Source organism: Giraffa tippelskirchi, chromosome 12 (genome assembly GCF_054371585.1).
Source record: "Giraffa tippelskirchi isolate mGirTip1 chromosome 12, T2T-mGirTip1v1.2.pri, whole genome shotgun sequence".
NCBI lineage: Eukaryota > Metazoa > Chordata > Mammalia > Artiodactyla > Giraffidae > Giraffa > Giraffa tippelskirchi.
In genome coordinates this window covers 9,733,963-10,022,320 of record NC_137286.1, presented here as the reverse complement: position 1 = coordinate 10,022,320, position 288,358 = coordinate 9,733,963, and the positions used below count along the sequence as shown (strand labels likewise).

The window sequence follows — 288,358 nt, the reverse complement described above, 5'->3', positions numbered from 1 at the left end:
TTCAAATCCACTCTCCTTTCTGGGTAGAAAGTACCTTCGTCTTTTGAAGAAGCATTTGCATATGACAGATCAGCCTCAGATCAGGTCTGAAAAGAAAACGCAGAAGGAAAGGATAACGAAACGACTCTGTCCAGAGAAAGGGGCTGGGGGTTTTGTCCCTGAGAAGCAGAGGAGAGAAAGAAGAGGGCTTTTATAAACAAGAATGATAGTATTCAGGGGACTTCCCTAGTGGTCCAATGCCTAAGACTTTGCATCCCTGGGGAACCAGATCGTACATGCTACAACTAAGAGTTTACATGTTGCAACTAAAGATCCTACATGCCACAACTAAGACCTAGTGCAATCAAATAAATAGTCTTTTTTTAAGAATAATAGGATTTAATTTTAAGCCCCTTAGTATATAAGCAACTCTGACTTGATAAAATCTGACACATACTCAAAGGACCTAGGACTTTGGGTGTATGTGTCTATGTGTCTGTCTGTGTGTGTCTATTTGTGTGAGTGTAAACCAAGGAAAGGCACAGAGGCTCACAAGGGAGCCGGGCACACATTCAGAAGAGGGGCAATCTCTAAACTGGGTCAATTCAGTCAAGGCAGCAGCTCTGAGCTTGAAGGCAACATGGGAGCATAACCCCGAGACCCCCAGAAACCTTGACTCCACACAGAACATGGAGGGAACCCTCGAGCCCAACCTTGTGGTTCTTTGGAGGCACGGAGCCCCAGCTGATGTGGCCATCTGGGGGACCTGACAAGGGTTCCCTGAAGAAGATGGCTCCCTGGTGGCTCTTGCAGCTGGTTCCCTGTTCAGCAGGCTTTCTGCAGTGAAAAGAAAAAGACATGTGTCTCTCCACATGTGTGAAGAAGTCCTCTTCTCCCCAAGAAGCAGGACTCAGGACTATAAGCATCCTCGGGAAGAAAGCACAGAGTCTAGAGGGTGAAAGAGCCCTCTAGAAAGTGAAAGTCACCAGGGAGAAACCAGGTTCCCAACAGCTTTGCACAGCCTGCTTCTGGAGTCTTCTCTCCTCTCTTTTGCCTTTGGTGGTCAAGCCGTCCTGGAGCCCCATCTCTCCCATCCTCTGGACAGAGGGGGCCTGGACAGGCAGCCATTGAGTGGGACCAGGATCTCAACTTGAGGCTCCTAACAGCCCTGGAAATCCTAGGCTTCTGTCTACAGCGAGGACAGCCGCTCCATGGTCGAAAGCCTGGGTCTGGCCTCCCCGAGAAGTGCTGATGCAATCGCGGTGGCTGTGAACATTCTTGGAACATTCTCTGTCAGAGTCCTCAATTATGGCTGCTGGGGCTTCGTCTGAAGCTGTTCCAGGAGATGGCCTGCCTCAGTAATTGTCCCTGCTTTATCTCAAGATGCAGATCTGGAGGCTGATCTCCCAGACTTATGAAGTTACAACCAACGCAATGCTTTTTCCATTTGCATAAAGCAAATCTGAAACATATACGTACATACATTTTGTCTTGAACCTGTGAACTTATACAGATCCCAGCAACTCCAGGAGGACTAAACTCCTGACCATTTTTTAAATCCAGTTTGTGCATCCCAGATCACCTGGGGTGGAGGCAGACCTGTTTCAGCGTTCTGGCAATTTCATGGGAATGTCTTTCACGGATCATGGTGGGTTTCCCCTGCTCCAGCCACACACGTTGGTGGATGGTGGCCATCATGGGTGGACAGCCAAATTGTGCCCAAATTGTGCCATTACTATGCCTCAGAGTCCTATGAGCTGGTTTGTCATGTTCACAGTGCTCCCATCTCTGAGACCTCAGTATTTCATCTTCCTGCTGCACAAATTTGAGTCAGAAACATGAACACATGGTGCCTGGAAACAGTGTCATGTAGCCCAGCACTTCCCAATCCTATGCCAAAATTGTCGTTCAGGGGAGGCTTATTAGTGGGCTTCCAAACAAAATAAAAGGAAAGTATTTATTAAGTGCTGGGTTAAAATTTTTTAAGAGTTTGAATCCTTGTTCTGCAGGACTTCTCAGAGCCTTTACTATGCCAAGATGCCTTGTGCATTTCTAAGAAGGAGATGCAGTGCATAGCATTTCTCAAACTAAGGACCATAAAGCCCTTTTGTTTCAGGTGTGATGGGCATCTGTTGTTTTTGCTTGCCCAGCATCCTTTCCCTCTTTCAGCAACTGACCTTTGTTTCCATAGTGGTTTGAAGGGGCTGAATCTGAACCTCTGCCATTTCCCTCATCAAAAAAGCAAACAGGTCATTCAGGGCTGGCCCAAAAGAGTTCTTCTTGGAAAGTCCTGCTAGCCCTATTTGTGAAGAAGTCCTCTCTTGTTGGGGTTACAGACTTGATAGAATCAGCTACCAATGGGCCTTAAAGCCAAGAGGTACAACATGGTCAGGGTCTTTGGATCAAGCCATGCCTGAAGCCACCTCTTCCCCAGACTCAGGGCTGGGCTTTGCCCCAAGGAGCAGGAAAAGCCCTGGCTGGTACAGAGAATAACCTAAGGGACAGCAGTGATACACACTTCACTTCAGAGAATGTTTATGATGCTTCCAGCTACAAGGAACATTGGCCCCCCACTCAAAACGGCTTCACCAATAAAAAACATAGATTTTCTTATCCAAACAGAAGCCCCTGTAGGTGGCTCCTGGGTTGGTGAATTCAGATGCTTAATGTTGCATCAAGGAACTGATTCATTCAGTTTGCATTCAAGATAGGAGTCCCTTTAGAAGTACCCCTTATGCTGGTGCCTAACCTTTCCAAGCTTCAGTTTCTTTGTTTTTTTTCAGGCCAAAACCTCGAAGTTACCCCTGGTTTCCACGCCCTTTCCTTTCCCATCTGCATCCAACCCATCAGTAAGCCACTGGAAATACATGTCTAAACTGGCTTCTTCTCATGACTGTTGTCCAAACCACCCTCATCTCTGCCCTGGAATTTTTTTTTTAAACAGTTTTACTGAGATGTAATTTACATGCGGGGTTCCCTAGTGGCTCAGACAGTAAAGAATATGCTTACAATGCAGGAGATCCAGGCTCGATCCCTGGGTCAGGAAGATCCCCAGGAGAAGGGAATGGCTACTCACTGCAGTATTCTTGCCTGGAGAATCCCATGGACAGGATTTCTTCCCTTTAAAGTGGATCTTTCAGTGACTTTCAGTGCACAGGCATCACCACAGTCTAATTTTAGAACATTTTTATCATTCAAAAAAGAAACAGCCACTCCCCATTCTCCACCACCAGCTTCATGCAATGCATTAGTTGTTTTCTGTCCCTATAGAGTCGGCTATTCAGGACATTTCATATAAATGGAATTACACAATACAAGACCTTTTGTGACCGGCTTCTTTCACGGGTTTATCTATGTTGTAGCACGTCAGCACTTCATTCCTTTTTATTGCCGAATAGTATTTCACTACATGGACAGACCACGATTAGTTTATTTATTCACCAGTTGATGGGCATTTGGGTTGTTTCCGCTTTTTGACTTATGGAATAAAGCTGCTATGGACATTCATGTACAGGTTTTTGTTTGGATTTATGTTTTTGTTCTCTTGGGTATATAACTAGGAGTGGAACTGCTGTGTTGCCTAGCAACCCTGTTTAACCACTAGAGGAATAACAGATTGTTTTTCAAAGCAGCTGCACCATTACACAACCTTAGCAATGCATGAGTGTTTCATTCTAGTGGACATGAGGAAGTATCTTCACAATGGCTTTGATTCGTATTTCCCAGAGGATTAATGATGTTGAACATGTTCTCATGTGCTTACTGGCTATTTGCATATCTTCTTTGGAGACATGTCTGTGTAAATTCTTGGCCCACTTTTTAAATGAGTTCTTTTTTTATAATTGACTTATGAGAATTCCTTATATATTCTAGATACAAGACTTTTGCCAAATCTGATTTGGAAATATTGTCTCCCATTCTGTGGGTTGCCTTTTTATTTTCTTATTCTTTGAAGCACAAGTTACTTTAATTTTGATGAGGTTCAATTTATCTGGCTTTTTTCCTTAGGTTGCTTCTGACTTTGGTATCGTATCTAAGAAAGCTTTGCCTAATCCTAGGTCACAATGATTTATTCTTGTATTTTCTTCTCAAGTTTTATAGTTTTAGCTCTTGCATTTAAGTCTTCGCTCTATTTTCAGTTAACTTTTGTATGTGGTGTGAGGTAGGGGGCTGACTTCATGCTTTTTCATGTGGATTGCATATTGTCCCAGTACTGTTCATTGAAGACACTATTCTTTCCCTCATTGAATTGTTTTGGCATCCTTGTTGACAATCAATTGACTGTATATTGGAGAGTTCACTTCTGGACTCTCAATTCTATTCCATTGTTCAATATATCTACTCTTATGTCAATGCCATACTATCTCAACTACTGTAGCTTTGTAATAAGATTTGAAATTGAGAAGTATGAGTTTTCCAACTTTGTACCTCTTTTTCAAGATGGTTTTGGCTATTCTGGGTCCCTTAAATTTCAATATGGATTTTAGGATCAACTTGCCAATTTGTGAAAAAACACTGGCTGGAATTTTGATAGGATTTGTATGGAATAGATCAATTTATATAGTGTTGCTATCTTAAGTCTTCTGATCCATGAACACAGGGTGTTTTCCCATTTATTTGAGTCTTCTTAAATTTTTTAAACAATGTTTTATCACTTTCAGGGTGTGTATTTTACACTTTATGTTAGCTTCTCCCTAAGTATTTTCTTCTTTTTGATGCTATTATAAATGGAATAGTTTAATTAATTTCATTTTCATGTTATTCACTGCTACCTTGTAGAACTACAGTTGAATCTGTTTATTGATCTTTTATCCTGAAATGTGATTAAATTTGTCAAAGGGTCTTAATGAATTTTCAGAGATTTTCATATATGAGATCATGTCATTTGCAAATACAGATGATTTAATTCTTTCTTTCTAATTTGGATGACTTTTATTTAACTTTCTTGCTTAAATGCCCTGGCTGAATGGTTGATGGGCTTCCCAAGTGGCTCAGTGATAAAGAATCTACCTGCCAATGCAGGAGCTGCTGCTGCTGCTGCTAAGTCACTTTAGTCATGTCTGACTCTGTGCGACCCCATAGATGGCAGCCCACCAGGCGCCCCATCCCTGGGATCCTCCAGGCAAGAACACTGGAGTGGGTTGCCATTTCCTTCTCCAGGGCATGAAAGTGGAAAGTGAAAGTGGAGTCGCTCAGTCGTGTCCAGCTCTTAGGGACCCCATGGACTGCAGCCTACCAGGCTCCTCCGTCCATGGGATTTTCCAGGCAAGAGTACTGGAGTGGGGTGCCATCGCCTTCTCCAGCAATGCAGGAGACATGTGTTCATTCCCTGGTCTGGGATGATCCCCTGGAGAAGGAAATGGCAACCCACTCCACTAATCTTGTATGGGAAATCCCACAGACAGAGAAACCTGGCAGGCTACAGTCCATGGGGTCTCAAAAGAGTCGGACACAACTTAGCCACAGAACAACAATAAAAATGGCAAACAGAATTGGCAAGAGCAGATATTCTTGTCATATTCCTGATCTTAGGGATGAAATATTTAGTCTTTCACTTATGAAGTATGATATTAGTGATGGGATTTTCATAGATGTTCTTTGTCAGGTTAAGGAAGTCCCTTTCTACTCCTAGTTTGTTGGAAGTTTTTATCATGAAAGAGTATTGGGTTTTGCCCATGTGTTTTCTGTACTTATTGAGATATTCATGTAGGTTTTGTCCTTCATTCTATTGATAAGACAGATTTTGAATGTTGAACCAACCTTACATTCCTAGGATAAATCCCACAAGGTCATTGTATATAAAACTTTTTATATATTGCTAGATTTGGAGGAGGGAGGAGGGAGTGGATTGTACACCCATTGTCACAATCTAATAGATTTTCTGAAATAAATGTTTCTTTTTTGTATGCCTTAGAACAATTTGCAGAGACTTTCATGGTTGTGTTTTGTTCTGTTTTTAATTTTCATCGGTTACTATTATTTCACTAGGGAAAGGATTTGCAGAGCTCCTCACACCACCATTCAAGAAGCCATGCCCTCGCCCATGAGTTGTTGCAACTGTCTCATAACTGAGCTCCCCATTTGCACCCCGTCCTCCTACATCTATTTCTACAAGCAGCCAAAGAGACTCTCAGAAAGGATAAATTCCTTGTTTATCACTTTCCAAAGTCTTCCCATCAATTTGAGATTATCAATGACTTCCCAGTTCCAGAATGTTTCAACTACTGTCTATCCTTCCAACCTCACAACACATCATTTCTCTCCTCATTCTTGCCATACGAGCTTTCTTTCAGACCTCAGACTATGACAGTTTCCCACCTCGGGGCTTTGCACTTGCTATTCCTTCTGCCAGGAATACTCTTCCTTCCAATTGTCGTATCCTTGGCTGCTTCTTGGTATTCAGTCTCAGCTGAGATGTCATCTCCCCAGAGAAGTGATCATTCATTCTATCAAAATTGCTCTCCATCCACCCAAAGCTGCATGTCACTTCTCTCCATCATATTGTCTTGGTCCGTTTTCTCCATGGCGCCTCCCACTCCCCAAACTTGTCTCCCTCATATATCTGTTCACTTTCTCATCCCCAGGATTTCACCAGTAGAGAATCTGAAGCCTCGTCAGCCTGTTTCCTACATTTTCTTCAGTTCTTGGAACCATGCTGGATACACTGGAGGTGCTTGGCAACCTGGCAAACTTAGCACTGGATTTTATACTCCTTTTAGGTCATTTGACAAATGTGATAGTTAATTATATGCATCAATTTGGACAAGCTATGGTGCCCAATTGCTTAGTCAAACATCAGTCTTGATGTTGCTGTGAAGATATTTTTAAGATGTGGTTAATCCTTAAATAAGAAGATTTTGAGTAAGGAGTAACTTTTAAATCAGCAGACTTTGAGTATAGCAGACTACCCTCCATAATGTGGGTGGCCCTCATCCAATCAGTTGAAGATATTAAGTACAAAGACAGGTTTCCTGAGGAGGAAGAATTCTGCTTCTAGACTGCCTTTGGACTCAAGAATGGCAATATTAACACCTGCTAGAACTTCCAGCTTGCTGGCCTGACTTGCAAATTTTGGACTATCAACGACGAGCCAATTTCTTAAATCTCTCAAAAGAGAGATAGATACATATATATAATACACACACATACAATATATACATGCAATCACATATATTCTATTGCTCTGGAGGATCCAGACTAATATGAGAAGAGTCAGTCCTGCTTTAGGAGAGGGACTAAAATTCCTTGAAGGCAGGAACCATGACACACCACGTTCTTCATTTCTGTGTGTCTCCCCAGCGCCCAGCATGACACCAAGTGTACAAGAGCTCTTCCATGAGGCCTTGATGACTTGACTAATAAATCAACAAATATCTCTAGGTCTGCTTACATTGCAGACCTTTCACAGCTGCACAAGAAAGGGAGAAAGAAAATCTATCTGTGCCTCAGGTTCCCAATCTGTTTCCTTTAAAAACCAATGAAGTTTATATTATACGGGAGCCCCTTAAAAAGAGCAGGCTTTATCCCATTGAAATTGAATCTGTAAATGCAAAACATTAAAAAAAAATAATGAATTGGTATTTGATATTCCTATATTTCAATATTCCTTTGATATTCCAATATGAAATTTAAACTGCTGGGGTTTTATGCATTCTTTGTCTTTCCTTTGATTTGGCGCAACTTGTTGCTTTGAATATGTTTGCTTTAATCACTGGACCATGGAGCAGGAGGGATGTGTGTCTTGTTTGGGGAGGGGCTGGAGTGGGGGTTGGTGCAGCCATCTGGGCTCAGAAAATGACTGACTTCTGCAAATCACTGCATCTTCCTGCTGGAACGCGGCTCGTGGGGATTGCCAGGCCCACAGGGAGGGATGGACTTCCCTGGCGTTGATCCAAGGGGGACGCTTGAACCTCTACCCTACAGTTCAAAGGCAGAAAAGCAGAAAGAGCAGCTGCGGCAGGGTCCCTGGCAGGTGTCAGGACCGGGGACAGGATCCTGGAACATCTGATTGACGGCTGATCTGGAACACAAGTGTGTCAAGTGCCCGCTGTCAGGTTCTCTGCGGGGGAGTGGGGGGTGGGGTGGGAAGATGGGGGAATTAATCAGGCAAGCTTCAACTAAAGAGAAGACATGATTTTGATGGTTGCGGGATAGTGATGGTGACAGTGTTGATGATGTAAGGGATAATGATGTAGCTACAATGGCCCATAATTATGAACCCTTAACTACATGCCTGAGATGGTGCTAAGCTCTTAAGAAGGACTGTCTCATTTTACCTTCAAAATGGCTGTCTCTCTTTGCCTTCCCCAAAGCAGACCCTGAGACCAGGACTTGGGTGCAGTTGTTTATTTGGAGGTTGTCCCAGGAAGAGTAAAAAGGGGACAGAGGAACCAAGCAGGGTGGGAAGGGCATGCTAATGCATTAGTCACCTTCCAGGTACTGGGGCTCCACCTGTATGGGGATGCACCTCTGGGAAATTATGGGACCACCTCAGAATCGTCCCATCGGAGGAGGTGGAGGCTGGGGCATTCATCCTCAGACTCCTATCCCCATTGGCAAAGGGTTTCCCCCAGGGTGAGAACTCCCCTGCAATTCTGAGCTGCAGGGGTCAGCTGGGGACAACCCTCAAGGTGATCTGGAGCCAGAGAAGGCCCTCAAGCAGAGCAGCAGAGTGACTCTGCCTCTTGAGAAGGAGAACCATCCTCCAGCCGGATGCGGTCCACCACAGCTCAGGTGAACTTGGAAATGGGCCGAGAAGATCCAGGACTCAGCATCAAAGGATCTGTCACAGCACTTCCTGGAGAAGTATTTTATTAACCCCATTTGCCACAGATGAAACAGGTTTAGAAAAGCGACCAGCTCAGGTCCAAGTTTGTCTGGCTAGAAAAAGTACAGAAAGTGAAAGTGTGTTAGTCACTCAGTCGTGTCCAACTCTTTGCAACCCCATGGACTGTAGTCCTCCAGGCTCCTCTGTCCTTGCGATTCTCCAGGCAAGAATCCTGGAGTGGCTTGCCATTCCCTTCTCCAGGGGATCTTCCCCATCCAGGGATCAAACCTTTACTCACCACCTACTGTGTGTCCGATGTCGTCTGAAGCTGGCAAACAGATAGAATGAAGACAGTCCATGTCCCCAAGGGTCTCATGCTGGATGGAAGCAAGCCAGCCCCAGTCCTGAGTGACATGGGTCACCTGAAGGTAAGTACAGAAGGAACATGAAGGGGTCCTAACTCGCCCAGTGGGAGCAGGAAGTCCCCGGAAGAGGTGACATATGTGTTAGGGGTGGATTTTGCTGTATATAGTTTACTTATATGTGAAGCATTCTTGTTTATTAAGGAACAGTTGAACAAATTTAGAAAATATGGAGCCACCCTTCCCACCCTCAGTAACCCTACCCCCATTTTAGAAGGGGCGAAGATGGCTGGGGGCCTGCCACCCTGACAGCCTGGCTGCCCCTGCTCTAAGCACCGGATACTCTCAGAGGGACCCCAAGCAGCTTGACAGACTGGCATGAGGGAAGCTGGTCTGGAGTTGCCCCGAAGAGGGACAGACAAAGAAAGAGTAAGCATTCGGAGCTGGAAGTCCTGATCTCCAAGCCTGGCTCCATCGTCTAACCAACCACGTAACCTACCTTTCTTCCCATCAAGCCTGACTGCCCAGCAGATCCGGGGCTCTGCAGGAAACAGCCCTGTGGCCAGATGCCATCCCAAGTCCCCACTGTATCACTCGGGATGCTTCTGGGTGCAGAGGATAGACCTCAGCCCAGACTCACTTGGGCAAAAAGAGGGTTGATGGGTGCCTCTCAGGGAGTTCAAGGGTGGTTCCAGTCCTGGGCACAGGCTGCCTGGGAGCCTCATGGTGTCAGAGGAACACAGTACTCAGTCTGGACTCTGCCCCGCCTCCCCACGTGGGTTCACTCCACACAGCTCTGGATGCTCAGTCCACCAGTGCAGCCAAGTGACAGCTGCCTTCTGGAAGGTTCCAATCCAGGGTTCCTATTGGCCAAGCTGGGTCCTGTGCCAGAGGGAGGCTGGCCTCTGCTCTGCCTGGCCTGGCTTGCTGGTGGGCTCAGCCTCAGCTGAACCCTGTGCACTGAGAGCAGAGAGGGGCAGGTCCTAGAGAACGCGGGCAGCTGATGCCAGGAGGACGGAGGTGTGCAGGGCAGAGGAGAAGTGGGCTCACAGGCAAAGTGCCAGGTGCTGGCACCCTCACCCTCCCTTGGAGAGGAAAAGAGTAAGAGGTATCCTCATGGTGTGTGTGTGTGTGTGTGTGTGTGTGTGTGTGTGTGTGTGTGTGTGTTTGTGTCTGTGTGTGTCTGTGTCTGTGTCTGTGTTTGAAAGGACATGTGTGGGCTTAGTGTGGGGTGGGAGTGAGCACCTGGGTAGGGGGCTGCAGTCCAGTGATGATGGGTGTTTCAGGGCACGGGGGTGGGTGATGAGGGGGGGAACCGATCTGAGTGTGGCTGCAAGTGCCCGTGGTGGGAGGGGTCTGGCCAGCCAGGAGGACACAGGCAGGGGAGTCCTGCCACAGATGGACCCAGGAATGTGGAGCAACAAGTGGACACCCCAAGCCTCTCACATGCCCCCCATTAGACAATCAGGATGGGCCACGCCACCCAAGGCTGCATCTAGGGAAGACCTGCACCGTGGCCAGCCGAGGGGCTGAAAGACCCCACGCCACCCTGTGCCCTGGGTCCTTGTCTGCAGGACAGCGCAGCAGGGAGGGGTCTGGGCCATCACACATCCCATCCCAGAAGGGGGGCCCTGAGAGCAGATGGCACAGAGCTGGATCTCAGCGTCCCCCACCCAGGACCCCTGGTCCATCAGTACCGCCACTTTCCTAAGACCAGCCCCCTCGCTTTCTCCACTGAGGGTTTCAGCCTCTGCTGGAGAGATCATCTCTAGTCTAAACCTACCCCCAGACTGGAGACTCATCCTTTGCTTTTCTTTAAAGAGCGCCTACCATGCCCTCAAAGTGAAAGTCGCTCAGCCATGTCTGATTCTTTGAGATCACGTGGAACTCTCCAGGCAAGAATACTGGAGTGAGTCACCATCCCTTCATCCTGGGTATCTTCCTGACCCAGGGATCAAACCCGGGTCTCTTGCATTGCAGGCAGATTCTTAACCACTGAGCCAGCAGGGAAGCCTAGTGTGTGTGTGCATGTGCTCAGTCATGTCCAACTCTTTGTGACCCACAAGGCTCCTCTGTCCGTGGGATTTTCCTGGCAACAATACTGGAGTGTGTTGCCATTTCCTTTTCCAAGTGGGCTCAGCAGTAAAGAATCTACCTGCAAGAATCCCCCTGCAGGGGACCCAAGTTCGATCCCTGGGTCAGAAAGATCCCCTGGAGAAGGAAATGGCAACCCACTCCAGTATTCTTGACAGTAAAGTTCCATGGACAGAGGAGCCTAGTGGGCTACATTCTATGGGGTTGCAAAGAGTTGGACACGACTGAGCACGCCCCCACACACACCATGCTCTCAGGCTCCCCAAGTGTTTACAGGGCAGAAGAAAAGCCAAACAAACACTATGTAAAAGGAATGTGGCCTAGACTGGGGCAGGGGTCCCCAAGCCTTTGGCCTCCTAGATGGTTTGGGACAAGTAGTAGATACTGGTGGGGGAACATTCATGCTCCCAGGGAGGTGTCTGTGTGTGTGTGTGTGTGTGTGTGTGTGTGTGTCAGGATGTGCAACAGCAGGTGGGGAGTAGGGGGATGCCGGGCAGTGGTCTCAGGATCATTCCACACCCTCTGCCCCCCTGACCAAGGCTTGGCGTTGACCTTGGCCTTGATCATAGCCATGGCCTTGATCCTAAAGATAAGAGGAACACAGAGGGCAGAGGGGCAAACCTTGGGAGTCAGTCAATTTGTCCTCCTTGGCTCGACACCAGATAGGATTTGGAGCACATAAAAAGATGCATAAAATGTAATAGAAAGATGATGTGAAGAAATCAGCTAAAGGGAAACAGAGCAGGAAGAAGATGAAACCCAGAGTCAGATCAGGAAAGAACAACAGGGCTGAGATCCCGAGTGCTTGGGCCGCGGCGGCTGGCAAGCTGGACCCCACCTTCCAAACAGCCAAGCTCCCTCAGAAGTCCTGTCACCAGGAACCGCGATATTCAAGACAGATGGAAAGGGGGCTGCTCCAGGTCGTGGAGTGGAGCACTCAGGGGCTGGAGCTCCACCCTCTCCATTCCCACCACCCTCACGGCTGCTCTGAGCCACCCCCTCAAACCCCCAGGCTCCGGGTCCCACTATCTAGAAACCTCTGCACTAATTGGTTCTATCTCCTTCGCACTCACAGCAAACCCCCAGGGCTGGAGAAGCCCAAGGTCTGCCTGAGACTGAAGGAAGAGAGAAACGTCTACAGTGGGTGCTCACAGGACATGCTGCCACAGACCGATCACAGCATCCTGACAACACAGAACTGGCTTCTAGGGCTACGTCCCTGTCCTGTGAGATCTCTGCAGAGCCAGGCACCTCCCCGTCCCACGAGAGGGACCCTGTCCTCCACTCGTCAAACAGGAACACATACAGAGTGACAGCCCTGGACCCAGACCCATGCCTGGCACTGCCACCTCTCTGAGGGCTGTCCTTTGGAAAAGACAAGTGTGTTCAAACCACAGAACCGAGAGCGGGAGGGCCAGCCCACAGCCAGCCATGTTCACAATCAGAATCGCTCATACCGGGATGTCCAACACCGTTGACCAAGAGTAGCCCTGGGGACCAGAGACCACCAGGTCAGCGCCCTCCACCCACCCTGGAACCCAATGCACGTGAACTAAGAGGGTTTCTGCTCTAGCATCACTCGGCCTCCCCTTCCACTCTTCACACCCCGACACCCACGCAAGAGCTCATGTGCTTGCTGACCTGGGTGCTGACCTCTCTCTGAGGTCATCTGGACCGCCTGCACTGTTCACCAAAGCTCAGACATGACTGTCCACTCCCAGGGGCAGGGTGCAAGGGAGTTAGTTCCCGCAGACAGCTCGCCAGGCACTGGGCATCTCACTGTTAACACCCTCTCTGCGGTGCACACACACCATTGACGGGAATTCCTCTCCTTGAATGGTTTGCGTTGTCAGACGGTAAAATCTGATGCGTAGCAAATGACTCTGAGTTCACCAGTAATAACCCCCAGGAGACTACGCTGAGGAAGTTATCTGCTACCAAATAATAAAATATCTCCATCTACTCTCAGAAGCTTTGGAGGACAAAGAGAGACCGCCACCGCCGGGGGACTCTGAAAACCTTCAGACAGGATCTGTCTGGCTCGCCCATCTAATTCACAGTGACTTAATACATCACTGGGAAGGGGGGGGAGGGGCAGGAAGCCAAGCACAGCCAGATTTCCTCCATATAAAATACCATCACCTGAAAGATTTAACAACAGTTCAGCTACGGGAGTTGGGGGGTGGAGTGGTGTGTGAACATGCACACAGATGCAGGATGTACCTTGACTTCAAAAAATGCTGGAAAGTATGAGGGAGAAAAAAGATCACCCACTTCAAATGAAGGAAATATAGTAGATCGCTGCCCCTTAGGACCTGCAAAGTCTTTGTTTCCAACCCCTTTCCCTGGGGCATGCTTTTTAGAGCCCCGAAGGCCAGTGTGTAGTGTGAATCACACACTCTAAAAGGGAAAGAGAGAATGTTACGGTATCAATGCATCCAAATGTCCCAGGAGGTCCAGTCTGTCCCCCGAGTCCTCTGCACTGCCACTCCCATGCCTCACAGCCACCCAGCGCTGACCACCTATCCCCAGACAGGAAGACGCTCAAGGAAATTCAAGGAAAGGGAAGAAATTAATAAGACTTTATGGAGCACCTGCCTCACGTCAGGCCCTTGCTGGAAGCTGATGAGACCAGGCTAAATAAGACCCTACCTGTGTCCTCAATGAGGGGAGATGATTATCACTCACTGAGAGGCTGCTGCGTTAGCCACTGGGCCGGGTACCATGCACAGAGCATCCTACTTGGTCCTTGCAACAGCTCCTGCAGATAATGATTATACCCATTTAACTGCTGAGAAAATAAAGGCTGGGTGAAGCTGACTCACTTCAAGCCCAGGAAGCCAAGAGAAGATGGAGACAGATGCTGAACTGAGCCACTCTCCCCAGAGCTTGCCTGCTCTTTCTACCACCTCAAGTAGCCCTTTCCCATAACCCCAAACCCAGAGCCACATCGCTGAGCCCCCCTTGTTAGGCCCCAAGGTACCACCACACATGGATCGTATCTCTTCCACCTCCTGACTGTCAACCTCTCCAATCTGTCCACTCTTAATTTCCACTGCCAAAGGCATAGGCCAGACACCCATGGTCATGGTCGCAGAAGGCCAACATGACCTCCCAATGAGTCTCTTGGCTTCTGTTCTCACTGGTCTGGTATCCACACCCCAGCCAGCACCGTCTCTGTGAAACAGCCCATAGAACATGCCTCTTCTGTTTAAATGCTCTGCAGACTTCCTATTGCCCTGGAGATAGAATGTTCCACCTTCAAGGACCCACATGATCCAGCCCAACCTGACCTCCACCCCCTGGATCATGCTTCAGCGCTTCTGCCTTCCATCCATTCTTTCAAAATGTGCACTTTCTTCCAGCCTCTGAGCCCAGGCTCATGGTGTTCCTGGGCCTGGACTGCTATCCCCTCCATGAACTAACACTTCTTCATCTTGCTGGGAAAGGACTGAAACATCCACACTGAAGTTCTCTTCTCTCCTAGAACCTGGCTCTTTTCCTTAAAGCCCTCATCAGAAGATATAAGTATCTATTTTCCTGTTTATTTATTAAATATATCCCCTCCACTGAGCTCTGAATTGGTTCTATTGTTCACCATTGAGTTCTTCACATTGCACAGAGTCCATGCCAAATAAGTGTGCTGAGTGAATGTGCAAATTCGTGAAAAGGAAAAATAATGCCCATCTCTAAGGCACGTCCTCCATGGACTGCGACAAAGGAGTGGTGTCATTCCTTGTCACCGTGTCTGAAGCAGCCACCACCCACTGGGCAGACTCGACGGTCCTGATGGGATTCTGATGAAACAAACATGCTACATCCACCCCACGGACTACTCCTCCCTCGTAAAAAAGAACCAGCTTGGATGACTCTCAAGGGCGTTGTGCTGAGTGAAAAAAAGCCAGTCTCCAAAGGTTACATACCACATGGCTCCTCAAGTTGACCAAATCACAGAGCTGCAAAATGATAAGGGCAGGTCGAGGAGGGCATCAGGCATGAGGAAGATGGGTGTCATTCTCGCAGGGAAGCAGGAGAGAGTTCCTTGAGGTGCACCATCTCAATCCTGACCATGGTGATGGTTACACGAATCTACACATGGGATAAAATGTCATGGAAGATACACAAAGATACATGAAAATAAAGCCACATGAACATGTGTTAAAAAGGGAAATCAAAAAAAAAAAAAGGGAAATCCAAGCAAAGCCTGGAGTCCACCTCCCTGCATTGCACCAAATGATGTGCTGGCTTTGATAACACATGTGAGTTGTCATCATTGATAGAAGCTGGGAGAACGGGGGTGCACAGGACTTCTTGGGCCTATTTTTGAAACTTCTTATGAGTTTATAATTATTTTGAAATAAAGAGTGAGAAAAATTTAAATTCAAAAGATAGAATTTATGGACCACCCAAGGCTCAGACTCTCCATACCCACCTTTTCCCCTCCTTCCTTAGTACACTGGGTGACACCTTCCTTGGGGGGCTACCTCCCATCTGGGAACATGCAGACAGCCTGGAGATGTGGACCAGGCTCCCACAGAAGGAAAGGACTGGAACCCTGAAGCCTACCCCTCGACGTGGTCGTATAACACATGTAAGTCTAGCACCCCAGCCGGTGTCTCACTTTTGCATAATATTCTGAGGGAAGATCCCAAACTTTTCCAGTGATCTGAGATCCAGTATGAGAAAATGCTCCTCTGAGAAGCCCTACCTCTATGTCTTGGAAAGAGCTTTTGAGGAGATGGCCACATGCAAACCTCACATTGGAAACCTTCCTCGTAGACCTGTCCTGACAATCGAGGAATGAAAAATCTAACTGAACCGTTTTGTCCCAAAGCATCTATCAATTGTGTCAAAGGCCACAGGCAGAAAAGCCACTGGTTTTTGCTAAGGGTGAACTCTTGCCCGTGCTGGCTGTGTTGGACCATAAGATAGATGCCTATGGAGGCCTGCTTGGGTTTGTGACTCAGGGATGAGATGGAGAGTCTGGTTTGAGTTTGGTCCAGATTCTGGTGGGAGAAAGTGAAAGAGTACATTCCCGGCTTGTGGCCACACAGCAAGCAGGGGCTGTGTCTACACTAACACAGGGCCACGGGCACAGTGTTGCCTTAACCCTTAGCTAGACTGAGCACTGATGTCTCTATGTCGAATGCTGGCAAAGACCAGGGTTTTCTGGGTGAACCGGCTGCTGAGCTGGCTTGGAATAGAGTGGGCACTGAATGAGGTCTCAGTCATGTCCTACCTCCACTCTGCCCCTAATTCACCACGGGACTCTCTGTGAGCCCCTTCCCCTCCCTGGGCCTCAGTTTCCCCATCTTCTAAGTGCCCTGACTTTTCTGAGGCCCTCCTTAGAGCTAAACATTTACCGCCAAGGTTTTTCAACCTCAGCACTATGGACACTTTGAGCCAGAACATTCTTTGTTGGGGGAGAAGGGATTATGCTAAGCATAGGAAGATGTTTAGCAGCATCTCTGACTAGTACCCACTAGATCCCAGGAACACTGCCTCACCACTGCAACACCCCCCCACCCCACCCCCCCGCCATGGTGGAAGGATCCAAAATATCCTCAGATATTGTCAAAAGTCCCCTGGGGGTAAAATCGCCACGGGTGGAGAACCACTGCCCTGGACTCATAGACACTCAAATCAAGAAGGAGCAGGGAGGCCAGACCCTCACCTGATGGCAGAGGCCGTGCACCCCCTCCATCAGACCATCTTCCTTCCAACTCAGCTCCAACATCCTCTGCCCTGGGAGCTCTGAAGCAAGGTGCTTCCCTCCAGGACAACACTCTCCATTCAAAAGGGCTCTTTGAATTGAACTGCAGCATTCATCGCTATTTAGAACCATCCAGAACCAGTCTGCACTTTCCCTCCCTTGTGTTCCAGGCCACTGTCTATTTGAAGGGAACCATAATTTCCCTTCTCGTGTCCAATGCCGCACTCGGGGAGAGAGGGCAGGTACGTGCAGTGGGAGGACTGAAGTGGAGGGCAAGAAGAGGTGAACCACATCTGGTTCTGGGAAGAAAAACCCCTCCTACCCCCGACTCTAGAGCCTGACAACCAGCAACAGCAGCCAACAAAGGTCCGTCTAGTCAAAGCTATGATTTTCCAGTGGTCATGTATGGATGTGAGAGTTGGACTGTAAAGAAAGCTGAGCACCGAAGAATTGATGCTTTTGAACTGTGGTGTTGGAGAAGACTCTTGAGAGTCCCTTGGACTGCAAGGAGATCCAACCAATCCATCCTAAAGGAGATCAGTCCTGGGTGTTCATTTGAAGGACTGATGTTGAAGCTGAAACTCCAATACTTTGGCCACCTAATGCGAAGAGCTGACTCATTTGAAAAGACTCTGATTCTGGGAAAGATTGAGGGCAGGAGGAGAAGGGGGTGACAGAGGATGAGATGGTTGCATGGCATCACCGACTCAGTGGACATGAGTTTGGGTAAACTCCGGGAGTTGGTGATGGACAGGGAGGCCTGGCGTGCTGTGGTTCATGGGGTCACAAAGAGTTGGACACAACTGAGCTACTGAACTGAACTGATTGTGATGGATTTGCTAGGTTAACATATGACCCTTGCAGGTCACTAACAGCCTCCCTGGGTACAGCGTCCGTCACCTGCCCTGCCCTCCACATGGGCCCATGTGAAGCCCTAGAAATGAGAATAAACCAAAATCAGTGTATAAATAGGTACAGTTCTTTCAAGGCTCTCCTCTCTCCTCACAGACTTTTTACTGCATCTAAAATGCCCTGATTTGGGATAAGAAATAGTCACAAGCTACCCAGTATGGGTGGCTCGGGAAGTCCTCTGTGTTAGCAGGAACAAAGCCTTACTAGAGAGGTTCTTCCAGCCTGAACTCTGTCCTCTCACTCAGCTCCATCTTTCCCCTTGGCACTCACTGTTCCCTGGCAGGGAGAGCAGGTCACATTTCTGTATCTCATTACCCCTTCAATGTCAGCTCCATGAGGTGGGGTCTCTGTGTTATTCACAGCCATCTCCCCAGTAACACGAGTAGACATGTCATACACTCTTGCTATATGAATGCAGAGACACTGAGCGAGTCTTCATTGGGGGAATGGCCAGTGGAAGGTGGCCAAGTAAAGATGAAGGATGTAGCCTGAAGCTTAAAGAGAGAGCCCAGTGGCTGGCATAGTGTGGACTGGGGTGAATAGGGTGACATTTAGAACATTGGTCCTTGGGACTTGAGACACACAGAGGTGGAAGGAGAAGGCATAGAATGCTAGGGTTGGCAGCAAACTTAGAGGCTTCTTATGCACAGGGGACAATATGTTTGTCAACTACTATGGCAACACAAATCAGGACGTGAATTGGTGTATAAATACAACTTTGAAAAACATTTAATATATCTTAATAAATGTATGTGTATATAAAAGCAGATGATATTAATTATAGTAAGAATGGATCAAAAAAATCGTTCTAACAATTATTCAATTGATGGTTGATTCTTTTATTTTTTTATTGAAATATAGTTGATTTAAAATGTTGTATTAATTTCTGCTATACAGAAAAGTGATTCAGTTTTTTATACATATATATGTGTGTGTATATATATATATATATATATGTATATATATATATATAGTTGGCCAAAAAGTTCACTTGGGCTTTTCTATAACATCTTATTGAACTTTTTGGCCAACCCAATAGATTCCTTTTTAATATTATTTTCCATTATGACTTATCATAAAAATGGACAGTTGATTTTAACAATTGTTGGGCAATCCCTTGACCTGGCTGTTATAAACTAAATGACAGCCCCATCCAAGCCATGATTTGACATGTGGAATGCTCTCCTCTTAGTGAGCACAGGCTGTTCTCATGAAATATTCTGGACTGGGTGGTGTAAACAACAGACATTTATTTCACACAGCTCTGGAGGCTAGAAGTCCAAGATGTTGGCACATTTCATTCAGGCCTCTCTTCCTGGCTTGGATGCTCATGTCCATTGTATGCAGACAGGACCTCTCAGTGTATGAGCAGAGACAGAGCTCTGGTAACTCTTCTTAAAAGGGCACTAATCCCACCATGGGGGCTCCATCCTCATGAGCACATCTAAACCTGATCACCCCTGAGAGCCCCCACCTCTTAACACCATCACGTTTGGGGTTAGGGCTTCAATATACCAATTTGGGGGGACACATTCAGTTCATAACGCCCTCAAACTCTCCCAGTGGCCTGCCACGTTGAGACACTAGGACCTTGGTGTCCAGCAAATGGACACCCGTTTGTGTGACAAGACCTGGACATTTGGCCCCGTGTGACCCCACCATGTCCCTGACCTCATCCCATCCTTGCCCCCTCACCACACTCACCCCATCTCTGTCTGCATCTGCTGCTCCCCCTGCCTGGGGTCCTCTTCTCCCAAGTACATACATGCATCTTTACATGGAAAACTCATTATTGAGTTTTCACTCAAGATTAACTTCCCAGTTAAACTTTCTTTTCCAGTGAGTCAGCTCTTCGCATTAGGCGGACACAAGTTTGAGCAAACTCCAGGAGATAGTGAAGGACAGGGAAGCCTGGTGTGCTGCAGTCCTCGGGGTTGCAAGGAGTCAGACACAACTGAGCGACTGATTAACAACAACAGCAAACTTTCTTTGGCCACACGTCCTGACCCTTTAACATCCTCTGCCTTGTTTTCTCCCTGCACGTGTCCCCAGCTAGCCTTCCACACATGGTGAGTCAAGAAGGAATGAACAGAGGATGAAGTCATTCTTTGGGGAGCCAAGTGAGTGCCAGAAAGTGGCCCAGGGCCACCATGAGAAAACCACTCATCGAGGACTACTGGATCCTTCCTCACAAACATAGAACAGGATTTAAAAAGGAAAGAAGAGGGCAAAGGAAGGGAACTTTTCTGAAGGCCCAGCCTTCCATTATGTCCTTTTTATTCCTTGTGGAATATTACACAGCTATTAAAAAACATGTAATAATGCCATTTGCAGCAACATCGACGATCTAGATATTGAGTGAAGTAAGTCAGGCAGAGAAGAAGAAATATCCTATGACATCCCTTACATGCAGAATCTAAAAAGAAGTGATACAAATGAACTTATTTACAAAACAGAAACAGACTCACAGACTTAAAGAAAAAGTTTAGGGTAGACATGTACACACTGCTATATTTAAAATGCATAACCAGCAGAGTCCTATTACATAACACAGGGAACTCTGCTCAATGTTATGTGGCAGCCTGGATGGGAGGGCATTTTGGGGGAGAATGGATACATGTGTATGTATGACTGTGCACCGAAAACTGTCACAACATTGTTAATGGTCTATTCTCCAATATAAAATTAAAAGTTAAAAAAAAAAAAACCTACAAGACAGGTGTTTTCACTCCCACAGTCCGCAGGTGAAATCCAAGACTTGGAGAGTTAAAGCTCAAGGTCACAGACTCATTAACCACAGAGTCTGGACCAATCCCAGGTCAGCCCAGCTCTGAAGCCCGGGTCCTCCCTCTGCACAGTCTCGGCGTCTGCGCAGCAATGAACATGAAAACAGAAAGCAAACCTTCTTGCCCGCGAAGCCTTCTTCCACCCATGTCCAACCCGGGGATCCAAATAGTCTGGATCTCAGAGCCTTCAGAGAGAAGCCTGCGGCAAAGACCTGACCGTCTGGAGCCACGAGCCTGCCTCCTCCCATGGAAAGGAGCCCAGGGCCCGTGCCCTGCGCTGCGTTCCTGCCCGTCAAAGCTGTCGACTCCCATCAGGACCGGGCCCCTGACAAACAAAACCCAGGCCCTGCCTCGGGCTGGTTTCAGGTTTCTACAACACAGTAAATCGGCGTGTTTTTATTTCTCCATCTGTAAACATCTCTCCATCTAATACGGTAACTGCTGTTTATACAGAGCTATAAAAACAGAGGTCAGAGCACAATAAGATTATAGTCTTACTTCAATACATCCAATCCATAATAAAATAAAATGTTACAAACGATCCAGAGGACCCGTAGAGGAGTCCTTGAAGAATTAATGTCTGTTGTATGGAAGGGTTTGACTTGGGCATGATATTTTCCACAGCTGTCAGGACCTATTTAAAAGGCAATATCCTTTCGCTGGCATTTGATTTAGACTCTGTTTATACCATGTGGAGGATTGTTAATTCCGCAACATCTGACTCAGGGCTGTTTGATTACCCCGCGCCCACAGCCAAGGGGACGATGCCTGATGCGGTGTGAGGTCGGGCGGCAAGAGCAGGGCCCCACTCTCGCCAGGCCCCCGACGCTGATGAGGTGTGCCTGGGGGTGGGAGTGGGACCCCGCAGTGCGGAAAATGAGACAGTCTGCTTTCCAGGCTGAGTGACTGGCGGCGAGGGGAGCTTTGGCCTGAGATGGACAGGACGCAGCCCAGCCATGTGCCAGCCACAAGCTGGGGCCAGGTCACTTGTCACTTGCAGAGTCAGTTTCCCAGGTAGTAAGTGGGGAAACCAGCCTGCACCTTACAAGGCGTGGGCTCAGTCACTAGTCATGTCCGACTCTTTGAGGCCCCATGGATCTGCAGCCTGCCAGCTTCCTCTGTCCATGGCATTTTCCAGGCAAGAATACTGGAGTGGGTTGCCATTTCCTTCTCCAGCATGGTGTGATGGACTGAATTATGTCCCTCAAATTCATATACTGAAGCCCTAACCTCCAGCCCCTCCGAATGTGACTGTGTTTGAAGACAGGGCCTTGAGGAGGTGGTTAAGTTAAAATGAGGTTGCCCTGGTGGGACTTCATGCAGTCTGACTGGTGTCTTAACAGTAGAGGACACAGGGAATTCCCTGCTGGTCCAAGTAAGACTCCACGCTTCCACAGCAGGGGCCACATGTTCGATCCCTGGTCAAGGAACTAAGATCTCACTTGCTTCATGGCGTGGCAAAAAAAAAAAGAGAGAGAGAGAAAAGAGGACACAGACATGCATGGGGAAAGGGCAGGTGAAGACACAGGAAGAAGACAGCCATCCACATGCCAAGGAGAGAGGCCTCAGAGGAAACCAACCAGCTGCTCTAACAAGTTAGGACTTTAAAACAGCACACATTTATCCTCTTACAGTTCTGGAGGTCAGAAGTCCATGATGGGTCTTAGAGGGCTTGGACCCAGGAATAAGCAGGGCTGGCTTGTGCTGGAGGGCGGGGAAGGGGGGGCGGAAATCCACTGTCTGGTCTTTTCCAGTTTCCAGGGGCCGCCTGATTTCCTTGGCTTGCAGCCCCATCTTCTATCTTCAAGACCAGGAAAGGGCAAGTTCTAATCTCTCTCTCTCCCTGACTCTACTTCCTTAGGCTGTCATGTGGCTTTCCACAGACTCTGCTTCCATTTTTGCCCCCTTCGCAGTATCTCTCTCCCACTGAGCCGCCCGCACATCACACTTGTGATATGTAAATTGGATCCTAACAATCAGTACCTGGGGGTCAGGGGTCTGACTCCCAGACACTGAGATGGCCTCAGGGCAGACAGACAGCCCCTCAGGCTCCCGCTCCTCTGGCCTCCTCTCCTGCCAGTCACCCCTTGCTACCCCTCATGCTGGCTCACTCTGTTCCTACACCCCCGGAACCTTCTCACCAGTCACAGTTCCCTGACTTGATCTCCTTCCTGAGCCACGGATTCCAGGAAGCCTCCATTAGAGTCGATTTCAGGTGGCCCAGTCCAAGCTCTTACTCCTACTGTGACTTCCACTCTCAGGAAGGTGCCTTAGGATTTTTTTAGACAAAAAGAGCCAGTAAGATACACACGTGCATTATGTGTATATATACGTATGTGCTCCATTGCTTAGTCGTGTCCAGCTCTTTTGTGACCTCCTCAACTGTAGCCCGCCAGGTTCCTCTGTCCATGAGATTTTTCAGGCAAGAATACTGGAGTGGGTTGCCATTTCTTTCTCCAGGGTATCTTCCCTATCCAGGGATCGAACCCGCGTCTCTTGAATCTCCTGCATTGGTAGGTGAATTCTTTACCTGTATGGGCTTTTCTGGTGACATCCTGGTAAAGAATCCTCCTACCAAATTCAGGAGATGAGAGTTCAATCCCTAGGCTTAGAAGATCCCCTGGAAGAGGAAATGGCAACCCACTCCAGTATTCTTGCCTGAAAAATATCATGGACAGAGGAGCCTGGCAGGCTACAGTCCATGGGGTCACAAAAGAGTCAGACTCAACTTAGTAACTAACAACAAATACACACATAATTTCAGCTTGCACGATTATGGAGACTAGCAAGTCGAGCATCTGGAGGGTGGGCTGGCAAGTTGGAGAACCCGGGAGGATGACGATGCTGCAGCTCAAGTCCAGTGGCAGTCTTGTACAGAGTTCCCTCTTCCTGGGGGAAGTCAGTATTCAGTTCTAAGCAGGACTTTAACTGATTGGATGAGTCCCACCCACATTAGGAAGGACAACCTGTTTTACTCAAAGTTCAGCAATTTAAATGTTAATTTCGTCCCCGTACACCCTCACGGAAGCATCCAGAATAACATTTAGCCACATATCTAGACATATATAGCCAAGTTGACACGTAGAGTAACCATCACAGCAGGTAAAAACATCCCTGCAACAAGCAGCTGATCCTCACACAACGCAGCAGCTTGAGCTCATGGTCTGCCCACAGCATCACCGCTTACCAGCTGTGGGACCTTGGACAAGTCAGCTTGTGTGTCTGGGTCATGCCCTGCACTGATAATGGGTGCAAGAGTCCTGCACCTGGAGGCTGGGACATGGATTGCAGGTGAAGGTGTTAGTAAGGGCTTGGCAGGGTGGCCAGCACACGGGATGCCCAGGAAACACCAGCGCTCAGCAGAAGCAGCACAACGTTATTGGCTGCTGAGCCAAGGGCCTGCCCTCCACCCTCCACTCCCCTGTTCCTCATCTGCTGGTCCACTCTGCATCTGTCTCACCCCTGACCTTTGCTGAGTCATTAACTCAATCCCCAGCCCTCCTCCTTGGGGGCAGATCCATCACTGCTGATGACCTGGCCCATTTGCTTCATCAATCACTACCTTCTGCTTCAGCCAGGCCCTTTGCACCCCTCCCTGATATCTGATCGCATGGCCAGCAGCACCGCCCACCTTGGAGCTGACCCTATTTCCCCACCTCACACGTGAACCCAACGCATACACACATATGACGCAGACACAGAGGCATGCAAACACACGCATGTGCACATAACCCAACACACACACGTATACATGAATACCCCAGCACACTCACACACGCACACACACACACTCCAGGACTGGACTGCTCTCCTGATTTTTGAAAGAAAGTGCTTGGTGTATAAAATCCCCTTTTCTCTCCAGGCTGTCATGCGAGCCAGTCACCTCCAGACCTCTTAGAGGGCTGTCATCCTGGACTACGTAGTTTTAAATATTGTACAGTTTTGTTCAAAAATGTTTACAGAGGCCTCCTCTGTGTCCAGGCCAGTGCGGCATTCTGGGTGTACAGACACAACAGTGAGAGCGTGTGACATAATCTTCTTGGCATCATGATGTTACTTTCAGGGAGAATGTGGCCCGGGGGCAGATGGACGCTTGGCACAGAAATGGGACCCATGGCCAAGGTACTTTCCTCTACCACAGTGACTGAGAACCACACGTGTCTCAGGGGCTTGGCTGACCGCTCTGAAAGCTTCCACCAGAGGATGTCATGGTCCCACCTGTGAGCTGCCCCTTGGACAGGCCCCAAGGGCTGAGCCACCCCCATTGTTGCCAGAGCATCGGCTCCACAGCTGGTCTTTGACCACCCCACCCCTGGGGGTGCTTCTCAGCAGAGCCAGAGGTGGAAGCTCATCACTCAGAGGGCAGCAGGACCCTAACTCTGCATCATCTATGACCAAGCATCCCCGAGCAGTGAATCTGTACCAGGCCCAGGGACACTGGGATGGATCACAGTAGCCCTGTCCTCAGGGAGGAGGTTAGTCAACAAAACCCCTCGGGTTATAGAATGTGATTTTCAAAGCCTCTGTGGCTCTAACAGTCCTGAACACAGACAGTGTTCTGAGCTCTCTCTAGGCTGGCAGCAAGTTGTCATTTATGAAGCTTTTACAGATAACTTACCCGGTGGCTCAGATGGTAAAGCATCTGCCTACAAATGCAGGAGACCCAGGTTCGATCCCTGGGTCAGGAAGATCCCCTGGAGAAGGGCATGGCAACCCACTCCAATATTCTTGCCTGGAATAACCCATGGACGGAGGAGCCTGGTAGGCTATAGTCCATGGGATCCCAAAGAGTCAGACACGACTGAACAACTTCACTTTCACTTTCATCCTAGAAAACTGCTGGAAACCCTAGTGACACAAATATATTGATGGAAGAATCCAGGGTTTGTCCCAGGCATGAATTAGGGCCTCAGAAGTGCACCATGGTGAGTAGGAACACAGCCTCTGAGGTCAGAGAGACCTGGTGTCTAATCCTGGCTCTGCTCTTTGCAGGCTGTGTGACTTTAGAGAAGTCACTCAACCTCTCTGGGCCTCATTTTCTTCACCTGTGACATGAAACTGATGACAATCACACTGACCACACAAAGAGAGGTGAGGGCGAGCACTTACTGGCAAACTAACATAAATAATAAGTGCTTCCTACATGTTTGTTGTTATTGTTATTATTGAAATGTGGTCTCAGACACTTTTCACACACGAAGCCCTATCCACTGCAGCCAGCCAGGCAGAGGGCCGGGAAGCACACGGCAGCGTTTTGCCTGTAAAAACATTTTGGTGCAATTTTCTGACCCGCAAAAATATTTTTACAGTGAAAACGCACGTCTGGCGTGGACTGCTTAGTCTCACTGGCTTGTGTAGCTTCTCAAGAAAATAAACAAAAGTGAATTTGCCGACACCAGGGGATGGACTCAAGTCAAACAAACGTGGCCCTCACTGCCCCAGCATGGCCCCCGCCTGGCCCAGCGGAGCAGCAGCGTCTCAGACCAAATCACCTGACCCAAGAGGCCCCAGACACAGAGCCTCACAGACTGAGGGTGGCTGGGACCTGGGGGCAGAGCCTGTCTCTGGCTTCTCAGGGGAGGTGACAAAGGCCAGAGAAGGAAGGGGACCGCCCGAGATCACACAGCAAGACGGTGTATTTGTTCACTTGTTCGGAGATTTGATGTTACAGAAGACACACTGATTCTTTTCTGCTAATTAATTTATTTGTTTTGATTGAAGTATAGTTGATTTATAATGTTTCAAGTGTATAGCAAAGTGATTCAGATATATATGTGTGTGTGTATATATATATATATACTTTTTCAGATTCTTTTCCATTACAGTTTATAATGTAATAAATTGCATTTAGGTTGCTTCTATGCCCTGGCTATTGAGAATAGTGTTGCTACGAACATAGGCTTCCCTGGTAGCTCAGCTGGGGGATATTGAGTATAGTTTCCTGTGCTATACAGTAGGACCTTGTTATTCATCTATTTTATATATAAAGTAGTGAGTATCTGCTAATCCTGGCTTCCCAGGTGGCACAATGGTAAAGAATCGGCCTGCCAATGCAGGAGATACAAGAGATGCAGGTTTGATTCCTGGGTAGGGAAGATCCCCTGGAGGAGGAAATGGCAACACAGTCCAGGATCCTTGCCTGGAAAATTCCATGGACAGAGGAGCCTGGCGGGGCCATGAGGTCACAAAGAGTCAGACATGACTGAACACACACACACACACACACACACACACACACACACAAACACAGCTGCTAATCTCCTACTCCCAATTTATCCCTCCCCTTCCATTTCCCCTTTGGTTAACCATAAATTCGTTTTCTATATCTCTGAGTCTATTTCTGTTTTGCAAATAAGTTCATTTGTACTATTTTTTAGATTCCACATATAAGTGATATCATATGGCATTTGTCTCTGTCTTACTTACTTTACTTTGTATGATCATCTCTAGGTCCATCCATGTTGCTGCAAATGGCATGACTTCATTCTTTTTATGGCTAAGTAATATTCCATTGTGTATATATACCACATCCTCTTTATCCATTCATCTGTCGATGGGCATTTAGGTTGCTTCTATGCCCTGGCTATTGAGAATAGTATTGCTATGAACATAGGCTTCCCTGGTAGCTCAGCTGGTAAAGAATCTGCCTGCAATGTGGGAGATATGGGTTCAATCCCTGGGTTGGGAAGATCCCCTGGAGGAGGGCATGGCAACCCACTCCAGTATTCTTGCTGGAGAATCCCCACGGACAAAGGAACCTGGTGGGCTACAGTCCAGGGGATTGCAAAGAGCTGGACATGACTGAGCAGCTAAGCAACAGCATAGCACATGAACACAGAGGAGTATGTATCTTTTCGAATTAGTTTTTCACACACTGATTTTTTAAGGAGGCCATTCCCATCAGTGTAGGGAGGGGGATGCAGTTTGGGGAGATGGTCTGATGTGGCCAAGGTCATCATGTCCAGGGCTCGAGCTTCCTTCCTTTCCTCTGCTCCTGGGAAGCCTCTGCCCTGCCCTGGATAACTGCTTCCCAATCAGCCTACTTTGTCCAGAAAGTGGGAAGGTCAGGAATAAGCACAAGTCTTGACAGAAAACAGAGTTTATTAAATGTGTGACCACAGACATGCTACTAAACACCCCATATGCTCCACTTTTGCCCCTTGTAAGATGCCAGGCAAAGACAACAAGTAGTGACAGATCTGTGCAGTGGAGTATTATACAGCAAGGAAAAAGAATGAACCAACACACACACACACACACACACACAACTTGCTGAATCTCACAGAAGTCGTTGGAGTAAGAGGCCAGGCAGAAAAGATTCCTCCTTTAATGTAAAGTTCAAGAACAGACAAAACTCCTGAGATGATAGGAGCCAAAACAGTGGTTGCCTCTGGGGTGGGGCAGGGGCTGGGAGGGGACCCTCAGGGGGCCGGAAACACCCCGCATCTGAGTTTGAGTGCTGGTTACCTGGTGTCTACAGGTGTAACATGCATCCAGTTCAGCCCTGATGGTTCCTGCACTTTCACATGAGTAAATCAGGCCTCGACACAAATAGCTAGAATAAAATGATGGTGACGAAGCACCTCTTGCACGGAGGTCAGTGGCAAGGCTGACACACTGAAGGGGAGAAGGCAAACACTACTCCCCTTTTATTTACTGTCTTGATCACTATTTGGAAATTGCATGCTTTTCTCCCATGTAGATTCCTTCATGATCCAGTCATTCATTCATCCACTCAGCGACCCTTGGGCTCCACCAGGGAATTTGGTGCCAGCATGGTACAATAGGGCTGGCACTTCTTCCAAATCATTTCAGTGCCAGTGGAGAGAGGTTGCCAGAGGGGAGCCTGCTGTGCTGATGGTACCAGGCAGGGAATGCGGGAGGAAGGCACACCTGGCGCTCACCAGCCCCCAGCAGGTGCACACAGCACGACCCCAGAATCAGCACTGTGACAAGTGCCCAGGGGCAAAGCATGGGGTGCAGGGTGCAAAAGTCAGGAAGTCCTGGAGTTGTCTGGGGTGCAGGAAGGCCTGCAGAGGAAATGGCATCTCAAGGATGAGACAGCAACTGACCATAGGAAAAGGGGGGAGGGGAAGGTGCACCAGGCCAAGGACTCGAGTGGACAAAAGCCTTGTGTGGAGAAGGGCTGAGCTTGGAGCATCAGCAGGTGAGAGGAGGCTGATGCCTGCCAAGCAAGACATGGGAGGAGAGCAGCACAATGTGAGGCAGGGCCAGCTCGGGCCAGGAGCCCAGACCCTGTCAAGAATTTGGGTCTTTCTGTGAAAATGGGCCAAGAGGCTGGGGCTCTGAGGTTTAAGCAGGAGCCTGACGTGGGAAGAACTGGAGCTTTTCCGTCATTCTGCATGCTAGGTGGAGAGTGGCTCAGAGGCAGGTCTGCAGGGGACATGAGAACTTTAGGGCCTACAAGAGTCATCCAGGCAAGAAGGAGAGACTGACCATGAGTATGGACAGAGGACAGACCTCCTCCCTTCCTAGGAGGTACAGCTCAAGGCTCAGTGACCAGACAGGGTGGAGGCTCAAGAGAAGGAAGGCTTCTGGGTGATGGACAGGTTTCTACCTGAAGCAACTGAGTAGAAACAGTGGAAGAAGACAAGTTTGGGGTCCCCAAAGTCCAGAATGTTCTCACCTTTTCTCAACATCAGCCCTTGCATGTCCCAGTTTGGACCAGTCGTCCCAGTTGCCGTGGAAAAACCCAGCTGAGCCAGAGGTGCTGGAGAAGCAAGTCCAGCCTCCCTAGTACCCTCCCAGCCCCAGACCTGGAGCTTCTGCAACTCCGTGTGCCTGTGAGTCACCGGGCACCTTGGTCAAATGCAGGTTCTCATTCGGTAGATCTGGGCTGAGCCCAAGAACCTGCAGTCAAACAGGCCACTTCTGTTGGCCAGCAACCACGCCTAGCAGCAAGAAGTTTGCAGGCCCTGCCCGGCTGAGTGTCAGGCTTGCCGATCCTGCCTAGGAGGACCACGAGCACAGGAACCACCACCAAACAGTTTTCCTCTCGCCTGTCCCCACCCCCACCGAGACAGGCCTTCCCCTTCTCTCCCGCAACCCTATCCTCAGCTGTCCCCAGGAGTCCCAGCGGGTTGGCACTGACGGGCTCAGGACCACGTCCTCTTGGCCACCGGGTGGTACCTGCTGAGTTCCTGCTCACCCGCTCCGGGAGCCCGCGGCCACCATGGGAGCAGAGCTGGCCCTGAGACGGGAAGCCATGGGCCCCAAAGTGCGTCCAGGTAGACCCGGCTGAGTGGTACTAAGGTAGGCATGGATGGGAGTGAGCCACGAAGGGACTTGAGTGTCAGTTTCCTAGGGTGGCCATGACAACGAACCACACGCTGGGAGACTTCACACCGCCGAAATGTCTTCTCTCTCAGTTCTGGAGGCTAGAAGATTGACACTGAGGTGCGGGTCCTGCCATGCTGTCTCTGAAGGCTCTAGGGAGGAGTCTTTCCTCACCTCCCCCATCTCCTGGTGGCTCCTGGAAGCCCATAGTCATCCTCGGCTTGTGGACGTCGGCCCCAACTCCAACATTGGCTGTCATCAACACACAGTTTTCTCCTCTCTGAGTCTGTGCGTCTCGGCCCAGCCGTCTCATCAGGACATCAATCACGGGACTTAAGGCAGTGTGACCTTGTTCTAACTCAGCTACATCTGCAAAGATCCCATCTTCAATGCAGATGTGGAGAACAGACCTGTGGACACAGCGGGGGAAGGAGAGGATGAGACAAACTGCAAAAGCAGCACTGACGTACATACACCGTCGTGTGCAAAATTGATAGCTGGTGAGAAGTTGCTGGATAACACAGGGAGCCCAGCCTGGTGCTCTGTGACGATCTAGAAGGATGGAATGGGGGGGGGGGATATATATATATATATATATATACACACACATATATTATAATTATGACTGATTTACACTGTTGTACAGCAGAAACCAACACAACATTAAAGCAATTATCTTCCAATTTAAAAAAATTGAATATGCTTGGAAATGAAAAAAAAAAATCCTATCCCCAAATAATGTCACACTGAGGTCACAGTATCAATACCTGATAGAAGGACTTGCACGCCTTTTTGAAGGAACACCATTCAACCCACCTCAGTGGGGGGACCCAGAGAATGTGCGAGGCCAGGCAGCGGCCAGGGCCCTCCCAGTGCTGCCCAGCTCAGCGGCCCTACCAGCAAGCACATCCCCAACGTGTGAGCACCAGCCTGTTGTCCGCCTTCTCTGCAGCCCCTCAGGGCTGCCACACAGGGAAGTCCTGGCCTGTGAACTCTGCCCCACTGGCTGTAAACTGTCTGCAAGGCTTTAAATAAACAGCCACAGTCCCAAAGTCTGGTGGCTAGCCATTCATCGGGGCTTTGGCAGTTGTCAGCAAACTCCACCGCCCCAGACCCTGTAAACTAACCGACGGGCAGAGCCGCCCACAGAGGCCAGCGAGGGGGCACCCACAGCGGCTGCCCAAACCCGAGCACCTCCCACGGCCCTGCCGGAGCCAAACCAGCCATGGGGACACCACCAAGGAGGGCAGGGGCAGCGGGTTCTCCTCTGACTCAGCTGACAGTGGCAGGATGAGAACTCTGCACCTCCTTGCCCTGCTGGCCTCGGCTTCCTGGGCAACTCAGGGAGGTCTGGTTCCGCCCACGTGGGGTACCAGCAAAAGGCTCCATCCCTTGGGTGGCTGGCGCAGGAATGGGTACCTCCTTTCTCTGTGACAGAAGGGAGGGACCTCTGTTTGCCATGGGTAACACAAACTCCCCTTACCTTTGTATGCTTGGGCTGGTGGCAGGTCTCAGCCAGGGTCACTCACTGGTGGGCCCTGGGCAAAATTCAGCCCCCCATGTGGGATTAATTGGGACACTGAAGAGTGATTTTTAAGTGTCTTTAGATAGTGGCCAAAATTTTAAAGGGGGGAAATTTCATATGGAAATCTGGATTTTTGAGTTTTCCATAAAAGATCCCACCTGGCCAAGTGGAGCCAACATCACCTCCTGGAAAGTCGCTAGCATCCTTCCAGGGCTTCTGCTGCGGTTTCCTTCCAGCAAGTTGAAAAGATAGTGGGATGGATCTTGTGCCTCTATCAAGGGTTAGAAAGGCAATGTTTCTGCCTGGGCATACAATCCAGAAAAGAGGAAAGCTCTAAGTAGAAAATATACATGCCCCTCTGTGTTCATAGAAACACTAGTTCAAATAGCCAAGACATGGAAGCAACCTAAATGACCATCAACAGATGAATGGATAAAGAAGATGTGGTATATGTATCCAATGGACTCAGTCATAAAAAGGAATGAAACAATGCCATTTGCAGTGATATGGATGAACCTAGAGACTGTCATCCTAAGTGAAGTAAGTCAGGCAGAGACAGACAAATACCATGGGATATCACTTATCTGTGGAATCTAAAATATGATACAAATGAACTTATTTACAAAAGAGAAACAGACTCACAGACATAGAAAACAAACTTGCTGTTACTAAAGGGGAATGTGGGAGAAGGCTAAATTGGGGGTACGGGATTAGCAGATACAGACTACTATATATAAAATAGATAAACAACAAGGACCTAATGTACAGGGAACTATATTTAATATCTTGTAATAACATATAATGGCAAGGAATCCAAAAAAGAATATAGAGGCATACAAATATGTGTATACCCGAATCCCTTTGCTGTACACCTAAAACTAACACAATATTGTAAATCAACTATACTTCAATAAGAAAAAAAAAAAGGCAATGTTTCCAAGAGTGGTGGGATGGGAGGATGGGTCGAGAGGTTTTCTGGGCTTGCAGGACCCTTTCTCAGCAGCTGCGGGCACACCCTCCATCCATATAGAGACCTCCTGGATTACAGCTCACCAGCACTCTCCCTGACAACAAACTTTCAGATGATTCCACCAAGGGCTCGGGTCAAAGTGGCTGTTTGCCTCATGGGCTGCCGACTCTGTGAAAACCAGAATCCCAGCTCTGCTGTCAGGGACTGTGAGGCCTCTGGCAAGCATGTGAGCTAAGTCTCAGCACTGTCGTCTGTAAATAGTACCTACTGTAGGGAAATGGGAGATTGAAAGTGTTTGTCGCTCAGTCGTGTCCAACTCCTTGCGACACCATGGACTATAGCCCGCCAGGCTCCTCTGTCCATGGAGTTCTCCAGGCAGAATGCTGGAGTAGGTTGCCATGCCCTCCTCCAGGGGATCTTCCTGACCCAGGGATCAAACCCAGGTCTCCTGCATGGCAGGCAGATTCTTTACCATCTGAGCCACCAAGGAAGCCTTTAAATGGGAGATTAAGTGAAGACAATGCATGGAAAACTGGGAGCATGCTAATCAGCAGTTACTTTTATTGTTGTTACGGTGATTTGCTCAATGTTGCTGTTGGTAGAAATAGCTTTGGGGACACTGAGGAGATGCTGGTTCTTCATGAGTTGACACTGAGGGCCATTCAAGGAAAGAATCCAAGAGATGGACAGACAGATGTGTTTGGAAGTGGGAAGGCTACTGGGACTGAGGACGCAGACCTGGGGGAGCCCCTGCCACTGAGGGTAATCACACCCATGAGAGTAGAGACCAGAGCAGAGGAGCCCCCACATCCAAGGTCAAGCACAGGATGAGCCAGAGTAGATGACTAAGTAGGGTCACAGTGGCCGAGGGAAAACCTTGATCAAAAAGGACAAGGTGCTAGTTTCCGCTATACAGCAATATGAATCAGCTATATGTATACATATATCCCCTTCCTCTTGAGCCTCCCACCCAGTATCCAATTAAAATATAAATTTTAAAAAAAGATAGGACGAAGTGGCTGAGGGCAGAATGCTAGGGTCCCCGGAGCCTCCCTGGGGCTGCCACGTATTCTTGCTCTAAGATGACTCTTTTTTTTTTTGGAATGAAAAATTTTTCAAATTCTCTAGTGCTTCACAGTTTTCAAGAGCTTCACACACGGTTTCATATATTCAATGTGCTGTGCTGTGCTCACTCAGTCATGTCCAACTCTTCGTAACCTCATGGCCTGTAGCCAGCCAGCTCCTCCATCCATGAGATTCTCCAGGCAAGAATACTGGAGTGGGTCGCCATGCCCTCCTCCAGGGGATCTTCCCAACCCAGGGATCGAACCCAGGTCTCCTGCATCGCAGGTGGATTCTTAATAACACTTTTATCCCTTTACCTCTACTGTGCCCTCCTCCTTCCCTCTCCACTGGTAACCACTAGTTTGCTCTCTGCATCTGTGAGTCTGCTTTTTTGTTTTATTCACTAGTTTGTTATATTTTTTGGATTCCACATGCAACTGATCTCATGCAGTATTTGTCTTTGTAAGACGACTTTTTTGATTGAAAATGCGCATGAACATGTTGCATTTCCTTAGTGCTTTGTGGCTCGCAAAGTCCCGCCATAGTCCTGGGCCCATGTGACCCTTAAGGGGGGGCAGGCAAGACTGACCCCGAGGCTTCAAAAACTTCCGCAGTTGGTGGAGAAGTGAACTTGGAGGTGCTTCACAGCCTAATTTCTCCTGCCTTCATCCTGCTGGACACTTGGGCCCTTCCCTGGCTCCCTGTGGCTCTGTCTGGCCCTGAGGGCAGCTAATTGGTGCCCTGGGGTTAAGCGCTTTCCCAGAGCCTCTGTCTGCCCCGCCTCCCGCCACCTCTCACACCCCTAAACACCAAGCGGGTTGCTTGCACCAAGTGGGGATATTTGGTGCGTGAGAGCTGATTGGTTTTTGACAAATCCAGCTTGGCCTCTTTTTAGCACCTACTCATCCCCTAGGGGCGGGAAACCTGATATTTTAATGATTTGCTCCAGACCCTTTGCAGGGGTGGTGGGGCGGTGATGGTGGAGGCAGGCCTGGTAGATGTAATTAGCAGGTGAGGACTCACTGGGCTGGGAAATCGGGTTCTGTCGGCTGTGCTGCTAACCCAGGTCCTTTCCAGCCGGAGCAACTCTCCATCTCCCAGAAGGGCGGTACCCCCTTCCCCATCCAGAGATGGGAGAGATGTTCAGGAGTGGGGACTCTTTTGTGTCAGGACTGCACAAAAGTTTCCCCTCTGTTTCTCTTTGTTTGGCTCCCACTTGCCTGCTTTCCCTCAATCCTTTTCTTTCTTTCTTAAATGATTGTCCTACATTTGCTGATCCTTTCTTTGGATCACGGAATCTCAGAGGAAGAAAGAGGTAGAAGTTCAACCCCTCTGTTTTATAAATGGAGAAACCAAGTCCCAGTGAGGATAAAGGGCTTACCCAAGGTCATACAGAGACTGAATACGATCATTATCGTCACCACTACCATCATCATCACTACCATCATCCTCACCATTGTCATCAGCATCACCACCATCATCAACACTTCCACCACCAGCACCAGCATCATCATGATCAACATCATCACCACCATCTGACGTCATCATCATCACCTCTGCCGTTGCCACCACTATCAACATCATCTCATCATCCATATCACCACCATCATCAACATATCCAGTGCCACCAGCAGCATCATCATGATTCAACATCACCACCACCATCTTCATCATCACCTCCACCACCACCACTACCATTGTCATTATCAGTAGCACCAACACCACCATCATCAACACTTCCACCACCACCACTACCATCATCATGATCACAATCATCACCACCCCCACCACCACCACCATCATCAACATCATCTTATCGCAATTTCACCACCATCATCACCATCACTGTCATTTATTTGTTTATACTCAACATTATTTCAAAAACAATCTAGGGCACCTTAGCTACCACAATCTTGGGTCTACAAAATCCTTCCTCGGGGGTCCCCCTTCCCCCGTCTTATCCCCCTCTCTTTCTGCAGGTCTCACACCACCTCTTCCCTCCCCAGCCTCCCTTCCGCACACCAGGTGATGGCTTTTGTCATCCAGGGGCTTCTCTCCTATTCTCCTGCCCCTTTCCAGTTGTTCCTCATATAGGCACTTCTTTTCAAATCCCCGTCTGTCTCTACTTCCTTTTGTTTCAGAGATGCTGAAACAGAAGGGTCCTGGAAAAGAAACATACAGAACATGGAGGACGGGGGCTGGGAGTAGAAATGAAGAAAGTAGCATATGATGTAAAGTGAAAGGGGCCTGGGCAAGCTGCTGCTTCAGCTCTACAGCCAGGTAGGTGGGGATACAGGACGAAATACTTCTTCTCTGCACCTTGGGCTCCTCGTTTAGAGAACGGTCCAAGGGGAGAGAAGGAAGGATTATGCTGGAAGATCTGAAAGCCCCGTACAGTTCTCACATTGCACTATTCCAAGAGCACGAGAAGGAGGCAGGATGGAGAGGGGCCCCTAGTCCGGGTGTTCCTTGAAGAGGGCAGAGGAAACGGTCACACAGCCTCCCAGCCTCTAAAATCTGGGCTGCATCTCCACACCCCACTGGGGGATTAGGGTTTCAGCTGCCAGTTCTCCTGACAGGTCATTTTCCTCTTTCTGGATGCCTCTCACTGGAGCCTCCTTACACGGGCCCCGGGGGACTCATGCATGGATCCATCAGCGCCCTGGTCTGTGCAGGGACAGGACACCAGCAGGGCCACCCTCCAGGCTGTGCCCTCCTGGGCCAGCTTCTGAGTGCAGACATCTCCAGCCTGCCCTCTTCCTGCCCCCGCTCCTGCCACGTCCCCTTCCCCACCCTCCATCCTCCCTGCCTTGCTCTTTGCAGCCCGACACTTCAAAATGCAAGGTCCAACTTTAGCTGGATTTGGCCAGAAAATACGCATCCATCACAGCCGCGACTTTGGAAGGAGAATGAAACTCACAAACCCTCCTCCAGGAGCCTCCCAGCCGGGAGGAGGGTGGCTCCGCTCCCCTCCCCAGAGTGATGAGCGAAGGGACAGATGACTTCAAGCTGCCCAGGGGCCCCCTTGAGCCCAGGGCAGGGGGCCCAGCCAAGGTCTGAGTTATGCTGGGCAGATCAAGGCTGACAGGCCGGCCCAGCCGCCTTCCCCGAAGCTGCCTAATGAGGCGCTTCCAGTGAACGGCCACAAGGAGAGGAGGCCAAGGCCACGAGGACGTCAGGGGACCAGCTCAGTCCTGGAGCAGCTGACCTCGCCGTGCCTCGATCCGGCAATCCATCGCAGCTCAGCCTGGCAGCTCCGAACTGCTCCAGTGTTCATGGCTCCTAAGAGCTGTTTCCTGTCAGAAAAAGGAATGTCAGGTGGCCCCCCAAATAAAAGGGGGTGTAGTTAAGAGCACCTTGCGGTGACGGAAAGGGAGGCACAGTCCTCTTTCAGATACACATGGGATTTCAATAAAACAGGCACATTTATCACACATACGCTGTTTCAGGCTCCGTCCTGGGCCCTAGTGGTCCTATAATGAGGCAATCACGGTCACTTTCATGCAGGGAGGTCAGACAGCTGCTACGTGGCACAATTCGGGTTCGTACCCAGCCCTGCCTGAGTCCAAAACTATGCTTCTCCCTGTAATGTCATGTCACCCCCATCTCCGGCCACCTGCTCCAACCAACCCACGCATCCCAGCAACACGAGGACCAAGGTCGGGTGAGGCTAAGTGCCTTCAGCGGATCACTCAGCAAATGGATGGAGCCGAGTCCCTGCACAGCCCACGTGAAAGTGGAAGGGAGAGGAGGGGAAGGAGGAAGGCTGGAGCCAGGCAACAGTGGAGATGACCCTGCTGAGGGTGTGGGGCGGAGTGGGTGGGGTGGGCAGGGATGGAGCAGGAAGAAGGGAAAGGAGGGAGGAATTCTCTGAGGAGAGTTGGACGTGATCTAAGCTGTTTTTGTGCAATAATTCTGCCAGTTGCATGGGACAGGACTGGCAGGAGGGGAAGGCTGAAGATGGGGCTGAGACTTGGGAACCGTGAGGAAGGTCCAGGTGGGCTCCAGAAGAGGGCTGAGCCTGGAATGGTGGTGGAGGGATGGCGAGGGGAGGCATTTCTCAGGGAGAAGTGACGACAGGCGCAGGGGAAGGTGGCCTGGTGTTTCTGGAGGTGGAGAAAAGCAGGCCCATCAACCCAGCAAAGAAAAGCAGGGAAAAAATGGGTCATCCAGCCAAGGGCTGGGTTTGAAGAAAGCTGGATAGACCTCAGGAAAACCAATCCAGGGCTAAAAGTTAGGGCTGGAATGTGGCCTTAGGATCCACTCTGCGCATCCAACATTCATTCCTCCATTCAGGAAATATGTACTGAAAGCCTTCTGTTTCAGGCTCTGGACTAGACATAAAGGGAGACAAAGATGACTTTCAGTCGTTGTGCTGATGAGCTCAGACTCCCCACCACCAGGGATGACAGCTCAGAGTCCTCACTCCCTCCTTCCTCCGAGACAAGCCCCAGGATGCCCTCATCTCAACCTCCTGGCCTCAGTCCAGCTCCAGCACCCCATCCATGCCCCTCATATCCATTATGCCATCTCCATCCTCCCCATCTCCACCCACCCCCATCTCTATTCATGCTCCATCACCCCCACCTTCATCTAACATCCACCGTCCATCACCCCTTCTCCAGCCATCCCCGTCTCCAACACCCCATTTCTCACTACCCCCATCTCCTTCCATCCATCTCCCATCTCTAGACACCCTGGTCTCCATCCACCTCCATCTCCCTTATCCTCATCTCCATCCACCCCCCATCCCTACCCACCCCTATTTCCGGCCACCTCCATCTGCCCCACCACCCTCCATGCCATCTCCATCACCCTCTCCCCATCCATCCCCCATCTCCACCCATCCCCCATCTCCATCACCCTCATCTCTGTTCCACCTCTATCCCCACCCACCTCCATCTCTATCACTTCCATCCCTCAGGTCTGGGTATGGATTTGTCTTCGCTGGATTTCTATCTGGTTGCCTTTGTGCATCACCTCCCCACCTGGACTGGTGTGACAGAAGCCACCCCCACCACACACACACACACACACACACACACACACACACACACACACACACAGGGCCCATTGTGCAGTAGATGCTCAGCAACCAAATAAAATAATCTTGATTACTATGCTTCTTTGTTAGCTAATAAAGGTCCCCATTGACAAATAACCATTAAACTGTTTCAAGTTGTTTTTTTTTTTAAGCAACCTAACTTTCCACATTTGTGGCTGAAGATAACTCTTTGGGATCAGCTCTTCCATTTTGTTTTCACATTCATTCAATGACAGCGGCCCCCTGGGTACAGATACTCGCTGGGTACAGATGAGTCTGCACCCAAGTGGCTCACAGAGGGATCCAGGAATGCAAAGAGTAAGACTGATAATATGTGATAGATGTGTGTGGCAGGCATATCTAAGGAATGGTTCTACCAAGAGGAGGAATCCAGGAAGCCTTCCCGGTGGTGGGCCAGGAAGGGGCTTCCTTGAGAGCTGGATGGGGCCAGCCAAGTGGAGAGAGGTTTGTTCTGCAGAGCAGAAGCTGGGAGATTGAGGCCATAACCCTGGGTATGTATGGGGAGGCTGAAATGTATGGATTGGCTTGTTTGGGAGGTTTGGGGTATCTGCCAACCTGTTCCTAACGTAAGGACCAAGCTAGGCGATCAGTCTTATTGGATTCCGGAGCTTTCTAATCACATCATCATTCTAAATCAGTTCTTCTGGGCAACATTCCCAGCCCTTAAACTGTCTGGCACTGGTGCCCAATTGACTTCCGGAGTCTAAGCTTTGCCTGGAAAACCTGCTCCCTACCACTGCCCCAGAGTCCTGCCAGCGTACATCCCTCTTCCCAGAAACCTCCCGCCGCACTGATTTCACCTCCATCCACCTTCCCCAAAGTCCACCACGCCCTTCTAACTTTGGGACTCCTTTGGTACCTCCCTTGGGGTGTGAATTGTGTTCTGGCTGGTCAGTCGGATATTCAAATATTTCTGCACCCCTTTGTAGGAGGCAGCATGGCATAGTGGATGAGAGGGCAGGCTCTGGAGTCAGAGTACTCCAGCAGGAGGGCCAGAAAGGAGCCGGAAAGCTTCCTGGAGGAGGTGACCAAACTATGTCTTGAAGCGGGAATAGGAGTTTGCAAGATGAAGACAGAGGGAGGAGGAAAGGAAATTCATTCAGTAAGAGAAAGTAGCACCAGCAAAGGGTGGAGGCTGGAGAATTCTAGGCGTATTCGGATACTGGTAAGAGGGTGGGTGAGGTGAGGTATAAGATGCTTGACCGACCAGGACTTGGAGTTCCTAGAGGCTGGATCAGATGAACTGCCCCACTTAGTGTCCAAGAAGGCAGCTGCATCAGAGGCCACCCAGCAGATGCTGGCCATGCGATCACCCCAGTGACCAGATATCTTTAGCTGTCTCAACCCTCCAAAACACCAAGGCATCTCTTAAGGCATTTTCTAACTGATCTTACCAGGGAGGAGAGTTCTGGCTGGACCCTCCTTAGCCTCCTCCTCCCCTCCTTTCCCGGGGCTCCAAGTCTGGGATTCTATCAGCCTTCTTTTTTTTTTTTCATTCACTGATCATTATCCTCCACCCTTCCGACGCTTCAGACAGGCCGTCCATTTAATTTTGTAAAACTAAACAGCATGCTGAGTTCTTTCAGGACGCACTCGGAGTGTGATAGGTTCTGGGGAATGTTTTTCCTGAGCGGTGAAAAATTTAATTTTTTCCCCCAGCATCGAGATGTGTCAAACATAATTTATGCCTGGACATAATTCATCCCTAAAGATAAATATTGAAACCCAAGAGAGGAGAGACGGCTGCAGAATTTCCAGGGGCCGGGGGTAGGCGAGGGGGTCTCCCTTCCTGATCCCACCAGTGGAGGGGTGAAAAAAGTGTAAACCAAACGCAAGCAAGTAGCTAACTCCAGGTCTGGTCCCGGTCTCCTTGCACAACTGCTGCAGACTTTTTTTTTTTTACAGGCCTCTTTTGTGTCTGTTGAACTGTTGCTCTGTCTTGCATAAAATCTCTGGCCATAGAAGTCTTCAATTAAAGTCACCTGCTGGTCTTCGTCAGCTGAACTTGACGCTGTCAAATCAGGCAGAGCTCCTTAAGCCAATACAAGTCATTAAGGAGGAGGTGAATTAGAGATCCGACATGGCGGACAGGAGCCATCCATAATCAATTGATATCTTCCTCCGCTAGAGGCGGAGTCTCGAGGAGCCCCCTCCCCACTGGCCTCATCCGCAGGGGCCTCTACCCCTGGATCTAATTAGGCTGAGGTTCAGCAGGTCCGAGGCTGTGCTGAAAGGCCGTCAGTAGGCGAGCCCATTAATAACTCGCCGGTGCCCTGCCTATTGTAATTGTCAGGCTGCAATTTACAGTAATCCTCCGATGCAAAAGCCTACATCGCCGCAGCTGATTGGAAATTCATACAGCCATTTGAAAGAGAAAACACAAGATGCATGGGTTAAAAGGCCAAAGCATGCAAGTGTGTGTGTTGAGTGACAGACATTTTAGTACTAGCCTGGGACCATATTTTAAAAGGTCACTGAAAACTCTTGGCTTGGGCCCTCTGACAAACAATGTATGTTCCATATATTTATTTGCCATCTCTTTGTTTTTACAGCAAGCAGAATAAATGAGTTAAATGACGTTGTGCGGGCCTGCATATTGTCAGCACAGGTTATAAGTCATTATTAAACTCCATCAAATCAAACCAAACCCGGTCAAGGCAATGAGACTAAAAGTTATTTGCATTCCTTCTGTCATAAAAAATCATATCCCCTTACTCAAGACTTTCGTTTCTTTATTAAATGCAGCCACAAGAGTATTTCAGGTCTGGCAATATAAGCTCAGGGAAGCCTTCTCCGTATAACTCAGTGTAACTGCCTAGACCCGATTCCACTAAAAAGTCCCAGTTGAGCGTATCTGGGCACTCAATCAAGACATACATATTACTTTTAAATAAGATTAGCCTTTATATTTTGCTGCTTAAGTTAAAACTTTTCATGTCATTCTCTACTTTTATGTAAACTCCAACATAATTCTGTTTTAGCAAAATACTTCAAACAAATTAAAAACCTCAAGTCGAGCGTGTCCTTAACAAAAACTTTCTTAATGGCATTGCAGTGTGTTTGCTGACACTAAAACACTTTTAAATAAGATGGATTTTCCCTCCATTTTCCTGCGTTTGTAATTACGGCTGTGCAGAGCTGGGTTGCGATGGCAAAAGCAGCTATCTGGACGCCAAATATGATTCGACCAATAACTTAACCAGTGACTCGCAGCAATTGTGTAAAAATTCGTTTGTCCCTCTCTGTCTCCAATTGGGTTCTGCATTAGTTGTGAAATGGAAAGTGATGGACTGGGACTATTGGCAGAAGGAGTATCGGGAAGCCAGAGGGTAGGTGGGGGGAAGTGGAGGGCAAACGTGTCCCACTGAACGTCCCTCATTTAGCAGATCACAAAGGCTGTTGATCATGGTGTCTTTCTGATGAATGGCTGCGAGGAGATTAGGGAGTCAAAGTAAAGAACTGGATACTGCAACCATTCCTAATCCAGAAAAGAGGTCATGGTCATTATTACGGGAGTGTGAGGATTTAGAAAAGCAACTATGTTGAAAAGTGAACTACAAGCCTTTCAGTGCTCAGTCCAGGTCGATGACCAAATGAAAGGGAAATGAAGATGTGTCCACGCTGTCTTCATTTTTACATCCATTCAATGTATTCAGTGGTACCTGCAGCCCAAAGCAGGTAATACTCCTTACATCTTACTCTTCCACTAGGCACTTCCACTTGCCCACGGCATGTGGCAAACTGCCTGGGCACTGCCTACCTTACCCCCAGATTTCCTACACATTATCTCATTGAGGCCGCCAACGATCCTCCAAGACAGGTAGAATTACCATTCCCCTGTGACAGTGATCTAAAGGAAAGCTGTGGGGTCACACCTATGGGCTGGAAGTCAGAATTCTAAGATGCCCCCAGCGTTCCCACCCCTTGGTAGGAATCCCTTGTGCGACACCCTCGTCTTGAGTGTGAGCAAGACCAGGGAACACGATGGGACATCACCGTCGTGGTCAGGTTATGTTACATGGCAAATGTGCAAGGATTTTGCAGATGTAATTCAGGTCCCTAATCAGTTGACTCTGAGTCAGGTGTATTATCCTAGGTGGGTCACAGCCTTCCCTGAAAAGAAGGATCTAGGTGGGAGAGTTCTGCCGGCCTTGAAGATGTAAGCTGCCAGGACCTCGGGATCAGCAAAAAAATGAATGTTGCCAACAACTATGTGAGCCTGGGAGCATCCTGAGCCCAGATAACACCTCGATTGCAGCTTCATGAGACCTGAGCAGAGGACCCACCTAAGCTGGTGCCCAGACTTCTGACCCATGGAAACTGATAACGAATGCGTGTTGCCTTGATCCATCAAAGTCATGGTTATTTGCAGCAGTAGAAACCAATATGCCTGGCTAGTAATGAACTCAGGTTCTCCTGCCCACCAGCCTGGTAGACTTGCCCCAAGATTCACACTGTGGTCATATTTCAACCCCATATATGTACCCCTTCCTCATATTCACAGTCTACACATCAAATATAAGCTTATTTTTAAGTTGCTCTTATTCAACCATTTTCTCACCCTAAAATATACTCTGAAATATGCTAAAATCCACTTCTTGATTTGGCTACTGCTGTGAATATTATCAGGGCTTCCCCAGTGGTTCAGATGGTAAAGAATCTGCCTGCAGATTCTGCCTAGGAGACCTAGGTTTGATCCCTGGGTTGGGAAGATCCCCTAGAGAAGGAAATGACAACCCACTCCAGTATTCTTGCCTGGGGAATTCCATGAACAGAGAAGACTGGAGGGCTACAGTCTGGGGTTACAAAGAGAATATTATCTAAGAGCTTTCTTGCAATATATAAAAAAAAAAAAGACTACAATACCTTCTCTTTTTTTCATTTCAAAGGCCTGTGAACAGCAGCGTATTTGACACCAATATGAAATTTGCTTGTTAAGCCCATAAAAATTAGTACCTTATGAGAAAAATCATACCTTTAAAAACACCTGACTAAATATTTCATAAATGCAATGCTCACCAAATTCCTACTGTAGATTCACTGGATTTACAACCATCAAACTATATTAAACTTACAATATCAAGATTTATCACCTATTAAATGGAGTCTCGTTTTAGTAATATCTCGCATTTGATCCCAAAGGATCTCAAATACCTTCGACCCTTCACCAGGGCACTGCGCCGTAATTCATAACGAGGTAATCAAAATGCTCATTGTAAGGCTGCCGCCGTCACATTTGGGGATTAGCTCACCTATCAAGGAAACGTAGCCAGAGCTGGGAGAGAAGGCAGCTGCTTTACAGAGCACAGAAGTGGTACCAAGATGCAGGCCTTGGGGAAAAACCCTGCAGAGAACCACAGATGTAGAGTCAGAGGGTCCAAGCCGGCTTCTGGCTCATTGGTTTTCAAACATTAGTTTTGGCAGTAGGGCCCTTTCTTCCCACGCCCCGTTGTAAGAAAGCTCAGTAAACAGAACAGATACAATTGGAACGGCTCCACCTTCTGCAGGGCATAGGAGAGACCCTGTTTCTACTCCCATAGCCCCTCACCTTGGCTACACATTGTGATCGATCATCTGGGCAATACGTTTTTTAAATGCAGATGCTTGGGCCTCAGACATTCTGATTTCAGTGATGCTAACTCAGATTCACTGGTGTGGCTGAACAACTCCCCCCCACCGCCCCCCTGGGTGTGAGGAACTCAAGGAACCCGAGACTCTGTGAGATTTGCTTAAGGAAACATAGGTTTAGAGCTACAAGCCAGAAAAATATAGCCTGCTCTCAGAATGTTTGCAAGGATGTCATTATCTACATTGACATTGTAAATCTGGGTTAAAATGTATGAGTTAATTTTGAAGATTTATAGTGATCTCTTCCCTTATATAATTCCTCAAAAACATTCAGGGCTTTATGAAATGGCCATATAACATGACCCACGTCTCAGGAGCCTCCCTGGATCAATCATGCCGAAGAATTACATGGTCTGTTAAGGATCCTACGAATGTCAGTGGAACCATGGACCAGTAGACAGTGAGACATTCTGTGAGAAACTTCTACTCATCCCTCAAAACCCAGCTCAAGTGTCACCCCCTTCCATCAACGTTCCATTAATTCTCAAGCTTTCTTTCTCAGTGCCCTGGCCAGTCCTTTATCGGAGGCATAACTAGATAGAAATTGAGATTGATTATACACAATTGTCCCCACCATAATTTGAGCCCTGAATGTAGGGTCTGTGTTTTATTTTCAAGGATAGAAGCATTTCTGCTTATCTTTGTGTTGTGTGTGTTAGTCGTTCGGTCACGTCCAACTCTTTGCAACCCCAGGTACCGTAGCCCGCCAGGCTCCCCTGTCCTTTGGATTCTCCAGGCAAGAATACTGGAGTGGGTAGCCATTCCCTGCTCCAGGGGACCTTCCCAATCCAGGGCTCGAACCCAGGTCTCCTGTGCTGCAGGCATATTCTCTACCAGCTGAGTCACCAGGGAAGCCGCTCTGTGTATCTTTATCCATCTGTAAATCTTTACCTACCCTTGTTTGAAACACAGGGACAGTGCTTAGAACAGTGAGCACTCACTAAACATTACTGATCATTGTAATCTGTGGCCACACCACTCCACTTGCCGCTTGATTACATTACCTTGTTTAACTGTCTTCCAGGCAATTATTCTCCAAACTATCAGATTTCTTTAAGATCTATCTTCCCTCCCACTCCCATGACATTCCACCGGAATATAAGCTTCCGTGAATGTGAGACCTAAATGACTCCCAATCCCACTGACTCTAGGAGCCCAGACGGGGTTGACCATAGTGGATGGTGAAGTGACATTTGTGGATGAATGCACAGCTGATGAGTCGAGCGAAAGAACAAGATCATGACCCTGGCTTCTAAGAATTCATGGTCTTGACCAGCCATGACTCAGATCTCTATTACTTCTGCATTCACAAGTTCAAGTTCTGTGGCTTTGAGTATCATCAGCCGTTAGACCCTCTGCCGACTCCTTTAGCATACAGAGAAGAGGGAGAGGCTGTGGGAGGTTAATGACTTGGCCGAGGTGCAGGCTCCCAGGCAGAGGCTGACTAGCTTCTTGCAGCATCCTTGGTATAGGAGGGTTAAAGCTACATTGCCCTGGGGGCGTGTCTGGGACTCAGGAATTCCAGATGCCTCGAAACACTCAGACCACTAGCTTACAGGACCTCCTCTTTGTCAACAAACTTGGTTTTAGTGAGCTTTAGTTCTGGAAAGCCTCGATTTTCTATTTATAAACATAACCTCAAGTTGGAATTCTAGCTTGTTAAGAGAACTGATTCAGCCCTTTATTCCAAAATAGGTAAATACAAGTAAAAATAACTAACCACTAAACAAAAGCCAAAGTGGCCTCACGGCTCTTAAAAGAACGTAAGGCTCAAACACACTTTCCCATAAAAGCAACTTGTGTCCCACTGTGTCTGCCCACATTTAAGCCTGGGCTCGGGATGGGGGGGCGCCCAGAGAGCATGATGCCCATTTGGGGGAGAGAACGGCTGGCTGTCGCCTTGCTTGTCTTCACAAGCATGTGGATTGTGGCTGAACCCATTTAACAGGCCGGCCCACTGGGACCTTGCAGCCAAACCAGCACAAGGTCCAAAGCTGTGATTCTGTGGTGCTACCTGTCTTCTCAAGAACCACCTTCCTCACCTAGGTCACCTTCACATGGAATATTTAGTAGCTGCTTTAAGACGTATATTCTGGACTGAGGAGTATGGATACGCTGTCAGAGCCCATCTCATTCCCAAGATCCATGGCAACAACTGTAGAGATGCCTTAACAGGACAGGATGGAGTGTGAGGGGAACCAGGGCAAATGAGGGAAATGAGAAACTGCTCATACAAACACAGGGTTTTATTCCCAGAAAGTTAACTACCCTTTGGTTTGGCTGTGGCCTGTCTTCCCCACTGGGATGAGACTGCCTGTGAGAAGGCCTTCACGCCCTTGCTGCTCTGCCCCCAGCGCCTGGAAAGTGCCCTGAACAGATGGTGCCCCATGAATATTTCAGTGAACAGAAGACCCTCAGGCCTGCTGCAAATCTGGCTCTGAGCTGCCAGACAGTCAAGTCAATGGACATGATGTGTATGAGTAAACTCCAGGAGATGGTGAAAGACAGGGAGGCCAGGCGTGCCGCAGTCCATGGGGTCGCCAAGAGTCAGACACGACTGAGTGACTGAACAACAGCAACAAAGCAGAAAGGGAAAGAACAGTTGCAAAGCTGATCTTCAGGAAAAGCACAGGCTCTCAGGCATTTCTCAACTGGGTTTTCAGGTCTATGTGAACTGGCTGTGTCCGACTGGTCAGGAGACACACTCTCCACCCAACGCGATGACACGATGTTCAGGAGGACCAGGTCCTGTTCCCGAGCCAAGCCGTTGGACAAAGCAGGGATTCTCCCCGCTCTCCACTCTGCTATCCCCTCACCCCCAGCCCGTCCCGAGCCTGTCCATCATCTGTCTCCTGGAGAACCAGCACCTGCAGAGGGCACACAGCATGCAGCTGAGATCAGCACGGAGGCTCTCCACTGGCCTGGTGTACCCAGGACGCAGAGCATGTGGTGGTGGTCAGGACGCGGTCCTTTCAGTCCAGAGGCTCATGGACGGTGAGAGGCAGGGGGCAATGGGGAGAGCTGTGCTGTAAGAAGGGTAGGGGTCTGCTGTGGGGACCCAGGCTGGGGGTGGGGCTGAGTACGGGAAGTTATGTCCCAGGGGGCTGGGGGCTAGCTCTGTCTGCAAGGAAGAGCAGCAGTGGATGAGAAAAGAGGTGGAGGAGGGCCAGGATTGGTTTTAGGCAGAGTCAGCAGCACACAAAGGTCCGTCTAGTCAAAGCTATGGTTTTTCTAGTAGTCATGTACGGATGTAAGAGTTGGACCATAATAAGGCTGAGCACCGAAGAACTGATGCTTATGAACTGTGGTGTTGGAGAGGACTCTTGAGAGTCCCTTGGACAGCAAGGAGATCCAACCAGTCCATCCTAAAGGAAATCGGTCCTGAATATTCATTGGAAGGACTGATGCTGATAAGAAGAACTGACTCATTAGAAAAGACCGCGACGCTGGGAAAGATTGAAGGCAGAGGAAGGGGACAACAGAGAATGAGATGGTTGGATGGCATCCCCGACTCGATGGACATGAATTTGAGCAAACTCCGGGAGATGGTGAAGGACAGGAAAGCCTGGCGTGCTGCAGTCCATGGGGTCTGAGTCAGACACGACTCAGCAACTGAGCAACAACAGCAGCAAACAGAAAGGCCTCCTTGCGGATGGGATTATCAGGGAAGTCAAGGTCCATTGTGCTGAGATGGCTGAGGCGCAGACCTGAGGAGGAGGAGAATGTCCTGGAGTGTGTCCTGCTCTGAACTGTCAGTAAACAAGCTCTGGACCAGAAAACACATCTAATGGGACTTTACTTTGTGACTGCCAATGGCAAGTCACGTGTACCCAGGACCACAGGACTCACCTATGACTGGGAACCAAAGCGACCCAGTGATCAGAACTCTTAGGGTCCTTTCCAGTGCACCGGCCGCGGGGGCTGCTTGTCACCTTCATGTGCGACAGACCACAGGTGGGGCACCATCACAATGCCCTGGCACTCTGGGCACCATCACAAAGCTCACAGGCCCTTGGCAGGAGAAGTCTTCATGTGTGTTGCTCAGGATGCTGGCATCTAAGATTTACTGTGAAGGTTATCTGTGGTCTAATAAGTTTGGGAAACACAGCCCTCTCTAGGAGAGGCCCAAGGCACTTCAGCTTAATAAAGGACCTGAGAAGTCCTGCAAAGAACCCTGTTTAATTGTGTTTAACCCATACATCCCCAAACTTAATTATGGAACCTTTCTTTTTGTGTGTGCCATATCATCCCTGGAATCTACTTTAAGTCTTGAACTCAAGGGTAGAGTCAGGCACTGAGTGGAAAGCGGGGGTGGTTGAAAGGCAATGCTCAGAATAGCAAGAAAAAAAACAGGAACACCCAACATCAGTAAGCAACTCATCAAAAACTATTCTCTAGAATTGTTAGAAAAAAATTTCAATTCCCTGGTGGCTCAGCCAGTAAAGATTCCGCCTTCAGTGCGGGAGACCTGGGTTTGATCCCTGGGTTGGGAAGATCCCCTGGAGGCTGGCATGGCAACCCACTCCAGTATTCTTGCCTGGAGAATCCCCATGGACAGAGGAGCCTGGCGGGCTGCAGTCCGTGGGGTCGCACAGAGTCGGACAGGACTGAGCGAGTAAGCACACACCGCACTCAAGTACTGCTTCATCATCGGAAAGCTTCCCAGTGAGATCTGAGGTTATGCACACACCACCCACCACACCCGGTCCCCCAAACACGGCAAACTGGGAGGAGGTCACCAAGCTCAGGAAACATCCGGGTCACTCTGCAGGGCGCAAATGCCACCATGGGCCACACTTCTGTGGCGAGGCTGTGTGTGTGCGCACACAGAGAACACACACTTTGGACTGAAGTCCAGCTTCACTCACATTCTGGTTCTGTTACAAAGACGCCCTACAGCATAACGGGAGTGGCTTTACTGAGAGAAAAGCGCTTTCTTTTCAAAATACAGTGAATGCAAAAGCAGGAGGGAAAGAAAAGCAAGACATTAAAATAAACGCCTGCTACTTGTTGGACCAGGAAGAGTGTTACTTAAAACTAGGAACCAATGGCTTCTCTTACCAAGACTACTGACCCTGTGTGCAGACCCAAAATGGCCGCTGGGCATGTCCCCAGTTTTTCAGACTAAAGCGAGTTGGGTAACAGGGTAATGGTAGGTTTTAACCCTGGCTCTCTAACAAAGACCATGAATCTTCTTCTCAGGAGCTACTAGGGTTACATACAAAAACGAAGAAACAAATCCTGCAATTGGCGCCCATGTTGGTTATGAGTCATCAACCATGGTTATGGTTTTGTCCTCAAACGTAAAAACTCTGTGACATACACATACATTCACATATTTTCATCTTAAAGGAGCCACATAAATTGGAGAATTATTGAATGATGGTTTAACACTCTTTTCTAAGTAAACAGGTGTTCAAGGCCCAGGCCTCTTACTGTGACCTCAGGCAAGTTATTTCCCTTCTCTGTGCCTCGTTCTTCCCATCTGTAAAATGAGGGTAAAGTAACAGTGAACATCTGCTGTGGGCTTTAGGACGTGCGGGGCACCGTGCCCAGCATTTTACATGAACTCTCACTGAATCCAAATGTCTCTTCCTCATGGAAAAGGCTAGGATGCGAGGCTCAGAGTGGTTTAATAACTCGCCTGAAGTCACACAGTGCTGGAAACCAGACATTCTGACTCGCATTCTCCATGTGAATGTCTACGCCCTACTTCCCTCCAAAAGCGGCCGTTATCTGTTATCATGGTGAGGAGTAAACGGCATAAAATGTGTGCAACATTTAGTACAGATCAGGCACCTACTACATGTTCAATAAATCTTAGCTAGTATAGGTCCAAGAACCCTAATCCAAAATCCCAGAGGTCAATGTGCCTTGCAATTCAGAATTTTTCAGGAGAATTTTCAAGGGAGTACAAAGGCAAGCCACAGGATGAAAAGATGTATAATTTGTAAATTATATGCTTGATAGAGGTTTAATATCCAAAATACATAAAGAACTCCTTAAAACTCAACAACAGAAAACAACCTAATTCAAAAATGGGCAAAGGGCTGGAAGAGGCAGTTCTCCAAAGACACACACGTGGCCAATAAACACAGAGCTACAGTAAGATAGCACCTCACAGTCACCAGGACAACTATGATCCAAAATAGGGATAAGAGCCAGAGTCAGTGAGGATGTGAAGAAACTGGAATCCTTGTGTACGGGTGGTGAGCATGTAAAATGGTGCAGTCCTGTGGACAACAGTATGGCAGCTTCCCAGAAAATCACACAGAATTGTTGTGTGAGCTAGCAATTCCACTCCTGGATACACAGCTAGAGCACTGAAAGCAGGTGTTCAAAGAGGTACATGTACACCAGTGTTCACGGCAGCAATAATCACAATAGCCAAAAAGTGGAAGCAACCCAAATGCCCCGTGGCAGACGAATGGATCAACAAAATCTGCTCTAGACTCTTGTTGTTCAGTCGTGAAGTTGTGTCCAACTCTGCGACTTGAGGAACTTGTAGGCCACCAGGCTCCTCTGTCCATGGGATTTCCCAGGCAAGAATACTGGGGTAGGTCACCATTTGCTTCTCCAAGGGATCTTTCTGGTCCAGTGATCGAACCCACATCTCCTGAATTGGCAGGCAGATTCTTTACCCGAGCCACCTTGGAAGCCGTGTTCTACAAACATACAAAGAAATGGTACTCAGGCCTAAAAAGGAAGGAAATGCTGGCATACGTTACAACATGGCTGGCCCCTATTAAATAAGCCAGATACCGAAGGACAAATATTGCCTGATTCCACTTACATGTAAGTACCTAGACCAGTCAAACTCAGAGACAGAAAGTACTGATGTAATACAACGGGTCGATACTAAGACTGGGGTAAGGAAGGGACAGGAGTTAGTGTTTAATAGGGCCAGGGTTCAGGTTTGGGGTGAAGAAAAGTTCTGGAACCAGGTGGTGGTGATGGCTGCCTAACAATGTGAATGTACTCAATGAACAATATAGTCTAAACTTATGGTGGCTCTACGGTAACTGTTATGTGTAATTTGCCACAGAAAGAAAAAAAACCCAACAAGATCTACAAGTTGTTCCCACGTTGCCTTACACACAGGTCAGGAGCGCTCCTGGCTGCATGTCTGCCGTGAAGGCACCCCTTGCTCCTGGTGTCTCTGCAGGGGTCACAACTCTGTCCCCACCTCAGGGGGCTATGACCAGCATCTGCCGTTCCACCCAACACCTATATTATACGCTCATGGATCTGCAAAAAGAAAAAGTTCACTTCTTTCTGGGTCCTCTCCACGCACACCACTACCTGTCCGCTGACCTGCCTGGCCTGGCCGTGTCCCCTCTTCCAGCTACGGGAGGGGCCGGCCAGGGGGAGGGAGAGGGCTGTGGTCTCAGGCGTGGTCTGCACCACGCAGTGGATCCTGGGCAGTAACACCGACGTGGGCAAGCATACAACGCTGAACAGAAGTCCTCCGGAGGAAAACACACATATTGGAAGACAGCACGGAGATTCCTTAAAAAACTAGGAATAAAACTACCATATGACCCAGCAAGCCCACTACTAGGCAAAAACCCTGAGAAAACCAAAATTGAAAAAGACACATCTGCCCCAATGTGCACTACAGCACTATTTACAATAGCTAAGACACGGAAGCAACCTAGATGTCTATCAACAGACGAATGGATACAGAAGCTGTGGTACATATATACCATGGAATATTACTCAGCCATAAAAAGCAACACCTTTGAGTTGGTTCTAATAAGGTGGATGAACCTAGAGCCTATTACACAAAAAAACAAATATCACATATTAATGCATATTATTTGGAATATAGAAAGACAGTACTGATGAACCTATTTGCAGGCCAGCAGTGGAGATGCAGACATAGAGAACAGACTTACGGACACAGGGGCGGGGGGGGAGGAAGGAGAGGGTGGGATGGATGGAAGAGAGTAACATGGAACCATATACTTTACCATCTGTAAAATATAGATAGTCAATGGGAATTTGCCGTATGACTACTCAAACGGGGGCTCTGTGACAACCTAAAGGAGGTGGGATGGGTGGGAGGTAGGTTCAAGAAGGAGGGGACATATATATACCTATGGCTGATTCATGTTGATGTATGGCAGAAGCCAACACATTATTATAAAGCCATTACCCTTCAATTAAAAATAAATAAAATTTTCAAAAAACACGTACTTTTTCTCCTTCAGTTTAGAGAAGTCAGAGAGAGGGAAAAGGAAGAGATTAATTTAAACCCTTATAAAAGAAAATGGAATTTTTTTTTTCTCATTTTAAGAAACTTCTACTTGTCATCTTGATATTCCAGCCAAGTCATTCCTTTTAGTGTTTGGTTTACTGAGTTACGAAAAGGTTAGGCCAAAGCCTGAAATAACAGAATTCTTTCTTAACCGATAATATACTGAAGGTGTCTCCTAAAAATCTAGAAGCTTGAACATTCTGTCCATTTGACTTCAGAATAACTAAATTTACTTAAGGAATGTGTCAAACGTGTCATAAATAATTGAGGACCTGGAACCCATCAGTCAATGTGGCAGAATTGCAGAAAATCACACTGGTATTATTTAAGTCTGAAAAGAACAAGGCAAATGTTAGCCGATAACTCTACCAGCAGATGGGGTAGAACTCTACCAGCGCATGAAGTAGAACTTGGTAAACGACATTTTACCCTTTTAAAGGACACATTTTCAGGTGACCATGGAATCAAAACATTTTAAAGATAATTTCTGCTACAACTATCTAAGTGCTATCATCCACTCGAAATGAATCAAAACAAGAAAATAAAAAGTCAAAAGGACACAGAGTGAACAGACCATAACTTTATTGGAGATTTACTTGGCTACAATTATTACAAAAAAAAAACAAAAACAAAAAACGACTAAAGGTAATCGTGACCCTTAAGGTGCAGACTGCGAATTTCTGCAGCATGATTTCTGTATGAATGAATCACATCATGTTCCTTAAAAACAGCTGCAGCATGTGATGGTTAAGTATTTTATTGTCAATCAAATTACATGTGTTAGTCTTACTTGATTTTAGTCATTTTTCTTTCGTTTTATTTACAGCAGAAAAGCCAGAAATTTCACTTCCTGTTCACCTTTGCATTTTTGCTACGTAACCTGCTGCTGCAGTGAATTCTGAGTGCATCTAGAAAATTTAAATGGTGGGTGATGTCCAAATAAAAATGGACTAGAGGGAAAAAAACCCAAAAACACAATGATTAAAATATATTTACAAGTTAGTTTCAAAACATCATTTTCACCTCTAGTGGAAAATACAATAGTCTCAATGCAAATTCCCTAGGTATTGCTACTGGCAAATTCCAACAACTTTTAAAATCATTTCAATATTCTTGGTCTTAAACATATCTTAAAAACTTCTCATGTACAATATAAAATAAAGAAATTTATTTGGAAATAATTAAGTTCCTGAAAAGCAATCAGTGGTTGAAAAAATATACCTATTTAAATGTAATTAAAATAACCATATAGGTAATAAACAAGACATGAGTTTCAGTTCTGCAGCGAACACAAACTGGTTCAGGGCGCTAACAGAACTTCAGATGCAGATGAAATGAAGATATCAAGGTCTCAGTTTGGTGGCTTAAATGTTGTGTAAAAGGATTAGATACCCTAACAGAGCAAGATAGAAAGTTTTAAATCAACGGGGCCTGAAGACTGAACTGTGGTGGGTCTGCATCTCGATTAGTCTCTGCACTCTGCAGTCACCGGCCAATGTCAGGTAATGACTCAAAGAGCCAACTGCTGTGTGAATAATTGTACTTATGAACTGAACCAACAGAACCAGAGTAGCCTCCAGTCTCTTGCTACTTAGGCAGGGTAATTTGAATCTTTCTGAGGGTAAGCTATTATTAAGAGAGGAAAAATATTAGCATTTTAAAAGATAATTACAGGAGTGTTAGAGGTCGTTCTAAATTTAATCATTTCACATAACGTAAAAGAGAAAAGAAAAAGTTAACAAACATCTTCAAAACATAATTAAGAGTTAACAAATCTTTGTCATACTTTCACAAACAGTAAAAATGCCACAGACAAAAATGACCTATTTAAGTTGTGCAAGTATATGACACATTGCAGGCATTATAATTATCTTTTTTCAAATTCGGTATATCAAAACAGCAGCGAGGCCAAACCACATTTTTTCCTCTCAGTTAAGCATATTTTCCTTGAAATGAGGTAAAGCATGGTACCAAGTGCAATGCTTATCTGTGCTACATGAACAGAACAGAGGGGGGAAAAGCTATTACAAAACGCAGCATAGTCAGGACTGCTGAAAGTATTATTTAAAAAAAAAAAAATCAAAAAACATTTACAATGAAGGTTCATGCCAACTAACCTCCACACAATCATCGTAAGGAATTTCTGCAGTTGCTTCTCAAAACGTGCCTGCCCAGTCCTTCCCGCGTGTGCTGGCCGTACAATCACACCGCCCACCAGCGGGGCTTCCAGATCACACCGGGTCTCACATGGCAATCACAGGAACAAAAGGATGACAGACAAGGTGGTCAAGTGGGGTAACAGAGAGCAGTTTTTTTTTTTGTCCCTTAATTAATGGATGCGAAACATTTCAGTAAGCTAAACTGGGGGAAGTTTACAGCATTAAAAAATCAGCAGCACAAAAGCATTCATAACCATTTTGTATATCTACATCAGAGTTTTGATTTTTCAACTTAGGAACCAGGGGATCAGAGATTGCTTCAAAGTCTGAGTCACAAACTAAAATCAGCTACTGTCCTCCAACCAAAAGGAGAAAAAAATAATAATAATAAGCAATAGCTAAAGTCTGCTGTTGATAAAACATTTTGAATGGTAGCAGGAAATTTGAACCCCTGAGACTGTGTGACCTAATCTTACCCAAGTCTGAACTTTTTAGTATTAACAAAAAATACTCTTCTTAAGATTACAAAATATATTGAGGCATTTTTCTCCCAACGGGGATTGTAACTGTGAAACAATCTGATTTTGGTGCCAGGAGGCCAGAGGATGCCTCGACACTGGGATTAGTGCATTAGACACAATGCAAGGCCCTAAGCTCCTGGCAGCAGGTAGTTTATAATTATCAAGAGATTTGTGATACAGCTTTATCACGAATCACCCTCACAAGGAAAATTCATATCCAACCTTACTTGTTAAGTGTACACATTTACAGTTATGTAATTCAAGAAGCGCTTGGTTTTACATTGTCAGGAGATCTTACATGGAGGTGTCTTTAAAAAAACCAAATAGAAATCGAAGGTTCCAAATCAGAATTAAAATTTTAAAAAAACATGTCCACCCAAATAAACTTGCTCTAAAGCTCGTTTAGTAACTGAGATCTCAGTGGAACTTTAAGGTTGGAGACGACAAATCACGTGGGAGAAGCTGAATGCTCCCTTCACTCAGGTCTCCTTAGAAAGCAGAGCGGACAGGTTTCTGGGTGCACGCGTGCAGAGGTGTTTCTCTGGGGGTGGGTGGCGCAGATAAAGCGAGAAGTACAGTATTCGACTGCAATTCAAAATATCAATGCAGCATTATATGAGGCGTCACGTTCAGAATGATGTGCTGGAAATTACGAGACACCTCTGCTCAGCTTTCTTGAATTTCAAGCATAATTAAGGGGCAATTGCAGCAAAACTCTACTGGTACGTTGGTGGGAGTGCAAGACTGACCCACAGCTTTTAAAAAGGTAAATTAAGAGGTATTATAGTTACAGTGCAAAAAAAAAAAAAAAATTAAAATTTCAAGCATAATACATAAACATAGCACCAAATGGGGAGGGAAAAAAATGCATGCAAAAGAAAAGAACTGAGGTATTTAAGTGAAGAGTGCCTACAAGTCTAATTAAAGAAACTTAGGCAAATGCCTAAAAGTGTCTTTTTTCTTCCTTTTCCAAAGATGGAAACAATGAGCTAGTTTACCTAAATTAATGGCCTAAATCACAGACATATCAAAATTACGGCAGTTTATCGCAAACGTTAAACTTTCATGGCATTAACAGCACAGCTTTGGTAGGTGAAGTATGCATGCGACACTGTGGCAAGCACAGTAAGAAACGTGTGTGAGAAGACTAAGGGTAAGGTGCTCTGTTCTGCTTCTTTAGTAAGTGACCAATCCATTACAAGATCTGCAGCATATTTTAGGTGTGATATGTATAAAGTTTATTTTGTTAGAGCAACAGCCTACAGGCAAGGTTTATTTGCCACAATTTCCATCCGTGGAACTACCTAGCCGGAGGTTTCTAGTAAAAGTGGGTATTTAGCCAAAGATGATTCTTACGATGTATCTTTTAAAAAATCCATAGGTTACATATTCTGGTTTTGAAAATGTCTTCAGTACACCTGACAAAAATTCTCATATAATCCTGTCATTAGTTAGGTTACAGCTATACTAGTGAGTTGTTAAGTATCACGCTGTCTCAAGGTCTAATGCATAATAAACAGAATGAAGGGAATGTGAAACGGTATGTTCCAAAAAGATCAGAAGTGAAAGGATATCCACAAGGATTTTTACTTTTAAGGCAAGAACCTCTTTTATGCAAGACAACACGGCATGAGAAAACTAGAATGTGATCTGCCAACGTGCCGGCCAATGCTGACCAACAATCTGTCCCTTACTAGTGAGTGCAACAGCGACCGGGAAGCATCATCTTACGCGACACAACATGGAAAGGAGAGACAACACTGGCCCACTCCTCTCTCAAACCGCATCCCTCTACTCGGCTTATCGACGCCGCAGGGCGGGCTCTGCCACGCACGCTGATGGGTGCCCAGAGCTCTCAACAGAAGCCGGGGGAGCGGGGCGGGGGGTGGCTGTTCCAGGTTTAAGCTCCTTGGCCTCCTAACTCTAAGCAAAACCGACAGAAATTAAACTAAAATGAAACAAGACAAAAACTGTCAAGAATCACTTTGAACACTTGCGAAAATGTCATCGGTAAAGCACTCTCGTGATTTAAACAAAGCAGAAGTGAGGAAAGAAGACAAGAAAGATTGTGTTTGCGCAAAAAACTAAAACTACGGTTAGTTCCAAAATTTTTATACATAGGTTAAATGTTTTATTCCGTAATCTATCTTGTTATCAAACAAACTTGACGTTCTGCCTTCAACTCATTCCACTCACTATCAATTTTAAATCATCCTTTTCAACTTAAATATTTTCCACCTTAATTCTGCTCTTTTTGTTTTTTAATTTTATAAAGGGGTTTTCAGCTGTTGGAAACCTGAGGTTGATTAGCTTTGAGGCTTCGTAGGGCTCTTCTTGCTGCTGCAGACTTGGCGATCCTATAACTTCGGCCAACACCTTTGAACTTCCCCTTTCCGACCACTTCCACGGTGACCCTGACCTTGCCGTCGTAGGTTCTCTCAGCTGGGCTACAAAAAAAGCCAAGCAGCTCGGATCAGAAGTCAGAAGTATTTATTATTATTGTCAATCAGCACCGGGTATGTACTCTCAGGCTGAGAGTCCCCTGTACAGGCTGGCACCGCACAGAGGAAACGCGCGTTCTGACAGCCGCCCACTGCCAACAGATGGTGCTGCCACTTTCTTCTCACTTTCCAGGAACAAAAAGAGCCAGTCAATCGGCTGCAAATGGCAACCGCAGGACAGCACGTCCCAGTGTGAGTATTTCTTCAAAATTGTGAGCTTATGGCATCTCTGAGGACTTTCCCCCTTGTTTTTCAGTGAATTAACTCTCTTCCATGCACACTTTTGCTTACCTGAATTTGGCAGTTTCTGGTTCCATTTCAAGCAGTTCTCGCACAGGGGAACGGGGCACATTTGCAGAAAATTTTTCTGTAATCAAAATGAAAGAATAACGTGCTTAATACCCTTGTCTTTTTTTAAAGTTGCTTTTAATTGTGATTCTGCTTCTTTTGAAAGGGAGCCAACCGTACCGATCAGCGGCCGCATCATGGGATAGTACACCTGCCAGACCATCTCCAGCGACATCCCGCTGTCCATGTAAATGGCACCAGCAAGTGACTCAAAAATATCCCCCATGGCCTTCGGAACTTCAATATCCTCTTCTTTCTCTTCATCCTCCTCAGATCTCCTAAGCTATTATAGTGAGAAAAGAAACTCGTAAGCCAAAAGCCTCTTTGAAAGGCCGTCTCCAGAGATATTTTTCTTTTCTTGGATGTGACTCCTACTATCTCTTTAACAAGGGTAACAACATCAAATATTTACGACAGGCCAACCACACTGTAATGGGTCCTTTGTAAAAGCTGCTGCTGTGTCCGACTCTGAGAGCCCATGGCCTATAGCACGCCAGGCTCCTCTGTCCTCCACTATCTCCACGAGTTTCCTCAAATTCACATCCATTGCGTCCGCAACGCTATCCAACCATCTCACCCTCTGCTGCCCCTTCTCCTTTTGCCTTCAATTTTTCCCGGCATCAGGGTCTTTCCCAATGAGTCCCAACATTACCTTATCTTAAAAAAAAGTTTTTCACTTAAGGAAAAAAAGCCCTTCTCTATTTAGTATTCTGTATTCAACAAGGGGGAAAAAAATTACTTTTAAATAAAACCAAAGACAGCCCTAACACAAGCTGTAATAGTCAATAAATCTATGAAAAAAAATTTCAAATTCACTCACAATCACAGAACTGCACGCTGAAACAGCTCTACCCGCTGGCAGCTCAGCCTGGAGCCGGCAGGATCCTCATCCGTGCAGTGTGAGCAAGGGTGCACCCTGCTTTGGGGAGGGTAAACTGCCACTTTTTGACAGGGAAATTCTATTTGGAAGATATTTTCCTCCCAGCTCTCCTTTTATTAAACCACTTAATAAATGTTCACTATGACAGAGAACCTGACACACAGTAGGTATTCAAATTAATAGAATAAAAATTTACATATGTAGCAAATGCCTTTTAAAAGTTCCTAATTCTTTGATGTGGCAATTCCGTCTCCAGGAATTCATCTTAAGAGGGTAGCTGGATATTTAAGTATATTTATCACATACATGTTTATTAAAACCCTAACTAAAAATATGTTAAACATCCAGCCAAAAAGGAGCTTTTGAACACATTACACTTCAGCCATATATTCACTAGCATGTAGCCTACTGAAAGTCATAATCCCAATTAATAATGATTGGGGAAAGTCACCCACAGTATATTAAGTAAAAAGAACAGGGTATGCGTGATAGAATTTCATTTCATATGCTATATAAGTTTATGTCTATATACATTAGCAACAAAACATCACAAAATGATAATTTTGGTTATTTTATTTTATAAAATACAAATTACTTGTGAAAGAGAAATAAAAAGAAGGGGCAATAGTCATTTCTAAATGGATTGCTTAGCCACACAAAATTTTATACAATGGATTTATAATGCTGACTACTGGAAAAACAAGATAACTTATTGTTGTAGACAGGAATTTTAAAACTTAACCAGGTTTACAAGCATCTACTTGTGGCTCAGACAGTAAAGCGTCTGCCTGCAATGTGGGAGACCTGGGTTCAATCCCTGGGTTGGGCAGATCCCCTGGAGAAGGAAATGGCAACCCACTCCAGTACTCTTGCCTGGGAAATCCCATAGACAGAGGAGCCTGGTGGGCTACAGTCCACGGGGTCGCAAAGAGTCGAGCATGACTGAGCGACCTCCCTTTCTTTTTTTCACCAAGTCTCTTCTTTTACAAATGAGGAGACTGAGGCCCAGAAAGGTGAAGAGACTTTCTTAAGATCAAACAGTAAGTTAGAGAAGCCAGACCATGACATTCCCCATCACTTTTCCATAACTTCCACACATATGTTTATATAAACAAAGGGCAGGAAAAGAGTGAACAAAAACTAGCAAACGCCAGTATGTCCAACTGTCATCAAAAGGTAACTATCTTTTTTGACCAAGGATCTTAGTTCTCCAAGCAGGGACTCGAACCTGTGCCCCCTTCATTGGAAGCTCAGAGTCTTAACCACTGAATCACCAGGGAAGTCCAAAAGATAACTTTAGTTTTAGCTAATTTCACAACTTCTCCGCTCAAGTATTTCTACAGGAGGAGACTGGAAGCAATACTGAATGTATCTGAGATGGCTGTGACTTCTGGGCTCACTGCTGTGCCCCACCTCAGACCACGAATCTCGGAAGAGAGTACCAGGAGGAAGAGGGGAGGAAGGGGAGGGATGATAATAAAAGCTTTAACTAAGGTCAAAGCTTTTCTGGGGACTGGGGGATGGGCTGCACCTCTCTGGCATGCCTGAGTACCGGAAGCCCACGTGGGGGGCGGGTGCACCTCTCCTGACCCTCCTTCAGCACACCTGCCACCCGATTTACCGCCTGACCCTCTGCCCTGTGGCTCCACCTCCAAACCCAGGCTCCCCACGTCTCTCACAGGACGCCATGGAAGTACCCTCCTCCTTAACAAAGTCTGTGTAACTAACAACAGGGAGGTACACAGTCAAGAAAGAATAATTACAATGGCTACCAGAGTTATGAATGGATTCCATGAGTTCTCATAAGAAATCTATGGAAAGAACAAAGGAGTCGGAATGAGAAGAAAAAGGAGAGCGCTCTCCCGGGTACCCAGGTATGTGGATAGATGTTAGTGAAGAAGCAGAGGCCGGAAAGATCTCAGCAAAATCCTTTCCTACAAAACTTCAAAACAGTTCACACACATACACGAGAATTAGCTCCATCACCAAAAGGACCTTTGGCTGAACCTACAGTAGACGTCTCTCAAATTCCAGTGCTTAATATTTTATAAGTTTGCTTTTTAAATGAGATTTCCCCATTTCAAGTGAAGCAGGAAGTACACTGGTGATGCTTACCTGAGATACAGCAAATATTTCTGATCTATTTTAAACAGAGAGAAAGGACAGAATCCACCATGCCAAGCTCTCACTAAGGTTAAAGCTTTTTGGGGGACCGGGGGAGGGGCTGCACCTCTCTGGTGCGCCTGACTACCGGAAGCCCACACGGGGGGCGGGCGGGGGGCGCGGTAGACCTCTCCAGCATATCTGAATACCGGAAGCCCACATCAAGGACTGGGGATGAAGCTGCTGGAAGCCCCTGGCTCCTCCTCCTCACCAGAATGACCACAGTACCTGCGGCCAAGTTTAAAAGGGCTGCCTGAAGACTATGAGCCACATAGGTTTCCTGGAGAATGCAGAGTGTGCTGAGGACCACAACCCTGGCCTTCAGCTGGCTCTTTGGCTGGCTGTGTTGAGAAGCCTATAGTCGGAAGGCTTATTTTAAAGACCGAATTCGATGTATCTTGAAACAGCACTAACCTCAGAATCCATTCCTTGCATTTCATTCTTCTCGAGCTGAAACTGCACGAAATCATCGATGACGTGGAAGAGCTCAGGAGAAACGGCCTTAAAGTACTTGTGGTAGTCATACTTCACAGCCAACGATGCAAAGATGGTGTTGTTGACCAGAGCAGAGCGCAGGTCAGTCAGGACCCCTGGGGAGTGCTGCCGTGGGTCTTCATAAAGGTGCTTGGTTATGAGGTAGTCCAAAATTGCATCTCCCAGGAATTCTAAGCGCTGGTAACAATCTGAAAGAAGATTCCAAGGGAAGCCATGAGCGCCGGCAAAATCACCAACACGATTTCCAAATAATAACTCAGTTAAAGGATGGATTCCCCCAAGACTCAGTGAAAAGATTGTTACTGGCAGAGAGAGGGGTTTCATTTTCACATATATTCTTCAATGACAGACTTACTGAATGACATCCTACTGAAGCTTCTGGAAATTAAACTCTAATGGCAAATTAAGCACATTTCTGGTGTATAAATTGGGGTCATAAAACCCTTAAGTGGCCAAAAAGACTAACACTTGTTAAGAAAAAGGCATTTCCCAAGTGACACTATTTCACTGAACCCTTTTCCTGTGGCTGTCTGCTGACCAGGCAGGTGCTGGGGCATCATCCCTAAAGCCTCCATCACGATCGGCATCTAGCAACATCAGACCCTGCACACGTCCCCTCCCCACGCTCCGCTACCACCACTGGGCACTGTCCACTCACACTCTGGGAAGTGTGGGAGTGACACACACCTCACCAAGCCTGGGTTACATTTGTTACGTAAGATGACACTTAGTACAAGACCTTCTTCTCAACTTGAATGAAGAATGGTGAATCTGACACAAACCAAGAAGGGGAGCAGCGGGGGTGATAAGAGACCTTGAGCAAAAATGGTCAGTGTCAAAATGTGAGACCTTACCGACACTGACCAACACCTCTGTTCTCTCACACTGATTTAAGAGGAGCCGTTCAACTGTAGAAACCGAGGTGGGAACACATTAAGTGAGCGGCCCCCTCATGCCCAACAAGCTGAGAAGCAAGGGCCGGGACAGAATAGAATCCAGGGCTCCTTCCAGTGGAGTGCGGTAGAAAACCAGGCCTCATTTCTTCTCCACAAAGAAAAACAGGTTTTAGTTTCACCAGTGTTTCTAGTCCAGAGCCAGATAATTTTTCACTTTTGGTTTTACATTCTTCTGATCATCTTAACCTACATTGTTTTTCTTATACAAACGTTATACTCAGCTTTGGTTTTCTGAATTCAAGTGCTTATGACTCTGACATAGGAAAAAAAACTGACAGACTCTCGCCGTTTCACAACCTGAAGCTGGTTTTGGTTTTAGGCGCCTATTCTCCCTTCTAATCGAATGGACTGGGAGTCGATTAAATAAAGCAAAGAAAGAATCATGGAGCTTACTGCAAAGCAGAAGGTGACAGAGCAAGGGCGGTGAAACCTTCCTGTGATAAGCATTTCTTTTAATCTATTCCTCTTTAGACTTTAAAAGACCTTAAGAGAGGGGCCTTTTTGTTCAGCGAGAACAATAAAAAGACGTGGAGACACACCCAGGATATAGGAATAAATTATTTAAGAACCTGAAGCAGCAGTGACTGGACACCATAAAGGCAGTGGGGTAGGAGAAAATGGCAAAAACACATCACAATACTAAGGCTCAAATCTAACTATGCTGCACATAAAATGACAGATACACGAGTCGCTAAGACAGCTCTGCTCCCAACTATCAAAGTTTAGGGAACAGTGTATGCACCCAGAAAGATGAGGGAAAAAAGGACTGCTTTCATTTTCCTGCACTTCCTCCCCCCGCCGTGCATATTAAGCTCTACGGCTGTACACACACAGATTATTCTCTTTACATTATTTTACGGGTCGATCCAATTAACACCCGGTCTCCTTTTCAGAGCAGTGAGCTGTGGTCTGGGGCTCCTTACCCGTGATCGTATTGTAGTGGTAGGAGGCGTGTGTAAAAGCCTGTAGAAGGTAAGCCTTATTCTTGAATCTGTAGTTGATTTTCTTTTCGAAATTTTCAAAACCCGAGATCAGGTGACGCAGTGTCCTGTCTGCATCGGGGTGATCAAACATACACCTCGGGGGGATCTTCAAACACCCATACTCCAAGTCTTTCAACACAGAGCCTCGGGAGCCGGCTCCAGAGGCGGCCGCACGGCTCCCTGAAAGGTTCTTTTGTTGGCTGGTGAAATTCTCCCTGGTCGGGCACATGGCCTTTTCCCGATCAGTCCTTTTAATTACCGGGAGCACCTTCAGCCCCAGCGAACAGAGGAAAAGCTGAGCAGCCCTCTCGCCACAGCTGGTTAAGTAGCAGCCCAGCAGGGCCTCCACGCAGTCGGCTATGCTTTTGTCGGCGATGCACTGCTCGGTGTGCAGGTCGTAGGAGATGGACTGCTTCCCCGTGTCGACACCGCAGTTTTCTTCTGACGGATTCCAGAACCCCACCACGAAGTCATCCTCTTCGACAGCTTTGCTCGGGTCCAGATAGCACATCGCGTCCCACGAGCTGTAGTCGAAATCCTCAAAATCGGATGACAGTGGCAGGCTACCCAGGGAGGACTTTTTGGGCATTTTCCACTCGTATGCGGAATCGGTGGCGGAGAAAGGAGAAAGCGAGATTTTCCTGACGAAAGCCCCTGACCCCATCAGCATGCTGTCTATGAACCTGATGTGCTCCTGATCGTACTCCAGGAAGTCGTCCTCGTCATCGGCTTCCTCCTTGGGAGCCCTCCACATCAGGTCCTCCTCCTCCTCCTCCTCCTCCTCCTCCTCCAAGTCCTCGTCCAGCTTGCCATTAGCCAGCACGCAGCCTTTTGTCTGCAAGAGGGGGAATGGGGAAGCAGGGGAGACATAGCTGCTGTTTTTAAAAGGGTTTGAGACTCAATAAAAGCAAGGGTTATGGATAATTTCAAATGACAACCACAAATACTAAAAGGCAACTTTCAAATCATGCCCATTTGTTTTCAATTAACATAAAATAAGTTATTTAATCATATAAACAAAGTAAAACATGTTCTTTGAATCTTCATTTTCTAAGTTATAAAATGACCTTTATCTAGTATGAAGCTTCAAGTTAAGGATTTTATACATGGATATAAAGTTTAAAATTAAGGCTCACAAGGCAAAACTTCAGCTAAGAATTATAACTCTGGCAAGATACACAATGAAAGCTCTCATATGCCGATCACAGAGCTCTTCGATTTTGCTGACAAAGTTTAAAAAATTTTTTTAAAGATTTTCAAATTAACAAAATTAAATTCCAGGTGTAGAAAAAGCATAACTTCTGCAATTCAGTAAGAGTATAATATATAAACAGATAAAGTTATTTTCTTTATAACATTAAAAATGTACACTGGGGCTTCATGATGAAGTTTTTGTCCCTATTGCCACTTCAAATCAAAGCACATTCGCTACAAGGTAAAACTAAACTGCCTCGCTTGGAAACTAAAAGTGATCACTATGAACTAAGCTATGAATTTGAGAAATTATGCTTTTCCCTTCAGGGTAACAGATTATAGCATAACTGACAAAAATAGAAGACAATTTAGACTAACATGAAACACAACAATCCAATTTCTGTCAGAAGGTCTTTGCTAATTCCAGTTTCTCTGGCAAAAGCTTATTTGTGAGTGACAATCTTAATAATGGGCCAGGATTCAGTAACCATGGAACTTTTCGGCGATGCTAGAAAGACACCAAATTTCTGTTGTGCAGTGGGGAAAAAAAAAGAAAACAAACAAGACTTTACTTGGGGAGAAAGGCAGAAGGGTGTGCTTCAATTTCGACTTTGCAGAGTATTATGACAAAAAGGTTTTCAAGCTTTCTGTGGAGCATTTTTTTCAAGAGAGATACAAACAGTGCATTTGTCTGAAAAGAAATAAGTGCAATGAACCAAGCCATGTATCTACAACTATCTTTCTTTATATTTTTTGATTAAAAAGTTTATGATTTCTTTTCAAGAATAAGGAAGAACACCAAAAAAATAAAAATAAAAAAGCTATAATGGTGGACACCTCTAGGGACTATTACCTCATAAAAACCTTATACTTTCCCAGAGTAACATGAGATGTTTTTGACTATCTGGTCTGTAAGGAGTGGGCAGGGGGGGGGCAAATTCTGATTTAAAAAAAGACAGTAATATTTTCATTAAAAAAAATCCTTACATATCTTTAGTAAGATGCTACCATAACCAAAAATTGGCAAAGTGCAAAAAAGGCCGGGGTTTTATCAACAAATAAGCTGTGTGATCTTGTGCAAAGTTCTTTAACGTCTCTGGGTTTCGTTTTTTTTATCTGCAAAATAGTGGGATTCTACCTCACTAAATGGTTTCCAGGAGCACTTCAAGCTCTTTAAGAATAAGCAAAAAAACACTAGCAAGAAACTGTTTGCTCTCACAGTTCAAGTCCACTTTCCACCTAAGCTATTCCTACCTTTGGCATCTGTACACAAAGCTTGCATGTAAACCTACTGGCTGAGCAGCGAAGCAGGCAGAATAGGAGTGGATCAAGCACAAGCTTCCCAATATTATATAACAGTCTGTTTCAAGAAGCATAAATTATTAAATAAAAACATAAACAGTATTTTAATGCAATCTAAGAACCAAAGTACCAGGCCATTTGAAATGCTAAGGAAAATAAATAAGAATTTTATGTTGTATCTTTAAAAAAAATTTTTTTTTAAATTAAAAGGACATGCTAACATCACCTTTATGCTTAAAAAAAGTTTTTAAAGAACCAATGATACTATGAAACTATTTATAAGGCAGGATAAGTGTTTCTGGAATTTTTGTCATAGACATGCAAGATTTTCTCTGAAGTTCTCAAAATCATACACACTTTCCTCTAAGCTTCTACTTCTAAATTAATAACATATATAATTTTTCTAACCCAACTTGCATTAAAACACTCAATGCTCTGCCAGGTAAGCCCAATTTCTGTAAAAAGTCAAATACTGCACAAGTATAAAAAATATACTCAGTGAATAGGTAAAAAACCAAAACAGAGTCACCGAGCATGCTACCTGGAAAAGCTTAAAGGCAGATTATCCAGGACACACATGTCAGAAAGATGAGAGAAAAAAATACATACAGAAAACATAACTTGTGAAAGAAACGGTATTCTCATTGCTGATCTGAAGTAAAAATGAAGTAACAATTAACCAGTTTATCATTAACGCAAAATAAATGTCTGAAAAATGAAACTGCTGGCAAGATGGCCTCCCAGCCAACCGCACTGGACGGCCGGCTTCCACAGCTCCGGGCTCCCAGGCCCTGCGAGCTGCCCTCTGGTGGCCTTCCAGACGAGACAAAATGAAACAGCAGCAGCTAACGTTCGGAGACTTCTCTTAAGTTGTTGGCAAGATTTAAACTATTTCCAGGAAACTACAACCTTTACATATTTTTATTTTTTTAAGGTCACAAGAAGAGAAACAGTCCTGAGGAAGCCTTGAGCTGCAAAAGCAAGATTGTACTGAAATCATTTCACAGACAGATTGGAGATTACAGGCTACTGAAAAGTCATTTCACTGAACAGAGCTAAAGGTCTATGATAAATCATAATCTGCAATATTCAAGTGAAATGTCACCGAGTTAAGCCTTTTTTTTTTTTTTTGAACCACAACACCAGATACTCTTTTGCCTTTGGCAAGGAAACTGTTCTCTATCACAGTGACAACACTGTTCTAAATTCAATGAAAAGAAATTAATTTACTATATAGAATTTCTCCTCTGTTATAAACACACTGGGGAAAAGAAACAAAAACTTAATAGAACAAGACTCTGCCCCCTCACCAGAACATAACCCACCCCGCTACCAGAACATAACCCACCCAGCTACCAGAACATAACCCACCCCGTCACCAGAACATAACCCACCCGGCTACCAGACACTCACCATATCATCTTTTCCCCATTTCTCTGCGTTGCTTTTGTCTTGATTTACTACGTAACCAGGAGGAAGCCAATTCACAGGGGGGTCAAATATGGACACCACCATGCGGCTGGGCAGCCCTTTCTTTTTTCCAAGCCGATACAGATTGCAGTTGCTGACCTGTAGCAGAAAAAAATTTATGCGACACTTATCCATAAACAATCGCTGTGGAAACTCATGTAAGATAATTAACGTAATTTTTAGCTAAAGATTCTTCATATTCCATAACTAGTCATCAGTTATACAGACTGCACAATTTTTCTACCTATTCATGACAGGAAATATTAAATTCTCATGTAATCTGATGATATAAAATTCAAATTGCTGATTGGCGCTATCAAAATAGAAAATAATTGAAATCCACCAAGTCCAAAATGTACCAATATTCTCAGTGAAATAAAAGGCGGAAGTACCACAAACTGTAGCTATAAAATAAAAACCAGCACTGAACTGAACTAAAATAATTTTTTAAGTTCCTTGAACCTAAATTATAAATATATTTCGACTACAATGCTTTCCCAGATATTCTTTTGTTTTGGACATTTCAAGATATTTTAACTATTTTAAAACAGAGCAAAGGTAATAAAGAGAAATTCCATGTTTACTGACGTCAATAAACCAGCTTTACTGTCTTCCCCCGGGTCTGTCTTTTCTAAGGCCTTCAGCTCCTTCATAGTTTACTCAAATTGTTGTGTCTCTACCTAGTTTAAAACTAGGTCTAAAACTGTCAATCTCATTTTCCAAAGACTGGGTTCCTTTCTGTGGAAGTACTTCATGAGTTCCTTTCCCCCATGTAACTCAACACCCCTGAACAAGCACCCATGCTGGAGAGGCACTGGTTGGGATGTCAGACAGAGACGTGGTCCCTGCCTGCGGGACGGGGGGCAGAGCCCCCCAAGGCTCACTCCGGCCGAAGGGTTCTCCCACGCCGCCCTCATGGTGTAGGTAGACCCTGGTTTCCCTCCCCACGCTGTGGGACCACAGCATCGCAGGCGCCAACGAGAGGATAAAGCACGACGGGCGCTTGGATGGAAATTACAAAGTCAGCGGAAATGGTCCGCAGGATGGAGGAGAAGGAAGGAAGAGCTCCGTAAGGGCCCACGGGAAGCACGAGGTGGGGGGGCCACGTTCACATGGAACACAAGGCGGGCGGCGGAGCGGCAGCAGCAGGTGTGTGCAGGCCTGGGAAAGACAGCCGGGGAGGCCGCCGGGCCACGGCAGGCTGGGGCGGGCACGCCGAAGGGCCTTCAGCACCCCGCTGCGGAGTGACAAGGACCTCCGCAGCAAGTAAGGAGTCAGAGCTTTCTGAGCAGTGGGATGGAAGAACTTTCAAGACGGAAAATAATTTCTTTCCTACCTAAGAGAATGAGGTTACTTTCTACTCACTCTCAACCTGTGCAACCACCCCTGGGAAAGCTCGTTTGTTCTCAATTAGCACTCTTACAAAGATGATTCCCCCAGACTGCATCTAAGTCCTAAATTCTTAATTACCTGAACATTCTACCACCAAGTCCATGAAGTCCGAAAGCCCTACACTTCACATTGACTCTGACACTCCTGCCTTCCCCCGCACTGGCCCCATCACGGCCTCAGAGCCCGGCTGCTCTGGGGGTTACTCCCACAGCAAGCACCCTCTTTACTTAAGGAGGCTGCAGGGAAGAGTGTGGAAGGCTGTGGGCTCCAGCCTCAGCCATGCTCCTGGCCATCCCAGAGCAGCCAGGTGAACCGCACGAGCTGACAAAACTCTCTAAGCAAGAGTTTTCTCATCTGCAAGATGGGGCCGCGTCATCATCTACCTCTCAGGGGTCCGCTGAGAAGACTGGATGGAGAGCGCCTGTGGAGCGCTCAGTGCAGTGCCGAGCACAGAGAACAGCAGGGGGAGGTCGGTGCAATGGTCAAGAGCAAGGGCTCTAAAGCTGGACTGTCTAGGCCATGCCACGTACTTCCACACTTTTGACTGCTGTCATGGTTTATTCACCGAGTGCTGACACGCTCTGCCATCTGCTCCCTGTTTACACACTATAAACGCACGTCCTTCCATTAACACCTTCCCTGATCACATGTGACAGTTCTTCCTTCCAAGTGCTCAGCAGTTTCGTGTGTTATGTGCCAAGCAGGTACCTGGGGCCTTGTGATCCCTCTCTCATCATCATTTAAATATTTATCCTCATTACTTTTCTTCTCTGAATCTTAATTCCACACTACATTTAGTGTTACTCCTGCGTGGGGCTTCCCTGGTGGTTCAGCTGGTAAAGAATCTGCCTGCAGTGCAGGAGACCCAGGTTCGATCCCTGGGTCGGGAAGATCCCCTGGAGAAGGGAATGGCAACCCACTCCAGTATTCTTGCCTGGGAAACCGCATGGACAGAGGAGCCCAGCAGGCTACAGTCCATGGGCTCGCACAGAGTCGGACACGACTGAGCACCGAACACCTTCCTTTTCCCATGCACGTGCACCAGGAGCCCCCGCTGCCCTGTCGGGTGTGGCGGCCCCCGCGGCAGGACTCTGCTCATCCTCTGGATCCTGGATGCTGGAAGCCACCCTGAGTAATTCCTCTAACTGCACAAGGGTTAAAGGATGGCTCCTTACCTTTTTGCTTCTCATGTAGGAAAGGCGGCCCTCGTGCGCATCGGGGTAAGTACAGAAGAGATACGTGGTGATGGCGTGCTTCAGGAAGGAGTCGCCAAGCATCTCGAGCCGCTCCAGGTTAAATCCATCGCTAGCGTTCGAAAGGGTCAAAGCCTGAAGAATGAGCCCAGGGTTGGGGCCAAGCGTCCTCGAGGAGTACCCAGGAGAAGGGCTCTGCTCAGAAGCCGTCCTGTCCGGGGGCGCCTCCCCAGTCTCTGTAGTACCAGGCACGGCGGCCGTCACGGGACTTCCATCTGAGGTAGATGTGTTAGCATTTCCATCAAGGTATTTATTACTCAGTAGAGTACATTCATCGCTGGGCTTGGGCTGGTTCTCGTAATTGTATAAATTCTGAATGGGATATGAGGTAGTTGGTTGTACAGGTATTTCCTGCTTGTAGTAATTCAGATGGTTTCCTTGGCAAAAGTCTCTGTTAGCTAAATCGTAACTGCCATTGGCAAGACTTTTATTGTAAGAAAGACCATTAATTGCTGTAAGATCTGTTGAAACTTCAATTTGGAGCTTACCAGGTGACTCGCTGAACAACGTTCTGCAGTTCACAGACATTTGGTCATGATTTTCTAGAGGGGAGGTTCTATTAGCACCTTGATGTGCAGCATTTTCAGGGACGACAATTGTGCTGTGTTTACAGTAATTCTCATTTTCAGCTGAAGAGGAGTTAGCAATTGAGATGAAAGATTTGCTGTCGATAGATTTTTTCCACCCGAAGTCTAAGTTAGGGTATCTGCAAAGACATTTTTTTTTATAACTTTTCATCAGACCCTTCAAAGAGGCTAGGCTTAGAGTAAGCACAATCTGAGTAAAAGTTAAATAAAGATCAGTATAAATATATTCGTACCTTAGAAGAGAAATAAGGTTCCAAGGCAGACATCAGCACTACTGGGAATTCTTCACAACATAAACCACACAGTGGGACATGGTTCTCTGCCCTGGTTTATTCCCAGCCCCACAGCGATGTGTGGGGCTGAGTTCATGAAGCCTGGGGTCAGCCTAGCGGACCCAGGGCCACAGACTGCACGCGCTGGGATTCCAGGCCAGCCGGGTGACTAGCTGGGGAATTTTGAATAATTTACTCAATGTCTCTTTACCTTAGCTACCATCCCTGGAAGAGGAACCAATAATTCCTGCCTCATAGGACTGTCCTAAAGATGAAATCATCTAACATAAGCTATAGCGCTTAAACCAGTGTTTGACACTGTTTCCTCAGTTCCTGAACCAACTTGCTCCTGCCAACTGGATAAGAAAAATGAATTTGAGTGAGTAAACCAGTAACTTCCTTAGAATGCAGAGACTGACTAGTGAGAAGAAAACAACTGAAGACAACACACTGAGGCAACTGCTCTTTAACACGTATTCGATTTATACAAGAGGAAGAGCCTTACAATGTCAGCCCTGTGACAAACAACTCTTTTCATTTTTACTTGAACTGCCACCACTGGAAAGGGAACAACTGGTTTTGATCTTAGGCTCTCCTCTCCCTCTGAGCATCTGCAAACAATGACTCAATATACAGATGTTCACTTAGGAGTCAAATGATGCATCTATTTCAGGTATTAAAATAGATACCTACATTTTCTAATCTTTGAAAAAATTATTCTACATAAAATTAAAATGGGATTTCACGAGCTGTGTTCTTTCTGACCCACGGCACAGGCATACCTAAAATCCACAGGAAGTGATCTGACTCCCACACCAGCATCGCTGGCTGTCTGGGCTCTGAGCTCCTCTGCAGTCAGAAGGCAGTGAAGGCGGTAAAGTATGCTGGGGAGACAAACGGCTTTTCTCCACAGTGATGCTGGAATTGGATGTATAGCACAGAGTTCTGGAACCAGTATCTGCGAGTGAGCAAAACATGTGGAAAAATGTAAATTGTAGAGAAGTAAATATAAAGCAAGCACACAAGAGAATAAAAAATAAAACTTAAAAATCAATTTCACTGATGAATAAAGACAAAAATCGAAACACTAGCAAAATCTTATTTTTAGAAATGTTTTAAAAAATAACCCTTTAAGGAAAACAGGATTTATCCTAGGCTTTCATGATATAATTGCTACCAGTGGACCAAGTGTAAAAGCCAAACCTCTCACGCTTACCAAAAAGACATTCATCGTGTTGAGGTTTGACAGAAACAACGAAATTCTGTAAAGTAACTAATTAATTAGAAAAAAAGACATTCAAATCAAGTCAATATGCCACATTAATTAAAGCAAAACAAAACCTAAGGGTTGGGCAACTTCCAAAAAACTCACTAGTCACTCAATTCACTTGGTAACATAAAATTCAAGCATCTTTTAAAATACTAAGTTATGCTAGCGACAGTGAACTCGCTACCTGTTTATTCTGCAGGCTTTCCCACTTGGCTTTCCTCTTCTCAGCACTGCTTAGAGGAAGAGCTTTCCCCTTCTGATTCAAATGGCGAGGTGTCAAAAGATTAAGTCTAGAAAAATTTCAAAATAATCTTATCAAACAGACAAAAACAAGTTCACTCTGACAGCGGCTCTACGACTTTAGGGGAGCTCACTGGGAGAGCTCATTCAAGCTGCAGACCCTGGGCAGACTCTGGACAACTGTGTGTGCCAAGGACCTCCTGAGTTCAGGGTCTACATACCGGTGGGTCGCAGAGACCACGAACCTCCACATCTGCCTACTGACCTCAGGAAACTGGCACAGGTACAATCCAAGTGCCATCTCTGGAGTGCCTTACCGTGAAGACGTGTGGTCCACGTCCAGCAGTGGCTGGTTGAGATTGGTCAGGTCAAGGTTATACTTTGTTTTATAATACTCTGCAAACGTTTCATACTCAGGGGAAGGAAATTTACTCAGGGGGGTAAGATCAGTGTACACGTCAGCGACATAAAATCGATGAGGCTGATCAAAATTGCGGTATCTAAAAAAGAAAAACAGTTTCAGTGACTTTCTGGTTTAAATCAACCATTCTCAAAACACAAACTGTTTTTAATACACAAATGCAAATTACGATTTTAAAGTAAGAGTTCAAAAGGTTAAAAATATATAACAGCAATGACACTTCAATTCTAACTAATACATTTCAACTGAATTTAAGCCCAGAGGAAGTATATTTATATTAAGTGAAAACTTGACTCTCCATTCTCTATTTTACCATCATCCTTATTCTAAACATCTATACTTTGATAACACATGAAAGCCAAATGGCTCCTTTTGTTGTTCAGTCGCTAAGTCGTGTCTGACTCTTTGCAACCCCATGAGCTGCAGCACGCTAGGCTCCCCTGTTCATCACTACCTCCCAGAATTTGCTCTGAATCATGTCCTTTGAGTGGGTGATGCTATCTAACCACCTCATCCTCTGCCATTCCCTTCTCCTGTTGCCTTCAGTCTTTCCCAGCATCAGGCACTTTTCCAGAGTCTGCTCTTCACATCAAGTGGCCAAAATATTGGAGCTTAAATGGCTCCTTTAAATATCTCTAATTTCATCAATATAAACAGTATAGAAAACTTTCAATATCCAAGCAACAAAGTAAATAGTTTATATATTACTAACACTAAACATGAAAGACCCTTGCCCCACAAAATGTATGCTACTGCATCATTTCTGATATTGATAGGCTGCTGTTGCTGCTGCTGCTGCTAAGTCGCTTCAGTCGTGTCTGACTCTCTGCAACCCCAGAGACGGCAGCCCACCAGGCTCCCCTGTCCCTGGATTATCCAGGCAAGAATACTGCAGTGGGTTGCCATTTCCTTCTCCAATGCATAAAAGTGAAAAGTGAAAGTGAAGTCGCTCAGTCGTGTCCGAATCGTATGGACCCCATGGACTGCAGCCTACCAGGCTCCTCCGTCCATGGGATTCTCCAGGCAAGAGTGCTGGAGTGGGTTGCCACTGCCTTCTCCGAGGCTGGTGTTAACTAACATTTAAAACACAGTATTGAGGTACAAAGTAAAAAAAAAAACCAAAAAAAAAAACAAACCAGAATAAAATCCAAAGACAACTGCAGCCAGTATTTTAATTCTTCAAAAAGTGTGATATTTAATCTTAATGCTCAAAAACTCTATCCTCTAAATTTTTACCAAAAAGGTGGCGCTAGCGGTCAAGAACCTGCCTGCCAATGCAGGAGACATAAGAGACACGGGTTCGATCCCTGCGTCCGGAAGATTCCCTGGAGAAGGGCATGACAACCCACTCCAGTATTCTTGCCTGGAGAATCCCACTGACATAGGAGCCTGGAGGGCTATAGTCCGTAGGGTCACAGAGCGTCGGACACAACTAAAGTGACTTAGCACACATACAACAAAGCATTGTAATTAACTATTTTATTGCACTTAATAACACTATGCCTTTCAACGATTTTAATAAACTGTTACTTATAATCAAATTCTTTAAGACTTTGGGGCTTAAAAGGATGGAGGTTTTACAAAGAAAGCCTATCAATATCATTTAGATGATCTGACCTTCACAAAGTAAAATCCCTTCACCAACAGTATTTCAGGCTTCGTTTTTATGTAAGTAAACTGAGGAGCACAGGCCTGCCACTAAGAGATACCTAAATTTTCTACCGGCCCCATCGATGCCAGGGTCACAGCCCACCACATGGCCCATGTGAACAGTGGGAATCCTCAGAAGCAAAATGTCACCTCCACTTTGCTTTCCACTTAACACCTTACCTTGGAATGATAACTGCATCTTGGTAATCTTCTAATTTGAAAACAAAGGGAGTTTCTTTTGAATACTTTGTGCTGGGAATGCCTATGCGAGCTTCAGATTTCTCGATATCTTCCATGAATTTAAAGTCAATGTCCAAAGTGCTGGAGTCATTAACTTTGGGAAGAAAAAGATCTTTTAGCTTGTTAAAATATAATAATACAGGTAAGACCCTCCTTCAAGCTCTACCTTCATTCCATGTGCCTAATTCCAAGTTATCAAAGAGATTTCTGTACTATATTCAGTTAAGCTTATTGTTAAGCAACACTTTCATTTTTTAGCTACTATACAGACAACGCTTTAGAGTCTGGGTCCTTCTTACCAATATTAAGAGGTAGAACACAGTAGGCTGAGTCCGCGTCTGTGGGTTTAAATTCTAGTGCAGGTTTTTCAAGCCGAAGAATATGTGAGAATATATACTGGTGAAGTCTTGTGATCAACTCAAGCATTTGCAGAGATAACGTGAAACCGGACTTCTTCAACTCAATAGATATGGTAACCTCTCCAGAGCGTGTGTACACAGGGAAGTGTGGGATCTTTGGAGAAAGAAAAATAAAGCCCAAGGTTAGCCAAGACTTCAGTCCATTATAAATAGTTAACTTCAGAAGAGGAATGATGCTTTCTATCAGGGGAACAGAAGAGATACTTCCACTTTTAAAATAGTGACCATTTTGCGGTAACAAAAGACAGTTACTTTTAAAGTCACTTTTCCTTTTTTTAAAAAAAAAAAAAAAAAAAAGACAGCCCAACATAAAAGGTCACTATGAAACGTCCACCTGAGGTATGGGCTTGGCTGTCAGTATTCCAAAGCATCTTGTGGTGTCCTCAGGGGGGTAGAGCTTCCGCCTTCTGAAGTTGAGCTCATCAGGTAAAGGTGTCGTCAGGACCATTCCGATCACGTACAGGTAACAGGGCTGACCGGGCTTGGGGTAGCTCTCCCTCAAACATTCTGGAATCTTGGAGTGGAAAGAAAAATGTAAGCAACAAGCACATGTGTATTCACCTCTTTTCCAGATGTTGGCAAGAAAATAAAATTTTTTTCCTGGCTTTACTAAAAGCTGATGAGAGAAAACTAAGACCCAAGGCAGGAGACCTCCTCCTTTACTTAACCTCACTGGAGAGGTGGCACTATTGGGTGTGCAAAAGTGTACAAAACCATCAAACACCACAGGGTCTTTTAACACAATACTATTCATTTGATGTGGGCTTCCCTGGTGGCTCAATAATAAAGAATCCACTTACCAATGCAGGAGACATAGGTTCAATCCCTGGGTCAGAAAGATCCCCTGAAGAAGGAAATGGCTACCCACTCCAGTATTCTTGCCTGGGAAATCCCACAGACAGAGGAGCCTGGCGGGTTAAAGCCCATGGGTTGCAAAAGAACTGGAACACAACTTAACAACTAAACAGCAACATTTCATTTGCTCTATTTCTTTTGACTAGAGAACAAACTCTTTTCTTCCCTGGGTTTCTTAGTCTTTACTCACTGTTGACTATCAGAAAATAAAAGTAGCCAAGTTTTTAAAAATCCCACATAATCCTAAAACTCAAAGATAACCTTTAGTAACACTGTCACATACGATATCATCTTCTAGACTTTTCTGGAATAAATGTATACATTCCAGAATAAATGCACATAAATATATACACATACATATTTTCATGACAAATGGAACCACAAAACAAAGACTGTATCACCAATTTTTACCTCCGGTTATTACAATGAGAATATCTTTCAGGGTCAAAACAAGTCAGTATTATTTTAAATGGCTGTATGATTAAAGGAGTAAACTATGACTTAAACTAAGTTTCTAAACTTCCAATATTCATACAACCCCATCCAATAGTCTTACAGTTTCCAAGGCTCAATAATATAAATAATTACATCTATAGTTAAAAGGTGCAGAAATACTGGCTAAGAGATATAGTTACTAGAGTATCAGACAGTATAGAATGCACCTATTAATTACACAGGATGTAAAGCAGTACTATGCTTCTCAAAACACTTAATAGTGGTAACATCTGTCACATGAAACTAGCCCAAGAACCTCTAGGGTAATGCTAGGATAAGAAAACTGGATAAGAGAAAATAAGCAGTTCAGAAAGTCAGATAACTTAATTCCTGATTAAGTGACATGATCTTGAATCTTGAAAATGCTTAGCTGGGTGCAAACTTTTAAAAAAAGTATAAACTCCATAAAACTGCAAAAAAATAAAAAGAATCATATTTATGCTAAGATCAAAGTGCATAGCAGATTTCTGCTTTTGTTTGGGGGTTTAATAAGGTAAAAATATTGACTAATATTTTTTAAGTAAGTACTCCAGCCCCGTATGGTTACAGCTAGAAAGCCACAGATCCAGCTAGACACGACATGTTGGAAAAGCTGACCATGACTCGTCAGGCCACACCCTGACTCCTGACAAGTAACCGGGCTCACAGCCACCTCGCGCCCTCCCCCTGTGCGGGCGCATGTGCCTGTTTTATCACACGGCCTCGAGGTCTTCAGCCCAGTGTAAGGTGAAGCAAGGACCCGGCCACTAGAGTGAACGACACTAAGAAAGTCTCTTTAAACAGCGTTAACTCATTCTGGATAGAATGTGATAGATGAACACGAGAATCCTTTTGAGAAGAAAAACAAAAAGCGATGTGTGAAGTGAGAAGGAAGCGATGTGTGAAGTGAGAAGGAAGCGACGTGTGAAGTGAGAAGGAAGCGACGTGTGAAGTGAGAAAGAGCACGTGTCGTACACGTGAGAGCGCAGGGGCTGCTGTGAGAGGAGCCGCGAACGAGGGAGGGAAACAAGCTGAGATCCACAGGGTGGGCTGAACTACACGGGTTTGGGAAGCCAAGCAGCGGAACCTGGGCCTGGCATAGCAAGCAGCAGACAGTCAGAAAGGCTAGGTCTGTGTTCGGCTCTAACCAATACTAACTGCCTTGGGGTAGCACTGCCTTCGTTTCGTGGAGCCTGGTCTGCCTGGAACGCTGGTTTCTTCTTCATCGTGTAAATCCAGCTCTTCCTCGTATTTAACGGTCTCCTTCCCAACCGGCATCAGATGGTCATCCAGTTCGCCTAGGAAATGTAAAGGCAAGGAACCTGATTTTGTAATAACATGTTCAATCCCGATTTTGCCTAATTATAATCCGTGGATCATGCACAGCGGCTCTGCGTTACAAAACAACTGGACAAATGATGAAAACTAGAGCATCTGTGCTTTTAACAACAGAAAAGTAATCAGATATGATAACTGAAGGCAAAGTCTGTTGTGACATTCATATATTCAGTATGATGAGGATTATAAATTCTGTTTTAAGACTCAAAAATAAAAACATGTAAAAAGGAAAACAATATCAGATCATCCCTTTACGAATGCCACTGGAAAACAAGTCTACCCGTTTTTAAAAAAGCCTTCATCTGTACACAAATATAGACTAATTTGAGAAACCGATACATTAAAACACAAAACATAAATGTTCACGATTCAACAGTCAGAAGATCTTATTACATTTATGTATTTAAAAGGAGTTAGAAATGAGAGCAAATAAATCACAGCTACGCAGCTGTGAAAAACAGAGCTCCTCCATCTTACAGGGTCTTCAAGTTACATCACTCTTACATCTATCCTCCCTGAAGCCCACCAAGAGCAACGTGGTCACAGCCTGCAAAACCCTAGAGACCCATAAAGCCCTGGAGGTGCTTTTGTCTTACAGTGTTTTTAACTTTATTTTTATTTACATGTGCTTCTCACACCCTCTTACCAATTTTGTGCAGTTTTTCACAGCAAATGAGAGCCACGACTCTTTCAGCCAATCGAATGCAGCTCATTGGGGGACCCTGGAAGTAACAAAAAAAACATATCCACGGTATATGCATGGAGCTGGAGTATCGCTGGCACATAAAATACAGATGAAACCTCTGCCCCGGTATCTTTAAAGCTGAAATTTACCAAAGTTCTTCATTGTGAAAAACATCAGCCAGTTTTAAAAAATCCTATTGTCTATATTTGAAAAGCCATCTTTAAAAATCCTGCCCAGTAAAAGCTACACCAGTTATCATTAAGAGTTTACATGTGGGGAACACATGTAAACCCATGGCTGATTCATGTCAATGTATGGCAAAAACTATTACAATATTGTAAAGTAATTAGCCCCCAACTAAAATAAGTAAATTTATAAAATAAAAAATAAAATAAAATAAAATAATCTAATTAAATGAAAAAAAAAAAAAGAGTTTACAATCTTGATGAATTTAAATTTCAGTAAGAATTTAATATTTCAGCATTGAGACCAAGGATAGCAATTGTATAAAGGTATATTTTCCAATCAACAACAAAATAACTAGAACAGCCCAACAATATTTAATGAATTCTGTGTCACTGTAAGGATCTCAAACCACAACTGAATGATGCTGACAGAAATGCTTAGAGTAGTAAGATTTTAAAGCAATCTTCAGAGGTCGTCTAGTCTAATTCAGTCTATAAATTACATATATATAGTCTACTGAAGACTCAAACATGTAGTTGACTACAAAGAGATTTCTAAATGTACTTTTTAAAGTAGATTTAAAGTCAAATTTACCTATAACTCACACAGCCTTAGAGAAGCTGAAAACAAATTCGTTAACGACATTAACTTTAAGGCACAATCATTTCTTTTTCTAAACTTACAACAATGGAGGCTCGAAGAGGTGAGTTAATTGGCAGATAAAGAGTTGAATAAAATGTACCATCGGGCAACTCTCGGGTTCTACATTTAGGAGCCAGATGAGTAAACGGATCACTTGGTAACCTAGCACAGTATCTGTGAAAAAAAAAAAAATGGTGATGCTGAGTCTACACCTGAGAAACAGAAGGAAAAAAGCTGTATCGATAATCACATTCTACAGTTTGATTTTTTATGTTCCCCTTCCCCTCTACTGGATTGGTATTTATATGCAGAGTTTGCGCATCACTGCTTCAAACTTTCAATAAGATGGACTAGTACATTTATATACATATATATGTATAGAACCTGAATGGGTCTTCTCTGGGTGTTCTTTACAGTATTCTTGCAATATTTTAAAGCATCCTTGCAATATTTTAAAGTTTAAAACTGTTCCCAAATAAAAAGTTAAAAAGAAACGCTTACGTTTTCTGCTCCTATTATGCCTCTGCATGAAATCTATCCTGATACATAATCTAGCTATGCATCGGTTTTCCTTAGTTCTTAAAAATGTTATCACCAAATCAGGACAAAGTATTGATAAAACAGTATGTACTTAAAAAAAAAAGTTAATGTATCAAGTCTTCTGTTCCTGCTACAGGAAAATTCAGTGGCCGCCAACACTTGACACAAAACAAGTTTCAAGATTTAGAAAAGAACAGTGAGCGCTGCAAAATTAATTTCAATGCAATTAAAATATGTATGCATTCATTAGGTCAGCCTTGCCAATTAGAAGGGAAACATTTATTTCTGCACAATACTAGTTTTGCATTCTGACTAAAAAAACAATGAACAGTAAAAAACAACTTCTTTTTCTTTCTGTCATCGAGGCATCACAGGCCATAAATGGAGAGACTGGTTATTGCTTGCAGATGGTGAACACCACAATACTTACAGATTTAGACTGAAATCTCACTATTCTCACAGGTTTGCTACACACGTGGCCTGTGGCCGTACCTGTTGACGTGCCCGATGGCCGTGTTGATCGTGACGCGGGGACCGTCCTCAGGCCTCAGCACGTACGGTGGGAAAATATCATCGTCATCCACCACGGGCTCCGTGTCGGCCTCACCGCTATCAAGCGACTTGGAACATTTGTTTCGCAAGATCTGAACAGTTTCAGAACAGGATTTATGAGAACAAATGCCTTTCCTGCCACTAGCTGTCTGCCTCTGAACCTACGGAAAAGCTCTCTTGACATGAAACCTCTCTCTCCCCTAAACATCTACTTCAATACTCCGTAGTCACCTGCTGCAGACAACTTCTCCCAATGCATCCTTCCCAGCCCCAGTCATGTGGAGATGTTCCCGTACAGGGAACAAGACACTGAACTACACCTTCCTACCTGCACTCACGTGATCGCGTCTTTCATGAGTATCTGGGCTATGTCATCGCTCTCAAACCAATGCGCAACTCAGTCAACTAGGACGACACTGTCCATGTGAACAGTACATTTCCTAAGTGCCTTCTCCAATAACCTATACGACCATTTTCACTGCCATTTTCTTGTAAAATACTGCTGGCTCTGTGCAATTACTTTCAACCGTCTAATAATGTACCCACTGCACATCTCTGCTGAGACTATTCTCTGAAGATACAACTGTTTTTATTATTTCTGTATGCATTAAGAATAACTTACAGATAACATGCGAATCTTACCTTTTCAATAGCTTTATATGTTTTAAGGTCTTCTTCAAAACTCTTTATTTTATCTGTATCTGCTAACATTACATAATTAGAGATGGGTGCCCTCGCTCTCCCCTTAGACTGAACATAGGATCGATACTCTGTGGGCAGATCAAAACGAACCACCAAGTTGCATTTCGGTATGTCAACACCCTCTTCCACAATACTTGTTGCAATAAGCAGGTTGGTTTCATGTGCTCGAAATTTCCTAAGTACCTGAAAAAAATCCACCAAGAAAAGGAATTCTAAGAAACCTTCCAAAGAAAACAGCAGAGTAAACTTATGGGAGGACTGTCATTTGTGACAATACTCCGAGCACTCTTACTCCAGGCCAGGCTAAGAACAATGACAGTGTCACAGAAAACTCAAGATGCCATGAGCATGTGGGCAAAGGAACTCTGATTTAGAGACATTTTCAGCTGAACATGACTTGAAAAAATCAAAGTGCCTTTCTACTTTAGAGAAGCACCCATGGACCTTCCAGCTAAAGGCCCTGGTTTCTTTAATAACCACCAGAGTGATCAAACAAATTCACTTCTGAAATCCTGTTGATATTCTGAGCCTCCCTATGGGACCTATGCCTGTGAGCCTATGACAACATCCCTCCAAGGATGTCAAAACTCCGTCACTAAAATTCCTAAATCACTTGGAATTAAAAACTACAAGCAAAGCATCACTTATTTTCCGACATCTTGGGACATACTTAATTTAAGGGATCAAAAATAATTTTTTTAAGTGAAAAATTTTTTTCCTACTAGATTTAAGGTAACATCATTTCCCAATTCAGCGTAAGTTAAATAAGAAATTAAGCTGGGTTTTAGACTGATCTGTCAAGACTCTGGCTACGGAACTCCCCAAACTTGGAATATTATCAAAGAAAAATGACTTCAACATGAATTATTCTGCTACTTTTAACTTAAACAACAAATTTTACATAAAAAGTTTTTATGTGCAAGCCAGGAACATTATGTTAAGTTTTATCATCTTTACAGTGCTATTTCCTATATCAAATCTTGAATAAAAAGCATGAAAAAAAATTAAACCAAAAATCTTTAAAATATATTGTTGTTTTTACAATATTCAACCAAGGTAGGACTTTCAATAGCAAACAAAACATGTTCTAGGAAAAAAATGTCAGTTTGTTGCTTCAGAACTGTAACAAGTCAGCAAGAGTTATATTTACACGAGCTGTCTTCCTCTGTGAAACGTAGCTGTGTGTCCTCCGCCCCATAAAGGAAAATAAAATGGCTGATGGCAATTAAGACACAAAATTGATTTACCAGACAGGTATTCTAATTCTACACGTGAGAATCATCGTTTGGCTACCTCAAGGGAAACGGTGAGTCTCTATGTGAATGACTACGCTGTATCACCAAAAAAAAAATGCAGAGGAACTAGAAAGAGAGGGGGTTTCTATGGGCAGAGTTTATATATGTTCTGAAAACTGTTACTGTAAAATTATTTTCACTTAGCTTACCTCTTCCTGTTTTCTGAATTCCGCTTCCATCTGTTTATTCCGAGGCTGATTCTTTCCGATGCCATGTCCAGTTATAAAATTGCTGCTGATGTAAGCCAGCTCTGGATCTTGTTTGCCAGCTTCCTTTATCAATCTAAGAAAATTACACACATTTGGAAGTTAAGCACTGCTGAGAGAAAAAAATTTAAACTTTTTGTTTGTAAGGTCTCCCTTAAAATGGAAATACAGGTATTTTTTTGCCAACATACCTAACAAAATAGTCTTGGTATTTTCCCCCCTGAAACTAGCTTAAAAAGAAATCACGGTCGCTCTTCTCTGGGTCGATCTGTGCACCAAAACTTAGAACACCAAAGACAGGGTTGATTTACATGACACGGGTGAACGAAATGGTCACAGTCCCTCAAACTTTCTAATTTGGCAGTAATGACCTTCACAGAAATGTGGCCTGGGAAGCGACAGCGCTGGGCAGAGAGAAACACGGATTCTTCATGTGTTCTGGCCTTAGGCCAAGACTTAATAATGAAAAAGCCACACACCCTCTCTCTCTAAAACACGCTTCCCTAAGCGCACGTACAACTTGCCACAGTGGTCATGCCCTGTCTCCATAACCAAGCTTACTGAGAGTTAAGCACCAAACACCACAAGGGAAACTTCATTCTCCTCTCTCTCCGAGTAGGAAGAGTCCTAGCTGTGGGTGCAAAGAAAGATGTGTGTTATTTCTGTTCAGTTTACCCCAGTGCCCTGTACCCCTAGAAGGAGGGCTCCAGGGCAAGGAAAGCCTCCATCCACTGATAAGCATCTCCATTCCCAACACTTCGTGGCCCCGTGGATGGCCACTGACCACAGTTCTGCATGAAAGGCCACTGAGCTTCGGCCCTGCAAGGCTGAGAGAGCTCGCCTCCCTGCAAGGCTGAGATAACTCCCCTCCCATCTGGGCAGGAAAGAGAATAGGCTCTTGAGCTCGTCCCCCTTCCTGCCTGCTCCTCTCTATCAACCCAGAAAGCTTGTCCCCGAAAGCGGGGCCCTTGGCTACAAAATGAAAAAGAGCTACGGGACAGGCTCACGTTACATGGGTGCAGAAGGTTAACAGTTAGTGTTGCCATTACAGCTATTTTGGAAATATCCACATTGCAAAACTCAGCACACAGGATAAATGGTTCCACACCTGACCTAAGTGATCCCATATGGTTCCTCTGAAGTCATACAACATAGCACAAATTCCTAATAGAAAATTGCATTTTTAAGTCAAACCATTCTTTTTTTTTTTTAATAAGTACATGAAACAGACTAATATCAAAGCCCTGGAAGAAACCTTGAGTGGCCATCTAGAATATCTTCCTGCCTCCAAATCAGTAAAACACTGACATGCCTAGGTTAGTCTGAGAGTCTGCTCTACAGTTCAAGTACTTAAAATGTTCAAAATCAGAAAGTTCTTTAATATGTTCCAAGATTTGTTATTATGAACTTATGATGTCAGTAACAAAAAACAGTGTTACACGCAAACTGCATGGCCCAACATCTAAAACATGAAATCAATTATTGTAGAAATAATATGTACTTCCAAATTTTAGTTTATGTAAACAAGCATCAATTTGAACAAAACAGAGGTTTAAAAATGCATTTCCAGTTACTCCTAATTAGGCAGAGAATGTTTTTTAATTTGCCTAAAATAATAAATCTGGTAGACTTCAACTAGCTGAGAATTGGAAGCACTAAGGGTGCGTTTATTTCTCCTTAATGAGACTCTCTCATCAGCACTGCGGGGAACAGAGAAACAAGGAGCACGTTCATAAACAAAGGCCCTTGTGAGCAGTAATTAAACGCTATATACCTGTGCTCACAATGTTTTAAAAGAAAAATTTCTCTATCAGATAAATTTAAGGAATCCCTACAGATAGAGCTATGGGCTTCCAGAAAAACAAAACGAGGTCTACTGTTGTCAGGGCACTTGTATTAATAAGGACTACACACTGCCCAGAGATTTCACGGTACCACAGAACTGCTAGGATGGAATCTCGTTCCTTTTAATTTTATACTGAGTTTATGTCAGTTGTTCCACAAGCAAGCTGTCTGATAAAGAATGCCGTTCTCTAGTGCACAGAGCTTCTCAAACAATCTCTAGCAAGTGATTATGTTTTCCTGTTTCCAAATTCACCCGAAACAGTATTTTTGTAAAATTCCATGAAAATTAACTGCTAAGAAAACATAACTTAAAAAGTATTGAAATTCAATGGCCAATTGTATAATATTCAGCAGACATAAAAATTTAAGAGTTTATAAATACGATTATATTCAGCAGACATAATTTACTCTTAAAACTAAAGAGTTGGTGCTTACCCTCCATCTCTGTACCTTCCTCACCGTGGCTGGCACCGGCCCACACTGCGTGCACACAGCCTCCCCAAGTACAACGTCAGGTGGTAAGACTACCATTGTTGTATATGGTGTCTCTCACTGATGATTCAGTAAGAAAGGGAGGTATTATTACTATTTTATAGATGAAGATGTTGAGGCTTTAAAAAGTGAAGTAACTTGCACAGAATATACACCTAAAAAGTGGTGAAGATAAAAAGAACCAGGGCCCCTTGGAGAAATGACGATTCCGTGGCTGAAGCAAGAAAAACACAGGGTGAGCCTGGAACACCTTGGCATACCAGAAAGTCAGGCAGGGTTCAAAAATCAGAAGGATCGGGGCATGTCAAAAGGACATAGGCACTAACCTCAAACAGCCCCCAATGGCCCAGGGTGGAATAACTTACACAAAAAACTAACCCAGCATCAGATCATAACCAAGGCACAAAACAAACAAACACGAGTTCATAGTGATAAAAGAACATGAGTCAACAAATATAAACAGATAAACAGGATAAAAGAGACAAGTTTTCCTTACAGAAGAATTCCAGTAACACACAGAGAAGCCCCTCTCCAGGCATGAAGCTGAATTCCTCCCTCCACAGGATAAACTAGCTTTGGTGACTTGCTTCCAAAGAACAAAGAAATAAGAAAAATAATAACTTCACAGTGGAGGAAACAGGCAAGTGCAATCATAATCACGTGATGACGTTTAACATCACCCACGATGTTCTGTGTCGAGACCACGAACCCCCCTAACATAAAGCAACAAGAAGGGCTCCTCGTATCTGCAGCCTTCTTTCAAATGCTAAAACCCAGTCTAATCCTGAGAAACACATCAGACAAATGCAAACTGAGGGGCAGTCTACAAAATATCTGACCTGTCCTCCTCACGTCAAGGTCGTCAAAAACAAGGAAAGAACAAGACGCCGTAAGAGACCAAAGGAGACTAGGGAAATACAACAACTAAAGGAACTCGGGTGCACCTTGGATTAAAAAGAGGACATCAGTGGGGACCGGGGAAACCCAACAGAGTCTACAAGCTAGTTACCAGTAATACACCACTGGGAGTTTCTTGGTTGCAACAAACGTACCCTGATAAGGTAAGATGTTACTGACGTAAGACATGGTGGAAACCCAGAATGACTATGGAGAACTCAGTACATCCCTGCAATTTTTCTGTAAAGACAAAGCTACCGGCAAAAGAAAGGGGTGGAGGGAAGGGGACAGAGAGAAGACATCAACCCAGGCGTGTTCAATGCCAAAGTCACACAATCCTAATAAATCACACAGTGACAACAGCTCTAGACTTGGAGAGTGGAAGTCACTTTCTGCCACTTGATCCTTGAGTTGTTTTAGGAGGTCACAGACTGAGTGTTATCTTCCTCATCCATGATAGAGTAAAAACACCTACCTTCTTCCCTCATGGAGTGTTCTGAAATTTTAAAACTATATAAAGGTATCGGACATGGAACAACAGACTGGTTCCAAACTGGGAAGGAGTACATCAAGGCTGTATACGGTCACCCTGCTTATTTAACTTACATGCAGAGTACATCATGCGAAATGCTGGGCTGGATGAAGCACAAGTTGGAATCAAGATTGCTGGGAGAAATATCAATAACCTCAGATACACAGATGACACCACCCTTATGGCAGAAAGCAAAGAGGAACTAAAGAGCCTCTTGATGAAAGTGAAAGAGGAAAGTGAAAAAGCTGGCTTAAAATTCAACATTCAGAAAACTAAGTCATGGCATCCGGTCCCATCACGTCATGGCAAATAGATGGGGAAAAAAAGGCAACAGTGACAGACTTTATTTTCGTGGGCTCCAGAAACACTGCAGATGGTGACTGCAGCCATGAAATTAAAAGATGCTTGTTCCTTGGAAGAAAAGCTATGACCAACCTAGACATCATATTAAAAAGCAGAGACATTACTTTGCTGACATGGTCTGTATAGTCAAAGCTATGGTTTTTCCAGTAGGCATATATGGATGTGAGAGTTGGACCATAAAGAAAGCTGAGCGCTAAAGAACTGATGCTCTTGAACTGTGGTGTTGGAGAAGACTCTTGAGAGTCCCTTGGACTGCAAGGAGATCAAACTTGTCAGACCTAAAGGAAATCAGTCCTGAATATTCATTGGAAGGACTGATGCTGAAGCTAAAACTCCAATACTCTGGCCACCTGATGTGAAGAACTGACTCCCTGGAAAAGACCCTGATGCTGGGAAAGACTGAAGGCAGGAGGAGAAGGGAATGACAAGAGAATGAAATGGTTGGATGGCATCACTGAAATGGATGGACATGAGTTTGAGCAAGCTCCTGGAGTTGGTGATGGACAGGGAAGCCTCATGTGCTGCAGTCCATGTGGTCACAAAGAGTCAGACATGACTGAGCAACTGAACTGACTGACTGATATAAAGGTAAATTATAGATGATAAAGCCCTAAATATATAAGGCAAAAGAAAAACTATAAACCCAAGACTGTACACATACAACATTATATATAGAAGTAGCTATTTTTTATTTTTGATTAGGAGAGTAGAAAACTGCCCATGTATTACAATAGCTTCTACTCCCATGAAACTGCTTGCTGAAGAAAGGCTTTTCCTCCCATTAAATTGATGGAAGGAAAGAATCTGTATTTCAGGAAGTTTTTCTAAGCTTATTAAAAAGCTTACTGGAACAAGACCTCTATTGTGTATTTAATTAGCTGCCCATAAAGTACACCCTCAAACCACTCCTGCTTCACCATCCAACACTAAATTCCAGGCACATTTTATGAAAGTTGATCGCAATTAATCTGATCCTCAAAGTCAACAGGAAGTAACACTGATTTCTGATAAAACTTTTCAGGCTAACATTCCTTCAGTGGAGACTGGCACATCTCCATACTCACAAACACACGAAGAAAAGGGGAAAAGGAAGAAAACGAGCCCCCACTGATTTCCAAGCCCTAGAAAGTGTACTCAACTATTAACCCATCCTGTGTGGGGCAGGGAGTCCGCCTAGAACTCGGCTTAGAACTGTGCCAACATTAAACTTTTCTGACCCCCAAAATACCTTTCCCCCATTCTAAAAAATTACCCAAGTAGTCGCGCACTCCCCGGACTGTCTCCTGGCAGTCTTCCAACTGTAAAGCACTGGTTTTTAGAGTTCTGTGATACCCAAGGGCATGATGATTATACAAAGAAGTGGAAACGAGGAGGCAGAATATCAGCATTCTAGAATTGTCGCTGACACTGGCTGGCAATTTAACTCAGAGCAAATCACTTTTCCTACGGACGCTATCCTTTTTTTTTTTTTTTGCTTATAAGAGTAAGTGGGTTGGATTAGATAGTCAGTGAAGTTCCTTTCCAATCTTAAACTTCTGATTTCAATGTAATTCACTACCTAAAATTATTTTACTTCGCATCCATCATCAGGATTAGGCCCAATGACTATGAAAACTTCCAGACTGAAAATCACCAGATGACGACCCCAGAGTCCAATTTCTCGTTACTCAAATACATTCTCAAGTCAGAAGCAGTTTTGTTTTTTTTTTTCAAACCCCAGATTACCTCAGGAAACAAAGTTTAATTTCTCCTCAGAGATCAATACTTGCAGAAAAGGTTTTTTGAGATCAACTTTGGCTAATTAATAGATCTTATAGAAACAAGTAGTTTGAAGTACAAAATAAGGACTCGTTTTGGCCCTTACAAGCAATAGAGCATCCATCCACAAATCAAAAGAAATATACATTAAGTGACCATGTGACGCGAATTTGAGGTGCAGCTCCTTGGTTGGGTCTATATTCAGGAAAAATACACTTCTACTGAAGAAGGAGGTAGGGTGGAAATTTACAACCTAATTGGCATTCACTGCCACCTTTGCCAGTATTCTCTGAATTCCTCCCTAACATTTTTATTATCTTCTGATTCAGAAAATTTTAATATGTAGTCTATGAACCAATTCAAATTTCAAAGCCAGTTGTTATACACTTTTCACTGCAAATGTGCAAACTTGAATAGGCAATTGTTAAGGAAAAAAGCTAACACAGAAAAATTGGTCACACCAATATCCTGATAACATTTACCCTAAGATCACCTGAAGGAGAAAGCATGGTGTGAAACGCTCAAAACCACGCCTAACACATCACGTGTGTGTGCTCAGTCGCGTTCGACTCTTTGCGACCCTGTGGACTGTACCCCGCCAGGCTCCTCTGTCCATGGGATTTCCCAGGTAAGAATGCTGGGGTGGGTTGCCATTTCGTTCTCCATTAACACACCATAGTCACAGGTTAATAAATATCTGAACTAAATCTAACAACTGAATACCGAACAAGGAAGGCTTACTTCAATGTCAACGTAATTTTCTTGTACTTGCACTTGATTTCAGATGCATTAGAAAAGATTAGCATCCTTTAGAAACAAAACCTCAGTCAAGGGCTTGTATATATAAACACCCTGTCGATCCCAGGATAGCGTTACACATGAGTTCTGACCATGGTGCCAAGTGAAGGCATCCTCCCTAAGCCTTCTGCCCAGCTCTTAAAGCTACTACAACGTACCACTTCACAGAACAAAAAGCTGCCTGTTCTACTACTGGGGAAAAAATGTTAATCTCAGAGAGTTACCTGTTTAAGACCACAGCTGTGTATCTTCTTTCCACAAAAATAATTCCACACAAAATATTGGTAAATGGAGAAGGAAAATTTGTCTCTGGCTTTTCTTTCTCTTCAATCTCTTCGTCTTCCTCGTCATCCTCAGAGTCACTCCAGGACACGTAATTATCCTGGTTCCTATTATTATACCACTCCACGCTTTCAAACTGCTGTCGCTCGTACGGTTTGTATTTGCGCAAGATCTCGAGCAGCTTTATTACTTTAGGAGTGACAAATTTCAGGTCAAGGGAGGCAGGAGAGAAGTGCTCTTCACACAGGGCGTGGACCTTCCTTAGGAAAGTGTCCGTGAACAATAGAAACTTCCGGTGCAGCCCCTCCTGCTCATGCTTGATGTGCTTCTGCAGCTCTCTGACCATCATGCCAGCCACCTTATCGGCACACCAGGGCCCCAGAACCACCAACACCGCACGGCAGTCTGAGAGTATCTACAAAAAAGGGCGAGACTCAAATGCGAAACAATACTCTTGCAGTATCATCAGGTGGAGTCTAACTGGGATTTAAGTTGTCTTCAATCTACCCCTTCAAAATAAATTTACCCCACTAATATCAACACTGGGGTTCATTCCCCAAGGTTAGGGAGAGGTACCAGTAGTCTTTCCCAGCTCTACTTTTTCATACAGATGCCCAGAACCATCCTTCTGTTTTCCCGAGTGAAAATAATCAAATGACAGAAATTAAAAGATGCAACTGTATACGGTTAATAAAGCAACCTCAGAGCTGTGGTCAGAAGTACAACTGAGTCATTTACTTCCAGGTAAATATGCAAGGAACTACATAGCAGAATATATATGTGTGTGTGCATGTGCAGCAGAGTATGTCATTTTATTTTAGGTATCAAAGAAAAGCAAGACGATTTTCCTTGAACTGTATCTGTGCCCCAGAGTGCTGCAACTTACAACCCTAGCTCAGACTGGAATGTAAGTCCATAGTGAGGCTGTAACTGCCAGTTCTGCAGGCAAATAAAAGACCCACTGGGTTAAACATGGACTTAATGAGAAGACAGGTCCTGAACAGAGTCTGGGCATTGCTGCTCCAGAGAAAATTAGCAACAGAGAATTAAGGACTCCATTCAACACGGTAGTAACATTCACAGCTGGCTGGGACAATTGAAAAACTGTCCTGGGACAATGGTTCTCAAGTTTTAATGGCAACAGGATTCACTGAAGGGCTTCAAATCTCAGACAGCTGGCTCCCAGCCCAGAGCTTCGGCTTCAGCAGGTCAAGGGTGGGGCCTCTCTTATGCATGTTGAGACAGTTCCAAAGGGGAGCTGATGCTGCTCGTCCAGGGTCCACTCTTTGAGGACCACTGTTCTAAGGAATCGCTTCTCAAAGCTGCCCTACTTGGAGATGATGGGCTCATGTCCAGTTACATACAGAGAAAACAGCAGAAGAATTCTTTCAGCTCAGGGTTTGATCAGGAACTGACTCATCTGACTAAGAAAAAAAAAACTGGGACTCACTTCTTATATTAAAACAATCATGACACCTCCTTAAACCAGGGAGGTCTACACTTAGTAACAGAAATGTCTGTCAGGTAACAGTAAACTCAACCCAATATGATACACTCAATGAAAAATGTCCAAAGATACAAGAAGGTAAGGACTTAAACTAAAATGTATATAAAACAGCCTCATTAAAAGAAAATTCATTTCAACATTAAAAATGTATCCAAGCCTTTTATTATACTCTCTGTACTGACTTCGTATACGCTTACCTGTTTAGAAATTAAAGTAGAATCTCTTTCTTTTGAATGTACAGATATGTTACAGTCATTGATAAAATTAAGTGCTTCTTCTAACTCCATCAGCAGTCTTTCATAAAGCCCACTTCTGTCAGTAAATGGTCCACAGTCCACCACAATCTCACATGGCTGAGAAGTATATCTTTAACATCAGAAACAAAAGTCGTCAACACCACAATAAATTCACTACAGCACTACCACCCATTACATATCCAAACCCAAAAACAAACTCCCTCTTTTCAGCTCTGTAACTACCTGGAAGGACACCCAGGCTCACAACAAGCCTTCCTCAAGTTGTACCCACTTCTATCTGTACTATGTTTGCTGGCTAAGTTTCAATAAGCATCGGTCTAATAGTCAAAAGAATTATGTTGTTTCACTGTTAATCACAGGTTTTTCATTTTGACTTTTAGGTTTAGACTTTCATCCTTTGCCTCCTAAGGCAACCCCCAGAATGAGAAACAAAGCTAGTCAAAATAGTCAAGAAACTCACTAATGACTACTTCTCAGACCCTGAAATGGGGGAGGCAGGAGATCGTAAGCAAGTGTTATCATTAAATGTATCTATTTCCATGCTACTTGAAACGTTTAGCATTTGCAAATGTTAACTTTTTTGGCTTTTAAATAACCAAAAAATTTAAAATTTTAAAAAACCAAAAATTTTTTTTAATTTTTAAAAATTTTTTAAATTTATTTTTAACTAGAGGATAAATGCTTTACAATACTGTGTTGACCTCCGCCACACAATATGCCTCAGCCACAAGCACACACACGCCCCCTCCCTCCTGACCCCCAGGTTGTCACAGAGCGGCTAGAGCTCCCTGTGTTACTCAGCAACTGCCACTGTCTCCTCTACGTATGGGAATGTGTGTGTTTCAGCGCGGCTCTCTCAGTTCCCCCCCCTTCCCATGCCATGTCCACAAGTCTGTTCTCTACGTGTTCTCCGTCGGAGTCTCTATTTTTGCCCTGCAGATAGGTTCAGTAATCATTTTTCTAGACTCCATATATATGCGTTAATACATGGTATACGCTTTTCTCTTTCTGACTTACTTCACTCTGTATTATCAGGCTCTAGGTTCATCCACCTCACTAGAACTGACTCAAATGTGTTCCTTTTTAGGGCTGAGTCATATTATAACATGTCCTCATAAGGGAAGTTCCCCCACATTTCAATCAAATTCCTTGGATCTTTCATGCCTTTCATAATATGACAATGACACATAAAATCCTAAAAGCACATGTAATAATTAATTAAGGAAAAGAAATACATTAAAGACACATTTAAAAATGACAGTGTTCATTATTGCCAATTAGAATTTGTAAGAGTCAGATTCTGAGAGCTAAGTAATGCCAAACGCAATAGAATATCTATCACTTTTTTACCTAAACACCCTAAAGGCCATCAGATTTATATTTCACATCACATCTGGATCCTAACTTCCATGAATCTAAATGTTACCTTTTCTTCTCGTTCCACAAAGAGAACTCTTTCCAAATTCCTACCAAGTGACAGGTACATTGGAAGGTGTTTTCACGTCAATGTAACTGATCACCCAAGAGTCCCCTGAAACCACTGTTAATGCCATTTTATAGGCTCAGGGACAATCTCACTTGAAGTCACACATTAGTGGAGCCAGTCCTCAAAACCCAAGTGTGATTTAACTTCACAATCTGAGAAGTAAGTTTTCTCTAGTGTAACTGTTTCAGGAACCACCACTTGGTAATCTTTAACCTTGTTCAAGGCTGTACCTAACAAGGATACAAGGATAATTTAATATGAACTGTATGAGTTATTGCAATTTAAAAACCTAATCTATAAAGGCTCTTTTCTACCAACTTAGATCACAAAGGCTGTGTTATATGTTTTAGTGAAACTCAAAATAGCAACCTCCTCAAAAAGAGACAAACCTAGAAACACGTCAGAAATTCACACCCATTTTTAAAACCAGCGGGTGTTTCCCATTATTTTCAATCAGACTGTAAAATACTGAATTCTGTAAATAAATTAATGTTCTTTCAAACCACTATGTGGGATGTTTGCGTCAGAACAAAAAAATGCACACACTGACAGAAAAGGACACAGATTCCTCCCGAGTTCCCAGCCCTCATCAACACAGGCAGACAGGCTGGGCCACGTGTATGCAACATCCCCTCTTAACAGTGAGACACCGCCATCTGTTCAGCTTTCTGGAAACAAGGTTTAATTCCTGCATCTGAAGATGACTGTCCTGTAAGGACTTCTTAGGTCTTCCAAGGGAGTGTGGAACCGAAGGCTTAAAACCATCCTAGCAGGTTTCACTGAAGGTTAATCCTAAGTGCTCACCTGTCTAAGACCACCAAGTCAGTCGCAGTTTCAGCATTACTCTTAAGAATTTTCTCCAGTTTCTGAATCTTTTCTTCCAATTCCTCTGGATCACATTTCCCATTTAAAATGGAAGCAGTTAGTCCCAAAATACGAGGACATGATGGACAATTTTCACAAAGCTAATGTAACAAAAGATACTAACAGTAAGGAATTCATTTTGTAAGGCCCCAACCCAAGAGACAGCATCCTGATAAAACATGTCAAAAAGAGCTAACAAACACCAAAATGATCACTTATGGAATTTACTGTAGCTTACTTAAAAGATCAGTTTATCAAAAAGCAACATTTAAATATGCTATGATAGATTATGCAATTCACTTATGATAGATTACATAATTTATTGATTTTTATTGTTTAAACTTTTATTATAGATTTAGAAGTTATAAATGTTTTAATATTATAAATTACAGATTTAAATGAACATTAGTTTAATATTCATTCCTACACTGAAACCAAGTTCCCAAAAGTGGTAACTAATATTGCTTTTGGTATATAAAAACACTGCTTTTACTCAGTAATCTGACCTGCATTATTAACACTGATAAAATCAAAAAACTTACCTTCATAATTTCTCGGTAGGGGTGGTCTAGGATTGCAAGATGACACTCATCAAACACCAAAAGGTTAATGTCTGACAGTGATAAGTAACCATTTTTCAAAACATTCAAGGCGACATAGCAAGTCATAACGAGAACCTAAAATAAAACTGCTATCAGTATACAAATATGCCATTCACCTGCCTGGATATACTCCTGTGAAATCAGATTAGGGAACCACTGTATTTTAGGTGAGGATTAAGAAACTCACCGTTAAAAATTACAACAACAAAAAAGTTACAACAAAAATTCTCAATGTATGGAAGCTCATACTTAAGAAGTGAAAGTGAAGTCGCTTAGTCGTGTCCGACTCTTTGCGACCCCATGGGCTGTAGTCTACCAGGCTCCTCCATCCATGGGATTTTCCAGGCAAGAATACTGGAGTGGAATGCCATTTCCTTCTCCAGGAGATATTCCCAACCCAGGGATTGAACCCAGGTTTCCGGCGTTGTAGGCAATCAAGATGTAAAACAAGGAAAACATGGAAAGAGACAAGAAAAAAAATACTGATAATGGAGACCACATTTTTATGATAAACTACTCAATCTACTCTAGGTTTTCAGGTTCCTCACAATTTGACTGATGAGACCTGTCAGTTTTATCAGATCACAAAACAATTCACACAATTTTCTTCCTGTCAAACTGACAAGGTTTTCTGGAAGAAGACACGGACTCTTTAGTTTTTTTTAATGGCTTATCATTCTGTGGATTTTAAGTGCGTTATTAAGAGAGCTTAACCCAATATGTAAGACATACTAGCAGACCAGGGACTGCTTGAGGTCACTTAGGGAACATCTCTTAACCACTTCAGATTCACCAACATGTGAAAGGCCCTCAACACAAGCTGGCGACGTGGAAACGTCTAAGTTATAGGAAGTGAAACACGCTCAGTCGTGTCTGACTCTTTGTGACCCCATGGACTATGCAGTCCATGGCATTCTCTGGGCCAGAATACTGAAGTGGGTAACCTTTTCCTTCTCAAGGGGATCTTCCCAACCGAGGGATCGAACCCAGGTCTCCCGAATTGCAGGCAGATTCTTTACCAGCTGAGCCACAAGGGAAGCCAAGTTACAGGAAGTCTGTAATACTAAAATTACAGAAATAATACTAAGATCTCAAAATACTAAGATCTCAACCAAGAAATGTCAAGGCATTTAACTCAAGAGCAAACTTTCTGAAACCAAGTATCTGCAAGATGGAAATAGGTCATACAAATTTGCATTTTTCAAACAAGGAAATCATACTGTAAAGCTGTTTCTTTTCTATTCAGTAACAGCAACACAAAGGAACAGCTTATTTGGATTTAGGATGAGACTGTAGTAAGAAAATGCATGAGGGGTAGTTTCTAGGCTGACAAAGTACAGGAAAGTAGAGTCTTCAAACCTAATTCACGTAGCAAAGGCTTCAGGTCATCTTATAAATGAAGGACTTGTACAGATTTAAGTGAAATTTCTTTATGAGTCTTACCTGGTGTTTAGTAAACTCTTGGTTCCATTTCTCTTTTGTCCAAGATGCACTTACTTCCAGGTTTGAGTATTCCCCGACCTTGAGATCTGAGTGAGTTCTGACAGCTGACACTTGTTGAGCAACCTGGTTTGCTGATTACAAATACAATATTCCATGTAAACACAAGAACTCTTCCCTAAATGGCTCTCTGGATGACTACTGATTAAACAGCTAAGGGAAATCCTTATTATTATGTATTATATCTAACCACCAATTTTTTACATAGCCAACTTAAAATCATACTTTCACAGTTATCTCCAACATATACTTCTTATACTCACCCCCCCATCTCTCTGTCACTCACTTTACAAAGTCTTAGATCACCTTCCTTCTTTAAGGTGACTTTCCCCAATCTAAGAACATAATTTCTAGGCTAGAAAGGCAACTACTCCAGATCCACCCCTCCTGCTTTCTTCAGTAAAATCAGATTGTACCACCAAGAAATAACACAGACTGATATATATTTAAAGCATATGAGAACATCACATACGGAAACAATCTAAAAAAAAAAAAGAAAAAAGGAGAGGAGTAACATGGTTATATTAGTACTTGCGCTGTTTATGTTCACATTTTATACTTTTTATTTTAATATATAACCCCAAACACATAAAAACCTATACTTTAAACTCTTACTGAATATCTAACTTTCAAAAAGCCTCTGACTTTCTTTCTACAACTGGTATAGCAAAATCATAAATCAAAAAGTTACCTATAATCAAGCTCCTTACGAAACACTTTGTGAAACTAAAACATTAAAAACAGAGTAACTAACTACTGAGATCAGATTATATTCCAAAAGGAATCCTTCAAAAGAAATGCAGAGCCAGAATTAAATGCGGTTCCATCTAAGAGGAGAGCTAACGCTTAACATCTATGAAATAAGATGACTATCATTTCAGAGAAATACTATTTCAAGTTAAGAAATAAGACAGAATGATATTTCTGCTTCAACAAGCACATTATTCATCAACCTCTCTATACTTTCAAGACTTGATACCCCAAGAGCAAATCTGCTTAACCATAAGATCTCATCCAATTTCCTCCATACAATTTGATAAAATAGTGCTTTATTACCAGAGTTGACCAAGAACACCGTTCTTTTGCCATTTCTGTTGAAGTCTCCCCTGATCTGATAAGACAGCTCTTTAGTGAGTAGTACTGCAATAAACGTCTTCCCTGAGCCAGTGTTTAAACAGACTATGGTATTATGATCCAGAGCTGCTTCAAGCAGTTCAACCTAGAAATACAGTGAGGAAAAAAAGATTACATACTTCTTATCTAAGTACAGAATTTTAAAAACTGGATTTTGTTTCAATTCAGAAAATTTCACTGTTTTCTAAAATCTTCCTCCAATAAATTTGCCCTTTCAAAAAGCTTACCTTCTACATGTTTATATAATAATAATAATCAGAGGCATTAAAATGCCAGTTACACATAGCTGTGCTGTGTAACTGTGCTGAAATGGCATTTACAATTTCTTCAAAAATCATTTTCACAGGGACAGAAACTTTTCTAGAATGATATGAACTGAAACACTATAACTTAATGGAAAATAAGTGGTCATTTAAAACTCATTAGCAAAGTCAAAGAAGAAAATTAATGATTTTACTACTACTTATTATACTGATCTACTCTTATTTACCACATTAGACCAACTGTAATAAAATATATTGTTTCTTTAAAAAAAAAAAAAAGACTACAACCATAGTTCTGACAATCTCTGTTTCTTCAAACCAATCTAGATTCCTACCCAGATCATGAGGACAGACACACCCAAATATATAGTCAGGAACAGTGAAGTTTTCACAGGGTAAAAAAGATAAGAAATTTCATCAATAAAACTATCAAATCAATTACCCAGCAGATGTTAGAAAAGAAAATGACTATTAAGAACAAAAGTATTTGGAATGAGAAAATTAATCAGAAGAGGAAAGCTTAAAAAGGTAAAGGAGTTTTATAGAAGTTGTGTCAACTATATGCTAATTTATTCCATTTTAGTGAAAATGCTCCAGTATTAGTGTTCTCATTAGTACCTGATATTTTCTTGGCGTATAAATGTTATCATGAATTGCTTCTTGTTGCCATGGCAGTCCAAAGAAAGGACCCATTGGTGAGGAAGCAGGGGTCATGAGCTGCAGGCCTGCCATGCTGAGGGGTTGCAAAGCAGGGCTTTTCATTCATCCAGTGTTTCTTTCATTGCATTTTTGTTCTAGCACAGCTTACTACAAAAGGGAAAAAGAATACCATTACACAACCATGCAGGGTTAAAAACAAAAGAAAGCACAGAAACAAGAGAAACATCAGAATATCATTCCTATGGGCCTTTTCAAATTCTTCCTATAATTGCTTTAGCTTTTTCTTGATCTAAGAGGATCTGTTTTAAAAGTCAAGCATTCTACACTCGCCAACCCAGCAATTCTATACCCAGAAACCTGCCTGAAAGGATTAGGCAGATGCACAAAGATGTAAACACATGAATATTTATTGTCACATTATTACTTAAGAACAAGAAATAACCTTAAAATGAATTAATCGAAAATTACCTAAGTCAGTTATGGTCTAGTCTTAAAGTGGAAAACTTTAAATCCATTAAGATAATACAGATATTTACTGACATAGAACCATGTCCATAAAATACCTTTAAAAGAAAATTTGTATACTATGATGCTCTTTAAAATAAATGTGTTTATATACAAAACATATAAATATATATGTAAATATATTTCAAACATTTGTAAATTCTATGATGCTATTATTGATAAAATAATGAGAAGACTGTAAGAAAGGCACTTCACACTGCGTACACATAGGAAGGAGTCAAATGCCGCCAACATGTGGTCATTTTATCAAAGAAACATAAACATAGAAGAAGGTCATTTTTCTCAATTGACACCCTATCACAATTGCAAAGCTGATCAACTATTTACATAAGTATCTTTAAAATTATGCATATCCTAGATAAATTAAAACAAGGCAACACCATTTTGTGAAATAAGAGCTACTTCATGGTGTCTAAGCAGTCTTCTATATTTCACATATTCTTCCCCAAAATAAATTTGATTATGTAAAAGGATAAAACAGAAATTCAGGCTTTTTAAAATTCCTAACCTGCAGATAAAGGGTTAGGGTTTCAAATTTCTATGAGAAAGTCCATCGGCGCAGAACTGACTTGCCCTGTAGCAGGGCATTTCCCCCTGTACTGCTCTGCAGTGTTCACTGTTATTACTCTATGAAACTGGAAAGAAAGAATCGCTACTCTTTGTTCCCTGACAACAAAACCTTTGAATCTCCTGACCTGTTAAATTTATAACCATGGTATAATACAGTGACTTAAACTGTTATGTCTAATCCACCAAGAAGCCTCGAGAGTACAGTCTCATGTATGCACAGGCTTAACACCAAAATTTTGATTTCAGAACTTAATTCAGCTGACAAGAATTCAACATCCAGTTAATACAAGTAGCATCTCCAGTAAATGGCCGCAGGGCCTCAGGCTTCAGCAAGGCAGTGTGTCCATGGACCAGAGAGCATGACCATTCTCAGTATCCCTCCCGAGGAGGAAGGCAAGCAGAGTGTCCCAGAGGACACTATGAAAAACTATCAAGCCCTTCTTTTGTCGGGGTCAAACAGAACTACATTTTCCACGAGAAATAATGTGCTCATTCTCTACTGACCCAAAGTCCCAACAGCCATTCCTTCTTCCTCTTTTATACTCAGCATTCACTTCCCTCAATTCTGCAGGCCCACAGGATAAACAGGCTAAGGTTGATCATTCAAGCTGCTTACTCAACCCAGCTGCAGAGAACCTGCAGTGGAAGGCTATTTTCCTAACAGCGTGAGATCCAGCAGTCATGCTGAAGGCCCAAGGCTGAGACCTGCAGGCACCTCCCACACGGCTACCCATTCTTGGGGTATCTCCATACGGAGCTCCTTATCCGCAGGCTCTACTTCCACAGGTCAATCTATCCTTGGCTGGATGAATCCACGGATGCAGAGGGTCAACTCTACTATGCGAGGGACATGAGCATCCGGGGATGTGGGCATCAGAGGGTCCTGGAACCGAGCGCCGAGGGACAGCTGTCCTTCTCCTTCACCACTCTAGGCCGTTCACTGGTGGGATTATTTACATTAGGCCTGATGCTTCACTTTCCACCCAACCCACATGTTAACCCAAGACCAAACAAATAAATGGTGGCGGGATCAAGAAAAAAGCCCGAATCCTGGTGGCGGATGGAAATTTTCAAAGAAGAAGAGAAGGCAGCGATGTAAGTCCTCAAACACACTTCCTCCACCTCCAGGAGCCCTCCTTCTTACCACTGTCACCATTTCTTCTGATGTAGACAACATTAGTAGTAATGACAGAGCCAGAAAATAGTCTAAAACATAAATGAATGTTCTATTTTTAGAACAGTGTAAAAAAAAATCTATTTATAAATATTTAAAAATTTATTATAGACTATATAAAAGTAGTCTAAAAAATAAAATCTATTTTTAGAATAGGCTTAGAATAGTCTAAAAAATACAACGATACTCTATTTTTTTAAGGGCACATGATATTCTTCAAAATTACCAGTATCATAAAATACAAAGAAAAACTAAAAATGTTCCAAATTAAAGAAGACTGTAGCAACATGACATCTAAACGCAGTAACTGACCTCAGACTAGATCCTTTCCTGTTACAGAACAAAGGCTACAAGGGCCATTACAGAGCCCAGCGATAAGGCTGTAGACAATGTGCTGTGACACTCACTGAGATGATGACTGCACCGTGATTACGTAGGGGAGCATCCTTATTCTTGGTAAATACACAGTGACGTATTTAGGAGTAAAAGGGCCATAATGCACGCAACTTATTCTCAAATGGTTCAGAACCAGAAACTACACATAGAAATAGAGAGAATGGATGTGACTGATAAAGCAAATGGAGCAAAACGGGCAAAGCACATACTCTTTGTCCTAGTCTTATTCTTTTCTGTTAAGTTTGAAATTACTTCCAAACAAAGAGTTTTAAAAAGTAAATAGTTAAATATGACCCATGAGACCAGGACCTCCTTGAGTATAGGAGCTGTGTATCTCACACATACTTCTATCACCTACCAAACCAAATCACACCCCAGACACAACAAACAAACAATACAGGTTTGTAGAGTGAAGGCACTGCCTATGTGCATGACGAAAGCCTTCACACAGCATCTCCTTCCCTTTCATTCTTTATGTCACATTGCATATATTCTAAGAGACACATACGGACGTGGCTCCTTCTTTGGACTGGCACACATGTTCCATGAGAACAGGACATGTGTCTCATTCTCTGCAGCTCTTAAATTTCCATATGTGTGTCATATACAGACATTGAAATAAAAACGTGATGAACTCAATCAGCGATTCATGAATGTCTACACAATAACATACAGAACAGAAGCACAGACAGTTTAAAAGATATTTCTACAGTACTTGGTTTGGAAATGCACACCCACCCCACTCCTACTCACCCTGAAGGGCGGATACAGGAGAGAAAATCTGCAAGGAAATGGAGGAGAGGAATTGAACCCTCCCATTACATTCCCATTAGGTCACAATGTTTAAACTAATTTTCATTCACTTAGCACAATGACTGGCCCCAATAATATACTATCTATTTGGGAAAAGCAAATCCAACATTGAAAACTCAACAAGTAATCCAATATCGTGAAAACTCTTAAAAAAGCCTATAATTTTGCCAATTTTTACTTTCTTTGGCATGTTTAAAAAGATTTTTCTTTTCTCTCTCTCTCTTAACTTGGCCTTAATGAAAACCTCTGAATCCCTACTGGTGAGTACAAGTTCTAGAGTTTCATAGATTAAATGACTATAGTTAACTGCCTCAGTAGAGCCAACAGGATAATCTACATGACTATTTTCCAATCACAGATTTTAACAATTAACACTCATGAAAGTAGTGAGACTTTCATAGCTTTGGATGATTCGTTTAGAAACAACTTAGTAAGACACGAGAATAAACTCTCTTCCTTTTTCCACATAGGATAAAGCCCAGATTTACCGTCTTAATGTTTGAGATCTCTGTGTTGCTGTTGTCTGAACTGCATTTTGACATTGTGATAGCAGTTTATTGGAAAATCACAGCATACCCAAGCTTCTCCTCTAAAAATAAAGGCAAAAATAGCCAAGTTTAAGATTCTTGTACTTAAACTGAATATAAACACATCTACAAGAAAGTCCCATTGATAAGAAAAGTTGAATAAAAGGCCATTATTTTGTATTAAACTTTAAACAAAAGACACCTGGGTTATTTTAGGATACTAAGTCTTATTCTAAAACAAAGAACAAGAGAATGAGCTGTAACAACAGCATGCCTAATTTCCAGAGATCAGGGGCGGGGAGCGGGTGGGGCTATAGAAAAGTTCGAGGAAAGATCTTAAAATGAATACAAGGAAATCAAAGTACATAAAATTCTAAAGAAAGTGACTAGGAAAATGGAGAAAATAAATAAATAAATGTGTGTGTGCGCGTGCGCGCGTGTGCACGCACGGCTGTTCAGCCGTGTCTGACTCTCTGCGACCCCATGGACTGCAGCCCACAGGTGTCATTCCCTAAATTCATACACAAGAGAAGTAAAGAAGGTCACCGGAAGAGGCGCTTGTCTGAGTAATCCAAGTCCGCTGGTGCTAAGTCTTCACCACATGTATGAAGTCTTGTCAGCAATTTAAATTTCTCAAAGAAAAGTTAAAACATGATCTTAAAGAACAATTAATCTAACTATAAACTTTCATTAAATTCATTTACGAATAAAAGAATTCAGGAACACAGTCCAAGAATGTTAATACTGTGGAGAAATTTAAATTTAAGGGTGGTCCCAAATAATCCTAAAAGAGACTAGAAATCAAAAAGGAAGCATAAAGCATTGACATGAAAAGCTTAATTCAATTAACAAATGTTGATTTTCTTAGATTTGGTACCAGATTTAACTTATGCTCCTTAACTTCAACACCTCTATTACCACAGGCTCAGGAAAAAACGAATTGGCAGTGGTCTCTCTCACTTATTTGCATCTGCTCTAGTCTATAGCAGTTTAAAGGACATTCACATGGAGGTTAAACTTTCTCATTTCATACACAAATTGGTTTTGCTAATAAGTTAACAAAGCGGAATGGAGGAACCTTAACACTACTTTAGTTTTCACATATTTACCTCAAAATGCTGATTCTAAGTTCTTTCAGTTTCCAAGTCTGTATTAATTCATACCCTAGGTAACCTAAAAGCAATCAGAGAGAATATTTTAGAACATACAACTCATTTTTAAAAAACAACTTTAAGAAATTTCCTACTTGACAAGATTTTCATAATTAACTTATCTGAATAAGATCTCTGATAAAAACAGTTCTTGTATTTACTTATTGGGAGTCAAGAAAACAGTATAGGTATGAAGGAGTTGTCCTTTAAAATTAGCATTTATTATGTTCTATTACAATTGAAAAATTTTTAAAGCTGTTAGCACAATCCAATCAGATATATAAGGGAGAATTTCTGGAAATAAATTACATTTTCCCCCAGTAAAATCTTGACTTTAAAAATACTTAAAGACTATACTAAGTCAGTATCATGCTTTCATGAACTTATAACCCCCTCTTCTAAGGAGTCAGTTTATGTTTTCTAAAAGTACCTCATGCTTTGACTTTTAATTCCATTCTACATCGCCACCTAATATGACGCAAATGCCAATACACCAACTTGGCCTGATATGTCACACTAGACATCTTTCCAATTAATATTCACCTCTGTTCTAGAAACACCAAAATAACAAGCTGATAACCCTTGAAAATTCAATGCAACTCCACTATTACAAAATCACTGTTGAGTTATCCAAATTACTTCCCTAGACAATTCTATATAAAGATACATTAGAAAGTTAACATGCCAAGCACAATGATAACTTATTTTCTGTTTATACTACACAGCTAATAGGTCAAATTTTCTAATTTTAATTGATGATCATGATTTAAATTACAAAAAAAAAAGTGTTTGATAGGTCTCTTTAAGATAACTCTGCAAAAGACATGCCACAGACCATAGGCTCAGTCAAGTTCTAGTATAAACCAACAAACTTAATCTAATTAGCATCTAAATCCCATATATGGCTGTACCCTTTCAGACAAAGGCTGTAACAATGGCTTAAACCCTCCCAGTCTTAAATCAAAGGCATCTAGAACTTCCTGCTGCGTATTTTCAAAACCGATAACAGAAAACTTCCAACTCATTCATTTTATTATGTATCAGAGTCTGATACTACTAACTTTACAAATATCACCGTCCAGATTTCATCTCTACACTCATGAAGTCCAAAATGCGGAACTACCATGAAGTCCCAGAGTGAACAAAAGCAAACACACACACACAGTACCAATACTGTGGCATTAAGACACTGTCAAAAGTACTTCTGGAAGCTAACAGATAAAACTAAAAATGTCTTGACGAGCTTTTGGTCTCTAGTGAAACTATGCTATGGAGATCCAAGACATTAATTTTAACTTCAACCTAGCCTAAATGCTAAGAGCATCCCTGACTATGGATAAAATAACAGGTTTAGAATACAGGTTGCTGACATAAGCACAAATTAAAAATAAGTGGCTTAATTCCCCCAGTTGAAAACATAGGGGAAGGCATTCCTTCCCCCTCCCTCTTGCTGTACTTGAATCTTTCTAAAAGCTAAGTAAGCCTCTAGCCAGTCTCACTTCTCAGGAATGTTTCCTTAAGATATGTAATCACCAAGAAAGATATGCCCAATCTCCCACTTTCCCAGGATGGCCTAATTTGTCAACCGACTCCAAATTGCAAAACCTACCTCCAGTCGTAAAGATACAGATACGAGAGAATTGGAAATTTTATCTTTAAAACACGGATGTAAAGTGTTGTAACCACTTAGCTATACAAGAGAATAAGACTTCTATCTTTGCAATCTCTTTAGTGGATAGCCTAGATACACAACACATTCTGGTTTAATGCTTACTCGATAAAATTGTTTCCTCCCCTTCTACGTTTTTGCAGAGATTTTCTGGTTGGGAGGAGGTCGTTTTTAATTATATTTCCCCAGCATCAGCTTAAAAAAAAAAAAGTCCAACTCTCAAGCGGTATACATGATAAATAACAAAACCCCTTTCTTAAAATTTAAAACAGTAAAGAAATCCTAAACTATGCTGCCTAATGGCACTGAAAAGAACGGTTTTCAAAATGAAGAAAGAGCTGGAAGAAGTTGGCAAACACCTCCTCTTATCCCTAAAAAGGAAATCTGCACACAGGGAGGATCCAAAGTGTTTACAAACAACTCCCACCGACCTCCCTTTTTGAAATTAAAGTTAGAGGAGGAGAAAGAGAGTCAGCTGTTTTAAGCTAATTCATAAGTCAAGGCGATGAGCTCCCCTCTTAATATTCTGGGGCATACAGTCACTCCCTCCTCACAGAGGCCCTCTGATAGGCGGGGACACTGGGTAAGGCCTCTGGGGAGGTAGAAAGCAGTGTTTTTTCTTTACGTATCTTTACTAAAATCATCTGAATGCTAGCAGATGACTATCTGTTGCAGGAAGACCAAGGCCCATCCGACTCCACCACCTCTCTCCAAGGTTGTTTCCCTTCTATAAAATAGAACACTTGACTAGTATGAGGATTAAGTAATTAAATGCATATTAACCTTGGTAGAGAGAAAGTGCTTACCCAGAAATGCAGATGACACCACCCTTCTGGCAGAAAGCAAAGAGGAACTAAAGGGCCTCTTGATGAGAGTGAAAGAGGAGAGGGAAAAAGCTGACTTAAAACTCAACATTCGAAAAACGAAGATCATGGCATTTGGGCCCATCACTTCATGGCAAATAGATGGGGAAACACTGGAAACGGGTGACAGGCTTTATTTTCTTGGGCTCCAAATTCACTGCAGATGGTGATTGCAGACACAAAATTAAAAGACACCTGCTCCATGGAAGAAAAGCTATGACCAACCTAGACAGCATGTTAAAAAGCAGAGACATTACTTTATCGACAAAGGTCCATCTAGTCAAAGCTATGGTCTTTCCAATAGTCATGTATGGATGTGAGAGTTGGACTATAAAGAAAGCTGAGCGCTGAAGAATTGATGTTTTTGAACTGTGGTGTTGGGAGAAGACTCTTGAGAGTCCCTTGAACAGCAAGGAGATCCAACCAGTCAATCCTAAAGGAAATCAGTTCTGAATATTCACTGGAAGGACTGATGCTGAAGTTCCAATACTTTGGCCACCTGATGCAAAGAACTGACTCATTGGAAAAGACCCTGATGCTGGGAAAGATTGAAGGCAGGAGGAGAAGGGGAAGACAGAGGGTGAGATGGTTGGATGGCATCACCAACTTGATGCACATGAGTCTGAGCAAGCTCCTGGAGTTGGTGATGGACAGGGAGGCCTAGTGTGCTGCAGTCCATGGGGTCACAAAGAGTCAGACACGACTGAGCAACTGAACTGAACTGAAAGAAGCCACACTCCCATCTCTATCTATCACCACTGTTTTCGTAGAACTCTTAAGATTTTAAGGAACTCCTTTAAAGAACCCAAAATGTTTTATTAATCTTAAGATTCAGTATAAAAAAAGCATTCTCAAAGTTGAAGAACTATACAAGATTTTATGCAGTATTTTTAATCAGATGAACTTGAAAAACCACAAACTCCAACCTACTAGTCACTATGAATTTACAATAAAATGAAAATCAATTTAAATCGCAAAGCATGGTATATAATGTAAAATAAAATTAAACAGCTTTCTGCCCACTAGTTCTCTTTAAAAGCAAAAACCAAAAAATACCACATGTTCCTTCTGTTTGGCTCCCCAAACTTCACTGAAAACATTACTTAACTGTTTTTGAGGCAATGAAATGGTTCACATGTTTGGGCAAGTAATCATCCTCACCATTATCATTCAGTAGACAAGCTTGGAAAATATAAAATGCAAGAGAAAACAAAAAGATAGGAAATATCCAAAATACCCATGGCACATGAAGTAAAGATTTCAAGGATTTACCAACCATTATTTGCTGAATACAGATTATGAAACAACTAAGGTCAAATCAAAGACTGAGAGACCAAAGAGAAAAAGGATAATAATTTCAAGAACTTAAAACACTGTAATTCTTAGTCTTAGGTAAATACACAGCACAACAGGAATATTTCTATTTCACTTTTGTCATAACTGTCATTATTAATTAGAAATCCTTGCATATTTAATCTAGCCTACATTAACACAAACTACATTCAGATATGCTTCCTCGGCATTATCATTTATCACAGCAAAAAGTGCCCCTCCCACCCTCCCAAGAAACTAAATGTCTACCAACAAATGAAGGCGTGATCTGGTAAACCACAGATGGCTCGCTTTACATGGTGCAGTTCAACTGAGCTATTAAAATGATGACAGTTTGTAATAAACAAAAATGCTTATGTTATGGGATTCAATGAAAAAACACATTTTTATTTACAGGAAGATCTGGTTGTGTCCTCAAGCTGAAGGGAGGAATGGAGGAAAAGGAAATTCCATTCCCCCCAAAATTGAGGATGGGATTACTACCGTAAGCCATTTCTTCTTCCTTAAGGCTTTTCTGTATCTTAAAATTACCTACAATTTGGACACTTTATTACATTTAGAATTAAACAAAGTCTTAAACTAAGGATGAAGACAATAAACACATATGACTCTGTCAAGTGTTCAGGGTGGGGTGGGGGGGTGGTACTCCATTCTTAAGCCATTGAATGTGGTTTAAGATTTACCCCAGTTTCTATAACTGACACTACAAATTCACCAGCTTTCTTTTCCTGCACTACTCCATGAACCAAACAAATTTCTGCATTTCTCTAAAATCTGTAACATAAATATATTATGTTTACATTTCAATGTAATTATGCCTAAAATTAAATTTGTTCAAAATTGAAGTTGAATACAGGTCACATACCATTTTAACAAATTCCAGCCACCAAAATCTCCATATAGAAAGTAACTCTAGGCTGCCAGCCAGTGGCGCACTTACTTGGAATACTTCTTAAAAAGACAACATTCCAACACATCAAACCAGCAGATACCCACCTCTGCCCTTCAAGTCACTTATAATGACCTTTCCTCTGCAATTTTGTTTTCAGAGAGGTGAACATTTAATACATCACTAACTTTCAAGGTGAGTTTTTAGGTTAATATTTGGTTTGAAGTTTCTGTACCTCACTCAATAAAAAACAAGTGCTAGAATGTTATTCAATTTTTCCTTTTACACCACGTTAGAATGTCCAGGAGAAAAAAAGGGTCACAGTTCTCTCTGACAGGCTGCCTTAAGACACTACATAATGTGAAGATTTCACTACTAAAGAGAGGTCAGTTCTGAGACAAAAGGAGCCTAAGAAACTATTAAGTGTAACAAATGCTTGGTCAGCATTGAGTCAAAACATGTTAAAGTTCCAGGTGAGAGGCAAAGCCCACATCACAGCCATGTGCAACCACGCATGTGCTCTGCTTTTCCCATGACTCCACGACGGGTGTACCACAGTCTCCAAGGGTGAGTCTCTGTTTCTGGAGCCCCAACCCCTCCGCCCCACCCCCAAGGTGTCCCTAATAACCCCCATCATCCCACTCTCCTCTCTTCCAGCACAGTGGGGGCTCTCGACACCACCCAAATCAGGGCTTCATTACATCTGCTCCACATTAGATGTTATTGCCATTGCTCCTTCCCCCCAAAATTCTAAGACCTTTGAAAGGAAAGGTAATCTCACACTCAACTTACACAGAGGAAACCTGGCAATGTCCATAAAAATATTTTCATTCGTTAATTCTATGTTGAGAATGAACCTTATTGATCTAAACCTAAATTGACATGCATCTTTTTGTGGCCACATAGAAAATTCAGTTCAGACACTTCCCACTTTTAAAAGATTTTAAACAACTCAGATGATTCCAACAAGTTTAATACCCCTACCTCTGCCCCCTCCCTCAACAAAGAATAGCTCAGGGCTGACCTGAAACTATCAAAGCAAGAGATGCATCAATTTATACAATGATAATTTTGACATCATCCAACTATATCCATTCTCCCACCCTAGTCCTTTTCACGTAACTCCCAACCTATAAAATTCTCATGAATGTGTCCTTTTAGAATTTATTTTATTAGGTTTAAAATTCAGATAAAACTATTTAATGTCAACCAATAAATGCACGAAAAAAAATGACAGAAAAATCATCACTTTTAACCATCACATTAGTAACTAAGAATCACTGTTGCTGTGCAGTCACCATGTCATGTCCGACTCTTTGCGACCCCATGGACTGCAGCACACCAGACTCCTCTGTCCTCCACTATCTCCTGGAGTTTGCTCAAATTTATATCCATTGAGTGAGTGATGCTACCTAACCACCTCATCCTCTGCCACCCCCTTCTCCTTTTGCCTTCAATCTTTCTCAGTATTAGGGTCTTTTCCAATGAGTCGGCTCTTCATCTCAGGTGGCCAAGGTATTAGACATTCAGCTTCAACAAGTCCTTTCAATGAATATTCAGGATTGCTTTCCTTTGGGACTGACCAGTTTGATCTCCTTGCGGTCCAAGGAACTCTCAAGAGTCTTCTCCAGCACAATTTGAAATCATCAATTCTTTGGCACTCAGCCTTCCTTATGGTCCAACTCTCACATTCGTACAAAACTACTGCAAAAACCACTTCCTTCCACTTTTTCTCCTTCTATTTGCCATGAAGTGATGGGACCAGAGCCTCTTGATGAAAGTGAAAGAGGAGAGTGAAAATTTTGGCTTAAAACTCAACATTCGAAAAATGAAGATCATGGCATCTGGGCCATCACTTCATGGCAAATAGATGGGGAAGCAATGGAAACAGTGACAGACTCTATTTTCTTGGGCTCCAAAATCACTGCAGATGGTGACTGCAGCCATGAAATTAAAAGACGCTTGCTCCTTGGAAGAAAAGTTATGACCAACCTAGACAGCCAGCATATTAAAAAGCAGAGACATTACTTTGCCAACAAAGGTCCGTCTAGTCAAAGCTATGGTTTTCCCAGTAGTCATGTATGGATGTGAGAGTTGGACTATAAAGAAAGCTGAATGCTGAAGAATTGATACTTTTGAACTGTGGTGTTGGAGAAGACTCTTGAGAGTCCTGTGGACTGCAAGGAGATCCAACCAGTCAATCCTAAAGGAAATCAGTTCTGAATAGTCATTGGAAGGACTGATGCTGAAGCCGAAACTCCAATACTTTGGCCACCTGATGCAAAGAACTGACTCATTTGAAAAGACCCCAATGTTGGGAAAGATTAAAGGCTGGAGAAGAAGGGGAAGACAGAAGATGAGATGGTTGGATGGCATCACCGACTCAATGGACATGAATTTGAGTAAACTCCAGGAGTTGGTAATGGACAGGGAGGCCCGGTGTGCTGCAGTCCATGGGGTCGCAAAGAGTAGGACACGACTTGGCGACTGAACTGAACTGATGTGACCAGATGCACTTATCTAAGTTTTTTTTATTGTTGAGTTTCAAGCCTGCTTTTTCCGTCTCCTCCTTCACCCTCATCAAGAGGCTCTTTAATTCCTCTTCACTTTCTGCCATTACAGTGGTATCATCTGCATATCTGAGGTTATTTATATTTCCCCTGGCAATCTTGACTCCAGCTTGCGATTCATCCAACCTGGCATTTTGCATGATTAGTCTGCATATAAGTTAAATAAGCAGGGTGAAAATATATAGTCTTTTCATTAAGAATCATTAACGGATGCCAAATCTATTGGGTGAAAGTTTCAAAGTCTCTCTGTACATATTACCTACCAATTCAAATGAAAATTGTTATTTTTACACTGGAAAAGTGAAAGTATTAGTCACTCAGTCATGCCTGACTCTTTGTGACCCCACGCACTATAGCCCCCCAGGCTCCTCTGTCCATGGAATTCTCTGGGCAAGAATACTGGAGTGGGTAGCCATTCCGTTCTCCAGGGAATCTTCCTGGTGCAGGGATCAAATCCAGGTCTCTGGCATTGCAGGCAGATTCTTTACCATCTGAGCCACCAGGGAAGGTGGCTAGAAGACATGGTAAAAATGTGGGGTTTTTGTTCACTGCTGCTCGGATGCTTAAACCCAACAAATACCTCCCTAACTCAAGTGACAGAGTTAATATCACCAATATTGGGACAAACTGACAACATGTACCTCCGAATGTGATGAACTGAGAAAAGAAATATCATTTGTCAGAAGTGCAAAACCTGAATCTAATCCTGAGGAAACATGAAAACCTGAGGCTCATTTTATGTAACAGCTGGCTTGTGCTCTTCAAAAATGTCACTACCACAAAAAAACCGAGAAACTACTCCAGATTAAAAGAGAATAGAGACAGGACAACTGAACACAATGTCCGTTCCTGCACCGAGTCTTGTATCAGGGAAAGAAAACTGCTACGGTGGATGTTACTGGGAAGAAGGAGGATCAGAAGATGCCACCCCTAAATGTGCCAATCTGGCTCAAGGCAACAGAGACGGCAGACCAAGTGGGACTCTCTGTCTCCTGCATGCCCGCCTAAGATAACTACTGGGAAACGTAGGCAACAATGGGGGATTCTTTATATTACTCCTCAACTCACAAATTTGAAAACTATTTTAAAACATAAAAGTTAAAAACAAAACTCTGCCAAACACTGACCTGTTTGCCTACTAGCAGAACACAGGAAAACAGAACACATCCGATTTTATTTCAGAACAGTGTAAAAAGTAGTCTTCAGTCTTCCCCACTTTAAAAAAAAACAACTCTCACTGTACCTCCTGACCCTTAAATTATTTGTTCACTCACTCAACAAACATTTATTAAGCAAGACATCCCTAATGCAGACTTGTATTCTGTAGAACGTGAGAACCTGAGTTCAGTTTTGAAGCACGTGCGGGAAGGGCACTACTCGGGGAGAAGACCACACAGGACATCATGGGGACCAGGGGACAGCGTGCGCAGAAGCGCCTGAACAGAAACAGGCAAGTCGACGGGTGGGAACGACAAGCCGCGTGGTACAGTGTGCAGCCTGCAGGGGAACAGCAAGCCCGTGATACGTGTAAGATGAGCAGGAGCGAGACTGTAAAGAGCCTTATACGCAGCTCTAAAGGGTCAGAATCTCATCCCGTGAGCCTTTTTAGTCTCAGTACACACCAAGGGTTGTCACCGACTTAATCTCACCTGAGTCTCTATCAAGGCCCACTGACAAGAACATCTAAACACAAGGCAAGAGACTCCTCAGCTCGCCTCTTCCCTTTAAAGGGGACACTCCTTCTCCTGGCTACAATCACTGCCTTTACACACACTGGTTTGCCTGGAATCATCCCTGCTGGTGCACTGCAATCCCTTATCCCAGCAACCACCCACCCACTCACTCCAACCACGGAAGAATCACGATGTCGGTCACCCCATCTCCAGCACCAATTCACTATTTCCGACTGCCTGTAGCACATTTCCACTTGGAGATACGCACTTGGCTCTCTAAGGAGCCTTTCCAAAAATTCCATAAGTACAATTGATCTAAAAAGAAAGATGAAGATCTGCTACTGCTAAATACAATTAAAAAAAAAAAAAGACCACCACCAAACACACACACACACACACACACACACACACACACACACACACACACACACACACACCACACACACACACACACACACACACACACACACACACGATTTCCCTTACAGGAATTCCAGAGATGTTTCAAGAAAGAAAAGCAGCATCAGAATAAATGCAGTCTCCTAAGGGGCTTCCCTGGTGGCTCAGTGGTAAAGAGTCTGCCTGCCAATGAAGGAGACACAAGAGATGTGTGTTCAATCCCTGGGCTGGAATGATCCCCTGGAGAAGGGAATGGCAACCCACTCCAGTATTCTTGCCTGGGCAATATTAATACCATGGACAGAGAAGCCTGGCGGGCTACAGTCCGTGCGGTCACAGAATTGGACACGACTACGCGCGCACACACACACAAGGTAATAACTTTTATTTCACCCAACTATGTTACAATTAAACCCAACATAAATCATATTACAGGAAAAATCCAGATAAGAGAGGAAAGGAGGTAGGCTCCAAAGACAGGGCGGTGAATGAATCCGTCTGTTAGCTCTAAGACTGCAGGTAAATAACTCCTCTCTCGCTCAGCCCCGTTTCTACGACAGGACCGACACACATGGCAGCCCCTTGGCTCACTCCTTCTCCCCTGCACAATGCACAACACAAACACTTAATTATTAGCTAAGCCAACGATGCCAATTATAAAAACAAAAACAGGTAAGATGTTTGGTGTGTAAAAACGAACTGCACGTACTGGGAAAGGAGGTGAGAGATTGCAGGAGCCACACTGGAGGAGACTCTCCAAGCCCTCTGACCCTCCTTGGAGGTCAATTAAGAGCAAGCTACGGGGTTTACAAATCTTGGGACTACAGAAAATGGGAAGAAGAGCAAGAACCGAAACTACAACTGCTCTCATCTTTCAGAATTTTCGTTCTCTTCTTAAAAAAAAAAAACAGGCAGGTACCCACCCTGGACCAAAGGACAAAACTGGCAGCTACCATATCCACAAGCTCGTGTTTATAATCCTGTACCGTTTGAATAAAAGCAAAGCTGTGAGGACACCCAATATGGACCTGCTTACACGTGACTGCAAAGGTAAAAGTGTGGCATCTCCAAGGGACCCCCTCAGTACACTGTCTGAATGGCAAGCAGACGATGTGACTGACACACGGTATCCAACACAAAGAGCAGAAGACAGATCTGTCAGGTAGGGGAAACGTGATGAATCAAACAGGACTGCAAGACGGCTCAAAACCTTCAGTGGAGTCCTTCTGCACGTAGAATAAGATCTAAAACCCTTACTGTGGTGACCAGCCCCTCCTTCTCCCTCACTGGGGCGGGCTAGCTACCCCAGCTCCCGCTGGTTACAGGACCTCAGACCCTCCATCAAGCTCCTCCCAGCTCAGAGCCTTTGCACACACCATCCCCTGCTATCTGCTCCCCAATCTTCGGTCTGGTTTTCACCAAGTCAACAGCTTCAGTTAAAACACAGTTAAAAAACTTTTTCGTCACTCAGTATAGACAACACGGGTAACCATTTTGCTAGAGCATTTGCTGCTAAGGCAAGACAGATTTCATACATGCATATATGTGTTTAAATGTGTGCATGCTAAAGAGGCCTTAGGAAATGTAACACATATAATCCCTATATCCAGAACCAATCCGAGTTCCAGGCCCAAGCAGGATCTACTTGAATAAATGAAGAAAGGCCACCACAATGAGAAGCCCACGCACGGTAACTAGAGGGTAGTCCACGCAGCAATGAAGACCCAGCACAACCATAAATTAATTCAGTTCAGTTCAGTCGCTCAGTCATGTCCGACTCTTTGCAACCCCATGAACCGCAGCACGCCAGACCTCCCTGTCCATCACCTTTAAAAACAATATAATAGACAATACTATCACATGATTAAATGCTGTAGCTTGATGATGCAATAGAGAATGACTCACAGATTTAAACTCTTAAGTAAAAAAAAAAATACGAACACAAAACCTTACCATATAATTTCCATTACAGAAAGTTAAAATAAGGAAAAGTAATTAAGTCGGAATGATGCTTGCTCTTTTTTGGAAGAGGCTGGTGAGGGGAGAGGGAAGTGCCTGAGAGGGGGGTGTTAGAAAACCTTATAAAACACGGGTCATACGTGTTCCTTGATCTGGGCACTGGTTACAAGCACGTGCACTTTGTGTGTCCTTGTGATTTACGTGCTTTCCTGTGTATCAACTGAAAGTGATTTCACTTAAAGTTAATTTTAAAGGAGAAGTAAACAATCCTCAATACAATGTGTAAAAAATTCTTCATTTACCATGGTTAGTATAGTATCCAAAGCTCTCAGAGTAAAGAAGGAAAAGGAGAATATTTACTTTTATTAAGCATTTACAGTCTATCATCTGGTCTAATCCACAAAACAACACCAAGACAAGAATTAACTCCACCTTACAAGGATTTGAAATAACTTACCCAAGACTATTTGACTTATAAATAGAGGAGAGGTGGGATTCTACTTAGAATTTGGTTGTCTCCAAACTTTTATTTCCACAATATACAAAACACTATGGTCTCAAAGGAAGTGTCAATTTACACTGACTTACCAGTCAAAATATCTATGTGGATATGTTCCTTTTGATCTCTCCAGGGGGTTGAAAAAGAATGGACCCAATTTTAAGATTAACAGATGCCCAATGAATATTTCATTTTTAACTGAATCTGCACAAACACAGATAAGTAAATATTGTTTCAATTCTAAAGCTGTAGCAACTTAAATCAACCCTGCTGATGGATAGTTCTCCTGGCCTTTCTAGTCTAGGAACATAGGTACTCAATAAATACACACTAACAGACTATATCTCACCATTTTTTTCAGTATCTTTATCACATTTAGCTGAAGACTAAACATGATTTACTGCTTGATACAAACGCTACCTTATGACTTCTCCAGTAGAATAAGTAAGTGCTACTTTAAGAGAGATGATCAACATAAAGGAGGTTCAGACATAGTGAAATAATTAGATAAACTAATATTATAGAAACGGCAATATACTATGTAACTTTTTCACCACTCAGTATAGACAACACAGGTAAGTATTTTGCCAGATCATTTGATGCTAAGGCAAGACAGATTTCATACATGTATATATGTGTTTAAGTGTGTGCATGCTAAAGAGGCCTTAGGAAAATTATTTATTTCCCTACTCCTGGCAAAAATATGGACCAAACTCCTATGTAAAAAAACTTCCTGGAATTCTCCTAATGTTCAGCAACAAAAATGCTAGAGATTTATAAAGACTGATTATAAATAATAATAGTATTCTTCATCAGAATTCTGTCATATGTCAATGAAAACTATTTTTTAACAAATTATCCCCAAAAGAAAGCACTCGCTGACAATACTTCATTTCATATATTTTACTGAAGAAGAGTTTGAAACTGAAGTCCATATATTACATAAGCAATAAAGAATTACTCTTTTAAGTACTAATAGCATTTGGAGATTATAGCTTGCCTTAACTCCAGTAGAATGTACACACTGCATTTAAATGTCTAACTTAGGTTGCTCTATTATTTGTTCATATATTTTTTAATCAACAAAATTATGCATTTTCCTCCAAACACCAAAATTATGTTTGGTCTAATATAAACAAATAACCTGAGTTTATTATATGTGACAGGTACATATAAAGATTTTAAAATTAGGGCTTTCTTTCCTTTTTAATGTTCAGCTATGCAATATACAAGTCTGTGGACAAAGGCAGATAATCCCAGTACTGTGGTATAAACTATAAAAAGCTTTTAAAATTAAAATACAAGAATGCCTATCAAACACTTTTCCTCATTCGTAGTATCAGAGGCCTCTCAGTGGATTACTTGCTCTTCATCATAAGGATCAGATCAAAAGTTAAACAGCTCCGATCATATTCTCATTCATTAATAATCATTTACTAAGCTGTACTTTTCATACAGTTCACGGCAAGAATGCTGGCAGGAGGAGAAGGGGACAAAAGAGGGCGAGATGGTTGGATGGCACCACCAAATCATGGACATGAGTTTAAGCAAGCTCTGGGAGATGGTGCAGGACAGGGAAGCCTGGTGTGCTACAGTCTATGGCGTCGCAAAGAGTCGGACACGACTGAGCGACTGAACAAGAACAAAGCTGTACTAGATGCAGAGATAGAAGATGAAAAGATTCAATTGTTTCTGAAAGATTTTGCCATCCTAAGGCAATATCCGACCTGATCTACTTTCCAAGCTTTACTTCCCAGGGTTTTCACCTTAAGTTTCCTGCTCAGAACATCTTATGATTTCACCACTACTTTCTTATGGTCACTACATACAAGCTCCATGCTTAACAAATGCAGCCTCTCTTTTCCAGGTCTCACATTTAATCTAGATTCAGCTTGAAATGGAGAAGTCTCTGAATTACATGAGTGCTTCAAAGATTACCAACTACAAGACTCTGGAGGCTTACAAATGTTCTCAGTTTAAAAGTGTGAAAACCAAAACTAAGTATAGGAAGGCCAGGGTGACCTGCCCTTAAAGGCACATCTACTTATTTAGAAGTAAAGCCCAACTAGAACACAGGTTTCCTAACCACTCATTATTTTACACTGTTCATTCATTCCACAGATCATGCCTGCCTCAATTTTCTGGAATCCTGCTGCTCCTTGGTTAACCAATTACTTCTCTTTATTTGTGTAGATATAGTCTAAATTGGCATCCACGGATGGGGTTCTGCAGGGGTCCCTGTACCTCCTATAAATGTATGTAAAATTCTGAATATGCACATGTACATTTTTTCTGGGGATAAGATTCGTATCTTTTGTCAAATCAGGAATCTCCAAAGAATAAAAGGCACAGGGCTATATCAAGTACATATGACACATATATAAAAAGTTTATAAAAAAAAAAGTTTATGCTGCTTCAAAATATAGATTCAAGGATAATGCACTTATTGCTACATAATAGAGGAATGATGGTTATATAGGAAAGTTAGCAATATTTAAGGCTCTATTATGCTTGGTATCACTACTACAGGGACCCAACTAAGCTGAACCATCTGATCCACTACAAACAAGCCTCACATGGAATGAAGTGAACTGAAAGTCACTCAGTCATATCCGACTCTTTGTGACCCCATGAACTATACAGTCCATGGAATTCTCCAGGCCAGAATACTGGAGTGGGTAGCCTTTCCCTTCTCCAGGGGATCTTCCCAACCCAGGTCTCCCGCATTGCAGGCAGATTCTTTCCCAGCTGAGCCACAAGAGAAGCCCTCACATAGAATACTTATCTGTGAAATACTGCTCTCAAGCCCTTTTTCTTTTTCATCTTCCGTTATAAAACTAAACATACATCTCAATATTCAAAAATTTTGAGAGAAATCACAACATAATCAAATCACATTAAGAACAGAGTCAAATTTCCTTTAATGTACATATTTGAAGCAATATCAGCTAAATTTTATGAAATGCTGGTTGTGGGCTAGAACTGGGCTAAAGGTTTAAGAAACTCAATTTTTCCTTACAACCTCAAGAAGTAGGTACTACTATCAAGACCGGATTTCAGATGAGGGAGCTGACTCAGAAAGACCACCAGACACCCTGTGCTCCTCATGGATTAAACTGAAGGAAGCAGAATTTGAACCCCTGACACCAAAGACTTGCTCTTAAACATTCTTATGATGCTTCGATAAAATATTAATATATTTAATTTTGCAAAAGCAAAATAGCTGAAAATACAACTAACAGGAGCTACTCTCGAGTGACGGCCAAGCAGCGGGATGTGCATGAGGAAACACCACTTAAAGCTTAAACTTACCCTCTCAAAAAAGTCTGTGCTCCTACTGCCTTTCTTTTTCCCTTCAAATAGGATTACGGACCTAACTCCTTAATCAAAGAACCTTTCTACATCATGTCAAAGATCAGCTCTTAAACTGAGATCCTTCTCTCATTATCTGAGCTCTTTAAACACTTTATTTTAAAATTCTGGTTTGCTGACATGTTCTAATCCCCAAGAGAATTTCCAAATGTGTTTTCTAAATTCCGAGTTTATTGCACACAATGAGCTGTCACCTAAAAAAGAACCACCACGACAACTATCAGGGTCAGCCAGCTTCAGCAATAAGAAAGCCTACAACACCAGGGAAACTCCCGATTTAATAGCGATTTTCTTCTATGAAATTCTTAATTCTCTCTGTCCATAATACTTCCATACACCTAATCATGTGTCCTCACTAATTAGGAACCAGGCAGCACGATTTGTCCAAAATCAGAAGAGTAACGATCTTTGTAAAAGCCTTAATATATAAGCAATATTACTTTACATAGAACTGTTAGCTTCTAAGTCCTTTAAAAACTAGTATAGAGTAAACTAATTTACTTACTCAACAAATCTGAGCACCTTGCTTATGTCAGCACCGTTCTGTTCTACCCTTACTATCCTTACGATTCTGTTTGTTTGTAAGGATAGTACATTTAACAGAGCATGACATTTAATGTCACCATGAGCTTCAAAAATCAGAATACTAAGGCCCAAATTCAAGTCTTCCATGTCTTGAATCTAGTAAATCTTACTGACATCCTCAGATAAGTTTTCTTGGAGCATCTTCTTGGTCACCTACTTAAAATGGATAGCAGCCTTGCATACTGAAAAAGAACCGTCAATTCAGTGACGATTTTAGGGAAACTAGGAAACCAACTTGTACTCAAAATTTCTGTTAACAAGGACCTTCTTACATGACTGAAAATTTCATCAACTGGACCTCAAAAATAAGGCTTTTCTCTCTGTATTCATTCACAGAGTATATACCACCATACAGGCGATCCCACTTTTTAGACCGACACACATTCCCGAAGACTGGCAGAGAGAATCCTGAAAATCCTGACTGCCTATACGATCCAGAAAAGAGTACATTTGTGAATGAATTATTATTCAGCATCTGTCAAAAGCCTGAATGACACAACTGACATACGAGGGACATCGTCTGAAAGATAAATTATCTAAACTCTAGTGAATCAAATCACCAGAATGTCTATATCTACATTACTAAAGCTTTTCCATTATGCCTGAGGCCTTTATCCAGTTTCTCTAAAATGGCATGTGAGAAATATTTCTCCATCATTTGTAAAATGTAAAACATTTTCTCCATATATCGTTAACGTCATCTTACATAAGAATTCAAATACGTATTCATCATACAAGAAAAAGTTGTTTTCCTGCTTAACTGGTATACTTCCTTTCATTAATCAATATCAACTACAATTAGTCCTGCTTCCTCTTTTTCTTTGATTAATATTTAAAAAAAGAAAACCTTTAGTGACATGCAGACACTAATTATCCTTGTCCTGAGCTTCTCTTCTAATTCTCTCCAGCTCCCTCCACACTCTACCCCTCCTTCAACCTTCACCATTACTTTCACTGTCCTCTCAAACATCTATTGCAAGACCATCTCAAATCCTTTCTCAAAGTAGACAAATAATAAAGCATATACATCCACTGGGCTTTGAAAATGAGCTGAATGCTGGAATATCCAAAATGCAGAGCACAAGGACAAATCACTCAGCTCCAATTTACTATTTACACAAGTTAAACATGGACCTGGGCAGTACCTTCCTTTGCCATCCAACAGAGCAGAACATGGCTCCATGATGGACCAACTGAATGAATGCAGTTACCCGCCAAATGCCAGTAGGAACTGAGATCATAAAAATAAGTAAATCCTGGGTTTCAAGAAACTTAAAGTCTTCTATTAATAAATAGTTCCTATTTGTAGTATAGTATAACCATCTGAACAACCTGAGAAACCTCATATGGCAGTCAAGTTCTGAGTCAAATGTTCTGATGCTCAAGAAACAATCGGACCACTTCTGGGTGGATAACCAAAAGAAGCAGAAACTGGTGTTCAAACAGGTATTTGTTCACCTTTGTACAAATGTGTTTTGTTATTTTAGCTATTTGTTCATAGCAGCATCGCTCACAAGGCCAAAAGATACAAACAACCCAAGAGTCCATGGGAGGATTAATGGATAAGCAGACATATACATACATTTCCGTGAGCATGAGATTCAGAGAGACAGAAAAGAAAATGGTGGTTGCCTGGGCCTGGAAGGAGGGTGGAATGGGGAGTTAGTGTTTAATGGGTATTGAGTTTCAGTTGAGGAAGATGAAAAAGTTCTGGAGATGGATGGTGGTGATGGGAGCAAAACAATGTGAATGTACTTAATGCCACAGAACTGTACAATTAAAAATGGTTAAAATGGTATGTTCTGGTGTATTTTACCACAAAAAAAAAGGGAAAGAATCTTACTCAGGTAACCAAAGGCCCCCTGAACATTTAAGACAAGAATTTCATTCTTTTAACAAGTATTAATTAGGGACTTACCTGCAAGTTATACAGGTTGTTCCCCTAAAATTCACTTGGAACAGCAATGCAATGTCAGGAAAAGAGCCCACGTGCAAAGATTCAGAAATCAAGCCATGACTCAGTGCTAGCTCTATCACCTCTAGATTTACAACTCTGAGTCTTAGCTTCCCTGCATGTACGTACAATAGGACAATATTAAATCTGTCTCAGGGTCACAGTGAGGATTAAATAAGAACATAGATAAAAGAACCTGAAATATCTTGGCATATATTACCAGGAACTTCTTCTTAATAAATGTTTTCCTTTGCTCTTTAGCCATAAGTAATGACCACAGGATGCTAAGATCCTGTCCAAGAGAGAAGGTCAAAGAAATACCTACTTTCTCAAACGAAACAAGCATCTCATACATCAGACACTGGCAGGGTATAAATCTCTCAATGTCAAAAAGTCATCCTTCCTCAAAGGTAGCACTACACTAAAAGTACAACCCACTATATACTGCCACAAAATCACTATCAAATAATAATCATTTGAGCCACATCAAAATTAAATGTTTTCTAAAACCAAGTCAATAAAATTCAGAAATGGCAAAACCACCACACTTTACAACTCATTCAGTGCCACAGGTATAATATAGTAGACAGAACTTAACCTTTAATAATGAGATGACAGCATAAAAGCTAAAGCAAACCCTTATTACAATAACTGTAGGAAATGAAGGTCTTTTCTCCCCAAATTAAATGTGTACATCTTTTCTTAAAACAGCATTTTGATGCCCTGAAGAAATCCATGAAATGTTCACAGTGATCATATTAAAAGCAATCTTTGTTGTGTTTCTAATCTATAGTATTACAAAATACGTCCCACAATGAAAGTTTGAAAAATTATATGTAAGTATATACAGCATATATTACATGCAATATGCTTTGCCACAGAGAGTTACTAACAAGTTTTGCAAAATAAACTGATTATGCCCACCTAGCTCCCAAAGATATTAATACTAAAATTACTATTCACTAGCATCCTTATTCAGAATCTTATACCATCATCTATCCTCTAATAAATTATTGGAGCCCTTGGCTAAAATGGGTATTTTTATTTAGAAAATTTAATGTTTATACCAATATATTTTCAATGTAGTTAACCTTTATTAAGACACATTCTCTCTCTCTCTCTATATATATATATATATATTTTTTTTTTTTTCCTTTCCCCAGAGTTACTTAATTCCTAATCTGTGCCCTTTTCCATTCACTGAGTCTGCTGCACTTGAAAACCAAGCAACAGGAAGAGAACTGAACATCAGGATTGTGAAGATCCAGAAAAATCCAAGGGGCTTTCCTGGTGGCTCAGAAATAAATAATCTGCCTGCAATGCAGGAGACCCGGGTTCGATCCCTGGGTTGGGAAGATACCCTGGAGGAGGGCATGGCAACCCACTCCAGTACTCTTGCCTGGAGAATCCCATGGACAGAGAGAGAAGCCTGGCAGGCTACAATCCATAGGCTCGCATAAGAGTTGGACACGACTGAAGCGACTAAGCAGCAGCAGCAGAAAAATCCAAAGCACCAAAAAAGCAAAGACTTCAAATTAAAACTCTTTCACCAGCTGAATATTTGTAAACCCTGACAGTCACCCCAGTACTTAAGACTGAGCATCTAGGTAAGTAAGGTATCCCTGTAAGCATGACTTTCTCCACAAAAGCATGGACCGAACACTCTACAGTAAATACTCCCCCACTAATCTGTCTTAGCAAATCTTCAGGCCATTAAAGACACATTAAGTGGTCTGCTAGCTCTATACTGCGGGCAAAGCCCTGGAGGAACTCAGCTTTTCTGGAAAGTCTACTCGCCCCCCCACCCCCAAAAATCTGCAGTGCTAACTTAAAACATATACTGATTTGCCAAGGACTGAAAAACCCTTTGCGAAAGCCTCGCTTTGCAGGGGTCCAGGGGCGTGCTGGCACCAAAAAAAAAAAAAAAAATCGGAGAGGAGGGGCGAAAACATGGCCTCGGCCACCCGCCCCCTGGGGACCCAGAGAGCTGGTCACCTGCCAATAAACACGAACAATCCTCGCCCGGGCGCGCCCCCGAAGGCTCGCGCTTTCCTGCCAGCGCCGGAGGGCCCGGCCTGCCTTCCCTCCCGGCCCCCTCGAAGGTGTCCACCCAGGAGGCCACCGCCGGCCACCGCGCAGCCTCCCGGGGATGCTCCCGAGACGCGGCGGCGGCGGCGGACCCCGCGCCACCCTGGTGCGCGCAGCCGGACCTGTCAAAGCCCCGCTATCCGCGGGCCGGGGGTGCGTGGGGTGGGGGGGGCGAGCGGCGAGGACCCCCGCGCGCTCCACTCAGGGTGCGGAGGCGCCCGCGTGCCCACCCGGTGCCCAGGAGACCCCGCGCACAAAGTCCCCGGGAAGCGCCGAGTCAGGACGCGCGCCAGCGAGTCGGGGCTGCGCCGAGCCCGGCGGCGCGGGCGCCCGCCCCGCCCAGGACCCAGCGAGGAGGCCGCACCATCTGCCCCGCGCCGGGCTCCCCACCGGAGTCCGGAGCCCACGCGGGCCTCGGCGGCGCGCGGAGCCGCGCTCCGCTCCGCCCCCCGCCCGGCACACAAAAGCGGCTCCGCGGCGGGGGAAGCCCGCCTCACCTGCAGCACGGGGCGCCGCGGGCCTTCGAGAACCATCGGACCCCCGCTCCGGCGCGCGCGTCACAGCCCAGGCCTCCCGGTGCCGCCCGGCGCCGCCGCCGCCGCCGCCATGTCCTCCCGCTCGCCGTTGCCTCGTCCCCGCTGTCAGGTCACTCCATCCAACCTGGGGCCTGGAGCAGCCCGCGCCGCGCCGCGCCTCCGCCTCGACCCCTCCCGCCGGCGCCTGCGGAGACTGCGCAGCGCCCGGCTCGCTCGCGGCCCGCGCACGGCCCCGCGGCAACGGCGCACGGCGGCTTGGAGAATCTCCCCGGCGCCCGCGCCCCCGCGCTCCCCCGCTCGCCCCGCGCCGGCATGAGAGCGAGCCTGTGATTGGACAGCGCGCGGCGGTGAAAGGTTAATCCCGGCCCCCCAGCCACTCAGGAGCCGGGAGACAGTGGACGCGAGCGGCAGAGGCCCCTGGCTGTGTTTGCGGCCCAGAGGAGCCGGGGCTGGACGCGGACGCTCTGCGGGCCCGCGCAGGGGCCCGGCATCTTCGCCGCCCGCCTGGTGCCCGCGCGCCCGGCCTGCGGACGCTCGCTTGGCTCGGCGAGAATTCTGCTGGTGCTGGGAATTCGTCCGCCTTCATGGTTGCCCCTTCTGGCACCGACCGCCCCCTAAACGTGGCCCTTCGCCGCGGCCGTTAATTGTTCCCCAGAGAGCTCGGCGCTGTTTTTCACCGCGCCATCCCCTTTTTAAAGGACCGTCCCACTCGCCTGCATTTCCCCAGCGTTAGTGGTCCAGGGCCCTCCGCATTAGGGGAGACAACTAACCCCACCTCCTTCCCCCAACCCACCCCATCCCCAACCCGGAACTAGGATGACCAGAAAATGAGATGAGGGCAGCGGCCCCACTTATGTAAATAGTTTATTTGCATAGATCGGAACCTTGCACCTTATCTTGTAGCTGTGAATTAATATGGAGGTCCAGTAAGTGACTGGCTCAAAGAAAATTGCATTAGTTTACTCCAAAATATATGCATGTCTTCCAGATGGCTCACCTGATAGACTGGTTTACTCCAAACGAGATAGCATCACCTCAACCACGCTTCTGCTAAGAGCACATAGCACCTACTGCGTGCTAGACATGTCGAGGGCTGGGCTGATGCAAAGGGGGCTGTCGGGCATTTAAAATACGGCTTGGGTTAATTGGAGGTTCCCCTGGTGGCTCAGACGGTAAAGAATCTGCCTGCAATTTGGGAGACCTGGGTTGGGAAGATCCCCTGGAGGAGGGCATGGCGACCCACTCAGTATTCTTGCCTGGAGAATCCCCATGGAGAGAGAGGCCTGGCAGGCTACATACAGTCCATGAGGTCACAAGGATTTGAACACGGCTGAGCGACTAAGCACAGCACAGTCTTAACTGAGATAGGAGACCTGAAAATCAGATGGATGTGTTCCTTACCAAAAAAAAATGTGAAACCACACTTGTTTGTTATATCCATTACATGTTAAAGTGATAATGTTTTTGACATATGGGGGTAAATATTGGTTTCTTTTTTTTTTTTTTTAATTTGAATTCTAGGAGGTATTTAATGTCTTTTGTGGCTGGCATTATATTGCTGTTGGATGGGCTGTTGTAAGCTTTGATTTTCATGTGGATACTGTAAAGCAGATGCTGTGCTTGCCCTCCATTTTATAATAACAAAGGAAGGAAATTCATAACCTCTAGCAAGTAAGCTACTAATAAGTGAACAACTGAGATTTGAACCCTGGGGATCTGGCTTCAGGTCTGGTACTACAGTGCTCACATTTTGATCATATATATACTGTCAATTGGCAAGGTGTTTCACATAAACATAGAATGTTCATGGGCAAAATTAGAAAGTAGTCAGAACACTCTTGTCAGGTCTCCATAGAAATAACTTTTCTTGTATGTATCAAGCATTTATATTGCACTACAGGCAGAAGGCCTCCCCAGGTTTCTAAGTAAAGCCTTCTTGGAGATGATCCTTCGTAAGACTAACATCTCCGGGTGCGGATAGGAAATTTGTGGGCAGGTAAAATTTTCATTCTCTCCTGTTGTCCTCTCAGTCTGTCAAGACTAGCTGAGCTTCTCCTTCACCAGGTTTGTCTGATTATCATCAGTTGTTTGTTTTTTTTTAACTTTTAGAAAGAGTATTACATATATGGTTCATTCATTAGAAAGCGTAAAAAGGTATACAGTAAAAAGGCTCTCCCACACCCATCCCCATGCTTCAAACAGGTAAGCACTGTTTCTTGCGTATTCTCCCAGATGATTTTTTTATATAATAGAAGCCAAGACATTCCTCATTTACAAAAATGGTAGTGTGCCATACACATTAACTATTCTTTTTTCAAACAATATATCAAGAATATATGTCTATAGCAATAGATACAGAACCCCTTGCTATTTTTTTCAAATCCCCATAACATTTTATTGCAGGGATGTGCACATAATTTAACCAGTTCTCTATTGATGGACATTTAGACTTCTAGTCTTTTGTAATTGAACACGGATCCATTTTAAATTGATTGAGTATATGGGATAAGGTATGAATCAAAATACATTTTTTCCCAGATGGCTACGGAGTTTGCCATTTATCAGCCATTTGCTGAAGAGTTGACTTGTAGATTCTGTGTTTTGTTCCAGTGGTCTATCTATCCATGCTCCAATTGCTGGTTTGTTTTAAATCTGGGGACAAAAAATCTTACAAGGGATAGTGTTTCGCACTTTGTTTGGATCACTAGAAATCTCAGAGCTAATATTTCAGCCCATGGTAAGCAACGGTACAGTACCATGTGGTATGCATTTTCTGTGGGCTGATTTTTTATTTTCCCTTTGCCCTGATTATTTCCACAATTTGTTTCATATTCTGTAGAACAAGCCAGGATATAAATATACCTTTGTTTAAGATTCTCTTGTTTGCATGTAACAGAAACCAACCTGAAGTAGTTTACAAAAGGGAAGAATTTATCAGAAGGATCCAGGAACTTCTCACAAAAGCCCAGAGCAGGCATTCAGCTACATCTTAGCAAAAGACTAGAACCAGGAGTTGGAAAGCTTTCAGGGACCCAGGAGTTACTCTGGGCCTGGTTACTCTGTTTATTCTGTGGTTAACTTTCGGTGTCTCTGTCTCATCTGTGCATCTCACTCTTCTGACTGACCTCCTTGCTTTTCCACCTTCATAGGAGAATATAGACACCCCTATATTCATCTCAGAAGTCAGCTCAGAGTCGGGATCAGAGCCCAAACAAGGAAGGTGGGGGACTCGGTCCTGCAAAGTCAGGTGACTTATGTACGAGGGAACTTCCCAAAGGAATACTATGTAAAGGATGAGGGGAGCCAGATTTCTCACTTTTGGAGAAGGGGGTTAAGATACAGAAAGGGAACAGCAAGAAAGCTTGACAGGTTGGATCAGAATCAGAAGTACTTATGTGAATTCAAAGTTTTCAATATATAGACATAAGTTCAGTTCAGTTTAATTGCTCAGTCATGTCCAACACTTTGCGACCCCATGGACTGCAGCAAGACAGGCCTCCCTGTCCATCACCAACTCCCAGAGTTTGCTCAAACTCATGTCCATTGAGTCGGTGATGCCATCCAACCATCTCATCCTCTGTCGTCCCCTTCTCTTCCTGCCCTCAATCTTTCCCAGCATCAGGTTCTTTTCAAATGAATCACCTCTTCACATCAGGTGGCCAAAGTATTGGAGTTTCAGCTTTAACATCAGTTCTTCCAATGAATATTGAGGACTGATTTCCTTTAGGATGGACTGATTGAATCTCCTTGCAGTCCAAGGGCCTCTCAAGAGTCTTCTCCACCACCACAGTTCAAAAGCATCAATTCTTTGGCACTCAGCTTTCTTTATAGTCCAACTCTCACATCCATACAGTGGACCACTGGAAAAACTATAGCCTTGACTAGACGGACCTTTGTTGGCAAAGTAATGTCTCTTCTTTTTAATATGCTGTCTAGGTTGGTCATAACGTTCCTTCCAAGGAGTAAGCGTCTTAATTTCATGGCTGCAGTCACCATCTGCAGTGATTTTGGAGCCCCAAAAAATAAAATCAGCCACTGTTTCCACTGTTTCTCCATCTATCTGCCATGAAGTGATGGGACCGGATGCCACGATCTTAGTTTTCTGAATGTTGAGCTTTAAGCCAACTTTTTCACTCTCCTCTTCCACTTTCATCAAGAGGCTCTTTAGTTCTTCTTCACTTTCTGCCATAAGGGTAGTGTCATCTGAATATCTGAGGTTATTCATATTTCTCCCGGCAATTTTGATTCCAGCTTGTGCTTCCTCCAGCCCAGCATTTCTCATGATGTACTCTGCATATAAGTTAAATAAGCAGGATGACAATATACAACCTTGACGTACTCCTTTTCCTATTTGGAACCAGTCTGTTGTTCCATGTCCAGTTCTAACTGTTGCTTCCTGGCCTGCATACAGGTTTCTCAAGAGGCAGGTCAGGTGGTCTGGTATTCCCATCTCTTTCAGAATTTTCCACATTTTATTGTGATCCACACAGTCAAAGGCTTTGGCATAGTCAATAAAGCAGAAATAGATGTTTTTCTGGAACTCTCTTGCATTTTCGATGATCCATCAGATGTTGGCAATTTGATCTCTGGTTCCTCTGCCTTTTCTAAAATCAGCTTGAACATCTGGAAGTTCGTGGTTCATGTGTTGCTGAACCCTGGCTTGGAGAATTTTGAGCATTACTTTACTAGCGTGTGAGATGAATGCAATTGAGCAGTAGTTTGAACATTCTTTGGCATTTCCTTTCTTTGGGATTGGGAAGAAAACTGACCTTTTCCAGTCCTGTGGCCACTGCTGAGTTTTCCAGATTTCCTGGCATATTGAGTGCAGCACTTTCACAGCATTATCTTTTAGGATTTGAAATAGCTCAACTGGAATTCTGTCACCTCCACTAGCTATGTTCATAGTGATGCTTCCTATGGCCCGCTTGACTTCACATTCCAGGATGTCTGGCTCTAGGTGAGGGATCACGCCATCATGATTAATTGGGTCGTGAAGATCTTTTTTGTATAGTTCTTCTGTGTATTCTTGCCACCTCTTCTTAATATCTTCTGCTTCTGTTAGGTCTATACCATTTCTGTCCTTTATTGAGCCTATCTTTGCATGAAATGTTCCCTTGGTATCTCTAATTTTCTTGAAGAGATCTCTAGTCTTTCCCATTCTATTGTTTTCCGCTATTTCTTTGCATTGATCACTGAGGAAGGCTTTCTTATCTCTCCTTGCTATTCTCTGGAACTCTGCATTCAGATGGATATATCTTTCCTTTTCTTCTTTGCTTTTCTCTTCTCTTCTTTTCCCAGCTATTTGTAAGGCCTCCTCAGACAGCTATTTTGCTTTTTTTGCATTTCTTTTCCTTGGGGATGGTCTTGATCCCTGTCTCCTGTACAATGTCACAAATATAAATGTGAAAGCATCATATATAAATAAGCCTGGAACACCTTATTGTACTAGAAAGTATGAAAATGCTCAAGTAATGATGAAGACATTTCAAAAGGACACAGCAGTCACTTTTAAGGGCCTTCCACTAGCCAAACATGGGACAATTTCAGCATCAAAATTACTGATGATATTAAATGAGAGTCTATCCCACAGAATAAAATTGAATCCATGAGTCCACACTGATATTTTTTAAATGAATAAAATAGAGGGAAAAGGCAGCTCTTGCTGAAAGTAGGACACAACTGATAACTTTAGAATAAATAATAGAATTAGAAAATCACTATTTGGCAATTAAATATCAGTGTTTGCTAAATCTAGTGGGCAAAAGTTGAACAAAAAATGAGATTTTTTACATAACTTCAAAGTATCTCCCCATAAAATTCTTATTTTCATGCAGAAGAAAATCTAGCAGACGCCACCTTTCTCAGGTGTTCAAAGTGAACTGTCATGCGAGGAGCTGCAGACACACACCCCACAAGTGCCACATGGTGCATCTATAACATGGAGCTTATTTTGGGAAACTTACATGCAGACAAGTGGCAGAATGCATGGCATCCCCTGAACTTTCCTGATGACACAGCATAGGCCAGTCCTGTTGTGTGTGCACCGCGGTCAAGATTCCAGGCCACAGTTCCAGCAGAACAAGGCCTGTCTCATCCAGCAGCCAGATGAACAAATAGCCAGAAAGCTATGACAAACCTAGACAGCTTATGAAAAAGCAGAGATACCACTTTGCTGGCAAAAGTCCATCTGGTCAAACCTTTGGTTTTGCCAGTGTCATGTACAGATGTGGCAGTTGGACAGTAAAGAAGGAGCACCAAAGAATTGATGCTTTCAAATTGTGGTGCTGGAGAAGACTCTTGAGAATCGCTTGGACTGCAAGAAGATCAAACCAGTCAATCCTAAAGGAAATCAACCCTGAATGTTCATTGGAAAGACTATTGCTAAAGCTGAAGCTCCACTACTTTGGCCACCTGATGCAATGAGCCGACTCACTGGAAAAGACCCTGATACTGGGAAAGGTTGAAGGCAGGAGGAGAAGGAGATGACACAAGGTGAGATAGTTGGATGGCATCACCAACTCAATGGACATGAATTTGAACAAACTCCAGGAGATGGTGAACAGAGGAGCTTGGCATGCTGCAGTCCATGGGATCCTACTTGCAAAGAGTAGGACACAACTTAGCGACTGAACTACAGCAACAGTTAGGGTTAGGGAATTCCTAGTTTCTCTTAAATAGCAAGAATTACATCAAGGGAAGCCCCATGTACAGTGCTAGGAAACAAGCACAGCAAGGGCACAGGTCTGCTCCGAGGGTCCGGGTCCTGGGAACAGCTTTGCCTCCCCAGCCCAAGGTCTTGTCTTCCCTGCTCAGTGCATCTCAGCGAGGTCTCATCTCTGCTATGAAAAGAGGGAAGGAAACAAGTCTCCAGGGTCATCCAGGTTTGTCTCTGAGCATTGATATCATAGGGATGGGACAAGTCAGTATCTGGTGATGCTCCTACAGTATTTCTGCCAAAAAGCATATCTTGAGTATAGTAGGAAGCATCAGACAAACTCAGATTGAGAGATAACCTACAAAATGATTGGCCTATAATATTAAAAATTTTATATTTTAAAGATCAAAGACTAAAAATTAGTTTTAGAATGAAGGAAACTGAAGATACAAGTAAGTATAACCTGTGACCCTGGGTTGGCTCCTTTTTCTCTAAAAGATATTGGCACAACTGGTAAAAAGTGAGTGGAATCTCTGAGTGAAGGGCATATGAGAGCTCTTTGTTCTTATGTATTAGGGTTTCCGGAGAAACAACCAATAGGATAAAGAATGGTAGATAGATAGATAGATAGAACCAATAGGATAAAAATGATAGACAGACAGACATAAGAGGAGATTTGCGTTCTAGGAACTGGCTCCATAATGCACTTATGGAAATGGAAAACTCCCATAGTCTGCTGTCTGAAGCTAGAGAACCAAGAAAGCTAGGGGTTTAATTTAGCCTGAGTCTAAAGGCCTGAGAGCCCGGGAGCTGTTTGTATTAAATCCTAGAGTCCAAAGGCCCAAGAACCAGGAACTCCAGTGTCTAAGGGCAGGAGAAGGTGGACGACATCCCAGTTGAAGAAAAGAGAGGGAATTTGCCTTTCCTTTGCCTTTTTGTTCCATTTGGGCCCCCAACAGTTTGGATAATGTCTCCACATAGGTGATGGTGAGAAGTGTCTTGACTCAGTCCACAGAAGCACCCTCAGAGACGCATTCAGAAATCCACCTTACCATATCTGGGCATTCCTCAGGCCAGTCTAGTTGACACATAAACATAACTTTCTTTTTTACTTTTATTTATTTTTTAACACCAAAAACATTTTGTATTGGGGTATAGCCGATCATCACAACTTTTTTGAATCTTTTATGTTTGGAATCATTTTCAAATAAAAAGTGAAAATTAAAAGCAAGAAAAAGAAAACTGTAGAAACTCCTAAATAATTTGCAAAAGACCTTCTAGAACTCACACATGAGTTCACCAAGATCCTCGGACAAGATGATTAATGAGGTTAATATGCAAAAATCACTTGTACTTCTATATGGCATCAATAAGGAATTGGAAATTGGAATGTTAAAATATCACAGTGATCAAATACATGAAATACTTGGGCATCACTCTAACAAAGGGCTTCCCAGGTGGCGCTAGTGATAAAGAACTCGCCTGCCAATGCAGGAGACAGGGACACAGGTTCAACCCCTGGGTAGAGAAGCTCTCCTAGGGCAGGGCATGGCAACCCACTCCAGTATTCTTACCAGGAGAATTCCCATGGACATAGAAGCCTATCAGGCTACAGTCCATGTGGTCACAAAGAGTCGGATACGACAGAAGCGACTGAGCACGCACATACACACGAACAAAACATCCACAAGTTTTGCATTGAAAAATACAGAACACTGATGAAAGAAAATAATGAAGACTTTTAGATAATATGTTCCTGGTCTCAGTATCATAAAAATGTTGGTTCTACCCAGATTAATCTATAAATTCCCATCAAAATCCCATCAGGCTTTTTTTTTTTTTGGATAGAAATTTAGAAGTTGACAAGTTGGAGGATGCAGCTACTTGGCTTTGAGACTTACTGTGAAGGTGCAGTAATCATGATGGTGTGGTATTGATTTAAGGATCAATGGAAGATAATAGAACATCAAAAAATAAAACAGGATCCATACATATATGGTCAATTGATTTTGCCAAAGATGGCAAAGCAACTCACTGAAGAAAAGGGTAGTCTTTTCAACACATAGTGCTGGGACAATTAGACTTTGAAAGACAAAGAAGAAGGAGAGAGAGGAGGAGGGGGAGGTAAGAGGGGAAGGAGAAGGAAGTATGCAAATATATCATTGACTTAAACATAAAACCTCAAAGTGTAAGATTTCTAGAACAAACCATGGGAGAAAATCTTTGTAAAATTGGGTTAAGTCAAGGTTTGTTTGATAAGAAAAAAATAACTATGAACCAAGAAATCTTTTACATTGATAAATTAGACTCTCCAATTTAAAAACTGATCATTTAAATTTCTGCTCTTTGGAAGACATTGCTAAGAAAATGAAAGACAAGCACATACTGGGAAATATGTTTCTGAAATATATATCAGATGAGTTATTTGCATGCAGTATATATAAAGAATTCTTACAACTCAATAATGAATACAACCCAACTGAAAAAAATGGGCAAAATGTTTGAACAGAAGCATTACCTGTGGAAATATACAGATAGCAAAAACATAAAAAGGTTCTCAACATCATAGTCCTTAGAAAAATGCAAGTTAAAACTACACTGCATACCTACTATAATGGCTAAAAAAAAAAATTGCCTTGTGGCTTAAAAGACTGACTAATATGTAGTATCCAACTGCCGACTGACCATGTGGCTGCAGCCTGCCAGACTCCTATGGCCATAGAATTTTCCAGGCAAGAGCTCTAGAGTGGGTTGCCATTTCCTCCTCCAGGGGTTCTTCCTGACCTAGAGCTCGAATCCACATCTCCTGTGTATGTGAGAATATAGGACAGTTATTAATGGAACTCTCATACATTACTGATGGGAATGCAGATAACCACTCTGGAAGACAGTATGGCAGTTTCTTATAAAGTTACATATATGCTTTCCATATAACTTGGGAATCTCATTCCTAGCTGTTTACCTTAAAGAAATGAAAAACAAATGTCCACGTAAAGACCTCTATGTGAATGTTTATAGCAACCTTTTTCACAGTAGCCAAAAACTGGAAATGACCCAAATGTCTATCAGTTGGTGAATAAGGAAACAGACTGTGGTTCATTCAGGGAATGAAATACTATGCAACAGTAAAAAGGGAAAGAACTACTGATATACGCAACAATGCTGCTGAATCTCAAAAAAATTGTGCCAAGTGAAAGAAGCCAGACAAAAGGTTACATCCTGTAGAATTCCATTTATGTGACGTTCTGGAAAAGGCGAAACTAGAGGGAAAGAAATGAAATCTGTGGTTGATGGGGGCAAAAGATGAGGAGGAGGGAATTGACCACAAAAAGACACCAGGGAACAGGAAACTGAAATACTGGTAGCCAGGTGAAGGATAGGGAGCAGTCCAGGCAGAAGGAACAGCATACCTGAAACCCAGAGGCAGAGGTATGGCCCATTCAAGGAACTGAAAGTCCAGTATTGACCCAAACAGAGAGCCAGAGATGGGAGAGAGAAAAATGGCACCAGAACACAAAAAGATGTGTGTATTGTTTAAGGATTTGCTGCTTTATAGAAACTGTAGAAAAGTCTTTAAATCAAAGGTGGTATGATCAGATCCAGATTTTTAAAAATTTTTTAATTGAAGGATAATTGTCGTACAATGTTGAGTTGGTTTCTGCCATACAACAGTGTGAGTCAGCCACAGCTATATATGTGTCCCCTCCCTCTTGAACTTCCCTCCCGCCACCCCAGATACACATTTTAAAAGTCAATTTCCCCGAGTGTAGGAAATGGAGAAGAGCACAACTGAAGTGTTTGTTCACAATAGTGTAAAAGATGTGGTGGCTTTGATGAGGTTAGGCTTCGTGGGAGTGAGGTGTAGCTGATTAGAGATATTTGGAAGGTAAAATGTGAGTGTTTTATTCTCCATTTTATACTTGTGGTTTCAAGATAACCAAGACTCTCTTTTCTAGAAAGATGAAGGTGCAGTTAGGATAGCACACCGCCGGGCAGTGGAGCTTTTCCGCCTCACCAGAGAGCTTTGTTAACTGTGATTAACAGTCTTCATCACAGGATTAAACTTTTATTGTTGTTATTTTGCTTTGTTTTTAACAAAATACTTAAAACAGCAAAACACAAAACTTAACCTACTCAAACAGCATCTTCAGCTAGAATAAAATGGAAAAAATATACCAGTTCGACACCTTCAATAGCTTTTTCATTGTCCCAGATCATAGTTATACCTTGCCTCTCTTTAGACTTCAGTGAAATTAACTAAATATTTCTTGGCATCTCTTTTTTGGGGGGTCGGGGTGTTGGCATTTACTTCAGTGATGTCTTTTGCCTTCACATCAGTATTGAATCCCTGAGGACTGTTTTAATTTACAGCTAAAGAACCTTGACCTTCAAAGTATGCAATCTTTTACCAGAAGTTATCTAAAACCACTTTCTGCTTTTCCCAGTACCCTGAATAATTCTCCTACAGAGTTACAGTATCTTTTCAACCCTACAGGGAAAAATAAAACAACAGAAAGGTTACAGCATGTGGTACTCATATCAGTGTCACAATATTGGATTGACTTTTCCCACCAACTGGAATAAAACAGCTTTCTTACATCTCAGCTTCCACTCTTTTTCATTTGGAAACATGTAATCTTAATTTATATTGAATTATTACTTAGTAAACCACATTCATGCAGTGTTAGTATTTCTGATAAATGATTTTCTAAAGGACCTTAGAATTACAAAACCAAGTTTGCCCAGATTTATTTTTAATGTGGTTAAACAGAACTACAGATTTTAAAATTGATTTTAAGTAACTTTATCATTCATCCTCTCTTTACTACCACTTACCAAACCATTTTCTTAGACAAATTAAATTTACTATGGTTTTTCCTCTTAGTTCTCATTCTCACAGATTTTCTTCCATGCAGTTCTCTGACATCTTTCCCATGTGACGTGAGCAAAGCAAATCAGAATAAAAATGCTACCAGGGTAGCTCCGTGCTGTGATCTGAGCATTTGTTCCCCCCAAAATTTGTATGTTGAAATCCAAGTTACTGGTATTTAGGAGGTGGACCTTTGGGGGTTATTAGGTCATGAGGGTGAAGTCCTCACGAACAAGACTAGTGCCTTTATGAAAGGAGGCCTGGGAAGCCTCCTCTAGTGGCTCAGTGGTAAAGAATCCACCTGCAATGTAGTACACCAATTCAATCCCTGGGTTGGGAAGATCCCCTGGAGGAGGATATGGCAACCCTTTCCCGTATTCTTGCCTGAAGAATCCCATGGACAGAGTTGCCTGGCAGGCTACAGTCCATAGGGTCACAAAGAGTCAGATATGACTGAAGTGACTTGGCATGCACACAGGGCACCTGTAAACTGGAGTCAGAGAGATTCCCAGGATCCAAAAGACATTGACAGGCCTGGGCTTGGTCCAAGGGGACTTAATCAGTTACAGGATGGGGCCCAGTATCTGATGAGGTTCTCAGACAGCATTACAACCTCACATAATTTTCTAGATTGTGATTAGGATCCAACTGATAAGTGAGGATATTTGGATAATAGTTTGGGGCGCCAAAAAATGAGACGGAAAAGGCTGAGCAAAGTATTGAAATTCTAGCCCAGTTGGCAGGATTCAGGGCCGTTCTTGAACCTTTGCTTAGAGAACCAGGAGACAAACCAAGAACTCTGCAGAGGCCCAGAACCATAGACTGGGGGTAAACAAGGCTGGAATCTGGAGGAAATTTTCAAATTAGTGATCCAACGAGGACTGTTGACAAGCCATCCAGCTTAGAGCATCTCCAGTTAGAGCAGGGCAGGCAGGTCTCCTAGCATCCAGTTCCCAGCTCCCCCAGGACCCTGCCTTGCAGCTGTAGGGAAGGAAGAATAATGTTCTTTTTACCTTCTGAGTTCTTGGCTGACACCCCTGTACTAAAAGGCAGATTAGCAAGAGAAAAACAGTTAAAATGTGCAACACAGGTCATGTGGGAGAAGATTAAACCAAAAGTAACTCAGACTGTGATTTAGAATTCCAGAGATTCGACATCTTCAATAAAAAGTAATGTGTAGAGAAATGATGGGACCAAGGAGAGCAGCTTCAGGCTCCCAAGGGAGGCAAACTTGGAAGGTAGGAAAGTAAATACATGGGCGGAAACAAAGGGACTGAGGTTCATTTGCAGATTCCTCTGGCGCCATCTCTGTGCTGATAAGAACGTCTTCTTTCCTCCTCATCCGGGGAGGGTACCTTTCACACTGGAGATTTATCTCCTTTTAGGAAGAGAGAAGAGGGTCAGAGTGTCCTAGTACTTGCTGTTTCTCACGTGCCTTGAATTCAAAAGAATCAGTTTGCCAAAGTGGCCTGTTTTGGGGGGACACATTCTGGTTTCCTTCTCAGTGGACTTATCTTCCCCAGAGCCTGGCTTCTTCAGGACCCAGCGGTCAGCAGCACCTGGCGCCTTGCACCCACCATCTCCCCCTGGGGGTTTTATAGTGCTTCCAGGAAGAACCACTCCAAGAACAGCTTTCCCAAGCACCTAGAAGATGCATTTCCAGCAAGTTCCCCCAGCGTGACACCACAGCAACTGCTTTGCCATTCAGGAAGCCTGCCCTGCCTTCTGACAATTTCCAGATATCAGCTCTCAGCCTGTTTTTTTTTTTATCTGCAGTTCCTGTGTTCTTTAGCATCTCTTCTTACTCCTCAATCCCTCATGACACCAAAGCCTGCTTCACTTAATAATTCTTTATATTAAAGTTTCCCTTTCAAATTTCTCTGTGCTTTCTGTTTCTTCGGGCTTCCCTGGTGACTCAAGAATCTGCCTGCAATGGGGGAGACCTGGGTTCTGTCCCTGGGTTGGGAAGTTCCCCTGGAGAAGGGCATGGCAACCCACTCCAGTATTCTTGCCTGGAGAATCCCATGGACAGAGGAGAGCCTGGCGGGCTGCAGTCCATGGGGTCGCAAAGAGTCTGTTTCTTCATTGAACCATGATTAATAACAGTACGGATCACAGAGCCGGAGCATCTACTGCAACGGGACATGTAACCTGCACTGTTAATGCAACTCAGTCTCCATTCTCTTCTTCTGTTGGTGGTGGTGGTGGGGATGGTGTTTAAACTAGGCTCACAGACCCCAAAAGCCTTTGAATGGAATTCAAGGGTGTCCATGCATCCCTTGAGGGAAAAAGGGATGAGGGAAAAGGGAAAAGGTTGAGGGAAAAAATCACATCTTTGTTTTGACTATCCTCTAACTGAAATTCAGCATTTCCTTCAATTGTGAATGTAAGTGATGGTCATAGTAGGATTAATACTGTATGTAACTTTGTTACCAGAAGGAATCACATATATTTTTATATCACATTATGATTGCAGAGACCTTGAAATTTTGCTTGTGCTCATTATAACTTTGGAGTTATAGTAGTTATAGTAGTGATTAGACCAGCTGCCATATTTGTTATTCTTACAATAATAATCATGGTTGCAACTATTCTCACAATTATTTTTTAACATTTATTTCTTTATTTTATTTTTGGCTCTGCTGGGTCTTCTTTGATGCAAGCAGACTTCCTCCAGTTGCAGAGAGCGGGAGCTACTCTTGTAGGGCACAGGGTCTAGGCACGTGGGCTTCTGCAGTTGTGATGCTTAGGCGTAGTTGTCCATGGCAGGTGGAATCTTCCCGGAGCCGGTACCAAACCCATGTCCCCTGCAATGGCAGGTGGATTCTTAACCACTGGACCACCGGGGAAGCCCCCACAATTATTTTTAATTATTTTAAACTTTTTTAATTAAAACTTTTGCTTGAGAATTCTGTGAAGCAGTTTCATCAGATGGACAAAGGTGTCAATGGCATGGGAAAGGTTGAGGACTCCTTCTCTAGAATGATAGAAATTTCAGGGAGGCTAAATTCTTCACTTCCCAGCTTTGCTGGAAGCCACTTGTGGCCATGTGATCAGATTTTGATTCATGAGATGTGAACAGAAATAATGTATGCAACTTCTGGGTTATGCCTTAAGGCAGGAGTCCCCAATCTCCAGGATCTAACACCTGGTGATCTGAGATGGAGCTGATGTAATGATAATAGAAAAAACTGCACAATAAATGTAATGTGCTTGAATAGGCCCAAGGCCATCCCCCTGCCCCAGTCCGTGGAAAAACTATTTTCCATGAAACCGGTCCATGGTGCCAAAAAGGTCAAGGACCACTGCCTTAAGGTTCAGACCTTAAGGCATGAACCTTATACATACCTCCTCTTTCCTCCCTTTTTGGGACTAGAATCAGGTGAGGCACACAGTGGTGAGGGACGAGATCTGTTGTTTTTCAATGAGATGATAGAAGCTGCGCGTTGAAGGTGACAGAGCTTCAAGATGGAAAGAACTTGGAATCTCAGGATACAGTATATTGGAGCCAGCATTAAGAGCCTAAACAGAACCTTGTATATTGTTTGAATCACTGGCATTTTGGGTTTTGTTCTGGTAGAAGAATCAATATCTCAATACAAAAAGTCTGTGAAGTCTGTAGAAAATCTGAGCAATACTGGGCAATGAATCCAAATTATGGGCTGAAACCTGCCCTCTTTGATGAATCTCACTATGGAGATGGGGTATGTGGGTGGCTTTACTTGAGCTGCTTCTGGGTAGCCAGCTGACACCTTTGTTCACTTAGAGTCCACCATGTCTAAGCATCTGTCAAGAATTTATTCTACTCCTCCCTTTGGCTGGGTTATTTGACCAATTTCAAAGATGATACACATTACACTTAATCCAAAAGAAGGGTTTTTTTTTTTTAAGATTTAATTTTTTTAATTGTTGCATTCATCCATCCGTCTATTTATTTATTCCCTCTTCAACAAAGGTCTTTGGAGCACTGGCCATATTCTAAGGTTCTCCTAAAGACTGGGGACACAATGGCAAATAAGTGCTTAGGTCTCACTTTGGGAAGTTCTCAGTCCAGTGTGAGGACAGGAGATGAAGGTAAACTAGGTGGAGTTAATTCCCTAATGCTTTTCAGTTGCTTTATGGGACAACACTGAATAGACTAAGATACAAAAGCTCTGATTCAAGGTTTAATGACTTTACATACAATAAAACTGATGATCTCTGTGATTCTATGGATCTTATTTTGCTCTATATTAGGAAACCCAATTACCTTTCCTACAAAGTAGCTATGAAAATCAGTATCTGAAAAAAATCAATGAGATGACTTAGTTTTTGAGATAAATAAGAATAGTAATAATAGTGGAAATAATAATAGATTTCATGGATAGAACACTTTTTATGTGTCATTTACTGTGCCAACAGGTGGATTTTAATCAGATGCCTGGCCACTCCACTGAACATCCTTTCCTGTTTATCACTCAAGTCCAGTCAGTGGCCCAGTGCCACCCATTTCAGAGGTGAATTTGAACTCCTTCTGAGATTCTCCTTCTTATACATCCTGCCCTAGTCTGATCCTCTGTTTCTCTTCTGAACTCATTACAGTAGCTTCCTAACCAGCGACTCTGACCTCTAGTCTTAACTGGCTACAATCTACCCTCTGCTTTGCGTCCAGATGAATGTTCGCTTGTCTCCGCCTTGTCTGAAGCTCTCAATGCTCCCCAGTGTTTGCACACTTTTCAGCCTGGAGTTCAAGGTCCTGGAGAAGCTGGTCCCTACTTAAGTAACTTCTTGCCCCACCGTCTTACTAAGTTTCAGCCAAGAAGCCTACCTTGTTTCCTGTTTCAACGCATGATGAAATTTCACACCTCTGTGCAGTAGTTCATGCTGTTCCTCTTGCCCGAAATGCCCTTCCTCTCTTCCTGTGCCCTTAGAAAGCTTTCCGTTCTTCAGTGTCTGTCTCAACTGTCTCCTCCTTTGTGAGGTGACTCCATTCTGAGACCTGAAGCCAACTCTGCTCCAACCCCTATCCCTGAAACAGAATGAAGGTCTTCCTTCTCTCTCCTTTCAAGGCACATTGAATATACGTTTATTCTAGCACTTATTACAGGTTACAGTGAATATCTTTTTAATCTACTAGACAGTGGTTGCTTGTGTGTTCTCTCAGTTCAGAATGTACTGTCTGGTCCATGCTGGGCATAACTGCTGTGAATGAGTGACCTGACCCCACGTGCAACAGTCACCTCTGACCATGTCCTTTTGTTACCCTGAAATGCTGGTCAGCCAGGGGTAAGTGAGAATATCATGACCTTAACTTACCCTCACCCCTGGATTGGCATTTCCCTCCCATCTCTCCAACACTTTGCAAAAATCCTTTCCCCTCTCAAGGGTCATTTTGGTTCATCCCATCCCGATGACTGTGGCTTGAGGGAAAGCAGTGTAGCTCCTTTTACATCCTCAAACCTCAGCCTTTCTTGGGCAACACAGGCTCAGTAGATCACCAAAGGTCAGCTGGGGCTGGAGGCTGCCCGAAAACTGTTCCACTGTTCAGTGTTCCTGAGGGCTGCATCCTCCTGTTCATTACATTTATATTACTCAGAGTCCTGCAAAATGCTCTGAACATGACATCACTTACAACTCCTAAATTCATCATGAAAGCAACCTAAGATCCATCAAGTACAAAACTCAGGGATATCCAATTCAAAGTATTTACAGTAGATGGAGCTATATATTTCCACTGTGATCTACTCTGTATTTCATATATCATGTGAAATTACTAACATTTCAGCAGCTGTCAGTCCTTTTTGCTTAAGTAAATTAAAAGCCATGGGATTCACTTTGCCCTCTTTATTCTTGTTACCTAAAAATTGGTTTAAAATGTTATTCAAGAGTTTCCCTGAAAATTGTACTACAATTAAAAGTAATCGGAACAAGTAATAGACATTATTAAACCCGAGAGATAAACCCTAATTCCTAAGCTATGGACTTGGGTAATCATAATGTGTCAGTGTAGGTTCATCAGCTATAACAAATGTACCACTGGTAAAGGATGTTGATAACAGCAAAGGATGCATGTAGTTGCAAGGAAGGCTGTCTTTGCTAGGAGGCGACGTGCTGAGCTAAATATCTGCAACAGATAGTAAGGTACTGCTAGTATCTTGCCACAATATGATGCTTTAAAACATTTTATTATGAAAATTTTCAAGCATATAAAATTGTATAATGAATTTCAATGTACCCATCATACATCTTCAACCATTATCAACATTAGCCATCCTTGCTTCATACTGGTCACTTCCCCACAGCCTGCACTTTCCCTCCCTGGTTTAAAAAAATTGTGGTAAAATACAGTCTGTGGTATCTGCCGGGGATCGGTTCCAGGACGCCCACGGATACACAAATTCGCAGATGCTCAAATCCCTTGTATAAATGGTATAGTTCAGTGGTCCTTGTATCCATGGATTCTGCATCTGTGGATTCAACCAACCACAGATGGAATTCAGCCTACATTTGGCTCAGTCTGCAGATGCAGAAGGCCAACTGTGTACATACATAAAAGCTGGGTTATTTTTAGCATGACATCTTATTCATAAATACTTCATAATGCATTCTGATGCTGACTTTTTAAAATCTAATTGTCTGCCATTTTTACACAGAACAATACTAATAGTTTGTTAATATCACCTAATTTCCAGTCCATATTAAAACTTCCCCTGTGGCTCAGTGGTGGAGAAGGCAATGGCACCCCACTCCAGTACTCTTGCCTGGAAAATCCCATGGACGGAGGAGCCTGGTAGGCTGCAGTCCATGGGGTTGCTAAGAGTCGGACACGACTGAGCGACTTCACTTTCACTTTTCCCTTTCATGCACTGGAGAAGGAAATGGCAACCCACTCCAGTGTTCTTGCCTGGAGAATCCCAGGGACGGGGGAGCCTGGTGGGCTGCCGTCTATGGGGTCGCACAGAGTCGGACACGACTGAAGCGACTTAGCAGCAGCAGCAGCAGCCGTGGCTCAGTGGTAAAGAATCTACCTGAAATGCAGGAGACAAGGAGAGGTGGGTTCTATCCCTGGGTCGGGAAGATCTCCTGGAGGAGGAAATGGCAACCCACTCCAGTAATCTTTCCCAGAAAATCCCACGGACAGGTCCTACTATAGGACCCTGTAGTCTGGCAGACTACAGTCCATGGGGTCCCAAAGAGCCAGACACAATTAAGAAACTAAATAACAATAACAACAATATCCAAAAAATACCCCCAGGCTTTTTATAGTTGTTCGTTCAAATGGAGTCCAAACTCCATACACTGCATTTGGGTGTTATAGCCTATGTCTCCTTTATTCTGTAACATCTCTCCAACACCTGCTTTTTAAAATGCCATCAATTTTTTAGAGAGACTAGGTCATTTTTTTCCTGAGTAGTAATATACCACAATAGATTTTTAACTTCTGTTGAAATAGGTCCTCAGGAATCATTCTTTAGAATAAACTTCTAGAATTTTCTGGTTAAAGGGCATGAGCATCTATCTGTGTGGCCTTTGCTCACTTCTGACAAGCAGAAGTGTTTCTCCAGTACCTACTTAACTGCCACTGGTTAGGTATTATCTTGTCACATTCCTCAGAGTTTGGTGAGCACCAGGGTATATTTGAAATTGTATGCTAATTTAGCAAGTGTGAAATAGTACCTTTATTTACATTCTGTTCATTTCCTGTGCTTAAAGTAGTATTAAATACTTGTAACTTACATTTCTTTGGTTGCCATTTCTACCCGGGTATTTATTTACAATTCATGCTTTCTCTTACGTGGCTTGATCGTTTAGATTGTCTAAGCCTCTAATGCTGAACCCCTCTAATCTCTCTAGGTAATTCTGCAATAACTCCCTGTTATAATCATGGCCGTCCTTCATCTTTTCTGTAATGAAACTTTTTTAAAAATAGTAAACTTTATTTTGTAGTGCAGGTCTTGGGTTAAGGGAAAATTGAGGGACAAGTACGAAGAGTTCCCATATACCCTACTCCCCACTTCCACAGTTTCCCCTGTTATTGACATCTTGCTTCCATTTGTTACAATCCAGGAACCATAGTTCACATTAGGTTTGCTCTTTGTGTTGTATAATTCAGTGGGTCTTGATAATGTATATTGTCAGATATTCACCATTACAGTATTGTACAGAATAGTTTCACTGCCCTAAAAATCCCATATTCCCTCTATTCATCCCTCCTACCCTTCCCCGTGAACCCTGGCGACCACTGATATTTTTACTGTCTCCATAGCTTTGCCTTTTTCAGAATGTCAAATAGTAGTTGGAATCATACAGTGTGTGGCCTATTTACTCTGGCATCTTTCACTTAGCAATATGCGTGTAAGAATCCTCCCTATATTTTCATGACTTGATAGCTCATTTCTTTTCTATTTGGTCATGCCTCTTGGTGTGTGGGATCTTGGAATCTTAGCTCCTCAACCAGTGATTGAACTCAGGCCCTTGGCAGTGAAAGCGCAGAGTCCTAACTACTGGACCGCCAGGGAACACCCACTCATGTCTGTATATTGCTAAATAATATTTCATTATTATTTCATTATAGATGTGCCACAGTTCCTTCATCCATCCACCTCTTGAAGGACACCTTGGTTGCTTCCAAGTTTTGGCAATTATAAGTAAGGCTGCTATAAGCATTCATGCACAGGTGCTTTTTTTTATTTTTGTGAACATGAGTTTTCAGCTCACCTGGGTAAATACCAAGAAGCACGATTTTGGGATCTTATAGTAAGACTATGTTTAATTTTGTAAGAGACTGCCATGCTGTCTTCCAAAGTGGCTGCGCTATTTTGGATTCCCACCAGAAGAGATGAGCATTCCTGTTGCTCCACATCCTTGCCAGCGTTTGGTGATGTCAGTGTGCCGGATCTCAACTGCTCTAATAGGTATGTATGGTATTTCATGTTGTTTTAATTTGCAATTCACTATGACATATGATGTTGAGCATTTTTTCATGTGCTTATTTGCCATCTACACATCTTCATTTGCGGTGTCCATTCTGATCTTTTTCTTAGTTTCAATTGAGTTGTTTGTTTTCTTACTAAGTTTTAAGTGTTCTTGTATATTTTGCATATAAATCCTTTATCAGATACGTTTTTCAAACATTTTTCCCCCCAGTCTGTGGCTTGTCTTTTCATTCTCTTGATGCTTTTTACAGTTAAACTTTTATTTTGAGATAATTATAGGTTCACATGCAGTCGTAAGATGTAATACAGAGAGATCCTCTGTACCCTTAACTCAGTTTCTCCCAGTGGTAACACCCTGCACACCTGTGGTGCAGGATCTCAACCAGGATATTAGCACTGACACGTTAAGATACAGAAAATTTCAATCACTGCAAGAATCTCTTATGTTACTGATCCATCACCTTTTGAATGGTCTTTCTACACCTAGGGAAATTCCTGCCTTTAGAGCCCTGTCTCCCAATATAAGAATGAGAACTCAGATTGAAGCTAGTATATGGCATGCGCACATCCATGTAAAATTGATTTGGAAGTGGGCAAAGTGAGAAAACAGGCTCTTGTGTTGCTGGCTTGGTGGTGACGGGGATATCTGGCTTTGAGAGAGGCAACTGTGGTGGGAGCTTGCAAAGCTGAGCTCTTGGTGTTGAACAGGCAGTGAGGGAGGTGAGGAGAGGGGAGAGAGGGGACAAGCTGGGTCCTTGAGTCTTTCCTCGGGACTTGTTGGGACAGGAGATCTTCTCCCCTGCAGAGATTTTCTCATCAGATTTGGGTATTGTTCACCAAGCTTTAGCCTCCCAAATCCGGTTCTCTACCTTTCCCAACAATTCTATGAACAAGTCCATGTCCTTTTATTTACTTATTTAGTTTAATTTGGAGGAACGTATAGCTAATTATACAAATGGTATAAACAAACAACACCGCTTCTGCGCCTCCCCAGCATTATTAACTTACTCCGTCCCTATCATCTTAATTAACTTATTTCTCCTTAATTATCCGGAACAAATCTCTCTTGCTTGGAACTAAGACTCTTGACTGATCAATTTACTTAAGACTCAGGTTTCACTGGACTCCAAGAGACAAGAGAACCTTTAAGCACTTGCATTTACAGGAGTTTTGCTACGAAAATGTCTGTGGAAACCAAAACAATGCAGGTGTCCATCTGAGACTGGGTACCAGATTATTTATATTAATATTAGTGAGGTTAACCCACGAGACAGGCCGCAGAGGAAAATAGCCAGGATACAAAAGATGCTGAATTTAGAATAAGCTTCAGCAAGAAAATCTCTCAGCCCCAGCCCTTCCTCTGAGACAATCATTAAGATGTATGTTGAGCTATAGTGGAAAGTTAGATTTTAGGCACAGAGACATCAGGATTAAAATTTAGATTTTGTCATCAGTTTCCTGTGTGCCACCTTGGATGAAGTACTTGATATTTCTCAGCCTCCATTTGTTTCTTTGTCTATAAAATGGAAATGATAATAAGCTACCTCCCAGGTTATTATTGTGAAGGTTGAAGGAGAAAATGAACATAAAGGGTCTGACAAACTTTCTGGTTTATAATAAATACTTAAGGGCTTTCTTGGTGAGCCAGTGGTTAAGACTCTGCCTTCTAATGCAGGGGGTGTGGGTTCAATCCCTCTTTGGGGAAATAGGGCCCCACAAAACTGTGGGATGAGGTCAAAAAAAAATTTTTTTTTAATTGAGCAGGAGGAGATCAAAAATTCTAAAGAAAAATCAGACATAAACAGAAAAAAGTTTTTTTTTTGAAAGATATATATCTATTATATATATATATATATATATAATATATATATATATATACACCCTGGAGAAGGGAATAGCAACCCATTCCAGTATTCTTGCCTGGAGAATTCCATGGACAGAGGAACCCGGCAGGCTACAAGTCCATGGGGTCACAAAAAGTCGGACACGACTGAACAACTAACACTACTACTACTACTGACCTTGAAACATGAGTTACAGAATGTGCTAGGGGAGGGCAGCCTAGATTTTTATCCTACTTGTCACACAGATGGTAAAAGTGAAAGATACTATTTTTTGATAGATTTAGAAAAACTAAATATTTTCCCATAGCATCTATGCAATGGTCTGTCTGTCTCTGGTTACAGGTTTCATTGGTCCCTGGAGTGCAACGCCAGCTACCGTTTCACCTTCTGTACATAGGACGTTTTGGAATTTGACCCCCTTCCCAACTGGTGTCCAGGGCATCCCTGAGTGTTTAAGACGAGGAGAGAAACCTGATTTGGTTCGGTCGTGTTTGGTGCTTTGACGATGCTGGAGGATGCAGGTTTACTGAAGCCAGGCATTCACCTGTGTCCCAAGGGTAACAGTTGGGACAAAATCTCCCACATCTCTGATAACCACAGGCCCTAGACAGTGCCTTGCCCTGGCAGGAGTAATTCTTCTAGTGATGGAAAAGCCTGTTTGCCAGACCTGAATTCAGCAGAGGCTCAGAGACAAACCAGGTAAGGCTTGTTGGGATGAAACTGCCATGAGTCTTTCATCATCCATTTCTGGCAGTGGATGGGCAGCTCTGGGCAGCCCTGGTGGGGCTGGGCTTGTTCTGATGGCCATTTCAAGTGTGTGATCCAGTGCGGCTGCCTCTCCTCCCACCTCATCAACTCAAATGACCTTTCTTGGTCCAGCTGTATCAATCAAATAAGAAATACCACATGCCTTTATGAAACTTGGTGAGATACCTTCAAAACAAAATTAGACCACATATCTGCGAGGACCTTATACTCCTTGCAAGGAAATGGAAAATTATTAGAAAATAAACCAGTCAGCTGTGACCAAGAAGTTTAGATAAGCAGTGCCTATTAATGAAAAATTACTGTGGTTGCCTTAAGACAAAGATTATCATTTCCTTTTAGAAGGCTGGAGGTGCAGTTGGGTTCAGGCAATGCTACTCAGGGGTTCGTCTCTGGCTTCCTGCAGGTCCCTGAGCCTCAGAGAGGTAAATTCATCTTTGAGGGATGTTATAGGACAATTTTATGTCTATTACATTTGATAATAAAAAATTAGGGGAAATCCCCTGGTGGTCCAGTGGTTAGGACTCTGGGCTTTCAAGAGCCTGGGTTCAATCCCTGGTGGGAACTTAGACCCCAAAAGCCACATGGCACAGCCAAAAAAAAATCATGATTTGTATTATTCATGTCATTTTTAATATCATTTCTGAGGTACTTAATGTGTAATGTATTTTACAAAACTTGGTCTATGAGAAACTAGAAATAAATATATATTTTTAAAATGTCCTTCATCCAGATAGCTTGGGAAAGCCTAGAGCTTCTTCCCATAGATTCTGATTTTAGGGAACTCTGCTCAGATGGGCAGGGCTCCTGTCCACACTCCTACCCAATCTCCATCCGCAGGTGCACATTCCTGCAAGGGGTGTCATCTGGGACCCTCTCAGAGTCTCCAGAGACTGAGCTAGTACTTCTTAGTGAGTATTTTCCCATAAAATGGCACCTATGTGATCAAACCAATCAATCCTAAAGAAAATCAACCCTGAATGTTCATTGGAAGGACTGATGCTGAAGCTCCAATACTTTGGCCACCTGATGCAAAGAGCCAACTCTTTGGAAAAGACCCTGATGCTGGGAAAGAATAAAGGCAGGAGGAGAAGGGGACAACAAAGGATGAGGTGGTTAGTAGCATCACCCACTCAATAGCTATGAGTTTGAGCAAACTCCGGGAGATGGTGAAGGACAGAGGAGCCTGATGTGCTGCAGTCCATGGCGTTGCAGAGTTGGACACAACTTAGTGACTGCACAGCAGTGTGATTTGACCTTTTGGTGACACTTGGGCCCAGTCTTGGTAGTCAGGTTGGGCCAGATATGGGCAGTTTCTTCATTGAACATTCCTGTATGGAAGGCCTACCTCCCCACCCACTGAATAGACAATCAATTGACAGGAATAAGATTAAATACTACACTCAGACTTTAGGTTTGTGTGTGTGTGTGGTTACTACAGACAGGCCGCTACAACCCAGTAGGACTGACCTAACACAAGGACTCTGTTGGCAGAGACGCAGCTCTCATGGTAATTAATTCTGCCCGTTCATGCCAAATCTCAGTGGTTGGGACATCGCTGCCCAGGGCCAGAGAGAACTGTAGTGTAGAAATGCTGCTCCATCTAGAACATTCGAGGCTGTCGGGACATCGTGAGGGTTACGGCAGTGCCACCAGAGTGTCTGCTGATGATAAATATTGGATAGGAGTGGGCTGAGTTCTAAAAGAAATAAATAATTGGACCTTTAGGATTCTGTTGTTTAAGAGAGAAAGGAAGGAGGATGTTCTCCTAATAAAACCGTGAACATTTATTTCGGGTTATTTCTTGGGTATTTTCAGACAGTAGGTCATCTCAGGCCTCACATTGGGGTCGTTATTTCTATTTCACATTTTAAGGAACTGAGGCCTGGGAAAGTTGAGACTTACTTAGGCTCCCTGGGAAGGGTGACCCCTGATTCAGAGTGCCCAGGGAAGCTCCCCGATTGTTCTCCTCCACACGGCAGGACGTGGGTCTCAGATTGGAATGGGTGATTTCTCTCTCCCTCTGGGCCTCTGTGAACCCTGTCTGGGAACAGCCTGGACCCTGTGCCCCAGTCCACATTCTCTTGAGGGGGGGGGTCACTTTCTCTCAGGGGTCACTTTCAGGGCCACAGAAGGCAGGCTGATATGATGGGGAAGTCTGGTGGCCCCAGGTTCTTATTCTAACTCTGCTGGGCAGCATGGGAAGGAACTCATTTTCCCCATCTTCATTTTGTCCTGCCTCTTCTCATGGGCGGGACGTGGCCACCTCCCCATGGGATGTTTTGAGAGTTTTATGATCAGTGAGGCCCTAGTCCAGCACCCAGGCGAGCGCTCAAGAAATGGTAGCTGGACTCCATAAGCATTGCTTGCCTCTCTAGCTCCTCAGTGAGCCCTTTCCAAGGATGGACTTGACCTCATTCTTGTCTTTATCAGGGATGCTGAGCCCCCAAGAAACCCAGTAGGCCCTCTGTACAAAACTGTTTAATGAAGAAACTGCCCACGTGGCCCAACCTGACCACCAGGACTGGGCCCAGTGTCACCGACGCTGCTAGTTGCCTGTTCTGACCTACAGCCTCTTCCTGTTGGCAATTAACCGACCAGAGCATTCAGCAGAAGGACCCGCTTCCTGCCTCCCTGGCAGCTGCGCTCAGTGACTCAGCACGAACAATGGGGTGAAAGCTGATGTGTCGTGTGGTTCTTCTGGGAAGTCTTACAGGAGGGGGCAGCCCAGTTCTCCTCTCCTTCCATTCTGCCGCAGAGGACACGGATGTGTGGTCTGGATGGACAGACGCCATCATGGACCATGCAGATGAGTTCGCTGGTCTGGGTACAACGCAGCTAGAAGAATACCCAGGGCAGCAGAAGGCACTGAAGCTGCCCAATCAACCTGGATCGATGGCCTCTCTCTCAAGAGAGACAAGACTAAAACCTCCATCGTGTTTAAGCCATTGTTTTTGTGGGTTTTCTGTCAGAGGCGGCTGAAACCCAAGCTAAATGTTAAGGCAATCCTGGAAAGAAAAATGTCACCCCCATCTTTCTTTGAGTGCTTAGCGGTATCACCACCTTGTCCAAATGAAAACTCAAGCCCCCAAGTTCAAACGTGATCGTGCACAGCTGGTTTCAGGCTTCAGTGATCCCAGTGCGCGGTCTCCCTTGCTATCATGTTACCCTCCCGCCCCCCTTTTTAATGTGGTTCAGATAGTTTGATGTGTTTTCACCCTGTTTCTCCATTCAAGCAGGAGCAGCCTCCACATGTCAAAGAAGGTTTCATCTGTGTTGAAAAGATTAAATGCATGAAGAAACGGGGGGAGAGGAGGGAAGGGAGTGACAGGGGGACCAGCTTGAGGGCCCCATGGGAGTGGCCTCCTGATGCACTGGGGGCCTGGGGTCTCAAAACCCATCAGAGAGTCCCAAGCCTCCAACGTGACACAGCAGCAGAGCAGCGAAGGGCTATCGGGGCTGGGCCATCCCAGGGCTGGCAGGCGATCAGTCACCCCCAGGCCGTGCGACTGAGCACGCTTGGGCAAGGAGAGGGCAAGGAGACACGTACCAGCATCTCAGCCCAGTGTGGTCATTCCCGCTCCAAACCTGCTCCCCCCACAACTCCCCCATCTCAGCCCAGAGCGCCGCCACCCTTCTCGTTGCTTCGGTCAAACCTTAGAGCCTTTCTTAAAAAAAAAAAAAGAAAGAAAACTTTATTTGGCTGTGCAGGATCTTAGCTGTGGCATATGCAATCTAGTTCCCCAACCAGGGATTGAACCCAGGTCCCCTGCACTGGGAGCGCAGAGTCTTAGCCACTGAACCGCCAGGGAAGCCCCTTAGAGCCTTTCTAGATCCTCTCTTTCTCTACATCCAATCCATGTGCAAACCCAGAGAGTCTGCTCTCATAATACAGCCAAAGCTTATCACCGCTCATCACCCCCCAGGGTCCCCATCTTGGTCTGCACCACCATCCTCTTTCCTGCATTGTCGTAATGGCCTCCTAACTGGCCTCCGGGTTCTGCCCTCGTTCCCAAGTCTATTCCCATCATGGCAGCCAGGGTGAGCCTGGCTCAACATGAGCTCAAAATCCTCCAGGAAGTCCAGGTCACTCAGGGTGAAGGCCAAAGTCCTTAAAACACCCGACACAGCCCTACCCGACGTGTCCCAGTGAACTCCTCTCCTGATTCTCTCCCACCTCCATCAACTGTGCTTTAGCCACACCAGGCTCTTGGGTGTCCCCTAAAAACACCAGCCATGACCCCCACAGTGCCTTTGAACCTGCTTTTCCCTTTGCTTGGAAAGCTCTTCCCTAATTTATAAGCGAGTTGTCCTTGCATCTTCTGCAAGTCTTTAGTCTAATGTCTCCCTCTCAATGAGGCCTCCCTGACTATTTACATTGTATCACCTCCCCATCGACCTCCAAACCAATGATCCCGACCTGATCTTTCTTGCATCACTTCTTGATAGGTATCTGACATGCTATATACTTTACCTATTTCGTTTATGTCTGCCTCCCCTGCTAGAATGTAAGCTCTGTGAGTACAATGACTTTGGTTTCATTTATTACTCTATTCTCGCGACCACAATAGTGCCTGATGCTAGGTCGGTGTGTGATAAATATCTGCTACATCACCTCTGATTTGCTTTTCCTCCTTCCCTGCTTCACTCTTGCTGTCCTGGGATTGCACCACTCCCCAGTGATACATAAGCACATGAGGTTTAACTCGGGCTCTGTTTTCTGAGGGACCTAAGCTATTACTACAGTCACTTGTTACAGATCACACAGTTGGTAAGAGACAGACCCAGGATTCAAACCTAGGCAACCAGCCTAACTCCAGAATCACAGAGCCACCACCACTGCTACAGTGAGTGCCATCATTACTACCATCGTTGTTCCTTCTTAGAGCCGCACCTGCAAAGGCTCAAGGCAAGTTACTGGTTTAAAAAAGATTTCTTACAATCTCTACGGTGCTATAGTCAGTTGGCTTCACTTTTACCCTGGCAACAGTACTCTTTGTCGGGATGAAGGAAAGACAGTGTAATTTCTGGTTGGTAAAGGCACGGATACACATGGAAATGAGAATGATCAATGAGCTGGTTGATTCATGAGATTTATACTCAAAATTTTTCTTAAGAATACATGTAATTTTACAAGACCATTCATCATAGCACCAAGCCTAATACTCCTTAATAGAAAACAGTCAAATAACAAATACTCCAGTTAATTTCCCACAGGTATAAATTATGCAAATAATCATTTATATCTTCATTTACAATAATTAATAAATAAGAGTGCACGTTCATACATTTTTTTTTACAAAGATACCTTTTTTTTTTTTACAAAGCTACAGCTATGTATATACTAAATAGACAAAATAATTCTTGTACTACAAAATAACATTTCACTTTTTTCCAATAGTCCTCTTAGTGCTCTCAGTAAAAATATTCAAACATTATCAATTAAGTCCTGCCATGACATTAAAAGAAACGGTAGCAGTGAATCTGTTAAACATACTACAGACCTTGAAAAAATAAACCTATCATCACTCAATACTATACACTTTCAACAACTCCTGTATCCAGGTTTACTAATTGGTCCCGACCATGCACCTGCTCCATGGTAGGGAACAACCATCCTTCTATATTTATTCTTTGTCTTTGGCTGACGTTACCAGCACCAATGTAAGTGACGCCGGCAGCTAATTTAGGGTGCAACTCAAGGGCAAAAGGTCTCTGTTTCATGGTTCCCCTTCCCCAAGTGCCACACCCACCCCAGGGACATTCTACACAAACGTGTCAGTCTTTGGCTTCAAGGATCCAATGCTAGAATGCAAGCAGCCTCTGATTCAAGTGGAATTTCTGTGCCTGGACAGAGCACCCTGGTGGGCCACTGTCCATAGGGTTGCAGAGAGTCGGACACGACTGACTGACTAACACTATGCATGTGGATGCTCAGAGGGACAGGGCGAAAAGATGAGAATAGAAAGGTCCAGTTGTTTACATCTGTGTATTCCTGCAGCTGAACTTGTGAATTTCAAAGAATCTGAGAAAACTGCTGCTTCAGATGCTGATTTAATTTAAGGAGACCAGTTTAGTTCTGGGAGCCCAGGAAGCAGATCTCGCACGTTCTGCTCCAAGCTTCCACCCCTACACCTTCCAGACAGACTACCTTTTATTCCACCAAACCCCTTCCGAAGGCACCTTTCTAAGTACTAAAGCCGGAAGCTGTGCTCTAAACTTTGGAATTCACTTACAAATGCACAGGCGCATTTATTCTTAGCAAATAGGACACTTACTGAGATGTTTAAAAAAAAAAAAAAGAACTTGCTAACCTTTGGATTTTTAAACCTAGGACGAACTTCTAAAAAGAGGTCTCTTCCAACTTCCAACCCAGAAAGGTAAATGAATTATTCAAGGTGTCACAGCAGGTGAGCCGGAGCTAGGACATGGGTTCCTAACAGCCAGGCCAGTGCTGTCCTACTTTGGAACACTGTCAACTCTCTAGGTTACAGACACTCTTAAGAGTTTCCTTTTAAAAAGTGTTTCAACCCTTAGGAATACAGGCAAGTTGTGGCTATCTTCACAGCAAAGTCTACTGACTTTTGGTGGGGCTAAGAGAAGTGGGACCTATTGCAAACAGGGGGGAAAAAAACCCTATCAAAAGATACTTTTCTATTTGTTTTTGCAGTAATGCAAACCCCACAACTTTTAAAGGCAGAACAAAAGCAAAAATGGTGATTCCTATCTCACAGACCAACCAGTAGTCTTCCTCCCAGGAATTCATGTCCTCATCCCTATTTTAATTGTGTTCTGCCCAGGACAATGAAATTGGCTTTTCAAAGAAGGGGGCCTCTCTTCCACTCTGAAAAGCATGTGTTCGAAGAACTGAGTGAAGAGCTGGAGGCAGTTATTCAAAGTCACTCACTCTTGAATGTTCGACACTGAGGTTATGCTGCTGAAGGCCCTTTAAAGGCAGTCATTTTGGTTGTAAATTTGCAACCTTAGGCTAAAACTTGAATTTGGGGTGTCCTCAGTTATTAAAAAAAATTTTAACTTATTTTTAGTTGAAGTATAATTGGTGTACAATATTACTCAGTCACTTTTACAAACTGAGGATGAAGGAAATATTTAAGCAGTGTTGATGTGGAAAGTGAAAGGGTTAGTCACTCAGTTGGTCCAACTCTTGGTGACCCCATGGACTATAGCACACCAGGCTCCTCTGTCCATGGGACTCTCCAGGCAAGAATACTGGAGTGGGTTGCCATGCCCTCCTAGAACCTGGGTCTCCTGCATCGCAGGTGGATTCTTTACCACTGAGTCACCAGGGAAGGGTCAAAGTGTGCAGAAACCTAGAAAGGGGAAGAACGCAAGGTGGGGGGTTACAAGTGACGGATAACATTCACCACCTGCCCAGCTCTGAGATCCTCACTCACTCTTGCCAACTAGACCAAAGTCAGTAAGAATCAGAATCTCCTTGAGGCGAAGCTTATTTTCTAAGCAGTTAAGTCTAGGGTGGAAATCAACATTTGGAAGGAAGTCCTGTATTTGTGATTCTGCCACCTCCCAGCTCTATGATCTTGTTATTTTTCCTTCTTGTGCTTTAGCTTCCTCTAAAGCTAAAAGCATCACCTCCTGTGGTGAAAGAACCATCTCCTGTGATTGTTAAGGGTCCAGCGAGTTCATGGGTAGACTTCCTCTTATAAAAGATATGAGTTAGGTTTGAGACAGAGCAACTGGCAAGATGGAGGCAGGTTGGAAAGAAGCTGGAAAAAGCTATGGTAAAGTGAATATAATGAAAGGAGGTCTAGTCAAAGCTTGGCGAGGAGGGACAGGCAGACAAGGAGCTGCTGAGCAGTATATAATGTTGTAACAAGCCCACAAGGAAACTATTAATATTTCTGGCTGCACATGCAACTTTCCCAACCAAGAATCGAACCTGTGTCCCCTGCAGTGGAAGCATGGAGTCTTAACCACTGGACCACCAGGCAAGTCCACAAGGAAGCTATTATTCACTCAACAAACATGTACCGAGTATCTACTCTGCACAGAAGATGGTCAGAGAGGTCATTTGCCCAAGGTCATCCAGGTGTCTGGAGACAGAGCTGGAACTGGAACCTAAATCTGGCTGATTCCCAAACCTGCCCTCCTCCCCATCCCACAAAACCTCCTGGGGAAGGAAGTGACTATAAAATGAGTGGGCGGGGGGTGAGGTGGGCGGCGGGCAGCTTCAGTTAGAGAGATTCCTGCCAGATGAAAGCTGGCCTTGACATCTAAGTGTCAGAGATTTTAAAGTTACCATGGGATCAGGGCCAAATTGTTGTGTATTTAACACCATGTGGTCAAACAGCATAAAACACTGGCTGTCTTCTTCCTACAGACGAGGATGCTTTTTGGGTTGTTGGTGCTATAGCCCTGGGCTAGAGGTGACTGCTTGTCGGATGGGTTTTCATCAAGGTTCTCAGAACAAATTATAAACATCTAAGTTGATCTTCCCTGTGCAGGAAGACTTGGCAATTCCAGAAAAATCTGAGGGGTTCTGGAACTCTGATGATCTCTGCTGATGCTTGGGAAGTAGGGGCTCAGAGTCTCCAGGCCTTTGCCCCTTCCCAAGCTGGCAGAGCCCACGAGAGTGGAGGATGGTGAAGGCTTGTCGGTCACTGTGGAGCTATCATACATCAGAGCACTGAGGGCCAGGGCTCACCTGGAGCCTGAGGCCACAGCATCTGCATGCTCACCACGGGAATGGAAAATTCTGGATGCAAAAGAGACTGAGTCCCCACTCCGTCTGCATCAGGTTCACTTCCCTTCGCTGACTGTTTTTCCTCAACGAGATGCCTAACAAGAGACAGTGCAAAAAAAGATCCGTGGGATTTCATGTCCAGCAAAGAAGCCACGTCTCATTTCTTGGCTCCCTGACACTGGCTAGCCTTTAATGCAAACTCTGCAGCCATTTCCAGCAAATGAGCGTGTTATCACTCATGCTGGCTCTCAGCCTTCAGCTGCTCAGCCCAGGTCCCAGCCCTCGTCCTGAGCGCAGCCCCTCTCAGCAGCTGGATGGACTGGATGAAGACCCAGCCATTCAGTGGGGGCTCCGGACGGCAGCTGCGGCCCCAGGCACTAAATCTGCCCCCAAAGGCAGTTTTAGCAGAGATGATGCAATGTCCCGGCGAGAGAAATAACACATCTGGACCCGAAGGGCATCATGGGCTCTTGTTTCCTGGCCAGAGCATCACCGAGAAGGTTCTGAAGAGCCACGCTGGCTTGAAACTCACACACAGCCCACCTCCGATCAGGGTGTCAATGGAGATGGCTGGGGAGGTCTCCAAGCAGAAAGGAGAGAGAGGCCACAGCTGCAAGCTGCAGTGGCCTTCTGGAGAGTTAAGAAAAGCCAAGGTCACATGAAAGAGAATGCATCAGGACTGCTCTTCAATGACACGACCATGGAAAGAGAAGAGTTCTTAACAAGAAAGCCACAGTGAATTCTGGTATGCAGGGAGATAGTCTCTCCTTGTTTCCTCGGGCTTGTGTCTGAGATCAGCTCCTGGATGTTCTGAGTCCTCGATGGAGAAAGAGGTACAAGTGAGCTTCAGGGACCGGAGGCTGGAGGTTTGCAGAGAACTCACTTGGGTGTCAAGATGTCCCTCCTGAGGGCACTAAGCAACATTGGGACTAGTCATTTCTTCTTCCCGATCGTCACCTTTCTCACTTCTTAAATGAGACCCTAGATCCCTAGGTGATCCCTAAGGCTAGCAAACAATCTACAATTTATGCAGATCGACTCTACAGGGAGGCAGCCTCCAAATCTTCTGCCTTCTATGGTTTCGACCCTCACACAGAGCAGGTTAGCACTGTACAGGGGTGAGAGGAGAGTTGGGGAGAATTCTGCTAAATCCCAGAAAGGGAGAAGCAGCCTGTGTCTGGAGTGGTTGTCTAAGGAGCAGAGAAGAGGGTACTCTGTTCTCAGTCCTGGTGGGAACCCATCTCCCCACAGAGTCCCGGCTTGACCAGGAAAAATTGCTCACCCAGTTGCAAATAGCCACACAACAGAGGGAGCAGCCGTATTGTTCACTGGCCAACACCAGTGTGGGCTACTGGTTTCCCCAGTGAAGCAAGGCAGGCAAGGAAAACCTAAAAAGTGCATGACTCCAGGGAGCTTGCGGGGAGCGGGAGCTCTAAGATGGTTGTGTGGGGGCAGGAGGGAAAGAGGCAGGAAGGAGAACCCCTATCGGCACTGTGGCATCGAGGGGAGCACTGTGTATTCCCTCCCCACCCCGACCTCCAACTTGGCCCAGTGCGATCTGAAGGCACTCGAAGACCACTGGCTCAGCAGGGCTCAGGGCAAGTTCACAAGTGTGTCCACAGAGCAGCGAGCTTGCCTAACCAGCAGGGAGAGGGCACACAGGGGGCTGCATAGAAAGAGCCCATGTGCTCGAGATGGTGACCTGAGCAGGTGGGCTCATGTCTTCCCTGACGAGAGCCCACAGAAACAAGAGCAAAGGAATGGAAGTGATGGCATCATGAAAACAGAAGGACAGAGAGGAGGAGCCAATCCATTTATGGCAGGGGCAGAGTGGAAGCAGATGGGAGCAGGGCTGAGGAATCTCAACACCTTGTACGTGCAGAGGAGGTGCGGAACCGAGCTGCAGCCACTCCCCGGGGGAAGCAGAGGAGCTCCAACCCAGGGACACCAGTCACAGTGCGGAGGGACCGATTCATTGTGTCTACATCCTGATGGTGATGAGACGCCTGCCCAGAGGTCAGGATGCGGTCACTTGGGTGTGCGCCGGCATCTCTGGGTATGGCCCTCCAGTCTGTGCACTTCACAAAGGGGCGAGGCTAAGGGGCAACTGGGAGTTAAAATCTAGCCCTTGCCCTGCTCCTCAAGCCTTTCCCTGGAGAAAGAGGCAAACAATGTGCCTGCCAGTTTGGCCACGGGCCCACGGGTGGCTTCTGCCCCAGAGGGGCACCTATCTCAAAGTCATCCACTCAGAGGGAAGGCCCCTTTGAAACTGCATGAGGGCTCTGCATAGGCTAGTAGCAGCCCTGTATATGCTCAGAGAGAAGTGGAAATATCTCCAAAGAAACACAATGAGAAAAGACCTGCAACTATTGATATGTGTGGCCCTGCCCTGAAGAGTTCAGGTGTCCACCTGGTGACCCTACAGAAAAATCCACGGGTTGACACAAAGAGTTTCCGATCCATTTTTTGAACTATCACTCATACACAAGAACAGATCCACAGGATCACTAGATATCTCAAGAAAACGTGTAACATGAAAGACAGAGACTGAGACTAACCGAAAGAAAGGGAACTTAGAGGAAATAAAAGCAAAACAGCAGAAAAGAAGTTCCTCAAAACCCCACTATCATGAACATCCAGAGAGATAAGTTCTGTAGTCATGAAGCAAGAACAGGACACTATAAAACAGAAACAAGAGAACAGCCACAAAATGTTTTAGAAATTAAAAACCATTCATCAGGAACATTAGAAAATAAAGTTAACTGTCTTTGCAAGCAGATACAAAATTAAGAGATGAGAAATAGAAAAAATAATATTAGAGGATTAGCCTGGGATGTCCAACATTGGAACAATAGGTGGTCCACAAAGGAAAAACGTGAAAAATTACAAGAAAACTTAAGAAATTTCCCGTGAGAGCCCAGAACGAGGTATGCGTCAAGGGTACACCATCACTGGGACTGTTCAGAACACTAAAAATGAAGGGATCATAAATGTTTCCTGGGAGGGTGGAGAAACCCAGGTCACAGCTAAAGGCCTGGCAATCAGAATGACATTAAGAAACTCAACAACCACGTTGGAGGTGGGAGTGGTGGGAGAGTATTATTTTCCACCCACAATTCTATATCCAGCTACCCCTGGGTAAGGGCAGAATAAGGATGTTTTAAGTTATGCAAAATCTCAAAATATTTACTTCCCATGTTCTTTTCTCAGGAAGTTACTAAGGAAGGTGCCACACCAAAGTCATCATCATCATTATCAAGGAGAAAAAATTTGACGAGAAAAGACAAGCAACTATAGTACACCACTTGGTTTAGAAGTAAACAGACCTAATATGCTCACGATGAAGAGAGATGTAGCAAACAACATAATCTAACTATGCTGGAAAAACAAAGTGGGGTTCGGCTAAGAGCAAGATCCTTCTCTACCATGGTAGCAAGACACTAGATATCTTGCTATTCTAAACTCTAAAAATAAGAAGAAATATACGCATGTTATATAGAAATGCAAAGGCAAATATTAGAAGAAATAGGAAGAGTTGAAAGGGTTACTTCTAGGAAGCAAGACACAGGAGATTGCTAGTTTCCATTAAAAGCCTTATAGTATTTGTTTCTTTTTAAACTATGAATATGTATTACTTGGATAAGAATTAAAACTAAATTATTAAAAAGAAATACAAACCATGGGGTGGTTTGTCCGGCTGGCTTCTTACTCACCTTCTATAACTGACTTCATTCATACAAGCCTATCCTCAAGTGAGAATTTTTTTTCTTAAAAAAAAAAAAAATCAGTTTGCTGCCAACTTGAACTAAATGACTTTCAGGCATCTTGCCAGTAGATGGTTTTGAACAATATTACACTTTGTAATGGGTGAGAGAGAAAACCTGCAGACTTTTCTGAACAAGGTCTAGATCTGTAAAATGAAATGATTAACGTTTGGGTCAGCTCTTCCCTGGCTCTTCAAGCATCTAATTTAGGTGAGGACTGCTTGATGTCCAGAGTTATAAAATATCACACACATAATCTTTAGTATCTGTACCTTTGAGCGTTCAATGATGCTAGGGAGCTCATTAATTAGCTCATTTTCCATGGGACACTTGGCCCTCTAGATGGAATTGCTCCAAGCTCCCAACAGCTTTCAGCTTGGAAGGCTTAGATTCGTTCACAGAGAGAAGGCAGGCTATAACCAGAGTGGGATAGAAGTCAGGTTTTGGCTGTCATCAACTCAAATGTGCTAGGTAAATTCTTTTGGCCATGCTGGAATTCTGTAAACTGGAGACCCACTGCTCAAAATAAGCAAGCCCTTGGCTTGCAGAGAGAGAAGCATGATTCTTGGAGTAAGAACAACACTGGTGTGTCAGCTGACAGGCTGTTAGAGCTGTGAAGGGTATTCTAGAAGGAACGGGTGACAAGCTTGGAAGTGAACAAAACTTCGTGGGAAAAACGAGAAAAAAACAAAGGCTGGCCGTTGACCTAAAAATTTTGGTTTTGTTTTAAATAAGGCATTCTTATCTATTCGTTTTATTATTTTATTTTTTTCAGGACATCCCTGGGCCCAGAGGAAGTTCCCTAAGAGAGGAGACAGCTCCGGAAGGGGCATCAGGTGGCCTGGGTACACTTGCAAGTCTGCTCCTGGTTGGCTGTGGGATCTTGGTCAAACGGCTCTGCCTTTCTGGGTTCAGCAGAGAAGATGCTGTCTGAATGCCCCTCTCGACCTCGTAGTCTGTGGGTTTATAAGCCTCACTCAATATGCTTCCTGAGCAGGGGAGGAGGAAGCAATACCCAGGGAGGCCGGGCCTGTGTCTTGAAAGGAAGCAGGGAGCCCAGGGCAGAAGGAAGACGGAAGACCGAAGGGTGGGTGGATGCCCATCCTCTACCACCTGCTGGTTCTAGCTACTTCTCCAGATGCCTTCCAGAAACCTTTCTCCTTTTCAAGAAACCCATCATAACGGACCACAAAGGACGGCGGTGCTGAGACTCACACTGTGTGGCAGGTGTGCACAAAGGCGCTCTCGGAGCAGGAACCCGCTGGGCTACCACCTGCTCTAACATCAGTCAGGGCTCATTCTCAGCCAGGTCACTCCCGCCCTCCTCCTGGGGCTTTGGGAGGCTCTTAAGTGTTTACAGTGCTCTGCAGGGCCTTGGGTACCAGCCTCAGGAGCCACGGATGGAAGCCGGAGGTGGGGGGTGCAGGTGCGGGACTGCCCAGACAAAGCAAGAGGGATCCCAGGCCTTGCGCCGAGTCAGCCAAAGCTCTGCTTTTCATGTTTCGACTGGACCACCCCCTGAGGATCCTCTTGAAAGGAGAATTCCATAGATGGAAAAGGTTTGAAAAATCACAGCTTCATCTCAATTCAATCAGTGCAAAAGCAAAATGAAAATGCATCCCCTCCCTAGAAAAACACCCTAGTGTGAACAAGTGTGCACTGCACCTCACAACCCAGGCTTTACTTTCTGTGAATTTTGCTGCTTGTGGACGCATTTTCCTGGGGCCGGCAGTCTTGTGCTGTTCTTTGGATAACCCCCTCCCCCACCCCGCAGAGACCACGACCAACCGCCGAACGACCACAGGGCCCCCAGCACCTTCACCCAAACGCCACTCTTGGAGGAAAGTGGGGCAGTTTTCTTCCCACAGGGGCTCTCCCTGGGGTCTCCATCCTCTTTGTCATCAGGAGGTGAGAAACTCAAGTCCATCTGGGACCTTAAAAACCAAGTGAGCTAAGAATCAGTGCTTGTGCTTAGTCAATGAGTCATGTCCAACTCTTTGAGATCCCAGGGACTATAGCCCGCCAGGCTCCTCTGTCCATGGGATTCTCCAGGCAAGAATACTGGAGTGGGTTGCCATTTCCTTTTCCAGGGGATCTTCCTGACTCAGGGATTGAACCTGCGTCTCTTGTGTCTCCCGCACTGGCAGGGGGATTCTTTACCACTGAGCCCCCTGGGAAGCCCCATAAGTCTCAGCCACAGAGCTTAATAGTAATAGCTGACAGAACAAGGCACACAAACAAACCCCACCCAAGGATCCGGCCACACACCTGAGTGTTGTGTTCACAGCCTAAGAGAAAAGCATGCTTAGGACTTACAAGAAAAGAAAACATGGAAAAAAAAAAAGTGGGGATGGGGGGGCGGGGTCTAAGTTTCCTTGGAGGTCTTCCACTATCTGCAGAAGTGCCCCGTCCAGAACAGGCAAGAGGAGGAAGGAAGGAGAATGCCCACCCCACGGACAGGGTCCTGTCTCTTTTATTACGCAGACGCACGCATCAGAGTCTGTTGACGTCCAGCTGGGGGAAGAGCAGCAGGCAGTAAACCAGGAGCCACAGGAAGAGGATAAAATACATCACATCCGGCTGCTGGACCAGCTGTGTCAGCGAGTCGCTCTGGGAGCTGTGGATCTCCCGCAGCCTGGCTTCGCCCGAGTGGTTGGCCTTCCTGCATGGGAGGAGACACACCAAAGCAGTCACAAGCGGAGTTCCCCCCGTCCAGGGGACCCCCGCTTCCTCCCTGTTCTCCAGCCTCACAGCCCAACTGGAGAGCCACCGGCTTCCCAGCGAGGGGCAGACCCAGGTGGAGGGCAGGGTCCCAGGACGCTCTGAGCTTTCAGACCCTCCCAGTTGATCTCCACGACACCAAGACAGAGGAGCTGTGAGCCCCATTCTGCAGATGGGCCTGCTGAGCCTCATGGGGTGGGTGGAGGGCGGCTTTCTCCAGGCCACACAATGACTTTCTGGCAGAGCCGGGATCTGGGCCAGGTCTGCACCCCGCTCCAGGAGGTGTCCCGTTATACAGCAGTGCCCCGAACACAGAGTTGGAGGCTGACAGCCCTTTTTTATTCTCCCAGGAACTGAGGGGCTTCCTAAGTGTTCCCTTAGGAATGTTTCCTAACACTCCCTAAATGGAGTGTTCCCTTCTAACTGATCATTTAAAAACAGCCATTAGCAACAAAAAGACACACCTCTCTACCACCTAGTTTTTGTTCTTGGCTTTGGAATCTAACCTTGAAAATGATTACCAGGTTCCATATTGGTGAGAGGTATCTTTCTTATTTTCTTTTTTAAGAGAAGAGAGTAGATACATACTTTTAAGAGAGTGTGTGTGTGTGTATATATATATATATATTTAATATTTATTTTTATTTATCTGGCTGCACCAAGTATTAGTTGCAGCATGTGGAATCTTTGTTGTGGCATTCGGGATCTAGTGCCCTGACCAGGGATCGAACCTGTGACTCTCTATGTTGGAAGCGTGGCGTCTTAGCCACTCAATCTCCAGGCAAGTCCCTCTTCTGTTATTTTTATCTTATTTTAACAGAAAGTGAAAGTGAAAGTCACTCAGCAGTGTCTGACTCGTTGCGACCCCATGGACTATACAGTCCATGGAATTCTCCAGGCCAGAATACTGGAATGGGTAGCCTTTCCCTTCTCCAGGGGATCTTCCCAACCCAGGGACTGAACCCAAGTTTCTCGCATTGCGGGCAGATTCTTTACCAGCTGAGCCACCAGGGAAGCCCAAGAATACTGGAGTGGGTAGCCTATCCCTTCTCCAGGGGATCTTCCCAACTCAAGGATCAAACCCAGGTCTCCTGCATCGCAGGTGGATTCTTTACCAACTGAGCTATCAGGAAAGCTCTAAGGTAGCTCTAAAGGGACATTTTACTGTTGCCTGGTGGAGAGAGTCCAGAAGGGGGCTGTGTGGTAGTAATAGAAACGAGTCAGAAGACATAATCTGATTGCAGTCAGGGCTGGGGGTCTTTGCTTGCAGCTGCATTTACAGAAGCTGTGTGTAAGCTCCTCAGGGTCAGTCTAGGGCACATGAAAGAGATTATGAGAAGTAAAAATCACCTCTTCCCTGAATCATCTCCTGATATAGCAAGAAGCCAGGCGAAGAGGGGATTAAACCCTTGCCCTGGTATGGAAACCGAGTGATTCCCACGCAGATAAGGGGCAGAATTTCTTTCTCCTTCTTAAAACTGTTTTTAGAGAAATTTTAAACTACTTTTTTTTACTGCATAGGTAATAAATGCTCAAAAGCATGGAAAATGCGACAGCATTTCTAAACCTTGGGGGTTCAATTTTCAAAGACTCTATCTCATAAAAGCTAAAAGTACTATTTTCCTATGAGGATGTCAAGCCCAGGGGAAAATGTGAATTAATATTTTCATTTTATGGCAGGAGAGGGAAACAAATCTTGCCTCTTTTTTTTTAAGAACCGGAGAGGTAGACTTCTAAAGATCACAATCCTGGCTGTTGGGAAATTTTCAGTCTTTCCATTTGAATAATCTAAGTCCTTCCAGGCTTCCCTTGTGGCTCAGAAGGTAAAGAATCTGCCTGTAATGCAGGAGACCCGGGTTTGATCTCTGGGTTGGGAAGACCCCCTGGAGAAGAGAATGGCAACCCACTCCAGTATTCTTGCCTGGAGAACCCCATGGGCAGAGGAGCCTGGCAGGCTACAGTCCATGGGTTCACAAAGATTTGGACACAACTGAGTGACTAACACTTTTCAAGTCCTTCCAAGCCAATTCAAATCCATGGCAAGTACCATAAATCAGTAAATAAAATCAAGTGATTCAATAACTTTAACAGGGATAGGGACATCTCAGAATTGTCAGAGTTTCAGATTTGTCTGCCAGCCTATGTTCTGAACGGGCGGTGTTACAACCATTCAACACCCAGTCTGGGTCATCTAGTTCTCCAACAGTAAGAAATACTTTCATAGACATCCTGGCATGTTTGTACTCCCTCTTCATGTCTGCTCTGATGCCATAAAACTGTAAAATCAGCTCAGTGAGCTTCTGAGTATTGTACCTGCAGTGGCGACACAGAAGGAACACGGTTGTCAGGGGCTACAGCATTTTAAAAAGCACACACAGTATCCCATCCCTACCTCCTCTGCCTGGCTCTGCTCAGAGGGTCAGCTGATGCCACTGCATTATCTAAATGAAGACTCACACCCAGGTCTCATGACCTAGGTCTCGTAACCCAGACCTGTCTTTAAACCAAGTCATTTTTCTGAACTGTGCCCTGCTTGTCAACCTGGATTCATATCTACGTTGCCCTCCCACTCACATTCAATTTACATTCATTTTCTCTGGAACAGGTATTTTCTTGTATGTTTCTAGACTATTAATATTATTATCTAACAAAGCCCTAGTTGGAGACTAGCCACCCCCAGAAGGTAGACTGTGTGATTAAATAAAAAAATATCCCTTAAACCCTACCGAGCCTGGATATAGCCACCCACCTGGTTAACGTTCTGTTTCTTCTGTCATCCAGATCCGCTGCGTTCCTCAACTGAACATGGCTAAAATGATCCTACAGTGAAATTTATAAACAAAACCCCCGCAACCCAATTAGTAAAGATGAAATCTCTGAAACAGAAAATAAGATGATTTTAAATATACAAAGTCGAGCACGCCATGCTTTTCTCAATCTTGCAAACATCTAGTTCCAAAATAAAACTACTATGCAATGATCTACACATTATTCCCACTGGTGGACGGAAGAGGCCCCGCCCCCCACAACTGGGGGCAAGCTAGGGATCCCCGGGCTTTTGGGGGGCCAACACATGCAGAGCTAAGCGGTTGTGAAGACAAAAGGAACCTTCTGCTTAGGCTGCATCTCTGTCTTTGAACGTGATCTTTCTGGATGAGTGTTGCAGGGGTGGGGTGGGAGGTCTTGAATACGATTGTTATGACAAAGAGGCCTTTGGGCTTTAAAATCATCACTTTATTTACATCCCCTAATGCCCAAACTGGACATCTGATTGGACTGTGCTTAATGACAAGGTTTCAATTTGCTTGTCTTCTATCCAAAAGCATAGCTGTTGCACATCAGTAATTTCAAAGCTCTGGGCTGGGGGGAAGGAAGGAGGGAAAGGAGTTGATTAGCAGGGGCCAGATGCTAGAAGAAGAAATTCACATACTAACCGATTCCAAAGACCTATTAGTATGTCGTCGAATGTAAATGCTGGAGTCACTGTGACTCGTCCTGAAAAATAAACACATGTTTTGAATTGATGCCACCAAGAACTCCTCACTGCCCGCTTCCCAAGGCCGCCACATGTGGATTTAGGCAAGCTCTGACTTCGGATCTAGTGACGGAAATGAGACCCATTATCCAGTACGCGTGCTTACAAACAGCAGGATGATATGAGACACACTAACCCTCACCGACAAGAAAAAAAAAAGAGAGAGATAATTTCAAATAGAAAGCAGACTACATATTCTTAAAAATCATAGGATTTCAGGGCAGGGGGAAGATTTGTTTTTCCAAATATCCCCCAATCGTGGGACTCACCAGACATCGTCTGCAAGCTAAAGTCAGACCCGGACTGGGACCTGGGACCTGGACTCCCTCTGCAGTGCTCCGTGCACAATGCTGAGGACTCCCGGGTCTGGACCGCCTCGTTTCTTTTCACACAGGAAGTGGCAGATTTTCTAACTATATCTGTGAGGCTGATGTGGGAAGTATCTCTGATCTTCCAATGAAGCTGGTTCACTACAGTTAGAACTGGACATGGAACAACAGACTGGTTCCAAATAGGGAAAGGAGTACGTCAAGGCTATATATTGTCACCCTGCTTATTTAACTTATATGCAGAGTACATCATGAGAAATGCTGGGCTGGACGAAGCACAAGCTGGAATCAAGATTGCCGGGAGAAATATCAATAACCTCAGATGTGCAGATGACACCACTTTTATGGTTCACTCAGGGCTAAGGCAAAAAAGACACCCCAGCCAGAGGTCTGGGCTCTCATCCTGGCTCCTGGTTGATTAACCGTAGTCAAACAGTTACACCTGTGATCAGTTTTCCTCATCTGTGAAATGGATCATCATTCCTACCCCATCTGCTTCTTGAAGCTGGCAGAGATACTAGCATTCTGTAGGTCAAAGAGGTCCTGTCTTGCTGCTTAACGGAAGAATGAGGTGTTGGATGTGGATTGGCCTGATACAGAAACCATCACATCAGTTTCCTCAAGGCAGACCTACTATGTGGCATTGTGGGGTCCAGGGAAGAGTTTATTCCCATTATTGTCAGCCTTGCTATCCCCGCTCACGGCTGTCCCCCAAACATCACCAAGCTCTTCCCTTTCTGCGGGTGGCACATTTCCAACTAACAGGTTTTGAGCACCTTCTATGTGCCAGGTGCGGGGCTAGGTCTAGGGAAACTTCAGTCTTCATCCTCAATTCAAAGTCTGTGTTAGTTTTTCCTGGCTGGTATCACAGCACAGAAATGAAACAAAATGCACCAACAGAAAAAAAAAAAAAAGGACCTGCTCCTCTAGGAGCCCACATTGGACTGAGAGAGCACACCCACTCATTGTTCCCTACCTCCTGCCCTCACAAAAAACTTTTATTCCTTGAATGCCGAATGCAAGCCAGGTGCTGAGCTAAACACTAGGACCATACTGATGTGTCCTCCCCACCTCTGGGAAGCTGGCTGACAATCTAGGGGGAGAGTAGATGATAAATACGTCCTTCCACAAATTATCATAGAAATGACTGCTTTGATCAATGCTGTGAAGAAAGAGAACAGAAGCTAAGAGAACATTTAAAGGGCTATCAAAAATAGCCTGGAGGAATCCAAGAGGGCTGCCTGGAGGAAGTGGTAGTGGAGCTGAGACTCAAGGGAGCAAGGCAGGAGACAGGCAGGGGACAGAAGGATCCTCAAAGGTGAAGGAGATTGGCTGGGGGCATTCCAGGACCTCAACTAAGGCCAGGGTGCTTGGTACGCTGGGGATGAGGAAGAGAGTGACCAAGGGTGGACAGAGATGAGGCTGAGGGGGACAGGGCACGAGGGCTCCTGCAGGCTCTGGGCAAGCGGCCTTTCTGCCTAGACAAATGGAGAGCCACGGGGGTGACCGACAGCCAGGAAAATACCCTGTGCCATCCCTGGGCAGAGAGATGCCCAGGGCTCTGTTCCTTTCCTAAGCCTCAGCCAGGCAATGACCTCCTGATTAGTGCTCTGGAATCAGGGTCAGGGGGTGGGGAGCAGATGAGATGGCCCTGAGCACAGGACGGGTGTCGGGGTCTAAGTTCATTCATGTGCATGAGCAACCCTCCATGTTATCTGATGACATCAGGTATTTAGCTTCCACCTTGGCTAAAATGCTGCATCACAGTTACAGCTTTGCTTAAGTGAGATGGGATGGAGGAACTGAGAGATTAGAGTAAAAACCTTTGCATGAAAAGGTCAGCCCAGCCTCATGCTCACAGATGCTGAAACATCGGTTTACTTTTCTGTATCCCTCCCCAGTCCCATCCCCCTGGGGCAGGTTTTGCTGGTCCTTCGGATGAAGAGGGACGAACCCAAGGTGCTCGCTTCCTCCCCACCCCCACGCTCCCTGTTTCTCCTCCCACCCCCTCCCATTTGATGAATATTTCCCGAGGGGCCTCCTGCATGCCTGCTGTTGCTCAGGCTGTTTGTTCCACCTGAAACATCTTCTCTCTCCCTCTCCCAAATGCAAGTCCTGCTCATCCCTTGATGCTGAATTCAAATGATCTCTCAGTGCCCAGGCTGCCCTCACCCTCTCTGGCCCCTCTGAGGTCTCATCATAAATCCCTACTTGTCTCTCACACCCAAGGTGCCCACCCAATCCCAGCAGAATAGATGGAGCACTCCCTGTCTCCCTCCAGCTGGGGGCTCCTGGAGGGCAGAGCCGTGGCCAGCCTCTTCCAGAGTCCCCAAGTCTAGCGGCTCCATCACACATACGTGACGGCTGAAAGACTGCTAAGGACTGACCTGCTTAGGGAGAAGGGGGCAGTCTGGCATTTTACTAGTGGCCCCTCCCAAGTTGGGGTGGAGTAGATGACAGCCCTGGACCACCTGCCCGGAAGTGCTCATATGCATTTAGAGCAGGGTCGGGTCCAGCCGCACATGAGACATAGACGTCTGCTGGCCAGTCACGGCCAAGGGCAGGGAGAAGGTCTTAGAGTCATAGGCTAAGTTGGCAGCTGCCTCCCATTGTGCCTTGTGCCTCCTCCCCCAGGCTCCCATCTGCTTTTTGTCCCTCACAGCCCAACATGGGAGCCAGGTGGAGGGGAGGTGGGAAGCAGGGCATTGGCCACCCCCGGCCTGGACTCTCCCTGTATGGGCTTCAAGACCCCCTGACTCCCCCAGTGATTATCTCAATCATTTCCCTTTGTGGCCAGCATGGCTCACCCAGCACAGGCAACGTGGGGTCACAGAAGGAGCAAGGACTTCTGACAGGTCTGGGTCCAAGACCCCCAGTTCTGGCATCTCCTAAGCTGGGAGGTACCCCCCTCAAGCTTCCTAATGATGCACAATCGCACCTGCCTGCCTATTGGGGTGCCCATGAGAATTGATGAACCAATGTAAGGGAAATGCCTGAACACACAAGGGCTAGTACAAGGTGATGGCAAATGTGATGATGAGTGCCGATGGGGAGAGACCAGGGTCTTCTGACATTGAGCAGTTAAATATTTGCCCTGGGAATAATCCGGACCATCCAGCAGCCTCGGAGTGGCAGAGCAGATGTGTGCTACAAGCTTCCTAGCAGTTAAAGCTCATTATCCTCCCTGCCTCCTCCTCCCCTGGGGTAAACTGACCATCCTGACTGCCTTGGACCCAAACTCATGGGTGAAGCTGTCATATTAAAGTCCAGTTTCCATGCAACAGTGATAAATAGTTCCCTCCATGCATATGCAGTGCATCCCTTCTGATTCTGTAAGATGCTCCTAAATGGCTAAGTTTGGTCTCTACCTACACTGACTGGTAGTTATCATGCACCAAGGCTGGCAAAGTCAAGTCTATTACCTCTCATCCCCACCCCTACCTATGGTTCAGCCACCTCTCTGCTCACTGCCCGTTTCCACCCAAAGCTGCTGGGGGTGAGAAGAGAAGGTGAGGTGCAGGTCCTCCCGGTTTTGTGGTGAGGCCCTTGGGGGAGCCCAGGTGTGGAGGAGCACTTTGTCTGAATTGGTTTCCCTTGCTGTCCAGCCCTGGCCCCCCACCCCCATCCAATCAGAAACCGGAAATGGGATGAGATTAGAGAGTAGCTCCCCAGGCTGGGGCTCTGGGGCGAGAAGATGTTAATAAAATACCTGGAAAGGACTTTGTGGTCACCGGTGTCTTCTTCCAGGTCATCTGAGGAGCGAACAGTTCCGGGTGCTATAAATATTGAGCTTTCTACGTGGTCCACATGTTTCCTTTTCTCCTTTTTTTTACTGCTGATCGATTCTTCCATTACCTTTTCCTCTAAGGGGCTGGCTAAGTTTTCCGAGTTTGGGAATTCCTGGGACTAAAGGACAAGACAACCAAATACAAGTCAGCATTTTACGCCACAATGTGGAGTGCGTGACACCACCCAAGGCCACCTTCACTCCAAGGCCCAGCTAAGATGCCCCTTCCAATCCTGCCACTCCTGTGGGGTCCTTCCAGCACAGCCCAGTGTGGAGGAGAGGCCCACCAGCATTTCTGCTCCCTGTGCAGAGTTCCAAATGCTCCAGACTGATGGATCAAAACAGCATGGGTTTTACAGTCAGTAAGACCTGGTTTCAAATCTTGGCTAAGTCAGTTATCTGACCTTGAGTAACTGACTTGATCCCTTTGATCCTCAGTTTCTCTGTCAAATGGGTATAATAATTATCAGCCTCTGATAAAGCGCTTATACCACTGTGGTTCCTATAGGATGTCCCTCACAGCGGGCAATGGTTAGACCCTTCACACAACCATTATCCACTTACTGGAAGCCAGGTGGGCCAAGGGTTGTGAAGGTGGCCTCTGTGTTTGAAGAGATGAATCTTCACTGTGCTTTTGGCCAAAGGTGGATGGCAGCGCAACCTCTGTTGCATGTACATAATAAGGAAGATTCTTTGACCACCGTCCCCACCAGGCTCTCTCAAACCCACAAGGAATGCTCTCACATGAAATTAAGAAGCGTGGGAATTGTTGGCTTGGCGATACCTCTCAAGAATTCTGACCGAGGCTGGAAAAACTTGCTCAACAGGTATTCTAATAAGAGTATCAGAGTGGCCAGACCCGTGGGGCCCAAGAGAACAAAGCTCCCTGCAGAAATTAGACCCGCTCTCAGCAATCTGAAACGCCAGTTCCTCCTCCATCATCAGTGAGCAAATGCTACCTTTCTGAAAGGTGAAATGAGGAGAGGACTGATTTTCTTAAAGACTAGAAGCCAGAACTTGCCATTTTCTCGTCCGTTTAGAAGATAGTTTTTTCTTTTCTTTTTAAAGGAAGGCCGGGTATGGGAGAAATTCTCCATCCATGTCATCCTCTTTGTCAGGAAACAAGACTCCCAGACCTCACCTGTCATCCTGGGCTTCATCACTTCCCCTCTCCCAGCCCTGCTCACTCACTGGGATCAAGGCCTGGGCTACATACACTGGGAGCCAATCACAGGGTGTGTTTGGGAGGAGTGGGCACCTGCTGGTCGGACAGGTAAACACCGGAGGAAGCAGCCCAGCAGTGAGAGATGCGGGAGGGCGCCCACCCTGGAACCCAGAAATGCAAGCTCTCCCCAAGCTCAGCGTAAAGCAGATGCAAACCTAGATCTCCTGAAGCTCTTCCCAGTCCAGGGCTTTTCCAACCTTGTCCCAAACCATCTGTTCACATGCTGGCCACACCCACAGGTGCAAAGCCTGCCTTTGGAAGCAGAAGACACTGAAGCGCCTCATCTATGCGTCCATACTCAGTCACTGGGGGAGGGGACTGAGGCGCTCATTAATCATTTTCCAGCTTTTTTTTTTTTAAATGTTCTTGGCCGTGCAGCAAGGCTGTGGGATCTTAGTTCCCCGACCAGGGACTGAACACACACCCCTTGCACTGGAAGCTCAGATTCTTAACCACTGGACCGCCAGGGACGTCCCCTCATTAGCCATTTAAAGTCACGCTGAGGGGCAGAGAGGCAACTCAGGCCCTCTCCTCACTGCCCACTTGGTCCCTTTTCTTTTGCCCTAAAAGAAATTTTCGGTTTCTAACGGTTCAGAGAATCATCCCAGTTGCTGTTGCCATCCCCAACCTGAGGGCCCAGAGACCTACTGAGGGGCATTTCCTACCCCGTGGGATTTTTGGGGTCTCCCACGGGGCGAGCCTGCTCAGACAGACAGCAGACGGCTGGGGAGGGGCAGGAAGGCAGGACTGGGCTCCTCTCCCTAAGGCAGAACAGTGGCAGACAGGTCGCTGGCACCTATGGAGCCACCCAGCCCTCTTCTCCAGCCAAAGTCAGAGAGTGGGTGCTCGGCCCCAAACAATTGGTCTGGCCATGCTTGGCTTCTACGCCATCAAGGCCAGAGAACCCTGCTCCCCCAGCGCTCAGGCGGGGGCTCTGCTCCACTGTCTGGAGTTGGCAAAGCCACAAATGACACTATCACTTCTGGCCCATCTAAACCCTAAATGTCTGGCTTTTAAAAACTAATTAATTGATTGATTTGGCTGCTCTGGGCCTTAGTTGTGGAATGCAAGATCTTTAGTTGCACCATACCAACTCTTAGTTGCGGCATGTGGGATCTAGTTCCCCGACCAGGGATGGAAACCAGACCCCTTGCTCTGGGAGCTTGGAGGTCCCCACCGGGCCATCAGGAGAGTCCCCTAAATGTCTTCTGCGTGCGCACGTGCTCAGTCACTTCAGTCGTGTAAAACTCTGTGTGACCCTATGGACAGTAGCCCACCAGACTCTTCTCTGTCCATGGGATTCTCCAGGTAAGAATACTGGGGTGGGTTGCGTGCCCTCCTCCAGGAGATCTTCCTGACTCAGGGATCGAACCCGGGTCTCCTGTGTTGCAGGCAGCTTCTTTACCGCTGAGCCAACAGGGAAACCCCTTAAATGTGTTTTAAGGTTATTCAGATTCCCCTCCTGCAGCCTCACCAGAGGGCAAGGCTTTCTTGTTCCTCCGAGCACCTCTGGGCCCTCACTGGATCCTGTCTTGACTCTATCACCTCAGGGTTTAATTTACCTGTCCTCACAGGACACCCCAAACTGTCATTCAGTGCACCTTGACTGCGGCTTTGCAGGCCCTGTCAGGCTGGCCTCTGGAGCCCAGAGATGAATACACAAATGCTCCCTCTTTCCTGGGAGAGAAAATCACAACCCATGAGACTCAAAAAGAGTCCAACATGACTGAGCAACTGAGCAAGTGTGCGCACGCGTGCACACACACACACACACACGTGGTACGGAAAGGCCTCCAGATAGGAGAGCAACTCCAGCAAAGCCTGGAGGCAAAGGAGCGTCTGGGAGGCGGGGAAGAGGCAGCCGTGTCTGGAGGGGCAGGCGGGGAAGGGGACCCCGCACAGGGGACCCAGCACTCTCTCACCACTCACTCTGGGGGCCCCTCTAGAACTGCTGGGCCAGGTGAAGGAGACTTGAGGTGGCAGAGAGCGTGTGCCCAGCTGCTCCAGCTCAGACGTGCGTGTCCCCTCCGACAACCCACTTCTAATAGCAGGAGCCAAACTATTGTGCCAAACAGATAACAGGCCTTGAAAAATCAAGGCTGGGGTCCAGGGTGAGGTCTGGCTTGGTTTCCCCGGCTGCTGGAGGAGGAGGGGCTGCAGCTGACTCAGTGCAGGAGAGGTAGAGCTTACTACAGCAGTGATTCCTACTGAAAATGATTTCTGCTATCATGATGCTGGAACCCCCCTGCCACCAGCATGAACTCAACTGATCTCCAGCGCAGCCTGTGGGCAGGGCCAGGACTACGGGGAGGCCAGCAAGGTGCCCAGGGTGCCAAACTGGACCTGTGTCCCTCTCAGGTGCTCACCCGGCCCTTGTCTGAGCCTGGAGTGAATTTCTCCCTAAATTTTGGACCTGGGATGCCCGTGCGGGAAGCTGCATTTCTCCGTTTTATGGAGGAAGAAGGGGAGTTTAGGAGAAGGAAATGGCAACCCACTCCAGTATTCTTGCCTGGAGAATACCATGGACAGAGGAGCCTGACAGGCTACAGTCCATAGGGTCGCACAGGGTCGGACCCGACTGAAGCAACTCAGCACGCATGCACAAGGGGAGTTTGGGAGAAGCATAGAATTTTCCACGCAGGGTTCCCGACTCCATAGTCACATACCTGATGGCCCTGCACGGGGACGCTGTCTTTGGCCTCCCTTTGCTGGTGGTCCTCAGGTGAGGGTGGGGGAGAGGGTTCTGAGGCGGGACTGGCATCCTCTGCGATGCTGGCCTGGGGGAGGTCCTCGCCCAGCCCGGAGAAGCTGAAGCTGCTCTGGGAGGCCTCGGCCTCCTCGGCCTTGTCCTCCCTGGTCCCCAGGTCCAGCAGATAGCCCTCCGGTTCTTCCAGGTCCATCTCTTCATTTTTCAAATCCTCCGAGCCTTCCGCGTAAGCCTCCAAAACCGCCGCCAGGGGCACCTCGTAATGCGGGTAGTAGAAAAGATCATGAGGGATGACGGAAATCTTGGAGAGCGGGGGAGATGGCTTGAAGTCCAGGCCCTCCTCGCTGGGGCTGCAGAGGGTCTCCAAGCTGACGCTGCTGCTCGGCGGGTTGGAAGGCAATTCTCCCCCGAGCCCCCGGAGGCACTCGGCTTCCCCTTCCTCCTCGCCCCGACGGGAGCGACGAAAGGACTTGCGCTTGGCCTTCTCACACACCTCCGGCTTTTTATCCACCGGGGCCTCCTCAGGGGCCAAAGAATAGCCTTGGTCCTGGTCTCCAGGGTCCTTGTGAGGGTCGTGTTGGTCGGGCTTCACTGGGGCCTCATCCGAATCTGTCTTCTTGTGGGCAGATTTCCCTCTCCGTTTGCCCAGTCTCTCAGGGTGATCCTCCGGCACCTCCTCCTCTGCAGGTTTTTTCTTGTGAGGCGAAGGAATCTCATTGAAAGCCTGGCTGGTGGAGGCAAAATCGACGAGGTCGCTGTTAAACTTTGAGGCTTTTAATGGTATGGCTTCAAAATAGTCTTCTTTATCCATCGCTTCTACCGTCAGCAGCTTCACCTTGATCTCCAAGGCATCGGCCATAACGGTGTTCTCTCCCAGGGGTGAGGGGAGATGGTCTTCATCACCAGGGCTGGATGCCCTCTCCGATGCCCCGTTCCAGGGGGGAGAGGTCCGGGAAGTCGGAGGATGACTGATCTCACCATCCACTGAGGACACGTCGCCAGGGACCTCGTCAGAGGCTGCTGCTTCCAGGATCTCCAGTGCCTCCTGTTTCGGTATTTCTTCAGCAACGTCAGCCACCAAGACCCGTTCATCCTGCTTGGACGACTCCTTGGTCTCTCCGGGGCTCCCTTCGAAGCGCAGGTCCGCACTGTAGGAAGGTTCCTGATTGCAGGAGGCATCCTTGTAGGTGTCAGCCTCAAAGTGCACCGTCTTCTTGATTGGCAGAGAGTTGGACCTCCGGCTGTCCTTTCGAGATGATAGGATGGAAGATTCTGGAGCCGGTTCACTGGTGCTGTCGAGCTTCCCGGGGATCCCTTGGAGAACCTGCTCGATGATCTGGTTCATGAACTCAGAGGAGCTGTCCACCAGCTCCTGGCTAGAAATGCCACCCAGGCAGGGTTCCTTCGTGCCCTCAGACTTGTCACAGACGAAGACTTTGGAGGGAGGCGGGTGGCTGGCCTCGTGGTTGATGGTGTAGGCTCGCTCCCCATCCTCGGTGAGAAGGAAGACGGCGCTCTCCTGTTCCGAAGGGGTTTCTTTGATGCGAACGAAGGTGGATTCAATAGGGGCTTCTTTGTCGGAATCCACAAAATCCTCCTGCCAAGAAACACAGGGCACCGTGAAATCAGCAGAGTCTAAGTGCCCCGCAGAGGCCCCTCTCAAAACACAAAAATAAACCAGCAAGAGCGCTTCAGGATGAATGGAAGTGTTCTGATACCGTTGTAGATGGGCAAATGACTACTGTTTCCGCTGAAATGTGAAACCATCAGATAAGTTAAAGAGAAGGTCGTTTTTGAAGCTATGGCTGCAAAGACATCTCAATGAACTGAACTCTGGAGAAGGATGGGCCCCTTCTAAGTGAGGAGATTGTTGGCGACCTCATACCTGTGGGCCACTGCCTGGTCTGGGTACGGACTGAGAAGTGAACCCACCGAAGATAAGGAAAGCGCAGCTAAATCTTTACTGATTGTTGGGCTGGTGTGAGAGATTGAATCCGGAAGGGCCTCAAACACGAAAAACCACTTCTCTTCATATACTACTTTCCCCACCCAGGGACTCTCGTTAAGCACGGTGCGGCCGAACTATTTACAGAAACCAAGACACAGAAGCAACCTAAGTGTCCATAGACAGACGAATGGACAAAGAAGATGTGGTACATCTATACAAAGGGATACTACTCAGCCATGAAAACAAATGACATAACGCTATTTGCAGCAACATGAATGGACCTAGACGTTATCATATTAAGCAAAGGCAGAGAAAGACAAATACTATATGATATCCTTATGTGTGTAATCTCAAGCGTTACATAAATGGACTTATTTACAAAACAGATGCAGAGCCACAGAAAACAAACTCATGGTTTCCAAAGAGGAAAGCGGGGGAGGGATAAATTAGGAATTTAGGATTAGCAGATACAAACTACTATATATAAAATAGATAAGCAGCAGGATCTACTTTTATAGCACTTAATATAGGGAACTATAGTATCTTGTAATAAACCATAATGGAAAAGAATATAAAGAAGACTATATATGTACAGAGATCCATATACATATATAACTGAATCATTTTGCTGTATAGCAGAAACTAACACAACATTGTAAAGCAGCTATATTTCAATTTTTAAAAAAGATGTAGCTGAGAGCAGGGCTGAAAGTAGAGAGCAATCTTGGTGGTTTTGCAGTGCTTGGCTCCCAATGTACTGGTGCAGAGAGTGGACTGACCTCATTCTAAAACTAGTTGAAACCAGAGGGCTGAAATTAAATAAAACTGAAACACAGTCCTTATCAAGTTCTGAGAAGGTCAGAATGGTCAGCTCCTGGTCACAGGTCCTTGTTTGGGAAAAGGTCACATTCTCTGGGGCGGGGGTGTGTGTGTGTGTGAATATCATGTACCTCATCACACATCAAATATGGCATAAAATTAAACATTATAAGACACAAAGAAGCAAATAAAGAGATCCACAATCAAGAGAAACATTAGTCATTAGAAGCAGACCCAAAGATAACCCGAAGTGGGACTGGTTAGAATTAGCATGAAGACTGTAAAACAACTGTTTAACCTACAGGACAAGAATCACAAAGGTCATTCTTCAGGCTAAAAGGAAACGATCACAGATGAAAGCCTGGATCTGGAATGAGGGATGAGAAGTACTTAAAACGGTAAATGTGTGACAGATACGAAATGATCTTAAAAGTTTTCTTAAAAAGTCGCCTGCTTAAAGCAAAAATAATAGCAAACCATGGGGAATTAAAATATACAGAAGCAAAGCAAATGACAATAGCAGCAAAAGGAAGGGAGAAGAAAAGTGAGTGGGATCAAACAGCTGCATATACAAAAATATATAAAATATATAAAATGTACAATGAGGGACTTCTCTGGGGATCCAGAGGTTAAGAATCTGCCTTGCAATGCAGGGGATGTGAGTTCGATCCCTGGCAACTTAGGCAATCTTAGGCAACTGAGATCCCACAAGCTGAGGGGCAACCAAGCGTACAAGCCACAACTACTGAGCCTGTGTGCTCTGGAGCCCGTGTGCCACAACTAGAGAGCCCGCACATCACCACTAGAGTCGGTGCACCACAACAAAGGGTCCCACATGATGCAATGAAGATCCTGACACAGTCAAATTAAAAAATTAAAGTTACCTAATAGTAATCCAAGGTAGATTGAGGTATGTTCAAGATGAGTATTATAATCCCTAGGAAAACTACTAAAAAGATAAAACAAACAGATGTGGCTAAAAAGCCAACAGAGGAGATAAAATGGAAACCAAAAAATAATTGAACAATCCAAAAAAAATGAGAAAGGAAGAACAAAGCAGCATATAACAGATAGGACCAGTGGAAAACAACAGTAAGATGGTAGATTCAGTTCAGTTCAGTTCAGTTCAGTCGCTAAGTCGTGTCCGACTCTTTGCGACCCTATGAATCGCAGCACGCCAGGCCCACCTCATGCGAAGAGTTGACTCATTGGAAAAGACCCTGATGCTGGGATGGTAGATTACACCTATGTAAATGGCCAAAAAATACACTAATAAAGTGACACACTAATAATTCTTGTCAAAATGGATAAAAAACAAGACCCAACACTATAGTATTTTTATAAGAAACATGCTTTAACTATAAGCACACGTACACTAAAAGGAGAAAGACATTAACAGAAAAGGATAAATCATACAAATACTAACTTATGATAGTTTCTACATTCCTATCAAATTTACTCCATGATGAAATAAAACAAAAATAAAATGATGACCTCGTCAAAAAGAAACAACAATCCTTAATGTATATGCATTTATGGCATAGCTTCCACACACACAAAGCAAAACCTGACAGAACTAAGAACAATACAGTCACAATCATAAGTCAGAGATTTTTAACTTTTCTCCCTCACACTCATTGATAGGAAAAGAAAAAAAAAAAAAAGGGCATGTCTCTAGAATATTAGAACAGCATATTAACCAACTCAACCTAATTGGACTGTTGATGCTTTCACTGTACAAGACACATTTTTTCAAATGAATATGGTACATTTACCCAAAAAAACCATACGTCAGGGCATAAAGCCAGGCACAGTGTCTGGCACACGACCAGGGCTTAATGAATATTTATTAAAGTGTACTACAGTCAGTTGAATTATTAAACTTCAAAGAACAAGGGTTCAACAGGAGTCTAGATCAGCTGGGATGCCTCATCTGTATCCCCTAGGGATGCAAACGGACTGTTCTGAGGGGATGCCCTGTGCTGTTTGGGTCAGGGGGCCTTGCCCCATGTGTTCTATCTTACTTGACCCCTCCTTCCCCAGCCCAGTCTCTGACTCCAGCACTGGGGAGATCCAAGTGTCAGATTTGCTGAATCCCAGCTATGACTTTGACTCACACACACATCATAAATTTTAGTTGATTTCAAACTCTGTCTAGGCTGAAGAGCTCAGGGCTAATAAAAGCCCCGGTCCCTAGTATTTCCGAATTTCATAATGAAGATTAAATTAAAGAATGATGTTAATATCACCATTTTCTGAGCATCAACTGTTGTGCCAAGCACAGGACTTTACATATCTATTTATTCTTCACATAACCCTGAAAATGTGGGTCATATTTCCATTTTACAGATGACATCTCATACAGACATGTATCAGAGAGGTTAAGTAAACAGTTCAAGGTCACAAAGCTTCAAGTGGCAGAACTGACATTCCAGCCCATGGAATGCCTGCTTCTAAACTAGCCTGGAAAGCGATCTGTGGTCCAGAAACAGATGGGACGCACACACATAGGAAGCCTGGAGAGGATCCAGCCTGGCTCTTCTGAGTTGTGCAAAATGGGGTCTCAGTTTTAGCCGTATGTTGTAAGGAATCTAAATGCCTGAGCTTTGGAACCGCAGAGAACTGAGATCAAAGCCCAGCTCTGCACTTGGCAGCTGGGCAACCCTGGAGAGGTCTCTAAGCCTCTTTGAGCATCCGTTTTCTCTTCTACAAAATGAAAATGATGATACAGAGTCAAGTGGGATTGCAGGGGTGGCAGTCAGCCCAGAGACACACAGGATGCTGACCTGAACAAGCCTCCAGCTAAAAGAGCAGCCTGTCCCTCCTGTGAGTATTAGTTCTGTATGACTTTTTTGGGGGGGGGCGGGCGGTGAGTCTAGTATTTCTAACTACCTGAAACAACAATGTGTCTGTTCACTTGTCACCTGTTTTTTCTATTAGAACAAAGCTACACAAAGTCGGGGACCTCATCCATCTCATTTACTGTTAAGCCCCCCTGCAGCCATGGGTGTTCCAATAAAGTAATTTTCCAATAAAGTCAATAAAGGACTGTTGTTACTGTTGTGATCATTATTATTATAATCCCAGGCTTGTGCATGGGTTGGCTGGAGGTTCAACAGAGTCTTGACAATTTCTAAAAGGTCTGATTCTGCTCCAAAAAATCAGTCACCAAGTATGCTCAGATTCTACAAATTAAAAACGTGTGCTTGGTCATTGTCTTTAAAATTTTTTCACACTCTGATAAAATCTGGTAGACTGCTAAAATGTCCCATCTGACATCTAGAGGATCAAGCAGCTGATTCATATAACAAGCGGGCATCTCTTCCAATCTTAAAAGTTTGGGATGGGGAGAGGTTTGTCAGAGGTGTGTGTGACTTCCCATTCTGCTTTTTAATGGCGCACACGTTAGCTATGATTTTGACAGGAAAATGTGGCCAGGCACATGAGATCGAGATTCAATTATTACAGCTGCCACACAGCTCGAACACCAGCTTCATCTCACGGTCAGCTGATGGAAATGTACAGTTTCTGAATTATAAGTAAGGAAAACAGACATACGGCTTCCAACTCCGGGAAATGTTCTAGGAACTGAGCCACGTAAGTCACGATGGACTGCTCGTCTGGTGTGTCAACCATGATGTCTGTTCAGAGAAACACAGGAGTTAGAAGGACATGCAAAACACAGGTTTTATTTATTTTTACATTTTTAAAATTTTTTCCAGCTTTATTGAGGTATAAGTGACAAACGAAAATTGTATATATTTAAGGTGTACAACACGATAGTTTGACATACATAGACTGTGAAATGATTCTCACAATTTTCACACATCCATCATCTCAAATAGTTATCTTATTTTGACTTGCTGAGAAAACTTAAGATCTACTCTTTTAGCAAATTTCTAGTAGACAATACAGTGTTATTAACTATAGTCACTCTACTGTATGTTAGACTCTCCAGAACTTATGAAAGTTTGTACGTTTCCCTACTTCTCCACTCCACTATCAACCCCCAGCTCTTGATAACCACCATCATACTCTCTGGTTCTATGAGTTCGACTTTTTTAGGTTCCACATATAAGTGAGATCATGTAGTATTTATTTTTCTGTGTCTGGCCTATTTCAGCATAATGTCCTCCAGGTTCCTTCGTGTTGTTACAAACGGCAGAATTTTCTTCTTTTCATGGCTGAATGGTATCTCATCGCATATACATGGCATTTTCTTTATCTATTCATCCACTGATGGACACTTAGGTTGTTACTATGCTTTGGCTACTATAAATAATGCTGCAATGAACACTAGTGTGCAGATATTTCTTCAAGGCTGCAATTTCCTTTCCTTTGGTTTTGTTTGTTTTGGGGGTTTTCTGGTGTTTTGGGGGTTTTTTTGGCTGCACTGTGCAGCTTATGGGATTTTAGTCCCCTGACTAGGGATTGAACTCTGGTCCACACCAGGGAAAGCACCATGTCTTAACCACTGGACCACCAGGGAATTTCCAAGCTTCTTTTCTTTGAATTTAATTTCCTTTGAATATATATGTTCAGTAGAAGGTTTGCCAATACTTTGGCCACCTGATGCAAACAGCTTACTCACTGGAAAAGACCCTGATGCTGGGAAAGCTTTAAGGCAAAAGGAGAAGAGGGTGGCAGAGATGAGATGGTTGGATAGTCATGCCCATGACTCAATGGATACGAACTTGGGCAAACTCTGGGAGACAGTGAGGGACAGGGAGGCCTGGCGTGCTGCAGTCAATGGGGTTGCAAAGAGTCGGACAGGACTGAGACACTGAACAACAACAGAGAGTTTGCTGGATCACAGGATCGTCTTTTTAAATTTTTTGACGGCTCTCCACGCAGTTTTCCGTAAGAGCTGAACCAGTTTACATTCCCACAACATGAAGAGAGTTTTCACATGGGATCTTGGGACGCTTGACGGTGAAGGATCCCACAGACCAGGGAGGTTTTTTCTCTTTATTTCACACGTCAGGAAATTTAAGCCCTTTAAGTGAAGGGGGATGATTTGAGCAGTGAAGCCTCACCCTTGGCTGATGAGCAGAGAAGCTGGGATGGAGAATCCAAGACTCCTTGTACCCAAGATTCTGTTACTCCCTGCTGTTCCGAGTCCCTCCCTGTGAGCAGCCAGTTCACCGCCCATCCCATCAGTGAGTCTGTTGAGCTGAGACCCTTACACACTGCCAGAGAGAATCCTAAATAAGCCTGAGCCACGTGGAATATGATTTGATAGAGATAGCCAAGTGCCTTGAAAAGGTGTGCACTTTCTAGCTGTGCATCATCCCACTGATGGGACCTGGTCCTTGAGGAAATAATCTGAGCTGCACACTGAACTTTATCTTATAAGATGTTCACTGCAGTGTTATATACAAACATGACTACTCCAAAACAACCTCAATGTCCACCAGTGGTAAAGAGCTAAGTACACTTTGGTAAGCCCACTAGATGAACCAGTATGCAGCCAATAAAAACATATAATGAAGACATCCCAGCAGCATGTAAAATACTTATGTCACAATTATAATGTTAGGTTAAAAAAAGGAAGATACACGTTATGTGGTACCCTGGATGGGAGAGGAGTTTGGGGGAGAATGGATACATGTATATGTATGGCTGAGTCCCTTTGCCATGTGCAGCTGCAACTATCACAATATTATTTGTTAATTATTTGTTAAGCAGTACAAAATAAAGGGTTTTTTTTTAAACTTTTTTTTAAAGTAGAAATGCTTGTTTAATACAAAAGAAAATAGTAGAGGAGGAACATAAAAAAATCAAAATGATATGAGACGTCTTTACAATTAAATAGCAAAGTGGGTAGTAATGGAAAGAAGCACAGGGAGGCTGCAGGCTGTGAACCTGGTTGGTAGCTATGCAGATGTTCACATGTGATTATCACAGAATCACAAAAATGCATGTTTGTTTCATGCATTTTTCTACATGCATGATATATTTCACAATAAAAAAAAGTTTTAAAAGCCTTAAAGAAAAAAAAAAGAGGAAGAGACAAAGTCATACATACACTGAATGATCCCAATTATGTTAAAAAATTGTATTTAGATATAAGGAAAAACACGGGGAAATGATGTCAGCGACAGGAATACAGGAGATATAAAAATGACTTCATTAGATGTTTCTGTATTCTCCAGAATTCCCATGTGGACAGAAGGTGTTACAGGTTAAAAACAAACTATGAAGAAAGAGAAAGAGAGAGAACCACGGCTACCTTCTGGCTCCAGGAGCCTGGGGATGTGAAGGGCATCGTGAGCGATGCTGAAAGCCTTCTCCAGATTCTCCCGCATGGAGTCTTCCAGCGCCTGCTTCATGTCCACCAGGCTGGGGTCGATGGCCTTGATCACAGCCAGGAAAGCCAGCCCGCTTCGCCAGCTGCCTGCAAAGTCCTGCACCGCCACGCCATACCTGAAGGGAAGCAGCAGCCGCAGGGCAGATGGGTAAACACTCAGGGATGCCCCGCTGGCCTCCGAGTGGGGCAGGAGTTGCTGAGCCGGTGAGGCCTAGATACCCTGGGTCCTGAGCATCAGGACATCTGCACTGACCCATCCGTGTTTCCATTTCCGGACAAACCCAACAGGAAGGTTATGTCGCACAAGGAGACATAATGTGAACTTGAGTTCCCCAATTCCCAGATAGATACATAAAGCCTTCATTTAACATGATTGCTTTTATCAGTGATCTTTGAAATGCAGCAAACACGGGTGTGTCGTGTCATAAAATGGAGCCAGAAAGTTCAAGTTCATACCCTGGATACCCCTCCGTGCTTCCAGCGCTGTGGCCTTGGGTAGATCACGTACCTTCTTAGCCTCAAACTTATAAAACAGAGCTGTCACGGGGAAGTATTAAGTTGAACCCGCCCCCAGAGTGGCCATACCACACGGACTGTGTGTGATGTAGGTGCCCCACAGAAGCCACTCAGTAAGTGCTAACTAACGTCATGATTAGTAGAAATAAAATTACAACTTTAAAAATGACAAAGAGAGATCATCCTGTATTAATTTCCTTTAGACTCCATCCCTTGAGAGACCCTCTTCCCACTGCCAATTTCCCTACTGGGGTCACTGAACGCTCTTAAAAAAACACAAATATCTTTTTATTTAGATATTTATGGAGATTCATAAGAAGTTGCAAAAGCAGTACAAAGAGCCCTTGGTACCCATCATCTGCTTCCTTCAACACAGCATCTTGTGTTACAGGCGTGTGTCATCAGAACCAGACACCGACGTGGGTCCAGGGCTACAAACCACAGATAAGCCAGGGCTATAAGCCACGTACTAGGATTTCATCGGTTTCGGATTTCATCAGTTTCGTTGTCACGGGTATGGCAGAAGCACCAGGACACTGTGTCTCAAGCACCCATTCCAGTAACCACCGCCACAACGGTCATACAGGCTGTCTCCCCTGAAATACCCTTCCTCTCCATACAGTCACCCTAACTCCTGGCGATGAGCTCACTTTTGGTTTATTTATTTTAAAACAATATTTAATGGTTGTTCACATTAATCAACTCTATCATATTCAACCCCTTAATCAAAACCCCCAAGATCTAACCTCCCTCCCATCTTTTATTTTTCCTGCCACCTTTTATTTCCATATACTGGGAAGATGGGTTCTGATGCTAAGTGCTTATGAAGTGCTGGTACTCTGCTTTCACAGAGTTTATTGCATTTAACCCTAACTCTCCCATAAGGGGGTGAGTAGTAAGTCACCATCTTACAGGTGCAGCTTAGAGGGGAAACTGATGCTCCAGGTCTTCCCAGTCTGGCAGGGGTTAAACACAAGTCCAAGGATTTGGTTCCAGCTCATCTGTCTCAGCGTTGGGAGGGCCAGACCTGACTCTGATAGGTTGCAGCCTTGATTGCTACTTGCTTTTAAGTAGGTACAGACCCTGAAAGATACCCAGAAGCTTAATAATAAGCGTGCTAAGTTGCTTCAGTCGTGTCCGACTCTCTGTGACCTCATGGACTGTAGCCCACCAGGCTCCTCTGTCCATGGGATTCTCTATGCATGAATACCAGATTGGGTTGCCATGCCCTCCTCCAAGGGATCTTCCTGATCCAGGGATCAAACTGGCATCTCTTATGGTCTCCTGCCTTGAAAGGTGGGTCTTTACCACTAGCACCACCTGGGAAGCCCATAATAATAAACATGTCCATGTTACTCGGATCCAAGGGCCAACCCCACTTAGGGATTTAAAGTGGTGAAGGCCCCTTGGATTTCTACCCAAATTCTTCCATCAGCTTCCCACAAACCAAACACTGAGCAAGTACAGTTTTGTGTGCAGACACAGAAAGGACAGAATTCCCTGTTCTGAGAGTCTACATGAAGCACCGGGCATGTAATGGACACAGAACTGAGTAAACGGGGACGTCCCCTTCCTCTGCCCTCCTCCCTCTGCCTGGTAGCAACGCGGGGTGCTGGGGAGCAGGGCATGGGGCTTACTTCCTCGTTTTCCTCTGCACCCAGGCCAACAGCGTCCTGATGGCTTTCCTCTGGTCTTTCACCGAGATTGCCGCACTCCTCTCTGCGGTGGGTGTGGGTGGGAAGGAGGAGTCTGAGTCTGTGCCCCCCGAGCCGGGTGACAGGCTGGAGGATGGAGAGTTTCTGCTGAGGTTGCCCGTGAGCTCTTTAATCTGGAAAGAAAATGACGTTTCAGACCCAGCATGGGCTCTCTTGGACCCCGGCTGGAGGGATCAGCTCATGCAGAACTGATTACTCCTTCCTGAGGGTTGTGTGTCAGTACTCGTGATGGCCAGGCTGTTTCGTGTGGCTTGTGGTGCATGCAAGGATGCTTAGCACGGAGAATCATCTCTTCCTGGAGTCTGTCTAGCTCTGGGCAGAAGCTGCTGATGAGGGCCTCCTGACTGGCTTCACTTCTGTGTACATCATTTTTACTCTTGGGAGGGCCATTAAATAGTGAGCCATAATTTTCTCTTGCAAAAGAGGGGGATTTTAGGAGATGAATTGTCAGCTTACTCCCTCCTATTCAGGGAAAAGAACTTGAGCACAATTTGAAGTAACCCCTTCACACTCCAGCCCCAGACCCCATCTTTCTTCTATAAAATCTGCACTTTCAGACAGATGCTGAGGGTGTGAAGGCTGCAAGGTCTCCCCTGTTACACACGCCTCTTCCTAAAGCTGCCTTTGTAGAGACTTTCTAACCGTCTCAGACGAACACTTGTCATGTTAGGAGAGTAACTCTACCTAGTTCAATTTTTGGCTAGAAGTATTTCCCTGGCTCTTGGGATCCTTTAGAAGAAAACTACTTTTCCAAGTAAATATTTAACTCTTCAAGGCCCAAGAGAAGAATAGAGCTCACATCACTTTTAGAATCACAGGGACTCAAAATCTTTAGCAACCAAGATTCCTCTGGTTCTTTTCTAGGAAAAAGAAAAGGCAAAATCTGTCAGAAACGAAATCTCACTGTCTCCCGCTATCTGGGCCCCACTCCTGTATTGGTGGAGATGACTGATGTGTGTTACGGGAAAGAAGTGATTTTACCTGGAAGAAGAGGATTATGTTCCAAATCAGCCCAAGAACCAAAGAGGGGTTGCCGTCTGCTATTTCTGCTGCGTCAATGCTAACCAGCTTTACCTGGAGAGAAGCAATGTATGAGCTTAAGGACGGGGTCCAAGTAGGTCGCAACACATTATTTTCTGATGCCCTTGTGGGCCTGTTTCTCTTTCTCACCTGTGCTGTTTGGTGATGCCACAGGACACCTCTCGGGGACCCCAACATGCAAAAGTGTACATAAGTGTGTCTAATAAACAGTACATAGTACTTCCCATTAACAGACACTATTCTCAGAGTATTAGCTCTGTTTATTTTCACAACAACCCCACAACACAGATTCTTCTATTATCTCTGTATTTCAGGTGAAGATATTCCAGAGAGGTCAATGGAAAGTGCCCAGGACACACAGCTAGTAAAAAAGACATCTTTTTCCAAGAACAGATGGTACACGCCCAGGGTCTGTCTGCATGCTACACTAACTTCCAGATTTAACATGTCTTTGGACTAACACAGAGTACTGACATCAACGATCATGGCCCATGATGGCTAAAACAGTTCAGTTCAGTCGCTAGGTCGTGTCCGGCTCTTTGCAACCCCATGGACTCCAGCATGCCTGGCTTCCCTATCAATCACCAACTCCCAGAGCTTGCTCAAACTCATGTGCATCAAGTCGGTGATGCCATCCAACCACCTCATTCTCTGTCATCCCCTTCTCCTCCTGCCTTCAATCTTGCCCAGCATTAGGGTCTTTTCCAATGAGTCAGTTTTTCGAATCAGGTGGCCAAAGTATTGGAGCTTCAGCTTCAGCATCAGTCCTTCCAATGGATATTCAGGACTGATTTCCTTTAGGATTGACTGGTTTGATCTCTTTGAAGTCCAAGGGACTCTCAAGAGTCTTCTTCAATACCACGGTTCAAAAGCATCAATTCTTCAGCACTCAGCTTTCTTTATGGTCCAACTCTCAATCCATACACGACTACTGGAAAAACCATAGCTGGTGTTGGACAGGGAAGTTGGAGTTGGTGATGGACAGGGAAACCTGGCGTGCTGCAGTCCATGGGGTCACAAAGAGCTCGATACAACTGAGCGACTGAACTGAACTGAACCAATTCACCCATTTAAAGCACAAAATTCCACGGTTTTTTAGTGTTACCATAATTTTAGTGCATTTTCATCGCCTCAAAAAGAAATCTTGTACCCTTTAACTGTTACCTGTCTAATCTCCCAATTTCTCTCAACCTTGAACAAAAACTCATCTGTCTTCTGACTCGAGAGATGTCCCTGTGCTGGACGTATCACAGGAATAGAGCTCTAGGGGAAGTGGTCCTTTTGGTCCGGCATCTTTCATAATGTTTTCAAGTTTCATCCACACGGTAGCTTGTATCAACACTTCATTCTTTTTCAGGGTGGAATAATATTCTGCTGCATGGACAGACCATACTTTGTTCATCCCTCTGTCCGTGGATGGGCATCCAGGTTGCTCCCACCTTTGGGCTATTATGAATGATGGTGCTGTGAGCTGTGCCGTGCCCTTTGGTCACCACCATCTGAACCGCCTCCTAGATCGGGTCTTTTCCCACAGCATGGGAGGCAGAGCCCACCTCCCTCTTCAAAAGCCAAAACAGCCAGGACATGGGCGACGATGCAGGCTTATCAGCCCAGGCCTTTGAACTTGAATGAGTGACGCTGAAAGACTTCCTTCCAGGGGCTGTGGGAGTGGGGGCAGAGGGACAGGGCAGTGGCACCCGTGCCCATGTGGGTCCTTGCATTCAGAGGGGGTGAGGCTCTGCAGTGGTCCTGGCATTTAGCAGCCTTGGGCTCCATCTCTGATTCCCCAGGCTTTGAAGTCATCCTGTGACTTCTTGGCATCCTTTCAACACATTCCTTTGCTGCTTAAATCAGCCCAGATTAGATCCCCTTAAGACCCAGGAGCGCCAAACGAACAGCACTTCGTGATGACGTTCTACTGTACATGCCGACGTGTCAAGCAAGCTGAGGGCTTTTCACCCAGAGTAACTGATGAAACTTAATGAAAGGGGAACTTTGGAAATTTTATCTCACTAGGGCCATTCCCTCCCATTTTTGAAGGACACGAAGCAGAGTTCAAAACACAGAAAGGGCCAATTTAAGTTTGGAAAGTTATATCAAAGAGGACAGAATTACGTGATTTTCCTCTGGCTCAGTTAGCCCCCTTCTCTTCCTTGCTTCTGCCACATTCTGAGTGCTAAGGACAAGTGTTACACCCTGACATGCTCACTGTACTCTTTTTAAAATTAGAGGGTAATTGCTTTACCATATCGTGATGGTTTCTGCCATACATCAAGCTGAATCTGCCATAGGTATACGTATGTTCTCTCCCTCTTGAACCACGCCCCCACCTCCCGCCCCATCCCACCCCTCTAGGCAGTCACAGAGCACTGGCTTTTCACTGTACTCTTAACCCCCAAAGTGAAAAGGAAAATGTCAACTAAATTCTGAACATCTGAGAGCCACTCAGCATTTCCGCCCTTCCCACGCCCAGACATCCATAGGAGTTTTCATCCTGATGGAGCTGGAAGGGTAGGCAGGGAACCAGGGACTGCATCTCGCCTGATGGATTAGCTGTATCTCGACTGATGGAGCTCCGTTAACATTTCAACTTGTTCCATCTGACCGTTTTAGCAGGGACCCCTTGGCCCGCGTCTCTTGTGACCAGCACTAAACTTCAAATCATGTCTTTTTTGTCTCAGGGAAGGCTCTGTGAACAAGATGTGTTTCAGATACTTACATTGCTATCTTCCAAAAACTTAAGTGCTTTCGCTATGTTGTTTAACCGAAAAATACGATGGGATGAGGATTTGTACTCATGCAGCTGTAACACAAAACAGGACGACACAAGAAGTTAAGCCCAGACAGGCACTCGGGTCCCAGAGGTGCCATTGGATGTGCTCGTCTTTTTCTTTACCTTTTCCACATGAATCTCAAGAGAAGGATGGGGCTCACAGCAGAGCCCACGTGGACCACATCCAAACTCATGCACGGGGCCCCGGGACACACAACCGTAGTCTCAGGGGTCCCCAAGGGTCGCCTTATTTATGGTTCCTGGGACCAAACTCACTCGAGCTGGTGAGGGAGGGGAACCCAGGGGTTAAACAGGGGGAAGATTTGTCAAATTTCCCTCTCTGACCCAGCGCCTGGCTTTTGATACGCCTCCCTCCCCCAGAGACTGTCGGTGACATGCTCTCCTGTCTGCGCTGATGCTGTTTGTCAAGGCAGAGAGCACCAGCCGGGAGCATCACCCGCAGCTGCTAAATCATCCGGCAAACCCTCCCTGGCGGCCACAGATGTTTCTGTTTTCTGGCCAAGGGCTTGGTGGATATTTATCCCACGTCAGAGAGATAGAGGGAGAGAGAGATGGAGACAGAGACAGAAATACAGAGAGACAGAGACACCAAGAAAGAGACAGACACAGAGAGACACAGAGAAACCCAAAGAGGAAGAGAGAAAGGGGCTGCAGAAGCAAAAACTCTGACGATGCTCGTTGCACACGCTAGGAGCCCCGGCAGAGGAAACTCATCCTGAAACAGAAGCCCACCCCTGCTCCTTTGGGTGAGTGCTTCACACTAACAGGCAAGCCAGTGGGTATCCCTTGCTCATGGTGTGAAATGCCAGCTGAGCTCATGAGTGAGGTCTTGGCTGTTCTCGGCTGTATTCCCGGATTAAACACTCCCAACAAAGCCTCCCCTCCCACCGAGGCTATAGTAGCTCCTGATCAGTGCCCAGGCAACAAAATGGGAGCCTGGGCTGCTGGCAACACAGAACCAGGGACTAGAATATGCTTTTTCAGGAAGCCTTTTGAGGACTATGCTGCCAGCCCACTGTGAGATCAGTCAAGAAACCAAGTACTCTTTCTACCGCAGTGGGTCTGCCCTTCATGAGAATTCATGTCACTTGGCACAGCCCCCTTGGGGGTGGCTACTGGGAAAAGAAAGGCAAAAAAGGGGTGAGGGGTTGCATAAGACTCCAGCTGCCTTAGAGCTGAGAACTGAAGTCGGAGCTCTTGACTTTAAACCCAGAGTTAAGAGCAAACCCAGAGAGGTCTGCATGGGCTGAACTGTGGTTTGGTAGAGCTGGGGCCCTACAGAGACACTTGCGTATCAGCCACACTGGGTGATGTGGGCCAATCAAACACTGGACTCTAGAGCCCCTTTCTAAAAATTGACACCTCTGGTACTCTAAGCAGATCACTGGACCCCACCCCACCCTGCCCAAGGAATATCTGGCAGTGCCTGGGGACATTTCTGGTTGTCACACCTGTGCGTGCTACTGGCATCCAGTGGATAGAGACCAAGGATGCTGTCACACATCCGGCAATGACCAGGTCGGCCCCCATGACGAAGAACTACCCCACCCAAAATGCTAACAGTGGACTTCCCTGGAGGTACAGTGGATAAGAATCCGCCTGCCAATGCAGGGGACACGGGCTCAATCCCTGGCCCGGGGGGATTCCACACGGCTCGGAGCAACTAAGTCCACGCACCACAAGCACTGAGTCCATGCTCTAGAGCCCATGAGCTGCAACCATTGAAGCCTATGTGTCCTAGAGCCTGCGCTCCACAACCAGAGAAGCCACAACAATCAGAAGCCCGTGCACCATAGCTAGAGAAAGCCTGCGTGCAGCAATGAGGACTCAGTGCAATCAACTAAATAAATAAATTAAAAATAGAACAAAACAAAAATCAAAATGCCAACAGTGCTGAAGCTATTAAACACTGCTCGGTGAATCGGGGAGAGAGGACTGACTTGCACACATCAGACACAGGCAACGTGGAGAGCTTTGGAAAAGATCCAAACTGGAATGGACCTCAAGACCAGCTGGTTCAATTCCGTTTCAGCCATACTCACAAGAAGGTTCTAGAATTCTGTGTATCTAGCTTTAGCCGCGGGGTGAATTTATAGAATCTGGTTGATAAGATGTCTTTCTCGTCCATATTCCTGAATCTTAGCTCTCATTCTAGTTAACTGAATGGCTGGCCAGCTAAACACTCTCGATCCAGTTAAAATCTTCAGCTTTGGACTCACAGAAAACATGGGGCATTTATTTACTTGCTAAGGTATATTTGCTTAGTTATACATGATTATATCAATCTTAGTCACTGAGAAAGGAATGTCGCCCTCTCAAGTTTCCTGTCGTAGGAACTTATGGATGGCCAGATATATGTACAGTCATAGAGATCTGTATGGAAAAGAACTACAGGCAGTGTTTTCCTTTGATTTTTACCTCTTCCCAACCCTTCTGGAACATACGTACCAGATTCCGCCCAGACAGGACTTCTAACAAAGCCATTAGGATTTTGCCATCTTGTATATCGATGAATAAATCTTTAACTTCTAGAGGTGGGTTGCACTGCGGAAGAGGGGGAAAGAAAGTAGCCAATCAGTGATCTGGAGAAAAAACCTCCAACACTCAGAGCTGCCTACGGGCATCCAAGGCGGCAGGAACCCTCTCTCTCTGGAGGTGGCGCTGCACAGGCAGGGGTGGTGCTGGGGAGCCCCCGAGGAGGCTCCTGGTGGAAAAAGCTAGAAGCCCACTGCTTTCCTCTCTGCCCTGGGGAGGTCTGAGGGACACCGTGTCCTGTCCACCCACAGCTTGGTTAGGTGTGGCCTGGGGTCTGTGGGGTGAGCAGGAACCTGTAGGTCAGCTGTCCCAGCACAGGGCGTTGCAAACCGTGCTCCCCGGAACCCTAGGCTTCACCAGAGCAGCTTCAGGGACCCCTACTAGGGGGAGGGGGTTCCAGAAGGAGACTAACCCACTACATTTCCCTGCCATCAGCTCTTATTGGCTTTTATTTAGAGTTCCAGGTAAGACTATGCTTACAGAAAGGCTTCTGTTGACTAAACAAACTTGATAAAAATTTTAATGCAGGATGGTTAGGACTTACTGAATCTTCGGGGCCAAGGGCCAGGAACCTGCCTTTTTAATTACCATCTCCCCCCACCCCCCACCCCCGGCATGAATGGAGCTTCCCTGGTGGCTTAATTGTAAAGAATCCACCTGCAATGCAGGAGACGCAGGTTCAATCCCCGGGTTGGGAGGAAATGGCAACCCACTCCAGTATTCTTGCCTGGGAAATCCCATGGACAGAGGAGTCTGGCGGGCTACTGTCCACGGTGTCACAGAGCGTCAGACACGACTTAGCAGCTAAGCAATGACAACGACCAGCATGGATTCTATTTACTTTTTGGTATTGGAATCTCTGGAAGCATTAGAACATTTCAGCTGGGTACTCACTCTCTCTGCTTTTGGGTACAAGGAAGGGGATGTTCCCATTGGAGACGGGATTAATGAGGTGGGGGCATGGGGTAGCAGCTGTCACCAGCCAGAGATCCAGGGAACTCTTGGAGCTGTGGCCGCCACCCTTTCCTCGGGGAACTCCCATCCCGTGAAAGCCTCGGAGGGCCTGTGTTTCCTTTTTGATTCAGGAAGGTGGCATTTCCTGACTTCTTATACGAGCCCCCCACCCACACCCCTAGGCAGTCAAAACACAGGGCAATTCCACCCACAGGTGCACAGAAGAGGGTTCTGCTTCAAGGGCAAGAGCGACTTTGAACCCAGAGGCAGATTATTTTCTTTGCAAACTCCCCGCTGCTCCTCAGGAACATTCCACATGGAGCACGATGGCATCAGGTTACCCAGACTCACACAGGAATGTTATTCCTGCTAACGTGGGGCAGAAACGGCACAAGACCCGAACAAAAACAGCCCCTGATAGATGGACTAACAGAATTTCCAGTTACCAGCCCCAACCATGGCCGAGCCATGCCTTGGAGCTGAACCAGGAGGGTCATTCCCACTGACAGTGTCTGTAAGAGCCCCCAGCCCGGCAGCGGCAAGCAGGGCCTTGGCCCGCAGCCATCCGCGTGATGGCAGGAGGAGAAATTGAACCCACTCCAGTGAAAACACTCCTCGGGGTTCCAGACGTTCCGTGGGCTTCATGAGATTGGTATGGCCAAGTAAACAGCAACCCCAGGGGTTTCTTCATGATCTAACTCCTTCGGTAAATTAAGGATTTTTTCCAGAAGCCAGAGAGTCCGTAAATATTTCTGACAGCCTTCAAATTGCAGCTAAGCCCACTTCCCCGAGGAGCTCCTCGGTTTCCTTTACATGAAAGGTTGTTCTTGAAAGTCTCAAGGTTGGAAACACGGCTGTGGATTTTGCCGTGTGTGTTAGGCATCAGTTTCAAGTGCTATCTGATTTATCTTCAGAGTGGGTGCTACCCACCTGCCTTGAAACAGGGGCAGAAGCGTGGCCAGAGAGAAAATTCTTGATGTGATCAAGGCTAACAGAGATTCATCTAGGGGTTGGGCTGGTGCATGAGTATTTGCTCTATTACGCTCTGCGCTTTTCTGTATTTATTTTTTAATTTATAAAAGGGAAGAAAGAAAGAAATACGCCCTGGCTAAGCTCCGTCCACCAGGAGGAATTTCCAGTTACCCTGACACACATCAGGCATTAATTTAGGAGTTGGGGGAACTCAGATTTTGGGAACGGTTTTCCTTTTTTTCCAAAAATAACATTTCACTTTATGAGCGCTGCCGAAAATGCACTAATAGTCAAAACAATGGGCAAATGATTTATAATGCTTCATCCGTGATGTAGAGAGTTTTCGCCCTGGAGATTTGAGGAACCTCCTGGGCTGAGTGGAGCCCATTCTACAGGTGGGGAGCAGAAGTGTGGGTGGTCAGGCAGCTACTGGGGAAATATTATAGGCCTAAAGCTCACACTACGTGAATTAGAATGGCGGTCAAGAGCGCCACTTCCTAAAACGCCACATTTATTTTCTCTGCTTTCTAATCATTTTAGTGATTTTCCTCTGAACTTTTCTTTGGGGCGAACTCTTAAGGGCAATCAATATTACTCTTGTGCCTTTTAAGAGAATAAAGAAGAAATGTCACCGAAGAGGAATCCTTGAATACCACCACCAGCTTTGAAACACACAAGACTACTGGTTGGGTCTATTGGGAGAACCAGATCGTGGAATTTAAGAAGATGCGAAGTGAGTAAAATGGATCCTCATAAATCAGCTTTCTTGTAAACGAGAAAAAGAATCTCTCCTTCCCCAGCCCCAGGGGCAATTAGAATGTTCTCCCCCCGGAGGCTAAGCTAGTGGTGAGGAGGGTTTGGATTTCTGTGCCTCTGAACGGTTCATTTATCCATTTCACATCCTGCCCCTCCTCTGCTGCTCATCCTTCTGTCTTGTTCAGACGCTTTTGCTTTAGAGTTTGTGTGCCTGAGAGGCTGGCAGACAAAATGCAGTTGGACGTTGCTTGGCCAGAGAACGTTAGCAAAAAAAAGAGGGGGGCCCAGGAAGAAGAGGGGCCACCAAATTGAATATGCAAGGGAAGCCTAAGGAGGAGCTTTCTTCTCCAAGAGTTGTGGGATTACAGGGACTCAATTCAATGTCTCCAGGCTTCTGGAACAGCATGGGGGTGGGCAGCGAGGAAGGCTGTCTTGAGGATTAAAGGAGCTGAGTGCCCGATGCACCAAAACGAGCTGATAACACTGTTGATCGATAGCAGCCTTACGTGATGAACCAGGCAATCTGGCTTGGTTAAAAAGTGTCAGGAATTCTTGCTTAAATCAACCCAAATACCTATACATGAGTCTTAATGAGAGCCTCCCCAACCTCTCCAGACTAGAAGTCAAGATCGGCCCCCACCGCCTAGTCCCATGTTCGGGTTATTCAACAATGAATGTTTGCTAACTTCTGCTCATCGATTCCCATTTAAAGATGGACCCTCTCCTTCCCCAGCGAGGCTGATAACCTCACAAGGCCAGAACCGCAAGTCTTATGCATCTTTGTGTTCCAAGTGCGCGTGCATGCTAAGTTGCTTCAGTCGTGTCCGACTCTTTGCGACCCTATGGACCGTACCCTGCCAGGCTCCGCCAGGCTCCTCTGTCGAAGGGATTGTTCCCAGAGCTGAACTTGATCCTCGGCAATGAGAACGCACTCAATAAACGTTTTAATGAATGAATGAAAAACACTAACGCAACAAGAACACAGAGCATCCCCCTCCTCTCCTCACTGCTCTCCTGAACTGCGCACCCAGTTATGGAAGCATCCATCACTTAACAACCCAAGCGCCTTGCTTACCTTCTCCAGATGGAGATTTATCCATCGAGTAAAAGTCCGCTTCTGCACATTCTCCCTCTCAACTGAAAATAAAGAGATGCCATTAGCTGGGTGAAAAGAAATACATGAAAAATCCTGCCCTCCTCTTCCCAAGGGGAGAGTCTAAGGAATCTCTGCAGGATGGAGAGCCCAGAAGTCCCGTAGGTATGGAAACCTTCCCGGAACGGGGTTGGCAAGGCATTGGCAGCACTAGAATCCATTTTCTCCAGCCCAACCCCAAACATCTTAAACAGATTAAAAACACCCACAAATTCAGACACACAGAACAAGCTAACATGGTTAGCACAAGCTAACATGAGCATTGGGGCATCTGACTCTCCAGCACAAACGCTGGTGGGAAGATACAAATTTAAAGCACCGGGTGATGGCACCGCACCCCCGCCGCAGAAATGGGTCAGAAGAACCGGGATGGAGGAGAGGAGGGGAGGTCAGGGACTAGGAACTGGGAGGCGGCTCGGGGAAGGTGTAGCGGAAAGAATTTGACAGTCCTGGCTTGGACTCTTAGCCCGGTCACCTCCAGCTTTGTGCCCTTGGGCCATTTGCCTGTCCCGTATCTGATCTGCCCCATGAAGATAAGGCCAGCTCACCACCAGGCTGCTGTGAGATTGACCTGTGACCCTATAGGTCAAGCTCAACACAGTTCCTGGCACAATGGCTGTTCTTTTTTGTTTTTCTTTGCAGCTATTATTTTTAGAGCCAGGGAATACTTTGTACCCTCTCCTCCTCACTCCTGGGGCAGGGGAGTTCTGCACAGCCCCAGTGAGGTGGGAGGGCGCCAACCAGACACAGATCTCTCCTCCTGGGGGACAGCATTCCCCCCCGACACCCCCCAAATAGGTTTGGAAGGGAAGATCTTTCCTTTTCAAGGGTTATTACCATCTGTCTGCCCAGAACTAATTGTGTCCTGGACACTTTGTTTCCAATAATCTTTAAACCTGACAGTATCACCTGCAAAGTAGAAACTAGTATCTTACAGATAAACACCACAGGGCTCAGAGAAGTACCCTGACTTGCCTTGGGCATCAGTTGGAGAGAGACAGAGCCAAGCATCTGTCTATTCGCCCCTCATCAGCCAGCACCCTAGAAATGGAAGACTTGGGTTTGAATTCCAACCCTTCCAAAAACTACAACAAAGGCATCTGCAGTGGTGGTGATAACGATTTTTAAAAATATTTACCCAGCACGTGCTACATGGCAGGTACCCAACTATTCACTTGACACAGATTCACTGATTTAATCCTTCCTACAACCCTCGCAGGGAGGGACAATTATACCTTCAAAGTGGGAAAACCGGGGCACTTGCCCAGCATCACGTAAGAGTATTGTTCCCATTTTAAAGATAAAGAAACCAAGGATCAGAGAACGAATAGGCCACAAAATTGGGACTTGCAACTCGAGTCGGTGCCTTCCCATTCTCTCCTGGGTTCTGTGGCATCAGCTGGCTCGATGCCCTGGGACCTGGAGGAAGTTTCTGTGACCAGTGGTGGCACCTGCCTCAGTCTGGGTCTGGGAGCCCCGTGGACCGTGGCAGCAGCCCCCGCTGCTGAAGCTGCTACGTCTCTCAGGAAGCTTCCTGGAAACGTCGGAGCCAGATGACTCCTAAATTACTAAGTTCTGGATTTCAACATACTGGAAGAACACATCACATATGCTTAAAACCATTTCACATTTCTTTAGCAATAAGAAAAGGAGAGGCAATTTATCTCCTGGCAGAGAGAAAAAAAAGGCTACAGTTTTCTCTAACGACTGTGGTTCTTTTTTTCCTCCCAGCCTCATTATTAGGTAGATAGTGGTGCCCATAAATCAAATTTTAATATTGTGCCTTTCAATCTTTTTAATTGAAGAGCCAGCAGACAGTAATGATACACATAACTGCTTCTCTCTCATGTTCCTTCTCTTCTGTAAGGGAAGGTCACTGGCTAGCAGGCATCAAGTTGAAAGATCTCCTTCCAGCAAACTGTGTTTTGTGGGTGGAGAGGGGAGGGAGAAAGGAAAAGAAGCTGATAGCAATGAGGCAGGAAGGGCCATGAGTTATAGAGTCTCAGAACTTTCCAGAATACGGGGGAGCTTTCTGCCGCTGCAGTTTTTCCCATAGTGTGGGTCTCCCATAGTTCAGTGTCTGTCTCGCTGTGGATGAACGTGGGCTGTCACGGTTTTTCACTGTGTGGAGCAGGGCAGTAACCCGCACCGGGCACAAGCACCCTGGTGATGTGAGTCTCTGTGCACAAAAGTGTGAATATATTCCTTATGCTTGACGACTCCAAGTGGAACTGCTGGGTCTTAGTAGTAGGCACATTTAAAAATTTAATAGCTACTTCCAAATGGCCCTCCCAAAAGGCTGCCCCAGTTTATACCTTCACCCCCACCTGTCTTTAAACAAGTTTATGGGGACTGTAAAGTATTTACACACACATTCAAACACTCAGGCTGGTTTCTCCATATGGCTTCAGAGAGAGCAAAGTCTGTCTCCTGAAACAGAAGTGCATTCAGTGAAAGCCTACGAGAACCAGGAGTAGGCTGTTAGTTTAACTGTGCGGAAGGGTGCAAATGAGGAAGTGGGTGTATGTTAGTCTATATATATGGCTCATCATTCTGCCCGCCCACCCACCTATCTGTCCATCCATTCACCCATCCACCCATCAGTCTGTCCGTCCATCCCTCCATCCACCCACCCACCCAGCAGGCCATCCATCCATCCACTCATCCAGCCAGCCAGCCTCCCAGCTGATACTTATTCAGTGATTACTACTTGCTGGGAACCATGCCCAACCCTGTGGGCAAAATCACAGATGAAGAATTAAGCATTCATGGAATCTGCACTCCAAGAATTACAGCCAAGGAGGAGAGAAAACACGGATGCCACAGGCGCATAAGCAAGGAAAAATGGATTAGAAATTTCACCGGCTGACGGGTTTGGAGGAGGTGGTTTCAGACTCCATGGGGGACTCCTCTGGGGGCCCTAAGAGGTCCCCCATAGAAGTGGGACGTGGAGGGGATCCCGAAAGGCAAAGACAGCATTTTAGCCCCATCCTGATCCACAGCCAACCTCTGGGTGGCTTCAGTCCCATTCCAGCCAAGGCCCGTGGGTGCTTCAGGCACAAATCAACTTTCAGAACAAAGAGGAGCCACAGGACGGCACGGTGATGACTGAAGACACCAGGGGAATGAGAGACTCAAGTCACAAATAGCAAATGGTCTCAACCCAAAATAGGGTACGGAGACCATATTTTCTGTACCTGAAACTAGGACATGCCACTCAGTACACAGGAGACGGAGTGCAAGAATTGAGCCTGCCCCAGAAGGCCCACCTGAGAGCCACACGCCCTTAGACCGTTCGCTGTGTGACCTTAGGCAAGGTCAGAACTTTCCAAACACCTCTGTCTCAGCTTCCCCTCTGCAGGATGGGGGTAACCGTGCCTCCCTCACGGGACTCCGTGAAGACCAAATGGGGTCTGCCTGCAGGGTGCCCCCAACAGCTGTTCCAGAAGGGCCGCCCCCCTCCCCCCACCGCATGCCCTCAAGGTATTTCGTCTGGTGTCTGGACCCAGAGGTCTGACGCCCTTTCCAAGTACCCACCCCCATCCTACAGGCTTTTTCTCCTTCTGGCTTGCCAAGACTCTATAAACTTTATATAGTTTCCATAAATCCAACGGCCCCTTTTTTCCACGGCACCTATCACGTTGTAAAGGTGTAGGAAACCATTTCTCAAGAAGGGTCTGGCCTTCTCGAGGAGTGTTTGGGGGGCCCGGTGTGGGTTTACTGGACAACAACAGCGTCGGAACAGCACTGTAAAATCGCCCTCTCGGCTCTGCCTGGCTGGTCAGGGTGCCTGTGCGCGGAGCAGGGCGGAGAGGAAGGGTGGGGCTCCAGGAACAGGGACAGGAGGGGAGGCTCAGCCTTCTCTCTCGAGCCCACCGTCCCAAATTTCCAGGCATGACTTTGGCCCAGGCTTTGCCAAGAGCAGGCAATTTGAAAACAGGAGGTGTGACATTCCTTCCTTCTCGATGGCAGGCTCAGGAGTTGCATGCCACAGAAAGAGGGATGCAGGCTCTGGGAATTAAAACAGACTCATTTACACTTGTGGCCTTCTTGCCGTAGGTCCACATTTCCCCCGAGTCTACTTCCTACACAGTAAATATTTCCTCTATAACAGTCTGCTCTTCCCTGCCCATGGGAAAGACTTAATGACTTTATCTGTTGAGGAAAATTATATGCCCGTTATAAAAAAAAAAAAAGGTAATATAGGAAAGCACAGAGAAATAGATCTCAAAGCTCTTGAAATCTCATTACACCCAGGGATCACCACTATGGACTTTTTAATGACCATCCTCTTAGAACTACACACACACATACACACACACACACATATGCTCACAGTTAATCCACATGGGTGTTCGTGTATACAACTGCAACGTGATCACCTAAAGACTCAGTATTTCTCAAAGCATGGCTCAGGGATCCCTAATATCAAGAGCTTCTGATATCAAGAGCATGTGAGTGTCAACATGCTAATTCCTGGACCTGAGCCAAGACCTACTGGGTCACACTCTCTGGGCCTGGGGCCTGGGCATCTGAATTGAATCAGCTTGGGGGTGATAACAGGACACAGCTGGAGAACTGGGGCCTTCCTGGGAAGAGACAAGTGACACAACTCCTTGATCATCTTGGGGCAGAATAGAGACAGCAATGGGACATTTCCTGGGGAGGAGAAAGAGACGGCATTCTGGAGCCAGGCCTACAGGCACCACCCCAGACCCTGAGATGGGGACATGCATAGGGCTCGCGGGCTGGCCCTGATCGTTAAGTGCAATAAAGCTTATAACAGCAGTAGCAACCAGAGTCCTTTCCTGCTTTGTCAAAAATGCTCTTCCTGATGACGCTTTAAGTCACTAATTTCATACAGCTGCTCTGATACGCCTGAGAGATGAACTGGAGCTCACCTAGGAGGACCACAGGCCGGAATCCCACAGGGGAGGCTGATCCTTTGACGTCCATCCCGAGGGGGCGGCTGGGAGCCCTTGTTTCCAGCTGCAGGGGGGCTGCCAGGGCAGGAGCAGGGAGGCGGCTGGGATGGGCGAGCTGTGGCCGCAGCTCCAGGAGCTCAAAGCCCTCGCCCAGGGCCAGGCACAGACGTGTGCTGAACAAATGCAGCTGTGGGTGTTACTGCTAACCTCTGACAAGCTGCTGAACTCTTCTGAAGTTGAGTTTCTTTTCTGTACAGTAGAGACTATGCCACCACCACTCCCCCTACCCTGACCAAATGAAATGATGATGCCTGTGTGTGTGTGTGTGTGTGTGTGTGTACTCTGGGGACACAGAGGAGCTCAGTGAACAGACTCATCCCTTTGCATCATTCATAGCATCCCAGGGACACATACATGGACCCCACAGACAGCTTTCTAGAGATGGAGAGTGGCTGCCCTCGTGACAGGTGGTGGCCCTCTGTCCCCAGAGTGGGAAGGTCACTGAGGGCCCCACTCACCCTTCTTGGTCCAGCAGGCTGGGGCAGGCAGGGCAGCTGGAGGCCTTGTACTTTTCAAACTTTACTCCTGTTTGGTTGGAGGCCGGTGGGTAGGACCCTGGCACGCATCGGCTCCCACACCCCAGGCCTTGTTTGCTGCAAAGCCCAGGTCTGTCCAGAGGGCCATCTCAGCTCCAAGGGAAGTCACAGCCCCACTGGTGACAGTCCCTAGGGGTTCCTCCGATAGCAGACAGGTCCAGAAACCTCTTGCCCAACCTCAAATGAGTGACACCCTAAGGCACTTTCATTCACTATCCCATTTTGGTCTGAGCTGACTTCTTCCACTGGGTGGGAAACCCACTCTCCTTCTTGTCACATATCCTTCTTTTCCTCCTTGGCTCAGACCCCTTCTCATTCTAAGTAACCAACCCCGGCCACCACCTTGGCTCTGTTCAGTTGTGCCAATTCTCTCCACCAGCTGGGGATCCTAAACCTAGAATTCGGACACATCCCTCTCTCTCTCAGCTGGACTGCCACCAGACTACACAAGAGCACCCACTGCCCCACAGACATCACACAGAGAAGGCAGCTCTCAGGGGCCCCGGCCTGCTCCCCTGCCCGACAGGACCCCCGGGAGCCCCCAGCCACCCCTAGAAGGGGCGCCCCCCCCTCATCCGTGGTTTCACTCCTTCCCCCATCTTTCACCACCTCCCAGAAACACAACCTCATTACATGGCCCCATGCTGGTTCACTTGAGAAATAAAACTCAGAAACAAATTAAACGGCAATTTCTTCTCAAACAACAGAGGAGCCAGGCTTCAGGAATACCAGGCCAGCAGCCTTTGGTTCCGACTCCTGGGGGCCGCTTTTCCCATCGGCTCTGGTGGTGGTAAAGCCAAGGCCTCCATGTGGTTTGCGCCAGTGGTGATTTTACATTTAATTTCCTTTGTTTTTCCTCCCCCAATGTTTGCTCTGACCCAGGTCCCTTTTATCGAGACTTTGGTAATAAAATGCAAAACCCTCCTTGGGACCACAGGCCGAAGAAGCCTGCAACTCCTACCAAACAGTATGCAGGGGGTGGCTGGCTGAGTGGGTGGGGGCCCCCTCACTTACTCCCTGGCTCCTCCATCACCTTTGTCCCTGGTGAGGCCAAGGATGCTCCGATGGGCATCAGAGCCAAGAGTAACTCCCAACTCCAGCTGGCGCAAACCGGTGGTCTTCCCAGTTTGCGCCCGGAGAGACTACCAATAAAACTGCCAAGCTCATTCGAACCAGGGACTTAAATCCATTTCTCTCACAGGTCCCAGAGGCCACCAATTAACATACCACGTCCTGCCCTCCCATGCCCCTGCTTTTCAGCTGCTCTAAAACACATAACCCAGGGCTCCAAAGAGCTAGTCCCAATTACACACCAAATTAAGTTTTAAGCTATATGTGTGTGTATATATATATATATATATATATACACACAGGACTGGTGCCTGTAACTGAAATTAAAAAAATAAACCCACTCTAGCTTTTTCTGTGAGCGATTCTGTCTAACCTCAGTGCTCAACCTTGGTCCACCTTGATTTACGATAGATGACGCCAACCCGTCATAAAAACCAAGCTTGGGAAAAAGGATTTTAACACCCACCCAGATGGGCAGGCCAGGTGACACGACCAAGCCAGGCAAACTGCCCGGACGCATCCAGCTGAAACGGAGACGGAGATTTAAGTGGTGTCCGACACCTTAGATTGTTGACACGCTACACACCTATCCAGGAATCACACCCAACCATGGAAAATAAGAATGCAGACCCCGTCCTCATGGGCTTCCTTTGCCAGAGCCCACAAGGAAAGATGAAGGGGGGGGGGAAGAGGTTAAGGAAGGGAAGGGAGAGGGAAACATTCTTTCCCCATTCTACGGAGACAGTGATTCCTGGGGACCTGAACTCGCCCCTGTGGCTAACATTTCTGCAGCCTCTGCAGCCTCTTCTAGGCACAGTGAGACATCCTCTGTATCCATCACTGAATTCTCATAGCAACCTTGACAGGTGAGCAATGGTGCTTCCGGTGTAGATGGGGAAACTGAGTCTCGGAGAAGGGGAAATGACCTGCCCAGGATCTTGGGGGCATAGCTGAGGAAGAGGCTAGCCTGGTGGCTGTGAGCCAGCACCCTCTCTATGGCACCTCTCTGGGCTGGCGGATCCCCTTCCAAGCAAACATCTTATTGAAGAATCTTCAGGAAGAATCCGTTTCACACCTGGATGAGCTCCACAGCAGAATACAGGCTGACCTGGTGTTTTGCTCCCAAACTCAGTTTAATGGGCTCAGTGGCAAAGAATCCGCCTGCAATGCAAGAGCCGCAGGAACTCGGGTTCGATCCCTGGAAGACCCCTTGGAGGAGGGCATGGCAACCCACTCCAGTATTCCTGCCTGGAAAATCCCATGGACAGGGGAGCCCGGTGAACTACAGTCCATAGGGTTGCAGAGGGTCAGACATGATTGAAGCAACTTAGCAGTAACAATTAGCTTAACTTCTTGGGTTCAGCTATTTTTAAAAAAGGAGATTAAAATACTCATACACATGACCTTGATTTGTATTTTGAAGCACACCTGTCTTTAATGAAGCTCTACACTCACCCTTCAAATGCCAGTGTTTTTATGTCCATGCAAAGGCCAATCATCTGGGAGATTCTCTAGAATTAGGGTGACCAACTGTCCTGGTTTGCCCTGGACCGAGGGGAATCCGGGGACCCAGGACCACCAGCGTGAAAGACTGTGAAAGTCCAAGGCAAACCAGGAGGAGCTGGTCATTCCTGGCAGTAGACACGGTATTGTGTCCTGGACAGCAGGGAGGGAAGGGACAGCTGCTGGGAGGGGCAGAAGGCCCTGGGAGCCACATGGGAGGCAAAGACGGTTGATGATTAATATTTGCTTTAAATGCCAGGGACAGGGGCTTCTCTGGTGGCACAGTGGGTAAGAATCTGCTTGGCAAGGCCTGGGACATGGGTTCGATCCCTGATGGGGAAAGATCCCACATGTCTCGGAGCAACTAAGCCTGTACTCCACAACTATTCAATCTGTGCTCTAGAGCCTGGGAACCACAACTATGGAGCCCACGTGCCCTAGAGCCCATGTCCTGTGGCAAGAGAAACAACTGCATGGAGAAGCCTGTGCACCACAACCAGACAAAAGCCCAGCACCGCCAAAACAAATGCCAGGGACAGAACCAACCCTGAACTTCCCATTTACAACTTTCACCTACCAATGAAAACTGACACTGGTGTGAATTTAAATTTCTACCCTGAGCAGAAGAGGTAACACTGGAAATGGCGATGGAGAAAGACAAGAGGTGTCAACTTCTCCTGGAGCTGGAAGTGTCCCCAACACTTCACGTTAATTATTAGCCTGAGAGTCGAGAGGCTGCCAAGGTGACAAATATGAATGCTTCACACACCACGGGTTCCTTTTTGAAATGCATGTGTTTGAAAACAGACAAAAGTTATCTACATATACAAACCATCTAAATGTACACACTTGTGCATACCCATGGGTGTGTGTGTGCATGCTTGAGTGTGTATACACATACACTTGCCCCAAGGTAATGTGGATCACCCTCAACCTTCTTCAGGGACTTTTAGTTCCCAGGGTCACTGGAGGAATTTTGGCATTACATGGTCTCCCTTATGCCACAACCATGATGGTCCAGCGCTCAAGGACTGCACTCTGACACTGAGGTCAAGGTCAGATCATTGACACTGGGTAGAAACCCTGTGGAATGGCAAATTCCAGTTCTGTAATCTGACAAAGGGCTTCCCTGGTGGCTTGGACAGTAAAGAATCTGCCTGCAATACGGGAGACCCAGATTCAATTCCTGGGTTGGAAAGATTCCCTGGAGAAGGGAATGGCAGCCCACTCCAGTACTCTTGCCTGGGAAATCCCTTGGACAGAGGAGCCTGGCAGGCAGCAGTCCATGAGGATGCAAAGAGTCAGATACGACTGAGCAACCAACACTTTCACTTTCACTAATCTTATAAAACCCCACTGAGACTAGACTTCTGATGCTCAACCCTGGCTACACAGGACAATCACCCGGGGATCTGGATGCCTGGGCTCTACTCCAGACTAACTGAATTGGAATCCCTGGGGGCGGGCCCAGGCATCTGCATTTTTAAAGCTCCCAAGGTGATCCTGATGCTGAGCCAAGGCTGAGAACCATTGCTCCCTGCCAGGAGTTGGCAAATTTTTCTTGTCAAGGGCCAGATAGTAAATGTTTTAGACTTTGCAGGCCATATGGTCTTCAGCAACTAGTCAGCTCTGTGGTGGTGCTGGAAACCAGCCAAGGTGATACACAAATGGTCATGGCTGTGTTCCAATAAAACTTTATTTATAAGAACAGCCGGTGGGCTGCAGCTTGCCATGCCCTGCTTGAGACTTCACAAGCCCCATTGCCTGATTTAAGCAGCCATTCTAGACCTTGCTGGTGGCCATACCCCTCATGTGCATGAGTGCTCAGTCACTCAGTAGTGTCCAACTCTATGACTGTAGCCCGTCAGACTACTCTGTCCATGGGATTCTCCAGGCAAGAATACTGGAGTGGGTTGCCATTTCCTCCTCCAGAGGATCTTCCTGATCTGGGGATCAAACCCATGCCTCCTGTGTCTCCTTGTATTGGCAGGCAGATTCTTTACCACTGAATCACCTAGAAAGCCCATACTTTTCACGGCCCAACTTTTAAGTCAGTTTTGGGCTTCAGGAGCAGGGGGTTGTTTGCATTCTGTTCACTGTTAGACTGGCTTTCCTGGTGGCTCAGATTCAGGTAAAGAATCTGCCTGCAATGTAGGAAATCTGGGTTCAATTCCTGAGTCAGGAAAATCCCCTGGAGAAGGAAATGGCAACCCACTCCAGTATTCCTGCCTGGGAAATCCCATAGACAGACGAGCCTGGCAGGTTACATTTCATGGGGTCACAAAGAGTTGGACACGACTGAGCAACTAACACTTTTACTTTACTGTCATAAGAAAAAGCAAACAGAAGTGGCAGGGTGGATGGGACGCAAAATGGATGGGAAATAAAAGCAGTTGAAAAAAAAAAAGAAACACAAGTATTTGGCCCCTACAAGTCAGAGAAAGCCACTTGGACTTTCTCCTCCCATCACCAAAACCAACAAGGAAAATCACACACGGGGCGACCAGACTTTAAAGTGATGCTTGCCCTTATTTTCCTTCTTCAGCAGCTGGCCTTCTGCACATCAGGTTCTATCATCTTGCCTCTCCCTCCTCATCCCCTGCTAAATATCCATTTTGTCTGAAGAATCCAAGGGAGCAAGCATGGAACAGAAAAACAACTCCACACAATCATTTTTTTCTTCTTCTTTTCTAATGTTTAAATGGGAACAAGTTTAAAGAAATCAGTAGGTTTGAATGATAATAGGTTTAAAGAAATCAAACACAGCTATCTGTAGGTAAAATTCCTTAGTAGATTGAATTTTGTCCAAGGTGAACAATCCCCCACCCACCCATTTTCTTAGCATCACAAGGAACCCAGAATTACTTTGCCCGTCAGCGCGCTTCGAAGCCCATGTTCCGGATAGAGAAGCCATTAAATACCAAGAGTAGGACTTCCCTAGTGGTCCAGTGGTTAATCCACCTGCAGGGGACACAGGTTCTATCCCTGGTCTGGGAAGATTCTACATGCCAAGGAGCAACCAAGCCCATCTCATAACTACTGAGTCCATGAGCTGCAACTACTGAGCCTGTGCACTCTACAGCCCATGCTCTGTAACAAGAGAAGTCACTGTAGTGAGAAGCCCGTATATCACTAGACAGTAGCTGCCACTCACCACAACTAGAAAAAGCACCTGCAGCAATGAAGACCCAGGGCATCCAAAAATAAAACAAATAAGTAAAATTAAAAAAAAATACTAGGAGCAGCTTCTCATTCAATCTTGCCATCGAGGCAGTTATCCAGCATCTACTTGAATGCCTCCCAGGATGAGGCGCTCAGTACCTCTCCAAGATCAGGCTTCCATGATCCCAAAGCTTGTCTTATGGAAAAGGGAAAAGTTCAGTGGGTACAAGTCAAGAGCCAGAGGATGACAGGTTTCAGTTTGGTGTCAGGAAGTGAGGCCATCAGAGCTGACCAACCATGGGACAGGACACTAGAGAGGCCAAACACTCCCAGTTCTTCAAATCTTAACCTGTTAGCGAAAAACTAAAAACACAGATATTCTGAGATTCTGGCCAGGAAGCCCTGGTAAATGTATTTTCAGGCTTTTAGAAAATCTGATGAGGTGTAGGAAGGTTTTGCTATCTCGCTGGAAAACTACTGCAATTCCTCCAACCAGATACACCATGAAGACTAGTCCTTGGCACAGGTTGCTTAGGGGGTGAATTTTTATTTGAAAACGAATTTGCACATTTATGCAGGAGGTGAAAACACTCTAATCTGCTAAAAGAAGGGCTGTATCCTCTCACTAACAGATTCTTGAACAGGTTCTTATACAAAGGGGCAGGCACTATAGCAAATATTCAGGGTTTCCTCTTTAGTGGGGTGGGGGTGAGGGACAGGACTCTCATAACCAGTTCACTTTTCCACTTTCCTGTCGGGAAATTCTTCCTGACACCTTAAAAATCAGGGAGTTAATTTTGGCTGCACTGGATCTTCGTTGCTGCACGTCAGCTTTCTCCAGTTACGGTGCCTGGGTTCCTCGTTGACGTGGCTTCTCTTGTTGCAGAGCATGGGCTTCAGGGTGGGCAGACTTCAGTTGCAGCTTGAGGGCTCTAGAGCTCGGGCTCCGTAGTTGTGGTGCATGGGCTTAGTTACTCCACGCTCTGTGGAGTCTTCCCGAACCAGGGATGAACCCATGTTCCCTGCATTGGCAGGTGGATTCTTAGCCACTGGACCAGCAGGGAAGCCCTATTCCTTAAACGTGAAGGCCAAGTTTAACAAATGAGTGGAATCATGGCCTGCATATCTGGATATTAACTTTCCCCTCGGGTTCAATTTTCACAAAAATATTGAAGTTGTCCTCAGTATCTTTAAGGAATTGATTCTAGGACCCCAGTGCATAAGAAAATTCATGGATCCTCAAGTCCCTTAAGGAGAAGGCAATGGCACCCCACTCCAGTACTCTTGCCTGGAAAATTCCATGGACGGAGGAGCCTGGTAGGCTACAGTCCATGGGGTTGCTAAGAGTCGGACCTGACTGAGCGACTTCATTTTCACTTTTCACTTTCATGCACTGGAGAAGGAAATGGCAACTCACTCCAGTGTTCTTGCCTGGAGAATCCCAGGGACGGCGGAGCCTGGTGGCCTGCTGTCTATGGGGTCGCACAGAGTTGGACACAACTGAAGCGACTTAGCAGCAAGTCCCTTATATGAAATAGTTCAGTATTTGCAGATAATCTAAACACACCCTCCCATGTACTTTAAAATCATCTCTAAATTACTTATAAGACCTAACATAAATCCTATGTAAATAGTTGCCCCCATGGCAAACTCAAGTTTTGCTTTTTGAAACTTTCTGGAAATTTTTTGAGAATATTTTTTATCTGAATCTGCAGATGCATAACTTGCAGATACTGAGGGCCAGCTGAATTTGATACAGATTCTTCTGTTTATAAACTTTTAAAGTTTATTTTGTGGCTTGGATAAACTACCTTACATGTTTTTGCTCAAGAAAGCAGAGTATAATAAATGAACGGACAGACATGTGAACGAGTGAATTCATAAGTAAACAGAGTGGGTGCTACAGGGTTGTTACCCTCCCCACCCCACCCATGCCTGGTGGATAAGTAGATATGCTTGTTTAATGAATGAATGCATGAATCGATCAACCTATCAATGGAAAACTCACCTACTAGTCTGCTCATTACATCTGGCCCCTGAAACTAACAGGCTCATCCTGATACAGCCTGGATCACTCACTTCTCAGCTGTCATCTCTCCAATCTGTCCGTCTAACCTCACCAGTGTGGCTCTAGGAACAAAAACTAGGTCATCTCCTTTTTTGTACCTGCCATTCCTGCTCACAGTATGGCCAGGTCACTGACGTGAGCTACAGTCTCCCGGTGGAATCTAGGGGATGGAACCCAGAAAGCCTGGATAAAGGAGTCAGTATGAGCACCAACCCGGGCGTGTGCTGGCCCAAGGAACTTGTGACCGTCCGTTTCTGATGGGACAAGTTACCATGGCTCATCAGTGAGAGGTGGTTTCCGATTTCTCCTGGGTTCAGGTATCAAGAGCACCAGCCTGACTGCAAAAGGGCCACCATCTGCATACAGTGGTCAAGAGCCACATCTGGCCCAGGTTAAGCACCTTCACACTTAGCTTAAATGAATGGCCAATCAAGATGTTGTGTCTAAGAATATTTTCAAATAAAAACAACAACAATGATGACAAAATGCTGCATCTAACTGCCCCTCAGGAAGAAAAGGGGAAGCGTGCCCCATGACACTACTGTGCATGAACTCATCTTCCTGACCTTAAGAATTTCTGGTGTCTGCTTTTTATTACTAAAAGTGCCACCTTTTCCAGGCTCACTATGTGCCCCAAGCTAGGAATTCCCCATCTCTTTTCTCTGACCTGTGACCCTGAGGGACAAGTACCGTCATTGTGGTAGGCACTCCAGAGTGCTCTGCAGGGCATTCCCTGATATGAAGATGCCCTTCTCTGGTCGTCGGTCCAGGTGGTAAAGGCAGGGGGGACCCTGGAAGCCAGCGACACAGCTACTGGGTCAGGGTTGGGCCCGAGCTCCTTCTTGGGAATCAGAATGGGTCTGACTGCAGTCTGATTAGCCCCCTGAATGCAGCAAGTGGCACGGGGGCCAGTCACTGCCACTCGGACTGGAGACCTGACAGATCAATCGGGAAGAAAGAGAGACAGAGAGATGAGAGATGCGGTGGGAAAGATGGAGAGGCAGAAAGCATGCAAAGGAGAGCTCCGGCCTTGCCTGTGCCTGAGGCCCTGCTACACACACCCTGGTCTCTGGATTCGGCGGGACTCCTGCACTTATTTCTTAAAGCAAACGCAGCTTTTTAGCTTAATCATGCTCTCATGGGTTTCTGTTGATTGTAATGAAAGCACCCCCCTTAATTTCTTCATCAAGCAAACTATAAATTCAAAGAGAGAGATGGAAGGAAAACTGTAGATGAAGCAAAGCTTAAGGGACGTCCACTAATTGCCATGTATGGCCTTTATTCAGATCCCGATTCAAATAAATAGCTTTAAAGATAAAATAATTGTATACTGAAAGTTCAAACACATAACTAAGATAAATTCTTAGAAGATTATAAAATGCCAAAATTAGGACAAGAAGAAATATAGAATTTAAATAAACCAAGAAACATTAGAGGACGTCCCTGACAGTCCAGTGGTGGAGACTCCACCTTCCAGCGCAGGGGGCGCAGGTTTAATCCCTGGTCAGGAAGCTAAGATCCCACCTACTGCTGCTGCTGCGAAGTCGCTACAGTCGTGTCCGACTCTGTGCGACCCCATAGACGGCAGCCCACCAGGCTCCCCCGTCCCTGGGATTCTCCAGGCAAGAACACTGGAGTGGGCTGCCATTTCCTTCTCCAATGCACGAAAGGGAAAAGGGAAAGTGAAGTCGCTCAGTCGTGTCCAACTCTTAGCGACTCCATGGACCGCAGCCCTCCAGGCTCCTCCGTCCATGGGATTTTCCAGGCAAGAGAGTACTGGAGTAGGGTGCCATTGCCTTCTCCAGATCCCACATGACTAGCAGCCAAAAAACACAAAACAGAAGCAATAGTGTAACCAATTCAATAAAGAACTTTAAAATGGTCCACATCAACAAAATATTTTTTTTAATGTTTAAAAATAAAATCAACAACAACCAGTCCTTAACGCTAACATTCCCGATTCCCACTTTACAGATGCACTAACTGAGGCAGGGACGAAACTGGTCAGTAACAGAGCCAGTTTTCACACCCAGGTCTGGCCCTAGAACCTGCGTCCCACACAGCACACTGGGCACACTGCCTCTGACCTCAACCTTGACCAGGACACCAGCCAGCACCGTCACTCCCAGACTTCGCAGGAAACCAGGGCAGAACTCATTAACAGAACTATTCTAAGTCCTTCCAATTTAGGTCACTAACTCCTGCTGCAGCGTGGGCCACCCTGGCGGTTTCCTCTGCACAGGGATGCCTACTTTCTAAGGCTGTGCTATTAGCGGTTTCATATATTTTATCAGTTTTCCCACGTTAAACCACAGCTTCTGCCAGAGAAGAAACCTATCTTCAAAGCCTAAAACCTATCAAAGAGTTTCCCTGGAGAAGTAATCCTGGAAGTGGAGAGAGCTGGGGAAGGAGACTACGAATATTATTTCAAGCTTGTTCTGTACATTTAATTTTTAAAATGATGTGCACACATATGATAGACATTTTAAGCTTTACTTTAAAAAATTTGCTATGCACCCAACTCTGGGGATAGCACAATCTTTTTTCATCTTTTGTCCCTAATATCATTGGGAGAAAAGTTTACAAATGCCCTACCTAACAAAAGAGTTTTCTGTTTGTAAAATGAATAGACACCTACAACAGGAAAAAAAATTAGAAAATACAATAGAAAGAAAAAAAAACCCGCCATGGATTCAGTTATTCCAAGGCAAGCTTATTTCCTTTTATTCTTCCTCTATGTATTTTTTTATATTTTTGCTTGCTTGTTTTAACATAATTGACCATGTTATATTTACAATGTGGTATTCTGTGAGGTGGGCACTGCAGTTTGCTTGCCCACTATCTTTTCTAACCTTTCCTGAATGTCAGCAGTAGAAGCTGTCATTTTTATTATTACCATCAGGCTTGCTCCTTCTCCATCACTGTGTATTGGCTGTGTTGGGAGAGAGGGCAAGGAGCTTGTCTTTTAGTTTACAGGTACAAGGATCCAGACAGACATAGTCAAATCTGATGGGTAACTGGCACAGCTCTTCATGACCCTGGATTTAGGCTCAGTTGGTAAAGAATCTGTCTGCAATGTGGGAGACCTGGGTTTGATCCCTGGGTTGGGAAAATCCCTTAGAGAAGGGAACAGGAACCCACTCCAGTATTCTGGCCTGGACAATTCCATGAACTGTATAGTCCATGGGGTTGCAAAGAGCTGGACACAACTGAGCGACTTTCACTCACTTCAAATAAGGTGAAACTTTCTGACTTTCCCTCGGGAATGCTCTGATTTGGAATATTCACATGAGTCCCGAGATAGAAATCAGGTACGTATGGATGGTGGGAAGCCCACGGGGTGGACCGCAAGCAGACACGGCTCGTCACCACTGCAATATTCATCCTTCCCTTCTTCTCAACTAACAGATTCCTAATCTTGAGCCAGCAATCTGCCTCCTTTAAAAATGATCATTTCCCAGTGTCCCTTGCAGTCCAGGGGAGTCGTGTGACAAAGCTTGGCCAATGAAGTGGAAGAGAAAGTTAAGAGGTGGGGTTTCCAGGAGTGCTCTGTAAAAAGGAGCAGAGAGGGCTGGGGTTTACTTTCCTTTAATCCTCCGGCTTCCAGTCATGAAGCTGTGAAGCTGAAAAACATAATAGCCACTGCTCAGAGTAACTGAGCAATGAATAGAAGCAGCTGGTTCCTTGATGCCTCTACTGGGTCCCAGAAATGGCTCCAAGCTGCTTATCTCCAGGCTTCTCTGTATGAGATAAATAAATCCTATGTAATGAAATCACTCGAAGTTGGTTTTTTGTTACTTGCAGCTCAATGAAATCTTAACTGACATAATACACACCCTCTTGTACGATATGATAAATCCAACATAAACTCGTCAAAGCTTACTCAACTATATCCCTATGGCTGGAGAGTGAGTCTAGTTGCAATTGTTTTGGCTGTTATAAATATTTCAGTAATAAGCATATCTATGCATAAGCACCTGTGGGTCTTCACATTTCTATAGCACTTTACAATCTGCAAAACTCTTTCAAGTCCATTCTGTCATGAAGCCAGAGACAAGTGATTCAAGACAGGATAACTCAGGGGCAAGTTATAGGCACCAGATTTCTCATGATGTCTTCTCTCTCCTTTATGTTTCCCCCAACATCTAAGTTTTGTTCAAAGAGCCATCCAACTTCGCTGAACAGTGATGGCTGAGTCCAAGTGAGAAATGAGAAACAAATACAAACTGTGAAGAGCTAGGGGTGTGTTGTCCAGGTTCTAAAACCCTGCAGATTAACCCTATTGGAGGTCACCCCGTGAAGCCAGGAAGTCTGTCTCTAACTGCAGAGTGCAAAGAACCAACGACCACAACAGATTAAGGGCATACGGATGGCTCAGGAATACTATATATTGCTTGGGGCCTCTGAACAACATTGAGGGGTGGAGTGGAACAAAAACCCAGAGATGATAACCAATGTTTGCATGTCGGGTGGGCTGGAGGAACAGCGGGTGGGAATGGGACTGGGGAGGTATTAGAAAAGGTGGCAAAGACTGTGAGATCTTGAAAAGGCATTAGGAGAGGGCTGGTTCTTAAAAATACAGGAAATCTGCTCCAGGGACCACCTGGAACCATCACCCCCTCTAACCTCGAGCTTTCCTGAGGCATTTTTTATTTCCCATGTGGTACATGCATTTGGCGTCTGCACATAGCCATCCCTCATGGTGGGGGCAGTGGGGGAGAGGGAAGTACTGAAGGGCCAAAGACAACGTCCGTCTTCGTTCTCAGATGATGATCATAAAACCACCACCTGCCATCTTGCATTTGGAAAAAGCCTGGCGCCTCTGCCCTTGATGCTAGTTTTGTGGATGAGGTCTAATCACTCTGGCCGTAAAGTGAATCCCTGTATTCTCACGGACCAACCCTATAAAATCAGAGACGCAGTAAAAGAGACTCATCTCCCAATCAAGTGGTCTTTGCACTTTTTACAACACATTTGTCCCCTACATGTCCAATCCAGAATGTCTTCAACTTTATATAATAGACCTCATTTATTACAGAACAAGGACTCGATACCCTGGCATTAAAATCGCAAAAATCCTCTCTTACCCCTGACTGTGAGAACCAGGACTCTACATGTATTGAGTTCTGGACTCTGTGCTGCCACCCGTGAGATGTGAGTATTGTGAGTGTTAATATCTCCATTTTACAGATGAGGAAACTGAGGCTCAGAGAGGTGGGGGAATTCTGTGTTCAGGGTCACACAGGAAGGGGAAAAAAAGGACTTTTAAATGTCTTAAGCTAATGTTCTCTGATTTCTAGAGTGAGGGGTGTCACAGAGAAAATTGCTGGCTCTTTGCTGGGGAGGGGTCGCCTCCTCCCTCCTTTCAATCACTTCTTTCATAAAAGGAGCAGTCGGAACTCTTCCGGGCCTGGTGGTTTTCCAAGACATTCCTTTCGTTTTGCTTATTCTCAAAGCTGCAGGCCACGTTCTAAATGCAGGTCCAAGGACTGGGGCCAGACCATGGGGTCTTCACGCAGAGAAGAGTTTCTGCCCTTGGCCCCTGCACAGGGGAAGGATTAGCAGGCAAAGTCCAACTTGATTGAAAAATAACTTCCCTCCCGGCCGCTTTATGGCTTCGCGCCCCTTCCTCTCGGCTCTGGCTGAGTCTGGCCGCAAGACCGCTGGACTCGGGGTGGTCCTTCCTTCTCCAAGGGACCGGAAATTACTAAAGGAGCACCAGAGGGTTGCTGAGCGGACCACATGAATTCGAGCAGCAACTTACTCATGTTTTTTTTAAACAAGTTTAAAGGCGAAGGCCGTGAACATGCAGGGCCCGAGGCATTCTGGTTCCACCGTGTACCAGCTCTGCACTGCTGAGCAAGGCGTCTCCCCTCACCGGTCCCATCTGCAAAGGAGGGGGCAGTCCCCAACACCGTGGGGTTGGCATGAGGAAGTAGAGAGAGCAGGTGTTTACAGAATGCTTAGAACTTGACATGTGGCAGTGACACAGACAGTACAGTCCAGCCCTGGGACAGGGTGAGCACTTTTACATCCATCAGGTCGGTCAGAGCCTGACAAAGGCGGCTTCCCTGGTGGCTCAGATGGTAAAGCATCCGCCTGCAGTGCAGGAGACCTGGGTTCAATCTCTGGGTCGGGAAGATCTCCTGGAGAAGGAAATGGCAACACGCTCTAGTATTCTTGCCTGGAGAATCCCGTGGACAGAGGAGCCTGGCGGGCTACGGTCCATGGGATTCCAAAGAGTCAGACACGGCTGAGCGACTAACACTTTCACTTTCACTAGAACTTGACAGGTGGCAGTGACGGCAGATGGGTCAGCCCAGCCCTGGGACAGGGTGAGCACGTCTACATCCGTCAGGTCAGTCAAAGCCAGTTCCTGCCATCACTTCTGAGAAGCAGAGAAATCTGGCTTTGGCCAAAGACAGGTCTGGCCTTTGCCCTTGGCTTCTGGGAGGTGACCTGTGCCATTCAGGGGGAGTGTCTTTGTTTAGGCTGGGGCTGAGCACACCAGAGAGACCACCAGTGTGACCTGGGATGGGGGCTGTGGGTCAGACAGTATCAGTGGGCCTGGAGACTGAGTGCAACCACGTGGGCCATCCATCAATCTATCAATCAATTGATCATGCTGATGAAACAAAGCCCCAGTAAAAACTCCGGGCACTGAAGCTGCCGTGAGCTCCCCTAGTGGGTGAACTCTGTGTGTATTGTTACCCGTCAGCGCCGGGAGGGGATGTGAGTGGAACCCCTTTCCTGTGAGCTCTGTGTCTTTCTCAGACATGATCAAACCTGAGGGTGGACTGAGAACCCCTCCAACTTGCAGTTAGTGTCAGAAATTAGGGTGCACTCCAGGCAACTTCCCCAATACCACCCCTCCTGAGTTTCATGTCCTCTGGGACCTCCAACCACCCAAACTGGAAACAATGAAGTGGAGGCAGTTTCAGATGCAATCTCATGGGCACCTCAGTTTCCACATCTGTAAAATGGGACCCACGGTGCCTACCTTTCCAGGTTGTGAGTTGCCCAGGGTCTCACAGTGTGGGAGCAAGAAGAACCCAGGCTTCAACTCCATGGCCTGAGCCCTCTGCACTAGGCCACCCTACTTCTCAGGGGCAGAGGTCAGCATGGAGATAAGCCAGGCCCACCTTCAGAAGGAGGTCCCACACATATGGAAAATGCCAGTTTCTACACTTTTTTTTTCTTTTAAATCACAACTACAAATATGGATCAAGTCTCACTTGCATGCTGGGAGATGTAGGACAGTATCACCTGACTTGCCTGGTCAAGTCACGAGCATGATTCTACTAACACAGCTGCCCAGGCCCAGGCTCTGATGGACGGGACCCAGATGACAATGAAGGGATCTGGGATCTGCACAGAGAACATCCTTGCTGCAGGCTGACGCTCTCACATGGGCAGATCTGAGAACTGCTGTCGAGACAGGACCCGGATTCCGGCCTCTGGCAGCACCGCCACTGGGCAGGTCTCACGTTCTGGGTCTTAGTTTTTCCATCTGCACAATGGGGATGATGGTCACAGCTGTCCTTTACCACTTGTGGAACAGCTGTGAGGATGCCATGCTTGGACAGGCTGGCACTGAGACCCGGGAGCCACAGCCACCCCCAAAGAGGAGCAGCCTAGAGCACATACCCTGCAGCGGGACAGACGGTTCTGCTACAAGGCTTGTTAGAAACACAACTCAGGGCCAGTGCAGTGGATGGGTTAGGGGACAATCTGAACACAATATGAATTCTGCATTTGCTGATGCACAATTTTGTCTTTGAGAAACGCTGGATGTACAGAGAAAGCTACACCCAGTTCATTGGAGCCAAATAGAGCCATGTAGGACTACACAACACACGCACACACATACACACACGTTCTTGTGTGCATACTTCAAACATCAAGCTTCGAGCTTCATCAAGCAACAAAGCTTCAAGCTTCGTTGGGCCACTGAGTGTGTCATGAGTCACACCGATCACCTCTAATGCTACAACCTGCAATGGGCTGACTTGGGTCCCCCCACAAAATTCATATATTGAAGTCCTAACTCCCCCATACTCCAAATGTGACCATATTTGGAGACTGGGTCCTTCAAGAGGTGATTAAGTTAAAATGAGGCCGGAAGGCTGGGCCCTGATCCAGTCTGACAGGTGTCCTAACAACAGGAGGTTTGGACACAGAGACGAGGGGAGGGCGTGCACAGGGGAGACGCTGTGAGGACACAGCAAGAGGACGGCCATCGGAGCAGCAGGAGGAAGAGGCCTCACCAGATGCCGAATCTGCTGGCACCTTGACTGCAGACTTCCGGCCTCCGGAACCGTGAGAAACAAATCCCTGTTGTTTATAAGTCGCCCAGCTTCTGGCATTTTGTTCCAGCAGCCCAGACTTTCCAAGACATGCTTCTAGTCCTATTTTCCCTCATTTCTATTTTTTTATTAATTGGGAGACTTTTAGGAGTACTTATGTGTTTTAGTGGTTTTTCTGGTGTATCTTTTAAAAAATCAATTTTTATTGGAGTATATTTGCTTTACAATGTTGTGTTAGTTTCTACTGTACAGCAAAATAGACAACTAATGAGAACCTATTGTGTAGCACAGAGAACTCTTCCGAATGCACTGTGGTGATCTAAATGGGAAGAAAGCCCAAAACAGAGGGGATGTATGTATAATATGGCCGATTCTTTTAGTGTTTTTTTTAAACTATATTTGATTTACAATGCTGTGTTACTTTCTGCCGTACAGCAAAGTGACTCAGTTATACATATATATGCATTCTTTTTTTAATATTCTTTCCCATTATGGCTTATCTCAGGACATTGACTATAGCTCCCTGTGCTATGCATTAGGACATTGTTGTTCACAAGTACATAAGTTATAGCAGAACTGATTGTACTATACTCTGCACTTCACCTAAATGACTTATTTTAACCTCAAGTCTTTTAACCCCATGAGACAAGTAAGTAAGTAAGTGAAATCGCTCAGTCATGTCCAACTCTTAGCGATCCCATGAATTATACGGTCCATGGAGTTCTTCAGGCCAGAATACTGGAGTGGGTAGCCTTTCCCTTCTCTAGGGGATCTTCCCAACCCAGGGATCGAACCCAGGTCTCCCGCATTACAGGCAGATGCTTTACCAGCTGAGCCACCAAGGAAGCCCAAGGCAAACACTACGACTATCCCCATTTTACAAATGAGCAAACTGAGGCACAGAGAGGGTAAGTAAGTTGCCTTCAGTCACACAGCTGACAAGTGGGCAGAACTGCAATCTGGGCCCAGGAGGTCAGGCTCCAGAGCCCAGGTTCTGGACCAAGGGACATACGGCGGTTACATGGATGGACTTCAGGGGAACGAGGCCCCCAGAGCTTCCTCCCCACAGACACCCTCCACTGAGTCCCCACCGCCCACTCCTCCACACCAGTCAGGAAGGTCCTCACGGAGCTCCCACACCATATTAAACCAAATTCGACTGACAAAAGAGCATAACCTGGTTCATGCGTGCTTAGCGAGAAGGAGCTCTCTCCTGGCATTGTCAGCCACAGTGAATCTTGCCCGAGGAAGTGGCAACCAGGGTCTTTGTGATTCAACAGAGAACTGCCGGGCTTCACGCTTAGAAAACACTTTAGGAGTTCGGTGGCTCCCTGGGAAAGACCCAGAGCATGCCTCACCTGTCAGGCTCCCAGGCGGGCATGTGGCGTCATGTACCCAGTGAGGGCCCAACACCTCTCTTCCCATCCATCTCATTTAAATGTCACTCACTCAAGACATTGAAAGACCAGGTGGCTCCTGGCTAGAGACGTTCCTTCACGTATTCTTTTCAGAACGAACCTGAACAATGCACCGGACGCATAATGGGCGTCTGTGTCGACTGGAGGGAAAAACTGCCGAAAACAGATGGGGCTTGGCCAGCACCCCGCCGAGCACACAGGCACAGAGAAACTCAATGCCAGGCGAAGGGCTCTCGTGCTGGAGGCAGCATCCACTCAGAAACGTCCCAGGTAGGGCTGGAGCTGAAGCAGGAACCTTGGAGGTCCAAGGTCAGCAGAAAGGGAAGGCGGAGGAGGGGCCTTCCCTGCAGGAGGACAGAGAAGACTGGAGCCTGATCCATAACAAAGGGTAGGTTCTGAGACCCGTCAGCCCCCAGCTCCTTGGCAGGGGGAAGTGGGGCGAAAACGGGGACGGGGGGCTTCCCTGGTGGCTCAGTGGTGGAGAATCCGCCCGCTAGTGCAGGAGACACGGGTTCCATCCCTGGTCCGAGAAGATCCCACGAGCCGTGGAGCAGCTAAGCCTGTGCACCTCAACTACTGAGCTTGTGCTCGAGAGCCCCGGAACCACAACTACGGAGCCCTCGCTCCACAACAAGAGAAGTCACAGCAAGGAGAAGCCCTCCCGTCACAACTAGAGAGCAGCCCCCGCTGCCGCAACTAGAGAAAAGCCTGCACAGCAACAAAGACCCAGCACCGCCAATAAAAAGAAATAAATGAAAGTATTTTACAAAGTGAGGGGGGAGGGCTTGGGGAGAGAGCCATGAATGCCACCCAAGGGGTTCCTTTGGACCAAATACACAACAAGGCCATTATTCCTGTGGATTTCCTTGAATTAGAACGTGCGATCCTTCATCCTGGGTTGTAGGATGCCAATTAGAATCTGAGAAGTAAACCAAGGCAGGGGCAAGAGGAAAACGGATGATTTATACTTTGCTCACCCAATGAAACAATTGTCGGGGACCTGCTGCCAGCTATGTCTAGACGAGGAGCTATTTGTTACCGCTTTTATTCGCTTTCCCCTCTCTATCCTACTCAAGTAATAGATTCTAAGTCATTCTCTTGGTTGCGAAGGATGCCAACTGTAAATAAGGCATCCATTCATTGACAAAGACCCAGCAGGAGCCACTGAAAATGTTTTGCTAATAGAGTAACTATGTGCTTAAGTGTTTAAAATATTGGAACACACCTCATTAATTCAAATTACTCTCTTCCAATTCACTGGCATTACTTCATGGGCGGGTGAGGGAGAGCTAACATTGCTGGAGTCGGGCAGTTGGCCGAGTCCTCACCATCATCTTGTTTAATTTTCTCAACGATGGTGCGTTCAAACTCTGTCTTTCGGAGACTGCCCTCTCGCTCCCCCTGCCCCTGCCACATGGCTATAAGGGGTGTGGAGCCACCTTGTTCTGACCCTCTCTGGTTAGTTACTGAATTGGCCAAAGAGTCTGTAGATGTTACATAAAAACCCAAACAAACTCTTTGGCCAACAGATTGGCTTAGAGGCCACGGGAGCCCAGCTGAGCCCATGAGCTACTTCCCTGGGGACTCTGGACTTGGGGCTACAGAGCACGTTGGGGATGTTCCTCCCACGACTGAAGCGGTGAGGTTTGAACTTGGGGGATTGAGGAGATGTCCCAAGCTGGTGGAGGAACAGACAGGGAGACCACTTTATTCCCCACAAACACGTCAAAGGACCATCTGCACGTGGAACAACTCCCACAGAACACCTTCTGAAGGCCGGCGGAGGACCCCGGACATCTAGAAAAGCGAATCAATCTCCTCGGAAGGAGGCAGGGCAAAGGATAAAGACGAAAAGGGGGACAAAGGATTTTGGGACGGGGACCTGTCGTGGGGTGGGAGTCGTGAAGGAGAGGTTTCCACACAACAGGAAACCCTCTCACAGGTGGGGTCAGTGGGGAGCTTAGGAACCCCAGGGGGAAGCATAAAAAAGCAAAACTGAGAAAATTCACCACAGCGACTGCACCAAATGGCAACGAGCAGCCACGAAGTAGCTAACATGCTCATATCCTGCCGCACCCAGTAGGGGCTGGGTGCAGAGGTTCAGGGTGCATGGGTTAGGCCTCAGGGAACGGATCGGAGTTGAATGCCATAAACTTGGGGGCTCGTGGGGAGCACGTTTCCCACTCGGTGGAGAAAGCTGGTCTAGAGCAGAAGAGAGACTTAGTCAAAATGCAGAGAAGAACAAAACCGTTGGTGGCGTTCAAGTCCTGCATTCCTCTCCTCCTGGGGCTCAGCCTCACCCCGACCCTGCCGGTGCTGTGTCTGTCTGGTTCCTCTTTCTTGAAATCCAAAAGCAGTTTCCATCCCTTTTGTGCACAGATTCGTCCAGTTAGGCTTCTGTCACTTGCCAACAACAGTCCTAACAGGTGGGTCTTATTATCACCATCTCACCAATGAGGAAACGAGGCTTGGACGCGTGCAAGAGTTTCAGAGCTAGAATTTGACACCCAAATCACTTCCTGTTTTCCATGTACCTGTGGGTATGTGCAGTAGAAAGAACAGTCTCCATGCCTGACCCCACAGGTCCTTCCTGTTGAAATGTGGGCGACTCCCAGAGTTAAGGACATAATGGCATCATCAGGGGGCTGGGGAGGTACTATCTGCTCCATCCTCTCCCATCAAGGTGCCCACCCCACCCTCAGCCACCCCCACAGAGCCAGGAGACAGGCCTCTCCCAGGAGACTGCTGTTGGGTGTGCTCTGACCCAGCAAGAGCTTTGCCTCCGGGAGATACTGGTTTCTCCCTGAGCTGCACCAGCGAGCTCTGTAGTCATTTGCCTAACTTCTCTGGGACGGGCTGAATTGTGTTCCCTCAGAAATTTGTGTGTTGAAGTTCTAACCCCTCAGGAGATTGGAGTTGACTGTATTTAGAGACGGGGTCTTTATAATTAAGTTAAAATGAGGTCACTAGGGTGGGTCCAAACCCAAGAGGACTGGGGTCCTTACACACACACGGGGAAGACCAGCTGAAGACACAGGGAGAAGACAGCCGTCTACACCCCAAGGAACAGATCCCGCCCTCACGGATCTCAGGAGGAACCAACCCTGATCTTGGACTTGGCCTCCAGAGCGGTGAGCAAATGTGTTTCCGCTGTTAAAGCAACAATCTGTGGTACTGTGTGCGGCAGCACTAACAAACTAACAGACGCACTGAGCTTCATCCTTCCCGCCAGCGCACGGACTAAAGTAATACCGGTGGCCCCGGAGTGTGGGGCGCGTCGTAGTAAGAATTATGAAGCGGGCACACGAGGCAGCAGTGCCACGGGCGTGCCTTCAACGGTAGCTGTTTCTGTTCTAACAGTCACGCTGCCCCAAGAGCTGCGGAAGATCCTCCCTCCTTTGCTAGAACTCCAAGGAAGCCTGTTGTTTCCTTGACAACCGTGTTCCGACAGGAGGAGCCACGTTTCCATCTTTCCTGAACAGAAGGCTCTAAGAGGAAGGGCTGAGGGGAAAGCCAGCCTGGTCTCTATGTCTGTGGGATGAAGAAGATTCTGGGGATGGGCTCATGCCCAGAGAAGAGGGAAAGAAGCGTGCATGGTTCACTGGATGCCCGCAAAGAGTCTCCTGTGGAGGGAAGGCGTGATGTCAAGCCTGGCATGGGGAACACCTGTGCTGATGATCTTGACAAGTGCTGACAGGAGCCTCCGGCCAAGGGACCCGGAATGAAGACCCGAGAGACGAAAAAGACAGTGCTGGTAGGAAACACGTCTCGGCAGACAGGGAGCATGTAGGGCCTGGCCCCGAGCACCGGGTAACAGAGCATCTCACGTGTGTGCGTGTGTGTGTGTACTATGCGTGTATATGGTGTGTGGGGGTGGTGTGTGTAGTATGTATGTATTTGTGTATGGTGTGTGGGTGTGGGTGTGGTGTAGGGGCATGTGTGTTTGTATGGGGGTATGATGTGTGTAAGGGTTGTGTGGTGTGTACAAGTATGCAGTGTGTGGTATGTGTGGGGGGTGTGTGTACAGGTGTAGGTATGGGTATGTGACATGTGTGGGTGTTTGTGCAGAGCATACGTGTTTGTATAGGATGTGTGCTGTATGTAGTGTGGGGGAGTGGTAACGTGTGAGTGCTGTGCAGGTGTATGATGTGTGCCATGTGTGCAGTACATGTGCGGCATGTGTGGAGAGGATATGCCACGTGTGGGTGTTTTGTGTGTCTAGTTGTGTAGTACATGTGCTGTACCTGTATGTGTGTATATGCAGTGTGTGTGGCATGTTGGCTGTGTACAGGTAGTGTAGGGTATGTGATGTGTGGATGTTTGTGTACAGTGTGTGTGTTTGTATATGATGTGTGTGTAGCATGTGTGTGGGGGATGGTGACACGTTTGGGTGGTGTATGCAGTATGTATGTATTTGTGTGCATGGTTTACGTATTAATAGTACATGGGTAGGGTGTCTGTGTGGTGTGTGTCTGTGTCTGTGAGTGTGTATGCATGTGTGTGTGTCTGTGTGAGTGTGTATGCATGTGTGTGTGTGTCTGTGGTGTGTGTGTCTATGTCTGTGAGTGTGTGGTGTGTGTGTCTGTGGTGTGTGTGTCTGTGTCTATAAGTGTGTATGCATGTGTGTGTGTCTGTGTCCATGTATGCATGTGTGTGTGCCTGTGGTGTGTGGTATGTAAGTGTGTATGCATGTGTGTGTGTCTGTGAGGGTGTATGCATGTGTGTGTGCCTGTGGTGTGTCTGTGAGTGTGTATGCATGTGTGTGTGTCTGTGGTGTGTGTGTCTGTGTCTGTGAGTGTGTATGCATGTGTGTGTGTCTGTGTCTGTGAGGGTGTATGCATGTGTGTGTGTCTGTGTCCATGTATGCATGTGTGTGTGCCTGTGGTGTGTGGTATGTAAGTGTGTATGCATGTGTGTGTGTCTGTGTCTGTGAGGGTGTATGCATGTGTGTGTGCCTGTGGTGTGTGTGTCTGTGAGTGTGTATGCATGTGTGTGTGTCTGTGGTGTGTGTGTCTGTGTCTGTGAGTGTGTATGCACGTGTGTGTGCCTGTGGTGTGTGTGTCTGTGGTGTGTGTGTCTGTGTCTATAAGTGTGTATGCATGTGTGTGTGTCTGTGTCCATGTATGCATGTGTGTATGCCTGTGGTGTGTGTGTCTGTGAGTGTGTATGCATGTGTGTGTGTGGGGGTGTGTGTGTGTGTGTGCAGGTGTGTTCAGGGGTTGCTGCTGGACCTGGAAGCGTGGACACAGGCCCGTGGGGCTGGGAAAGGAGCAGGACCGGACAGCTCCTCCTGGGCCAGGACGGAGGGAGGCACCCCTGTGTGGTTGTGACGCAGGCCCAGGCTGGGAGCTCGGACGTCCCCCGGCTGCCCACACCCGGGCTTGACCTCAGAGCGGGGAGGCAGCGCAGTGTGGACCAGCCCGGGGGCTGCCAGAGCATGCCCTTCGCAGGACCTGGCAGCCCGCCCCACGCCAACCTCTGCCCGGACCCTCTGGGGTTTCAAGAACCATCTGGGAGGAAGCGAGAGGGCAGGGTCGCGGTTCCCACGGAGCTGCTGGGAGCAGATGGAAAGGCACAATCTTGACCCGCTTGAGGACCTGGTTTAGGCCCCGCTGGTGGGGCTGGGGAAGGAGCTGATGTGTCTGGGTCTCGCCCTCCTGGGCGTGAGCTCCCTGAGGGCCCCGGCACTGACCCAGAGGACAGGGCCTTTGTCCTCTGACCCAATGACCAGCACAGGGCAGACACTCGTTCTGAATGACGTGTGTGTGCTGCTGAGAGAACGGATGATGAAAGCGGCACATTTAACCACAACCCCCTGAGCGCTTGACCTCCCAGTGGCCCTTCCTAACGCAGGACTCCTCAGCGTGCAGACCCAAGACTGCGGGGGCCTAGCCCACCCACCTGTCCCCTCATCTCCTCTTTCTTTCTCTCTCCCCTCGCTGCCCCCTAACATGCCTGCTCACCTGCCTCTGGGCCTTTGCACATAACGGTTTCTGCACTGCCTGAACACCCTTCCTGCCCTCCTACTCATCAAATTCCCCTGGCCCGCCCTGTCCACCCTAGAATGGGGGGAGCCTCGTGTCTGCTCCCCACGACTGCAGCACCCAGGCCTCTGTGTCCTGTGACTCTCTCATCATCACTGCCTCCCATGGGTGCCCGGCATTCAGTGTGCACATCACTCCTTCCTTCCTTCAGTCAATCTTGCATTTATTTGTCCATAAAAATCCAACACGCAAATCAAACTAATCAATCAAATATTTGCAGACAGAATCAAACACACAGTCACAAGAGTAGGGTCCAAAGAGTTATAACCAACACAGTGCCAGCTTTCAAGGAGTTCATGCCATTGTCACTCACTAAGATAAACGTGTGGGGAAAATGACTAATATCTTGCAGTCGATGTTTCATGTCAAATCCACGGTAAACGTAATACATATTGTGGGGCAAGTTGGGGTAGGAGAAAGATCTCTGGAGGCTGGAGAGACCATGGGAGGCTTCCTGGAAGAGGCGGCTTTGCGTTAGGTCTTGAGTGATGACATGATCAGGCTTATTCCTATTGATCAAAGGTAATACAGTTGATTCTCATTATTCACAGTAGTTCCATTCTAGAAAGTCACCACAAACACTGAACTAGCAAAAGTTGAATTACTGCTCCTATGGGAAACATGAGTTTGGGTTCCTACTCATGGTCACATTTTTTGTCAACTGACCAACAGATACCTTGTTTTATGTGTGTCTCTGTCTAAAGACCCTATAGTTAATACATATCATTGACTCATTAACATTGAACTCTGGGCCAATAGCACTGTAACTCAAGCCTGAACAAAGCTTATCTAATGTATTTACTTTCTCTGTAGGGCACATCACAGCCTTCTTGAACTTTAGTACTGTGTGCAGGGGCCATTTTAAATAGCGAGATTACCAAGAAAAAGCAGAAAAATGCTAAAAGCATGGCACTAACAAGACCTTTGAAAGAACACTTGTGGACAGTATGAGAAGTGAAACAAGAAGACAGTCATCACTTTGTTCCATTTCAGCTGGAACTTGTGAGTTAGATACTCAAATCTGTCACTCTGTGAATGTCTGCGAATGACTGTGTAAAGACTGATTGGGGGATTACAAATAACACGCGCGATTAGGCAAGCTGCAAATCCGGAACCCGTGGATAATGGGCACGGACTGTACTTAACAGCATCCGCTTTCACTGTAAACCACCGCGCCATCTTTTACTCTCGACAGTCTGAGAGTCACCAGGGTCTTGAGGCCTGCGCAATGGGACACAGCAAAGCACATCACTGCTGTTGGGCAGGGTGGCTCTCCCACCCCTGGCCATCCGAGACTGATGGCAGGTATGCTGGCTCCTACAGCCCCCAGGGGACACAACCTACAGCCCATCTCCCACCCAGAGCAAGAACCTGGAAGGCATCAGCGTCCCCTCACTGCCCGGGCCTCCGAAAGCAACCATCAACTGCGTTCGGATAGGGAATGAATCCTGACAACCTGCAAGAAGCTCCCTCTCTCTGGGAATTTTCCTTCTTTCCTGGGAACTCCTCCTTCTCCGAGCCGTAGCTCGGCTTAGGGCCCAGGAGAGGATGACAGGTGCCAGGGCGAGGCCAGTGTCCGCACCCGCGTTCCGATCATCCTGGGAAATCAAGCTGAATTCTCCATGTGTCTCCCCACCTCGAGCGGGGCACCAGCCATCGAGTGTCATCACCTGTTCAAAAGCATTAAAGCCACTCTCAGAGCCAACTCTGGGGACTCTGTTGAAGTCAGCGTTTTCTCAGGGTCTGTATCGGTCCTGTGGTTAACCCAGTTTTCAGCCTGGCTACCGAACATCTATCTAGCCTTTCCCCAGCTGTTCTGTTCCCTGGATGGGCCACCCCATCTCCCTCCACAAAAGACAAATATATTCCATTGACCATAGGACAGCTCAGCAAGCTATGGCCTGAAAAACGATCTAGAACAAGCAGAGAATCAGCCAAGAGACATCCACTTGGCATTTATTACATGGCTCACAAAAATAGAAAACAGTCTCTCAAGCTCTTGCTTTGTGCCAGGCAGGCTCTGTGCTATAGATTTTAGGGATATGATCTAATCCAACCTTGCTAGTTTCCAGGTAGGGGCTGTTTTCTAGATTTTCTCATTTTCCGGAGGAGGAAGTCAGACTTAGGAAGTCAGCGGATGTGACCCAGGCCACGTGGCTGGTCCTTCTGGGAGGTGGGATGCAGACCTAGGGATCATCTCCACAGTCACCTCATGGGGTTGTCATGAGAACTGAATGAGTGAGTGTCTGGGAAGAGCGAAGACAAACGGCTGGCACAGCAGACACCCAGTAAGAAGGCTGTCACCCACATCAGTACAGCCTTAGACTCTCCAAGTCCAGACTGAATATCACCACCCCTAAGGGGGCCCTCTGAAAAGAAACCTGTTACTAACCAAGCTCCAGCCAGGCAGGGCCAGCTTTCTGCTTGGTTTTGATATATCTGCACCTTACTTAATTGATCCTTTCCCCAGCCTAATGGTGGGCAGACTCTGAGCTGGGAGGCCAGACCTGGTGGGCTCCACTCCTCACCAAGTGGCTGTACAGCCTTGGGCCGGTCCCCTAAATACCCTGTCTTTAAACTTGGGGAGAATCATGAATCCACCATCCTCAGTTAAAGAAGTGGTTCAATAAGTGGCCGGTATTTTCACAAGATCACAGAGGCTCAAAGAGGTTACAGTTGCATTCTTCGAATATTCAGGAGGCAAGATTCACAACCAAGGTTCCCAATGTCAATGTACTTTGGCAGGTCAGCTCACCACCTCTGTGAGCATGTTTGTAATAAACCTGGTGTGATGGTTAATTTTGTGTGTCAACTTGACTGGGCCATGTACCCAGATATTTAATCAAACATCATTCTGGATGTTTCTGTGAAGGCTTATCTTTTCAGAATGAGATTAAATCAATAGACTTTGAGTAAAACAGATTGCCCTTCATAAGAAGGATGGGCCTCATCCAATCAGCTGAAGGCTGGGCTAGAACAGAAACTGACCTCCCCTGGGTAAGAAGGGATTCTGCCAACAGATGGCCTTTGGACTTGAGCTGCGACTCTTCTGCGTGTCTCCAGCCTGATGGAGATTTTGGACTTGCCAGCCTCCATGAGCACATGAGCCAATTCCTTAAAATAAATCTGTGTATACACATGGGATTCCCAGGTAGTGCTAGAAGTAAAGAACCCAGCTTCCAATGCAGGAGACATAACAGAAAGGTTTAATCCCTGGGTCAGGAAGAAATCCCTTGGAGAAAGGCATGAAAACCCACTCCAGTATTCTTGCCTGGAGAATCCCAGGGACAAAGGAGCCTGGCGGGCTACAGTCCATGGGGTCACAAAGAGTTGAACACGACTGAAGTGACAGCACAAATATATGCAACCTTTGGGTTCTGTTTCTCTAGAGGACCCTCACTAAAGCACACTGGGCTGAGCTGTGGCCCCTGTGAGTGTGGGTAAGAGGAGAAAGTCACTACCTGCGAGTCAGACCTCCTGCCTGCAGCCATCTGCCACAGCTCCAACCGTATCAGTTTCTCATTTTTGCTTCCAGTGAATCAAATTTCAAGCAGCTGGCTGGGATCGGAGGGAACAAGGCATTCTTTTCATGCTCAGACACAGCCCTGTGGCACACTGGCCTTCCAGTAGCCTGAAGCAGAGAGAGGGAAGGAGGGCCTCCTGGTGACATTCTCCAGCCTTCAGGAAAAAGAACATTCTGGTTGAATGAACTTAAGTTTGAATATAATCAGATTTTCTCTATAGCAACCGTCGCGCAACACAATCCTCTCGGCAGCTGCGAGCCATCTCCCAGTGAAACCCAGCTCGCATGCAGGCCAGAGGAGAAGCCACCGTCAGGGCCTGGGACCGCAGGGCCGTGTGGGAGGGCCAGAACCACTCCTCAGCTTCAGACCTGAATGAAGGGGAGGAAGCAAGCAGCACTATTGTCTTTTGATTTGGGAGCTCACAGGTGTTCGTATAAACACACGCTTCCCCTCTAATTACCAGATCTCCTGAAAGGCTGGCAGATGCCCTGACCCACGGCAGAACTGAAAGGTCTTCATCCCAGCCTGTGATTCATGATAAAGCTTATAGTACTTTGTGTTCATACGGTGCCTTTCAACTCAGCACACGGTCTGTACTCATGGTCCCACTGGACAATGACGTGGCCTCTTGACTCCCAGGCTCCCCTCCTGCATCCCTTAGCCCAGCTTCCTGCCCACCAGGGTTCAGGCTCCCGGCCCCAAAGTGTGAAGACACTCCTGGGAGGTGACTGCATCCTCCGACCCCTGCATCGAGCTGGGGTCATGTGAAGAGTTCTACTCAATGAATGGGGTGGAAGTGTGCATGTCACTTCTCGGCTTGGTCTTCCATCCTGGCACGTGCTCCTACCCCAGCTCTCCCATCCCATCTACTGGCCGGAGGGCTGTATGACTTGGCCTGAGTGAGAAATTAACTTCTGCTACAGGAAACCACTGTCACGCATGCACTTATCTGTTAGAGCAGCTCACATCCCCCAACACAGGTTCCTATTTTATGAAGAAGAAAATGAAACCTAAGGAGGAGGATGACTTGGGCAGGGCCAGCCAGCCAGCCGGGAGAGCCAAGCTCAGAGCTCAGGCTGTCAGTGGGGACCCTCCCTCAACAAAGTACCACACCTCTTTGCCAAACCACAGTCCAGCCAAATGCTATCTTTATTGACCATCTCCCTATCGTTGACACGTAGCTCAGTGTTCCCAGGTAAGTCAATGAAAAATAATTAATTCCCCCTTACACTTGCCAAATCCTCACTTATATATTTTTTCAAGACACAATTTACATACTATATTCCTATTTAAAGTACAGGTCGTTGGTTTTAGTACGTGTGCAGAGTTGTGTAAATGTCGCCACAATCTAATTTCAGAACACTTGCTTCACAAGAAATCCCCTACTCATTAGAAGTCATTCTATACTCCCCACACCTCCCTCCCCTGCCTAAGTGGTAAAGAATCCACCTGCCAATACAGGAGATGTAAGCTTGGTCCCTGGGTCAGGAAGTTCCTCTGGAGAAGGAAATGGCAACCCACTCCAGTATTCTTGCCTGGGAAATCCTATAGACAGAGGAGGCTAGCATACTACATTCCGTGGGGTTGCAAAAGAGTCGGACAAAACTTAACAACCAAACAACAACAACAACTAATAACTCCCCACCTTCCTCTCCAGTCTCAGGCAAACTTTAATCTACTTTCTACCTCCCTTAATTTGAGACATTTCACATAAATGAAGTCTTATATCATGTGGCCTTTTGTGACTTTCTTCTTTTGCTTAGTATAATGTTTTTGAGGTTCATTCATGTTACAGCATGAATCAGTGCTCCATTCCTTTTTACTGCTGAATAATATTCCATAGTGCAGATACACAGCATTTCGTATATCCATTCCATGTTTATGGACACTTGGGTTGTTTCCAGTTTTTGAATAATTCTGCAATGTTGCTATGAACATCCATGTAAGTTTCTATGTGGATGTACGTTTTCATTTATCTTGGAATATACACCCATGAGTGGAATTGCTGGATTATATAGTAACTGATATTTTGAGGGATTGTCAGAATGCTTTCTAAAGCAGCTGCACCATCCCCTACATTTCCACAGCAGTGTATGAAGGTTCTAGTTTCTCCACATCCTTGTCAACACTTGTTATTGTCTGTCTTACTGGTTTAAGCCATCTAGTGCTTGTGAAGTGGTATTTCACTGTGGTTTCTATTTCATTTCCCTAAGGACTAATGATGTCTATTCCAATTCTTTGCCCATTTTTAACTGGGTTGTTTGTCATTTTACAAGTATACATATTTGGATGCAAGTCCCTTATCAGATATGTTGTTGCTGTTGTTTAGTTGCTAAATTGTGTCTGACTCTTTTGAGACCCTGTAGACTGTAGCCCACCAGGCGACTCTGTCCATGGGATTTCCCAGGCAAGAATACTGGAGTGGGTTGCCATCTCCTCCTCCAGGGGATCTTCCCAACACAGGATTCAAATCCACGTCTCCTGCATTGGCAGGCAAATTCTTTACCACTGAGCCCTGGCTCATTACTAAATAAATTAAGAGTCCACAAACTACAAGAGCATTCAAGAAAGGCTCTGAAAGGCTCCTTGGTGTTTGGGATGGATCAGTAGCAGTCACACACTCAGTGCATCTGTACACTCACAGCTGCATCCAGGGAATTTAATAATTTTGACTATCAACCTGGCACAGGATGGATAAGTGTGAGTGGACGTTTGACCTGCAGATCAAACGTTTGACCTGCAGACTCTACAAACACTGCCTCTGCTCTCACCTACCCAGTCTCCACTCTGACTACACACCTTAGGTCAACAATAATGCCAACAGCTACAAAGCTCTGTTTGCCAGAGCCAGCCTGACGATCAGTGACTGCGTAGCCCTTTCAAAGGCTTTCCACAGAGCCATCCTCCATCCAGTCCAGCCTGCACTCAGACTCTTACTCTGAACCCAGCTCAGCGGACCAGTCTCCAGCCTTTCCCCTACTTTGGTGGATAAATAGCAAACAGATTCTTTGCCCATGCGGTTCGAGAGTTGTTTTACTTTTTTTTCTCTGTGTGTGTGTTTGTGGCAGAGAAAGACAAGGACGAGTTTTGCCCTGTTATCTTCTTAGGTTCATGACCTGGACTCTGGCTTAGCGATCAGTTTCACTCCGTGCATGACTGCAGTCTTTCTATTTCCCAGTTATTATCATTTCTCATCCCCGTGTTTGCAGTGTAGTCCCCGTCCCCCGCTTTTGGCTTGAGCTTGCTTCCTCCTGGAAATGCTCAGCTCTCAGATCTCTGCACACCCCCAGGCCCCTCTCCCTCCTCTGGTCTTTTTCTCACCATTGCTCTGCTTGGAAACGCCTGTTTTCTTTCTCTCCTCCCTGCCCGCCCATCAGACCCACACTGCTCTAACCACATCTTTTAAGCTTCCCAAGGCTACGTGGCATCTGGGACACTGAAATCAGCCGGTATTTTAATTGCCACCCCTGCCCATGCTTGGCAGGCAAGGACCTGTGATTAGCTGTCATCATGCCATCACGTGGTCAGCAAACATACCCCCTGGGGAGCTGCCTGCATCTCTGTTCAGCAGCGGCTGCCACATGCCATTTCCTGTTGGTTCTTGGAAACCAGGGTACATGGCCCTGGTCATTGGTTAGGAGGGAAGTGTGTCCTGAGCCCCAGGGAGCTGGTCCCAGCACACTGCCTCGGAAGGACGCCTCCAAACCTGTGACTACTGGTGGGGGAGCCCCTGACTGGGTGTATCTCACAATATTTTTATAAGACAGTCATTTATTCATTCAACAAACAATTACCGACCCCTCCTATGGGCCAGACAGTGCTCCAGGCCCTGGGGAAACAGCATAGGTGGGTATCTTGCAAATGATGCCAACAAAAGCCTCAGACGCGTGACACCTGCAAGTCTGATATGAGAGGCTAACAACCAAGGGAATAAATACACAAAATGTCTAGTCTGTTAGTAAGGTATAAGGGCCAAAGAGAAAAATAAAACACAAAAAGGGAAGGGAGAAGGAGTCTGTGAGTGAAATAGATGAAAAGTGGGGGTATTTTAATTCTTCCAATTAAAATTTCAATCAGTAGTCCTCACTCTGGCATGATTCTGACCCCAGGGGACATTTGGCAATTCCTAGTTTTTGATCATCACAACTCGGGGCAGGGTGCTACAGGCATCTGGTAGGCAGAGACCAGGGAGGCTGTTAAACCTCCTCTGATGCACAGCATGGCCCCTCGTGACGTAGAGTGATCCGTTCCAAGATGTCCCTAGTGCCGAGTTCCAGAAACCCTGGCTAGGGAAGGCTTACCGAAAAGGGGACATCTCAGTTCAGACCTGAGGGCAACAGAAGGTGGCAAACGTATATGATCACACACACACACACACACGTACACGCACACACTGGTGCACACGGATTCTGAGAGGTGGGGCATGTAGTATCTTTTCGGTGAGATTCATCACTGGTATCCCTGTAGCAAGGTCAGTACCACGGACATGTGGGGGCTCTTGAGGACACAGGGAAATAAAGGCAGGACTAAGAAGCCTCTTGTTGTGGGAGGTGGAAGGACGGACGGAAGCAGAGGGAAGCGGTGCGGCGAAGGCCAGGGAGCTCGTGCCGGGGGCCGGGCTGCGGCTGGAGGGGCAGGGAAGGTGGTCAGCGGGGCTGGAGTGGCACTGATCCCTCTAAACCCTTCCGGAATGTCCAAGTCTCACAGAGACCCAGATGCAGAGAACAAACTTACGGATAACAAGGCAGGGAAGAGAGGAGTGGGATGAACTGGGAGGCTGGAACTGACAGATACACTCTCCTACGTAGAAAACAGATAACTAATGAGAATGTACTGAAGACCACAGGGAACTCTCAATGCTCTGTAGTGACCTAAATGGGAAGGAAATCCAGAGGGGATAATTGTACATGCACAGCTGATTCACTTTGCTGTATAGCAGAAACTAACACAACAGGGTAAAGCATCTATACTCCAATAAAAATAACAATAATAATAATAATAAAAAGGATTCCCGCGTCTCTGCCCTAAAGCCCCTCTAATTAGAAGAGATCTGGAAGACACAGCAACCAGGTGCAACGGGAGCCCCTGTTTGGATCCCACCTTGAACAACAATGGCAGAAAGCAAAACCAAAGCCATGCATGGAGACAATCAGGGAAATCTCAGTGCTGGCAGTATTCGAGGATATTAAAAGGATTTTGTTTGACTTGTCAGGTGTGATGATGTTGCCATTGCTATGGTTTAAAAATGTTTCTTTTGGAGTCCTTGACCAAAACATCTGTGGATAAAATGATGTGAGGTCTGGCATTTGCTTCAAAACAATCAGGGCAGGTGGGGGAGGCGGGCTGGGGGCACAGGGTGACACGCGGGAGGTCACAGCTGGGTTAGTGCTGAAGCTGCAAAGGGTGAAGGGTGCACTGTCCTTTCTACTTTGGTGAATGCTTGAAATACTCTATAATCACATTTTTTTTAAATTAATAGGAATTAAAATATATGGTGGGCTTCCCAGGTGGTGCCAGTGGTAAAGAAACTGCCTGCCAATTCAGGAGACGTAAGAGACTTGAGGGACAAGTCTTGGGGAATCAATTTCATCATCCCCTCCCGGTAGGCAGACGTGGGTGCGGGAGTCTATCCCGGGGTCCTGAACTGGTGCTTCCTGGTGCCGTGAGCACAGGGAGAGGAGGGAGGGTCTCGTCCCGTGCCCCTGCTGCTGGGACCCCCTTCACTAATTTCCTGGCTGAGTGAGGCCTTAATAAGAGGCTGGCGTTTTGGACAGGCCATCTCAAGGTGCTCTCAGAATAAAATGGAGCTTGTATGTGCCAAGAAGCCTTTGCCAAGGAGCCACTCCCAGTTCCAGGCCACCAGGAGCATCTTACAGATGGGGACCTGGTCCAGGCCAAAGATGAAGAATCAAGCTTAGATGTCAGACTTCTGATTAACTGACATGCTGGAGATGCAAACAAGTGAGGACCGGAAGTCTTAGATGCAAGTTCATGTCCCACCTGGAACCTCATTGAATCATTTCAAAGAATAGCATTTGGAGAGGTCATCAGGACAAAGCTATCCCAAGTCACACAAGTCCTAGATAACCAAAGCTTATCTTCTGGTGATCTGAACTCCTCTTGATGGAAATTTTGGTGAGCTCAATAACTTTCCTTCTGGTGTTTCAAATAGAAAGTAGCGGTCACTTTGGTTCAGCAGTTCAGGGCAGTTCTTAGAGATTAGTTAGGCTAGTCAAGAGCAGGAGAGAAATAGGAAATGAAAACATGAAATGGGAAGATGAGCGCAAAACACAATCAGGTGGGGGTCAGGGACTCCCTCAAACCCAGACTAATCAATCAGTAGGGAATCTTTCATTCATTCAACAAACCATGAATATTAACTCTGTGCCCAGCACTGTGTTAGACACAAGAATTCACAGGATGCTTTGGGTAGAATACTCATTTTCACTATATTAATTCTTCTAATCCATGAACACGGTATATTTCTCCATCTGTTTGTGTCCTCTTTGATTTCTTTCATCAGTGTTTTATAGTTTTCTATATATAAGTCTTTTGTTTCTTTAGGTAGATATATTCCTAAGTATTTTATTCTTTTTGATGCAATGGTGAATGGTATTGTTTCCTTAACTTCTCTTTCTGTTTTCTCATTATTGGAGTATAGGAATGCAAGGGATTTCTGTGTGTTAATTTTATATCCTGCAACTTTACTATATTCATTGATCAACTCTAGTAATTTTCTAGTAGAGTCTTTAGGGTTTTCTATGTAGAGGATCATGTCATCTGCAAACAGTGAGAGTTTTACTTCTTCTTTTCCTATCTGTATTCCTTTTATTTCTTTTTCAGCTCTGATTGCTGTGGCCAAAACTTCCAAAACTATGTTGAATAGTAGTGGTGAAAGTGGGCATCCTTGCCTTGTTCCTGACTTTAGGGGAAATGCTTTCAATTTTTCACCATTGAGGATAATGTTTGCTGTGGGTTTGTCATATATAGCTTTTATTATGTTGAGATATGTTCCTTCTATTCCTGCTTTCTGGAGGGTTTTAATCATAAATGGATGCTGAATTTTGTCAAAGGCTTTTTCTGCATCTATTGAGATAACCATATGGTTTTTTTCTTTCAATTTGTTAATGTGGTGTATTACATTGATTGATTTGCGGATGTTAAAAAAACCTTGCATTCCTGGGATAAAGCCCACTTGGTCATGATGTATGATCTTTTTAATATGATCCCTATCAAGCTACCAATGGTATTTTTCACAGAACTAGAACAAATCATCTCACAATTTGTATGGAAATATAAGAAACCTCGAATAGCCAAAGCAATCTTGAGGAAGAAGAATGGAACTGGAGGAATCAACCTGCCTGACTTCAGACTCTACTACAAAGCCACAGTCATCAAGACAGTATGGTACTGGCACAAAGATAGAAATATAGATCAATGGAACAAAATAGAAAGCCCAGAGATAAACCCACGCACTTATGGACACCTTATCTTCGACAAAGGAGGCAAGAATATACAATGGAGAAAAGACAACCTCTTTAACAAGTGGTGCTGGGAAAACTGGTCAACCACTTGTAAAAGAATGAAACTAGAACACTTCCTAACACCGTACACAAAAATAAACTCAAAATGGATTAAAGATCTAAACGTAAGACCAGAAACAATAAAACTCCTAGAGGAAAACATAGGCAAAACACTCTCCGACATAAATCACAGCAGGATCCTCCATGACCCACCTCCCAGAATATTGGAAATAAAAGCAAAAATAGACAAATGGGACCTAATTAAAATTAAAAGCTTTTGCACAACAAAGGAAACTATAAACAAGGTGAAAAGACAGCCTTCAGAATGGGAGAAAATAATAGCAAATGAAGCAACAGACAAACAATTAATCTCAAAAATATACAAGCAACTTCTGCAGCTGAATTCCCGAAAAATAAATGACCCAATCAAAAAATGGGCCAAAGAACTAAACAGACATTTCTCCAAAGAAGACATACAGATGGCTAACAAACACATGAAAAGATGCTCAACATCACTCATTATTAGAGAAATGCAAATCAAAACCACAATGAGGTATCATTTCACACCAGTCAGAATGGCTGCTATCCAAAAGTCTACAAGCAATAAATGCTGGAGAGGGTGTGGAGAAAAGGGAACCCTCTTACACTGTTGGTGGGAATGCAAACTAGTACAGCCACTATGGAGAACAGTGTGGAGATTCCTTAAAAAACTGGGAATAGAACTGCCATATGACCCAGCAATCCCACTGCTGGGCATATACACCGAGGAAACCAGAATTGAAAGAGACGCGTGTACCCCAATGTTCATCGCAGCACTGTTTACAATAGCCAGGACATGGAAGCAACCTAGATGTCCATCAGCAGACGAATGGATAAGGAAGCTGTGGTACATATACACAATGGAATATTACTCAGCCATTAAAAAAAATACATTTGAACCGGTTCTACTGAGATGGATGAAACTGGAGCCCATTATACAGAGTGAAGTAAGCCAGAAAGAAAAACAACAATACAGTATACTAATGCATATATATGGAATCTGAAAGATGGTAACGATAACCCTATATGCGGGACAGAATGAGAGACACAGATGCATGGAACAATTTTATGGACTCTGAGGGAGAAGGTGAGGGTGGGTCGTTCTGGGAGAATGGCATTGAGACATGTGTATTGTCATATGTGAAACAGAGCACCATTCCATGTTCGATGCATGTGACAAGGGCTCGGGGCCGGGGCAGTGGGATGATCCAGAGGGATGGGAGGGGGAGGGAGGTGGGTGGGGGGTTCGGGAAGGGGAACACATGTAAACCCATGGCTGATTCTTGTCAATGTATGGCAAAAACTATTACAATATTGTAAAGTAATTAGCCCCCAAGTAAAATAAATAAATTTATAAATAAAAAAAAAAAAATAATAATAATAATAAAAAAAAAAAATAAAATAAAGTCAGGGCCTTTTTTCTTTGGCAAAAAAAAAAAAAAAAGAATTCACAGGATGAAAACACAGCATCCCCACCCTGCAGGAGCTCATGATCTAAAAGCGAGGAAGTCCAGGCTACCATCTCTGGCAGCAGCAAGCTCCTCATTCCCTTGACTGGGGGAAAATCAAGGAAGGTTCCCAGAGGAGGTGATGTCTAGAGAAGCTAAGCTTTAAAGGCTATATAGGTGCTCTCCCAGACAGTGCTCTGGGTCAGCCTGACACTGCCAGCCTCAAGAGACCTCTGGATGCAGGAATCCCTTGGTCTTGGCAAAGGCAAGGCAGTCTCTCTGCTCAGGGATGCTCCAGTAGGCCCCGGGGAAATCAGTGGCAGGTATTTCATTCTCACACACAAGTAAACTACTACACAGAACCAGAATTAAGTCTATACTGGGAAACGCTTCTGAGACTTCTTGGAATCTGCTATGACAGCATATGTTGGCTTGAAATTAAGGTGGCCCTATTCAAAGCCATTCTTAGCTGAAATCTTCCTATCAGGACACTTGGAAGCAGGTTTTAGAAATTGTGACTTTCAACCCTTGATGATGGTTTGTGACAACACGATGTTTTCTTGCACAGAGATGGGCTACTCCAACAATGGGAGATGAAAGGAGAGAGGGGAGCAGGTTTCTCCATCCCCGATTTGCCAGAGAACTCTCCACTCTTGTCTGCGGTGGGCCACACCTTCTGGACATGGTTATGTGTCTCTAGTCATGGGCAGTAATCTTCCTTGGAGCGGCAGCTGCATGAGGAGTTGAGAATATGTGAATTGGGTTCTGAAGGATGATTAGGAGTTCACCAGCCACAGTAGCCAGAGAAGAGAATGACCAGGGAACAGTGTGTAGAAAACGCATGAGCAGTTTGGTTTTGCAGGAGCAGAGGATGGGTAGAAGGCAAGTGCCAGATGTTGAATGGTTTTTGTTGCACTATGATCTGGACTTCAACACAACTATGGGGGATGGCCAAGAACATCACTCTGGTGGCCTATGGAGAGGAGGCCAGGATGGGAAGCAAGAACAAGTTAAGAAGTCATTTAGGAAGCTGTCTCAGTTCAGGCCCAAGTGATGGGAGCTTGGACAAGAGCAGGAACTGGTCACACTTTAAGCAGCTTCTCAGGCCACGTCCCCCAGGGTTATTGCACTTCACTTCCATGACCTTCCCGGAATCCCAGTCCCCGCCTTAGCCAGTCCTTGCACCTCCCCTCTGACACTCCTGTGAATCTGCAGAAGCAGTGAGAGGTGTTTCTGATGAGCTCACTGTGCAAACCAGCACAGTCCTGTGGATCTGAGCATCACGTCTGTGTCTACATGAATAAATAAAAACCTGTCCGCCCACGTCAGTCCTCTGCCCACAAACCCTGCATCTGATAGCAGTGTCTCTCCTAGCTCAGCTCTGTGGTCAGTCTCCACCGAAGCCCAGCGCCTCACACAAACCAATGGGCCAGGTGTGCGGGGCCTGCCTCAACCTGCCCAGCCTCCTCAGCACAGGTCTGGGGCCCCGGGAATCTCAGGGGAGCCAGCTGAATCAGCCGGCAGTAACTGGATCCATAATTTCCAGTGATTCTGAGAGTGAGAGGAGGGTCTGTGAGTTTCCCTTCCTGGAGTGCTGGGGTTGCCAATCCTGCCAGGCCCCATGCCCAGGGTCTCTGATATAGTGGCCTGGGGTGGGGCCTGAAAACTGGCATTTCTAATCCATCCCCAGGTGATGGTGAAGCTGCCACCCAGAAATCACACTTTAAGAACCTCTGCTCCAAGAGCTTAGCAGGTAAGATTTCCATAAACCAAACCTTTAACAAGACTCGGGCACCAGAGAAGTTCTGGGATTCTGGGTCTTTGGTGGGATCCCATAGCTCAGCAGCCACGACCAAAACCACCCAATCTCTTTTATCTCCACATCCTCCTGTGTTTTGAGGGGACAGAGGGGTTCCTGGCCAGCTCTCTGCAGTTTCCCTTCTCAGTCAACCCCAAAACAATTAGCGAACATCAAGATTCCGTGTGCATGCTTAAATGCCACTTACCAGTTTACAAAAGTATTTCCTGACCATTAGCTGGTGGGTCCTTTCAGTGTGTCTCTGACTCAAGGCAGGTTTGATGACAATTTTGCAGCTGAGAAAATAGCCTCAGGAAGGTAGTGACTAGCCTAAGATCTCACAACTGAAGAACAGAGGGGCCTGGGAGAGGTCTCTGGCCTCAGCCTCTAAACCCTATGGGATTTCAACATCACCATAGCAGCATCCCCCCAGAAGTCCTGCGTTCAAAGGCCTCACTCACACCAGATCCCCACTTGGAGAGGACTAACCTGGGCAGCTACAGCCCAGAGAGGCCACAGGTATGACCTGGCCAGTCCCAGGGCCAAGGGAGCCCATGGAGGGCACTGAATGAAGGCTGGGGATCAGAGGAGGCTTCTCAAAAGAGGTCAGATGAAGGGAAGTTAGGCAGAATGAGATGGCAGGGCTGCAAAGAACAGTGTTCCAGGCAGAAGGAACAGGAGATGCAAAGGATGAGAGGCAAGAGAGAGCAACTGAAACTCGAGCAGCTGGAGCATCGGTTCTCCCAGGTGACTAAGGGCAAGGTTGAAGAGACAGGTGGATTCTGCATTTGGGGGTCTCAGGAGGAACACGATGGAGTCTGGGCTCATCTTATCCATCGCGGGCAGGAGTGTGAGTGGGTACTCTTTTGAAAGCTGTTTGGACACCTCTACAAATATGAAACACGTCAAACCTTTCAACTTAGCAAGTCCACCTCTGAGTATAACCCAGAACAAGTGCTGAAGTCCACCAAAAGGCATGCCCAAGAAATGTTCTTAATCGCAGTATTTGTAGAAGCCCCACACTGGAAACAACCTAACTGTCCACCCACAAGAAAAAAGGAAAACCGTGCTGCTTTAACACAAAGAGATATTATACAACCATGAAAAAGAATGAACGACTGCTTCCTACAAACTGAATGAGTCTCACAGACACATATCAAGCAAAAGAAGCCACAACACATGTACACAAAGAATGCAGGCTGCATGATTCCATTTATATAAAGTTCAAGAACAAGGACTGCGTATCATGGTGAAAGGAATCAGGACAGAGGTTACGGCTGGAGGCTGGTGTTTGCAGGGAAGGGACACAGGGGGGAAGCTCCTGGGGTTCTACAAGCTCCCTTCCTGTGATTCTGAGGAGTAGTTGCATAGATGGGACACTGGTTAAAATTCACCAATGTGTAAGCTGAAAGCTGGGCTTCCCAGGTGGCAAGGTGGTAAAGAATCCGCCTGCCGATGCAGAAGACACAAGAGACATAGGTTCAATCCCTGGGTCAGGAAGATCCCCCAGAGGAGGAAATGGCAACCCATTCTTGCCTGGAAAATTCCGCATATAGAGGAGCCTGGTGGACTACAGTCCATGGAATCGCAAAAGAGTCGGACACAACTGAGCAACTGAGCGCACACAAGCTGAAGATTAGGGCAATCTGTACATCATATTGTATACATATTACACTCGACAAAAGAAACACATTGAGTGATATTCTTACTGTATCTATATTACACCTTGATTTTTTTCCCCTACCAATAGGAGAAATTATAGAGAGAATGGCACAGAATTAAAGTCAGAGGGATTTCGGCAGCGGTCAGACCCATGTATGGTTATTTAAAATCCTGACATGCAACCCTTGGGGCTTCCCAGGTGGCTCAGTGGTAAAGAATCTGTCTGTCAAGCAGGAGATGTGGGTTCCCATGTCCTACTCCAGGGAATCTTCCCAACCCAGGGACTGAACCTGCGTCTCTTGCGTCTCTTGCATTGGCAGATTCTTTACCACTGTGCCATGACCTAAAGGGAAAGGAAGGGATATATGTAAACATAGAGCTGGTTCACTTTGCAGCAGAAACTAACAGAACACTGTAAAGCAACTAGACTAAAATAAAAATTAATGAAAAAATTAAGCTATGTTCTTTGAAACCAGGAAGTGTGTGGCAATTTGAGACAGCATCCACAGAAACTCACAAGCCTCCTGACGATGCTGTGAGGAGCTGAATGTCAGATCAGCTTTGCTGTTCTCTGAATTTCCCAACCTCATCCAGTGGAACAGCCATGGGGGCCCCATCAACCCCAGTTGTGGGACATCCCTGGAGGCCCAGTGGTTAAGACTTCGCCTTCCAATGTGGGGAACGTGGGTTCAATCCCTGATTGAATGCCTTGCGGCCAAAAAAACCAAAACATAAAACAGAAATAACGTGGTAACAGATTCAATAAAGACTTTTAAAATGATCCACATCAAAAACAAAAAAAACCACAATATTTAAAACAAAACAAAAACTCACACCAGTTGTATGAAGGGAGTATACCGAGGGCATTAAAAGAGCAGAGCTTGGAGACAGACCTTGATAAGATCCTGATTCTGTCCTTTCTCAGCTGGGTGAGCTGGGACAAGCTAACCTCTCTGAGTCTCACCTACAAAATGGGTGTTGTGTTATTCTATATCTGTTTCGTTTTGTCTGTATTGCTCAGATTCCAAGAGTTCATTGGCAGTTGGGGGTGAGAGTGGGGTGGGGTGGGTGGTGGTGTTCAGTACAGGGCCAATAAGTCTTAGCAGTCCAGGAATAACAATGCACAAAAGCCAGGATACGAGGGGGCGTGCATCCCACGTGGTTGCAGAACAGGTCACAGGAAAACATGCCTGGAAAGGGCCCGGTTCTCTGAAATGGTCACTGTATTAGTTTCATTATTATTAATAGCCTCCGAGCTATCTGCTAGGCTCTGGCCTGACCAAGCTGTTGTGTCGAATTCTTCATTTCCAAAAGAACAGGAACTGAAAAAGAAACCACCTTGGAACGGGTTTTAGGCAGCTGGAGCGGAACCGGGGATGCTTCCGTGTCCCTGGTTACTGATGACAACATCCACGCACTGAGCGGCAGGCGTGGCGCCTCCAGACTGCCTGGCACTTGGCTCGCCCTCCAGGAAACCACCTGTTGGGAGCGTTCAATGGGAGCCCAGCTGCCTAGCAATGCTCTGTAAACAGATGCCTCCCGCCCACGCCAATGCATCCTCCTGTTCCCACAGCTCCTGCCCTCTGGGAGCTAATACCTCTGGCTGCAGATTGCTGATGCCAACAGAACAAAACACACACATACACACATGGAAGCCAGGTACCCTCATCCTGCCTGAAAATGTCCAGAGTGTCTGCCTCTCATCCCCAGAGGTTCCTGGTTACAGGCATGGCTGGGGATGGTCACTTTTGCAAATAAACATCAACCCCCGAGAATGCTGGTGAAGGGAAGGTGAGACTGGTCCTAGCAAAGGCATCGAGGGAATGTAGAGTGGTATTGCCCTCCCCAAAAGTAATCAGGTCTTGCATTATCCGGAGCTCCAGAAAGAAATTTCTAAATTCAGCGACCCAATATGTTTTTACCTCTTTATTTGTCCTAAAGATCATCAGAAACCAGGAGAATGAATGAACGGGCATGGAACTTCATCACAGCAGGATGTATCAAAAACAGTGAAAAGCTGGAGGAGCCCTGAATGGTAAACAGTGGTTAAAAAAGTCATAGGGAGAAGTCTCATGCAGCCACAGAAATGGTGTTTATCCAGCTTTTAAGAGGTGGGCTACAGTCCATGGGGTCGCAAAGAGTCGGACACGACTGAGCAACTAAAGCTTTTCACTATTTTTCATGACTGTGAGAACAAATAAAAATGTATTTGGGAAAGGATTAGAAATGAAAAAAAAAATTAAAAATGACACTAATTATATCAGAGTAAATGGGCCTGAATGTACTTTTCTTTCTTCCCTCTCCTACCTTCTAAACTTTCCCTAATTTATTTTGAAATCAAATAAAATAAACAGATATTTTTTGAAACTCTCCTGGGAAGTCCGCCAGGCTCCAGTCTGTACCACTCCCTTTGGACCGTGCCCAGGAGAGGTTTGGAACTGGCTTTGTGTTGGGGGCAGCAGGGAAAAGCAGAACCATGCTGGTACACCGCCCCCAGGAAGCCCTCTCTGGTTCATGAAATGAAAAAAGACATCCATGGCAACAACACATCCCCAGGCAGAGTTGTCCCTGCAAGAGAATGACAGCTGGGCTCCTTCCTTTCCACACTGGAGCCGTGAGACAACCCTGCGATCTCTAGAAACCAGGCCTGGGCTTCCACATGGTAAGGAAGAAAGCAGCATAAAGAAAGGAAGAGGAAAAAAACAAATCCCTCCCACTGGTCTCTCACTTAATGCTGCAGCCAAAGCTTGCTGAATGCCAGCAGGGAGGGTGCCAGTCCCCTGCCTGGCTGGGGGTGGGTGTGGGCAGGCGATGGAGGAAGTGGGAGAGGTCCACACTCTCACTGAGAACAGACCAATGCAATGTGGCGGGAGGGTGGTGCGGGGGCTTGAGGTAAGAAGTCTGGCCCTGAAGAGCTGCCCTCCCGCCCCAGGCAACTCCCCACCCCCCCACTCACTACACCCCAAGCAGCCAGAACCGCAGGGCAGCCCATCTGCTGAAGGACCTGCAATGAATGAGTAGGACGCATTCTTCCATCTAGAGGTATTTACTAAGCATCTACTATGTGCCAGCCACTGAGTGAGGCCACAGTGGTGAGCAAGATGCCTGGATCTTGCTTGCCAAGGGAGGAAGACAGACATTAGTCTAGAAAACACAATCAGCCCTAGAAACACAAAAAGGGATTGTTGCAAGGATGAATGAAGAAACCTAGGCTCTAAGAGATGGAACCCAGAGTCCCTCGGGAAGGAGGTGGGTTGGGGTGCTTGTCGGGCATGCACCTTGCACATAGTCGGTGCTCAGGGACCCACGTCCACTGGCATCTGGGTGGAAGGACTGGGTGGAGCAGAAAGACCTGGCAGACAGACCCACATCCACAATCCAGCTCCCTCCCTCGCCTGTCCCTTCCCAGCAGCTCCATCCTGGACAACTGACTCTTGGTCTCGAATAACGTGCAGAAAAGGACACATGTTAAAGCGCTGGGTTGAGGATCAGGATTAGGTCACTGTGGTGTGTGGTTTCCCCTCCCTACCCCTTCTCCGCAGTTCATGCCCATCTGGGAGACTGACCCTCCGCAGGCTGCAGCATTGGGCACCCCTGTCCTCCGGCCACCTGCTGACAGGACCAGGTGGGGGTGGACAGGGGTCTGATGATTCAGCTCCCTGCACTCATGGGCTTCCCTGGTGGTTCAGACAGTAAAGAATTGGCCTGCAACGCGGGAGACCTGAGTTCGATCCCTGGATTGGGAAGATCCCCTGGAGAAGGGAATGGCAACCCACTCCAGTATTCTTGCCTGGAGAATTCCACAGACAGAAGAGTCTGGTGGACTACAGTCCATGGGGTCACAAAGAATCGGATATAACCGAGCAACTTTCACTTCACTTCTTCTCATGCCAGGGCTTCATTCATTCACCTTGACCCACACACAGTTCCTGCCAGGGACCCCTCACCAGGCTGTAAAGGTTGCTTTGCGCGGCAGGGGGTTGGGGTGGGGGGTCTCCACAGCTCCACCCCTTCTCCTTGAGTCCCCAGGGCTGCACCTCCCTTGCCTGGGCCCTTCTCCCACCCCCACCCCTGTGAACAGCCCTTCAGCAAACCCTGCAGACTCTCCCCTGTGAGTTTCCTGCTGGGCTCCCGGCTGATAAGGCCTCAGGATAAGCTCAAGGCATTTGAGTGCTGATGACAGGGTGGAGGACATTGTCCCTGGGGAAAATGTGTTCAGGCTGCCACACCCACAAGCTGTCGAATCCCAGAGGTTGGTAGCGCGAAAGAGTAAGTGAGAGGCTGCAGAAAAAAAAACAGTTCAGAGGTCAAAGCTCAAAGGCACTCAACAAACACCCCAGGCATTGTGCCAAGTGCTAAAGATAGCATTGTAAGAGACAGCTTTTCCTCCTGGGGAATGACCCAGCCGAGGGGACAGATGTGTAAACAAGTGACTGGTGTGCACAGAATAAGGGTGACGAGAGCCGACAACAGCAAAGAGGGGAACTGCTAGTCTGTACGGCCCTGATGTCAGGAGAGGCTTCTCAGAGACACGGGGTTGGGCCTCTTTGGATGTATAGAAGTTTCCTGGCAGAGCACACGGGGCAGAGGGGAAAACATGAGCAAAGACAAGGACATAAAACAGAGTTCTCATGTTGACCAAAGGACCGGGTTACTCCATGTGACAGCTGGCCAGGACAGAAGAGCCACACAAACCAATCCTACCCCAGGACCTTTGCATTTGCGGCTTCCTCTGCTCAAAGTACTTTTCGCTCCATCTTTGCAGAGTTGCTGCTGGTCATCGCTCACCTCCTCAGAGGCTTCCCCTGACTCCAAAGAGTTTCCTGCACCAGCTTCCTCTGGCTGCTGCAAATCAACACAAATGCAGTGACATAAAACCACAGAAATCCATCTCAGAGTTCTAGAGGGCAAAGCCTGAAAGGAGCCTCACTGAGCCAAAATCAAGGTGCTGTTCGGTCGGGAGGTTCTAGGGGAAAATCCATTTTCCTTCTCCAGCTTTGAGAAGCCACCCACCTTCCCTAGCTTGCGGTCTTCTTCCCTCTTCAGAGCCAGCAACAGCTGGTCAAGTCCTTCTCAAGCTGCTTCTCTCTGACTCTGACCGCTCGCCACCCTCTTTCACTTGGAGAGGGACTCTTGTGATTACACTGAGCCCACTCGGATAATCCGGGATAATCTCCCACCTCAAGATCCTTCACTTAATCACATTTGCAAAGGCCTTTTTGTCCTGGGAAGGCACACATCTGCAGGTTCCAGGAGTTAGAACGTGGGCCTCTCTGGGGAACAAAATTCTGGCTCCCACATCTCCTCCTTCCCCACCCATCACCCTCCTTCCCTAAAGCGCCTTGATTTTCCGCCAGGCACTTCTTTTTTTTACAATCAGGTATTTATTTTTGGCTGCCCTGGGTCTTTGTTGCTGCGTGCGGGCTTTCTCTAGTTGCAGCGAGCAGGGCTTACCCTCTAGTTGCAGGGCACGAGCTTCTCATTGCAGTGGCTTCTCCTGTTGCAAAGCATGGGTTCTAGGCACACGGGCTTCAGTAGTTGCAACACACAGGCTCAGTAGTTGTGGCTCGCAGGCTTAGTTCCTCGGCATGTGGGATCTTCCCAGGCCAGGGTTTGAACCCGCTTGCCCTGCACTGGAGGGTGGATTCTTATCCACTGCACCACCAGGGAAGTCCCCGCCACGCACTTCTAACATCCAGATTTTGATTGCTTGTGCGCTTGTGTAGGGCTCACCTCCCCCACTAGGCCGTGAAGCTCTAGGGAAGTGGGGTCTAGCCTGTCTTGCCCACCTCATGCTCCCAGCACTGAAAACAGTGTCTGGCGCACAGGAGATGCCCAAACCGAGATGCGCTGGGTGGACAGAGGGGGGCAGGCAAGTGCAGCCCACCTGACAGCCAAGCCCTGGCAGGCCTCCCACCCTGTCCCCGCCTCTGGGACACAGCGGTTTCCAAAGCCTGGCTCCTGAAAAGTTCACGGGCTAGAAAGAGCAGTCACAGGAGGGCCAGTGGAGGAGGGTTCACGGTGAGGTGGCAGGTGCCAAGGACAAGACGGCAACGACCTTAAGAGAAGGCGGAGAAGGAGGGGGAGAGGGATCCCAAGCGTGGGGCTGGGATGCCAGGGACCTAGATGTCTGGAGACACAGTGGGAGCGGCCCGCCGCCCGCAAGAAGCACGGCCCAGGCCCCCGCCTGTACCAGAGGGCCTGGGGCGGCGAGCTCCAGGGAGGAGACTGCTGTCCCCACTCTCAGCCCGAGCCCACATTTTTTTTTTTTTTCCGTACTGGACTCCACCAATTATGTGGAGAAGGAAATGGCAACCCATTCCAGTATTCTTGCCTGGAGAATCCCAGGGATGGAGGAGCCTGGTGGGCTCCCATCTACGGGGTTGCACAGAGTTGGACACGGTTGAACTGACTTAGCAGCAGCAGCCACTAATTTTGTAGCTGGCCCTGGGGACGGCTCATAGATACATAGACTGTCTAAGAGATTTCTGAAGTAATCTAGCCCTGGGACAGTCAATCCTTCACTCATGTTAAGTCCTCTCAAAGAGCATCACAGCAGACGTTGCTAATCAAATCCAGTACGCCATTCCATGGAGCCCAGACTTGGCCCTTCCCCTTACCTGTGTGTGTGTGTGTGTGTGTGTGTTTGTTAGTCACTCAGTCGTGTCTGACTCTTTGTGACCTCATGGACTGTAGCCCTCCAGGCTCCTCTGTCCATGGGATTCTCCAGGCAAGAATACTGCAGTGGGGTGCCATTTCCTTCTCCAGGGGATCTTCCCGACCCAAGGATTGAACCCGGGTCTCCCGCACTGCAGGCGGATTCTTTACCATCCGAGCCACCTGGGAAGCTCACCCCTTACCCAGGCAGGCGCAAACAATTGACAGAACTCACAGTAACATCCAACCCTGTATTTTCAGGGTGAGGAAACAGGCCCAGGAGAGAATGACCCGCTGACAAGTGAGCAGAGTAGATGTCTCCACTCTCTGGCAGGCAAATGTCTTAGGTTTCCCAGGAAGCCTTTGCGAGACAGTGAACTCTGAACGTAAACTGCTGTAAAGCCAACACTCCTTTTGTAATGTGAATTCTTCATGAGGTTTCATACATTCCCCTTTCATCTAGTGGGTTAAAGTGGAGACAGAAGCTCTAGTTGGGTGGAAGTGTCTGTGAGAAGGCAGGCCTCGGGGCAGGGCTCAGAAGAAGCTTTGTCTCCCACATACCAGGCAGATGCTGGAAGCTCATCCTTCAAAACCTTTGTTTATCTTATTAGTCAAAACGTAACATACTGTTTGTAGAAAAATTAGGGAGCACATAAGTGAAAAAGGAAAATATCAGACGCCCACTGGTCTAGCACACAGAGAAGGCCGCTGTGAACAGTCTGTGGTTTGTCCTGGGGCTTTTATTTTTTTAATTTAATTGAATTATTTTTTTATAAAGAATGCTTTTTGTTTGTTTGTTTACAATTTATCTATTTGGTTGCACAGCATATGATCTTAGTTCCCCAACCAGGGATCGAACCCACACCCACTGCAGTGGAAGTGCAGGGTCTAAGCCACCAGACGGCCAGGCAAGCCCCCATCCTGGGGCTTTTAAATGCAGCAAACTGCTTCTCCCCTGTCTCTGAGGGAGGGAATTGCAGAGAAAAGGCACTGAAGGCCATGTGACCGGACTGGCCTTGATGTGGCAGTGAGGGGGCTTGGGGGCCCCTCTTCCCACCTTGAGGTCCTGGTTGACCACCTGGGCGCAGGGGCCTGTTCAGAGGAAGGATAAGGGTCTGGCTATGGTATTTCCAGTGGTCATGTATGGATGTGAGAGTTGGACTATAAAGAAAGCTGAGCGATGAATAATTGATGCTTTTGAACTGTGGTGTGGAGAAGCCTCTTGAGAGTCCCTTGGACTGCAAGGAGATCCAACCAGTCCATCCTAAAGGAGATCAGTCCTGGGTGTTCATTGGAAGGACTGATGTTGAAGCTGAAACTCCAATACTTTGGCCACCCGATGTGAAGAGCTGACTCACTGGAAAAGACCCTGATGCTGAGAAAGATTGAGGGCAGGAAGAGAAGGGGACGACAGAGGATGAGATGGCTGGATGGCATCGCCGACTCGATGGACATGGGTTTGGGTGGACTTAGGGAGTTAGTGATGGACAAGGAGGCCTGGCGTGCTGCAGTCCATGGGGTCGCAAAGAGTCGGACACGACTGAGCGGCTGACTGAACTGAACTGGACCCAAGGAAACAGGCACTGTGGACCCTGACATGTAAGGGGGCTTGTGCATAGAGCAGACCCAGAGCTGGGTGCACAGGAGGCCACAGAGCAGGTGAGGGCCAGGCTAGGTGGGTCCAGATGAGGACAGGCCACTGACAAGAAGTGCCAGGTGCCTCCGAGTGCCTATGTCCTGTCTTCTCACCCAGGCTTAGTGTAGGGCCCAGGATATGGGGGGGAAAATACATCAGAAGCTCAGATGGGTCACATAGCCATCAAGCGGCAGGGTTTGGATGTACGTGACCCAGTAAACACAGCATGGATGACATGCCTCCACATGCAGTAGTCATGAAGACCAGCAGCTCAGTGGGAAATGGAGTACATCGCCATGACCTCATCTAGCCCACCCCTGATGGCACACCCCCCTTGCTCCATCACTGCCACCTCCCCCCTCTGCCTGGGGTGCCCTCCACCCTCCACTTCCACCAATTCTCTACCTGGTTGCTTTCAAGGGGGACATCGATCTTGGGGGCCCCATGTAACGCGCCTGCTCACACGGCCCCACTGCCCTGCCCTGGTGTGCGGTTTGTCCCGGCACAAAGCCGTGGGCACCCATGACACACTTGGGGACCCCATCCCACATTGGCCTAAGCGCAAATGCCCCTACTCCTCACTGGCCGTGTGACTTCACACAAGTCCCTGAGCCTTTCAAGGCTTTAGGCTTCCCCTCTGCCCAACGGGGATGTCAAGGGCATCCTTGTGCAGAGTGCACCCGCTACAGGGTAAGTCAGTGGAGACATTAGTATGTAGTAGCCTGGTCCCCAGGGCCTATCAGAGTTAACTGTTGAGTAAATCCAGCTGGATGACTGGATCTGGTAACTACAAAGTGTGTCTCCTCTTCATGGTGTTCTCCGCTGTGCCCTTTCAGCCCAGAAGTTAATAACCAGAGACATTCATAGTAAACACAGTGAGAATAATAAAACTGGTTAACACGGGAAAACTGTGTCCCAAGGATTATATATATATGGTCTTGTTTCATTTCCAAAATGAGCAAGTGAGGTAGCAGTTACGTGCTCATTTTATGGATGGGAAAACTAAGACCTCAAGAGTTTAGAGATGGGTTCAAGGCCCCACAACGAAGCCACGGCACAACTGAGAGTTGTGGTAAAGACTATTGGTTGCTCCCCACCTCAAATATCCCTTCTCTCTTTCTTCCATAAAAATGGACTGCCTGTTCTTAAGTGGGCACCACAGACTATTTCCCAGCCTCCCTTGGAGTGACTCATAAGCATGTGACCATGTGCTGGCCAATGAGATGAAAGCAGAAATGCCAAGAGGCAGTTTCTTGAAACTTCCACTAACAAAGAGCTAGAATCCACTTTTATCGATCCTTCTTTATTGTCCCTTCCTCCATCCTGCTGCCTGAAACACTAATGCAATGGCTGGAGCTCTAGCAGCCATCTTGGACTGTGAGGTCAAAGCTACGCTGGAAGATGGCAGTGGAATGGGCTAGAGGGAGCCTGGGTCACTAAGATATTTGTGGCAGATAGTTGCCTAACAGCTTTGGACTGCCCTCAAAGAAACAAATATCTGTTTACAACACTGTTATCTGGGTTTTTCAGTAACTTACAGCCAAGCCTAATCAAGACAGATCCAGAGTCACCCCCAGGTCTGTCTCTCTCTGAGTCAGAGAAAGCAAAGGCAAGCCAGCTAATGTACTCCCAGGGAGGGCTCTGGGCTTGGTGCCTGTGGGGCCCAGAGTAGAAAGGTGCTGTCAGACTCCTACCTGTGTCCCTCCCTGCGCGTCTCACTTTACTAGATTTGAAACAAGTCTATAAAGTCTCATTTACAAGGTAAATCTATGCCTGGGGCTCAGTGGGGTTCTGTGGTTTTTACAAGAAAGAGATTTCAAAGATCAGTCCAGAAAGTGCTTCCTCACACCAGTGGTCCCAGGACCATAAAAGGCCACTCTTAAGCCAATCTGAATAAATGAACACACCAGAATCAAGAAAAAAAAACTGATACAGAGATTATCAGCTTGTCAGTGGTTTTTCACTCTTTGTCTCTTCTGGAAGTCAGATTTATTGACGTACAATTTACATATAGTAAAATTTACCCTCTTGTGTACAATGTTGTAAGTTTCAGTGAATAAAATCATGGAGCCAGCACATTCAAGATATAGACTGTTCTATCACCCCACCCACCCACAAATCTCCTCCATGCCTCACAGTAGCCAATCTTCTTCCCCTGGTTCTTCCCCTGGCCCCTGATAACCACCGGGCCACTTAAAAATTCTGATTTGGAGATCCAGGTATGTCACATGTGCAGGAACTTCTTCTTTCTCAGCATTGTTCCACTGTTCACCAACTGAGGGGCATTCGCATAGTGTCCAGATTTTGGCTCTTGGGAATAAAGCAGCTATAAATATTCCCATAGGGCTTCCCAAGTGGTGTTAGTGGTAAAGAACCTGCCTGCCAGCGCAGGAGACGCAAGAGACGCGGGTTTGATCCCTGAGTCAGGAAGATCCCCTGGTGAAGGAAATGGCAACCTACTCCAGTATTCTTGCCTGGAGAATCCCGTGGACAGAGGAGCCTGGCGGGCTACAGTCCATAGGGTCGCATAGGGTCACACCCGACTGAAGCAACTGAGCACGCATCCTGAGAATACATCACCCAAAGTGGAGATGCCGGCAGACAGCAAGATGCTCAAGAAGGCAACTCCGCTTGGAGCACAGCCTCACACCTCCCAGGAGGGAGCTGGTTACGAGAAGCCCAGCCCGGGCGCTCGGTGGGACGCAGTGTGTCTATTCTCTGGGCACTGCTGGACCAGCCCACGGAGGTGGCTCAGATCAGACCCTCCCGCAAAGGGCTCGTGTCTGATGGAGGAGGGGACAAGTCATAGCAGAGTCACAACGAAGAGCCAAAACTGAGACACGATGCCAAGGGCAGAGGGGGCCTCACCCAGCACAGGGCACCAGGGAGGCCACCCAACAGCACAGAAGAAGGTGCTGGATCAGACATGACAGGGAGCAGAAAATAGCAGGGCTCAAATGGGTACCTGATACAAGTGAGGAAAACACAAACTCATATGAAAAGGACCAGAAGGGGTCACACGAAACTAACAACAGCAGGTGTGACGGGACAGTAGCCCCAAAATGTGATTGTCTGACTTTGACAACCCTGTGAAAACAAAAACAGTCATTGCCAAAGATGATAACACAGCAGATACATGCCACCAGGTTGTGCCAAGTACTTCACGTACATTATCAGTAAATCAGGACTTGGTTTCCTCTAAGTACTTTGAGGAACAGAGCCCAGGAGGTCAGGGGGCTCATCCTGGAGCCCATGGCTTCTGTGGCACGTGCGGGCTCTGTTTCAGACAGCACAGTCCCCTGTCCTATACCTGCCCCCTCATCACCACCATCTGTGCCCACCAGGATCGCCCCACCAGCACCCTAATGACCCATTTTAACTCTTCAACCTCAGAGCTTCTAGATCTGAGCCCAAGAAGACCAAAGAGATGGACGAGTGTTGGGATCTATAGTCTCTGGAGACAGGATTCCGGGTGGGTACTTGACCCATTTGCTCTGGACTCTGAGTTCCTGGCATCGGATGCAAAGTCAAGTCGAGACTCCAACCCACACCCTGGCCTCCAGGCACAGGGTGGGGCAATGCCGCCCTCCCCCAACTCTTGACTTCCGGTCCAGCAGGGCGGGAGGCTCATTTGACCCTGCCCCATCTCATGACCAACAAATTTGCTAGAGAAATGAACAGGGACAATGATGGCAGGGACAATGCCAACTGCAACTGGACTCTGTTGCGAGGGTGACAAATGTCAGCCGCAGACTGTGAGTGGGGGTGGGTGCGTGCAGAGCTCCTACTAGGGGTGGGGCTCTACAGACATCGTTTATGAGAACAACCCCGTGAGGAGGACAAGATGCACCTCTACTTGACGGATGAGGCATTTGAGACTCAGAAAGGTGAAACGACCTCTCCCGGGCGGCAGATGCTGCTGGAGCAGGTAAATTTCTTTCCTGCAATAGAGTCAGAAGTCAGGCAGGAGTCAAGGGAAAGAGCCCCCACTGGGAGAGTCAACCACAGAGGCTCAAAGACCCCACACAGGAAAAAGAGCGATACAAGCCCCAGAGTCTGCACACTTAAGCATGAAAAGGTCCTACAGAATCATAGTCTAACCCAGCCCTGCCAAGTCAAGATAGAAGGCAAGCCACATGTGTGAAGTTGCAGTCTTTAGAAGCCATATTGTAGAAAGTCCCATGAAACAGGCAAAATTCACTTTAATAATATACTTTTTTTAACCTACTATATCCAAAGTATTTTCATCTCAACATGAAAACAAAATATTATCAAACTATTCATGTTTCACATTTCTCCAAAAGTCTTCAAATTTTACAGTCACACCACATCTTAATCGGACATGTCCTTGTAGGCACAGGTGACTGGTGGCTTCCGTAACAGGTAGTGCAAATCTCACCCTTCAGTTTACATCGAGGATACTAAGGTCCATAGGGGCGGCTGAATGAGGCCAGAGCCATGTGCTTGTTAACTGCAGTGCCCGACGCAATCTTGAGATGAGTATGGCTTAGAGGAAAGAGCACAGGTTTTAGAGCAAGAAATACCCAAAGCCAAATTCTGATCCGGCTGTTCTCCAGCTGTGTGATCATGAACCTCACACTTGACCTCTCTGAGCCTCAATTTCCTACATGAAAAATGAGGTAATTCCCGTCCTCATACAGTTGCAGTGAGAACTAAATATAAAATACCCAACAGAGTTCTTGGCACACTGTAGGCATTCAATATGGGGACACGATGGTTATACAGGTGGTGAATACATTGCCTTCATCAGCTACATTTTCATCATCCCCAACCCAGAAAAATGACACTTGAAGGGAGCAGCCTCTTGTGTCTTGGGGGGGTTGGGAGGGGCAGTGCTGCCTGAACCAGGACAGTGCAGGAAAAGGAAATGAGAGAGACGCGTGTGGGGAGAGGCGAGGACATGCCCACAGGACACCAGAACCACAGTGCCTGCTGGGCTCAAGGCACCCCAACTCCAGGGACTAGAGCCAACCCGTGTTCCACCAGTGGCAGGGAGCCCCTCTTCAGAGCTGAGCCTATTTGTCAATTTCTTTTTTTTTTTTGCTCCACTGCACAGCATGCAGGATCTTAGTTCCCTGAGCAGGGCTCGAACCTGTGCCCCACAGTGGAAACGCGAATTTTTAACCACGGGACCACCAGGGAAGTCCCAGAGCTGAGCCTATTTGCATGCAAGCAAATCCACTGCTTCACTGAATGGAAAAAATCCAGGAGCTCTGCCTCAACTCCAAAGACATGCCCACCTTCACCCAGGGCTCTGTGCACGAGGTGTTCCAGATCGAACACAGCCCCCAAGGCCACCTCTGGCCCCTCCAGTCAGTAGAGCCGTGTCCACGAGCCATGCACCTGCCCGCCTCAGCCTCTGGGTGAGTTGTCTCCTCTGCATGGAATGTCCCTCTCCCCTTCCATCTGCCTAATTCCCACTTATCCTTCTCACATCAACTTAAAATGTCACCTCGTCCGAAAGTCCTTCACAGCACCAAGCTTCCCTTGCTGGATGCTCTCACAACTGTCCACTATCACAGTCGTCATTATATCCTGGTGGGACCCTGGGAACTGACTCCCTGCCGTGGACCAGAGATGAGGGCTGTCTCTCCCTGGCACCTGGGAGAGCCCCTGGCATCAAGCAGATACTCAACAAATACCTGTTGCAAGTTGTTGTTGCATGAAGTTCACTCAGGAACCAAAAGAATTCTGGTTGGTTTGATTTGGCAAGAAAAGAGGCAGTATTTTGGAAAACAGATAAAAGTTGCAGCTTCTGCACCCGAGGCATTAAGCCATTTTCTGTGAATAGTCCAAAGGGTCGTGCATTGTTGCATCACTTTGCTGGACACTTCCAAGAACTGGAGAGCACTCTGGTTATAATGGACACAATTCACAGAACAACTATTACATCAACTATTGATTTTCCAAGAGCCTCAAAGCTGGGGTGTCCTATCAAAGAGTCTTTTGAGTGAGGGGCACACGTAATCACCATAGCTCCTCTGTGTCCGAGAGTGGAGATGGTTCTTTAGAAAAACACAGCATCCCCCTTTCATCTGCATACATGGTGCCCTGTTAGTTATCAAATGGGTGGTAACACTCCCCCAAGTTCAGTTCAGTTCAGTCGCTCAGTCATGTCTGACTCTTTGTGACCTCACGGGCTGCAGCACGTCAGGCTTCCCCTAACCATCACCAATTCCCGGGGCTTGCTCAAACTCATGTCCATTGAGTCGGTGGCGCCATCCAACCATCTCATCCTCTGTTGTCCTCTTCTCCTCCTGCCTTCAATCTTTCCCAGCATCAGGGTCTTTTCAAACGAGTCAGTTCTTCGCATCAGATGGCCAAAGTATTGGAGTTTCAGCTTCAGCATCAGTCCTTTCAATGAATATTCAGGACTGATTTCCTTTAGTATGGACTGGTTTGACCTCCTTGCAGTCCAAGGGACTCTCAAGATTCTTCTTTAACACTACAGTTCAAAAGCATCAACTCCCCCAAGCAGAAGAAGATTTTGATCATCACATGATTGGCATTTTGTGGGCTCAACCAGGGATGCTAAATCTCCTGTAACACATGGAACATCCCACCCAAGAAAGACCATCTACTCCAAAACCCAATAGCATCCTCCCAATACCTACGCATTGTGGAATTCTGGCCACAAGCCAGCCCAGACCATGTCTCCAGGTGACATGGCAGCAAGGGGAAAAATGAGTCCAAAAATCACTTCATTATTCATGAGGATCCACTAACATCCTCTGTACCCTTTTCCGACCCAGGCTGGACCAGTCTCCTTCTGAACACTCTGGCACATTCCTGCCTCTGCACCTTGACTTGTACCAACCCTCTCCCTCACCACCTAACCATCCACAGTGCCCACCCAACACATGGTCCTGCTACGTGGCACCTTGCTGGATGGCTTGGCCCCCATCATCCTGCCCATCTCCAAGGGATTCCAGCCTCCAGCTAGACAACTCACTTAGTGCTTGTCAACTACTACAGCCCTGTGGTCTCCACAATGTAATCACCTAGTACAGACACCAAGTTCAGTTCAGTTCAGTTCAGTTCAGTCACTCAGTCGTGTCCAACTCTTTGCAACCCCATGAATCGCAGCACGCTAGGCCTTCCTGTCCGTCACCAACTCCCGCAGTTTACCCAAACTCATGTCCATCGAGTCGGTGATGCCATCCAGCCATCTCATCCTCTGACATCCCCTTCTCCTCCTGCCCTCAATCCTTAATCTGACCTCAAATTACTAAGTGATGGATTCATTTGTGGTTGTTCAGTTGAGCCCCTACCAAAACATCCACCACCATACCAACACAATTCCTCTTTTTCTTAAAATAAAGAAAGAAATATTTATTCAAAGGTCCTGGTTAGTGGCAGGCACTCAGCATTCACAACTTCTTTGAATCCTCCAAACAACCCTTGGGAGGGCCTTCCTGTGATCAAAGTCACATTACAGGTGAAAGAGATCAAAACTCCACAGGGACATGTAATCTGGCTAATGTCCTACAGCTACAAAGTGAAGGAACTAAAATTCAAGTTCACTCCTGGCTTCCAACACCTCATTCTGCCATGACCAGACAGGCTCTTCTTTCTCTGGTTTTGTTCATATTTATCAAATGTGCTTACTTGATAAGGGCTGCAGGGCAAACAGGCATCATTTCAGGGGTCCTGGGGGGTCATGTACTGCTTTGGTCTTTACTGGATTCTCCAAAGAATGTTTCTCCTGTGTTCCTCCTCCAGTGTAATCCGACCCACTGACAAATCTACACAATCAAGTCAAGCCAGCCTGGCAGTGTCTGATGGAGGCTCAGGCAGGATAATCTTTAATCATGCCATGAAGAATAGCTTAACTTTCAAAGCCTGGCCCCAGCCAATTCTCCCCCAGGTAGCCTGTGGCTTTGGGCTTGGGAAGGTTTTATAAAAGCAGGCAGGGTTCCAACATCCAACAATGTAGAAACCAAACAACCTGTTCCTTCAGCAGTTTGGTTTTTCTCTTCCAAGGAACCAAGGCAACTCGTGGGCAGCAGAGGCAGCTGCTTTAAAACAAAAACAGCAAAACAAGCACATAAAGGTTAGCACAGGGGGTCCAATTAAAACCCCACCTGCCAAGGTGAGAGTTTTCAGCCCACTGATCAGGGTGCTGATGCCTGGGGGGACCTCAGTGGCAAGTTCAAGGGAGAAAGTCCTTCCGCCTGAACAGATGTAGCCCGTGCAGATCCCTGACTCCCTTGGGTCCCCAGCTCCAGGTATCCATAGTGTGTGGCTGGGAAAACAGCCATCAAGTGACTGTTTCACGCCTGCCTCCCCCCCCCACCTCCCCCACCCCACCCCCCCCGCACCGCGATTTCCCCAAGGTCTCCTGGTAATCAGTATTCAGCAGTGGCTCTGGAAAACAGTCAAAAGGGAAGGGAACATTGCCAAGCAAGCATCTTCATGCTTGGAAACTTCAAGGCTAAGGTGAATGCAGCACCTGCCTGCCAATTTTCTCTGAGGCTGTCCTGAGACTCTTGGAAAAGTGAGGGGGTGCCTTCTTGGAAAAAGAGGACAGACAGAACATGGACTCTAATTCCAGCCCATCTGGAAATGCTAGTAAAACCTAGAGTAAAGGTTGCCTGTTGGATGTATTGTGTACAGAGAACAGAAACCCTCCAGGATGGAAAGGACAGAAGGGGACACAGTGGCAAATTCTGCAGAGCAGGGAAAAGACCGACCTCCGATACCCAATTTACCAAATTCAAGAAATCAAAGGACAGGGGTGGTGGTGAACTGGGAGACTGGTATTGACATATATACGCTACTATGTATAAAACAGATAACTAATGAGAACCTGTACAGCACAGGGAACTCTACTGAGTGCTCTGCGATGACCTAAATGGGAAGGAAATCAAAAAAAGAGGATGTGTATATATAGCTGACTCACTGCTGCATAGCAGAAGCTAATACAACGTTGTAAAGCAACTGGAATTCAACAAAAAAAATTTAAAAAATCAAATGGCAGTGAGAAGGGATAAAAACCAATTCCACGTACAAGGCAGACATCTCAAAGGCTCAGAAAAGAGTGCTGACAGGTACCTCTGGAAACAGGTTGGAGTGGAGGAATGCAAAAAGAGGATGAAAATAAAGAACCAGGTGGGTCCTGGTATCCCCTCCCCACATCTAGCTGGGTGACTGTACCTCCTTCACCAGGCATAAGACTGGAAGTTTATCCTCTAAAAAGGGAAAGAGAGGTCTCAATGTAAATTGTACTCAAAACAGGCAGATTAAATGATTTTACACATATTGGATGCAGAGGACTGCCCTGCCCTAAGCCTTCTTCCTCCTTTCAGCTCCCAGACCTCCAGCCCTTTCCCCCAGGAGTCTGATCTTGACCCTCCAGACAGGAGACTGCAAGACCCTTCCATGAAGAGTCTGCTCAGACAGAAGGAAAGACTTAAACATAGTGGCATTGGGGTTCCCCATGACACAACCCACAGGGCACCCATCAGCGGAGTTCTCGTCAAGGAGCCCTGCCCCTGTGCTCAGAGGACACTTTTTAGTTCCCAACTCTTAAATATAAGAAGCCCACCAAGGACTGTGAATGAGTCAGCTAAAGAAAGAAGTTTCTAACGTGAAAGCTCCAGATCAAACAAACACAGTAAACAGAGGGAGAGGCAGAAAGAATACACACGTCAGCACATCCAGTGTGCATGGGCAGCTCTCAACCCTTCACCTCTGGTCGTTCTTGTAATCACTGTAGCTCTTAAGACAGATACCAGGCTGATTATTCTCATTTTACAGATGAGGCATTTGAAGAATGACAAGGTTAAATAACTTGCCTGAACTCACAAAGCAAAGAAGTAGCAGAAGTGAGATTCAAACCGGGCCGTGTGGCTCTGTGCTCTCAACCACTGCCTTTCAAAACATCACCCTGGCCAGCACTGTCCATCATTACAATTCTCGGTGTGAAAGAGAAGACGCTGGACTTCTCTTAAGAATAAGAAAGAACCCTAGCAAATTAAAAATGTGATTAAAATGTGGAGCATTAAATTGATGCAGTATCCCAGAAAGCAGAGCAAAAAGCAAAAGGGATGGAAAATAGAAAACGATAAGAAAATTGGAAGATTAGTCCGGGAGGACCAATATTCAAATAAAAGAAGTTCCAACAGATTATAGAGAAAACCAAGGAGCAGAAACCATGATAGAATTCCAGAAAATGTCCCAGAACTGAAAGACATAATTCCAGATGGAAGGATCTCACTAGGAGCTCAGCATGACAGATGAAAAGAGACCAGCACCAAGAGCAGGTCACCTGGAAGTCTCAGAGTACTGGGGACAGAAAGAGGATTCTATCAACTTTCAGGGAGAACAAAACAGGCCACACCAAGAATCAAAAAACTGCATCCTTAGAAGCCAGAGGCCAGTGGAGGCAAGACTTTCAATAATCGGAAGGAAAATGATTTCCAACCTTGAATTTGATGCCCAGCTAATCTAGCAAATCAAGAATTAGAGGAGCATAAATTTCCCAATTTCCTACATGCAAGTTCTCAGAAAATTCACCCCTCTGATCACTCTTTCTCAGGAAGGATGTGCTCCTATATTCAAGGGACAAAGCCATTGAGGCAGACAGGAAATGGTAGATCTGACCCAGGACAGAAGGAAGCCACAGGTGATGGTAACAGAGGGCCCCAGTGACAGCCAGGTCCCAGGTGTGGGGGGGAAATGAGTCCAGACTGGGGACAGACAGGTCAGAGGACCCTGAAGTGCTGCAGAAGAGCAAGCTGAGAGAATTTACCTGATGCGTCCAAATGACGTGAGGGACTGTCTAGAACACTAACCCAGCTTGAGGATGAATTTAAACACATATGCCAACAACACCACGCAACTCTAAGGAAATCAGAAAGCAGAGCAGGAACGGTGACTATAATTTACTTCACGACAAAGCTCTGAACTGCACCAGCCTAGAAGGATCACTGTTAACTTCAATTACCCATCTTACCAAAATTATGATGACAATATATGGGGAAGTGAGGAGGACAGGAAAGATCTGTGGTTAAAAGAGGTAAAAAGGAGACCTACCTCCTTCCTTTCCATAGTAGGAAATCAGAGCCTAGAACCGAAATATCAAGATGAAGGAATACATGCATGTTATTTACAGATATGGAAGAAAAGAGCAAAACCATCAGCTGGGAGAATTTGAGAGTGACTGCCTCCAGGAAAAGCGACAAGGGGGCACCACCTGTTTTGCATATAAACCTTGGAGAACACTACAGTCTCATATGCCTTGGAAAGGGAAAGGGATGGACAGACATGCATGAAGACGGGTGACATCACTGAATGTTCTCACAACTAAGAGAAGTTGGGATCATCCTCCCTTTCACCAAAAAGATATTGTCAGGCCCAGACATCTACAGCTAGGCAATTTTAAAAGGTGGCTGAAACCTAAACCCTAGTTTTGCAAGATCCCAGAATCTATACTTTCCTTCTGAGTCTTCATTCATATATTCAACCAATATGAAATGAGCAAACGCTGAGCCTGGGACAGAAGGCTGGGATAGAGTACAGGACAGGACAGGTCCCAGTGCCTGACCCACTGAGCCTTCTGGTCTACCAGGGCAAACCAACAGTCAACAAGACACAACTAATAACAAATCCAAGCCCAGCAGTACCCACCCTGGGTGGTCACAGTTTATCAAGGGTAACGCTCGTCTGGTTCCTGGCCTTCTCCTCTGCCAGCCCATCATCAGTCCCACAGCATCATGGCACCTTGTCCTCCCCCCGACCCCCAGCACAGGTGAGTCATCACATGCCACTACCTTGCTCTTGCCCACAACACTTCAGGAACCCAACAGGCCATCACCCAGGCCTGCCAACCCACTGCCACCTAGGTCCAAGGCCTTTGGCTTTGATTTGGAAGGTATCACATTTTGTTTTGTTTTAGATTAGAGTTACGCTCAAAGGCCAGACCAGTTCTCCAAGGGAGAGCTCCACACACACAGTCCCTTGTGTACATCAAGGGAAAGTGCATAACCTTGTGCAGACCGGCCTCAGTGGGTACTGATAGGTATGCAGGGCCAGTGTAAGGCTCAGACACCAGAGTGGGGAGGATTAGTCACTCAGTCGTGTCCAACTCTTTGTGACCCTATGGACTGCAGCACACCAGGCTTCCCTGTCCTTCACTATCTCCAAGAGTTTGTTCAAATTCATTTCACTAGCTGTGGGACGGGGCAAAGTAGCCAAACTTCGCCGGGCCTCAGTGTCCACATCTGTAGAGTGGGGAGGTACACCACCGACCTCAGAGGGTTCCGACTGTGCTTTATAACCTGCCATGGCCACAACAGAGCACAGGGTGAGGCTGACAGGCTGGTTCCCATGGCTGCCTCTAGCCGCTTCAGCCATAATTCAAGGTTATAGGGATTTCACCTTGTCAACCTCTGAAAGGGGATCCTTGTCCCAGCTCTTCTCAGAGCTGCCCCTGGGAATCACTAGTCAGGAACCATCAGTTGGGAATTTAGACTTGACTTTGTCACAGTGTGAGGAGCCTGGTGTGTACGTGACTTACAAACGGCTGAGTCACCAAGCCCACTCTGATAAGAAGCAGTACCCAAGGCTGGCTGACTGCTGGCCAAACAACCTTTAGCCTGGCCCAGTTTTCTTCCTGGGTTCCAAATCAACTGCCCTCTCCACAGCCAGCCTTGAGCCAGGGCTCATCAAGTCTTCCCCCATCCCCAAATCCAAGGCCCATCCGTCTCCCCTACTAACATCCCCTCCCCTCAACTTATTCCATCTGCCCAGACTTGGTTCTGTTTCTTGGTTCTACCACTTACTAGGCTCAGTAGAGCTTGGCATTCGTGATGTTCTTGCTCAGCTGTAGTTTGGGGGCGATAGCTAATAATGCCCACCACAGGGGTTATTTGGAAGATGAGGTGCAGGGTCCAGCAAGGGGTCAACCCTCCATCCCCACACTCCCCATAATCACAACATCAAAGCCCCATACATCCCTGACTTGACTGATTTTTATACAGCCTGTACTCTACATTATACATTTTTACAACATCGATGCCCGAAATCATCCTCAGTCACTCAAGCTGGGTCTCAGCTAAATCAGCCTGACAAGGACGGGGACAAGCTACCGCACAGGGCAGCTTTTGAGCTACACTGCCATCTGCATTGTCCCGCATGTTTGGGGAATTCCTGGAACATCTGACTGCAATTCCTCCTTGTTTTATAAACATAAGCAGGAATGAAAAAAAATAAAAGTTTCATTATCAGTGAGCACTATTGGTTTCATAAACTTAATACCGTGGAGCTGACGGAACCAGAGCAAAGAAGGTTATGGGGTGACCTTCAAGTAAGGAGAAAGGGGAAGTTCAAGGACACAAACGAGATAACAGAAATACAGTATGATGTCATTCGACCACGCTTAAAACAGTGAAGAGCGATTAGGGCCTTCCTTCCATTCTCTGGGAATTTAGGTTCCTCATAATTGTATGTTTATGTCTGAACTTTTAACGCTTGATGTAACGTTGCCAAAAATCACGAACTGCACATAAGCCAATCCTCTAATGATGCTCTCAGGTTTTCTAAACAGACTTTGATATTTCACATGAAATAGAAGAGTGTTTATACAGAATATCTGAGACTTTACTCACTCGGGGTTATCAGCATTTTTGGAGTTCATGTATCTCAACTCTAAAGGAACACAAGGATTAGAACGGAGACAGCATGGCTGCCAAAGCATGTTGAATTGCAGAGTCCACGTAACAGGGGTACCTAGAGGCTGCTGCGACATCACCCTCTTCCTGCCCCACCACGCACGTTGCCAGGGCCAGCCCAGAGCGTTGTCCCCTGGTCATTCACAGCCCTGCGTGTATCTCGGATCACACCACTACTGCACGTGGACCTCTGGGCAAAGAGTCTCTGTAGGCCTAGGCCGGCCCCCCTCTCCTGTCCCCCCAAGTCCTGCCCTGCTGCCCTTGGCCAGGCAGCCCCCCATAGCAGATTCCGCAGCCAAGGGGGGCCAGCCTTGTGACTAGAGCCCAGGCCTCTGCACTCCTGACTCAGACTCAGCACCACTACCCTAAGGTGTCCATCACACTCCCCTGGAAACAAAAGGGTATCCTAGGTGTGCACACGCTCCCCAGGTGTGTGTCTTCCAGGGAAGAGGAGAAGGCCTGATAAGCCACCTGTAATTCACTCATGTGTCAGTTTCCTGTTGCTGCTGTGACTGATTACCACATACATAGGGGATTAAAACAACACAACTGTACTATCTGAAAGTTCTGGAAGTCAGGGGTCCGCAACGGGGGTGACAGGCTAACATCAAAGTTGTCAGCAGGACTGTGTTCCTCCTGGAGACCCTAGAGGAGAATTCTTTTCCTTCTCTCTCCAGCTCCCAGAGGCTGCCTGCGCTCCATGGCTCACGGCCCCTTCCAGCAATGGCATCACCATGGCCTCTGCTTCCACTCACATCTCTCCAACCCTCCCGCCTCACTCTTACAAGGATGCTTGTGATTAGGGGGACCCACCTGGGTAACCCATGATCATCCCAAGATCTTGTATTTAATCGTATCTTCAAAGTCCCTTTCACCAAGTAAGGGAACACAGTCCCTGGTTCTGGGGACATGTTTGGGGGCCATCGTGCAGCCTATAGCAGTGCGGCAAACAGTTCTGCAGACCTACCCCATGTTGGGAGCTGGCGGGACAAAGATGCATGCGCTCCTCTGGGGACCTACTCAGGGCTGGGTGGCCGGGAGTCCAGGGGAGGTGGCTGTGAATTCCTCCCCAGGTGGTTGCAGGCAGGGTAGTGCCCTAGATATAGCCACGGTCATTCTCTGCAGAAGGAGACGTGCAAACAAAGGTACAGGGACGAGAAAGGAGTGACTTGTAGGAGAAATAGGACGACTTGCGGATGCAGCTGGTTGATTCCAGCAAACACAGAGGTGAGGTTGCCCAGAGGACACGGCAGGGTTTCTGCCCGAGGGCAAAGAGTCTTGGTAGAGGACTGACTTGGTGAGAGAGAGAGAGAAAGACGCACCTCTGGATTGCAGGGCTGAAGTGGGACCAGAGAAGCTAGAAGCAAGAAAACAGTGGTCCTGACAACTGACGAGGAGGATGTTTGCAAAAGCAGGCAAGACAGGCAAAGAAAGGTGTAGACAAGAGAGTTGCTTGAGGGTCAGGACTGATGGCTGTGGGAGGTGAGAGAGGGCCCCATCTGAGAGTCCAGTTATTTCACCACCAAACCATCAGGTCACCTCCACGCCCCCTCCCCACCCCCTGCCCCAGTTCCCAGCAAGAAGGCCACGGAACACTGCTTTTTAAGTATGTCATACCGTAGAAGATTAAAAATAGTTTAAAAGAGATATTAAAAGGGATATAAATACTGCAAAGGCTCCTGCCTACATGGGTGCACCCCCCTAGCAGGGGTAAGTGGGGTGGGGCATGACATCATTGAGCCCTAATGCCTTCCAGTTAGACACCCCCCTCAAGTTCTGCAGCAGCAGAAGGTCCCATTGGTTGACACCAGAACGATTCCAAGGCTTCTACAACGTTCCCTAAATCCTCCTTGGCTTTTCCTGGTCCTTGGAGCTCTGGACTATAACCTCCAAGCAGCAGTGGATCCTGGCGCTCAGGAAGGACAAGGGGAATACAGCTGAATGGGCCACCTCTGGGGTCCATCCCTGCACTGCACCCCCCCGACCCTGGCTGCAAACCAGGGTCTCCCACCAGAGAGCCCTCTCCCACCCCCACCACACTCCCCTACACCGTGGTCCCACACTGTCCGCCTCTGGGACTACAGATGTTTTCAGGCCCACACCCTTAAGGCTGGATCAGGCCTTCCCTGGCCCCTTACTCCTGGTAGCACCCACCTTAGCATCCTCAGTCCTAAAGTGCTCATCTTAGCCTCAAGATGCCCTTGCCCACAGTGTCCTGAGTGTTCTTCCATCCCTCCATCCCAGCTCCCACATTCCAGGGTGGACTCAACAACGATTATTTGAACAAACGGCTGGGCTTCCAGGGGGAAGTCCATTTCTAAAGCGGGCACAGAACCCACCCCAGGCACGTGTCAACCTTCTGCAAATAAGACTGGGCTGCATACATGCAACAACCCTTCACAAGCATCTCTGACTTGTCACGTGCCCTGGGTCTGGGTTAAGAAAACAAGGACCCTGCCACCCCATGGGAAGCTCTCTGGATTCCCACACTCCGAAGGGGCCAGAGAGTAACTATTTTGGGTTTTGTGGATCTCTGCTGTCACAGCTTCTCAGCTGCCACTGTGATACACTTGAATGGGCAGAGCTGTGTTCCAATAAAACTTGATTCCCCCCAAAAAGGCAGCAGGCTGGATCCAGCCTTCAGACCATAGTTCACTAATCCCTGCCCTGATAAGAAAAAAAATTAATGAAAGAAAAGCAGACAGACTACTCAGGGAAAAACTGTGAAAGATTCTTTAAAATCACCCTTTGTGATTTTTGATGCTGCCTCTAATTCCTTCTGGGATTGAGACAATCCACCACTGTTTAAAAAAATAAGAGGTGCAGGGACGGGGTGGGGGAACCATGAAAAGGTTTCTAATGGTCCAACCACTAAAGAGACAATTACTTTCTTCTTCTCTCTTCTCTGAGGCAGGGCAGGCGTGACCTCCGGCTGGTCGGGCAGGACTCTGCCCACTGTCTCAGCTGTTTCGGTCAAAAATTAAATGTCAGAGTGTTCCCCGGGTCCGCGAGGGCAGTTAATGTAACCTGGGCCTCTTGGGCAAAGGGCTGGCTCCCCAGAGCGCTGGATCTGCTCAGAAGCCTCCCCTCCTCCCCCACCCGGGACTGCTCTGATGGAGTCAAGGCCAATCACTAACAAGGGATTCTGCGAGAAAGCTCTTCCGGGGTCGCCACCTGGATGGAGGGCTTCCATCTCACTGCTGACCAACCCTTTCGGTGATGGGCTTAGGCTTCACCTGGTCTGGAACGTTCCTCAGTTCAAATGCCCAAGTGCAGGGCAGGGACCGTGCCTGAGCCGGTCCCTGAACCTCCCTGGGGTCACCTTCAACTCAGCCCAGCTAGTTCAGAGTATGTGTCCCAGACCTTTCCTGGGCTCTTCCTAGGAACCATGATTAACCAGCCCAAGAATAAACCAAGAAGGCACCTCATTTACCCACGTGTGCTATTCTAACAGAGCTCATGAACTGCGACCTCTTCTACAAGGAACCCTTAATGGGAGTGAGTCTCCCGCACCTGACAGCAAAAAGAATTCAGGAACGTACCCAGCTGTGCTTAGCGGTGCCAAGAGCTTCAGGATGGCCTCCCACCCATGTGTGCCAGAGGCTGGAACCAGGATGGCTTTATGTGGGGATGCTCTGTCCAGGGGGCTTCCCTGGTGGCTCAGTGGTAAAGAACCTGCCTGCAATGCAGGAGACACAGGAGACTTGGGTGCGACTTCTAGGTGGGGAATATCCCCTGGAGGAGGGCATGGCAACCCACTCTAGTATTCTTGCCTGGAGAATCCCATGGACAGAGGAGCCTAGCGGGCTATAGTCCACAGGGTCGCACAGAGTCAAGACACAACTGAAGCGACTTGGCACGCACGCCCGCTCTGTCCAGGGTGCCCCTCCCTGCCCCACCTTCGGGGCCCCATGTGAGCCCCTGACAGTCCTACCCTCTCCTTCGGCAGATGCGACTAAGGCATAGAACTAGGGGTGAGATTTCCCAGGATCCCACAGCAAGCGAGCGGGCAAAGCCAGGGCCCAGACCCGGGCCTGCAGCCACCCTGTTCTGGCTGCAGCTTCCCCAGCTGCACACCTGCTCCACCTGGAAAGGCTGCTCGAGAAGAATCCGCACCCGGAGGGAGGCAGGCAGCCGGGGCTGGAACACAGCCTTTCATGGGCAAAATACAGAGTTAACTCAAAGCTGGTGGCATGACTCCAGCTGGGGGACCGAAAGCCATGTTCTACATACTGACTCATCCTTTAGAACCAAGCACACAGCCCCGGGGGCAGAGCCTTAATGGGCAGCAAGTTCCTGGAGGATGTGAAGCATCTGAATTTGATTTACTTGGTGGTTTTCTTGTATAGAAACCTCCAGCATGTTTGCTGCACCCTCTGAGAGCTGAGGGAGGCAGAAACAAGAGAAATTCCCTGTCGGTTCTTTGGCTTCTCTGAGCGCTGACCAGCTTTGACCATGGAGTTTTTTCCTGATCCATGGCTGTCTGCGCAAGAGGTCTTTGTTTTTTAGTTGCTCAGTCGTGTCTGACTCTCTGTAACCCCATGGACTGCAGCACACCAGGCTTCCCTGTCCTTCACCATCTCCCAGAGCTGGCTCAAACTCATGTCCATGGAATCGATGATGCCATCCAACCATCTCGTTCTCTGTCATCCCCTTCTCTTCCTGCCCTCGGGAGGGTGCCAGGTGCGAGGAGCGGGAGGGAGGGCTGATGTGGCATCCCAAACCAGACCCCACAGAGCCTCGTTCACCAGGGAAGGGACCTTGTAAACCAGTGTAGCCCGACCTTTCCCACATCCCAGCAGTTGTGGATAAGGATGCTTATCCTAGGGTGGACGGGAGCTGCCCTGCACTCTCAGGTTGGCCGTGGAGACCCGCTGAAAGCATTAGCAGGGGCGTGTGTTGGTGGCCTTGTGGTGGGTGACTTGGAGGAGGTACTATGGAGTCTGGGCTGGCGTGAGGAGGGCCTGGGCATGGGCCAATGGGAGGAGAGGAGGAAGCAGGTATAAAGGCCAGGACGGATCTTCCTGAGCACACAGGCACAGTCCTGCCCCTGAGCCTGCCTTCAGGCAATCTTGGGCCACTTTCCTGCCTTCTGTGTTGCGTAATACAACAGAATTCGTGCCATCAAGTTACTGCTCTGCCCTCAAGGTCTGGGTTCTCAGGTGGCACTAGTGGTAAAGAACCCACTTGCCAATGCAGGAGACTTAAGAGACATGGGTTCAGTCTCTGGGTCGGAAAGATTGCCTGGGGGAGGGCCTGGCAACCCACTGCAATACTCTTGCCTGGAGAATCCCATAGACAGCGGAGCCTGGCGGGCTACAGTCCATAGGGTCACAAAGAGTCAGACACGACTGAAATGACTTAGCACGCACACTCAAGGTCTGGCTTCAGTGCCGACTCCCCCCAGAGGCCCTCCCGGCTCCCCACCCTGAGGCTACCAGCTCCTTCACCCAGGCGGCCTTTGCCCAAGGTTTACAGAGCCACTGAGATGGGAAACGTGGCTTAGTCTGACCTGTGTTCAAATCTCAGCCCCACTTACAAGCCCATGACCTTGGGGGCAAGTCATTCTAGCTCTCTGCTTCCCAAACAGCCTCCAAGGCTTGTGGAAAGAGTTTTAAAGAGCAGTTTGGGCCTTGCCTGGCACGCAGGCTACTCAAAGTTGAGTGAACTGTCACTACCTCTGTTTGGCAGTCAATTCCAAGTGTCCCAAGACACAGTTTGTTTTGCTAACCCTGGGTGATACTGCTCTCTGATGCATCCTGGCTGAGAGAGACACTGAAACAAAGGTGGGGATGCTGCTTAGGGAACCTCAGTTAGCAGGGCCCAGCTGGCAGTGCTGGACCCCCCTTCCTAGCAGGCTCCCCTAGAGATGCAGTGAGGAAGGCTTGCGTATACCTGCTGCTGCGTTGCATACGTGCTCAGTCGTGCCCGACTCTGCAACCCCACGGGCTGTAGCCCGCCAGACTCCTCAGTCCATGTGATTTTTCCAGGCAAGGATACTGGAGTGGGTTGCCATTCCCGACTCCAGCGGATCTTCCCAATCCAGGGATGGAACCCGCAACTCTCACGTCTCCTGCATTGGCAGGCGGATTCTTCACCTCTGCGCCCCCTAGGAAGCCCAGCCTACCTAACTCCATCCACCTCCAACTAGGTGCCAGGTCTTAGCCAGGTCACTCAGGAACAATAAGGTCAAGCTTCACAGCATTAGACCCAACAGGCGCCTGTGCAACAGGAGATGGTCCTGCACTGAACGGATGACATTGCTGCCAGAAGCAGAAAACTGGAGTCCCAGTCTGGCTGAGTGCCATGATGGTTTTACGCTCCTTCAAAGCAGGGACAGGAACCAACTCCGAGCTCCCCGGTGTCTGCATGACGCGATCCTCTTGGCACATGTTTGCTAAACTCAACAGGAAAAGGGCTGTGAATCTTGGGGGGTGGTGGAGGCTCTCTATATAAACGGGAGCATCTTCCAAGTCCTGGCCTGACATCAGCCTTGGACCAACAGTCAGGGGACCCCTGAACTGGTGCAGCATTTAGCTGGACCCTGAGGCCAAATCCAAAAGGGGGGTAGTCAGGGCAGCCTTGTCATCGGAAGGGCACCCAGCCCTCTGCTGCCCGAAGCCGGGCTGAGAACTAAAGTGCAGACCTGAACCGGCCACCTCCAACCTCCACTCCACCCCACGCGGCTCCCGGGAAGTGGGGGCCACCAGGTGGCAGCTGCCCACATCCTGCAATTCCATGTTCTCCCCTCTGAAAAGGTCAACAGCTTGGGCTGCCCCCGTTTCCTTGCGAGCGACCCTGCGGGGGTGACACCAGCAGCTTCTCGCCCAGATGGACCTCTGCGCTCTCAGCCAGAGAGTCCTCCATCTGCAGACACTTTTAGGAGGCCATGGATGTGAGCACATCAAAAGGACTTCACGTGTCAGGTAGAGGGTGTCGTCTCACCCTTCCTGAGAGAGGCCATGCTTCCTGCCCTGCTCACCCCAACCTCCAGAGACAGGTCATGAAGTCTTCATTCCAGCATTCCAGGGGGATGGTCTGGTGACATTACAATCATATTTGCATGGATTCCAGAATTCCACAGTTCGGGGCCATAGAGAAAAGCTTGTTGGAGGCTGAGGATCCGCCTCGGTCCCCGTGACGCAGATCTGTGAAACGCCACTGTACCCAGCATCCCATCACCACGACAACTGCTGCCCACCTGTGCTCAAAGGAAGCACCGAGTTTGGAAAACAACCCTTCTGCCTGGACTCCTGCCTCCCTTGACTAGGACCGAGTTCAGATGATCGAGGCACCCGCCCACAGCCTACATGTCACCCAGACACGTCCAGGGCCGGCCGACACCCACCAGCTGATTTGGGCAGATGCTCTAAGCACGATGAAGGCTGCCTTCCAGACCTGGCCCTTTGGTTGGACTTCCTGAGCACCAAAGAGACGAGGAGAGAAAATGGCAGTTTAGCATCCTCAAGAGATGGGGATGCCAAGGGAAAGATGGAGAGAGACAAGACAGATTCCTGTCCCCACCTCCTCTCCCAGCCTCTTCTCAGTGATGCTGGGCAGAGCCGCACAGCTATCGGCCAGCAACTCCACAGACTGACAGCTCCACAGACCCCCAGCACTGACAGCTCAGCCCTGCAGGATGGCCTGAACTGCATACAACCCAAAGGTGTCTCACTGAAGAACACATCAACAAACTGTGGTACATCCATACAGTGGATGAGTCCTTGGCAAAAACAAGGAAGTACCTTCTGCCTGATCTAGGGCTGGGAGCCAGACTGACAAAGCAAGATGCTGGGCACTGGGGACCTTTAGCAGGTGATGAAAGGGCTCCCCAGCTGTGTTGTTAAAACGTTTGCACATCCCTGAAGATTTACTAAAAATCACTGAATTATAAACTTAGGTTGAATTTTATGCTATGTAAATCATACTTCAATGAAGTACTTTTTTAAAAGCTCTTTAAAAAAGGAACCACTGATATAAGCAAGAACGTGATACAAGCACCAATATTATGTGGAGCAAAAAAAGGCCATTTCAAAAGAGTACATACACTGTACTATTCCATTTTGTAAGAAATTCTAGAGGCAAAGCTATAGCAATAAAGATAAAAATAGTAGCTGCTTTGTTGAGGTGGGGGTGGTGGGAAGGGAGACAAAGCATCCATCTGGGTACTAGAAAATTTCTACATCATGATCTTAGCAATGGTTACACGTGAGTATCCACACATAAAAATATGTTAGGCTTGTCCTTGAGACTAATGCACATTTTATATACACATACATAAACATAAATAATAAACACAATGTTAAAAGTTTGTTTTTTTTAAAAAAAGTTGTGTTTTTTTTTTTAAACAGCAAAGCCCATTGACACTCAAACTGTAATTGGCAATTGAGTGGAAGTGAGGATGGTTCACTGGGAGCTGAGAAAGAAGAGCCCACTCAGTGAACTTCTACTCAACCCTCAAGACCCATTTCAAATTGCCCCCACTCAGTGAAGCCTTCTCTCACTGTCCCAAGTGTAACTAGCTGCTCATATTGTTGAACATCCCTTCACAAGTTGATATCCTTCACATTGAGTTGAGGAGTGCAGGGAACTGTTGCACCAAGATTTGGTTAGTATGTGCTTATTAAACACTCACTGATTGCCTCACACACACACATCCTGACAGCCCAAACTAGATGCCATCTCAGCAAAAGATACTAACGGCCACTCGAAAACAGGATGGCTGTTCTCAGGCAACAGGACCCAGATGTGAGACTTATCGAAAAAGATCATTTTCAATATTTCCAGCTCTGTCCTCCATGTTTTACACCAATCACAGAAGAAAAGGTTCAGAGGAGCCCAGAACAAACTGGATTTCCAGTGTCCAGTGCACAGGGCTCCTCCCTTCCTCCCCACTTCAAGTCACCTCTGCCTGCACTGTCCCTGCCCAGCCTAGGGGTGGAGCAGACCGTGTGGGCTCCCAGGAAATATTCTACCAGGTATAATGTTTAATTAAATTTGACTGCCTGGTCACCCCCTTCAAGCACTGCACCCTGACCACTGGAATGAGAGGAGGGACACACCACCCCACCTCATTACCTCTCTGTCCAGGCCTCCCAGCTCTCTCTGAGTCACCCCCTAATCTTGGAATCTCTAGAAATCCAAGCCTGAAGAGGAAGCTGCTAAACTTCCCTGTCAGGGTCTACATGGGTGAAGAGAGCCCAGAGGTGGAACTCGGTCCAGTTCTGCGGAGTCCACATATAAAAAGAGCAAGGTTGGAAGTACACCTCCACGAAAAGCAGCTTTCTTTGGATGTGTAGTGGATGCATGGGTTACTAGGAGATTGTGGGTGAAGTTTTTCCTTTAAATACGTTTGTGCTTTCTAAGTTTTCACAATGGACACACTCCTCGGGAAGATAAAGACACTTCATCTATGGCGGGAGACTCCCCCCTCCCCCAGCGCGGGTCAGACCTGCTGACTCCCAAGCTTCTTTTTCACCTTGTCCCAAGATACACACAGGTCCTAGGGTCCCGTGCCGCGGCCGGGCCTCTCGCCCTTATCCCACCCCCAGCCCGCCCCGGGGACCCCCGGGCCAGGGGAGGGACAGCTCCCCGAACAAAGCGGCCTCTTGACCCCACGGATCCGCGCCTCTGACCTCCTTCTCCTCGGTCCACCGCGAGGCGCCGCCCCCCATTCAATTCCCCTAGCCCTGGAGGTACTTAGGAACTGTGTGCGCGCGCGCGCACACACACACACACACACACACACACACACACACACACACACACACACACACACACACACACACACACACACACACACACACACACACACACACACACACACACACACACACACACACACACACACACACACACACACACACACACACACACACACACACACACACACACACACACACACACACACACACACGCAAACGCACTTTCTCCTCCCCTCCCTGACCTGGGCCACCACCCCCAAGAGCCCAAGTACAAACTTCTCCAAACTCGCAGCTGTGGCTGGAGGGGGAATCGTGACGTCCCCTCCACAAAGCAAATGAGATGCCCCCCACCACCCACCCTCCCACACACACACACACACACACACACACACTCGTGTGCCACCCCACTCCCAGGTCACTGTTCATCTGGCCCGGGGGCGGCAAATGCCGGGGTTTGAGGGCGGGTGTCTCGCCGCCCCTCTCCCCGCAGGGCCCCCAGTAAGTGGAAGGACGGGGACAGGACCGGGCCGGGGACGGCGCGGGTCGGAGCTCGGTCGGTGGGGGTGGGGGAGCGGCTCCCGGGGCTCCGGGGCTCCGGGCTCCCCCCGATCGGCGCCCCTCTTCAGGGAGGCGGAGGCGCGTTACCTTGCAGGTTCTGGACTCGGATGTCGCTGATCTGTCCGATGAGCTCCTCGCGCTGGAACCAGTCCCATTCCTGCGCAGCCATGAAGCGCGGGCGGGAGGGCCGGGGCGCCGGGGCCGGGCGCGGGCGGCAGGCGCGGAGAGCCGGGCGGGCGGGCGTGCGAGCGGCACGCACCCGGCGAGGGCGCCGCGGAGCCGGAGGAGCGCGGGCGCGGGCGGGGCGGTCGCGCGGGCGGGCCGCCCCCGCCGCGGGCGGGCAGCGGGCGGGCGCGGGGCGGTGGGTGCGGGGCGCCGGGCGAGCGCTCACTCCCCCATCCGGGGGCGGGGGCCCCGGGGGCCGAGGGGAGGGGAGGGGCGGGGCGGAGCGGGGCGGGGAGGGAGGCTGGGCTCCGGCCGGTTTCTTTTTTTTTTTTCCGGGGTGTTTGTGCCTTGGATTGTGTGGTTGCAAAACGGTTGATGATGAGGCGCGGGGTCCCGGCCCCCAGATTGTGATGTCTCAGGGGACGGTGAGTCGGGTGACGCCACCCCTCGGGTCCCTGATACGCCCTCCACCCTGACTCCCAGCGCCTCCCCCCACCCCACCCCGTCCCACCTAGGACCCTGACAGGCACACCCTTGTACCCCAGGCCCCCTGCCCCCGCTCAATTCGGGGAGGCAGCCCCCGACGGAGTGGGACGCCCCAAGCCGTGCCCACCCGCCTCTGGGACACTCGGGCACCGACCAGGGCCTGGGAAGGGGGCCAGCGAGTGTGCAGATGGAGTTGGGGGGTTCTCTCTCCAGATTTCTTTTCTGGGTTTGGATATTGGGGACCTGTTCCTCGGGGATCCAGTACAGAGGTGACCCCAGATTCTAGGGAGAAGGGGAAAGCGGCCGACACAAGGGGAGCTGGGGTACTCAGTGGAGTCTGGGGCACCTCAGTCTCCAAGTGACCCTCTCTGGGGCTTTACTGAAAACGAAAGAATGAGTATGGACCTTTCCGCGGGGGGTGTGTGTGTTTCTTCACTGTTTCTTTTGAGTCTTGAGAGTTCCAGGATCTTATCTTATTTGGGGCTCACAACTCATACCTTAGGCAGAATTCTTTATTGGCTTTTCAAACACAGAGAAGAAAAAAGAGGCATTGGAGTCCTGGAATTTGCCAAAGGCTGAAAGAGTTAGGGACGGGAGGTCCCTGCCCCCAGCTCAGTACTCTGATCCTTTCCAGAAAACAAACAACAGACACGCAGAGAAAGAGAGGGAAGGAGAATGGCTTATATATGAGATATTCCAAGAGAGGAAAAAAACAGGCAGGGCTGGGTGAATATTTATACATATGGGCCACGTTCATCATTGCCACATTCATGCGGCTGAAATACTAGAAACCTCAGTGGGCTACTCCCTAATTAAGAAATAACAATGGAGCCCCCACTGATGGACAGACCCTGTGCCCTTGAGGCAGGGCCCTCAGGTAGATTCCTGGGAATGGTGGCCAGCCAACAAACAAGGGAATGAGACAATTACAAACAGAAATGAGTTCCAGGGGAAAAAAAAAAAAAAACCCACCCAGGCTAAGTAACTGGGATGCAGACAGGGGTCAGGGAGGTCTCGGAGGACTGAATTGGAGCTGAGCCTAAAACATGAAAGGAGCCAGCTTTGGGGGCAGGGGGTCAGTGGAGGCAGCCCCGGGGCACAGCCAGGGACAGGACGTGGCTGCCCGCTGCGCTGCCACTCCTGTAGGGGGACTTTATCGGGAGAATGAATGAGAATCTACTGTCCGGGTCCACAGCTCTAGCTTGCTTTCTCTTTCTCCTTGTTCTCCATTTGCCAAGTTCCCCGCCACGAGCACATATTTTTACAATCAGACAGAAAACCAATAAGTTCTTTTTTAACCTCTCAAGGCCCTTCCTAGGAGTTTCCAGCCTGCCCTGCCTCTCCTCATCTGAGGGTCTAGAAGCCCAGTGGAGGCCCTGTGTTGCCAACGGGAGCCCATGGGTGTCCAGGCACATGCCCCCAGGCCAAGGCTGGTGCTGCTTTCTTCCTAATTTGATTTGAAAGTGCATGGTCATTTCATACTCCAGGGAGCAGGGTCTGTGTCTGTGTCCTGCAGAGCAGGGTGCAAGAAGCCAGGCCTCACCTAATTTTGCCCCATCTGCTAGCCATCGCCTGTTTTTACACTTCAGTTTGTTTTTCATAATTGTTATGGGCTAAGTTAGGCCGAAAGTCATTTTCTTTCCCCAGTCAAGAGCCAAGAGAATCAGCCTTCCTTGACATCAAGATCTCAGGGAACAGAGGGCTTTAAACAAGCAGTGTGGATGTTAGCTGCAGGGATGGGCCATCTCTCATGATAAAAAGATGTCTGTTCCTGTGAAGGGAACACCGCATCTTTTGGGGGCCATTGCATAGGCGACAGCCATTCCCTGGTGAGGAGGGACCTCGGTCACCATTGGTGGAGCACCAACTGTGTACCAGATGTTGGATCGCCAGCCCAAAGAAGTTCTTTCTTTGCATCCAAGTGGAAAGAAACTTTTAGGTGGTTTTTTAAAGTGGGCTGGGAGCCTGACTCAGTTCAGCATGATGCTGGCCTCTACAAGGCCCAAGAATACTCCCTGAACTCATGTGTCCATATCACTCCCTCGTCCCTTCAGGGTCTCTGGACTCTGGCCCTTCCTGATTGGTCCCTATGCCACCTCCTTTTCCATCCATCCTGATTTTCCACTTTTTTGATCAAGTTCAGGTCATGTCCAATCACCTCGAGGCCTTGATTCCTTCTGCTCCCTCTGAAATGCCCTATCCCTTCCCTGTTCCCTGCCCTTCACCTTCACCTGGCTTATTCCTGCTCTATCATGTCTACCATAAGAGAACCTTCTCCAAAACCTCTAGACCCAGCTGAGTGCCCATCTTATACAATTCCCATAGTACTCAGTACAATCTCATGATGTCCTGTGGACCCTGCCGTCGGGTTTCCACATTGCATTATAATTACCTTTCCTTGATGGTTCCCCCCCACTTTAACTGTGAATGACATGAGAATAAGGGCTGTGTCTCATTAATTTCTCTGGCTGAGCACTTAGCCCAGTGCTGGGCATAGATACAGGTCTTAATACTGAGTGAATGGATGAATAAATGACTTTTATTATTGGCTTGAAATTAGAAAACAGGGATGAAATGGCAAACAGTTGATCCCTAGGTCTTGGGCCCAGGTGAACTTATGGGGAGGCCATCAAAAAAATGTTTGTGCATTGGCAATGGGTAAAACTCATGCTGCTGGGTACCAGGGAAGCACCACGCTGTGAAAGGTCCCTTCCTTCTCGGGTCCATGCAGCCTCCAGGGTCTGGAGTTCTGGCTGGGAGGGAGGGCCATGTGACTTCCAAGGGGGATTAGGTTATTTGCCCTCTAGCATGAATTAACAATACTGTTTTTCTTTTGCACTTTCATTTTGGAGGAGGAAAACTACTCTGCCTGAAGGCTTGACTTCTCGGGACTTTCCAGAAACTAATTTTCTAGAAATTGCCCAATTCTGCTAGAATCCTTGTCATTGTTTAAAACTGATTTCTGCCAAGTGAAAGGAGTTGTAGAGAATCCCTGGTCTGAACCTCAGAGAGCCTCAAACCCAACATCCCCGCCCACAGAAGGACTTTGAAACCTCAGGTCTTCCTGCCTCTGCTAACAGAGACTGATGACTTCAGGCAGGTCATCTGGACAGAGGTTTATATCACCCCCTCCACACCCCCACTGGCAAAGAAGACAAACAACAAAGATAGACTGAGTGGACCCTCCCACCCACTTCCAGGAGAGGAGTGTGATGGGGGCTTCCGGTCGCGGGAAATTGTTTTCTCTAGTCACTGTCATCGCCCTGTTTGTGTGCACAATTCTTTAGGGTTTGGCCAGTCCTTTCTCAGCCAGAGCTAATCTGGTCTTCACCATGACCTTGTTAGGCCAGCTAAGCAGGGATCACTTTTAGATGAGGCTTAAAACTGCTTAGTGACCTGTCCAAAATCAGAGTAAGCCAAAACCAGACTTTGTCCTCTCTGCCCACCCACATCAATCCCACAAACCTATGCCTTGTCATGTTTATATAACATTTGAAAAATCATAGCTCCATTAAAATCAGACCACTCATCAGCATATAAAACTGTTAGCAATTTCATATCAAGTCCAGTTTAAAAATTGTGGTGAATCCTATCTAATCATGCTTCAACTAGACCAAGAACATCGTCTGGGCAAGAAGTCTGCATTGTGATGTCATAAGGCTGCATTGTAGGGTAGACACCCACATCTTGACCTCATTTATTCATTTAAAAAACATTGGTTCAATGCCCACCCATGGCCTGGCCCTGCAGGAGGACTCAACAGAGGACAAAACCAAGAATCTGCCTGTGAGCAGGTGTTTCGGCACAGGCATTTGGACTTTGTTGTTTCAAGGGCAGAGAGGAGCCTTTGCAGGATGAAAAAGGGTCAGATTGTGCCTTCTATTGTGGCGCGGGAAGGGATCACAGCTTGGGAGGCCCTGTTGGTCTCAGGACACAGGTGAGAGATGGTGGTGGCGCACACCAGAGCAGCTCCTGCAGAGACAGATTCTCTGGCTGTTCAGATCATGGTGTTGACAGTACCTGGAGGCTGGCTAAGGGATTTTGAAGCATCTGTCCATGGCCTTGTGCATGTGTCTTAAACCTACTTTATTGCAAATTTCTCAAAAGTGCTGTGCAGTTCAGGACTGCCTAATTCATCTTTGTCTTACCAGAACCTGATACCATTCTGAGCACATAGCAGGTGCTCAGTAAATCTCAGTTGCATGTATGAATAAATAAGTTTGTATTTAACTAAGTGAAACAGTAACTAAAATCTCTTGGAGCCCTGGGCCCCTCAAGTCGGGATCTGGGACTTCCCTGGCAGTCCGGTGGTTTAGACTCCAAACTTTCAATGCAGGAGGTGGGTTTGATATCTGGTCTGGAAACTATGAAGCTTCCCAGTGGCTCAGTGGTAAAGAATCTGCTTGCCAATGCAGGAGACGCAGTTTTGATCCCTGGGTCAGGAAGACCCCCTGGAGAAGAAAATGGCAATCCACTCTAGGTTTCTTGCCTTGGAAATAACATGGACAGAGGAGCTTGGCAGACTGCACTCCATAGGGTCGCAAAAAAGTCGGATACAACTTAGCAACTAAACAACAACATCTAGGAACTAAGATCCCACATGCCATGCGGCGTGGCCATAAAAGGGGGTCTCTTCTATGCCTTAGGAATGCTAGTGAGACTGAAAGTCTTAGTCACTCAGTCCTATCCGACTCTTTGCGACCCCACAGAATGTTAAGTGTCTGCTATTTGCTAATTTTTTGCTGCTAAATCCTCAATGTTGATTACTACCTGCCTCCAGGAATATTGAAGGACATGATACAAAGGCCGATAGCAGAGAGAGACACTGAAAAACAGAAGGAATTCAGGTTCAAGCTAAAGGATGGAGGATATGTGTGTGTAGGCAGACAGTGAAGGCTCAGGCTGTGTGACCTTGGGCAAGTTTTAACCTCTCTGGGCCTTTGGGGGTTTCATCTGTAAAATGGGGCCCAAAGTTGCTACCTGGCAAAGTTACTGTGAGATCAAAGATATGCATATAGAGATGAGATACTTTAGTAAGATTCAGATCAGTTCTTTGGCATAAAATGAACTGCCCTTGAATTTGGGAGATTCCCCATAATATAAAATATTAATGTATTCTCTGGGATTTTATTACTTTTTGGAGTGTGGAGGTGTTGATGGGTGGTTAAAAAAAAAATCTTGCTTCCCTAAGTAGACACCACCGGATGTCCCAATTTCCACAAATAAAACCCTTCATTTCTTCCAGGTTTGAATAGTCAAAGGCTGCTTCCCTGGAGACAGCCCTGCTAATTTTTTTTTTTTTGCAGGCATTAGAAAACTATTTAAGGAGTATACATTTTCCAGTAAAGCAAATGAAACTTTTTCTCCCCCAGAGTGTGAGATGTTGGCAATGTGATAATGTGGGGAGGGACAGGATGCTGCGAGGAGGAATAAACACCCTGTATAAGGTGCTTGCAACAACATTGGGGAAATATATAGAATTTAACATTTTGAAATCAAAAGAAAGCTTCATTGATGATAAGCTCGGGAAGGGTGGTTTAAAAGCCAAAAGTTAGTGCAAATAAAAGTCCCTGGATCGGCCCCTGTCCCTGCACAGACAAATCAATTTCAACAAATTTATTGCCTCTCTTACCTGCTGTGCAGCTGATATTTACCGCAAAATCAGTCTTGAGCGGGGAATTTATCGGATGTCTTGCATTATCTCATTTAATCCTCTCAACAGCCCTATGAAGGAAGTATAATTATCATCCTGGTTTTATTGATGAGGAAGCTAAGGACAGAAAGAAATTCAGGAATGTCCCCAAGGTCACACATGTCATAGGTTAGTAGAGAAAGGACTGAACCCCAGATACTGTGCCAAAACCAGTATGATCTTTCTTCTCTATGGCTGCAGCTTTAGAATCTTTTGAACTGGCCCAGCTTACTAAGTGGAATGGTTCATGTTGAAGATTCACTGGAAATGAGTTTAGCTAACTGGTTTTTGTTGTTTTTCAGTCGCTAAGTCACATCCAACTCTTTATAACCCCATGGACTACAGCACACCAGGCTTCCCTGTCCTCCACTATCTCCCAGAGTTCACTCAAATTCGTGTCCATTAAGTCAGTGATGCTATCTAGCCATCTCATCTTCTGCCGCCTTCTTCTCCTTTTGCCCTCAATCTTTCCCAGCATCAGGCTCTTTTCCAATGAGTAGGTTCTTTGCATCAGGTGGCCAAAGTATTGGAAGTTCAGCTTCAGCATCAGCCCTTCCAATGAATATTAAGGGTTGATTTTCTTTAGAATTGCCTGGGTTGATCTCCTTGCAGTCCAAGGGACTTCCAAGAGTTGTCTTTAGCACCACAATTCGAAAGCATCAATTCTTTGGTGCTCAGCCTTCTTTATGGTCCAAATCTCACACCTGTACATGAGTACTGGAAAAGCCACAGACCTTTGTTGGCAAAATGATGTCTCTGCTTTTTAATACACTGTCTAGGTTTGCCATAGCTTTCTTTCCAAGGAGCAAATGTCGTTTAATTTCATGGCTGCAGTCACCATCCACAATGATTTTGGAGCCCAAGAAAATAAAATCTGTCAGCTAACTGTTGGCCTTAGGTAAACAAGACCACCAGGGGTGAGATTTTCCTGCTAGGTCAGGAGTAGAAAAACTCTGTCCATTGCCCTCTGCAGGGGGATTTCTTGTATTTGTGTAAAATGCTGAGCGGCATTTCTACTTCTTACCCCTAAGCATCTCAAAGGGCAGCATTTTGTTGTAAAGAACACTTAGTGTGGCTTTGCTGGGAAGGATGTATGTTTCGTGTGGTTGAAATGGATGTTAACAGGTAGAGTCCTAAGGAGTAAGGGCAAAAGCCTTGACCTAAACCAGTGATATAATTCCTATTGATTTTATCTGATGTCCCATATCTATTCTTGGTTGCTAGTGTCCAACGATGGCTGCTATCAACCTTTCCCTCCATGCATATGTGGGCTGCTTCCACATAGAGAGGTAGAGTCTAATTTCCCTTCCCTTAAACCTAGGATGGACTTAATGACTCGCTAGACCAAGAGAATATGGTAGAAGCAATGTTCTAGGACGTCTGAGGCTGAGTCATGAGAAGCCTTGCAGTTCCTGTCTTGGCCTCTTAGAACGCTAACTCTAGGGGGAGCCAGGAATCCCTTAATCTGAAACTGCCATGCTGTAAGGAAGCCAAGCTAGCTAGTCACGGGCAGCCAGGAGGAGAGAGAGAGAGAAAGAGACCTCAAGAGCTCTCAGCTGCTCCAGCCATCAGGCACCAGAGTGAAAAAGCCCTCATGAACAGATGTTCACTTCAGTCCGGCTGAACTCCTGACCGACTCCAGCCCTGGATACCACCTGCCAGTAATGACATGAGAGACCTTAAGGGAGAACCTCCAAGCAGAGCCCTGTCAGCCCCATCCTTGTTGGAGAAAAAGCATCGCTGATGCTGTCTTAAGTAACTAAGTTGTGTTGTGCGGCACTAGATAACCAGAATGCCAGTTTCTTGTCTCCACCTCCCCGGGTGTCCTGATTCAGGCCACCAGCATCTCTCCCTTCCACAACCTCCACCCCTCCTGCTGGGTTCCTTGCTCCCTGGCTGTGCCCAACCTCACTTTCCAATGTGTTCCCCACAAGTCCCCACAGAGCAATCTTGGATGGCATCAGGATCTGTCATTCCCCAGCTTCCCATCACACTTTTCATGAAAAACTGCCTCCTTCCCACGTCTGCAGTGCTCTACAGAACACAAACACTGTATGGTATCATTTATGTGTCATTATCTAAAAAATAACACAAATGACGGCATATACAAACAGACTCACAGTCTAAACTCCTGGTTACCAAAGGAGGGAGGGAGGAGGGGAGGAGTAAATTAGGGCTATGGGATTAAGAGATACAAATGACTATACATAAAATAGATAAGCAACAAGGATTTACTCTATGGCACAGGGAATAATACCCACTACCTTATAATAACCTGTAATGGAATATGATCTGAAAAAACTAAATCACTGTACCTGAAACGAACACAATATTATAAATCACTTCAGTTAAAAAAGAAGTTCAGAACCAATCTGTGAAGTTTAAAATTGAGAAGTTCAAAAACACTTCTTTCTGTGATGGAAGTCAGGATGGTGGACAGCTTTGGAGGGAGGTGGTGAATGGGAAGGGACCTGAAGGGGTCCTCTGGGGGTGCTCATCATGTTTAATTTCTTATATGAGTCTGATTGTACAAGTGTATATTCACTCTGTGATAGTTTGTCAATGTGCGCATTTTCAGGGTGCAAGTTTTGTAAAGTGTTCAAAAATAAAAGTGCCGCTCTGCCTCCTGCCAAGCCACTTTTGCACACACTCTTGCTCTACTTGGAATTCTCTGCCCTCTTTTAGTCTCTCCCTGGTTAATTCCTACTGGATGTTCAGATCTAGCCCGGATCTTTCATCATTAGGAAATCCTTTTCCGATTGTATCAGTCAGTCCTGGCTGTGTAAGAAAGCACCCAAAAATGTGGTGACTTCAAGCAACAATCAATAATGAGCCTATGACTCTATAGTTGCCAGTTTGGGTGGGTCTTTTGCTGGTCTCCCTTGGGCTCTCCCAGGCATCCATAATGATCCCACCTTGGCTGGGCTAGATGCCCTAGAGTGGCCACCTATGCATGGCAGTTAGCACACTGTTGATGGGGTCACCTCAGTCCTCCTCCATGTGGTCAGCAGGCCAGCTTGGGCTCATCACATTATCATCTCAGGATCCCAAGAGCCACAAAAGAGGGCAAGTCTCAACACGTAAGAGCTTATTAAGCCTCTGCTTGTGTTGCTCTTGCCTAGTGTCCATTGGCCAAAGCAAGGCACATGGCCAAGTTCAGATGCAAGAGGTAAAGAAATAAACTCCACCCCTGGATGGGAGGAGTCATGGCCATGTTTTCTAAGCCATCCACCCTGCCCTCAACCCACAGAGAGGACATCTTCCCTATTACATATGCTTACACTCCCTGAACTTGCCCTCCAGGGCACTCAGCCCCCGGTAACTGACTATCTGAATAGTGTGTTGTTCATGAAGAGAGCTTCTCCCACTTGCCTTTAACTCTGTACAAGCAGGGGCTGGTGTGGGGTCACCGTGGCCAGCACGGTGGCTGGGACATGTTAGGTGCCAATAAGTATTTGGACAAGGAAGCAAAAAGAAGAAAAGGAGCAGAAAGAGGGAGGAGAAAGGGGTAAGAGGGAGAGAGGGAGGAAGTCCTGGGAAAATGGAGACATTTCTTTGGCAGGAGACAGACTGGACCATCCCTGGGAGGCTGGGCATCCTACGTATCCTTCCAACTCACTCTTCGCAGGTCAGCCTCTGCGTCTTGGTTCACCCTGTTGCTCCCCCTGGCTGCCTTCCCCTCTTCTTTCTTCTTTCTTCTGCTTGTTCAGTCCTCGGTTTTTTCAGTGGGCAGCTGAAGGTTCCCCATCCAACCCAAGCAACTTTCCCCTTCCTCCCGAACATCACTGTGATTCAATGGATCCCCAGCATTCACTGCCCATGCTGTCACAAACACGTGGCTCTTCACAATCTCAATTCAATACCCTCCCAGCCCCAGGAGAAATATGGGCAGGGTAGGCCAATATTGCTATTAAGTGGCTGAGGACATAGGGTTCAGGGAATCTCTGTGTCCATGGTCACCTGCCAGGAAGAGGTGGTGCTGGGATCCAGTGTTGGTCAGCTTGGATCAAGGATCTCCAAACTCTGATGCCCAGAGTCAGACTCCATACCCCCAAAGGAAGAGGCTCTCTCCTCTGACTCTACGGAAGTGGGTTCATTGAGGGCAGAGGGAGCTGCGGGAGGAAGGCATGAGCAGTTTGCCTTCATGGATGCCAGAGACTAAGGACCTGGGTTCTCCCCTCTCTCTGGGTGAGAGCAGATGAGAGAGAGAGCCAACAGGGAGGAGGAGGCACCTACCATCTGCTAGCAGCCAAGGATGTTCCTGGGATGACGGGTCCTGGTTCACGCCTACAGCTCCCCAGGTGATGCCCTGTGGGTGGTTAGCCTCTGCGGCTCTGTGGGCCATCAGAGAGCCCAGTGCCTTGTTCAGAGAAGTGAGCCTGATTCTCAAGAGGGGAAGGGATTTCCAAGGCCACACAGCAAATTAGGGCAACCCCAGGGACCCACGATCGAGGCCAGGGCTTTTCTGTCACGCCGTGTCCTTCCTTACTGCCTTCACAACTCCCATCTGCCCACCTCCATGCCCAGCTTTCAGCCTGGCTGGTGACCAGTCCAGGGGAATGAGTTGTTGAAAGAGCCAGTTCCCAAGGCCAAGGAGAGATGGGAGAGGCAGAGGGAGCAGGCAGATACCACCTGGGATGGACTCCATAATCAGCCTTTGTCACACGCCTGTGACTATCTTTAGAACTGAGCTTTGGTTTAAGCTGCCAGATGCGTGTTAGGTGCGCTGGTTAACTAGAACCTACACCCTAGGGCACGTCTTCAAAGTGATATAATTAGGAATCGCGCTCCACAGAACAACAAGCCTCAAATACAGCTTGTTGAATTGGTGCATGTGTGTGTGTGATAAGTCACTTCAGTCATGTCTCTTTGCAATCCCATGGACTGTAGCCCACCAGGCTCCTCTGTCCATGGGATCCTTCAGGCAAGAACACTGGAGTGGGTTGCCTCCAGGAAATCTTCCCAACCCAGAGGTCAAACCCACGTATCCTGCGTCTCCTGCATTGGCAGGTGGGTTCTTTACTACTCGCGCCGACTGGCAAGCCCAGAATTGATACCAAAAATTTTAGCTAATTAGCAGGGGCGATATTGCAAATACTTTCCATTGATGAGATTATCCTTACACAAGAATTTTGTTTGGTGATGGATACTGCACAGGCCCTCTCTCTCTGAGTGAACTGAGCTCAAGGATACTCTGAACCCAGCAGCCTCACACCTTCAGAGGAGCACTCAGCCCACGGCTCTAACTGGGCCCACATCACCTACTAGACAGGGACCCTGAGATCACTGAGAACCTCAGACCCTACCTTCCCTTGGGGTCCAGTTCTCAGAAGAGGGTCAAACTTGCCACAGAGCCACTCTACTCTGTAGGGCACTTGACAGATGCCTTAAAGGACAGCAAGCTGTCCTCGCTCTGTGCCTACATGTGGGTCCTACATTCAGTAACCATTCTACGTGTTGTTTATGTGTTACTTTGTTGAAGACTCACCATGGTGAGTGGATAAACTGTGGTGCCTCCGGACAATGGAATATTATTCAACCACTAAGAAAGAAATGAGCTATCAGGCCATGAAAAGACGTGGGGAAATTTAAATTCGTGTTACTAGGTGAAAGAAGCCCATCTGAAAAAGCTACACATGGTAGGATTTCAACTATGTGACTTTCTGGAAAAGGCAAAATAATGGAGACAAGAAAAAAGATCAGTGGTTGCCAGGGGTTAGGGACAGGGAGAGATAAACGGGGCAGTGAAACTAGTCTGTATGATCCTATAATAATGATGGATACATACATTAACATTAAACCCATAGAGTGTACAACACTAAGAGTAAATTCTGATGTAAAGTATCTATCTTGAACAATGATGATTTGTCAGTGTGGGTTCATTGATTACAATAAATGTATCGATCTTTGGGGAGGTTGCTGATAATAGGGGAGGCTGTGCATGTGTAAGGTCAGAAGATACACAGTAAATCTCTGTACTTTCCACTCAATTTTGCTGTGACTCTAACACTGCTTAAAGAAAATGAAAGGCTATTTAAAGACAACAACAACTCTTTGTGACCCTATGACCACCCAGATCACAAAAGGGACAAGTCAAGGCACAGAGTGGGTAAGTCCCTTCCCCAAGGCATCACGGTAAGGAGGGGATTGAGCTAGGATTTGAACCTGGCTGTGCTGTCTGTCTGCACATCCTGTCCATGCTGGCTGCAGACATGGGGCAGCCTCCATCCTGTAGCTGGGTGCCAGAGACCTTTGCAAAAGCGGACTTAGGAGTCTAAGATAGGAAAAGACCTACAAATGTCCCTCCCTGGCTTCATACCCTCCATGGTTCTGGTGCTGAACACTGCCTCCCGCTCTTACCAGGCCCTCCAGCCCTACCCCTCATCTCACACGCCTGTTCCCAGCCACACTGGGCTCCTGGATCACACAAGGCAATTCAGTTCAGTTCAATCACTCAGTGGTGTCTGACTCTTTGTGACCCCATGGACTGCAGCACGCCAGGTTTCCCTGTTCATCACCAACTCCTGGAGCTTCCTCAAACTCATGTCCATCAAGTCGATAATGCCATCCAACCATCTCATTCTCTGTTGTCCCCTTCTCCTCCCACCTTCAATCTTTCCCAGCATCAGGGTCTTTTCCAATGAGTCAGTTCTTCGCATCAGGTGGCCAAAGTATTAGAGCTTCAGCTTCAGCATCAGTCCTTCCAATGAATATTCAGGACTGATTTCCTTTAGGATTGACTGGTTGGATCTCCTTACAGTCCAAGGGACTCCCAAGAGTCTTCTCCAACACCACAGTTCAAAAGCATCAGTTCTTCAGTGCTCAGCTTTCTTTATGGTTGAACTCACATCCATACACGACTACTGGAAAAACCATAGCTTTGACTAGACAGACTTTTGTTGGCAAAGTAATGTCTCTGCTTTTTAATATGCTGTCTAGGTTGGTCATAGCTTTTCTTCCAAGGAGCAAGCATCTTTTAATTTCATGGCTTCAGTCACATCTGCAGTGATTTTGGAGCCCAAGAAAATAGTCTGTCACTGTTTCCATTGTTTCCCCAGAAGATAAGCTAAAGGCAAAGGAGAAAAGGAAAGATAAACCCAGACAATTACACACCACCATCTTTTCTCACCTCACTCACTCACTATGCTCTTCCCACCCCTGCAGTCATAGCCCAGTAGGTTAGCACCTACTCAGGCCTTACAACCTCTGCAAAGAGAGTGAGACTCAACAGCCTGTGCCCTTTGACACAGACTGGCCTGGGGTCCTCCCTTACTTGGCTTCATATTGCTGTGTGACCTTAGACAAGTGGCTCAACTTCTCTGAACCTCCGTGTTTTTCATCTACAAAGTAGGACAATGATGGTCATTATATGGGTTAGAGAAAATACATATCAAACACCTGATACAACTTCTGCTGCATAATAAGCATTCCAAAAATGGTATTTATCTTTAGGAAGCTTTTCCTGCTCAATTTCCCCAGGAGAATTGGACTCCACACATGTATCTCTATACCTGTAACATCCATGTGCGTTAACCTGCAGTAAGAAATCCATTATTATCGTACTACCCTGGGCCTTTGTTAGCAGTTTTCAAGGGCTGGTGTGCCAAGAAGTTCATTCAGGTTTTCCCATAAGATGTGAATATTTGGTTCTTTTTGTTTTCTCTCTCCTCCATGGCCCTGGTGCTGCAACCCCAGAGGTACAGCTCCGCAGGGGCAGGGATCTCATCTGTTTTGCTCATCGCTGGATCCTAGCACTTAGAAAACTACTGAGCACTTGGGAAACCCTCTAAGTTGGTTGGGGAAATGAATGAGTGACAATGAATAAATGAAGAAATGAATCCAGACTCATCTCCTGCATTTGTTTTATTTCTCAGTTCATCCCTAGGTCTTGGCATCATGGCTAGCATGGATGTTCTACTGTAAATGTAGAATGACTTTTCTTATCAATATTTATTTTTTGCATTTATGAAATACAACAGTATGAACAAGGCATCTGATTAGCATGAATGAAGCCTTTCACAGAACTTAAACAGGACTGATGGCCACTGAGTGTCCATTCTCTTTCTCCATTACTTGCTTGCTAGAAACCCATCCACACCTTCCTTGGGCCTCAGCAAATTTTTGGTAAAGAGATTAGCAGGAACTTTGCAGCCCAAGAAGGCTGGGCTTCCATTCAGTTATTCAACTTCTCTTTGATTAACAAGTTGCAATTTGTTGTCATTGTTCGGTCACTAAGTCGTGTTCAACTCTTTGTGACTCCATGGACTGCAGTACACCAGGCGCCTCTGTTCTCCGCTATCTCCCGGAGTTTACCCAGATTCATATCCATTGAGTCGGTGGTGCTATCTAACCATCTCATCCTCTGCCATTCCCTTCTCCTTTTGCATTCAGTCTTTCCCAGCATCAGGGTCTTTTCCAGTGAATCGGCTCTTCCCATCAGGCAGCCAAAGTATTGGAGCTTCAGATTCAGCATCAGTCCTTCCAATGAATATTCAGGGTCGATTTCTTTTAGAATTGACTGGTTTGATCTTCTTGTAGTCCAAGGGACTCTGAAGAGTCTTCTCTAGCACCACAATTTAAAAACATCAATTCTTTGGCACTTAGCCTTTTTTTATGGTCCAACACTCACATCTGTACATGACTACAGGAAAAACCATACGGGCTTTTGCTGGCAAAATGATGTCTCTGCTTTTTAATATGCTGTCTAGGTTTGCCATAGCTTTCCTTCCAAGGAGCAAGTGTCTTTTCATTTCATGGCTGCAGTCATCATGTGCAATAATTTTGGAGCCCAAGAAAATAAAATCTGTCACTGCTTCCACATTTTCCCTCTTTTATTTACCAGAAAGTGATGGGACCTGATCCCATGATCTTAGTTTTTTGAATTTTGAGTTTCAAGCCAGCCTTTTCACTCTCCTGTTCTACCGTTATCAAGAGGCTCTTTAGTTCCTCTTCACCTTCTGCCATTAGAGTAATATCATCTGCATATCTGAGGTTGTTGATATTTCTCCTGGCCATCTTGATTCCAGCTTGTGATTCATCCAGCTTGGCATTTTGCATAATGTACTCTGCATATAAGTTAAAAAAGCAAGGTGACAATATACAACCTTGTTGTTCTCCTTTCCCAATTTGGAACCACTATGCAGGTCAAGAAGCAACAGTTAGAACTGTACATGGAACAACTGACTGGTTCAAAATTGGGAAAGTTGCAATCTGCATGCCCCCAACTTTGTTGATTGCTGGAAACGCACGAGGTCATGACGTAACACAAGACTGAACATCACATGAGGAGGATTTGTGGTTGGAGGAGGGGTCATCATGTTTCCCAGAGTTTCTAGGTGACACTTCAGGGCCAGAAAAATCTGTAACCTATCTCCCAACCCACAGCCCTGTACAGATGAGTGGACCCTTCTTGCCACTGGGTATCTTTGCCAAGAGGACCCCAGGTCCTATGAAGTGACAGAGGCTGCCTCCCCACACACCCGGGCCTAATTTGGAAAAGAAAGAAATTCAGACACTCGGAGAAGGGGTGACCTCTTCCAGCGAGGGCACATGCCCAAATATTGGTATCACCTCTCCAGTAAAATTGATGTCCCTCTTAATCAGCAGTGATGGGGAATTGTTTCTTAAATGCCACTAAATACGAAGAAGGGTCACTGGTGAGAAGGCAGAGTTCTCGTTAATTCTCCACCAGGGTGTTCCGCCGCAGAAAAGGGTTTCTGGCAGCTCCTACCTGTGAGGCGGGCCCATTTCCTGAGGTGGCTGATGGGCATCTGGAAACCAAGAATTGTCTGAACGTTGCCTGCAATTTCCTTTTGATTTTACGTGTCCTCCTGCCCCCAGAACCATTATTTTTTAAGAAAAGCAAAAATTAAAGCTTCATACCTCTCAGGAAGAACGCGGGGGAGGCTGCGTACCAGCATCTGAAAACT

At 46.2% G+C, this 288,358-nt stretch overlaps 2 protein-coding genes and 2 long non-coding RNA genes across 33 annotated transcripts; 1 reads left to right on the top strand and 3 right to left on the bottom strand.

Annotated features, from left to right (window-relative positions):
- Nucleotides 1-27,917: 27,917 nt before the first annotated feature.
- On the bottom strand, nucleotides 27,918-48,105 carry LOC145529821 (uncharacterized). The gene is made up of 3 exons (XR_014071385.1): nucleotides 48,013-48,105; nucleotides 43,788-43,879; nucleotides 27,918-30,320 (listed from the first exon to the last, which is right to left on the bottom strand). It is a non-coding gene; the product is annotated as an uncharacterized LOC145529821 (long non-coding RNA).
- A 4,883-nt stretch (nucleotides 48,106-52,988) lies between these two features.
- Nucleotides 52,989-123,702, bottom strand: DICER1 (dicer 1, ribonuclease III). Of its 19 annotated transcripts, none has more exons than XR_014071372.1 (29): nucleotides 123,360-123,702; nucleotides 102,969-103,032; nucleotides 101,821-101,921; nucleotides 97,813-98,001; nucleotides 96,854-97,016; nucleotides 95,741-95,871; nucleotides 94,238-94,372; nucleotides 93,636-93,796; nucleotides 91,286-91,454; nucleotides 89,524-89,996; nucleotides 82,558-82,690; nucleotides 81,054-81,296; nucleotides 80,352-80,503; nucleotides 79,361-79,493; nucleotides 78,453-78,528; nucleotides 77,623-77,766; nucleotides 75,474-75,646; nucleotides 75,020-75,233; nucleotides 74,661-74,814; nucleotides 72,727-72,909; nucleotides 72,354-72,459; nucleotides 71,682-71,857; nucleotides 69,963-70,746; nucleotides 67,339-67,494; nucleotides 63,370-64,264; nucleotides 61,406-61,678; nucleotides 58,073-58,230; nucleotides 57,896-57,971; nucleotides 52,989-57,550 (listed from the first exon to the last, which is right to left on the bottom strand). XR_014071372.1 is itself a non-coding variant. In XM_081550546.1 (29 exons), exons 4-29 carry the CDS (start codon nucleotides 97,954-97,956, stop codon nucleotides 57,385-57,387), a joined length of 5,772 nt encoding a protein of 1,923 aa, XP_081406672.1. In that variant the 5' UTR covers nucleotides 97,957-98,001; nucleotides 101,821-101,921; nucleotides 102,969-103,032; nucleotides 123,360-123,702; the 3' UTR covers nucleotides 52,989-57,384. The 19 variants fall into 19 exon arrangements, 12 of the variants coding, with proteins under 12 accessions (XP_081406672.1, XP_081406676.1, XP_081406669.1 ...); XR_014071370.1 differs by having other exon boundaries at nucleotides 75,474-75,653; nucleotides 77,627-77,766; XR_014071371.1 differs by having other exon boundaries at nucleotides 52,989-57,545; nucleotides 75,474-75,653; nucleotides 77,627-77,766.
- Nucleotides 123,703-161,390: 37,688 nt separating this feature from the next.
- On the bottom strand, nucleotides 161,391-272,596 carry CLMN (calmin). Of its 12 annotated transcripts, none has more exons than XR_014071378.1 (14): nucleotides 272,174-272,596; nucleotides 194,673-194,734; nucleotides 190,829-190,924; nucleotides 188,306-188,389; nucleotides 185,527-185,619; nucleotides 184,468-184,658; nucleotides 182,237-182,430; nucleotides 179,563-179,645; nucleotides 173,197-174,834; nucleotides 169,228-169,424; nucleotides 165,089-165,149; nucleotides 164,404-164,530; nucleotides 163,871-163,967; nucleotides 161,391-161,595 (listed from the first exon to the last, which is right to left on the bottom strand). XR_014071378.1 is itself a non-coding variant. In XM_081550556.1 (14 exons), the coding sequence occupies exons 1-14, from the start codon at nucleotides 272,253-272,255 to the stop codon at nucleotides 161,410-161,412; spliced, it is 3,135 nt and encodes a 1,044-aa protein (XP_081406682.1). In that variant the 5' UTR covers nucleotides 272,256-272,596; the 3' UTR covers nucleotides 161,391-161,409. The 12 variants fall into 12 exon arrangements, 6 of the variants coding, with proteins under 6 accessions (XP_081406682.1, XP_081406683.1, XP_081406685.1 ...); XR_014071379.1 differs by having other exon boundaries at nucleotides 161,391-161,591; XM_081550556.1 differs by having other exon boundaries at nucleotides 164,404-164,474.
- On the top strand, nucleotides 221,250-225,548 carry LOC145529819 (uncharacterized). Its single transcript, XR_014071383.1, has 2 exons — nucleotides 221,250-221,553; nucleotides 224,657-225,548. It is a non-coding gene; the product is annotated as an uncharacterized LOC145529819 (long non-coding RNA).
- Nucleotides 272,597-288,358: the final 15,762 nt, after the last annotated feature.

Bases quoted from the DNA above. Each gene is read 5' to 3' on its own strand.
- CLMN (XM_081550556.1), bottom strand. From the start codon at position 272,255: ATGGCTGCGCAGGAATGGGACTGGTTCCAGCGCGAGGAGCTCATCGGA. The intron at 185,620-188,305 runs GTAAGTATCTGA...GCTTCTCTCCAG, and splicing joins AGTTTTTGGAAGATAGCAAT to GTAAAGCTGGTTAGCATTGA. The intron at 179,646-182,236 runs GTAGCCGTGGTT...TTCTCTGAACAG, and splicing joins CAGGCTCCTGGAGCCAGAAG to ACATCATGGTTGACACACCA.
- DICER1 (XM_081550543.1), bottom strand. From the start codon at position 97,956: ATGAAAAGCCCTGCTTTGCAACCCCTCAGCATGGCAGGCCTGCAGCTC. The intron at 81,297-82,557 runs GTAAGCTAAGTG...GATTTTTTTCAG, and splicing joins AATTCAGAAAACAGGAAGAG to GTACTTAGGAAATTTCGAGC. The intron at 78,529-79,360 runs GTAAGTTTAGAA...TGTTACTTCCAG, and splicing joins CTCTTCGAGCCTCCATTGTT to GGTCCCCCAATGAGCTGCAT.